This window comes from Pteronotus mesoamericanus, unplaced genomic scaffold, assembly GCF_021234165.1.
Source record: "Pteronotus mesoamericanus isolate MK-2021 breed Mesoamerican mustached bat unplaced genomic scaffold, CSHL_Meso_final contig_50, whole genome shotgun sequence".
In the NCBI taxonomy this organism is placed as follows: domain Eukaryota; kingdom Metazoa; phylum Chordata; class Mammalia; order Chiroptera; family Mormoopidae; genus Pteronotus; species Pteronotus mesoamericanus.
The window spans coordinates 31,774,309-32,040,744 of NW_026555186.1; the positions used below are offsets into that span (position 1 = coordinate 31,774,309).

Genomic DNA, 266,436 nt, shown 5'->3' on the forward strand with positions numbered 1-266,436 from the left:
GAGAATTGCATCCTAATGGGGGGATAGTAAAGGGACCTATATGGTAATAGTAAAGTTTCTATATTTTACTTCAAGGGATTAAAGATTGTAAATAGAATGCAAAAAGTTTGGTATGCAATAATCTCTAGAGCAGCCATTGGGAAAAAAGAAAACAACTATCTACAGCAATATATTTTTAAAAGACAATATGTAAATTAAAGTGGAATCCTAAAAAATATTCAAATAAGAAGGCCAGAGAGGAGAATAGTAAAAAACAGATGAGACAAATAGAAAATGATAAATGGGAGACCAGTAGACTGATAAGCAACAATACAAAAAATCAAATGATCTGATATGGCAATTAAAATACAAAGGTTAGATTTTTTTAAAAATGCTGTCTACAAGAAACCACCTGAAACATGATGGTATATGTAGGTTAAAAAATAAAAAGGAAAAATGGCATATCATGCAAACACAAAAATCCCAGGAGTTGGCTGTGTTAATATCTCATAAAGCAGACCAGTAAAAGGAAATTACCTTATGGTTTATTGTTACATTTCATAGACTGAGTAATAAGATTAACGTGCCATATGTCTAGGAACTAACAAAATTTAAGGACAAACTTTCTAGCAATTAGGACACTCCAAAAATGAAGTAAGCTGTATTAAGTTAACCATGCAGATTTTTGATGGCTCTGCTTATAATTTCAGAGCCAGACAAAATATAAAGTTCCCTCTTTTCACTAAAAAAAAAAATGCAGTCCTATTTCTAGGCACAGTGACTACTTATAAAGCTAGAGGTCACACAGCTGAAACAAGAACCCAAGTCTGACCAATGCTCTTCTCTCTACGCCCAGTGCTTGTATCTAGATGATGTCTAAGATTCTTTTTTTTTTTAAATTCTCATCTGAAGATATGTTTATTGATTTTAGAGACGGGATAGAGAGGGAGAGAGAAACACTGATGTGAGACAAAACATTAATCTGTTGCCTTCCATATGCATCCGGACCCAAGATCGAACCCAAAACCTTTTCTTTGTGTGCCGGACAACATTCCAAACAGCTGAGCCACTGGCCAGGGCAAGATTAATTTTTAATCCATGAATCTGTATTTTCATAATTCACTCAACACTAAGTAAACACAATGGAGTGGCAATAATACCTGACAGATTTGTTAAGTTAAAAAAGTTAAGCAGCTATAAAATATTTAAATTTTCAAATCTCTGGACTACATCAAACTCAAACCATCAACGGAACAAAAAGGCTATCAACCAAATGGGAGAAGATAAAGAGTCCAGCACAAATAATGTCCCTTTTTTATTACAAAATCATGAACATTCTGTAATATAACAAATCACACTCAAGCATACCATATGACATTTTAGGTGAAATGTTCAAATTAAAACTATAAATTATCACACCCATATTATTACCCAACCAATCACACTCAAGCAGGCATTGCTTCTGCTGGACCCTGTATTTGCAAACAATACCTCCAATAAAGTGCTAATAGCCAAAATATAAAAACTTACACAACTCAACAGCAGCAAAATAATCTGATTAAAAAAATGGGCAGAGGCTCTCAATAGACATTGGGGCCAGCAGAGGCCATTGTCCTTATGCTGAGCTCTCACTCCACAGAGCCAGTAGGCTGGTGCCATATCTGAGACTCCATTAACCTGGCTAACACTGTGTGACCCATCTTGGAGATCCCCAGAGGCTCCACCCTATCCAATTTGTAGGCCCACCCAAGCTGTTTTTCCTTAAGAATGGCTGGTCTTGGTTCCTAAATCCTATCAAACAAGCAAGAGCTAGCTTCAGTGAGCCTTAGCAGTAGCCATATTAGAATCACAGCTTGGCTTCATCTGGGAATCTCCACGCCCAGCACAAGTAGCAACCAGCTCAGATTGCTTTACAGCTCATGCAAGGTACCCTGGGCAAAACACAGGTAGGGGCTGACCTTGGCCTGCACGACCCAGGAAACCCCAGGGTCAACACACCCAATGGACAGCTACAGACCACATTAGAGCACCACCACCCTGCCCCAGAACAGCTGATCCTCCACGGAGAGTGGAGGTTGGTGGTCAGTGGTCACAGCCCATCCTTGCAGGTGACTGGCCTGGGTAAATCCTTCCCATTGACCTGCCAGCTAAAACCAAGGCTCAACTACAAGAGGAGGGTGTACTTAGCCCACACAAAGGGAGTACCTCGAGTACCCAGGTTGGGTGATAGGGGGCGCTGTGCCACTGGACCCTACAGGACACCTACTACATTAGGCCACACTACCAAGACATGGAGTCAAAGCAGCTCTACTTAGAAACAAACACAAGGAGGCTGACAAAATGAGGAGACAAAGAAACATGGCCCAAAGGAAAGAACAGATCAAAACTCCAGAAAAAGAGCTAAACGAAATGGAGATAAGCAATCTATTAGATGCAGAGTTCAAAACACTGTAAGTTGCTCAAGGAACTTAGTGAGGACCTCAGCAGCATAAAAAAGACCCAGTCAGAAACAAAGGATACATTAATTGAAATAAAGGACAGTTTACACAGAAACAACAGTAGAATTGATGAAGTCAAGGACCAAATTAGTGATTTGGAACATAAGAAAGTGAAAAATACCCATGCAGAGCAAGAAGAAAAAAAGAATTTAAAAAATGAGAGTAGAATAAACAGTCTCCGGGACAACTTCAAGAGGTCCAGCATTTGCATAATAGGGGTGCCAAAAGGAGAAGAGAAAGAGCAAAAAATTGGAATTCAATCTGAAAAAATAATGAAAGAAAAATTCCCAAGGTGCAGGAAATAGACATGCAAGTCCAGGAAGTGCAGAGTCCCAATTATGATGGATGCAAAGAGGCCCACTCCAAGACACATCATTATTAAAAGGCCAAAGGTTAAAGATAAAGAGAGACTCTTCAAAGCAAGAGAAAAGTTAGTTACCAGAAGGTTACCAGATGGGAGGGGAAATGGGGAGAATGGACAAATTGGTGAGGGGATTAAGAAGTACAAACAGGTAGTTACAGAATAGACATGGGGATGTAAAGTACAGTATAGGAAATGGAGTAGCCAAAGAACTTACATGCATGACCCATGGACATGAACAGTAGTGGGGGTACAGCCTGAGGGAGTAGGCGGTGCTGGGTGGAGGGAGGCAGGGAGGGATAAAAATCAAGACAACTGTTATAGCGTAATCTATAAGATATGATTGTTAAAAAAGTAATTTTTATTATTCAACAAAAACCCCACAAATATCCCAATGTAAAATGAGCAAATGATTTGAATAGACATGTCTCCAAGGAAAATATATGAATAGTTAATAAGCACTTGAAAATATGCTGAACATTGTTAGTCTAGGGAAATGCAAATCAAGAACACAATGAGATATTATTCTTATCAACTGGTATGGCTGTAATCAAAGAAAAAAACAACAGATAATAACAAGTGTTGATGATTTGGAGAAACTGGAATTCTCATACATTGCTGTAGGAGTGTAAAATGGTACAGGTGTTTTGCAAAATTATCTGGCAGTTCCTCAAAAAGTGAAACATAAAGCTACCATGTGAATCAGCATTTCCACTCTTATTTATATATACCCAAGAGAAATACATCCACAAACTTCACACTTCCACTCAAAACTTGTCCATGAATGTTCATAGCAGCATTATTCATTAGTAGCCAAAAAAGTGGAAACAACACAAATGTCCACCCACTGATGAATGGACAAATAAAATGTGTCATATGCAAACAATGGAATTTTCATTTGGCCATAAAAAAATAATAAAGTACTGATACACATTACAATATGGATGAACCTTAACAATATTAATCCAAGTGAAAGAAGTCAGTCATATTGTATTACTCCATTTATATGCAATGCCCAGAATAGTTTAATCTGCGGAGACAGAAAGTAGATTAAGCCTTGGCTGGTGTGGCTCAGTGGATTAAGCACCCGCCTGCAAACCAAAGGGTCACTGATTCGAATCCCAGGCAGGGTACAAGCCTGGGTTGTGGGCCAAGTCCCCAGTGGGGGGTGCACGAGAGGCAACCACTCATTGATATTTTTTTCTCTCTCTCCCTTTCCTCTAATAAAAATAAAAAAATAAAATAAAATCTTTTAAAAAAAAGAAAGATTAGTAGTAGTTGCATAGGGCTGGGGAGGAAATGTGGAGTGACTGCTTTGGGGTGATGAAAATGTTTTAAATTTGTGGTGCTTGCTGCATAAATCTGAATACACTACGAATACAATAAATTATACACTTTAAATGTGTAACATTTTAAATTATAAGAGAAATGCAATAAAAAAACAGATCAATTGTATAACTCAACTTTTATTTTTAAATGCGGCTGAAGTCGTTAAAATTTAGTGTTTTCTGAAACTTAAGAAGTCTTTTTGATTAAGCGAGGGAATATGCAGAGGACATGGAATCCTGATTGAAGAGAGATTTAAATAACTCAGGTCTAGAAAGTCTTCTATATTAAAAACTGAAGGGCTGGGTGAGAAAAGCTCCTTTGTGTGATGTATCGGGTGATGTAGCCATTCTAATTTTACAACTGACAGAGTAATCGTCTTAGTCACAGAACCAGAAAATGCCAGGGCTAATTCAGATAAATCTACTCTGCGGGGTGTTCCTCCTCCATCCCCAGAACGGTAGTAGAAAGTAAGGAATTAAGGAGGGCAAAGAAGGCAGTGGGTGTGAGAGTCTAGCTGCTGGAGTGTTTTCTGAGTGCACGCGGCTGTAAAGAGAGACGAAGGGGCCAGGAAACTTTCAAGTTATCGGTTCCGTTACTCGGGCAGAAACACTCATTTTTTATGAAGAAATGGTTCCATGTCCTTCTAGGGTGTTACGAAAACGAAAAAGAGAAACTATAACCAACTTTGGAAACTCGTACCCCACACCAGCCACTGCATTCAATCTTGCGTCTCATTCTCTGCCTTTGTCTTCCCTGACCGGGCCGGCGACAGTCACAGAATCCTGTTTTCCGACGACCTCTCAAAAGAACAATTCGCGGGACAGTCTGAAGCGACCCCGGCCGCGGAGCCTGCGCGCAGGCGAAGCTCGAGCCACAGCCTCTGAGCCTGCGCACCGCCCCCCGCCCCCACGCAGCTTCCGCCTCAGCGTCGCAAGCTTCCTCCCAGGTGGCCTCAGGCCTGTCCGCCGTGGTTTGTTGAGCTGGTTCTCCGCGCCACCCGTGACAGATTTTCCGCGATGCCAGCCGCTTAGCGCCTGCGCAGACTGCGGGCGTCCGTCAGCATGACAACGACCGCTGGGGGACCTGGTAAGCGACAGTCCCTGCTCCGCAGAATTGGCGCCACGACCTGCACTTTTCTCTGGCCTCGTGCAGGGGTGTTGGGGGCGCTTCGAGAGACTCCTCTGGCAGCACCCCTACCCTTTTTAGGTCCCCGCGATCCGCATTCTCAGCGAGCACTCACAGACCACTGACCTGAACCATGGTTCCCGCCGTGGGTATTAAAAGAAAAACGCGTTTGGGGCGACCAAGAATATTGTTCCTTTTTTAAAAAGAATTGCTTTTTAAAGACAAGTTTGCGGTTCATAGGAAAATTGAGCGGAAAGAACAGATTCTCCATATATCCCCTAACGGGATACACGTGTAGTCTCCCCGCTATCAACATTCCCCCGACTAGTAACAACTGTGAACCTGCATTGACACATCATAATCTCCGGAAGTCCAGAGTTGACCAGAGCTTACTCTCGGTGCTGTACATTCTGTGGGTTTAGAGAAATGTGTAATGACATGCATTCATCATTATGGTATCATACAAAATAGTTTCTCTGTACCCAAATGCTCTGTGCTCCACCTATTTATCCCTTACCCACCCCAATCCCTGACAACCACTGATCTTTTTGCTGTCTCCATAGTTTTGCCTTTTCCAGAATGTCATATAGTTGGAATCATATATTATGTCACCTTTTCATATTGGCTTCTTTCACTTGGTAATATGCATTTAGTTTCCTCTATGTCCTTTTTTGGCTTAATAGCTCATTTCATTTTAGCATCAAATAATATTTCATTGTTTGGATGTGCCACAGTTTATCTGTTCACACACTGAAGGACATCTTGGTTGCCTCCAAACTTTGTTAATTATGAAAAAAGCTGCTGTAAACATCCATGTGCAGGTTTTTGTGTGGACATGTTTTCAACCCGTTTGGGTAAGTAACAAGGAACGAACTGGATCATATGTTAATAGTATGTTCAGTTTTATAAGAAATGGCCAAACATCTTCCCAAGTGTCTCTGTGTCATTTTGCATACCCACCAACAATAAATGAGAGTTCCTGTTGCTTCACACCCTTGCTAGCATTTGCTGTTATCTGCGTTCTGGATTTTGGCCACTCCAATAGGTGTGTGGTTGTACTTTGTTGTTTTGTGTTTCTCTTATGACACATCATGTGGAACACCCTTTTATGCTTGCCATCTGTTTATTGTCTTTGGTGAATTGTTTGTTGAGGTCTTTGGCCCATTTTTTAAATTGGGTGTTTTCTTGTTGAGTTTTAAGGGTTCTTTGTGTAATTTGGATAATAGTCCTTTATCTGATGTGTCTTTTGCAAATAGTTTCTCCCAGTCTGTGGCTTGTCTTCTTATTCACTTGACATTGTCTTTCCCAGGGCAGAAGTTTTTCATTTTGATTAATTCCAGCTAGTCCATTATTTCGTGAATAGTGCCTTTAGTGTATGTCTAAAAAGTCATTGACACGCTCAAGGTCATCTATGTTTTCTCCTATATTATCTTCTAGGAGTGTTATAGTTTTACAATTCACATTTAGGTCTATGATCCATTTTGAGTTAATTTTTGTGAAAGGTGTAAGGTCTGTGTCTAGATTCATTTTTGTATGTGGATGTCCAGTCCAAAAATCATTTGTTGAAAAGACTTTCTTTGTTTCGTTGTGTTGCCTTTGTTCATTTGTCAAATATCAGTAGAGTCTATTTATGGAGGTCTATTTGGGAGCTCTCCATTCTGTTCCATTGATCTGTGTTCTTTCACTAATATCACACTGTCTTGATTACTGTAGTCTTATAGTAAGCCTTAATGTTGGGTAGTGTCATTACTTTATTCTCCTTCAATATTGTGTTGGCCTTTCTGGGCTTTTTGGCCTCCATATAAACTTTGGAATCAGTTTGTTAAGTATCCACAAAATAACTTGGTGGGATTTTTATTAGGATTGCTTGAATCCATAGATCAAGTTGGGAAGAACTGACATCTTGACAATATTGAGTCTCTCTATTCACGAACTTGGAACATCTCTCTATTTAGTTCTTTGATTTCGTTCATCGAGTTTTGCAGTTTTTCTCATATAGATTGTGTACATATTTTGTTAGATTTATACCTAAGTATTTCAGTCTTTTGGGTGCTAATATAAATGGTATTATGTTTCATTTCAAATTCTACTTGTTCATTGCTCATATACATTAACTTAAATATATTTGCTTATATATATTAACATTGTATCCTTCAACCTTTTCTCAGTTTAAATTTTTTCCTGACTGTAAACGTAATGCATGCTTATTATAGACCATATAAGAAAGAAATTCACATAATGACAATACTCAGAGGCACCAATAGTAAGTTAATAGTATACTTGTATTTTCTAACAATTCTGACTTTTAAGAAAATACAGTTAAGGTCATAGTATACCTGCCATCATATACTATGTAGCTCTTAAAAATTTTTTTCACTATTTAAAAAACATATAAACTAGTTTTTTAAAGCATTAGTTTTTAGTGGCTTAGGACAATACAGGTTTATTATAGTTCTGCAAGTCAGAAATCTGAAATCGGTCTCACTGAGCTACAATCAAAGCGTCAGCCATGGCTGCACTCCCTCTGGAGGGCCCTAGAGGAAAATCAGTGTTCTTGTCTTTACCTCACTCTGGGGATTGCTTCGGTTCTTGCTTCGTGATCTCTTCCTCCATTTTCAAAGCGTGCAGTGGCTGATTGAGTCTTTCTCATATTGCATCACTCTGACACTGACTTTCCTGACCCCCCTCTTGCACTTATGAGAGTCTTGTGGTTAAATTGAGCCCACGTGGATGATTTATACCACTATCTTCACCTCAAAGTCCGCTGACTAGCAAACTTAATTCCATCTGTAACCTGAATTCCTTCTTGCTATGTAATATACCATATTCAGTTTCCAGGGATTAGGACATAGATGTCTTTGGGGGGGGTCATTATTCTTCCTATTAAGAGAGAGATATATATGTGTGTGTGTGTATATATATATAGTCTCTACCTTGCTTTTTTTCACTTAATATATCTTGAGATTATGTCTGTACATGTAGATTCTTTTTAATGGCAGTATAATGTTCCATCACACAGATATAACAATTTATTTAGTGAATTTACTGTTGGTGGCTATTTAGGTTATTTTCACTCTTTTCCCATTACAGACAATGCTGCAATATATATTTTGTATCAAATATGTCATTTCCCACATATAAGCATGTTAGTTTATGGGATAAATTTATGAAAATTTATGAAAGTGAAATTTCTGGGCCAAAAGGTAGATGTATTTTTCTTTAGTAAGAATGTTTTTCTTTTTTTCTTCTTTTCGAGGTAATTTGCTACCTTACAATTCATTAATTCAGAGCATGTAATTTATTGGTTTTTATAGTGTATTTGGAGTTGTGTAATTCTCACCACAATCAATTTTTAAAACATTTTCATCACCACAAAAAGATGTAAAAATAGGGGAAGGGACATATGTGAACTTGCTGTATCTTTCACTCAGGGTTTTTTGGGGTTTTTTCTGTAGAGCTAAAACTGCTCACCCAAAAAGTCTTAATTTTAAAAATTGCAGGACAACAGTGTGGTGAGTGCAGGGGGTGGGATGGGAGAGATGCTCGGGCTAATTGATAATGGGAAAAAAAGGAAAAACACAAATAAAAATAAAAATTGTAACTAATTTTGCCTTTCTCTTGGCCCTATTTTCAGAGTTACAGCCTACTCAAATAGTACTAAATATCCTAGATCATAGATAATTGGGGTCTTCTTATATTCTACAGTTATATACAGCTGTGGCTAAGTATAAAGTGGCAGTTTCATCCATTAACAGGGCAAGGAGACCTTTTTACTTAAAATTTTTAAATTTCTGGAGTCATGGTATTTTATTATTAATATATAAGTTGCCCTTATACAAATTGTGACTGTAGTGTGTTTAGTTGAATGACGATGTGGACACATCTGTAGGCATCTTTAACTTATATTTAGCTTTTCTGGTAACATGCATGAGGACCTTTTTTGTGGATCTTCTGCTAGATTTCAAAAACTTCATTCTTAACATCTCTATTAGTCACATATTTTATCTTGAGATTATATTAAGATTTGATTATTTTTGCATTGTTAGGCATGTCTGTTATAATTAATGTGCTTTCTAAAAATGCATAACTTAAATATTTAAGAAATCATGGCCTTTTATTTTCATCTAAAAGTCTCAGACTCTATTACATATGCTAAAGAGGGCCAGGTGTGTTGAGTAGTAAGCTGCTTGTGGGGGTAGTGGATGCTACAGCTAATTCTCTCCTTTACTCTGTAGCCCAGCTACGAAGTAAACAGAGTGGTTGCTAAGTCCATGCATGTTAGTGTGAAGTTATATGCTGCTCCATTCTCTAATCAAATTTTACTTTTTCTCAATGACTTATCAGCAGTTTACAGTGGTCATTTTTAGTTTTTTAACTGTTATTAGGCAGAGTTAATAAACAAATAATTAACATAAGACAAATCTTATGCATAGGGAATTTGCAGCTACTTGGTAAGTGCTTAAATGTTTAAATAAATGAACAAGAAGTAGGGAGGTAAGAGTATAGATAACTGCTTTCATTGTTTCTTACCTCTTTCTCATTGTTATTGTAGGATACAGCATCATTTGGAGTAGATCTGAGTTCAAGTGTTTTAGTCTCAGTTAACTCATTTTAATGTTTAATTAAGAGAAAATCTGGTGTGTCAAAAAGTAGTTGATAGATATGGGAATTATGTATATTTGTACATGATAGATAAATCTGTGAATATTAACTCAAAAGTTTGTCACTCATATAAATGGTGCTGAGGCTCATAATCTGAAGGTAAATATGCTTAAATGTGTAATTTAAACTGATAAGAACAGATGCTACACTTGATCCTAGCCAAAAGGCTGAGAGCAATTAAATGCGTGACTTAAGATATAGAGTGGGTCTTCAGGTGGAAAAAACAATTAAATTGTACAAAATTTAGACGTTTTTAATATAGCTTTGGCTTTACATATATTTTACGTATTTATGGGGCCAGGTTTGGAGATAACACAATGTGAAAATTCTTGCTTTAAAGGATGTGTTTCTTACCATTTTTAAAAATCTGTTTCTTACAAGTTTTTTCGTGCTTTGGAGGTCCAGACTATCCTATATGTTTACTAATTATTACATCATATATAGCATGTTTCTATGTTTATATATGTGTTAACCTGCCACATCACAATACTTGTTCTTTTTAAAATCTCATGTTTTTCTCAGTTTAATTACTTTATTACTCTCTCTCAAGATGTGCTATGCCCTTTTTCATTAAATTTTTTTTACTCCATGTAAAACAAACTATTTTTTTCATGAAAATGCTGTTATTTTAGGATCTTGGAGTGAAAATATACTACAGTATTTTCTGAGAAATAACCAGATCACTACAGAAGATGGTGCCCAGATCACCTGGTATCATGCAGCTAACCACAAGGCACAAATGAATGAGGCACTGAAAAGTAAGTCAGTATGATTATTTATATTTACATTGGATAATAGATGAGTTCAACTCCTTTTTTTTTTTGATATCTGAGCATATTTGCAGGTACCAGAGACTTAGATGATCCAAGTGTAAACTATAGGCTGATAAAAATGTTTTTCCTTTAATCGTCACCTAAGGATATGTTTATTGATTTTATTATTTTTAGAGAGAGAGGAAGAGAGAGAGAGAAAAAAATCCATGTGAGAAACATAAATCGATTGCCTCCCTCATTCGCCCCCCTGGAATGGAACCCACCACCCAGGCACATGCCCTGACCAGGGATGGAACCTACAGCCTCTTGGTGTATGGGACAGTGCTCCAACCAACTGAGCCACCTGACCAGGGTGATAAGCTGGCATAAACATTTTTATAAAGGATCTCATTTTGTTTACAAAATGAACAAATTTCCATAATGAAAGACTCTTCTTATTTTCTAGAAGTGATTTGCCTTTTATGTGTCATATTTGAAACTGTCCTGTATTATTGCACTTGCTTATCTACTGTAGTGATTTGAGAAAAATTTTAAGACCAGGATCATGTGTCTTACATATTTTTGTCTTTCACAGTGTGCTAAGGAGAGGCTCAATAACTATTTGTTGAATGGATAGATGAAGCCATTGTATACTAATTTATAACTAATTGCCTTGGGCAGTATTTGTGCCTACGCTAGAAACCAAGACTTCTGGCTTGCTAATTCTATCTATAATCATATCTGTCAATATCTATTTCCATAATCGATAATCTACATCCATGTACATCTCTCTTCATTAGAGGGCTTTGCTGTGAAGTACCCGTGTTGGCTGCAGCAGCAGAGGAGAGTGAAAGTCTATCACTAGGGGCTTTAGAATAGCTTGAAGTGACCTCACCCAACAAGTAAAATTCTTTAGAGTCTCATGTTTTACTGTAAAATGCATGCATTTTTTGCATCTTAATCATGTATCTGGATAGTGTATCTGAATATACATTTCTTGTATTGTAAAGATACTGTTTTAAATTATTTTTCTTTGTTTCTCAAAGGGAGGAACTTTATCTTGTTTAATTTTGAATCCCAAACACCCCAAACAGTGCCTGGCACATAATGGCAGAGTGATTATTCATAAATGAATTTTAGCAAAATCAGTGCCTCAGGAAAAGATGCTTCAGTTGATTCATGGTTGACAGGAGCTGGCAGGAGTAGGGCATAGGGAGTGGATGCTAATCGGTACAGGGTTTCTTTTTGGGATGATGAAATTTTTCTGGAATTAGACGGTGGTGATGGTTGCAGAAGCTTCTGAATATTCTAAAAACCACTGGATGGTACTCTTTAAAAGGGTGATTTTTATAGTATGTGAGTTATATGTCAATTTAAAGAATGGAAAAAAAAACTATTATTTATGGACAATATGGTTGTTATATAGAATATTAAAAAGATTCTACAGAAAAGTTATTATAATTCATAGGTAAATTTAGAAATGTCATTACAAAGTCAAAATAGAAAATAAATTGTATTTCTATGTAGCAACAACTAAAAATTTGGGAAAACATCTTAAAAATTTATACTTCATAATAGGATATGTAGAAGTTTCACACCTAGAAATAATCTAGTTAAATATGAATACTTTCCTTTTAATTTTGTTTTAAAAATTACTAATGGTAAGTCACCTCCAATTGCTGGCAGTCTAGTGTTGATCTTGGAAGTTTTCATAGGTTACTTAGTCTTCAGATAATATCCCCTTTTCTTTCTGTTAGGCAACCAGAGCCCCAGGTTTTATACTTTGGGGAATCCATACAACCATATGGAAGCTGACTCCATTCCTAGGCCCCAGGTGGATCAGAATAAATTAATCAGCGCTTGGAGTTCCCTTGATGATTCATATTGTTTGGAACAGAAAGAGTTCGTCCACCCGGTGCCAGCAGAACCACTGAACACTGAGAATTGCAGTAGAGAAATGAGAGTTGTTTTATTGCTAGCATTCCTCAAGCTGAAGTGGAAAGCTGTTGCTCAAAAGCCCAAGTTTCCTGATGCCTTAAAACGGAGAGTTTGAGGAGTTAAGGGGAAGAGGTATGCAGAAGCTTTGGCAGGGCAGTTTGATTGGATAGTTTTGGAACTTGGGCATTTACGTACGGTAAGAGGCTTAGCATCAGATCTTCCTGGACAACAGACCCTTTGCTTTTTGAAAGGGTTCCAGTGTTCAAGTTCTGTTCATGTCCCAGTCCTTTGGTTCTGGGAGCACCTATGCAGTGCTGGCTCTAAAAAATAATTCAAGGATTGTAGTAATCATTGATCTGCTTTAAGGAAGTAGTACTTGTTTTAAGCTGGCCAGTGCGGTTTGTGTGCTGTTTCAGTGTTGTTCCCATGGTGGGCAAGTGATCTAACCTGGCTCAAAAGAAGATTTCTACCTTAAAACTGAAATATATGAACATCAAAGTATGTAGCCGCCATGGCATTGTTAGCCATCTTACATTACCATCATAATAGAAATCAGCCTGAAGACACACCAAGGATAGTAAAAAATTGAGACATAAAGACACTGATAACATCATCTAGCTGCTGATTACACTACACCTGGAGCCCACCCTACCTCTGGACTTCCAGGGACATGAGATAAGTTACTTTATTAGCTCCAGTCTGAACTTCTGTGAACTTGCCCCTGGAAACAACCAGTAGATATATGAGTCAGCCCTAATTTGGTAAATCATTTTCCTGCTTCCACTTTTGCTCTCGTTCAGTTCATTTTCCACCTAGCATCCCAAGTGGAGTTTTTAAACATAAATCAGGCCTTTTTTTTGTTTAAAACTCTAATGGTTTTCCATGAAAAATTCTTACTCTAACTGTGGAACGGGTCTTCACTTAGTTCTACCACTCTGGCTTCCAGGAGGACAGCTCTTCCCTGGAGTCTGCTTCACTGATTATTCTTCTCACAGAGACAAAGATAATTTTTGGTGTGTGGTTTTTGGCTGGATAGAGCTGATCTCTCGAAGGTGCTGCTGGGCAAAGGAGCATGCTCCCCTCTCCTCTTCCACCCAGACAATGGGAGGCAGCAGTCTGCCTGTTTGTATTCACTGGAACTTTGCTTCAAAGAAGCTCTTCTAAATTTTAAACTGGGAGGTGATGGTGGAAGTTAAGAGTTGGCAAGCTCATTTAGTTCTCAACTAAGCTGCATCTCCTGACCTAGCTTTATTGGTGATAAAGGTAATACTGTGAACCCCATCTGCCAACTTGGCTGTTTCGTTTCTCAGAATCCATGTGGAGAATGGGTTTCTATTTATTGGAGTCTTCAAACCACCACGATAACCTGTGAAGCCCTGCGTAAACCGGCCTATTTCTCCAGTGTCACAGGGTTCTTACATTCCAGGCTGCTGGTCGTGCAGCTCCTCCCACGGCTGAGCTCTTTTCCTCCTCAGGCTGTTGGTGTGTGCTTTCCGGGAATGCTCTTTCCTCACACTTTGCTCAGCTAACCTCTTACACATCCTTGTGTATCAGCTGAATTGCCACTTCCCCAGAGACGTCTCCTGACCCTAGGATCAAAATTCAGGGTAGCATCTTGTACTTCTCTTTCATATGTGGCCTTTTGTGGCTGCCTTATTTCACTTAACATGCTTTCAAGATTCATTTATATTGTAACATGTATCAGTACTTCATTCCTTTTTGTGGCTGAATAATATTTAATTGTATGTTACATCACGTCTTACTGACCCATTTAGAGGTTTTTTTTTTTTCCCCCATTTCTTGGCTAATATGAATAATGCTGCTATGAACAATTGTATACGAGTTTTATGTGGATACATGTTTTTACTTCCTTTGTTTATGTGCCTAGAAGTGGAATTGCTAGGTCACATGGTAAGACTATGTTTGTTTTTGAGAAAAAACAAACTTTTTTAAAGCAGTCGTACCTTTTCATATTCCCTCCAGCAGCATGAATGATGATTCTGATTTCTCCACTTCCTTGGCAACTTTTTATTGTCTATCTTTTCCATTATAGTCATCCTAGTGTGTATGAATTACTATCTGATTATTTATATTTGCATTTCCCTAAAGCCTAATGATGTTGACCACTTTTTCATGTGTTTATTGCAAAATAGCTCAGATTTGCAGCTGAGTAGTCTTTTCAGTTTGTTTCCTGCTTGTGGAAATTTGAGAGCACACAGAATACTTCTCATTTTGAACTACCTCTGTTTCTTTGGGTCCAAGTGGATACGGTTCCATGAAAAATGTATATCAAATTATAAACTGTTTCTCTAATCAAAAACCTTAACTCCAAATCTCTTGGAGGTAGACCTCTCTCTACTTTGGTCTGCCAGTTAGGGTGCTGTGGGACAATACCCTTCAGATTTTAGGATTTTTTTTGTCTAGCTGTATGAGTACATGAGGCACCATCTTTCTCTTAACAAATGTTCTTGTAGTTGCACCCTTGATTTGACCTGGACCCAGAGATAATAGTTTACAGGCAGCATCCCAGATTTGGCTTTTTCCTGAGGCTGCCTCCCAATTTGAGGATCTTTTGCCAGCCGAAGAGGCTAGATTTCCTTTTCTAACTCAGCACAAGTCCTGAATTGAAAATATTTCTATATGCTACTTAAAATCTGAGTGGTTAATTATTGAACTCACTCTCTTTCTGTTCTCTATCATAGGCAGCTAAAAGAAGCCAGTGGCACTTTCAACATTCTGCGGGGAAAACTCATTAGCCAAATCTGCAAATTTATTAGGTACCCTTTCTGTCTTTCACCAGTTGCGTAAGTGGCAATGTTGCCAAAAGTTTCATTACTATATAAAACAGGTTGTCTGTTCTCAAGCTTCCAATCAGAATTTCCTCATTGCTCTTCCAACTCCCTTCCCTTCTCAAATTCTAAGAGGTCCTGAAGCCAGTGTCAGGTTTCAGATTTTATGGCAACACTCCACTTCCAGATAACTTTTTTTTTTTTAACTATTGTTGTATAATAAACTAATCCCAAACTTACTGCGTTAAAATAACAGCGATTTATAATTTCTCATGACTTCTGGAGTCAGCTGATTGTTCTTCTGTTCTGTGTGGTGGAGGCTGGGGCCTCTCCGGTTGCTGTCCTCAGTGGTCTCGCCTGAACTTTTTTGCATGGCGGCTGGCTTACAAGAGGATGAAAGCAGGAGCTGCCAGTCATTTTAAGGGCTAGGCCTAGAACTGATGGTTTTTCTTCCCTTATTTTCTTTTGGGTTAAGCAAGTCACAAGGTCAGCGCACACTTAAGGGGAGGAGAAAGAAGAGAAGAGAGGTATATGTGTATAGGGGGAAGTGTTGCCAACCATCTTTGGAGTCATCTACCACCCCCTGCAAAACACATTCATGCTAAGTCTCTGGTGAAGCTTATTACCTTTTCCAGGGAAGTGTGCTTTGCTGATGTCAGAAACGTCCAAGCCTGTAGAGAGTTTTTGTGAGTTTCTTTGAACCAAACTGACAACAATTGCTGGGAAGCAAATCTCAACAGATTGAGAAACTGCTCCAGAGAATAGCAGTTTTACAGTTTATTTTATACATTAAAACCAAAGGAGATATAATGGTGGGGGGTTACATGAAATTCATTGATTAGGGAGGCAGAAGAAAGAGAAGAGGAGAAATCTCTGAGATTGGATAAAGAGTTAAACAGAGATACATATACTTTTTTTACATTTGTTGGTAGGGGATAGTTAATAATTAACAGTTATAGCACATAGAAATGGTATTTGAGGAACAAGATAACAATGAGGGGTTCTGTGGTCTCGTGCTCTGAGGGGTCCAGAAAAAGGGATGGGCTCTGACATTCTAGGGTGCGTTTTCTTAGATGCAAAACGATGTAGACAGGCTCAGTTAAGGTAAAGATTGACCTCTGTTAAGGAAGCTGAAGGCCTAGCATGTGATTGCTTGCAATGACTCACATTTATTAGGAATTTTTACGTTCAGACCATCCTATGTGGTTACCTTTGGTCTCTGAGTTTGGAATACCTGCCGCATGGGCCTCCCCTGACCTTGTCAGGTTTAGTATGTGGTCCCTTTTTTGTCCACAGCTTTTAAACAGTAGCTGAGCTTTAAGTCAAAGAAAGGAATCTGTAACATAAGCAATAAATATTTGTAGTTTCTAATTTGAGGAGTAAGAAGGTAAAAGTAATATTTTTATTCTCAGAGACTTAAACAAATAGTTATTAAGCTTTCTTTTGTATATTTGCTTTGCTGTATCCTGGGAGGAAATTAAATAGTATGACAACAGCTTAAACACTGTGTGGGAATGATATTTAACTCCTCCCCAACTGCCTGCTTATATGTAAAAGACAAGAGCAATGTGTAAAGACCTAGCACAGTACCTGGCACTTATTTAGTAAATGGCAGTTTTCTATTATTCTTTTATTTTACTCAAAAGGATACTGGACATGGCATCTTCTGGAGTCCCTATTTTGTTAGCATTAACCTAAGTTCTTTTATTGGGACAGGTTCTGCTCACATGATAGAGGCTGATGTCCTTCTTCCGAGTAATGGATCAGACCATGGCCAACCAATCATGGCCCATCCTCCTGAATCAAGCAGTGATAATACTCTACAGGAATGGCTGACTGAAGTTATGAAAAGCAATAAAGGCATCAAACTAGATTTCAAGAGGTATTTGTACAAATATGTTCAGTCTTCTGGTTGTTACAGAATAACTCTGTGTAGGGGGCAGAGAGGGAGAAAGTTAATATCCTGTTATATCTGTACCTGACTAACTAACTTTGTACTTTTAGCTACATTGAAACAGAGCCCTGGCCAGGTAGCTCAGTTGGTTAGGGCATTGTCTGGATATGCCAAGGTTGTGGGTTCAATATCTGGTCAGGGCATATGGAACAACCAATGAATGCATATGTAAGTGGAACAACAAATCGTTGTTTCTCTCTCTCTCAAATTAATACATTAAAAAACCACAACAAAACTATCACTAATGATAATTATTTATTTTAAATGTAATTTTAAGTGGGTTATTGCAATTTTAAGTATGATTTTTATTAAGTTATCCTCAATTTCTAAATGAAATTAATAGGAAAATAGGATGTGGTACTCAGAAGTTTGACATACAAATAACTTTTTAGGAAAAAGAACCTATTCTATAAAAACTAAGTTTGTATATTTTTCTAGGATTTAGAAAAGTACTAAGCAAAGAGAAATTTTAGATAGTATTGTGATCAAGACTTCCCTCTTCAAATGGTCAACATGGCAAACCTTTTAGCAGTTCTTTATGAGAAACTTAATACTTATACATGTAAGAAGTGAGAATGTTGGCCACTAGTATTTTTAATTAGAATTACATGGAATTTATAGTTTATTTGGGAGGGATGGGTCATTTTGCAATATTTACAATACTGATTCTTCCAGGATTTTCCTCCACATTTACTCTTTTAGAATTATTTTGTCAAGTTCTAGAAAACTAAGAACTATAACAACAAAAGTTTAATTTTCCTCAGTAAGGTTTTATGTTTTCCTTAATGCAAGTTTTGTTTTCCTTATTTAAGTTTCTGGTATAGGAAAGTATCATTACTTTTTGTATTTGTAGTATATATTAATGGTAATTAAAGTATTCACATATAAAACAGAATAAGTATTAAATTCTTGCTTCATCATGTTCTGCGTCATAGCTTCTTACTGTGCAGTGCTTTATAGTAGACACGTATGCTGGTGGAATTTCAATTTTGGGGAGAAGATGCTAGCTGACACTTGATATTGTCAAATGGAAAAACCAATGTTAAATTGCCCTATGTCAGCTTACTAAATTGAGAAAACCTAAAAAGTTCCCCCAACTTCTACAGACACCAGATTTCTGAAGAAATCAGAGTCCTTTCTGGAAGGGAGTTTCAGGGTTTCCCCCTGCTCCACCCAGGAAAAGCACAACCCCATAGGACTTGGAGACAGGCAGGCTTTGGAGCCACAGGTACAAGTCGCTTGCTACCAAAAATGGGAAAATTTGTAGGAAGTACAATGTCAGATTCTCAGAATTGTGGTTTTTAACATGGTTTTGATACCCTTCAAGGCAGAGAGCATTTGAGACAGAAATGACAGCGTTTAAATAGGAGTCTGCAAGATCCAGCATCAGAGTTTATTAATGCACTAAAATCTAGGGCATCCAATAAAAAGAAATGAAGTCTTACCATTTGTGACAGCATGGAGGGACCTAGAGGGTATTTTGCTAAATGACATAAGTCAGATAGACAAAGACAAATACCATATGATTTCACTTAATGTGGAATCTAAAGAACAACATAAATGAACAAGAAAACAGAAACAGACTCATAGATACAGAGAACAGACTGATGGTTGCCAGAGGAGAGAAGGGTTGGAGGACTGGATACAAAAGGTAAAGGGATGGAGAAGTACAGATTGGTAGTTACAAAATAGTCATGGAGATGTAAAGGGCAGCATAGGAAATATAGTCAATAATATTGTAACAACATGTATTGTGCCAGTTGGGTACTGGAAATATTGGGGGGAACACTTTGTAAAGTAAATGATTGTCTGACCACTATGCTGTACACCTGAAACTAATACCAACTGATATTGAATGTCAACTGTAATTGAAAAAATTTTAAAAATTAATATATATAAAATCTAGGGCCTCTATTCCAGGGTCAGAAGAAGGAGAAAAAAGAGCTTACCACATGGGAACAGAGTGAAAAGTTAGAGGCTGGTTCCTTCTGGTTTTATGGCACATACAGTATCCTTGCTCACTGATAAACAAGACCCAAGAAGTAATGGGATTATCAGTTTCTCTTCTTAAAGTAGAGTGCCCAAAAGCAGTGCAATGAAAAGCAGCAGAAGCATAGGCAGAAGGATTCTAGTTCCTTAGGAAAAAAGATAGAAATGTGAGAAGGGAGTGCTGAATGGTTTCCCTCTAACATCCATCTCCAAAATTCTTCATTCCCCATTGCAGTTTTCACCAAAAGCTAATTTTCCTAGAAATCAACATAGGCCTTAAATGGCCTATGTTCAGAGGTAGTTCAGAATAATAAATAGTGTAGTTTTCCAGTAAAGCTTGTATGTACATTTTTGAAAAGGAAAATTTATGTAGGCTGACTAAAATCTTATTGTTGCCCTGACCATTATGGCTCAGTTGGTTGGAGCCTCATCCTGTAACCCAAAGATTATGAGTTTGATTCTTATTCAGGACACATACCTAGGTTGAGGGTTCAATCCCCAGTCCGGCACACAGGATCCCAAATCTGGGAAGGAGGCAACCCACTGAAGTTTTTCTCTCTCCCTTACTCTCTCCTTCCCTTCCTATCTAAAGGCAATGACAAAATGTTCTTTGGCAAGGATAAAAAAAAATTAAACAAAAAACTAAACCTTATTGTTTCAAAGTCTCTAGTTGTCAGAATCGATGTTGGGAAATAAAGAGTGAAGCCGCCTTTTTACTTAGAAGTAACTAAAATACAGTTGCCTCTACTTTCCAGAAAATGTGTTTACAAAAAAGGGAAAAAATGAAGTTTATAAAAGCCTTAAGGAAATTTTATCATTTTATGCTTTGTAATCATTTTTAGGAATATGTTTATCCAGATTCACACAAGAATACACGATGGAGAAAAGGTTCTTTTCTCCAAGGTCATGAGCCATTGCTAGAAACATGCACTTTGAATATTTTCATAAATGCGAATTTGTAGGTTATGAGATTATCAGATTTTAAAATCTTATTTATATATTCTCTGATGAATGTATCTCTTTTTAAATTGTTTTTATATTGCATGATCCTAATATGCAATTTTGAAACCTCCATCTGTCCACAAGTGGCATTACTTGTACATTTATAAAACCTTTAAGGTATCTTCATGAATAATAAGTAAAAGTTAACATTTTGTCACATGGCAGATGTTAACTTTCCTCTATGGTACTTTGTGATCTTTGATTTTATTTAATTCAGGCATTATTATTAGGCATTATACTTAAAAAAAAAAACAACTCTGATGATATATTTATTTATTTTTAGAGATGGGAAGGGGGAAAGAGAGAGAAGGAAGGAAGGAAGGAAAACTGGTTGCTTCCGTATGTACCCTGATTGGAGATCGGACCCACAACCCTTTGGTGCATGAGATGATGTTCCAACCAACTGAGCCATTTGGCCAGGACTGTTGTATTATATTTTTATTATGAATTTGAGAACATTAGAACCACTAGTTTAAAAGAACTTCCTATTTACTCTTTATAAATTTCTCTCATTGACAACAAACTGTATTTTCAGTCTGGCAGCTGTAGAACCATCGATGATGCTTTTGGAAAATGTGAAGAGGCATCTGAAGCGTCCCGTGTGGATTAATGCTGATATTCTTCCCGGTCCAAATGGGAATAGCAAAGTAGTGGACGCAAAACCTTTTATAGACACTGTGACATCCTTCTTTCCAGATGTGACATTTTCCCTGGGTTGGACAACAGGATGGTATCCTGAGAAAGTCAATGAAGGTAATAATTACAAAATGCATTTCTTGTTGGTCAAATTAAAATATACTGCTAATATAAAAATAAATACCTTTAATACAAAATCAAAAACACATTCTACAAAATCTAAGAGTCTAATGGAGATAAAGGTCTGGCTCTCAAGATACGTGTATGATTCTTCTTTCTATTATTTCAGATAGACACTGCGTTCATTGGTGACATTCTATTGCCAAGCTTCCATGAGAAATATTTATTTGCAGGGTCTAGAAAAATGAAACCTGCCTCTTTGAATACTTTAAACAAATCCTGAGTTGGTGTCTTTGAACTTGTAAAACTTTGTATAGTCTTTTTTTTTTTTTCCTCTGACTGTGGAGCAAACTCCCTGTGTCAGATGAAAGGTAAAGAAATGGTAATAAGAGCTTCTCATGTGGTGTGAGGCTATAAGTAGTGGGGGTATGACTGAAGAGCACATGCTCCCTGCACAATGGAAGAGGTTCGGCTAAGGTGCTGGGACCTTGCTGCCTTCATGCTCTCTGGCCGGACAGGAGAGTGGGCGGCCATGAGTCTCTCTAGGCTCGATTCCTTCTTTTCTTCACCTACTCCTACAGATGGACCTGATATTTTCAGCTTCCCTTTCGTCCTTTCGTGGCTGAAATTTATCACTCTTATTCATCTTTCTATTTCTTCATATATTCCTAGATAGTAATTTCCAGGTAACAGCCAGTAAGCAATCCAGTGCTCTGGGACATCTGTCGATGTGGTAAAAATGATAACCTAAAAAGGTGTTTAGAACCTGTGAAGATGTCAGCCTTTATCCTGTGTTCAGGGTACTTTTTTTTTACTTACTTGCTATTATTGTTTTTAAATATAAAGTTTTTAAGTCTAACATGACATTATAATAACTGCTATCTAGTGAGTAGCAACATTTAGGTTATTACCAGCTGGACCAGCAATTGATATGATTGAGAGAAAAAAACAATGTTTTAACTTGACTCTAGTTTAATTTTTCTAATCATTTAAATTTTTATTAGTTTCATTTAAAAATATAACATTATAATTTAAAAAGTGTTTAAAGAAGGTAAACTAGAGAGTGTTTAGTAACTTCCTTGCTGATTCTGAACTCCTTTTATTCACTATTTAACTCAGGCTTTAACCTCAGGCTTGAACTGAGTTAAACCAGGTCTTTAAGTCATTTTGGAGTTGCATGTTTTGAGACTGGTTTTTTCCACTGGCCTCTTGCCGTTGCCATCATGTGTTTTATCCTCCCCTATTTCTTATGCCACAAATTTTAGAAAAAAGAGTTTATAAGTTTGTAGTAATATAAGTATATATCTTCTGTTAGCAATTTTTTCTAATTACAGTATATAATTTTTCAAATTTTAAAGGAAATCAGTCTTTTCCCTTCTTTCATGAGAAATTTAGCTGCTAAACTAATATATTCAGATAGGCTTTCTGTAAAATATTCTCTTACTGACCAATACTTTTTTGCAATCTGCTTTTGATAGAGTTTAGAGTTATTTTAAGATGTAATTTTTTTCTGCAGCTATTTATAAACAGTTAAATGTGTTTTCCATAATGTCCTAATAGGATTTAAAACACATATGTAAAAGTCAGTTTCACCACTATTTCTATTTCAGGTAAAATCTATTTGAAATCTGGACTATCCAAAAATTTAAAAATTAAGGTTAAACGTTACTCCAATAAATTCAATAAAAAAGTAATAAATAAATAAATAAATGTTTTAAAATTGGAGTTAATTATTACTTAAACAGCTAATGAACACATAGTAGGCATCTTTCTCTTGGAAAACAACACAAATGGAAAATCTTAGTTTATAGAGAATATTAATAATGAGGAAGTACCTCAGAGTCTTAGAATCTTTAAAGTAGCTACTGTATCAAAATTTGCTTTCTTTGCATTTGAGATATTAGTAAATTATTTTTTAATATTTAAATTTTTAATTAAATTTGCTGTAGATCACTTGTGGTATGGTTTTAGATTTAATTTTTATCTACATTTTCCACCCAAAATATTTTCCTTCATTAAGCTGTATTTTTATTCACTTTGAATTCAAATGGAAATTTGTATGAATTACCTATGAATTTACATACATAATTTAGTTTTTATTTAATTGACTTCAGTATTCCAATTAGAAAAGTTAAATTTCTTCCTTTTCATTTCAGGTTACAGTTGGACAATGGTGAAAGAGATGGAATGCATTTGTAATGAACTAAATCAGCCTGTGACATTTCCTGTCAGAGCAGCATTAGTCAGGCAGTCTTGTTCTCAGTTACTTTGGCTGTTAAAGAAATCAAACAGGTATGTATGTGTAAGTAACAGTACAGTGTATGTGAGTGTGTATGAGAGACAGAGACAGAGGATGAAAACTGGTTGTGTCAAGATAGTGTGTGTGTGAGAGAGGGAATGAACACTGATTCTGTAAGCACACAGACTCCCTCACTCAAGAAAGCTTCTTAGTGAACCTTAACATTGTCTATTTCTGTTTTCGCATATAGTAGGAGCCCAGTGAATGTCACTTTTTTATTGCTATGAAAAGACATTCACAAAAAGGTAAAAGTGGATAAAATAGTTTCCCTTTGAATTCTATTATAATATCAGAAGTCTATTCCATAAAAACTTTTGTCATTTTAATATGTAATAAAAATTAGTTGGACCATCTATTAAATACTAAAATATATTATAGAGGTGCAGATATAGAAACAGTTTTGATACTGTTTTTTTAATAGGTTAGTCAGTAGAACAGCAGGGAAAGTCCAGAAATAAACCCAAGTCTGTCATGAAACTTATTATTGAAAATAGTTGGCATTTGTGCAATAGTTAAGTCATTTGTGCAAAAGTTTAATAACTCACATTGATCAACAGGCCAACTATGTAGGAAAAACAAAGTCCCTTTCCTTAGTACTTCCTTCAAAATAATTTCCAGATGAATTAAAGATTTGAAAATCAAATATTAAATACATAAAAAAAACAAGAGATGATTTTTTTATATAGTTTTAGAATAGAGAAAACCTCTAATTTAGGGTTTATGGCATAGCTTTGATACATTTGAATACATAAAAATGGAAAGATTCTGGTAAAAACTATCCTCAATACATTTGTCAGATGTAAAGAATTTTAACAAATAATGAATTTTCAAGAATCATCCCATAAAAGACCCAGTATGTTAATTCACTATATTGTAAAGAGTAAGGGAAGCAGACACTCATGCATTAAAGAAGTACCCATGGTCCTGTGGATATTGAATTTTTACCAAACGTCTTTTCAGTTTTTATGATAATATCCATATTTTTCTCCCTATATCTATTAATGAAATGAATTATGTTAATCTTTTATAGTATTGAACCACCCTCATATTTCCAGAATAAACCCAGCATGATCACAAATTATCATTCCTTTATGGTGCTGCTGCATTTGTATTGCTAATGTTTTAGTTAGAATTTCTGCATTTGAAAATGAGATTGCCTTGCCCTGATCATGCGGCTCAGTGGGTTGGGCATCATCCAGCAAAGCAAAAGGTCCCAGTTCCATTAACAGTTAGGGCACATGCCTGTGTTGTGGGCCATCCCTGACTGGGGCACCTGGGAGAGGTGGCTGATTCATGTTTTGATGTTTCTCTGCCTCTCTTTTTCCCTACCTTCCTTTATCTCTAAGAAAAAATAAATAAAATATATTTTAAAAAAAGAAGGAAAAAGAAAATGAGACTTCCCTGGCGGGGGTAGCTCAGTTAGTTAGAGCTTTGTCCTGAATGCCAAGGTTGCAGGTTCAGTTCCTGGTCAGGGCACATGCAAGGGACAATCAATCAATACATAAATAAGTGGAACAACAGATCATTGTGGTTCTCTCTCTCTCTCTCTCTCTCTCTCTCTCTCTGCCTCCCTCCCACCCCCTCGAAATTCAATAAATAAAAAAAGAAAGAAAATGAGATTGCTCTGTAACTTTTTTCCTTCTCAATTTTAGGTAGCGACCTTTCATTCCTTTTACATGTTCTGAGATGTTAAAAATAACAGTGAAATGGCCTGTACTTGATTTGGTAAACTCAACTGTGAAGCCATCTAATCCTTGTGGTTTGAGGAAAGCTTAAGCCATAACTCTTTCCTGTTTTTTATATGGTAAATGGCCTACTTGGTTTTTCTATGTCTTTGGGCGTAAGTTTTGATATATTGTATTTTCCTATAAAATTGTTTGCTTCATCCAGCTTTTAAAATTTATTTACACATAGATGATTACAATAGTTTCTTATTCTTTTAGTTTCTTCTCTGTCTTTAAAATAATTTCCTATCTCGTTTACTTGAGTTTTTCTTCTTGTTTCTTGATTAAACTAGATAATGATTATCTTTCTTTTTTTAAAAGAAGTAGATGTTGGATTTATTTATTTTTCTGGTTTATGACTTACTAATTTATTCCTTTTACCTTTTAAAACTCTGTGTTATGTAGTTTTCTCTAATTTCTTGCGTTGAATACTTGTTTTCATTTACATATATATTAGTATATGTATTAATATAAGTATTTAAGACTATAATTTTTTCCTCTGATCACTGCTTCAGCTCTATTTCATTGTTTATTATGTATAGGTTATCATCACTGTTAATTTAAAATGTCCTGCAAGTGTGGCTTTTTTCCTTTATCTCAAAAGTTGTTTTAAGAGAAATTTTTTTAGGCATTTAGATGGTAGAATTATTTATTATTTTGGCTTTATTAATAGGTTTTTTAGGTTTATTTCAATCAGGTAATGTCTATGTTATTTCTTCTTTGTAAACTTTATTAAGGTTTTATTAATTGCTTAATACATGGATATTTGTATGAATTTAGGTATTTTATGAGGATATTGTATGGCTGTTACAAACAGAAACCTGAATTAACAATAACTTAAATAAGTCTTTTTCAGAGTGTCAGAGACCCAGAATCCTTATACCTTGGTGCTCCACTTTCTTTAGGACATTGACCTTATTTATAAGTGGTCAGATTGATTATTGCCATAGCTGAGGCTCAGAGGAAGGAGGGGAGAAAGAGAAGCTCGGGGCATGTCACTCTCCTACAAGGGCATAGCTTAGAAGATGCACACACTCGTTGGCTGTAACTTAGTCCTGTGCCTATACCTAGCTTCTGGTGAAGCTGGGAAATGTAGCCGTTATTCTATAAAACCTTGTTTCTAGTTAGTATTCAGGGGATTGTTATGCAAGAAAGAAAGGAGCAAACTACTAGTTTTGGTGACACATTAACTTTATTGGTTATGTTATATAAGTCTTTTATACCCTTTTGTTTGCTTTAAAAAATATTTTTCATTTACTTCTTTGAGCAAGTAATACATTCATGAGGTTCAAAAACCAAAGAATGGAGTTCTGCGGTGGAAAGCATCTCTTTAATTTTTCTGGGGTTTTGATGTTTAATTTTTCTGGAGTTCTTCCATTTATGCCATGTTTCCTTGTCTCATTTTGGCAGCCTCCCTGTGTTTGTTTCTATGTATTGGGCAGAGCTGCTATGATTCCCTGTCTTAGTAGCTTGGCCTAATGTAGTAGGTGTCCCGTAGGGTTCAGGGCACAACCTCCCCTATCACCCAAGCTGTGTTCTTGAGGTGCACCCTTTATGTGGGCTGAGTACCCCCTACTCTTGTAGTTGAACCTTGATTGTTGTTGGCAGGTCAATGGGAGGGATTTATCCAGACCAGTCAGCTGCAGGGACTGGCTGTGACCACTGACCGCCAACCTCTGCTCTCCGTGGAGGATCAGCTGTGCAGAGCCAGGATGGTGGTGTTCTGACATGGTCTGTAGCTGTCCATTGGGTGTGTTGGCCCTCGGGTTTCCCGGATGGTGCAGGCCAAGGTCAGCCTCCACCTGTGTTCTGCCTGGGGCCACCCTGAACAAGCTATAAAGCAATCTGAGATGACTGCTACTTGTGCTGGGCTTGGAGATTCCCAGGCTAAGCCAAGCTGTGAATCCAAGCTGGCTGCTGCTAGTGCTGGGTCTGGGGCCACTTAGCACAAGGTACAGGGGCTAGGGGCTTACCAAGGTTGGTTGTTGCTTGTTTGATAGGATTTAGGAGGTTGTAAAGTATGAGACAAGACCAGCCATTCATATGGAAAAGTCACACATAACAGTTTGGGTGGACGTGTAAGTTGGGTAGGACCCTCGGGTGGGGTCTCCAGGGAAGGGCAGTGTTATCCAGGTTGATGGAGACTCAGATATGCCACCTGCCTGCCAGCTCTGTGGCTCTGTAGGGGGAGGGCTCAGAAGAGGGTCAATGGCCTCTGCCTGCCTTTCTCTCTGGGAGAAAGTTGTCCCTCAGCTCTCACCTTGATACCAGACACTTCAGTCCCTCCCTGTGTGCGACTGGTGCCTTTCAAGCTGCTATGCCTATGCTGGAGCTCAGAGGTAGTGCGTTGGAGTAAGTCCATGTGTGAGTTCTTTAAGAGGAACTGCTTGGAAATCCAGAAGTTTGTTCTGCCAACTCAATCCCTGCTGTTTTTTGCAGCAAGAAGTTATGGGGACTTATCTGCCTGGTACTGTAACCCTGGGCTGGGGGGACTGGTGTGGGTCTGGGACTCTACTCCCAAGATATCCCTCCTGAATTTTTATTCTCCATATGTGGATATGGGCCAACCTCTTCCGTGTCTCCACCCCTCTTACCAGTCTGGATGGATGTGGTTTCTTTAATTCCATGGTTGTCAGACTTCCATTGAGCTTGATTTCTAAGTAATGCTTCTATATTTTTGTGTAATTTTGATGTGGTTGTGTGAGGAGATGAGTGATGTTTACCTGTACTGCCATCTTGACTGGAAGTCTCTCTGTAAACTTTCTCACCCCTCATCCACTCCAATGTTTCCAGTGCTTTCTAGCATCAAGACAATGAAATTTGTTTGACCTGTTTTATCTTCATGAAGAATTATAGCTTTATTATTAAAAGATCTCTTTATTAGTCTTGTTTAATGAATTTTTTAATCTAAGTTCACATTGTCTTTTTTTGTTTGTCTTGAAAACTTTGCCTTAGCCTTTCTTGAAAAATACATTTATAGTTTTATTTTTATTGACTTTTTAAAGGCTGTTTTATTGTCATTAAAAGAATAGTTTTAGACCTACAGAAAAGTTGCAGAAAACTACTACACGTCCTTTACCCAGATTCCTAAATTGTTAATATTTTCCTATATTTATCCATTCTCTCTTTCTTTCTTTCCCTTCCCCATTCCCTCTTTCTCTTTTATTCTATTTATATTTTTTTCTGGCATGATGCCCCATTATCTGTTGGTACTTCAGTGGGCACTGCCCTAAACAAAGACATTTCTTCTATGTTACTGCTGTGAAGCCTCCCAATCAGGAAATCAGCATCAAGGCAACACAGCCATGCACTCCACAACCAGCCATTCCAACAACGCTTAGTTCTTTGTAGTCCAGGAAACTCTCCAAGGAAATGTATTACACATTGTTGTCATGTCTCATCAGTCACCTTCAATCCGGAATAGTTCCTCAACTTTTCCCTCTCTCATATACTTGACAGTCGTAAAGACTACAGCCCTTTTATTATGAAAGATGTTCTCAATCTGGGTCAAGTTAATATTTTCTCATGACAACTCTCAGTTCTTGCATTCTTGGCAGTCTCATCATGTACTTTCCCTGTCCCAATTCTCAAATCAGCCACTTCTTCAAGGATGCTTGCTTGATTGTAGTGGCAGATGGTATTTAGAAAGCAAAATCTGGGAGTTTAGTAGTCATTACTACTAGGGTGTTATTGCTTCTAGGACCTCTCAATGGACAGCGCTAGGAAATGTATGTGTGTTTGTATACAGACAGACATGCACACACACCTACACACAAGCCTACATATATATCTGTAACCATTTCTATATCCGCCTGTGTGTATATGTTTTTAAACAACCTGTGAGTTCACACCAACAATTCCAATTTGAACCCAACACCTCAGGGTTCTTTCTGGCCTTCTCCCTTACCAGGTTCTTAAATTCCTTATCAGATGCTTAGATACCTGGCTCCCATTAATCTAACAGTTGTCTTCTTTTAAATTAAGACTTTAATTTATTTATTTATACACACGTATTTGGTCTTCTGTTATTTTTGAAAACTGGTATACTTGCTGTTTGTATAGCTTTAAAAAAAATTCACTGTAGTTATTTTCTTTCTGTATTTTTAATCCTGATAATTTGGCAAGTTAGTTTTTTCCTGAATTACTGCTTCTTTGTAAAATATGCTTAATCTACTTTGTTACAGATATGTGTTAATTTCTATGAGCAGTAATAAAATTAATGTATTTCTTAACTGCCTCTTGCCTAATTTTAGATGACTGTATTCTTTTTCTTAATGTCTAACTTTGTACTCCATACTTAACGACTGGCTGGCTGTTAAATTCTTGGCTCACAGTGCTTTTCCTTGAGGTGTTTGAAGGGATTGCTCCTCTGTTTCCCAAGGGAGCACTGATGTGGGCAAGTGGAAGCCAGCCTGATTATTTTTTTGCCCTTATGAGTGACTTGATTTTGTGGTGGGGAAGGATGGGGCACTGAATGTAGAAAGAGTTATTTATCTTTGAGGCTCAGTAATTTTACTAGACTCTGTCTTGATATGGACCATTCTATACCAGTTTTTTCAGGGATGTGGTATTCTTTTCAATATATAGATTCAAATGTTCTTTTCTGTAGTATTTCTGTGAATTATATTTTTATATACTTGTTCTATTGCATTTGTAACACTGTAATTTCTCTTTTAGGGACTCCAGTTACAAATATGTAGATCTCCTTTGTTTATCTTTGTTATCATTTTCTCTTTGGTCTCTCTTTTCTTTGAACTTATTTGCATTTTTATTTTACTTGATTTTATAATTTGCCTTCTCTGTCCCTTACAGTGTTTTCAACAATGTCTCTTCTCACTTGTATACCTTCAGATTTCACCTTACTTCTGTAATAGTATTATCTACTTTTTTCCTAAGATCGCCAATTAATGTTCCATCTTTTTTATTGAACTCTCCGATGAGTGATATCTGTGCTTTGTGTTCTTTCTTCAGAGGCAGTTGCACCATTTAAAACATTTTTGGTTGTGGTTTTCATCTGCTTTGTGGCATTCTTTTTGTTTGTTTGTTTTACATCTGTGTCAGCTATCTGATAATTGTTTAAAGATGAGGTTTCTATTATTCCATCTGCCATTTGTTTTTTTCTTATATTTTGTTGTACTCTCTTGTATGAAACTTCTACCCAATTTATTTTGACTACTCTGCTTTAAAGAAGGTGAGTTTTTCTTGGACCAGCAACTTATCTGAAGTTCATATTCTAGAGGAACCCGGACTATGGTTCTTTTGGCCCAGATAGTCTCACGTGTGCATCTGTTTAACTTCTCTCCAGTCAGTGCAGATAGGCAGTTGTGATATCTTCCAGTAAAATCTTTCATCTGTCTCTTAAATTTAAAATTTTGGGTTGCTGCAGGGAGCAGTCTTATTCCCTTTGGCTTTCTTGTGTAAACTCTTCCCTTGTCTCCACTGCTTCTTGGGGTCAAACGTAATTCAGGGAAGATCCCACTTGCCACTCTGCAAAGTCCTTAGGTAGAATATGCCCCTCACCTGTGTCTTTTGTAGGCTTCCTCTGTCATCTTATGCACGGGCAAACGCCACCTCCTCCTATACCCATCTGGCCTTAATCTATTGCTCCTGGAGATCTTTTCAACCTGTTTTGTAATTTTCAGTCTCAACTCTTTCTTAATTTCATTGAATATTGGGCTTCTATTTTAATTCTTTTGTTCTTTTTGCTGCTTGGGGATGATTCTTAGGCGAAAAAGGAAGCAGTGCTGACTTTAGGCTGCTGTGTCCAAATAGGATGTTCCCACCATTCCATTTCTTTCTCTATATTCTGTCTCAATTTTCTTATCTTCCATTTCTTAGGAATGGAATTTCTTAGGAATTTCAGGAGGGTAGCCAGTCACCCTCCTGAAATTTCTCATTTGAAGATCACCCTTTGTTCAAGTCCAATTTTTAACCTCGGCAACATTTAGTTAAGTACTGCCGGTCACCCCCTTCAGCGTGACACTCCCTTGTGCCTTTTCCCTCCATGGAATTGCACTAAGTGAGTTCTTTCATATCTGTGCCTAATTCTTCTTTGTTGTTGTTGATTGGTTTTCCTCTATCCTTAATTTTGGGTTTTCTTAACTCCCATCTCTTCCAGAGGGTTTTTTTTTTTCTTTTAATATGAAAGGTAAAACAACAAAGCTTTAATGGAATATATCACTAGAGAATATCTTCATAACATTGAGTATGGGAAAGAATTCTTAAACAAGATGCAAAATCACTAGCCATAAAGGATATGTTGAGTAATTTGAATACATTACAATTCAGAAATTCTTTCCAATAGAAGATACCCTGAAGGGCATGAACTGGTTAGGCACAGAATTAGGGGAGATTTTTGTAACTCTGAAGAGCTCTAATATAAAACTTATAAAGAACTATCATTCTATTATTTGTATATCACTACTTATTTATTTCTTCTGTTACTGAATGACATTTATATTGTTTCATAGTTTTCACTATTATGACGATTGCTGCTGAGAACACACACACACACACACACACACGCACATTATGGTGCACATGTGTCTGCATTTAGAAAGGTTCTATCAGGAGGGAATTCTAGGAACAGAATTTTTAAGTCATAGGGTATCCATATTTTCAACTTTAGTAGATAATGCTAAACTGTTTTCCAAAGAAAGTAAATAAACTGAAGCTACGTGTTTCAACCTGGCTAAGCTTCACAAATAATATTTAGCAAAAGAAGCAAGACCAAGAATAGTATTATATACCATATGATTCCACAGGCAAAAATTAAACTGTATTGTTTAGGGGTGGATATAGAGTTGGTAAATTAAAAAAAGCAAGGAAGTGCTAGCCAAGGCAGCGAGGACTCCAGGGGAGAGCAAGGTTGTGATTGGGCAATGACATTAAGGTGCCCCTCCACAATACCGGACATCAAACTCTACTACAAAGCCACCATACTCAAAACAATCTGGTACTGGCACAAGAACAGACCCATAGACCAGTGGAACAGAATAGAAAGCCCAGAAATAAGCCCTAGGTCTCTATGGACATCTAATATTCGACAAAGGGGGCAGAAGCATAAAATGGAGCAATAACAGCCTCTTCAACAAATGGTGTTGGGAGAGCTGGACGGCTACATGCAAAAAATTGAAATTGGATCATCAGCTGACACCATACACAAAAATAAACTCAAGATGGATAAAAGACTTAAATATAAGTCGCAACACCATAAAAGTCCTAGAGGAGAACATTGGCAGGAAACTTTCAGATATCCCACGCAGCAATTTTTTCACTGATATGTCTCCTAAAGCAAGGGACATAAAGGAAAGAATAAACAAGTGGGACCTCATCAAAATAAGAAGCTTCTGCATAGCAAAAGAAAACATCAGCAAAATGAAAAGGGAGCCAACCGTTTGGGAAAATATATTTGCTAATGATACATCAGATAGAGGTTTGATCTCCAAGATATACAAAGAACTCACTCGACTCCACCCCAAGAAGACAAACGATCCAATCAAAAAATGGGCAAAGGACCTGGGCAGATGCTTTTCCAAGGAGGAGATACAGAGGGCCCAGAGGCATTTGAAAGGATGCTCAGCATCACTAGCCATCAGAGAAATGCAGATCAAAACCACCATGAGGTACCACCTCACACTGGTCAGAATGGCCATCATAAACAGATCCACAAACAACAGGTGCTGGCGAGGCTGTGGAGAAAAGGGAACCCTAGTCCACTGTTGGTGGGAATGCAGACTGGTGCAGCCACTATGGAAAGCAGTGTGGAATTTCCTCAGAAAGCTGAAAATGGAACTGCCTTTCGACCCAGCAATTCCCCTGCTGGAATTATACCCTGAGAACACCAAAACGCCAATACAAAAGAACCTATGCACCCCAATGTTCATAGCAGCACAATTTACAATAGCCAAGTGTTGGAAGCAACCTAAATGCCCATCAGTAGATGACTGGATCAAAAAGTGATGGTACATATACACAATGGAATACTACGCAGCAGAAAGAAAAAAAGAAGTACTAAACTTTGCGACAGCATGGATGGAACTGAAGAGCATCATGCTAAGCGAAATAAGCCAGGGGGCGAAAGACAAATACCATATGATCTCACCTATAAGCGGAACCTAACCAACAATGCAAAGAAGCAAGGAAAATATGACCAGCAACACTGAAAGGAAAAAAAATCAACGGAGACAAGAGGGAAGGGGGGGGCAGGGAAAGGGAAGGGAAGGGGAAAGTCAAGGAACATATAGCAAGGACTCATGGACAAAACCAAAGGGGAAGAGCTGAGGGAGGGAAGGTGGGAGGGGGCAAGGGAAAGAGGTGGGGGGAAGGCAGAGACAAATGTATTTAAAAAGTAAATAAATTAATTTAAAAAATAAATAAATAAATAAATAAAAAGGTGCCCCTCCAGGTGCGGGTGATGTTCTAGCTCTTGGTTTGTTTTGGTTACACTGGAGTTCATTTTGTAATGATTTGTTAAAATGTACGTTTCTGTTTTATGCATTTTCTATATATCTTATTTCACAATACAAAGGGCTTTAAAAATAAAACCTGAGAATTGATTTGAAGGAATACAATTTAAGATACACTTAGGCAATTTTATTTTTCCTATTTCAGTCTAAATACAACAGAGGGGAGATTAAAAGACACAAAATAACTTGGAAAGCTCTTCTTTTAACCTCAGTTCATATCTGTGTCTCTGATAAGCTTTGTCACCATGGTGCTCAAATACAGTAGTAAGGATGCCATTTTAGCAAAAAATATAGGTTTTTAAAGTAATTCTCCTTTTTTCTTTTCTGTGTTCTCAGCTGTAGTTTAAGAATTCTTTTTGATTTGTCACAAAATACTGCTGTGGAAGAAAACCCAAAATACTTCCCTCGGTTACATTTCAGAATGCTGTCACCATTAAGGACTGGAATGTGTCAATATAACAAGAGTATATGTCTTGGTTAGACTATTTTTTATCATTACTAGAAAAAAAGCTTTGGAGATTTCCCCCTGGATTCTGACATGTTTATGGGGAAAATAAATATGAAACTACTTAACAGCTTTACATTTCTCTAGACTCTGGTGTAATAAGGGTAATGTAATAGTAATGTCACTGGAAGAAATTAAAACACAATTTAACACTAAAATTCTGAGCATATTCTTATATCCATAATAAATCTGCATATATATGTGTATATATATAATTATATCTATGTGTGTGTGTATATAAATTGTTTTTTAACTCCAGAAATGGACCTAAATTTACTCGATTTGACATTCTTAATGACATCTCTTGGCATTCTTGTATCTCATACAATCTCCTCCAGAAGGAATAATGGGGCCACTTATAAGTGAATACAAATATTGGGGACGTCAGTGACATTTGCGTGTCTTCACGGTTCCTTCCAGTTGTGCCTTTGACTCTGGTCAGGCTACTGAAGAAACCCAGGTTAGAGCTACAGTCTTTATGTAGACAACAGATTCCTTGATCAGCAGTACAGCCTCCTCAATTCTTTTGTCCAAAATTTGGCCCATTTTCAGTGCTATCAGTCTGGGTTTCTAAAGCCATTAAACATTCCTGTAATTCAGATACAGCAGCTAGCTAATTTAGCAATAGTTATGTTAATTTTTTTCTCTCTAGTCCCTTTAATGTTGATGAAGGAATGAAAGGAAAGTATAATTCCACCATTGCTAATTAATTTTTTTCATATGTGTGCATTTGGATTAGAGACAGATGAGAGTAATTTTAGGCTTATTGGAATTCCTCCTCACTGGTTTTTACCTTTTAACTATATAATTCTGTTGTTTTTTGTTTTTTTTTTTTTAATGCAGGTACAGCCTGACTATTTGGACTGGAAAAAATGATAACTATTCTGTTGAAGATTTACTTTGTATTAGAGAACATTTTGACAAAAACCAAGTTTTCTATGATATCTTGGAACCACAAAATCGTGAATTTAAACAAGCCATTGGAATCATTCTCTAAGAAGAAGATTCTTCTAAATTATTTCATGTTTTGGTTTCATAATCTTTCTCTGCTTTGGTCTGAATTAATTACCAATAAATTATGAGGACTGAATTATGCTTCAATTCATCAAATCAAAAAACATTGAGTACTCACTATATATTAGGTATATGTCCTTATATTATTGTATTTACCTAAAAGATTTGGAAAGAAAAGATTTTAGTGGACCTAGTCTAATAATAATTTAGGAAAATTATATTTTAAAACCTTTTATAAAAAATAATTTTGATATACTGTAGATAACTGAAAGAATCCATGTGTCATAATACAAGTATGAGTCCCATTTTGTTGGCATTTACATTCCAGAGATTCCACAAAACTGTGGCACACTCTTCCCATTTTCCTGGAGAACTGGTATTTCAGAGACTACGAAAGAGTAAGAAGCCTTCAAAAATGTTTTTAACTATCACAGGGCTGAACAGCTTTTTCATAACAAAATCAAGTCCACTTACTGAAAACAGCATAAATTAAATTATATGGATCTAGATTTCCATCATGTTGGGAGCATGCTGGCTGCTATGTATATCTTTGTTTTCTTTGTTTCCACCATTTTATCTTCTCTATAGTGAGCAAGATACTTTTGAAGAGCAGAATTTAACCCTGGTAATATATTATTTAATTTTCAAGATTCTCACCAGTACCCCTTAGTTCAGGCCCCTGTTTTGCTCCTAGAATTTGAAAAATTATTTCTGTATGATATCATCTTTCATGCTCAGAGATACCTTGAGTATTTCTGCTGAAGAAAAAAATTTAAAACACCTCTTTGTTTATGCCAAACCAAAAAACTCCAGAGGCTTCTTAAATTCAGCTGTATTGACTTCTACTCTTTCAAAACCCCTCCGAATGTACTCTCACTGTACAAGTGGACACAGTGCCCACCAGCCCAGTCCTTCACTTCAAAAATGCCTACATCAGTGGTCTCTAGATCTTACTTCATCAGTTTATTTTAACTATTTAATATTGCTCACTAATTATGTCATACATGTTGTCTCCTCAACTAGATTATAAAGTCCTTCATGGTAACGGAGCGCTCTTAACTGTCCTGTACAGTGCCTGGCATAGCCCTGAGGAATGTACTCAGAAAAACCTTGTTTCTTTGATTTATTGAAAAGTAATTTACCAATAATGTAATTTACCTTTTTGTTTATGGATCATTTTCTCCCAGAGAATAAAAGTAGTTTTATTTAGAGAAAAGAGCTTGGGTTTTGAATTCAGACAGACTTCCCTTACAGCCAGCCCCACCCCTGCCTCTGTCCCTTACAGATTTGGGGAAATATTTAACCTCTTTGAGTGTTGGTTTCCTCATCGATAAAATGCGGGGAGAAAAGAATGAGGATTCTCTTACAGGTTTTTATGAAATTTAAGGGAGATTTCTGTGATGGAGGCATCTAGATCAATGCTTATCACATAGCAAGGCTCATATCCATTGTAGGTAGACAACAGTAAGAGATATAACACAAAACATTGTAGATATATAAACACTTAAAACAACCATATTTCCACTTTAAATTTTAGCTCCAACTGAATGCAGTACTATTTGTCAAATAACACCTAAAACTTCACTTTCTGTCTTTGCTTGCCAAAAGCAAATGTTACAATTTCATAATTATAAAATTCAACAACTGCAACAGAGAATTGCTCTTAAAATTATAGTAAAAAATACTTAATTTATAAATTTTATTAAATGACCATGCTTTACTTTTATAAAGAGAGTTGAATTTATAAATGAACTGCATTTTGATGAAGATTGAAATAAAATTCTTTTGTCCAGATTATTTTTACTACTTGATTATCTTATCCTTGATAATAGTTTTAAAACATTAGTCCAAAGGTGAAACCCTTTTATATTAATAAATATATCAACTGACAGCCACTTAGATTAAGATTTAAGGGTATGTTTTATAATGTTCTCAGGAACAAAAATATGTAAAAGAATTAGAAAACATCAGTTGAGAAGTAAAATTTTAATGGCTATCCATATGGAAAAATATCCATACTTAACACCATACGAAGTAATTTGAGTAGCATCCTGGGCCTAAATGTAAAAACTAAAATTATAAAGCATTTAGATGGAAATAAGAGGGAATGTTTTCATTACTTTGGAGTAAGCAATGATTTTTTATAACACAAGAGTAACCGTAAAAAAATGATTAATGGGCTTTATCAAAATCTAAAATTGCTCATCAGAAGACATCATTAACATTCTGACAAAGGGCTCATTCTCCAAATTTGTGAAGAACTATAAATTGATTTTTAAAAATAAGCTGCAAAATATGTATGTCATACTATATATGTAAAATTTGATGTCTTTATGGGCATTTATATATAGGCGATATTTGGGAAGGAATTTACAGGCACAAAATAAGTCAAAGGTTAAGTACCACCCATTTTCCCCCTTCAGGTTATTGGGTCTAATGGATTCGTGTTGAGATCACATAACATTTGAGCGTTATTTCCCAAGCCTGGCAGAGCAGTCCTATTCCTCCTATAAGAGTCTTTGGTTTGAGATCCAATTGTTTAAAAAAAAAAATCAGCTTTTAAAAGTACAGTACTGTATGGTTCTGTAAGAGTGATGTAACTGCTAATTAGCCAGGCATATAGTCATTTATCCAGTGGGAAATTGTTAAAAGTTATTTAGAACAGTTTATTTGCTTGTTAGTTGGAGCTAGGGTCTTGGGGTTTTTTCCTTGTAATGAAAAAAAAAAGTGCCTAGTGACTATGTAGAAAAATAATTCTCTCTCACCTTGAAGTTTAAGATGTGAACCTAGCTTCTTGGAGCATATCCTGTGTTTACAATTGTACATTAATTCAATGCAAGGAAAATAGTTGAGAGTTAAGAACTTCTTTATCTAGAAAATGTAAGTATTGTGTAATGAGTAAGTGACAGGATAACCAAGAAGAGCTGATAACCAGGTCTTGGGAGAAGCTGGGCAGGACCCGGGAGCTCTTGGGACCTCAGCAGCAGGAGCTGGAGGTCTGTGCTCTGGTGTTCCACATGAACGTCACTCTTTCACTCTTTACTGTGATGCTTGTCTCTCTTCTTTGTATCCACCATCCTTTGGTCCAGAGACCATAATTTGTTCAGTCACTCATGTCTTTCTTGAGGGAGACACATGACATTAGGACTTAGTAAGAACTCTGTGGGGTACCATGGGCCTGGTACCTCCTTGACGTTTTTTGTGCTATAGCTGTGCCAATAATTCAGAAATAATTCCTTCTTCAAGGATCGTACAGCCTACTAGAGAAAGAGAGACCTGTAAATAGTATGTTGCATATTTGCTATTACTCCTATGATGGAACTATACACCAGGTTGTGGTGAGAAGACAGCGGTCTGTTCTAATTGATAGAAAATGCTTAAGCTGTGTCTTGAATATTCACCAGGTAGACTTAAGGAGGGAAGGGCCTTTCAGGCAGGGGCACAGGAGCAAAGGAACTCTAAATGGGGAAAAACTTGATCTGACATGTTCAAAAAAAAACTCTGGCCCTAGCCAGGTAGCTTGGTTGGAGCATTGTCCTGATAAGGCCAAGATTGTGGGTTCAATCCCTGGTCAGGACACATACAGGAATCAACCAATGAATGCATAAATAAGTGGAACAACAAATCAATGTTTTTCTCTACCCCTTTTCCTCTCTCTAAATAGATAAATCAACACTTTTAAAAATTTGTGGAAATGCTGCACTGAGGCAGGACATTTAGGCAGGGGCCAGATTCATTTTCCATGGAAGGGAGTATGCTCCTTTTCTCTTAGGCCATGGGATCATCACACCATTTTAAGGAGGGATGAATGAGCGAGGTGCTGAAAATGGCAAGAGAAGGCAACTTGGAATTATCAGGGTGCAAGGCGATGAAGCCCTGAGTTCAGGTGGTAACAAAAGGGGGTGTAAAGGCTCCAGAGATAGAGGAAAAGTTAAGAAGAAAGAACTTGTAAGTTTTTTAACAAGTCGAATAGAGAAGATAGGGGAGAGGGAAGAATCTAGCATATGTGTTTTTGGTTTGAGTAACAGAAGGTCAGGTAGTGCCACCAACCCAAACAGGATAGGACAAAAGCCAGGCGTAGCTATACTTCTCGGTGATTAGTTGGTATTGCTGATACCAACTTGGAAAGAAAAGTGAAAACCCCATCTGCCTGCCCCTGAACTCACTCACCTCCCATTCAAACTTTAGAAAGGATGTTCTTTTTAATTTAATTCTACCAGTTTCTTAAAGGACCCTCCCAAGTAATTGCTATTAACACTTTATATTTTTAAAAAATAATTTTACATAATTAAACGACCCTCACAATCCCACTATCAGAGTAAAAACAACCAGGGCTTGAAAGGGGCTCACCCCTTTCCTGTCTTCTAAGGAGATTATTTTGTTTCTATGCTTCTGCACACTTGAGGGACCAGTCTGGCTAAATCTGGTGCTGGGCTGTTCTGGGTTTGGTTGCTGCTGTATGTCTTCATTAAGACTGGTCATTGCCCCTTCTATATCCTTTCCTTTGGGTGAAAGAACGTAATGAGTTCAAAAAATTTAATTGAAACACTGGCTGTGAGAGTCTGTTGCTACTTTGTAAATTCAGAAACTAAACAAAAACCAAAACCAAACACCTCTGGACCTGCATACGTATCTGATTCCTGTTGCAAACATCTGTGACTTTCCATGGGGATGCCAGTGATATGTTCTCCACAATGGAGTGAAAAGACCCATGGGATGGCTTCACAGCTAGGCTCACCCAACCTCAGCCCCTAGGGTTCTTAGGGTTAACAAACGGCCACACACTCTTCCAAATATGGCCAATAAAGTTTTAATCCTATTAAATTTATTTTTTTCATGTTGGGATGAGAATAGCAACAAAAGTTATTCTTAGTTTTCTATTTACTCAAAGTAACATACATGGCACAATTTCTCTTGAGATTATGTTGAAATACTATTGGTATTTGAGATAAATAAAAGCCAGGGATAATCAAAATGAAATTTTAAATCTTTATTGGTACCATTGTATGAACATATTCTTCCAATCTGTATCCTGTAAAGCCAAGCACTCTTCTCAATACTAGCACTTGCAAAAAGGGTTTAATTACCTATAAACATCAGGTACAATTCTAAGTTCCGAATCAAAAATATTTCTAATATAATTAATATCATTGTTCTTCAAAACATTAAATGGAACACCTCCAGCTTTTTTTCAAGTAAAAGCCACAAGAAATTAAATAATTACTATCTACATTACAACTTGCTTATATCCAATTACTACGAAAAGCATCATCTCAATTGTTAAGATATCTGCTCACTGACAGATGGCAAAGAAGTAACGTATATGACATCAAATACACTCAAGGTTTTGTACAGTTTTATTCTTTGTTGTAAACTGTTAGATTGAAATATGGATTCTTTGCATAAATGCCATATTTTGAAATTGTATAGATAACAGTAATTCTACAATATTTTATAATAGTAGCATGGTATTTTTTTGTTAAAAATTATTCACAGGTCCTAAAATACTACATGATGGGAATGTCACACTAAGGAAATTATCCTTATATATCCTTGTTATAGAAATTTCTAATAATTATATATCAGAAATAAAAAGATAGTTTAATACTGACTGAATATTTAGTACATTTTGTAATTAAGTTTCTACTGGTTTTCTTAGTTTTAGCTAATGTAAGCTAATCTAATAATCAGTTTTTCTTTTCTAAAATGAAGCAGGCATTTAGTTTCTATTTGTGATAAATCTCAAACTTTTGGGATTTTTTTTTTTAAGAAAGACAAGAATAATTTGATATAAGTAAAGAAGAATGCTTTTTAACTTTAAAATATCTTTGTATTGGGAACCTATGGATAGTCTTCAAAAAGAATAATAGGAATTAAAGGATATGGAGAAAGTACTACATAACATTTTTGTTTAAATGTTTAAAAAAACAAAACAAAGCAAAAAAACAGTATACACTTGGCACAGATTATCACTAGCATGTAAAACTCTAATCTGCCATATAACACGAATTAAGCTGACAACAGGAATATTAGCCACTCCAGTCTACTATAATGGTTGACAATTAAATTTTAATTAGATTTTCATCTACCTGCAGTCAACATTTTTAAAGAATTAGTTCATTCTTTCTTTGTAGCTTAAGCTCATAGAACATCTTACAACTGTTACTGTGTTGTTTTTTTCAATGCTTTTGGCATGATGGAAAAATACAATCTTATTTACTGACTTGAGATGTTAAAAAAAATTGAAGAAAATGTTTCCTATTAAAATATTTGGCAAGTCTGAAAAAAATTTGGTTATCTCCAACACATGTAACCTTCCCTCTTTGTTGATTTTTGTTTAGATTAAAAACTTGGAGGTTTTGAGAAAAACAGCTTATATTTTTAGACCCTTATCAGAAACTATGTATTAGTTGTGTCCACAGTGCCCACTATGATACACAGTACATGTTGATCCCCCTAACCATTATTGGTTAGCCAATTACAAGATTTTAAAAAATGAACATTTGAGATTTCTTTTCTAGTTCTGTATTTCTTTGATACCGACAATTGAACAAAATGTGTTTCTAGCCATATCTTAAAAATTTACTAACTGCTTAATTTGTTCTGTTTGCAATGACTGTCTCCTTAACAACATTTTTTTACTTTTAGGGAAAATAGGAACTGTTGGCATAAGCACTTTTTGACCACAAGAAAGAAGGCTGGAAATCTTGTTACCACTGAGATCTGGGATGGGGGGGTGAGGGTTCACATTTAAGGGTGGCAGAAATCCCGGTCTGGTTTGGGTAGTATTGTGATCTACAGGGAAAGCTCCAGAACCGCGCCTTTCTAAAACTGCATGATTCCTCCTGCTCAGGGGACCTGGGGGGATATTCTCCAGCAATTCTTTGGACCCTGTCAACAGGGATGGAGATGGTGAGAGGATCTTTTTCTTTCCTGTAAGGGTTGCTTTGCCCTCTTCTAAATTTGTAGGGATTAGACCAGCTGAGAGCTGGGAATCAGAGCTGTAGTGATTTGCCCCTGAGTTTCTTTTCTGAACTATACTTTTCAAGGTGGAAGCAAATATTGTCTGGTTAGAGTCTGGGTCCTGGTCAACAGGGATTTCAACGCATTGCTGATTTCCTTCTGAAGAAAACGATTGATAATTTATTTCATCATATGGTGTCTTTCTTGAGCTGGACTGATCAAAGGCTCTTAGCAAATGTGCGGTGTCTTTTATGTCAATACTTTGGTGCCTAGTGATGAATCGCTTGGAAAGTGCCAGCCCATTGGTTTTGTAGGATAATTCTTCCTCTGGAGTAATATCCTGGAGCTCCTCTTGCAAAGAGGCCACTCTCTTCTGGTGCATTAATGAGGGCGTGCTTTTGATCCAGGGTGGACCCTGGGGTGGCTTGGGCCCATTAAGGGCCACAGCAGGCTTCCTGACAGGGGAGCCTGGGTCCCAGGTGTCCTCGCAGCTTCCTGAAGGGTCCAGATCTTTAAAGCCAAAAAGAGTCATTTCCGTTTCAGAAGAATGTGAAAATGGCAATGAGGCCGTTTTTAAGTCTATTTCTGAAGGAGTGGCACAGGTGGACGGAGAATGACACCCATCTATATCCGAAGGAGGCACATTTAAGTACTGTTGGGTAGTGTGCCTGCCAGAGGGCGATTTCGCTGTTGTTATGATAATGACCTCTTTTCCCTTGGCCTTGCAAGCACTAAGTAGAACTTTCAGCGTTTCTCTATCTTCTGAATTGAGAGCGTAGACGAGGGCCGAGTAGCTAGAATGGTCTTGCAAGCTGAGGTCAGCCCCACTCTGCAGGAGCAAGGAAACAACTTCAGGACCAGCTTTTTCTAAGCAAGCATGCATCAAAGCGGTTTTCCCAGATTTGTCCTGTATGTTGGGATCGGCATTGTTTTCTAACAGGTATTTAACCATTTTGGCTTTACTGACGCTCTGGGGGTCAACATGTTTGGTCTTACAAGCGATCATCAAGGGCGTTTCCCCACGGTCATTACTCTCATTGATGTAGGCGCCTCCTTCTAGCAAGAGTCTTGTGAGGCGAAGCCGGCTCTGATGGACTGCTTTGATCAGAGAATTTCCATCACTTGAAATTTCTACACCTTCATCCATCTTCAAAAGTCAGAAATCAATACCTGTTTATCAAAGAAAATGAAGACCAAAGGATTAACCAGAATCAATGTCCCCATTTATATTCATGCTGTTATTGACAGTTTCTGAAATATATGTAGAGAAAGAGGACATCCGTGAGACTGTTATTAATAAATAGAGGGCAAAACAGTGAATTGAAAAAGAAAAAATTCTAGACCAGTAACAAGCTGTAGGAAATTACAAACTTAAGATTCACTTTCAGAATCTTCACTGAATATTTATGCTATAACACCAACCTGGTACTTCCTAAAGGCTACATTAATTAAACCACTTTTAAAAACCCACTTATATTATAGGTGTGAAAAATATTTTTAAAATAATACTAAAATGCAAATTGATGCAAAAAGCCAAGATTCTGTGTCATTTCAATGGAATCAAAATATAGCATGGTTATGGTAGCTTAATGTCAAAACTTCTTAGTTTTAAATTACTACTTAAACATACTCTTTAGTTAAATAATGCAACTATTTCTAGATTTTCAATTTGAGGGGTATTTCAATGTTTCCTTTTTATAAATTAATTAATTTTATTGTTTATTCTATTACAGTTGTGCCAATTTCTTTCAATGTTTCTTTTAAAGGATGAAAAATTACTTGGACTACAAGATGTTGAAATAACTGACACAATGTCTGGAATTCACACTGAGACAGAAATGGCGAGTGTGTGATTAAGTATTTTTCTTGATTCCACTATTAAAATCTTACACTGACTACATTATGGGGTTAGCAACATACCTCTGAGTTAAATTTTGACAGCAGTACATTTGCTTTGAAAAGAGAGTTTTCTAGGCTGGAAGCATGAATGAAGACATGTAGATTTTAATAGACATTTTATTTTTTTATCAGGCAAACAAAAATATTTGTTTATCTAGATAATTCAGATTCAAACTCCTTTGACAGATAATTCCATTAGTTGATAAGAATTATACCTTTATCTAGAGCTGAGGAAATGTTTGTCTTTTAACAGTCCTTAGAATTGGGGAGAAAAATCAAATGGAGTTTATATACTTAAATCTATTTCACTTAATTAGGTAGTATTTAAAAATTGAGAAGTATTATTTATTCTACCAATTTCCTTTTGAAGTTAACAATATGGGACATTAATTTCCACTGGTTATGAGAACAGATAAGAAATATAAGGGCCTCTTAATAGACAGAAGAAGAGATGAAGAGAGCAGACGGAAAATGAAGACAAAGGAGAAAGACATGACACAGAAATTAGTTCACTTATTAAACAGCTATAAACTCCTAATATGCACTGGACACTGAGCTATAGAAGTACAAGCCCTAGCCCTGAGGAGCCTCCCCAGTTGTTTGGAAAAGCTATTGTTGTATAAGCAGTGGGTTATGTCATATGTTAAAGTTCTGAGAACACACAGGCTTTAATGGCTTGGAGACCCCAGGGGCTTCGTCGGGCCCGGTTATTTGAGATGGGTCTTGAGGACCGCGTAAAAGTTTGACAGATAGACAAAGGAGGGAAAGAGAAATAAAGAATACTCCTTGTTATAAAGAAAAAAAAAGACCTAGAGGCTTAAAATAGCAGTTATTTATCATAAATCAGGTTCTATTTACGCTCATATAATCAAACTTCAGGAAAATATTTTAACAGGTGGTTATAGTTAGGGTCAATATGGCAGAACACACATTATCTAAGTTTGCCCGTCCCTGAAACTCTCTAAAACTAAAGAATTTTTTTAAAAGACATAAACTCACAAAATAGCAGGAAATGGAGAGAAGACGAGATTTTGGAAGCCAGAGGCCGAGGGACCAGTGTTAAGTGACTCAGCCAATGTGAAAAAGCCGTCCTTCAAGTCAAGTAAAGCTGTGAACGAAGCCCATGTACACTGAAGAATCCTTGAAAGAGGTTGCGCAGGGAGCTCTAGAATTGGAGTTGGGGGTGGGGTGGGGGGTGGGGAGTACAGCTACAATAAGAAGGACTAGGTGAAAAGCTGTTGGAACAGCAGTGAGATCCCTAGCTCCTTGCTACTTCAAGAGTGATCCCATCTTGGACCAGGACCAGCATTACAGGAAGCTTGGTAGATGCTCAGCATCTCAGGCTCCACCCCACATTTAGACCTCAGGTGACTTTAGGCACATTCAAGTTTGAGAAGTACTGCCTAAGGCTGTTCCTCAGCTCCACGCCACTGGGAGATAAGGAGACTCTCCCTCTCACCGGTGGAGATATCTAGAGGTTTATTTTCACCAGAAATGAGGATACAGAGGCTTTGTGGACTGGGAGACACAGGTCATGTTTGAGGACAAGAAAACAGGGAAATAAGTCTGCTTTCTCACAACTGAATGAAGGGACTTCTACCCCTACGTGGCTCCAAGAAGGCTGGCAGCCATACACTTATTCTTCAGGCAAAAATTGCTATGCTCTTCTCTCAAGAATCTGACCTGCTGAAGAGAAGATGCCTGAAAGCACTGGCCATGGGGTTTCCCCAACATACCACCCAGATCATCCTACAGTGAAGGTTAAAGGTGATAAGTCTCACCAACGTGCTCCCGGCTTCTCACTGGCTTTTAGTACAAGCCTTTTAATCATGAGACAGTCAAAACAAAGACCACACCAAAAAACTTCTTACATTAAAATACAGAAACCAGAACAAAGAGAAAAAAAAAAAAGCAACCTGGAGGAAACAGATATTAGGACAATGAAAATTGCAAAAGCTCATTATCCTCAAAGGATAAGATGTTATAACCAAGAACTAAGAATACAATTCCATGAAAAAGGGGAAAAAAAGACTATTCAGAGACTATAAAAAGAACTCTTAAAAGGTAAACACATGAAACAAACTGCAAAACTAAATAGAAGGGTTGGACGATAACTAATAAAATCTCTAGTTAAGCAAAAGGAACAGAAGGGGAAAAAGATAAGAGAATTAGAGAACTAGACCAGGACACCCAACATCCAACTAACAGAAGTTCTAGCAAGAGGAAATTGTCGGGCTGAGAAGAGGCGAGCAGAAGAGGAAATGGTCAATGAGGTCAAGAAAATTTTCTAGACCTGAGGGACATAAGTTACCAAATTGAAAGGGCCCGATTAAGAATGCAGCACACCAAATGAAATCAGGCCCTGAACACGGCACATGGTTAGAAATTCCTAGAACACTGAAGACAGAAAAGATTCCATAACCTCGTGGGTGGGAGGTGGGGAGTGATGAAAGACAATGGAGAACTGTTTTTTAAAATATGAAGGAAAAATGATTCCCAGCTTAGAATTCTGTATCTAGCCAAACCATCAGTCAGGAATTAGAATCTACTAAGAGATGTAATCTATCTACCAAGATGAAATGGTAGAACAAGAGAGAAGAAACGAGATACCTGAGATTAGTAGAGAGGAGAGACACTGAAAACCCCCAGGGAAGGTGGTGAGAGGAGCGGTCAGGACAACGGGTGCACAGACATCACCTCGGAGATCACACTGCCATTTTACCATCTCGTTAACTGAGGACCAAATGCCCAGGTGAGCCTGCCCTCAGTTCTTTCATTTCCTTGCTTTGTCCCGACTGCATCTCTGCTCTCTCCTCGATGCCCTGCTTTCCGGAGCAGCCAAAGGAATTCACCTCAGCCCTGCTCAATGGTTCTGCTTTGATCTGCTCTGAGGCCTGGGGATAAGGCATGGTGAGCTTCAGAGGAGAAAGAATAAACGCCCATTCCCTTCAGGTATCCAGCACTGCGCCAGAGCCCAACCGGAAGCCATGCAAGGGCGAGGCTCATGCTTCCCAGGACTCCCTCTGACCTTGCCCAGATGGGCTGTTGTAAACGCTCAGGTAAGCTGGGTGAACTAAGATCCTTCGTTCCCTAGAGACGCTTCACCTTATCTTCTCTTGAGAGCTTTCATCATACACAGGGTGGAGCGGAAGCAGGTTTACAGCTGTTCATATGGAAAATAATACAATCAATAATAAATAATGATACTAGAACAAACTGTGTTTTGTGTACTCACAACTGTAAACTTACTTTTGCCCCACCTTGTATTAGCAATATTGACTTTCCTTTATTCTTCCAATTTTACTTGTTACTCAGTTTTCAAAAGTAAACAATTTATTTACTTAAGATTATCATACATAAATGGAAAACTAAAGAGAAGAAAAAGCAAAGGGAATGATTAACATGAAAATTAAGAGAAAGTTGTGTCTTGGGGGCAGGGGGTTGTAGAGAGAACAATACAATCTAGGAGGGAGACACTGGGGCTTTTACATTTCACATAATGTTCTGTTTCTCAGCTGGGTGGCATGGATATAGGTGTCCATTTTATTATAATTTTTTAAAACAGTACCTATTTCACATACTCATTTGTATGATACTGCTATCTATTGCAAAATGGAACATGAATATAGAGAAGAGCATAGTGTTTCTGTAGAATACGCTTCATAATTAAATTTTATAAAGGGTCGTATTAGGTCTTAAATTTTACAACTTAGTTCAATTTTTGTGGTTTTATCAATAGTATTTATGCCTAGGCTTTCAAGGAGCTTCAGCCACTAAGCTCCTGAAAAGCAGTATTCAAAAGAATATCGTTACTCATTTTCACGTTAGTGTCATTTCTGATGCTAGGTAAAGATACTCAATACACACATAGATAGGATGACAGTGAATGCTGTAGTTTTATGTTATATAAAAGCTCTTCCAGAGGCTGACATACCTGCAACTCAGTAACTTAGGAATTTTAGGGTTGGTTGGTGGATCCTAGCTCAGAAGGCTATTCTGAATGCAAAGCATCTGAAAAGAGCTCAGGTGAGCCAGTGACTGATTCAAAGGAAACCTTTTAGCACTTTTCATACACAAAGGTGTTTAGTAAAGGAACTGGGATTTAGAGAAATGAGCTGGAACATAGTATCAAATATAGAAATGACTTAATAACTGCAGTTCCGTAAGAGAACAGTATCAATAATATAAAAACACCTCTGACCAAAAGTAGCATTTTAGAAAGGTATTCAAATGAGAACAAGCTCTCAAATACCACATTTCAGTATTATCCTCTCATTTTGTTTTTAGTATTTGGGTCAATGTTGTTTAAAATTTTTTATTTTGGCCTATATCACATTCTAGCCTATAATCCTTTTCTCCTCCTTTCCTCCCTTCCTTCCTCCCTTCCAGTCTTACAAGAGCTCTGGCTGGCGTGGCTCAGTGGATTGAGCGCAGGCCTGCACACCAAAGGCTTGCAGGTCCAATTCCCAGGCAGGGCACATGCCTGGGTTGCGGGCCAGGTCCCCAGTATGGGGTGTGTGAGAGGCAACCACACACTGATGTTTCTCTCCCTCTCTTTCTCCTTTCCTTCTCCTCTCTAAAAATAAATAAATAAAAAAAATCTTTAAAAAAAGTCTTACAAAAGAAACTTTTGGAAAGAAACTTTCAAACCTTTTCACCTATCCTCACCTAACTCTAAACAGGACTACTTGGTTCTGGGAGATGAAGTGGGGTTGGCAAAGTGCTGCCTGCTGGGGGGCTTAAGGGCAGCAGCACTGCACCAGTCCTGTGGATGGTGGGGCATGCGGGGTGTGCTCTGCGGGCTCAGGGGCCTCAGGGAAGCTGAGCTGTGGCACCACCAGCTCCAGGCAACCAGTGAATCTCTCTGCCATGGGAATGTAGGCAGACCCCGTCCCACAAGAACTGGAGGACTGTCCAGCAAAAACAACTCCATGAGGCTTACTCTTTGTTCATTATAAAGCCCCACGCATTGCCTATTTTTAAACTGATTTTTTTTGTCTTTAACTTTTTAATTGAATTTATTGAGGTGGCATTGGTTAATAAAATTATGTAAGCGTCAAGTGTGCAATTCTACAATACATTATCTGTATGTTGTACTGTGTGTTCACCACCTCAAGTCAAAATTCATTCCATCCCCATTTACCTCCCCTTTTCCCTCCTCTACCTCCCTGCACCCACCCTTCCCTCTGGTAATAACACACTGTTGTCTGTGTGGCTTTGTTTGTTTGTTTTTGCTTAATCCTTTCATTGAAATTCTTTAAACATTAAATTTTTCAGAGAAAAAAGTTGGCAGATACTTTATTATCCACATTACAGAGCCTAAGAGGACTATTCCTAGCTATACACTACACATCAGACACTGCTACCACATTCAACTCTGGAACCCACATCTACTGAGATGTTAACTCCGGGTAGTTACACTGTTGGTCTCCTACTGTCTCACTCGCATTCAGTACCTTTTCGGAGTAATCCCCTTGTCTTATTTATATCCTCATCCTCTTTCACTCAGTTCTTTTGCCCCAGCCATTTGCATAGCAAAAATGCTGACAATGAAGTTTGACCTGTTTACTTTTCCTAGAGGTAAGTCCTACCAGTGATGAGACTGCTTCTCTCACCTACAATTATCTTAGTTCAGAAAAGACCTGGCCTCCTGTCTCCTCCTGTGCAACCCTCACAGAGCACCCAGTGCTGATACCATCTTCACATTCAGTCAGATCCTTTGTTATAACCTAGCTTATAAATGACCTCGAGTTACAACTTCCAACAGTTCAACTGGAGAAAGTTTAGGAGTCAGATGGATCCAGATTTTTACCCCGACTTCCCTACTTACTCGCTGAATGCCCTGATCAAGTACACCAAGACTCCTAAGAGTCTTGGATTCATCACCTGTGTAAGGACAATCATGTGACCTTCATCCCCTGGTGAGTGGTGATGCAATCAATGTCCACAAAAAGACTTTCTTCTGCCTTCTTACTCACTGCACTCTCCTTTTTAAAAATTTTATCTCAGAATTTAGCTTTCTTTTATTTTTATCATGTCCCTAATCCACAGCCTATTTAAATAACAGATAAAATACTTAAAATTTTTTTTATGATCTGCAAATGATGTTTTATAAATGTGAATGGTACCTACCAAGTGAAATATGGAACAAAAATATCCTGTAGGTACATTTTCCTTATAATTTCCAAGTACAATAATTTCAACATTATTATAAGATATCCATTATTAAACAGCTGGATAAATTGTTTTTTTATTTTAAAATTAGAATGTCTTTAACATCACTTGCAATTCATCATGACATATTTACTGTACTCATTTGGTTCCTTTCTCTACTCTCAAGACGCCACTAAAATTACAATTTAGTTATTTAAAAAATGAGAGAGACATATTCTGAAGAACAAAGAAAATTGGAGGAGAGATATCAGAAGAGCAATTCCAAAGCTTTGGAGACAGAGCGGCGATGGTAGCATGGTGAACTGCCTTTGCACAGCAGAGGCTGCAACGGAAATCACTGGGGAGATGAGCAGGGTGCCAGCTTACCCGTAGGGCCCATGAAGTTTAGAATGAAGAAGTCCCCAGGGACTCAGCAAGTGGCCGTGAGGTACAGCCCAGGAAAGGAGAGGATGGCTCAAAGTCTGTGGACAAAACAACTACACCCCCGGGTACTTTACCCCACACCAAGTGGCAGACTGCCACTCTTTTAAGCAAGAAAACAAAGATTTATTCTCTGAACAGATTGATCAGAAAGTCTCCAAACCTGTAGGCAGTATGCTGAGAACAGGGGGATAAAGTGAGAGTCTATAGGCTGAATGATGCCCCCCAATCCCTCCAGCTTTCTGCCCAGCTCCCGGGATTCTGGAAGCCAGGAAAGGAAGTAACAAGCACTGGATCTGAGAATTATGAGACCGATTAAAAATATCTGTAGATAAATGGAGAATTCAAACCATATCTATATTCGCCCCTCCAGACACCCACTCCAAATGGAAATAGAAAGTTACCTGAAAATATTACTCAAAATTTCATACTTTAGTTGTCTTTTCTCTCTCTTGATGTATTTTCTGTCAGCCAGCTGTCAGTTCCTACGAAGGAAATCAATGCTATTCAGAGTTACATAAATACCAATAATGCGTTGCACACATCTCTCCCATTTGGAGTCTAGTTTTTTTCATTTCTTGTCAAGACATTCCCTACAGAGTTTGTTCAGTTAATCACATTTCACTGATTATGAGTCTGTAAAAGCGTCTGGTGCGGATCCCATGCGTGGATGCGGCTGCCCTGTGAGCCCCGCTGGCACCGGAAGGCACGCTGCCCGCAGATGAGGCCCCAGTCTGTGCAGATGAGGAGGCTGCGGAAGGAAAGGTGAAAGAACTCTCCCAAAGTCCCTCCCTCCTCTTATTCGCCTGTTCCTCAGGCCTTATTTAGGAGCTTCTGTGTCTTTTATCTTCTGTCTCCGTGCTTCTTGGATGGCTAGCTTCCAGCAGAGTAGGGTTCCATTTTAAGTACCTGATTCACATTGTATCTAACTCTGCACGGCAAGAGTTGAAGTGCTTTAAAGCCATCTTCGAACTGGTGAGCTTGACCTTTCTATGGTGTTTTCTCCCCATGCCACCTTCAGTTTTCCTTTCATTTTAAGAGAAATGTTATTTTCCCTTGAGCCTCTTACTCTACCTCAAAAAAGGATCTCTGCTCCCTTTCAGAATGCCGGCTCTCTGGCCATGGCGGGGGCGGGGGGAGGGCATCAAAGGGGTGGAAATTAACGAATGGATTTTAAGCTCTAAAATCAGCCCCTCCTGCTCCTCCTAGTCCCTGCTTTTGTGCTGCCCACAAAAGGACAAAGTTTGCTCAGAGGAGACAGCAGGCTGTGTATCAAGAGATCTGGGCTTTGTCTTCTTCCCAAGGCACCAACTTTCAAAGCCATTTCTCGGAACTTCAGTTTCTTCATCCCTAACGCGGGGATAAAAATCTATTTAACAGTCGATGATTGTGAGGATTTAAAAATCCTAAAACACTTGACTCTTAAGAATTTAATAAATGTCAAATTCTAAACATGCATCACTCAGTGAGAATCCTCGGGGCTGCCGGAGCCTCAAAATGAGAGGCCAGGGTTCCTACACCAATGGGCTCTCCACCTTCTGTGGACATAAGCATCGCATGAAGAGTTTGTTACAGGCTCCACTTCTAGACATTCAATAGGAAGTGCTTCCTATGCACACCTGGAGGAAACCTGTGGCAAACTCTTCAATCCTCATTCAATACCCAGTTCCTATTTGCTATTCCCCCTGGCTCAGGGTTCCCCCAGGCTGTCTCTGTCACCATCTCCAGGTGGTGCCACGCTCCGCTCCCTTGCAGGAGGGTAGGGCACAGCTGGCTGCCACAGCCTCCAGAGGCGTAGAGGTAGCCCACAGGCCCAGATTAGAGTGCAGCCTTGAGTAAGATGGTCCAGGGACTGGAAGTGCGCTGCCTTACCCTTCCCAGACAGCGCTGCAAGGATCCAGAGTCCCAGGTGCCGAGGCCAGCTGCACTTGGAATGAGGCGAGTCTGCCTGCCACAGGCAAATTATGTCTCCTCCCCAGGCAGGGAAAGGGGCAGTGCCAGAACAAAAAAAAAAAAAAAAAAAAAAAAAAAATGCATCGGAGATTGTCCTGCCAGGAAAAGTGCTCTTCCCTGGCACCGGCTTGTAAGAAATATTTAGAAATTGCTCAAGGAAAGGAGTGAATGATGAGGTTTGCCATGTTTCCCACACATACCCGAAAAGGGCTTGTGTCTTCTGCTAGTTACTTCGCTATCCCTCAGGCCTCTGAGGCAGCTACAGCTCCACCTCTTTCACAGACCCCTCATCCCAGAACATACACATACACGCAACACTATACCTTCAACTCTCAGGGAACCAAGGGGACGGGATTTCCAAGCTGTTGAGGATTTTTGGCAGCTTCTCCACAGTCCCCGCCGGCTCCAGGAACCAAGCTCGTTTCCTCAGTTTTTTCCGAAGCGCGGAGGGAGCGAGCCAGAGGTGCTGTTGGAGAAGGGCAAAGGAAGGTGACTGGGGCGACAGCGCCGGGGCACCGATGGGGGCGGGGTGCGCGTTTCGTCGCCGCGTCTCTGAGCGAAGCAGGCAGGCTGAGGCGATCGCCATCCACGAAAAGGGGTCCAGCCCAGAGCCTCTGTGGTTTGGTACCCACGCCGCCCTCCCGGAGGACACAGCCCTCCCCCAGGAAATGGCACGCTCTAGGGGAGCAGCCTAGGGCGGGCGCACCTCTGGACCCCGGCTCTCTAATAAGGAGTTCCAGGGTTTGGGTGCCAAAGCTGTGCGCGCCCAAGAGGCGCCGAGTCCCACCTACCCGCCCCTGTGTGGCTCCCATTTGTCGAGTCAGAGGCTGCAAACGGCTCCGCAGCCCCCCAGCCGGCCCTCCGCGCTCATCCTGCATCTCCCACAGCCTGGCCGCCCAAGGCACCAGCGGAGACGCGCCCAAGTCCGACCCTCCGACCCACGCGCTCCTGCAGATGAGCGCGCTCCGCTCCGGCTGTGGCGCCGACCCGCGCCCGCAAGGCCCCTGCCCGCATCCTCCTAGACATCCCGCAGCCACGGGCGGCCTCATCCATTCCGCAGCGCGGCGAGGTGGAGAAGGAGGTGAAACTCGCATCTCGGCGGAGTCCAAGCTTGAGCCGCCGCAAAGCCCAGGATGGAGGGCTGAGTCTCTGGACAGGCCCCTGAAGCTCGGGGGTCCTGGTTTGGCGCCGAGTCTCACTCGCCGCTCGAGGCACTGCAGTGTCAAGGTGCACGGGTGGTGCAGGCTCCCAGGGCCTGAACGCACTGGGTGCGGTGCACAGAGGCCGCGGGGACCCCATGCTGCGCCCTCGTTGCCCTCTTCCCGGAGGCCAACACGGTAAACCAAAGTTTTCCCAAGTGCAGCCTTCAGAGATAGCGCCGTACACTGACCTGGGACGCCTGTCGAGACTGTGGCGGCTCCTTCCACCTCCGAGGCTCTGCTAGGACCCTCCGCGCCAGTGGCCCCAGGGCGCCGTCCGGGCTGGACTGTGGTCTTCGTCGGCTCTTCAGCAGCGCGAATCACAGATTCTGGTAGGTGCCACCCTGTCCCCGCCCCTGTTTGTCTGAGAGAGGCGGGCGGCAGGCTCGGAGCCGCGAAGCGTCGGAGCGGGGGCTGGAGGCGCGCACCTCGCCAGACACCCCGGCGGCGCGGCGCTTCCGCTGGGAGTGACGCGCGGGCTCGGGGCTACGCTGCAGGTGGGGGCCGTGGGGCCAAAACCGGTTTGGGCTGCTGGGGCCAAAGTCTGGCCTCCCAAGCTCCACCTTGGTCCGCAGAAGTACCCCTCTCCCCACACTAGCCGGTCCCTGCGCTTTGGCCCGTGGGACTTGGCCCAGAGCGGAGACTTCCCCACTGCAGGGAGATGGCCACCCCTGCATCCTGGCTCCTGATTCCCCGTGTTCTTATCTATGTCCCTCCTCCCTGTTCCTATCCACCGTGCTGATCCATCTGTCTGTCCCCACCGCTCCCTCTTCCCACGTCCTGCCCCTGTACTCCTTTAAGTAAAGCCAAAGCCTCACTTCAGGTTGGAGTGTTTGTCGGAGCAACCGTTCTTGTTTTTATGAGTTTATTATAACTTTATTAAAACATTAATATAACACTTTAACAAAATTTCACAAAGTACATTCGTGTTAAACTTGACCGAGGGACAAAAAAGAGAAGCAATCAAGTAGAAGCAACACTTCTAAAATTCCATTTATCAGGGATCGGCTGGTGGAGAAAAGACCATGGCCAATTTTTGTTGTTCAGAAAATGTCAGTAGTACCATGGCTGGTGTGGCTCCGTAGACTGAGTGCCGGCCTGTGAACCAAAGGGTTGTGGTTTGGGTTCCTAGTCAGGGCATAGGCCTGGGTTGCAAGCCAAGTCCCCAGTGCGGGGTGCGCAAGAGGCAACCATTCATTGATGTTTCTCTCCCTCTCTTTCTCCCTTATCCCTTTCTAAAATTAAGTAAATAAAATCTTAAAAAAGAAGAAAATGTGTCAGTCAAAACTAGTTTGTACTTTTGAGTCCTCAAAAGGGGAAAATGGGCTTATCTCTCTGTACAGTTCCTTTACTTAGGAAAATAACTCTCTGAAATGGGCCCTTCAGTGAGTATATGTAAAGCAAGTTCACAGGACATTTAACAGAGTTGGTCTCCAGGGCACTGGAATCCTGGATGTGTGCCCTGTGCCCACACACATTTATTAGGGAGATTGGAGGTTCCTGAGGAGGGACTGGGCAAATCTGCCTGAAGGTACAGGTCTCCTTTCCTCCATTAAAACAAACAGAAAAAAGTTTCTATTAATGTATAGTACATATTTAAAAATGCACATTTCACAAGGTCACTGATTTTGTGCAACTAAAACATCATTAAGATCAAGAGATAAAACATTACTGGCTTCCCAGAAGGCATCCTCGTATCCCTTATCTGGGGGGTAGGGGGCAGAGTAGTGGCTCTAACCAGCATAGATTACGTTTACTTGCAGTTGCACTTTATAGCAATTGGATCATACAGAATCACTCTGTTGCCTGGCTTTTCTAGATACGTTTAAGTGCTGCATACTGTCTGTGATCACAGTCAGTTCATTCTTTTTGCTGCATGTTATTCCACTGTGTGAATGTACCTCAATTTATTCATTTTATTACTGAAAGACATTTACTAATCCTTAGGTTTGGGGAATTACAAATAATGCTACTTAGAGACATTATAGTAGACCTCTTTGGTGAACATATATATACATTTCAGTTGGGTATATATACCTAGGAGTTGAATTGTGAGTCATGGAATAGGTATATGTTTAGCTGCTGTAGATATTGACAGTTTTTCAAAGTGGGTAATCTAATTGTCATTCCTATTTTATTAGTTTTCTATCGCGGATTGTAACAAATTACCACAAACTCAGTGGCTTAAAACAACATAAATTTACTCTCAGAGTCCTGAAATTCAGATGTCCAAATTGGGTTTTATGTGACTAAAATGCAGGTGTTGGCAAGGCTGTGTCTTCTGGAGTCTCTAGGGGCTAATCCATTTTCTTGCCTTTTCCACTTTCCAGAGGCTGCCTGCATTCTTTGGCGGATGGTCTTTTGTTCCATCTTCAAATCTCAATTTCTCTCTCAACTCTGCTTCTGTTGTCACATATCGTTCTCTCCCTCTAACCCTCCTGCATCATTCTTACAATAACCTTTGTGATTATATTGGGCCCACTCAGATAATCCAGAATAATCTCCCATTTCAAGATTCTTAGTTTAATCACATCTGCAAAGTTTCTTTTATCATGTAAGATAACATACTCATAGATACCATGTAAGATAACATACAGATAACATAGATTAGGTCATGAACCTCTTTGCGGGGCAGGGTGGGGGGGGTGCTTATTTAGCCTACTATACCTATCAACAGGCCATTGGAATATGTTGGATGGTTGGAGAGAGGCCAGACTGGAAAAAAAAAAAAAGGCAATGAAGCTCTGAGGCACAATCCTCCTAGAGGAGGGCGGCTGCTGACCTGGGTCCCGCGCTGGGGTTCTTAGGCAGGAGAGGGAGACTGGTGACTCTGTTAATCACCTCTGGCCACCATCCTGGCACTACGACATGTCTGGGGCCAAGGGCTTTCATATAGAGGACAAAGTAGGGAAGGGGGGCTGGGCAGCAGAGTTGAGTTGCGGGGGCTGCGGGGGCGGTGGCTCTCTGCTGCTGGTGTGTGGCCGCACCACAGCGCGCTCTCCTTCCTGCCTTGACTTTCCATGGCCGTGATCTTCTCATCAATACAGGAAAGTACTTGGTTTCAGCCCTTGAGATGCAAATATATTTTTCAGGGTTCTTTGCATTTAAGAAAAGATTCAAATACAGAGAATATCATCTTTTGGACGGAAGGTTCTCATTAGGACTGGAAAGCCTGTTGGAAAACATTAAACGCTAAGATGCCAGTCACATGGAGCAAAACAGAGGTGATTTACATCTTATTTTCATAGTTTTCTTCCGTCTGGTTCCTTTCCACTCATTTCTTCATGTCTCCTTCTTTCTCCGTGTTGTCCTAGTGAGGGGAAGCCCCCTGGCTGAGCCTGCCCCCAGCATTTTCTAAACTTTCACATCTTTGTGGGAGTGGGTTGCTATTTCCAAGCTGTCAGCAGTTTTCTGATTCATCTTTGGGAGAAACTTGATTTCTTGTTCCGGGGGAAAAAAAATACTGATGTGCTGGAAAGATTGGAAGTGAGGGCAAACACCTGCATCTAAGAGTGTTAAAGAGCCTTAAAATCCATGGATCTGCCCTGTCTTTCCCAAACCCTAGCTGTCCACAGGCAGGTACCCCACCCACACTGTGCCCTTCCTGATGGGAGGAAAGAAAAGTCCCCTTAAAAGAATAGCTTCAGAATAGCCTTTAAACATTATCAGATAACAATGGAATATGTTTTATGCCCAGCCCTTGGTTTAGGCCACAATCCTTAGGCTAAGCCCTCTCTTCCCTGAGGCAGGAGCTGGGCCTCTGTATCTGCTCTGTATTTGAGCAGGTGAATATTTTATGTGGCTCTTTGGGGTTGAAGACTGAGTCCTCCAGAGCCGAGAGGCCTGTTTTGTTAGTCCCTCCGCTCATGGGCTTCTGTTACATTATAAAAAGGTTGGGGAGTTCCAAAATTTAGAAAATGTCTATGATTCTTTTTTGGGGCCTTTTTTTTTTTTTTTTTTTTTGGTAAATGGCTTAGCAAATATAACTCCAGGGGCAGCAACGAAATGGGGTTACCCAGTTTCAGAAATGCTTCCTCAGAACCTAAGTGGGTAGATTCAAAATCTTCTTCTGGAATCCAGAAATTTAAAACCATGAGGACCTAGGTAGCTGTGCATTTTGACAAGAAAGGGTGACTTCACTGGGGGTAGAGTTGGCCTTGGGACCTGATGCAGAGAATGAATGTTACCCTCTGAGAAGAGGATTCAGGGCCTAATGGCAGTGAGGCCAGCAGGGGTGTCCCTATAAAGGACTTCGGGAAAGTCAGGGCCAGGATCTAAAATTTAAATATCAGTGAAGATAGCTTTGGGCCCAATTCAAGTGTATTAACTATATATATCTAGTGTATATATTTATTCCCATTTGGTTAATACACTATATATACACACACACACACAATATATGTTATATTATATATAGCATATTTTATATATAATACATATAAATATATAAAACACTAGATATAGATACATATATTTAGATAACTATATATAGATAAATATATATATCTATTGTATTTTGTATATATATAATACACATACACACACATATTTATTTATTTTTCCACACACCAAAAAGTCTAGTGCTGGTGCAGCTAGGTCCTTCTCTCTTCTTGTTCAACCGTCTTCAGTTTTCACTTCATGATCACAAAAGGTGTCAAAGGACACGAGATATATGCCATTTATATCCCCCGCCCTTTTTTTTCCAGTATAACAGTAGTCTTTCTTGGTGCCTAACCCACTGATTTCCACTTATATTCGCTGGCCTGAACTGGGTCACATGGCTACCTCTACCTGTAAGGGAAACAAGGATTTTTTTACTGAGTTCACTGAAATTAAAATATATTCAAAGTTCTGTTGGTAAAAAGGGTAGACGAGCATAGGTTTCTAGCTGCGACCCTAGGCAGTTACTTAATGTCTGTGTCCCAGTTTTCTCATCTGTAAACTGGGTACTGGACCACCACTGCCCACCTCAGAGGGTTATTACAAAGCTTAAATAGGCGAATTTTTATAAAGCACACAGAACACAGCACTATGAAAGTTGTTAAATACATTAATAAAGGGGAGAGTGGTCATGGGGTGGGCAGTAAGCAGGTCCTATCATTAAGCATGGCTCACCTGTGTAGTAATTCTCTTTTGCAGTAACATTCTGTTGAATATTATAACATGATATTAGCTGTACTCAGGGCATTAATGGAAGGGATGCTGCCCTCCCTTGGCAAGGACACTTGGCTGCAACCTGGAAAAGCATTGTAAGGTGACCAGTAGAGAATGAGCCAGGGGCTAAGCTCCTTCACGTGACGAGGCACAATCACAAGAGTGGTACCAGAGCTGTAGCTGGGATATAGCAACATTTCCCGGCTCCCCTTGCAGCTAATGTGGCTACATCACTAAGCTTTTTCCAATAGAGAGTGAGCAGAAGTGAGTGTGCATAAAGGGAAACCCCTGGCCTTTTTCCTTCGGCTCCTTCCCCATCCCATGGCAGGAATGAGAATGGCTGGAGCTCCTTTGTGAAGATGGCAGGGCTTCCAGGAAGCCTGGATCCCTGAATGACTGCATGGTACAGAGCCATCCCCTGACCTGGAACACTACCCTGGACTGTTATATGAGAAAGAAAGGCATTTCTACTGTGTTTGAGCCATTGCATTTTGGGACATATTTATTCCAGCCTTTTACCTCAACTAATGTAATTACTTTCATAATTTAAAATAGTATCTTTTAGCCCTGGCTGGTGTGGCTCAGTGGATTAAGTGCTGGCCTGTGAACCGAGGGGTCTCTGGTTCAATTCCCAGTCTAAGGTACATGCCTGGGTTGAGGGCCAAGTCCCCAGTGGGGGGCATGTGAGAGGCAGCCACACATTGATGTTTTTCTCCCTCTCTTTCTCCCTCTCTTCCTCTCTCTAAAACTAAATAAATGAAATCTTTAAAAAATGAAAAATAAAATAGTATCTTTTAAAAACACACTTGCTTTATGGTGTGCCTAAATTTCTGAAAGGATATTTTGGAAATTATAATAACATCTGTAGAGTAGTGGGAGGGAATTTTGCTTTGTTTTTACTCTATTTATAATGGTTGAAATTTTGAACTATATATGTAATACTTATTCAAAAATTTAAAGTAATTATCGCTTCTCGGCCTTTTTGCTGAGATCAAGTGTAGTATCAACAGTTTAAAATAATTAATTTTTAATTAGAAATGTTAATATTACACCATTGTAGTTTGTGGAAATTCATCACTGATTGCCACCCAACCTGCGCTTGAGTCGCTTATCCACTAACCCTATGGCCAGGGAAGAGAGAAAGGTGACGGGTGAAGCCGGCAGCAAAAGCAGCGGGTGAAATCCTGAAGGGGAGGCAGAGCGGCAGGGCTCTGCAGGACCCTCCGGCAGAGCCAGCTCCCTTGGGTGCCGGCAGTTGGACTCCTCATCTCCCGTCATGCTGTGTCAGCGCGAAGGAGGTGATCACTGCACAAGAGTAGTGTCACTTCCATTTCCTGAACATCCTATGTCTCAAGATGGTATCTTTTAATAGGACTTGTTCTGAATTTTTGGTTGGATGAACAATGTGACATTTTATAACTAATGGAAGGAGAATTTAGTTTCTGTCCTTGTATATTGAGTTCATTTTTCCTGCCTCCTATATTTGATGTTGGTATGAAAGGGGGATTTATTATTTTCTTAGTCACGGTTTCCAACAAGCTCCCATTTCAAAGCCAAAAGGAAAGGTGCAGTTTAATGCTGAGTAATTTTCTCCTCAAGGGCTTATTTAATATGGAGCAAGGGAGGGCATTGTAAGATTGATAGTTCAGAGTTTTCCCAGGATCTAATGGCTATTTGAAATTATCATTTTATTCTTGCTCTCTGTTTTCTCTTTCGTCCAGTGACACCTTTTATAAACTCCAGCCCCTGGGGAGGCACCAGCCCCCTTTGCTGGAGGGTGCTGATGGCATCTCCCACTCTAGGCTTCCTTGAACTCAATGAATTTTCCCCAGGAGAGTCTGTCAGGTGAAATATTTGGCAAATTAGTAAAACAAAAGGGATTCAAATAGCTTCAGAAACCGCTTTTTAATAGTTTGAAAGTTAGAACATTGAAGAACTGATGCATCGTTGGTGCCAGTTTCATCATCCCCCTTGGTTCTCGGTTGCTCGCCAGACTAAGCTTTATGCTGGCCCCTCACACAGTCTGATGCAGCGCCCCCAGCCTTACTGCCCAGGGTTCCCTGTGGGGTTCACCCAGGGCCCCAGCCGGACTGAGTGCTGCTGGTTCCTGGGTGCACATGGCCTTGACCCACCTCTCATGGACTTGTCACGAAGTACTTGCCCCCTCAACCAAAGGCCGCAACCACAGTTTGTGGATTCTCTGGGACACAACACTGCCAGCCTGATTTTTATTTTTAGGGAGGGTCCATGTCACATGGCCTCAGAGACAGAGAGCATGTCTTAACAACCTTTGCCTCTTGGAAGCTTCTGGCCCACTGCTGGGCACATAGTAGGTGCTTATGAATGTGCATTGCACTGACCATGTAAAGAGGTTGAAGAATCGAACCAAAGCTGGAGAGCCTTCTCTGTCAAAATCATCTCTCTGACAGGGGCTAGTAAATTACAGCCTAGTGGCCAAGCCCAGCTGCTGCTCGTTTTGGCAAGGACCCTTAGCTAAGAATTCTTTCACATTTTTAAATGATTGAAAACATAAGAAGAATAATATTTCATGACATATAAAAATGATACGAGATTCAAACTTCAGTGTTCAGAAAGTTTTATTGGCGCCTGGCCACACCCATTTATTTACATAGTGTGTGTCCATGCTGCGGCTTCCCCACCCCCACGGCAGAGCTGAATGGCCCCAACAGTGATCATATGGCCCCCGAAATCTAAAATTCTTACTGACACTTTGCAGAAAAAGTTTGCTGACCCATGCTCTATAAGCTAAGGTTTTTCAAATGGAAATACTGTTCTTGCTCTTCTTCAAATCTGCAATTGTGCTAAAGGGCAAAAATGGTCACTATTTCACTGATTTGTTTTTCACACTATTTACTATTTTGAAATTTCTTGAGCAACAGCCCTATATATGGTAAGCTAGAAGTATTCAATTCCTGCCATCCTCAAGAACATTTGACAAATGTACTTTAAGTATATAGCTACCTGTAATGGGCAGGTGGGGGGAGTTCTCTGGAGACTTGGTGATGAGCAACATCAACAGTCCCTGCCCTTGTGTTGTTAATTCTAATGTTTGGAAAAACTGAACAACATATGACACAAAGTATGATAATTGTTTTGACTGAGAAGTAAGAAGGTGCTCAGAGAGTAGAGACTACATTGGCTTATCTAGGTGCATCAGGGAAGGCTTCTCAGAGGAGGTAACATTTCTGGTGAGACCTAAAGGACAAGTAGGTATCTTATCAGTGAAGAGTAGGGGGACTTTCACATGAGAGAAACAAACTTCTATCTTTTTAAAGCCATTGCTATTTGAGGGTCCATGTAACATGCATGCAAACCTGTATCATAATAAATACATTCTTTGTACCAGAATAGCTGCTTCCTAAATCAATTTGCAAGACCTGCCTCTCCCATGAGCTGGAAGTCAGAGCCACTGGACAGACCAGTGTTGGAAGGAGCTTTGAACTCCTGGATAAAGGATTCTGGGTTGCAGGCTCCTTGACAAAATTCCCTTCTAGTACCTTGGCTTCTGAAGTGCTCCACCTAACAGCAGCAATCAGTGGGAACTGTCTTGCCACTTTTGTTTTCAAGGTGAAGAATTATTTCTGAGGCTTAGTGAGATTGTTCTGGAAAGAGGCTGAGAAAACTTAGCTTTGGTGTCTCTTCCGACATCTGTTGCCTAAATTCCATGTAACTCAGATAAAACCAGGACCATGCAACACCTTAGGGAAATTAACACTAGCTCTGTTTAGAACTTTATACCAGGACTAAATATCAGGCATTATTTTTACTTTAAAAATCAATGACAGCCTGTGGCAACTATGAAGATGTGTGTTTTTTTTACGGTGATTCATTCTTCTTTCCAAATACTCATTTCGTGCAGAGGAGCCATGTAAATATGAAAAGCCAGCCCAATAAATTAGTCAGTATACCGATGAATATGTTTTCATTAACTGGACCCACTACTGATTCCTGTGAACTATTGAAGAGATTAAGAAATGCTGGAATAATGGAGCAGATGTAAACCTCTCCATAACATGATTAACTTCTTACTCATGTTTCCAGGATGTATTACCTTTTTAATCTTAAGTGAAAAAACTATGTAGCTGTCATATTTGGTTGTGTAGCATTCAAACACCCTTTTTATTTTGGTGAATCCAAGATGAGTGGAGGTCAAAATCTGCCTTTCTCCTCTAGAAGCTGGAGAGGAGTAGACAAGTCCCCTCTGGAATTCCTTGGACCTGCCTGTGGACATTTGACCAAGTCTCAGCCAATCAGAGGCTCTTTGCAGAGAGTTTGGATCTTCAGGGAGTGACAACCAGGTCAGCGATCATTCAGAATGGCTGGCTGGCTGGAATTGAGCCTTGAGCAGGTGGTAACAAGTATCCAGGGCTGGTGATGCCGCAGCCAGCACCCTGACTGAACCTCAGGTGGGCTCTTGACTTTGCCATGCACCCCTGATTTCTTGCATCCAAGGCTCACTCTCCAGTTTTTCTGAAATTCTTTGAGACAGCTGGTATCCTTCCAATAAACTTTTTTTCCTGTAAAGTAGGTTTTATGATTTTCAAAAACACTGGCTGTTTCATAGTCTATGTGAGAGTAAGATACATGATATTATTCTGTACCTTGTTCAATTCTAGACAAGGAAGAATTAATTTAAAAACTGCAGTTACTTCAAGGGTCCCACTGACAAGAAAGCATGTACTCTACAAAGAATGTTGTGTTGTAACACATTTGTTCAGTGCACTTAATTGCTACTCACCCTTTCGATGGACAAAGGACGGGTCAGGGAAAGGCCGCGGTCTCCAGGAGCCTGGCAGAAAGGCAGTGGTGTTTTAGAATTTGGAGAGACCTTTAAAACCGTCTCATCCGGACCCCTCATTCTACAAATGAGAACATTTAATCTCAGGCTAGCTAAATGATTTACCCTAAATTGCATAGCCAGTTAGTGGAAGAGAAGGGATTGTACTCAGACACCACTCCTGGAGAATTGTGTTATTTGGCAGGTAAGACAGGTGGGGTGGGGAAAGGCGCGATGCAGACAGGTATCTAGTTTGCAGAACTGAGAGCAGAAAGTGTCTGTTTGGTTATGAGGCCCAGGCAGTCACACAGTCAGGTCATGAGGACAAAGAAGGTCTGAGTAGGTGCGGAGATGCCCCAGAAATGCAGGGTTGCCTAAGAATAGGATAGTCTTAGAGCCAAGGCCAGACCTGAATTCCTCCTCTTGTTCTCAGGCTCTGTGGACACGGAGCCTGAGCGTTTCGACACCTTAAAAAAAACAAAACCCTGTTGGTACTTGCCACCTTTTATAAAAGCTCTCATGAATTTTGGTTTAACTTCTGGAATATTGGTCCTCCCTTCCTTTGTTCTGGATATTGACATGCCTTAAAGAATCTAGTTTCAATTGGACTTCCTACCAGTCAGTGATGCTCTCTGGTCATTAGGTAGAATTATTCCTTCAGTTTGAGAGGTTTGCTTTATCCTTTGGGCAGATATTAGTTATATATCCACCCCCTGCCTCAAAGAGCTAATAAATTATTTGGAAGAATAGAATTTGACTCATTTAGGTTTGAAAATAGGTATTTAAAATAAAACTACTTTCTCAGACATCACCACTACGCAGCATGCTTTAATGTTAACGTTATCGACAGATGGGATGTGTCAAAAGCCTCAGGATAACTCATCTTTCTTGCTCTCTATTGCCATTTAGAGTTGCTTTTTTATCATTTGATTGATGCCCAACATAGATCTCCTTAGTATCTTTAAAGTTATGATGCTGGATGAGCAAAGGGTCTGCATCAAACAAACAAACAAACAAACAAACAAAAAACCCTCCAAAAACCTGTTTCAAACCAGGCTGGTGACTATGTAGGTATGGGGGATTATGTTCCAGCACAGAGAAGATTAGAAAATCCAAGCAAAGCTGAGACAAGCCTTAATGGGAGAAGTGCAGCATGTGTTACTCCAGGAAAAGGTACTCTTTAAATAAGAACAATGCTGAGGTGGTAACCCCTACGTAACAAATATGTAGAAGGAAGAAAACTAAGAAGTGGTCACCTGGTTAAGATACAATCTTGAAAATATATTTAAAAATATTTTTATTTATTGATTAGAGGGGAAAGAGGAAGGGGACAGAAGAAGAGAGGAAAGTAGAAATTGAAACATTGCTTTATTATTCCACTTATTCATGCATTCATTGGTTGTTTCTTGTATGTGCCCTGACCGGGGATTGAACCCATTGTCTTGGTGTATTGGATGACATTCTAACCAACTCAGCTAGCTGGCCAGGGCAAAAATATTTTTAACACTTGAAAATATTTGGTGTGATGTTTATCTCTGTGTGATGTTTATACAGCATAAATCTGCACAAAAGAGTGTTTTTACATAGTAATGTAATGAAAATAACTAATTATTATGTTCTATATTAAAGTAATATTTAGGTGATAACTAACCATTGTGTAATAGGATAATTTGATAGTTTATGGATTTAAGTTAAGGATCTTCTATTTCTTAAAGAATGAGGAGGTTAAGAACTAGAAAATTAAGAATTAATATCACTTTCAGTTTTGTTTCCAATTCAAAGGAAATCATTTTAAGCATGAAATGTTACGATGGATTCTGAGGCCTTCATACTAAATGTAATAAAATCCATATCTCTAAGTTCTGTCGAAAAAAACCCATGTGTCAAACAAACTTCTAAACAAAAACCACTATTTTTGGTTGTTGTTTAGAAGTCCTTTGTTGTGGCTGAATTTTAAGTGTTCCTTGATCGTAGTTAAGATTGATTATACTCTTGACTATGTAAAAGAGTTCACCCAGGGTATTACCAAAGCCAAATTCTGTGCAGTTTTCAAAATTTCATGCAAGGCAGCAACTGAAATGTAGTTGGAAAAGAACAGGGAGATGTTTTCAGTGTCCTAATAGATTCTGGTTCACCTTCCTGACCAGTGTTCAGTAGGGAGTTAATTGGAGTGGGTAGAGTCACTGTCGCCACTGGTCAAGTCAGTTCTTGGAGGTGTACTGGATACGTCCCTTCCTCTGATCCCTTGCTTGCTCATAGTGTTCTTCCCTGCCCCATCTTCTCCACTTCCTTTTCTAAATCTTGCACCTCCTTGGGAACCCAGCTCACTTCCTCCCTAGAGCTCTTCGCTGACCATCCCAACTACTATGGCATAACCCTGTTGTGAATTTCTATAAATTTATACATGGGAGCAATCATTTGGTCCTTGGTTTGTATGTAGACTTTAAAAAAAATATCCCCTTCCCTCCTAGCCAAATTCTAAGCTCTTTAAGGTCCAGGGTCATGTCTCTGATCTCTGAACTGCTAACAGTGCCATCTCAACACAGGCAGTGAACATTGGATGACTAATCACCTGTCCTACTCAGCATGATGGCTCACTTTACACTCTGCAGAGAGAAGAAACCAGCACGCAGAGAGTAAGGCCACCATCAAATTTCCAAGTCTAGACTCAGTCTGAGGCTCTTACTGGGATTTCTGAGATAACCCCGTAGCCTCATAATAAATACCCACTTAGCTTCAGCTAACATGAGAACACGTCTGTTACTTGGTACAAACACACGTGAGCCCGACAAAATGAAATGAGATCCTGGAATGTAGATGTTAAAGGAAACATGCAACTTCTCAGATAATCTTTGATGATATCAACTAATTGGAGCAAGAAGCGTCAGGGGCCACTAGAATGGATTAGGTGACTCCGAAAGCTTTTACTGGGAGCTTTATGAGTAGAGGGCTTGATTCTAGGTGTGTGAGCATAGTAGATACTTTTGATGCTCCGTGTCCCATCCCCTTGGACCACCTCTAATTTCAGCCAGGCCCCCAATATGTGAAAGACCTTAAGAATGTACTCTCTAAAGACTTTTTCTCCTTTCTTGCTTTAATTGCCTCTTTCTGCTTTCTAGGATCACATCCCAAATAAACGACCTGTTTCTGTAACAGTGGGGAGTTGTAACCCATCCCCACCATTCTTTTGACATTGTTTCTGTAAGTGCTGACTTTGACTAATATGTAGCTTGTAACACATCTTACAAATGATTACAGAATGTTTATAAAAGAATCCTAGAAACTAACTTCAGAAGATACAGACTCTGACCTTCAGTCATCCCAGCTCTAGGAGACTGGTAAAACCAGGATGATGTAAAATCAGGATGATAAAAACCAGGATGGCATACACCAGACCTTCACTTGACCAGTTTTGAAGTTCTTGTCAGAATGGACTGTGCTGGTTTTGCATGTAAAGAACTTTTTAACCCCCTCCACTTTATCTCTTCGTTCCGCTCTCCCTCCTTATAAAAACATCTGCCTGCACTGAGATGTGGAGATGGGCTTTGAGACATGAGTCCCCCGTCTTCAAGCATTACTGGCATCTGAATAAACCACTTTTCTTACCAGCACCTGCCTCATGAGTTCGGCCTTTGTGGTGGCGAGCAGCCAGACCTGCGTTTGGCTCCATTCCCAGACCTCGTCTAGGAACTTCAGCTAAGGCAGAGAGACATAGACGATATGGTATTTGCCCATAGATTTCTTACAAGCTTAGATAGAGTATTTGCACATGCATTCTTAGAACACAATAAAATGAAAATAAAAGGCAGATTTTAATTAAATGACACGAATACAATAGTATAGATTCTACTCCGTTATGGTTAATATAGATTTTATTAAATTTTTGTAGTTATTCTCCCAGTTCTGATAGTTCTAACTAGGAAGATATGGTTCTTCCACAATTATTTGTTTTTTTATATTTTATTAATTTCATGTCTCACTGAAACATCATTCTGTTTTCAGCAAAGTATGAAGTGGTGAGATTGGTACATTTTGTACCATATTCTTAGTGATCAGTAATTATATCCTGTCATTTAAATGATATTCTATTCAACTTTATAGAGCTTTAACATCTCTTAACTTTTTACTTCACTTACTACTAAATGAAACATTTAGGTCTTGACAAAATTATTTTGAAACATGTCATGAGAGTAGACAAAATGAATTAATCAGTTTGTACTTGTAGACAATATTTTAAAGGAAAAAGAAAAGGAACTTAATATTTTAATTGTAAACTAATATAACAATATTAAGAAAAATTATGAGTGAATATAAACACCATCCATAGAAACATTTTATCAAAATTTTTTATTTTAATTTTTATGGTTGGCCATATTATAGAAATATTTTTAAGCAATTGTAGCATTCATAACATTTTGTATTCAATATTTTATTGAGTGAATTTTGGAGAGTTTTAAGAAGTCATCTTGAGAAATTAGCTAGTCACGTGTAACATTCTGGTATTATAAGCAAGAGGCCTTCCCTACCCACTGGATGGAGTTCTAAAGGAAGGTTATTTTGAGAGGTTCCTTTTCTCCAGTCAACTACTTTGTTTTCTAACCTTGTTCAGATCAGGAAATCTTGGTTTGTGCCATATTTATGAAAGAGGTCATTATATTCTTTAAAATTTCAAGTTTTAAATGTTGTTATGATTTTTTTAAGCCTTTTAAAATATGTCTTATGAAAACAGGGCATTGTTTTGGTTTGCATTTCAGAGTCTTGGCAAGATCTTTCTTTAATACTACATTTTGATTTGTACTTTCTTCCAAGCCCTGTGACAGCGAGACTTCGTCCTCAGAGGCGATGATGGTGTGCCTCACTGTGGGTCTTTTACATTTATTTTTGCTGGGCTTTTAGTGGTGGAACCTTGTACTGTTCTTCAATTCTAGGAATTTTTCTTTCATTATTTCTTTGATAATTTATTTGTTTCTATTTTCTCTCTTCTGTTTTTCTGGGTCTTCTGTTTTTAGCATGTTAGTCCTCTTGGATTAATCATATATGTAATTTCTTTCCTATTTTAATCTCTGTGTCTTTTTGTTCTACTTTTGGTAATATTCTCTCAACTTTATCTTTCAACTTCATAAGTGATTTTTTTCACTACTAACGTCATATTTTAACAACTGAGATTTATGGACAAAAATATGAAAAGTAGATCATAGAGGCAGTTGTCGGCAGAATCCAGGCATGACAGTAGTATACAAGGTGGTTTAGCAAGCAGTCCATTGAATGGAGTGTGCTGCTAAGGACATTGAGCATAACCACTGTACACACTGATCATTGATTTATTTTTTAATATTTTTGGTGAGAACTAGTATCATATCTTTTAATTTCCAAGGACTATTTTTTGGTATCTAAACATTGTTTTTCTATAGCAATATTCTTTCATTACACAGATACATTATCTTCCTTAATCTCTCTAAGGTTAAGATCATTTTGAAATTTTCTTCTTTGCATTATCTCTGAGTTTATATTTTCACATCGTATTATCACAGTTTTATTTTTTATATTTTAAAAATATTTTATTTATTTACTTTTAGAGAGGGGAAGACAGGGAGAAAGAGAGGGAGAGAAACATCAGTGTGTGAGACATACATCAATCGGTTGCCTCCCACACGCCCCCAACTGGGGGCCTGGCTCGCAACCCAGGCATGTGCCCTGACTGGGAATCTAACCAGTGACCCTTCAGTTTGCAGGCCAGAGCTCAGTCCACTGAGCCACACCAGCCAGGGCACATCCTCACAGTTTTAAATCTAGTGGAAGAAGGTCTTAAAAAATGTAAACAGAAATTCCAGAGTTTAATCTCATTGGCTATGATTGGCTCAGCTCTGGTTATTTGCTTATTCTTGAACCAGTCTCGTGTAGGGAGACCACACTTTTCCACCTAGGAGTTGATCAATGTTCTTTCCCTAGAGCTAGAACTGAGATTGGGAGAAGAGTGGGAGAAGAGTGGGCCTTCAAAAAAACCACTAGGCTATACTAGGAAAATGGCAAAAGGATAATGGAGGCCAAAAAACAACACATACACTTAGTATTGCACCCGGGTAAGGGGTTTCCTCTGGAGCAGCCTAGCTTGGAGGTCAAAAAGCCAATGGCTGAATTCCTGCAGCAACCAGTTACTCGCAGTTTCAAGGCAACTCAGTCTATCTCCAGACACCACTACTTTTTAAGAAAGTCTTGTATTATGTTAAAATCTAGCATCTTTTAGCTGTTATCCATGACCCTAGCTCTGCCCTTGAGTGTACCCTTGAGGTACATGAAGGCAGCTGTCATGGTGTCAGATCTTTCTTTTCAATCTCAGTATCACCTGTTGCTCTAGCTATTTCTAATCTAAGAGAATTTTGAATCCTTCCTCTGTTTTTCTTTCTTGGTTTGTGCATTTTGGTATAGCACAACAGCCTGGATTATACCATTGTACCAAAGTACCATTGTTTAGTACTTTCAAGTTGATTCACTTTAATTTTGGAATATAGGAAAGAGTTCATTTATTCACTTACTATGTATCGAGTTTCTGCTACCGTAGTTCTTAACCTTTGTCACACATTAGAATCACAGGGGAGGCTTGTGATGCCCTGGCCAAAGCCCAGACTAAAACTGGACTTTCTGGGATGAGGGATGAGAACTCTGGCACCAGTACTTTTTTGAACTCCCCAGGTGATTTTAATGTGCAGCCAGAGTAGAGAATGACTGCTCTGCTATGTGACAGATCTCCTTAAGATATGACCTCATTGATTATAGATTTCCTCAAGGTATGTTTTTCAAAAAATATATTTGAGTTATGTCTCCCCCCTTTGCCTCTGGCTAACCTTGTTCACTTTGTGTGTGGGACAATTCATCAGGTCACAGCAAAGAAAGCAACCTGGAGCCAAACAGCTATTTAGCCATGTGTAAATATTGAGGTTTCTGATAAAAGCGGTTATATTAATTCTAGGTAAAACCTTCTTTTTATGTAACTTTTTTTTTTCCAGTTTGGCTGATTACTCCTGGAGGTCAGTTAAGTAAACTGACCCCCATGAGTTTATTTAACTGACCTGATGCAGAATCAAGAGCAGCATTATGTTCTTGTGGGAACTTAAGAAGAGCTTTTGAAATTATTTTCAACCGAAAGTGTAGTCTTATCTTTTATGACTATGAATTAAAGGCCATCTGTGAAGCTGCTGAGTTTTATAGAACAGTTTTCATTTACATTGACATTTATCTTATAACGTGGCAGTAGAAAAAATTCTGAAACATTTGCAGAACAAAGGTTAAGGCCAACTTTCTCTGTGTGATGTTTATACAGCATAAATCTGCACAAAAGAGGGATAGATTTCTTATTTATGTTTAACTACAGTGTCTATTGTGCACCATAAAATCTCATGTTAAGTAGCTTCACTGAGGAAAACAGAGAAGGGAGGGAGGTTGAGAATAAAGGAGAGGGACAGTTTAGTGACTCCTCGTAGCAGCCTCCTTTGAATTGTCTCCTGACACTTCCTGACTTCAGAACATTTTCCCCAATTTTTATTTTGAATATTTTCAAACATATAATAATGTTGAAAGAATATTACAGTAACATCTGTCTATCCTTTTGTATCCCAATGGCCTAAGAACCAAGAGAGCTGATGGTATAGTTTTTGTTCAAAGGCTGATAGGCTTAAGACCCAAGAAAAACTGATGTTTCAGTTAAAGTCTGAAGGCAGGGAAAACAGTTAATATCCCAGTTTGAAGGCAGTTAGGCAGGAAGAATTTTTTCCTTACTTTAGGAAAAGTCAGCCTTCTTCTTTAAAAAACAAACAAAAAAAAAAATCCAGACCTTCAACTGATTAGATGAGACCCGCCCACATTAGGGAGGACAATCTGCTTTATTCAGGTCTACCTATATAAATGTCAATCTCATCCCAAAACGCCCTTATTGAAACATCCAGAATAATGTTTGAGCAAATATCTGAGCACCTTGTGGCCCAGTTAAGCTGACAAGTAAAATTAAACACTATACCTTCTTTTAGTTTTCTATTGCTGCACAGAAATATTATCACAAACTTAGCATCTTAAAACAACACATATTTATTATCTCATAGTTTCTGTGAGTCAGAATCTGGAGCATGGCTTAGCTGGGTTCTGTTCTTAAAGTCCCACAAGGCCGCACAAGGTGTCAGCCAGCATGTGGTCTCCCCTGGGGCGTGGTCTGCTCTGACGTGCGACTGCGGGAGGCTCTGCTTCTAAGCTCGCTCAGGTTGTCGACAGAATTCAGTTCTTTCAGAGCCTCCGTTTTTTGCTGGCTGCCAGCTGGAAGTCATTCTCAGCTCCTGAAGGCCACCACAGTTCCTTGGCAGGTCCTTGCTTGCCTAACCCTCAATCCCTATGTTTTCTCTTAGTATTCTCTACAAATTATTTTGGGTTTATCAAAGGAAATGTGATGACTTTCCCTGGGTCCTTTTGTAGTAAAAAACTGGAAAATATGAGATATCTACTTTCATCTCCAAATATACCTAAGCTTGACAGATTCTATGAACATTATATTGTAAACATGTGCTGGCTTGCACTTTATATATCTCGGATCCCTCACCAGTTCCAGCTTGCCTTGCTGCCTGTTCTGGAGCCCACACTGTGCAAGTACATGCTCCCTCTTCTCAGAAAGACTTGCTCCAGTGTCTCCATATTCACAGGGATTTCTGCTCGTGCGTGAGCTCTCTCCTTTCCATATGTATGTGACTCCCTTCGCCTTCCTCCACCCAGTGGCTGAGTCGTGCTCCTGACGCCCTCCTTCCTGCTACCTCCTGTCCAGGGCCAGCGCCCCTCACCTCTGCTCTGGAGCCCATAGGGACATTCTCCACTTCCATCATCACTTTTGTCCTTGCTTCTGTTAATCTTCAGTCTCCGCTTCATTAACGTTTTTCCTTTCGGCTAACCTAGAGGTGCGTGTTTTCCCCATCTTAAATCCTCTCTAGAACAAATGTTTCCCACTGCAGTTTCTCGTATTCACACTTAGGGTAGATAAATGTATCAGCAGGAAGGGCGGTAGGAGCTCTGGGCCGGGCCAGAGCCTCACGGAGCATAAGACAGCACGTGACTGAGCCTTTCAGAGAACATCTCCTCCTAAGCCCCCCGCCCGCTCCCCACACACACCTACCTGAAACTACAGCTTGTCCTTATCCTGGGCCAGGTCAAATTCTTAATTAGGGCAAACACCACTAATCTTCGTCAGGGAATAATGGTTTGTTCTTTGTCTGTCCAGACAGAACATATTCCTAAGTGGCAGGATGGGAGTGATTGGCTAGTTTTAGGGATGGTGGGTTTTTCTCCAATGCCCACAAGTCTCCCTTCACTGGCCTCAACCCTGCAGACAGATGTCCATCCATGCTCCCCACTGTGGACCCTTTCACTGCCGCACTGCATCTTGTCTTGCCTCCACATCCAGACCTTCATCCCAGCCCCCTGTGTTTGGCAATAGGCCTGCGAACCCAGCTCTGAGCCATTCAACATCTTTGCATGTTCCCGAGGCACTTCCAACACCACCTGTCCATGTGAGAGTTAGTGCTTCCTTGTCTCCTTCCTTCCTGAACCCCCGCCCCAGGGTCCAGGGTCCCTCTCCTGCCTAATCACCCAGGCTAGAAACCTGGGAGTCATCTTCTCATTTTTTTTCTTCCCTACTTCCAAACAATCACCAACGTCCATGAATTCTACCTTCTAAAGCTCCCTGGAGATGCTCACCTCCTCTCCTGCCCATTGCTGCCATGTCGGTTCAGCTCCTCGTCATCTCTCCCTGGGACTTTACTGCCCCTCTGCCTCTGGTCTTGCCCATCTCCTGTCTAGCCTTTCTCTGTCTCCCAGGATGCTCGTTGTGAAAAATAAATATCAGATGGTCCATTCTCAGATCAGTTACAGAGACTAACCCTCCACTCTAAATTCTTTCACGACTCCTCCTGGAGCACGGGAAAACATTGAAAATGCTTAGTAGGGCATTTAAGGTTCTACGTGATAATTTGGTCTCTATTACTTTCGTTGCCTCATTTTTTCTTGTGCCATACTTCTTAAATTTTCTGTTCCAGCAATCGTAGAGTGTTTCTATACCTCAGAACTCCCCCTATCTACAACTTCTGTGCTTTGTATGTAATTTTCTTTGCTAGGAACACCTATAGCTCTTACTCTTCCTATGCCCCTCTTCTGCGTGAACACCTGACAAACTCCTCCCCATCCTTCAAATCGCAGCGGAGGTGTTGCCTCCTCTAGGAAGCCTTCTTTGACTCATGGAGCCAAGCTGAGGTTCCCTTTTCCATATCTCATAGTCTACCTGCTAACTTGTGCTTTTGCACCATCACTGTTTGCTTGCATGTTTGTTTCTAAAATAGACCATTAGCATCTAGAGATCAGAAACCATGTCTTGTTTATCTTTGGATCGCTAGTGCTGCTGTGACTTACAGTACATGCTCAAGAAACCCTTGAATAAAAGAATGAATGAAGGAGTTGGGGACGGTGTTTTCACAGCTGTGATCTTGTTTGATCCTGGACAGTCAACGTCTTAAGGAACGATATGCACCTGTTTTGTTCCCCCTGTATCCCGATGGCTGAGCACAGCGCCCAGAAAGCTCCCAATAGAGGTGCTTTGTGTAGAAGCCCAACAAATGATTTTTGAGTGCCTAAGTGATAACTGTGGTCTGGGGCAAGTGCCACTGTCATCGTACAATTGAGGAAGTGGGGTCTGGGAGAGATGAATAACCTGCCGAAGTGTTTTGGACAAGCCAAGCCTCAGAATTTCTGGTCTTCCGTGCTTCTTGGAGAGAAGGAAGTAGGCTGCTCAAGGCTTCCCTGGATCAGGGAGTTCTTTGGCTTTGTCCCACAAGCAGCCAACCCTTACTGGGCTATTATAAGGTCTGACTTTAAAAGATAAGCTGGGGCAATCAAATTATAGGTTGAGACTTTGAATTAAGAAACAGGAAAGAAGTTAGTAGTTGGGATCCCAAACAAGAGTCTTGGTGGGAGGTAGGCTGGAGTTACAAGAGGCGCAGGAAGTGAATCAGATACAGCAGGAAAGAAACCACAGCTGACAGTCAGCCGAGCCCCTGGTTCCCAATAGTGTCACATCCCCATTTCAATGTGTGTATATCTTTACAGGCAACACCCTGTCCCACCCCAATACTATGAGGTGATTCTAATGAGGGTTGGTTCCCTGCAACTCAGGTTTTTGAAGAACATTCTCAGAGGGACCCAGGATTGAAACCCACGGGGGCCTTCTCTCCCCATGAACAGTGCCCTTTCCACTATTTCAGGGCTAGGGACAGTATCTCTGTGCAGACTTTGGCAGAGGAGAATGTAAAAATGGTGCGTATTAAATATATTTTAATGACAATGAACAAGGTTGCGGTTGTGATGTAAGTGGGAGGAAACAGCCAGTGAGGCAAACCAAATCCCCTCTCAATTTAAGCTAGGCCAGTAGGAGGTTCCCAAGAAACAGAAAATAGGCCGAAAATAGGCCCTTAACGGAGAGCTTATTTGTACATGGCATCCGCCTTCTCTGCTTTCTTCTGACCCAAATCCTGAGGAGTTCCGGCTGCCCCCTCCCACCACCTCCACCTGCTGCCCCAGCTCGCCAGGTGGGCGAGGCTGGGAAGGGGATGCGAGCTGGTAACCTGGACACGTGGTCTTCTTGCCCTTCAACTCTCAAGGCTGCAGAGTGCAAAGAATGCCAGGCTCATGGTTGCTATCCACATGTGGCCTTTTGATTCACAAGGTAGTGAATATATTTCAGGTACAAATCGTTCTTTTTCACCAGCTCTTTCTGCCGGTCTCCAACAAGACAATTACACGGTTCCACTTAACAGTGACTCAAGGACGGATCTGAGGGCTGACTCGTGTTGAAGCCTGGCTGTTTTCCTGCCTTCGTCCCTGGCTTTAGAATTTGTGTTGAAAAGTTAAAATATGAAATGCTGAAGCTCCTCAGATCACACCCCACGCACCTGCCTGTGGGGGCAGCAGGCTCTCCGGTGTACCTGGCGGGGGCTCAGCGCTGGTTTTCAAGTGCTGAATGCGCAGGGACAATAGCTGCTCCGAGGGTTTTGCTCACCCCCTCACTTCTCTGAAAAGATGACTCTACTTGCCGATTACCTATCTAGGGGTCACCTTTTGAAACTGCTGGAAAGAGCTTATCTTATAATCAACATTTCCCAGGAATTGCTCAAGAGCCACAGGCTATGAAAAGAAATAGATTTTAACTGTTTCCATGAATGTTATTGTCAAAAGTTTTCAGAGCTGTGGGCCAGCCCTTTGAATATTTTCAGATTTGATTTTCGAAAGGAATTCTTATAGAAGCTGCCAATACCCGAAGGCACTGATGAAAAGCAAGAGTCCAGATGTCCTATCTGAACTGGATTTTCAGGGGTGTTGGGGAGACAATCTTAAAAGTTAGAGTTCACTTTTAATTTTCAATCTAAGCTTGAAAAATTACTGAACTATGGAGCAGACCACAACTAAGATCCAATCATAAATCAGAAACCTCCAGTATGGTCAACATTCTATTTTGACCAAACCACAAACTCTTTAAGGAAGAGCATCCTGATGAACCCACAAATGCGACATTAGTGCTTAAGAGAGTGTTATCTTCTTTTAAAAAAGCTTTCTGATGTGGAAAGGAAATAACTCCAAGGAGGCATCCGGCACAATCACATTTTTGACTACTTTGATTAGTTTTCTGTTAACTTGGCCAGGTTATAGTGCTTGGTGATTTAATCAAACATGAATCTAGGTGTTTTTATGAAGGTATTTTGTAGATATAGTTAACACCTATAATCAGTTGACTTTAAGTAAAAAAGATTATGCTCAACAAGCTGGGTGGGCGTGATCTAATCAGTTGTATGCCTTAAGAGCAAAAAGAAGTTTTTCAGAGAAGTTCTGTTTCAAGACTGCAAAATCAACTCCTGGATGAATTTCCAGCCTGCTGGTCTACCCTACAGATTTCAGACTTGCCATTCCTCATAATTGCATGAATCAATGCCTTAAAATAAATCTCTTAATATATCTACACAATAGGGTATATATGTATGTACATATGTAGGTATGTATCCTATTGATTCTGTTTCTCTGGAAAACGCTGACTGATATCATCACATTTATGTACCCGAGTAATAGTTAAAGTTCTTGAGATGGGAATTCAGACCCATTCATTCTGGATGAGCCTGCTTTCTGACCCTCCAGCTTGTACTAAGCGAATCAACAACTTTCTTAACTTCAACCCAAATGCCACCCAGGGCTGTAGGGGTGGGAAGTGGTAAACATGTGCGGTGTCAGGCTGCCTGGGGATGTTCTCAGGAGAACCCTTGGGGGTGAAAGAAGCCACCAGCAGGGAGCATTCACTGACTGAGGGTCCACAGGGTTCAGACCCACTTCCCACACACAACTCCAAACGAAGAGCTTCCAGGGGTAAGTTTTGAGTGCAGAACGTGGAGAAAAGTCTATGTACTAATGGCATATTGGCGAACGACAGGGTTCCCGGTCTAGATGGAAAAGCCAAACAAGAATATATCTCACAACAGAAAAACACTTTTTACCAAATATCTATGACATAGGCAATGAGAATGTAAGTAATATAAAACTAAAATTAATGTGTAACATTAAAAAAGGCTGTAAATGATCCAGTTATTTCCATGTGCAAAGAATGTTATTACTCGTTACCTTCTTTATAGAAGTGATCTAGTCTCTGCCCCTCAATGAGTCACTTTCTTAAAATAAGGAGTTCTTTTCTAAGAAGACCTGAATTCTGTTTATATTTCCTCTAACCATTAAAGAACAATTATCATCAATTCCTTTTAGTCTTCTGGCTTGAAACACCTCAACTTCCCTCACCAGAAGCATGATGCATTTCCAAACCATCCACCCAAATCTCAATCCCAGAACAAAGATTCAAAAAATTGAAAAATGGGGTTTTAGGGGCAGAGCCAAAGCCAAGTTATAAGCCTAGTATCTCGCTCTTTCCCTTGCTGGTTGTGGAAGAGCCTGGCTAGCTGTTCACGCCTGTTTCCTCTTCCTTCCAGCCCACAACTAGACTACATTTCCCAGCCTCCTGGCACTTGGGTATGGTTTACAACAAAATTTTGATGAGTGGAATGTAGGGAAGGTGGTGTATGCCACTTCCCAGCCTGTTCTCTCCCCACTCCACTCCCACATGTGATCCTCTGTGCCCTTTCCTGAATTTTGGCAACACCCTTGGAAATCCCTGGTTGAAGATGGGAGCCACGGGAGGGAAGGAGCCGGGCTTTCTGAATCGCCTCCCGGGGAGCTGCCTGCTGATCCAGGCCACTCGTGTTGGACTTCATTTGAGCAAGGAGTAAACATCCACTGTGTTATGTTGTTGAGATTGGGGTTTATCTGCTTAGGCAGTGAATCTTCAACCAACAGAGTGGGTGAATAGCCTTGCTTTTTGCTTTTTATGTACTGCAGGGAAAGCTCACATTAAATTTGTTTTAATCTATTGATTGGGAATGTAATTGATAGCAATGTGGTGAATGTAAAAAAATGCCAAGTCAAGCCTAAATGTGGATGCCACATAGAATGTATTATGATGAGATCGAATATATGATAAAAATTAAATATGACATTTGAGTTCTAGATTGCAGGATCTCTGCCTAACTCGTCCCTCCCCTAACACTGTGTTGGTGTCTTATGAGCTTTCATAGGTCACATGGTCTGAACATTTTTTATCAGCTGTAGAGAGAGGAGTCACTAGAAACCCAGGCAGAAAGTGGATAGAAGGTGCCTGGGGACCATGGGAAGTTAATCATTTTCTCTAGGTATTCTGCTTACCTAGGTTTTCACTTAGGGCACACGGCCAGCAGACACAGTGATTGAGAGATAACTTAGCATGGTTTCTACTCAGTGTTTGTAGAAAAAAACCAACTAAAGCACATTTCATTAAAGGAGTTGAGTATTGATTGTCTCCTACTTACATTTTTTTTTTTTTTTTGGCTGACACATTATTCGTAGATTGGTTTTTAAAACTTGAAGCTCAGTTTCCTAAAGAATGTTACAGGTTTTGAGATCCCGAAGATGATACATAAAATTCTGTTTAACTCATTTTGTTATCTCTCTGTCTTTTTTTTTTAATGTTGGGAAAGGCAGTTCCAACATTATGTCCCTTTCAATCCAAACAGCTATAAGGCACATATTTCAAACCCAGCTCAGGCACAAAGAATGGGCGTTGGACCTGGAACACGTCCTTATCAAGAGATAAAAAGAGTCCACGCAGCCAATGCTGGGCTTATTGTCATCTGTGGAAACACCTCTCCATTTCAGCCTCAACCCGTGCTTCTTTGATCTGCTCGAACATGTACATCAGTGACCTCAGGCATGCTCCAGCTTTCGGTATTTCAGACTCCACTGGAGAGGTTGGGGTCCTTCTACTGTGATACCAGAGAGGTATGTGTAGGGCTAATATGCAGGGGGCTGGAGACCCACTTGGAACTGATAGTGCTCTGTCTCCTCAGGGAAGTTTCTTCAGGGGTATGTGGGGTAGTGTTGTCCCATCCAGTGTGTGTGTTGTGTTTTCCCATGGCTTTCTGGTATCAAGATGCAGTGGGCAGGAGTGTTGGGATTTCCATTCTGGTGGTTCGCAACGTGATGATCTTTGCTCTCCTCCTTGTAGTTGGAGCCCTTTTCTCCCCAGGTTTTGGCAACTGGTGCATGTTCTCACTTGTCATCTATCGATCATCAAAATTTTTGAGATGCTACATGTCTTGAGAGGAGACAAAGGGGAATGAGATAGTTTCTGCCTTGAAACAGTTGGCAGTCCAGCCGTGTTGATGTAGCAAACATTGTCAGTGGTATTCTCACATCCATCCTTCTTTTTTCTTTGCCAAGAGGCCTCTGATTCTGTTGGGGTAGGAGGAATACATATGAGCCCCAGAGGATAAATCAAAATTAGTTAGTTATAAGCCAGTGAAGCTAAATTCTGTGCATTAATTTGAATTAGACTACGATGCTAGGAAGGTTTGGGACGTTTTGCTTTCCCGATGAAAGGGAAACTCGTGCCTGATATTGCTCCCTTTCTCTTCTTCCTGCTGTGAATAGGGACTTGACTGATGAAGCAGTAGTAGCTATCTTGCCACCTTGAGGGAAACCCTAGGGAATTAAGAGTCAGAAAAATCCCAATTTGCCACTGTCAGTTGGATTTTGTGGCACTTGCAGCTGAAAAAATTGCTAATGGTTAAAGGGGAGGAGATGAGAATGCTGTAAGGCAAACGGCACTTAGGGCTGTAACAGGGACAGGTGACGCTGGGTGATGCAGGGGAGGGTTCTTCATGAAGGATAGAACGTTTTGGATTTGGGCAGGTCTCTGAGGAGAGGTGTGGTTTAGACCAGATCATAGAGGGAGGGAGGAATTATAATCACAGAGAAGTGCTTATGAAGGGGCAGGTGTATCGCAAAGCTTGGGTCCACTGGGGGTTATGTGAGGAGCTGAGGGTGGCAGGGATACGTCATGTAGAGTGTAAATTGTAGATCATAACTCTGGAGAGGTTGCTCAATGCCCTTTGTAGAGGACCCTGCAGACCAAGGTGGAATTTGGCCTTAGCTGGATGAGAGCATTAAGGAGGTGAGAAAGTGACCTAATCGGGGGTGCAGTTCAGAAAGATTGTCTTGGTGGCCGTGTTTATGATAAGATTGTGGGGGCGGGAGATCAGAGATGGAAAAACCACCAATTTAGGTTACTCCAGTAGTCCCAGTGAGGAAAAAATAAAGTTCTGAAATAGATGTGCTTATGAAAAAAAAGAGAGCTAACTGAGACACCTTAAAGGGAGAGTGGGCACTTGGCACTTGATGGAGGTGGGGCCTGAGAACACCTACCCTTCCTGGAGTAGGCACCTGGAGATGAAGTTTCTTCAGGGTTTTTCCTTTCCTGGAACACACACACACACACACACACACACACACACACACACACACACACTCCGCCTCCCGCCTTCCTCTTGATCCTCACCTCTCTAGAGACTTCAAAACCAGGCTCAAATTTTATTTTTGAAAGATTTTATTTATTTATTTTTAGACAGAGGGGAAGGGAGGAAGAGAGGGAGAGAAACATCAATGTGTGGTTGCCTCTCATGCACATGTCCTGACTGGGAATCAAACCAGCAACACTTTGGTTCATAGGCTGGCGCTTAACCCACTGAGCTACACCAGCTAGGGCTCAAATTCCACTTTAAAAGAGTCCACATAGGAGAATGGATCACCTTTGTTATGGCCATACAACATACCAATCAGTCACGGAAAGGAATGAAGCAGTGATACACACAACATGGGTGAATCTCAAATAAATTATTCTGAGTAAAATATGCCAGACCAAAAGAGTGCATTCTGTGATTCCAGTCATATGAAGTTTAGGAACAGGCAAAAAAAAAAAAAAAAATCTATAATGAGGAAAAAATCAGAATAGTGGTGGCTTTTGGGGGTTGGGGATTGACTGGGAACCGGTATGAGTTTTCTCAAGTGACAGACAAAAGTTTGGGTCACAAAAGCATATGCTTTTGTCAAAACTCGTAGAATGCTACACTTCAGACCTGCATTTCATTATGTAAACTTTACCTAAAAAAGTAAACAAATACTGTACTATAGTTAATGATATGCAAGCAGAAGAACCTAGGGATGAAGCATACTGATATTTACCACTTGGAAATGCATCAAAATATGGTATCTTGCTGGCTGGCTAAATATGTGCTAAGTGATGGGTAAATGGGTGTTCAATGTATAATTCTTTTAACTTTTCTGTGAAATGGTTCAAAATAAAATGTTGGGGGTGGGGATCTGAGTTTAAGTTTGCTAATTCACCCGTTGATGAGGACTGCGGTGAAACACTAACCTGCAGGCAAACTGGCCTTTTGAGGCTGGCTATGACCAGGGGCTGAAAAAGGGGCGGTCGCATTCAGATGCCTGGTGGGTGCAGAAAGGCTTGTTTTCCTGAGTTCTGGTATTAAGTCTGCTGCCCCTGGCAGACTAACCCTTTATTTCTTCAGGGTTTGGCTTGCATGTGTCTCTATGACCCAGGGGTGATGAAGTAGAGATCACGTAAAATTTGTCTCCCAATAAATGTTTCATATTTACTTTATTGACTGCAAAATTGTTAGAAATACCGCACGTGATTTGTTCTTTTTTCTCCAAGAATAAAGAGGTTTGACAGAAATGAAATAGAATACAGAAACACTTTCTGGTCCACGTGTGGTCTCCTGGGAAACAAAAAGGGCAGGAGCAGATGATTAAAAATGGCTACTGGTGCAATTCACCTGTCACCAGAATAGCATGTCATGTTGGTTTTTAGGGCTTCTTTCCAGTTTGGCCAGAGGTTCCATCCCCTTCATGAGCAGTATCTTTTCACTGAGTCTCTAATTCTATTCTGGGTATTCATTTAATTATGTATTTCTTTTCTCCCAGATGGGAACATCCTTGATCACATGGTTCAGCCTTCCAGAGATCATTATTTTTCTGACCTCTTTCAGAGTTGGCCAGCCAATCTTTCCCTCATAAAGTCATGTTGCTTAATTAGGTCATTTGCTGTATAGTTTTTAGTTTAACTTAAAAAAAATCTTGTTATGGGACATTGTTATCAAGTTTGCTTACTATGTATCCCTTTGAGCTACTGATATTACCTTCATATGTATTTTATTACATATTCAATAAGTCTTACCTTCATATGTATTTTATTACATATTCAATAAGTCTTTAGTTCTTAAAAAATAGATCAGCAACATATAGATCTAATCTTTATATTTTCCTCCAATTTCATATATATTGACTTCTTACAATTTGCTTGTTTTTGTTTTGCTTCATTTAGATATACCCTAGAGCTAGAAAATAAAATTTGAGTTATTTTTCTTCCTTACCAGCACTCTCAGTGGTTTACAACCTTGAGCAGCTTCAGCATCATCGAGGGTGCTTGTTTAAATGCCTTAGCCAGGTACTGGGGATGGCATTTTGAGAAATGTGGCTCTTAGGACGTGGATGTTACATAATTACAACATAAAATGTGCTAGCCTGAATGTTTAGAATGCGCTTGTGTTTTGTTATTTACATTTTTGCCTCAAATTATCATCACCTTATTGTTTCATAACTCAATCTAGAAAAAGTAAGACTTTGACTCCATATTGAAAGATGAACCAACCAGGCACCATGAGAGGAAGGCCAATGATTTCCCAATAATTGGTCTTTGGAATTTTGTGTGACCCTTAGCGAATTTAATGTATTTCTTTCTACACTTTTAAGCTGACTGTGAAGATAAACTGCCATAGGAGTCTTTGAAATTTCATGTGAGATGTTCGAAGAATAACAGGAGGCCAGCACTTATGAAGTAGTACAACGTAATAAGAAATAATTGTATTTATTAAAGAAATACACAAAAATGGTTAAGTAAAACCAAGTGGTTTCAAAAGTCTAACTGAAACTGAAAAGTCCCCTGCTGTTGCTCCCTAACCTCAGCTGTCCTTGATTTGGCTGAGTATATATTTATCAGTTGGAAATAATTTTCTTAGAATTTAAGGCATGATCCTATTGTTTTGTTTTTCTTTTATTCCCTCTTTTTCTCTTTCCATCTGAGCATCTCAGATTTGGTGGGTCCAAAACCAAAATCAAACTCCATCAGAAAATTCCATTACCTCCAACTTCAAAATGTATCTTGAGTCAGTTTTTTCACTCTGCTCAACCCTGTGGTCCAAATTGCCATCATCCCTCAGCTGAACTTCTAATTGGTGTTTGGTCTGCTTCTGTATTTTTTTAAACTGTGAAATAGTTAACAAACCATCTATAGCTTTATACTTTTTATTATACAAAAATTATGAAGATCTTACACACAAAATCATAAACATGGCGAATGCTTTAGGTGTTTAGCATTCACTGGTCCTGTACATGCCAGGAGCTGCTAAATGCAAACACCCAGGGCCCTAACAGCTGAAGTATATTCAGCCCATACACAGGGTGGGGAACTGGTGACCCTGGGAATAGCCCCCCAACAACGATGAGTAGGGATAAATACTCCAGTTTGCTTCCCCTCCATTTCCCAGAAGATATATCAGCAGTACTGAGCTTTTTAACCAATGGGAACCTGCTCACTGATCTTGAATTAGCTTACCTTCCACTGATACTTTTATTTAAATTTTAGTCTTGGGATCTGCTTTTGGGGGAAACCCAATCTAAGCCAGTAATGTATGCATTCAACTGTCACAGGCCTTCCAGGTTGTTTTTAGTTTTTCAACTAAAATTAAGGCTGCAACATATTTCTATAATTCTCTTCATATATATGTAGAAGGTTTTCTCTTGGTATTTACCTGGTGGTGGAATTGCTGGGTCAAAGTGTTGTACATCTTCATCCTTAATAAATATTGTCAGCATTTTAAAAGGCTGAACGTCAAGTATTGGTGAGAATGCCACATCTGGTGCAGGTGGAATGGTACCTTACTAGGGTTTTAATTTGCATTTCCCCAGTTGCTAAAGGGAATGTATATCTGTGCGTGTATTTATGGCACTTGAGTTTCCTCTTCTCTAAATGGTTTGCTTCTTTATCTTACTAATATCTGAATTCTAAAAATTCTGGATACTAGTAGTTTTCTATTATGTTCTTTGCAGAGAGCTCCAGTGTTTTCTTGTGGTTTATAAATTTTACACAGTATTGATTTCTGTTCTGTGTGATCTGTTTTTTTCCTCTGTGAAAGATTTTTAGGAAATTCCTTTTTACTCCTAATGTTCTGTAGCCTACTCTTCCTGCTGAACATAAAGGGCTCAGCTTATTACCATAATTAATTTTTCATGACAATAAGCACATTATTTCAAAGAACCTAATCACAATAGACACACCTAATGCATAAAATAGCACATCCAGCTGTGATACTGTCAACAGTTCACTACATAATTTTTCCTACATTGAAAATTTTGGATACTATTCCAAATTCAAAAAAAAAAAAATGGTGCAATGAATACTCTTGGGTCTGCCTCTTTCTTCAGGATTAATTTCTGGAAGTGAAAGTTCTAGGTCCAAGCCCAGATTATTTTGAATTTTAACTGACTGATATTGCCTAAAAAGGCTGTACCAATTTACAAGGCAGAAAATGCTATTTCTTTGGATACCTAAAAATCCAAATATTTGCTAACATGTTGCGCAAAACATGTTTTAATACTCATTTTTTAATTATGTGAAGTTTATTTTCTAACTTAATAATTTTGGTTTCTAGCAATATCCATTCTCTTTGAATTTTTAATTTAGCCATATGCTTGTTATTAGAGTCTTTCTTTGTGTGAAGAGTAGCCTATTCTCGTTCTATCATTGTATCATCCCATGGAATCTCACTCAAGATCAGAAACAAAATTTTTAAAGGTCTTAGACACTTCTTTTAATCATCAAAAAGGTAGTCTTCTATGTGCCTCTTTATTATCCCTATGGAACTACTATAGTTCTCAGCCTAACTGATTCCCTGAGTGAACACAACTTTTTCAGAAGTGTGATATGCATAGAGTAATTCATAGTCCCTGTTTTGACCTAATTTTCTTTTACTTGAGTTCTGACTGTTCTGTTTATAATCCATTTCTGACATTTGGACAAATCTCCTATCTCTTTAGCTCTGGATTTCGAATCATGCACCAGCAGACTCTCCCACTGTGATGTCTTGGTGGTGTGTTACCCTAGGCAGGTGCAGGGGATCTAATCCTGGCCCTTGATGGACATGCAGACTGTTAGAGCAAGAAATGATTCACAAATAGTATCGGACACAGCACAGTTAAGATTAATACTAATTAATAAAAACACATTGCTTACAAATAATTACCCATAGATCTAGAATCAACAAAAGTCTCTTTTTCTAATGTTAAATGTGTGATTGTTTGCAGAGGATGGGGAATCAGAAAACACCTTCACATCAATCGTTCTTTTCATATACTTCAAATTTGTACTTTATGCCTCTCTCCTCCTGGACATCAGAAGGAACACCTGGGTATCTGTTAAAGAAATAGACATATAATTAAGTAATGTATCAATTAAAAAGATAACTTCTCTGACTCAGCCAAAAGGCATAAACCATTGTTAAGCTGAGTGATTATGCAAACATACTACATATATAAACAAAAGGCAAATTTCAAAGTGTATAGAAAGTTAAAAAACAAAAAGGGTAATTTCTCGTCCTTTCCTTCTGATTCCTAATTCTCCTCCCAAATACTAACTGCTGTAAGCAGTTTCTCTTTTATCTTTCCACTCCATCACTCAGTTAATATAATATTTCTTAAGAACATTTTGCAAGTCTTTGACTTGGTATAAGATTTTCTGTTTGAGGAAAAGAAAAACAAAATAAAACCACCAACAAAAAAAGCAAAACAAAACCCAGGTCTTTGACTGAAGGCTGTTCTGACCACTCCAGCTTCCAACCTAAAGCCTGATGCACTTCCTTAGTATTGTGTGGGCTGCATCTCACTGTGGTCCAGGAGGGGGCCAGGAGCTCCTGCTTTACTAAGACTCCTGTCTGAGTCTGGTTCTGTTGTGTGACACTTAGCTATCAATAAAAAGTCTTCATCCTTATAGAGAATATACTATTGTGAGCTCATTACATTAAGTGCTCTACAAACACTATCTATTAATATTACTAGTTTGTTTTGTTCCCCTATTTTCTAAACTCACTGTAGGCAGGGATAATACAGGAAAAAATTTAAATCTCTTGTGATAGCCAACACAATTCTGGTCTCAAACCAACACAATAAGAGATATCAAACTTTTGTTGACTAATTAAATTATGACAGCTGATAAAAACAATTACATACATGAAATAATAGCATAAGGAAAAGATTTTTTTCTTGAAAAATTTGTATTTCAGGGGAAGAAGCTATGTTTCTATTTACTAACCATTTTCTGAGCTGTTTGTTTTAGTAGCAGGCTAGGTTTTTCTTTTCTAAAGAAATGATTTTAGTAGGCCAATTTTTAACCATAATTTTAATATATTTGGAGTAAGTCACCAAAAGCATCACATAATTTTTATGTGTGTAAAATTTGCAAGACTAGCAGGATTGTCAGTTATTAAGATAACAGCAAAGTATCAGAGTTATTTCTAAAACCATAAAGAAGAACTTAAAAACAGCTGCTGGCTGGACATGATCACTAGTCATAGAATTAATGAGAATCTTCTCTGTAAACCCAAAATTTAATTCTTCTTAAGACTATTTTTACATTCTATAATATTCACATTTTCAGTCTGTTTTCATGAATATAACCAGCTTATAACTATAATTTCAAATTTTTCTGAAGAGCAAACTGCCTAAGAGGTACATTTGAACTCTGAGTTTAAGTCTAACAGGGTTTGAAGGAAAAACCTCCTTGTTATGAACCACCCAGATAGAGATTTCTCTCTATAATCTTCAAGCATTTCAAAAGAAACGTAAGATCTGAACTGACAAAGCATCATGAGAATAATAGAGGTGATTTGCTAGAAAGTCTAAGAAGTAGGTAAATACAGTTCTTGACACAGTTATCTATAAGAGACAAAGCACAACTAAAACAAAATGAAGACACCACAGAAACCATAGTCCGAGGAGGAGAGAGATGTACAAAGAAGTGGACAAATATGCCAGGGTCCTGCTGGACAGACAGGAAGTGATGAGAACAGAAGAGGAAACATCAGCCCATCTGAAACCTACTTGACGTTGTCACTGATAAGGGGCATCTGTCCCAGCTCTGGAGCCAACTACTGCCTCCAAGGCCTACCTCTGGTCTTTTTTCCTTTTATGGAATGGTCACATGGAAGGTGAGTTAACTAGAAAAAAGAAGCCTCTTTGGGAGTCATTAAGCAAAAAACTGCTGGCATAAAATATTGGGCTCTGCTTGTTGGGTTGGAGCATACTGTGAAACAGTCTGAGATATATAGAAAGATTTCTTCTGGCAAGATCAATGAGGGCAGAGCTCTGGAGGACAGGCTGGCTTGGTGCTGTCCAAAGAATAACTGCACAGACGATGGCCCACACTGGTGGGGGGGGTGGGAAGGGTGGGAGGCAGGCACAAAGTAAAACCATGTTACTTTGTTAAAATTAACTTCCCTTTTAGGTTTTCACTATTTGTAGCTTCATCTACACTCTAATTTTATTCACTTCATTCTTCACAAATGTCCTCTTTCATCTTGATTTCATTATGCTAGGGCTTTTAATTCCACGAAGTATGGTGTTAATAAAAGACGAGTGTTTGAACGGAGACCTATGAATCCACAAGAGGCCTACCGTTTGGGATAATGGGGGTATAAACTAGGTGGCTGCAATGGAGGAAAAAGAAGAACCATCAGAGTTCATTTCTGGACAACAGGGAACAAGTTTTAAGTTCCCAAATGTACAGATGTTTGCAGAGAAAACAGCTCAAGAATTGAGCAATGTTACAGACTTTCCGGAATAAAGCATATTGTCTTTGTCCTCAGAGAGTTCCTTCTTCTCTACTTCATGAGAGATGACCTACCCCCGATCTCTCCTTCGAGGATTCTCTCCACCCCATGTTAAAGAGGCTGTTACTATGTTGGTACAGGCTTGAAAGCAAGATGACCATCAAATTGTGCAATGGAAAAAAGGACTTTCATTTTTCTCCCATAGCTTCATCCAGGGGTATCCAACCTTTTGCTATCTCTGTGTTACACTGGAAGAAGAAATGTCTTGGGCCACACAATAAAATCCACAAACACTAATGAAAACTAGTGAGCAACAAAAAAAAAAAGGTTTTAAGTAAATTTATGATTTCGTGTTGGGCCACATTCATAGCCATTCTGGGCTTCATGCGGCCGGTGGGCTGGACACCCCTGGAAGGTCTATTATGGACGAATTTCTTTGGATTTGGCTTTGCACAGCAATTTCCTACCTGAATCTATACACCATTAATTTTTTCTAAGATATCTAAATAATTAATATCAATTTTTCACACATTCTTTGAAAAAAATAGAAGAGGAGACAGAACACTTCCCAACTCATTCTATGAGGCCAGTATTATCCTGAGACTGAAACCAGGTGGAGACATTACAAAAAAATGAAAACAACAACAAAAACTATAGCCCAATATCCTTTATGAACATAAATGCAAAAACCTTCAACAAAACATTAGCAAACTGAATCCAAGAACACATAAAAAAAGAACTATACATTACTTCCAAGTGGATTTATCCTAGAAATGTAAAATAATTTTAACACAAAACCAAGCAATGTAATAGTGTATTAAGTATTGTGTATTTTGTCTTATTAAAAACAAAAATCACATAATCAAGCCCTGGCTGGTGCGGCTCAGTGGATTGAGCACTGGCCTGCAAACTGAAGGGATGCTGGTTCGATTCCCAGTCCGGGGCACATGCCCAGGTTTCAGGCCAGGTCCCTGGCTGCGGGGGTGTGAGAAGAAACCAGTCGATGTATCTGTCACAAATCAATGTTACTCGCCCTCCCTTCTCATCTCTCTAAAAAATATAAATAAAATTTCAAAAACCACATAATCTCAATAGACTCAGAAAAAGCATTTGACAAAGTCCAATGCCTCTCCATGATAAAAAACACTTAATGAAGTATAAATAGAAGAGATCTTCAACGTGATGAAGGGCATGTATGAAAAACCCACAGCTAACACCATACTTAATAGTGAAAGACTGAATGTGTCCCCTCTAAGATCAAGAACAAGACAAGTATGTCTTGCCCTTGCCATTTCTGTTTGAAATTGTACTGGAGGTTCTAGTCAAGGTAATTTGGGAAGAAAAAGAAATGAAACACATCCAGATTGGAATGGAAGAAGTAAAACTATCTCTGTTTGCAAATGATATTAATATATCCTGTATACAGAAACTTAAAGAATCCAGTATCAGTTTGAACTAATGAGTTCAGCAAGGTTGCAGGATACAAGACTAACACAAAAACCATCTATTTCTATGAACGGTATGAAAATAAAATGTGCTGAAAGCTATAAAACATTGTTGAAAGAAATTAAAGAATACCTAAACAAGTAGAAAGACATATGTTCATGGTTTGGAAGACAAATATTGCTAAGATAACAATACTCTCCAAAGTGATCCACAGATACAATACAATCCCTATCAAAATCCTAGCTTGCTTTTTGTCAGAAATTGACAAGCTGGTCATAACATTCATATGGAAATGCAGGGACCCAGAATAGCCAAGACAATCTTGAAAAACAACAAAGTCGGAGGACTGGTTCTTTCTGATTTCGAAAGTTATTATGCAACGGCATTAATCAAGACAGTGTGGTACTGGCATAAGGACAAATGGAATTGATTAATGGAATAGAACTGAGAGTTTAGCTATGAACCCTCAGGTTCATGGTCCACTGATTTCTGTTAACGGTGTCAAAACAATTCAATGGGGGGAAAGAATTGCTTTTCAGCAAACAGTGCTAGGGCAACTGGATAGCCACTTAGAAAAGAATGAACTTGGACCCCCGTTCCTTACACCATACATAAATGAACTACAATGGACTATGCAAGGGTGTCCAACCTTTTGGCATTTCTGCGCCACACTGGAAGAAGAGGAGGTGTCTTAGGCCACACATTACATATACTGCAACACGTAACCACAAAAAACTCTCATAATGTTTTAAGCAAATGTACGATTTTGTGTTGGGCCACATTTGTAGCCATCCTGAGCTCTCAGGCGACCCTCACGCTGCAGGTTGGACACCCCAGGACTATACAGAGTTAAAACTATAAAATTTTTAAGTAGAAAACATAGGAGTAAATCTCTGTTAGCTCAGATTAGGCAATGGTTTCTTAGGTGTAACAACAAAAAGACAAGTGACCAAGGAAAAAATAGAAAAAATGGATGTCAAAATTAAAAACCTCTGTGCTATGAATGCTATCATTAAGAAAATGAAACGAAAAAAAACCCATACATTTAAAAAATTTTAAAAAGAAAGTAAATAGACAATTCAAATAAAGGGAGAAAATTTGTGAAGCAAGTACAGACATATACAGGGGTGGGCAAAAAAAGGCTTATAGTTGTTCATATGGAAAATAACACAATAATAAAGACTAATACAAGAATAAACGGTGTTCCACATACTTGCAACTGTAAACTTACTTTGGCCTACCCGTGTGTTACAACAGGGATGAATTTGAAAATGGTTCACCGAAGGAAAGAAGCCAATTCCATAGGCAGCTCTATAGAGACTGAAAACGGGTTAGTGGTTCCTAGGGCCAGGAGGGTGGATGAATGGAGAACGACAGCTCACGGGTACAGGTTTCTAACGGCGGTGATGGAAAGGCTCTACACTTAGATTGTGGTGGTAGTTGCATAATTCTGTGAACATACTAAAACCACTGAATTATATACTTTCACTGGGTGAATCTGTGATGTGTGAATCATTGCTCAGTAAAGATGTTACACTTTTCATGTCGAAGAGTCAGAGAGCCAGTTGTCAAGGATCCTAAAAGGTCGGAGCTTTGGAAGAGGTCTGATTGAGAAGAATAGGATTTGGAAGGGTATTTAATGTGAAGCAGATTCATACAGTAGTCTATTCTTTTGTTACTTAGCAAAGAGAAAGGTAAGAAATGAGGAACAGAGATCAGTATTCACATAATGTGACAATCTGCAACCTAAGCAGTATAAGAGAAAATATATATAGTGTGGCAAAGAAACACACATATATTTTTACAAAAGTATATATTAAATTAGTTAAGTGCGACTTTTCTAAGCAGTCACCTTTGGAAACTATGAGCAAAAGCCTGAACTTGAGCTGTTTAGAGCTAGGTAAGAGCCCAAGAAAGTGTGTCATATGTTTGTTTCATTTGATTCAAGACTACTACCTATTACTCTATAAACTATTATTCTAAAGCTCAGCCACACATTTATTCAGACGTGGCTCTGCTTTTAGGAGGTATTTACAAAAACACACTCAAAGAATAATGACTGAGTTCAACTGAGAATATTTGAAAGAATGTGTTAAAAACTAGTTCAAAGTGTCGATATAATTCATCTTAAAGCTGCAAAGTTTTTTAAATAAAGAATGCTGTGAGTTTTCAAAATCAGGCAGTTTCATGCTAAAATCACAACTACATAGTAAAGTGTGAACTCTTCCTTCCATCTCTGCGAATGCTGTCGGAGTCCTTTCATCCTTCCGCTGAACTACTGTAACTAACTGGTTTCCAGCCTCACTCCTGCCCTCTCAGGTCCATTCTCCATAAACAGCTAGAACAACATTACTGAATTTAGAACCCTCTACACCTGCACTTGGTCTGATCCCCGTGGGCCTTCCCCCTGCTCACAATGCCGTCAGTGGCTTTCAAGGATTGGGGAGCATGCTAAGCTTGTTCCTGCCACCGGGTCTCTGCACTGGCTATTTCTGGTTCCTGGAATGCTTTTCCCCGCTCCTTGCTTGGCTGGCTTCTTGTCATTTAGATCCTAGGGTAGACATCACTCCTCTGAAAGAACCTCTCAGACTATACAGTTATTTATCACATCATAGTATTTCAATTCTCTACACAGCAACCCTTCTGATGTCTATCTCTTACTTGCCACTCTACCTTTCTATGACAAAATGTTTCAGTAAACACTCTTTCCTCCAATGCCCAGGACAGTATTTGATACTAAACACAGACCTCACAGAATAAACTAAGGACTACTCTAGATTTCAGTAAAATCATTAAAACTTGAACACTCCCAAGTCTGTTAAAGCAGATTTCCAAAAATTTCTATAGTATTTGTCTATAAAATACATTACTACCCCAAATTCAATCTGTAGAGACATTCTCTTTCCTCTAATTTTTAAGCTGGAAATCCAAAAGTACTTCACACTACTTAGTAACATTTTACTTACTCTGGGAGGAGTTTATAGCTCTCCAAATCAATTTCTGGAAAAAATGTGTCACTTTCAAATTCCTTCATGATCCTGGTCACAAACAGTTTCAGATGGCCTGGCTTGGTCATGGCTTCCTTTGAAACAAAACAAAAGTCATCAATTTCCTTATGTATCTGTGTCAAAAGACATAGAAGCACAAGATTTTTGTTTGTTTTAATAATGTAGTCAAGTTTGTACTAGGTATTAATACATGCTATATAACCTGTTACCTCCAGAATGCTATTTAAATGTCCTGTTCATTACTTTGGAGCCCTTGCAAAGTATGCCTTCTTTATGTTGAGAATGGCACTAATCATTATCAATAATTATGAGAGTGAGTTAAACTATATTGTGGCCTGTAGTTAGCTTACATGAACTCTTTTTTCATTTAAGCATTCAGTTTTGTCTTTTTTCTTTGGTGGTTGCTTAGGAAATAAGAACCCTGAATTACCTAGTTACTGGCTATGGAAAATTTACATATGCATACATGGATAATAGTATAATTTCATGAGACCTTGACTAATGAAAATCCCAAGGGCATACTTAGTAATTTACACAAAATTTAATAATGCTTTCATTTCCCAGGAGATAGTTAGAATGCTTGTACGTAATTTATTCTGCCTCTTGTTGCTAATGATTGTATTTTGCTTCATATTGTTAATGACTTTTCTAATTACTGCCTATAATACTGTTGATACAAAGTCATGAGTCCTAAGTGCAGCTCCAAGAAAGCAATAACTCTTGATTGAAAAAGAAAAAATATATATACATACATATGTAAATATAATCTCAAGTGTTTGTTATCTTTAAATTTTCAAATAAGGGCATTAAAGAAATTTTACTTTTTATTTTCAATTCTACAGCTGATAGTATTACATCATTTATTCTCTTGCCTCAAACAAATATTCTACCAATTCTTGCTATACCAAAAAATAGGAAAATTGAATAGGACTAACCACAGCAGCATTTGAAAGTCTGTATCAAATCTAATGATGTAAAGGGTCAGATGGTACATATTTTAGGCTTTGTGGGCCATATGGTTTCTTTTACCTTTCAGGCAAAAGCAGCCAAAGACAATACTAAATGAACGGCTGCAGCTGTGTTCCAATGAAACTATATGTACAAAAACAGGCTAGTAGGCCCAGTTTGGCCCATGAGAAGAGCAGCCTAAATGTTCTACTAGCTCTTGCGATGTGAGGTAGGTAGATAGTGCAAAATTATAACCTGGAGATTCTACTTTCTTATTATTTACTGTGAATGTATCAAATTATATAAATAAACTTAAGCATTTATATTGTTTAAAAGGTTGTAGAAACAGAACCTAAGAAACACAGTTTTTTTGTAATCCCACCTAAGATCCTGGTATACTTCTTTTTCCCTCAAATGATTTCAGTGTATATATGTTACCATAAGCTCACAAAGGGTAGGGACTGATCTTTTCCCTCCCTATAAATGTTAATCTTTCATGAGTGTTTTAAAAGAGTAAGAAAATTCCTTTTATTATCCTCAAAATTTCTGAAAGCTGCAAGTCAAGAACAAGGAATATCTTCTCTTTTACCTACTGTTTTCCCTTATGATATAAAATAATATAATACCCTTCCCCTCCCCTCACATTAGATGAAAATTGTTGAGGCAATGTTTTCTGCTTTTAACGAACTTACACACATCTAGTCAGTGTACGTCAACTGAGAGCTCCATCAGTAAGAGGTGTATTCATCCTTGAAGAAAAGGGCATAACTCAGTGTATCAAGGCACATCCAGGGAAGAGAAAGTGGTACAGTCCAAGTACATTTCTCAGGGAAGGATTCAGAATGTTTTTAACATTGAAACATCAACTATCTTGTATTGGAAATAAACTGGTACTGGTGAAGACTTATATAGTTTTATTTATAGTAGTATCATTTTTGATAGCATCAAAAAAGTCTAACTTACTGTAGGTATAATGTGCTTCCTTTGCTCATTACTTAAAAAGTGCAGATGGCAGGGAAGCTGAAAGAAAGTAGAGAAGAACACTTCTTTGTACAATATTTACAGACAACTTTACTTACTTTATAAACAGAACTGCCTCCCACTATCCAAACCATGTCCACTTTATTTGTTAATTCTGGATCCTCAATCAGTTTTAAGGCATCATCCAGACTTCTGGCAAGAAAATGAGCTCCTTTTGGAGGTTCCCTGAGGTCAACCGAAAAAAAGACATATAATTTCTACAAAAGCCATTTGTACTAGTCAGGTAATTTGTATAGGATGTAATAATTATAAAGATAAAATCATCATAAATATGAACCCTTGAATACTTTCAACAAAAACCAGTAAACATCAGAATGGCCTATTACCAATAAATAATTTAACCCACATTTGTGTATATATGGTCCACAATGAATCATAAAACAAAGTACTTCTGATATCTTGAGATATCTGTTGTGGAAAAAAATTAGAACATAGTTATCACTGGAGGGATGGAATAAAGATTTGCTGGGAAGGGGCATAAGGTATCTTCCTAGGGCTTATGGTAATTTTTTTCTATGTTTGATACAGGGTTCTATAGGTCCATACGTTTGTTATAACTTAGCAAATGTACCCTTAAGACTTGTATATTTCATTGTATGTAATATTCATCTCAAAAGGAAAAACTGTAAAGAAATATTGAACTCTAGTTAAGGCTGTACATGCTGAAGTATTTAGGGGAAAACATACTAATGTCTGCAATTTACTTTGAAATGCATAAAAAGAACAAGAATAATTGAAGGATGATGAATGATAAAGCAGGCATAGTAAAATGTTAATGGTAGAATCTACATGGTGGCTATTCAAGTGTTTACTGTAAAGTTTTTTACATTTGAAAGTTTCATGATTAAATGTTGGAAAAAGTAATATGCTTGAGTGACTAGCTCGAGATGATATTCAAACTGTTAATAAGTCTTGAGTGGGTAAAGAAATTTCATGTTTCAAATAATACAGAAATGGGTGAAGTATTAAAAAATGAGCATGTTATTACTTTTGTAATTAAAAATCCAAAAATGAACTGGCAAACTAATTTCAGGGTGTACATTGAGTCGCTCTTTCTCTCCCAAGCTCTACGACTGTTTTTTTGGGTGGAGGGTTGCGATTCCCTTTATAAATGAGAGACATGCAGAATGAGGCTTTCATCCTTTCAGCTGCTTCCTCCCTCACCTCCTTGACACATATTGTACTTTGCTCTTTGTGATCTCTAAAGGAGTTAAGATTGCAAAAGAATATATTTGAGTAAAGGCTGGAAAACGACTTGGGGGCCAGGGTGAACTTAAAAGAGCGAAGGGCTCCTCTCAGGTGCCAGGGCAGCCGCAGTGAGGAGGTTGGACCACACTGTTCAGGGGGAGAATGGAATCCAGATGTGAAACTGATTTGGAATTGGGGGAGAAGATAGTCTAGTTAATAAACAATATCTAGAATAACTGAAACAGAATCAGGGTGGTTTTAGTAACTGAGGATGTTGAGATCAGGACTAATGACAGGAGATAGGGTAGAAAGGAAAATGGTTGACAGATTTACAAGATGGAATAAAAGGGTGTGGACTTCAAAGAAAGGGAGCAATCATTTTGTGAAGACTGGAACAATGGCTTGAAAATGGTTCAAGGGATTAAGGTAAAGACTACTACTTTGTTCTTTTGTAGTCAGTCTGGAAAAGAAAAACAGAACAGATTAAGGGATTTATTTAACATTTTAGTTATAACAAAGGCATGGAGGAAATGCTTCTGCCAACTGTTGCTATTTAGGAATTTAGAAATAAGTTTCAAGGGAAACACTGGACTCCCAGATGGAGAGAAAAGAAAAAGCAAAAAGTTGAGCTAATGTTTGAGTTCATTATTTCCTATAGAGCACAAATCTCAGAAACTAACACAGTCAAAAACAGAGCCAACACTTAATATTTGTCACTTATTTCATTGCTACATTTCCATCCTATAATTATTTCAAACCAATAGAGATTGGATTCCCTGCCAATGGAGAGTTGGTATGTGGTAGCATACAAATTTTGTGTCAAGAAGTGTGTGGACATACTTGATACCTTGTTTCAAACTTAGAGCCTTGAATGCCCTCAGAGCTAGGCATAAAAATTTATAGCAGAAGGCATTCCCATCATATCATACTTCCCTATCTTCCTTAAAAGCACTATTCAAGGGAGGCTGCTTGTTACCTGATGGATAGTCATATTATTAGAAAGAAAACATCTAACATTTATTGAAGTGCCTATCTGCTCTCTCAAGTAGTGGGATCAGGCAGTGCTTTACACGCACTACCATTTCATGTTACTAGCAGCCCTATGTGGGTACATGGGACGTAGGCACATTTTTACAGATGATATCGAGGCAGACAGGTTAGGTAACCAATGGTCACAAAGGTAGGACATGGTGATGCTTGGATCCTTCCCCTCTCTCTAAAAATAATAAAATCTTAAAAAAGATAAAAGCACTCTCTATACCAAAAAAGATGGCAAAGGCAGGCACAGAAATGTCTTAGCAGTGGCCATAAATTGAAAAAAACAAGCCATGGAGATGTGTGGAGGATGCTAAATGGGCAAAGAGATGGTGCATCACCTGGGTGGTGTGATGAGGGAGAATACTCCTTGGAGTATGGTCCCTTAGTGGAGTCTCGAAGGAGATTAAAACATGTGCAAAACACAGAAGTGACAGACTACCAGACATTATTGAGGCTTATACTAAAGTTACTAAACTTATTTAACACAAAAAAGCTCCAAGGAAGTTGAGGGTAGAAGAAAAACAATCTGTGGTAAGGTTTAAAAGGTTTAAAGGGTAAAGGGTGCCCTGGCTGGTGTCGTTCAGTGGTTTGGGCACCGGCCTGTACAATGAGAGGTCGCTGGTTAGATTCCTGGCCAGGGCACCTGCCTGGGTGGCAGGCCAGGTCCCTAGTTGGGGGTGTGGCCACCAATTGATTACACACGTTGATGTTTCTCTCCCTTTCTCTCTCCCTTCCCCCCTATAAAAGTAAATACATAAAACCTTAAAAAATAAAATAAAATAAAATAAAATAAAATAAAATAGTAAAGGGTAAGACAACAGAGTAAGGTCCTAAAGACAGAGAAAACTGAAATCTAGAATAAAGCAGTGGGAGTGGGGAGAGGACTGATTTTAACAGAAGGGGATTTTTTTTTTCTTCCTTGTCTGAAGATTGAGGGAAAGAACAAAGTGATATGTTAAGGTGAAAATGATGGTATCATGAAACAGTTCACTGTGCTCTCATTAATATTAATATTTTCTATAGGCTATAAAGTAAGGTAATTTTGCTGAATTAGCAATGGTTGGGGGAGTAGGACCCAACAATCTGTAGGGTGCCTTCTGTGTGCCAGAAATTTATAATGTAAAATGTCAGTCAGTCCTCAAAATTGCCCTAAGACAGTCATTACTAATCCCATTTAGCAGATAAAGACAGTGAGGTTTGGCAAGGCTTGAAGTTAATAAAGCCTAAAACCACAAAGTTAATAGATGCCAGGGCAGAAGCCAGAGGTTAAATCTTTGCTATGCCATACGTGTGAGTGGGGGGAAGGGTACCACAGCTTTAAGAGGAGAAAGTTTTAATCACTGTGGAGAATATGATAGTGAGACCACAGAAAAGTGTTACCTAACAGGAAATGTTAGATAATTTTTGGGCTAAAGACAATTTATAACTTGTTTCATGGAGACAATTTTGGATTTCCTAGAGGTGCTGTCAAAGCATTGCAGTAAAGTTTCTAATTTTTGGTTCCAAGGATCTTAAAAAATGCTCTATTGAAAGAGATATCACATGCTATACAATTTACCCTTGTAAAGTGTACAGTTCAGGTAACTTTTTAGTATGTTCATAGAGTCGTGCAACCATCACCACTGTCTATTTTCAGAACATTTTCATCACCCTGAAAAGAAATCCTGTACCTATTATCAGTTGGTTATTCCCTATTTCCACCCCGCCTCCCCGTCTCTGTGGATTTGCCTATTCAGAAATTTCATAGAAATGGAATCGCGTGGTCTGTTGTGTCTGGCTTTTTTCAATTAGCATACTGTTTTCAAGGTTCATCTGTGTTGTAGCAGATTCTCCTTTTTAGTGATGAATAATAAATATTCCATTGTATGGACATAGCACATTTTGTTTATCGTTCATCAGCTGATGAGCATTTGGGATATTTCCAATTTTTGGATGTTAGTTATGATGCTGCTATGAATATCTGTGTACAAGTTTTTGTGTGATTATATCAATATGTTTTCATTTCTCTACCAAGGAGAATTGCTGGGACATATAACTCTGTTTAACCTTCTGAGAAAGTGCCAATCTGTTTTCCAAATGTGGCTGAACAGCATTTCTTTTAAAGCCACAACTTGACAGTGTAGAAAGCCATGGAAAAGCTTTTCCCCCGCTAGAACTTATTAAGGAAGTAGTTACCCAAAATAACTAGTATGGGGCAGGAAATTTTGGGATTATCTTGAGAATTCAATTTCTTCTCATGCTCGGGTGAGGGTAGTGGTGAGAGGCTCTCTCTCAAAACTTCTGGGAGCAATAGCATTTACACGTGGGAATCTCTCTTCTTATTCGGGACCCAGCAATGTCTGGGACATAGCACGTGCTCAGGGCAAGTGTGGAGATGACTGGCAATTGACCCCCAAAGCAGAAGGAAGGATAAAAAATAAACTCTAAATTTTTTCCCTGATATCCCCATATCCTTGCCATCCTTGATAATAAAGACTTTAAATTCTCTCTCTGCCAAATAAATAAAAAGCGAAATATACCAACAAATGTTATATATAAATATGCAAGGTCTGTCCAGAAAAAGTCTAGACACTGTTAATATGAGAACGGTTTGCACGACATCGATGTAACCTGGCAGCCAAGGAGAGTGGACTGGAATGTACATGCATGAACAATAACAACTTCACTGTACTAGTCAGTGGGGGTGATAGACGCCCTTGAGTGAGCATGTGTACTCTGGCCGTTGCATTCACAGTGACTGAGTAGAGCAACAAATCTGCAGCAAATTTTGCATTAAGCTTGAGCATTCCTCTATGAAAACTATTCAGATGATTCAGAAGGCTGCAGCTATGGGCAACTGGCAATTGGCAGCTTCATCACAACATAAATGCGCCTGCTCATTTATCATGTCTCATGCAGTTTTCTGGCAAAACATCAAATCACCCAGGTGACTCAGCCCCCCTACAACACAGATTTGGCACCCTGAGACTTCTGGTTTTTCCAAAAACTAAAATCACCTCTGAAAGGGAAGATATTTCAGACCATCAATGAGATTCAGGAAAACACGATGGGGCAGCTGATGGTGATTGGGAGAAATGCCTGAGGTCTCAAGGTGCCTATTTTGAAGGGGACAGAAACGTCATTGTCCTATGTACAATGTTTCCTGTATCTTCTTCAATAAATGTCTCTATTTTTCATATTACATGGCTGGATACCTTCTGGACAGACCTCGTATAATAAACAACCAAACTCAGTTACACATACCACAGAGGGGTCATAAAGAAGAAATTAGACTCATCATTTGCAGAGATTTGCTGGCTCAACTGAACATCTCGCCCACTGAGATTTCTTTATGTTTGTTTCAGCTTAAGCTAGCCATAAATAAACTTGAGTAGTATTCAAGAATATGTTATTAAAGAATCTCTGAAAATGGCAATACAGTGTGTTATTTGGATCCTACCAAGTAAAAAGATAATCAGAATATCCTAGCAACCAGGAGAAAGAGAAGAGTATAAAGACAGGCAGATGGCAAGATGCATACCAACATATTCCTCATCACCCAAAGACAATCACAGTGCAAGTATTCTGGTACATTTTCATTGAGTTTTTACCTATGCCATTCTAGGAGGGATCTGGGAGAAAAATCTGCATAAGTCTGAACCCCCTTAGCCTGTAACTGTGCAATGTTTTCTCCTTCCTATGGTGTGATGGTCTTTGATGTGTTCACTTGGCTAGGCTATAGCTGTCAGTTACTCAGACACTATAAAGTTGCTATTTGGATAACGTTAATCTAGATAAGCCTAGGTCAATCCATTGAAAGGCCTTGAAAACATATCTGAGGCTTCCCTGAAGAAATTTCACCTGCAGACATCAGCTTCAGCCTTTGGAGAGTTCCAGCCTTCCCTTCTGGGTGGCTTGCCATTCAAATTTTGGACTTTCCTAGCCAGCCCCCACAACTGTGTAATCCAATTCCTTGTGAGATATTTTTTATGATTACATTCTTTGTATTGAATATATTAGTAGTTTAATAAACAATGATTACCATGCCAATCCCAAACTTTTCCTTAAATTCTAATCCAGGCCAACCACCCCTGAAACAAGACATATGAGGCTCAGAAAATTATTTTAGTGGATTAGGATCCATGTAAACAACAAAAATTATAGAAATCAGGATATACTGCATGTTGTAAATGACATGGAAGCTATGGTGAAGTTAAAAGCACTGGAGTTGACTTCATGGGTAGTTTTAATGCTATTGACTCTCCCCACCCCCCAACCTTTCCACGTTTCGGTTATTTCCAGGTACCAGGAACTGAATATGTCAGCTTGGAGGACAGAAAAATTCTCAGCAGAGGCCCCTGGACATACTCCCTTCTTCTAGGATCTCTAGGAACTATTTCAATATGCTGAAATTTTTTATCTACAGACACAACGTAAAGAATGAAAGTACAAAATACTATATAGGTATTTTGGTAAACTAGGAATAATATGACACAAGATCATGACAAATGTTTTTGCCCATCTTAAAATTTATATCTAATTGCATTTAGGGCTGGGTCTAGAGGTAGCAACTTAATTTTGGCAAGTCCCCAAACGTATGTATTTTGATTTTCTTTGAAACAGAAAAGTTATTAATTTACATTATACAACTGATATTTGACCGTACTGAGAATTAAATAATGGTTCAAGGAAACCTGCAATTCTGTTACCATAGTGAGATTTAAGGTGATGAAATCAGTCCCTTAAGTAGCAGAATAAGTTGTTATGTGGCATAAATAAGTGCTTATTCATTTTCTGCAATCACCTACATGATATTAAGCAGCTTCATCAAAAGCCATATTCATAGTATTTTATTTTGACATCTGTTGACCTCTAACATAAGAAATGGGACATAATTTTTTGGGGTGAGGGGGTAAATTTGTTTTATAATACTTACTTGAGTTCTCTACTGAGAACTAAATTAATCCTGTCCTTTAAAGGTCGATTCTTCTCAGGAATGGAGAACCAGGTCTTCTTACCCATAATCACCAAATTCTGTTTACCTATAAAATCACACAGAAAGAATAGGTATATTTTAGAAATATGAATTTTCATATATTTGTATGTATGCATACATGTAATTGTTATATTGACATCTAGTGGATCTGCTTTAAAAAAATTAAAAATTTTAACAGCTTTACCAAAATTTAGTCTTTACCACCCATTATCTAAATATAATAATTATTCTTCCTTTTGGCTTTATCCAACTTATATGCAATACAGTTTCAATCAGTTGTTGTCTCGTATACTAGTGAAAAGCAAAGGCTCTGAGTCAAAGTGTTCAAATGGAATGTATTCTGTTATCTACAGAGCAAGTCATGGTAATCTTCTGTGCCTTATCCATATTTATAAAATGGAGGTAACATACAGGGTGGGGCAGAAGTAGGTTTACAGTTGGTCATATGGGAAATAATACAATAATTAATAGATAACAATACAAGAATAAACTGTGTTCTGGGTACTCACAACTGTAAACCTACCTTTGCGCCACGCTGTAGTTTCTATTTCTAGTATTGTGGAGACTAAAGACTTAGAGCAATGTCTGAGATCTAAAAAGTACTGTGGAACTGTTTGACGTAACAGTACTCATATTTGTATACTTTGTAGATTTACATTAACAGTCACACCTGCTTAATATCCCACTCAATTTGTTTAAAGTACTTCCAATTTGTGCCTCTTTCCTTAAAAACTTTATACACATAGCGTCCATTTTTGGTTTAATTATTTAGAAGAAGAAGAGCTTATGAGTCAGATACCTGGATCAAAGGAACTTACGCACTTCTGATTCTTGGTATGTTGTGGCAGATGACTACCAAAAGGAGTGCATTTATCTGTTTTCTTTTTACAGATTTTATTTAATTCTAAGTAATGAAAAGCAAAGGCCTGCAACCATGACTGCTCTACCCAGCAAGGTACTCAATTAAAATGGAAGGTGAAATAAGGAGTTTTCCAGACAAAATGAGGCTAAAATAATACACCTTCACCAAACCAGCATTGCCAGATATGCTAAAGGGACTGCTTTAAGAAGATGAAGAAAAAGAGTCTATGAATTCCCAGTTCTTTTCACCGCCACCAATACTTGATATCACCAATATTTTTAATATTTATTAATCTGATTGTGACAATGATGTGTTATTTTGTTACTTTATTTGTTGAAACTAAACCTGTTTTTGTATATTTCTTGCCTATTTCTAAAGAGCTTTAAATGACCTTTTGATATTCTTTATCCATTTTTTGATTAAATGTTTGTGGAATTTTTTCCTAAAAAACCCCTAAAAACCTACTAACCCTTTTTTAGATGTGTTGCAAATACTTTCTTATTCTATTACTTGTCCTTTAACTTTTTTATATGTATTTTACTATATAGTTTAAAATGTTTAATATAGTCATATTGTCAATATTTTACTTTATAGCTTCTGGGTTTGAATATTTGACTTCAGGGTAAGAAAAATACTATTTTGTATTTTCTCCTAAAGTTCCTTAGATTTTACTTATTGATGTTTAACTCACCTGAATATTGTTTGTATAATGTGTGAAATATGGCTCTGTATTTGTTTTATTTCAAGTAATAGTCCATGCACCTTATTTGTTGAATAAGCCTTATTTTCTCCATTGATTTGAAACATCAATTTAATCATAAATTACATTGTTAGATATATACATTTGTTTCTAGAATGCTCATTTTATTTCATTGATCTACTTGATTATTTCTGTGCTGGTGTCATGTTGTTTTAAATGCTGAGACTTTATAATAGATTTAAATTTTTTAATATTTTATAATGGATTTTGACATTTAAAAAAATAAATAAAATCAATCTGTATTAAAAAAGAAAAAGAAAAAAGAAGGAACTCCTACCTTTTGCGACAACATGGATGGAACTGGGAAATATTATGCTAAGTGAAAGCCAGTTGATGAAAGACAAATACCACCTGATCTCACCTATAAGTGGACTCTATTCAACAAAATAAACTAACGAACAAAATAAACCACAGGCATGGAAACATGGAGCAGGCTGAAAGTGACCAGAGGAGATGGGGAAGGAGGACAATGGTGGAAAGAAGGAGAAGGGACTAAACAAAGAACATGTATGAATGACCCATGGACATGCACAACAGAGTGGGAATTGACTGTGGGAGAGGGAGGTGGAGGAGGGCAAAGGGGTAAAAATTGAGACAACTGTAATAGAATAAACATGACTTAAAAATAAAAAAAATAAACAAAAAAGGATTTTATTTATTTATTTGTGGGCAGAGGGGAAGGGAGAAAGGGAGAGAAACATCAATGTGTGGGTGCCTCTCGCATGGCCGCTACTGGGGACCTGGCCTGCAACCCAGGCATGTGCTCTGACTGGGAATCAAACCTGAGACCCTTTGATTCCCAGGCTGGCTCTCAATCCCCTGAGCCACACCAGCCAGGGCCATTTATCTTTTTTCTTAATGAATCATTATTAGCTTGATTTTTTAAAAACAAAAACACTAATATTTACAAGCTACAAGTACAAAGACTAGGCATTTTTCCATACTTTGTTTCCTATTACCAGACTACTTAAGATTCCAGAGGGTGGTTCACATCAATTCTTTAGCTTCAAGCTCTTGCCATCTTGTCTTTATCAGTGACCTAAGTGCCAACTTCCTATCTGTTTTGTTAAAGTTATGCTGCACTTGCTCCTTTCTGATTATTTCCCTGTTTACTCTGCTGTTACGCCTCCTATGACCAAATATACATCTTAGGTTTTAAATGGGTATCCTCCAACCCCATATTCTTGGTTATCCTCTTCTCGCTCCAGTGTCTCAATTCACCTAGTACTGTATTTCTGAATATCCTACAAGCACCTCAAAAGCATTATAATTGCACACAATTCTCCATATCACCCAGACCCTTAAGCTGAAAATATGAGAGTTCATCCTTGATGCCTTGCTAGCATTACCTTTACGTTCTTGATTTCCAAATCGAGTATCATGAAACCGTTCTTCGGACTTTTATCCTCTCCACTGCCTTCGTTTAGGTTTCATCATCTCTCCTGGCTGCTATTCCAAAGGCCTCCTCTAGTGTCCAGTGCCAACCTCTACCCAGCTGCCAACTCTGCACAATACCTCAATTGTACGCGCGCCCACAGAAAATTTAAAAGAACTTATAAAAAAGTTTAATAAATAGTGGGAACTTCATACAGATAAGTGGTAAGACAAAAGGTTCCAGTTTAATGGAAAACTAAGTAAAATTTGCACTGGTAAGCTTACTTAAGCAAGATCCTTCGAAAACTTGTCACTTAAAAATCCCTCATTACCTTCTGCTGAAGTGTCCGTGGTCATTCTTTGGAAATACTTGAATTCATTCCTGCAAGTTAGAGAAACACACTGTTACTCAGAACGTTTTCCCGTGGGCTCCAGCTCTAACGTGCCCGACAAACGGTGCGCGGGACTTTGCTCGGAGGCAGGGCGCCGCGGGGGAAAATGCCTCGCTCGGCAGCAGGAACGGGACTGTAATCAATAATTTGGCCTCCCGGCTCCAGACGCGGAATAGAAGACCAGGCACAGCTCCTGGCAGGTTAGGTCGCAGGTCCAACCCCATTCTTCCGAGGCCAGTCGGCCCAGGGCCGCCAGGTCTGGCTACCTCGCTCAAGGTCACATTGCACCAGCCTCTGTCCCCTCACACCAACCCGTCCTTGGCCCGGCCTGCACCTGAGCGGGGGCCAAGGTAAGTCTCCATTCTTCCCAATGCCCATGTTCTGGGACACAGCGACGATGCAGTTTAGAGGACGAACCATGACAGCGGCACTAAAGCACTCCAAGCTTGCTGGCCACAACTGAATTCCCTCCAAAGTTTGGCGCGAAATTGTAGCCACCCCGCCCCCCTCGGTCCCATTTGTGCACGAGAGACCCCGCCCCCGCCCCGCCCCCCCGCCCCGGCGCACGGCAAATTCGCTACGTGCTCGCCCCCGAAGACACCCAGGAACTGGGGCCCGGGGCTCGCGCTACCGCTAGGCCCTGCCCCCGGGCTGTCACTCTCTGCTCAACGATGTCGCGCCGAAGGCCAGCCTCTGGTGGTGCGGCTGCCGCTGGCCGGTCCCTCCCAGGGCAAGCGGTTTTGAGCAGATTCTTCCATTCTACGGGAAGCCTGAAATCTACCTCCTCCCCCACGGGTGCAGCGGAGGACGCTGAACCCGACTCTGACTCCGCAGCGCCTCCAGCGTCCAGTTTCCAGCCTCAGTTACCGCCACACTTGGTGGGTTTGGTTTAGCACGGGGCGGGGTCAACGAGGAGAGGGGGCTGGGCAAGACGGGCGGGATCGTGCTTGTGGGTGGAGCGGGCGGAGGCTGGGCCCTTGCGAGAGAATTAGGGAGGTGATAGCCAGAAGAGAAAGGGGCGGGGTTCGGGCCTGTGGAGGTGCGGATAGTTAAGCCATCCTTCATCCTAAGTGTCATTCAAAAATTGTAGTTTCCCCATGGGTTAATAGACTTGAGGCCGAGAATCACAGAATCTTAGTGGCAGACCAGAGACGGAAACTCAGGGCTCCTCACTCCCATTCTGGTGAGGAGAGAGACGTGTGGGCAGAGGATACATCTTTTACCCTCTATCCTCCCTCTTTTCTTTTTTTTTTTTAACCTGGATTGAAGGTTGAAAAGCAGCTTTATTTATCTTATTTATATGGGTTTTGATAGGTGCCACTCTTCAACTAAGTAAAATAAATAGTTGTGGTTTTGTTGTGTTGTTTTTCTACCAGGGACACTGCCACAGGGGTGAGCCCTCATTCAGGGTCCCGGTACAGTGTTTCTCAAGCTGAGGATCAGGATTTCAGATTGGCTTTCGGCCACCCTCTAAGTTTTAATGAGGGTGACAGCTTGGCTACTTCAAAATCTTGTTCCCTTAATTTATATTTCCCCCCCATAGAGTGATTGGTTCTCTCCTGTTTTTGTTTTTTGACGATAGTCTACATTTTTATGAATTCACCAAGATTTTATTTTATACCCATCATTTAGAGGGTGTTTGGTGAAGGACATAAATTTTTGACAGGCTGCCTACGAACAAATATTCTTAATCTTGTGGCATCTTCAGTGGTGAACATAAGTCATAAATTACGATTAACATTTCAAAAATTATACGGCGTTTTCATTGCCTATCTGATTTCACCTCTAAATAAATACTTTTCTCTTGAAGGTATTTTATTAACATGTGTAAGTAGAGTAATTCAAGTTATATAATTTGAGATAAATGAAGGCTGACTGAGTACAGAAAGGTGGCAATTTAGTTCTAATTAATTCTAGCCGGGCTTGAGAGGCTGACACTCATGACCTGTCAGTCTCTACCTTGTTTTTGACGATGGTAAAAACGTTCACCCATAGGTCTTTTCAGAGCTCAGAGAAAGTGATTCTAGGAAGGAGGATGGCAAGGACCTTGCTGTCATTCAGGAATAAGGCTCAAATTATTTCACATTCATCATGTTTAGCGATTAGAGATAACACATCATTTTCTAACTTTCCTGTATAGGTTGCAGAAATTGACAGAAGTAAAAAGAGACCACTAGAGAATGATGGGCCTGTTAAAAAAAAAGCAAAGAAAGCCAAAGAAAAGGAAGGACAAAGTGATTCAGGAATGTCTGGGAACCCTGGTGAGTTCTGTGGTAATGATTTTTCAGTCTTACTGCCATGACTCTGATATTCTTGCATTATCCAGAGGGCAGAGGAGGCTGTTGTCAGAGTTGTGCCTTTTTTCTTTTTGTGGGGAAAGGTCTCCGTTGTGCTGAGAGGGGCCCCTCCCTGAGTGGTGGTGGTATGTAGGAGGTTGGGGGGGCGGCGATAAGAGCTGGAGTTACGCAGTTTGGCTGTAGTTCCCTCGAGCTGATTTATGTCCTGATTATAAACGTGAAACATGTTTGCTGTTAAAAAAAGCAATGCAGAAGTGTAAAAGGTAGGCAGTGGAAGGCCCCATGACCCCTCCCTTTCAGTGAGACGTACTGCTAATTTTGGGTTTTTAGGTTTCTTTATTTACACATATACATATGTACACACATAGAACCACAAAGTAATAATATTTATAACTTGTTTTATACCATATGTGCTAATTTGCAACTATCTTTTTTCCATTTGGCAGAACGTTTTGAACTATTTTCAATGTCAAGACATACAGATCTCCCCTGCCCTTTTTTAGCATGAAGTTGCTTTTTCTGTGTGCAAAGAGGTTTTGGATAAAACCACCATTTCTTAGGTCCTACATCTCTATAGGTGGTGTTGGATATATAGATGGGTGAGCAGATTTTCTCTGGCTTTTGGCCTCAGACAATTTGTGATAAGAGAAGATGGAAAATGCTTCTTTCTTCCTTATCCCCACACCTGAACCGACATAAGCCTTTCCGAACTGACGACAGCCCAGAAATGAAGCTTTGTGGAGGAATCTTCCTTGGCAGTGGTGGGCGTAGGGCAGTAGGGTGGGGAAGGATGATAAGGAGGAAGGCATGGAAGTGAGCCATCAAGGGGTCTCATGACACACACACATACACTCTGTCTGTCTGTCTGTCTGTCTGTCTCTCTCTCTCTCTCTCTGTCCCTAGGTCTACAATACTCCAGATCCAGCCAAGTGAACTCTGAAGCTTGGGGAAATTAGGCCATAAACATGGACATTTTTGATATATGAACTTGACAGTTTACTTTAAAAAAAATAATGGGGAGAAAAGGGGAGCAACCACCAGCCAGAAGAATTGCTGGCCACTTCATCTCAAGTTTTTTGTTCTTGTTTTTCTCAATCGCAGTTGACAGTATTATTTTATATTAGTTTCATGTGCACAGTATAGTGGTTAGACAACTGTATAATGTATGAAGCGATCCCCCGATAAGTCTAGTGCCCACCCGGCAGCATACCTAATTATTAGAATATTCTTTACATTCTCTGTGCTGTACTTTACATCCCCATCACCTCAAGTTTTTATAACATGTCAGTTTTAGATTCTCTTTCTTTTGCAAGACTTGCACCCCACCCCTATCCTGGGAAGTTGTTTTGTGTTCCTAGGAAGGAAGCCTTTGTGTAATATACAAACTTGTAAGAGTGATTCAAGTATATATTTTGAAAGGAAAAGAGCAATAGTAATAGGATGAATATATATAATTGAAGAGACTCAAATAGACATTTTTCTAGCTATGTGATTAATAGGAAATAAGATAAAGTGTACTTCTAAAAAGAGGTTTAAATAGAAATATGAAAAGTTTTAAACTTTTAGCAATGAACAACACACAACTCTTGCGCTCAGTGTTTTTGCTTTAAAAGGGAAGGTAAGAGATAGACGATAAGTGCAATCCCAGTTTCCTTATATGTAGTAGTAGCTACCTATATATATTGCTCTAAAGGGTAAAATACTGTTTTCTGGCATATAGCAGCTACCAGTAAATGATTGTTTCCCTTTTTTTATGGATTGATTGCATATGAGTAACTGGTAATTGGCAGGCTGTGGTAAGTGCTGTAGAGCAGCGGTCCCCAACCGGTTTGGCACCAGGGACTGGTTTTGTGGAAGACAGTTTTTCCTTGGACTGGGGTAGCGGTGGAGGGGAGAAGTGGGTATGGTTTCATAATGATTCAAGCTCATTCCATTCAAGCTCACCTCCGGCTGTGCAGCCTGGTTCCTAACAGGGCTGGACTGGTACCTGTCCACAGCCTGGAAGTTGGGGACCCTTGCTGTAGATAGATATGATCTTGCCACAGAAACACAGAGAAAGAAATGATTCGTAATTAAGCCAAGGAATTAGGAGAGCATTTCATGGGAAAGGTAAATTTGAGATGATTCTTGAGGTAACTCTTGATGAATGAGTGCAATTTTGACATGTGGAAATTGTGGGCAAGGCCATACTGGGGGAAAGTATAGCATGAGCTAAGCTGTGGAGGCTGGAAAGCAGGTGTGTCTGCAACAGCGGTCTGGTTTCCGTGGTGCAGTCCTGGTGTCAGCATCTTTAGGTCTTCCTCATTGAGCTGGTCAGGTCTCCCAGGCCAGAGTCTCTCCAGCTGTTGCCTTAGCGGATGGCTTTGTTCTGAAAGAGGTTCTCAGAGGAAGCTGCGTCTCTCAGCATACAGTGAGACTGCATCTCCATTGACATTCTTTTGGTTTAGGCACAGTACTGCATCTCAACTGTGCCTGTTTTTGCCTTTTCCAGAGAAATCTCCAATCCTCTGCTGATGGGAGAAAGGACAGCTGCCTTTGGACTTAGAGTAGAATAGGGGATCTAGGGATCAAATTACTTTGAACCAATCCTCTTTATTTTAGAACCTCCCTTTATTTCATTATCAGAGCTACTGGTGCCCTAATTCCTGAGCCTTTTAAGCATTTTGTGTTGTAAATACAGGATTGGTTCTTGGTTTCCTTCACTACTGATTTAGGATTTAGCTTTGAGGTGTGCTGAATTGGTTGTTGCTTATTCATTTCTCCTAGGTTCAGATATTTCATTTGCAATTCTCATTTCCTTTTCTTTATGGACTTATAGCCGTTTTTTTTTTTTTTTTTTTTTTTTTTTAAAGCTTAACCATGTTTCTAATGGAATTTTAGGAGTAAGTGAAATTAGAAATTAGATATATGGTTCAAGTATGCCATCTTTACCTTGAACCTACATTTCTTTATTTTTTTATATTATAGCTAGAGGCATTACTTTAGTACAAAACTCCCTCTTTAAAAACCTTATGCTGGTTGTGAATTGACATAATGAGACAAAACACTATTGTTTTATTTTCTTCTGATTTGCTAACTAAGGGCCAAGGAAATGTCTGAGGACCAGGACTGTTTTAAAGTCTCTGGAAAAACTGAAAGAATTCTGCTGCGATTCAGCCCTTCCTCAAAGTAGAGTCCAGAGAGATCCCCTTCAGGAGAGATTTGCAGTTCTGCCAAAATGTACTGATTTTGACGATATCAGTCTTCTGCGTGCAAAGAATGCAATTTCTTCCGAAGATTCCAAATCTCAAACTAGTCAAAAGGTATGTAACAGTTATATAGATGAATACTCAACTACCAATAATAGTAGGTTCTGAAGTGCCATTAGGGTCTGTGGGTCCATGTCATTTTTATTTTTATTTTATTGGCATTTCTGATTCATAGAAAATTAGAAGTAACCAGTTAAAGGCACACCTAGAAGTAGTATATGGATGTTATTACAAGTGATAGCTGAATATTTGATGGCATGGAAGGACACAGACAAATGGCAAAAAGCTACCGAATAAGCTTAAATGTCCAGTGGCCTGGGACCATTAGTGTGGGTTCACCAACCCTGTATGTCTTGATAGATCCTGAAGTTTCCATTTTATTAATCTGATCACCCTGAGTTGTCAACACAGTTAAATTGAATACAGAATGCTGTCTCTGGGAATATGAAGAATATTTTTCCCCAAGTGGTAAAAAAAAATGTTGCTTAATACCCAAGTATTCAGACTGAACTCGCATATATGCATAAAACTTTTTCCTGGGTGCCTACTCTCATTCCATACACGAATAAGTAAGGACTTTATTTTTCCTGTAGGAAGTATATTTTTTTAAGTATTAAATTTTTCAATATGTGGTATTCCTGGAGTTTACATAAAAGTCATGGAAATGAGGAAGAAAATCCCCATCAGTGTTAAAAGCAAATAGTTCATCCACTGTGATGCGTTGACCCACTTTTCTCTCGCCACGCCCCTCCGTACCTAACTGTTGTGTTATTGCGGATCTTCAGAAGTTCTCTGGGTGACATTTTCAGATGAGCTGCGTCTATACCTGAAGTCCCAGTCAGGCTGAATTTTTAACATTTAGCAAATGTAAAGTACATGTCTTCTGGGTTTTCTCTTGGACTGGAGTTTCCCTCTCTGGACCATATAGAACATTTTTCTTGCTCTCTTTTCTTCTCCTGTTGGTCCCTAGTTTTTTAGGTTATATTTTTAGTTCCAGGGGTAGCTGGTAAATTTTTTCGCATGTTGGCAGTGACACAGTGACAATTAACTAGAAGTTGAATTTATCCTACACATTTGTCTCATTTTATCTTTTGTATAGATAAGTTTTGTAAGGAAGAAATTTGCTCTAAGCTGTGAATTGGAATTAGTTATGGTTTTCATACAGGGAAATAAGAATAGCAGGAATACTAATTTTGAAAATGTAACCTCGTGGTTTATGCTTTCCAAAAGTTATTTATTTTATTTTTATTTCATGAAGTATACTAATAAGTAAATCAACTGTAAGTCATTAAATTATACATGGACCTCTTTTTTATTAAAAATGTGGAGAAGCATTAAAATCTCTAAATTACTGTCACCTCAATAAATTTAATAAAAAAAAATCTGAAAATTACAACACTACTTTTCCAAAAGTTTTAATTGTGGTGTTTTTCGTGGAGTATTTATGGAATACTGTATTTTGCTGTGTATAATGCCCACTCTTTTGCCCAAATTTTTGAGGGGAAAATAAACATGCATTATACATGGGTAGTACTAATTCCATATCGATATGTATTTTTAATTCTTTTATTTATGTTTCCGTGTTAAAAGTGTAACTCTAGAAAGCAATAATGATATCCATATGTTCAAAAATAAATGCTAAAATTCCTTTATAATGCAAAAAACAAATACCTATAAATAAATAGAAAATTGAATTAAAAAATTAAAACGAAAGATTTTTTTTTTCCTGCAAGTTTGGGTAAAAAATGTTGGTGTGCATTATACACTGGAGTGCATTACACATGGCAAAATGTGGTATACTATATATTTTTTTAAGATTTTAATTATTTATTTTTAGAGAGAGGGGAAGGAAGGGACAAGGAGAGGGAGAGAAACATCAATATGTGGTTGCCTTTTGCACACCCCTAACCAGGGACCCAGCCCACAACCCAGGCATGCTGCCCGACTGGGAATTGAATCAGCGACCCTTTGGTTTGCAGGCTGGCACTCCATCCACTGAGCCGCACCAGCCAGGGTGGTATACTGTCTTTTAAAATGTGCTTGGATATGTAAAACATTGCAACTTTAGCTGTGTTCATGCTTGTTGAAAGTGATTCTGCCTTACAGCTAGAGAGAGACAGATCCTTGCCTGCTGACTGTGCTTTACACACCTGAAATGAATAATGAAAAGAAAAATGTTCGTTACAATAGGCTTAATGAAATTAAATATAAAAAGTATGTAAAACATTAAAATGTTTAGACTTTTAAAATTTGCTTTAATAATTATACAGTAGTTTAATTTGGCTCATTTTTTTTGGTCTTTCATTTTGGAAAAGTTTTGAACCTATAAAAAATTTGCCTTGTGCTCCTCAGATTTACCAGTTGTTAGCTTTGTTTCAAATTTGCATTCTCTCTTTCTTTCTGGGAACTAATGTTATGGTTAGTACTTTTTAAACTATAAAAATCCCTTGGTTATCAGGACAAGACACTTTCTGATCTCAGTCAGTTTGGATCATCACATGGGAGTTATGAAAACTTACAGAAAATTTCTGATTCTAAACCATCTAACAAAAGGACCAAAAGCATCTACACACCGTTGGAATTACAGTACATAGAATTGAAGCAGCAGCAGAAAGATGCAATTTTGTGTGTGGAATGTGGATATAAGTATAGATTCTTTGGGGAAGATGCAGAGGTAAGTTGTTGATTCAAACCTGTTTCCATGTTTTTCTTGTCCAGCCTTAAATATTTTCCAGTATTTTTGTTTCATTTTCTGACCGCTTGAAGAAGTGAATATAATCAATTACCCTTTAAAAATGCTGTCATTTAAAGTAAAAACTAAAAATAAAACACAAATTTGGTGAGTGCTAGACTTGCTGGGAAGGAAGTGAGGGGTTTTTATTGAATTTTGGTGCTCATTCTCCATGGTGTTGGCTCAGTACCTTTTATCCATCAAAAGTTGATTGGAGGAATCAATGAGTGTACCATAATCACGTATTTATATTTCCTAATGAAGACTCAAGCAAGAAAGAGTTTTTGAGATGTAAGTTCCTCAGCTTACCCTTAATTTATGAGTTTTCACAGCCAGTAAGTAACATTGTTAAGTCTCAGTGGAAGAGCCCATTAATTCTGCCAGCCACCAAAAGATGATGGAAGTCATACAGGTCTCTGTATATTAGTCGTCTAGTTATCTTAGTCTAAGTTAGGTTTGCATTTAATTTTGGGTATTTGATGTAGGCCTAAGTTAAGAAGGTTAGAAGTGAATTTGCGCATGTAAGGGCAAGCTTAGGGAAATGTCTTGTTGGAGTCCTGGGTAATTTTGATGATTCCATAGTTTTAGGCCTGGCTGGCTTGTCCACTCTCAGAGAATGACAGGGTGGCACTTCTGCCTTCTGGATGGGAAGTGAAGACTTGACCAACTTCTTTTCTTCCAGTTTTCTAGTCCTGTTGTGGCAGGAAAGTTCAGCTGGCATTATGCCATGTTCTGTGTTATGAAGTTAAACTTTGAAACAGAGTCAGCATGTTTTCTGCAGACAGGAACAAATACATAGTTGGTGTCCTATAAGTGAAGGGGTGAAAGGAAATGCTGTTCTCTCCCCTTCTTTCTAGATCAAGTGGTAGATTTAGCCTTGACCACAGTGAAGGCTGATGTTTTCCTGCCCTACCCTGCAGTGATGAACTAATACAGTTCAAAAATGGATGGGGTAGGGGCATGAGAATGTTGGAATGGGAGTTCCGTGGCCCTGGTGGGCAGTCTCTGGGCCATGGTGCTGTCTCGAAGAGCAGGGAGTCAGATGGTAGTGCTTGCTTCTGCACTTCTATCACTCGTGCATTGTTAATTAGCTAACCAGACCAGTGGGTACTCTTCTCACTTCCTTAAAGATCCCCTCTGTCCAAGTAGTTTATAATTTATGTATCCATACCCTTAGTATCGCCTAATTTTTAATTATTTGCATGTGCTATGGTATTAAATTCTTACTTCATTACAGTTTTTTATTCTAATTCCATTACAGGGAAAGCACTTTAATGTTTTGGTGGAGCTAAGGACATAGAAGAAGACCTGTCATGTCTTTCTGAGTCATTTGTAGATACAGATGTTGACCCTGAGGTTAGGCCATGGGAACTGCCAAAAATACTAATTCCATGTGTTTCTACACATGAAATGACTTTAAAACTTTTTATTGATATACCACACAGATCGAGAAGGGCACAAATCCTGCAAGTATATCTTGATGGGATCTTCTTGAAATAGTAATTTATTGACACTCTGTTTTTCAATTTTTTAGATTGCAGCCCGGGAGCTCAATATTTATTGCCATTTAGATCACAACTTTATGACAGCGAGCATACCTACTCACAGACTGTTTGTTCACGTACGCCGCCTTGTGGCCAAGGGATATAAGGTCAGCTTTGGCTTCAACTTGTGGGAATAGGGGATCGATTCTCTTCCGTAGTGAAAACATGTTTTGTAAGGTGGTAGGTTCTTATTGATTATGGAATTTGGCATTTTGGGAAATGAAAGTATGTCATAATTATTAGCATTATATCTTCATGAGTTTTAACATAATAGATATTTAGGGTAATTTTTTAAAAACTGTGGTGTTTCAGAATTGACCTTTTAAAGTCTCCAAACATGTTTTTAAAATAGTTTTCATCACATTTGATATTTAGTATTTCTTATTTTTGTTGAAGGTGGGAGTTGTGAAGCAAACTGAAACAGCAGCACTAAAGGCCATCGGGGACAACAAAAGTTCACTCTTTTCCCGGAAATTGACTGCTCTTTATACAAAATCTACACTTATTGGCGAAGATATCCTTTTTGAATAGGAGATTTTCTCTTAAATTTCAGAAATCTTTGTTTTAGGTAGCATTTTTTTAAAAAACTGTTCTTTGGGTGTCTTTTTGATGAGACAGGGCTGTATGGTTACTTTGAGCTTTGATTAGAGTGCTGCTGAAGAGCTGTGGGTTGGAAATGGCAGGAGACAAGCATTGTTTTTTTTTTTTTCCCAAATGCCATGGTGAAAGGAGAGCATACTCTGAGAGCAAGAAGAAGGACAGTCTGATAAAAGATAACGGCAGATTAGCAACTGATTTTGAAATTGCGTCTTTCCTAGACCTGTGTGGGCAGTGGTTTGGGGCTTAGGCCTATAAGCTCCTCCAGATCTTCCTGAGACAAGACCTAAAAAATAAGTTACTAATTTCAAAATGAGAGAAGAAAACTACAAAGTCAACACACAATTAACTGCATATAAAATATAGGCCACCTTCATTAATTGTTAGCTTTATAAAAACGGTATTATTTTTTGAAAATAGATTATAGGTGAAGCTTTCTCACTTTGTAAGATTCCTTAGTGTGCACAATGATCACCCCCAAATTTATGGTCATTCATAAATTCAATGAGTTACTTGAAGCACAATGATTTTAATAGCAAAGTCATAAAATTCTTTTAATTTTTAAAAACCAAATAGGTATAAAATGATATGAGGATGTATTTTAAAATCTATGCTGTGGGGTGGGGTCAGGTCTCTCAGAATAAAAGAATTTGAAGAAGGGGGGTTGGGATGAACGATGGTGAAGGGATTAACCAAAGAACATTTCTGCACAGCCTGTGGAGATGGGCTTGGGGTGGGGAGAGGGCAGGGTGGGGTGGAGGTAGGGAAAGGGAGGAAAAGCGGGAACAACTGTTAACAGCATAGACAATAAAAATAAAACTTTAAAAAAGGGATAAAAGAATATGGGGATAAGGTCTTAAATGATACTGTGTGAAAGTAATATTTCTGTTATAGTTGTTACAAAGCTGCCTCTTTAGAGACCTGCTTAGCTTCTATACAAATTAGGAAGACTGTTTTGTTTTATTAATATCATGAGTAGGGAATGGCTATCACTCAAAATGGACCCTAAACCACTATCAGCTCTATGTTATTCTAAGCTGATCAGTCTGTAAGACTGGTAATTTTATTGTATCTTTTTCCTGAATTTGAGCCTCTTAAACGAAGCCTGCTCCTAAAACAGTACCCCTTTCTGCTTCTCTTTTGCGACTCCTATAGCTCTTATCACTGATTCCCAGATTGGATGTTCCCAAACTGATCTCATAAAATCAGTATTAATCCCTGAGAATTTAACTAATGGACTCAATACACAGGTACACACACTCATATGAGTGTGTATTTCTGTTTTCTTTTTTGCTTCTGTCTTTAAAAAATTCTCTTGCTATTTCTGAGAGTTATTAGGGACTTTAAAGGAGGAAAGTAATTTATATAGATGTATTCATGCTTTGACTTACGGAATTCAACATTAGGGGATTGTTAAGGACTCAAGTCTAAAGAAGAGGGTTAACATTTGGGCTTCCACAGGTCTGAGGGACTCTCCTAGGCCCTTTGGAAATGAGAAGATAATAGTCGTCTGTCCTCATGACCCATATGTCTTAAAGAACAGAAGGCCTATAGCTGTGACCCGAGTAAATCAGCAAAATGAACGTGGTGTAGAAGATTTTTTTGTTTGTTTATTTTTTAATTTTATGTTTTCCATCACCATTTATCCCCCTATTCCCTTAAGATTTTTGCAGAGCAAAAATGCCTGGAATAATGAACTATTAATTTAAAGGCAAAAACAGTTAACATTAATGTAGCATATATTTTTCTTTAATAATTATTACATGTGAATCCTTTAGCCCAGCTGGATGATGCTATAAATGTTGATGAGACAATGACTGACTCTTCTACCAGCTATCTTCTGTGCATCTGTGAAAATAAGGAACATGCTAAGGACAAAAAAAAGGGGAATGTTTCCATTGGAATTGTGGTAAGTACTTTGTAGGTGAGGAACAAATAATAGATGTTCATGATATGTTGAAATGAGCAAGCATGTATGGTTTACAATGAGGATACCTGATGAAGTGTGCCCTCAAATAATTGTACTTAAAAAAAAGTTTTCCTCATAATTTTGTATGTTAAATCACAGTTACAGTTTTCTCCTGGCTACTTGGTGCTCTATGCCATGAGAGATCTAGATAGTTTCCGATCGTGTGCTCTAGGAGTTTAGGGTTGAAGACAGACACAGGGGTAGGCATGAATGTGAACAGTATACAGAGAGCAGAATAAAACACTAAACCAACACATGCATGGATAGCAAAGGGTTTTACAGATTTCCTCTAGAGGTTTGAAATTAAACACAAATGATTATGGGATTGCTATGTATAGATTTGGAGGAAAGGATAGAAGGAAGGGGAAATGATAGTTGGCCAACATAAAACTTCATATTTAATTAGTAGTATGAATATTTATAGTGAGTCTTACAGATAAATGTAATTTGTGAAACATGGTTTTACTTATCTTCAGGCAATTTGTGAGTAAATTTGCCTGTTTACAGACCTATGTGGACTTTGCTCAAAGTCATAGGCTTTTCAGAGCCCTTCAGAACTGTTAGATTCCCTTGTTCTGTTGAAGGTTAAGCAAAAGTAGAACTCCTTGCCTAAGTAATAACTAATTTTCTTTGTTTTTTCTTTGATATTAGCTGCAATATCAACAAAAATTCTTACAACCCAAATGTCTCCAAAGGACCTTTTAATACCTTTATTCTGGCTGCATAACTCTGCTAACTTGATGTTTGCTTAACCAATAAGCTTTTCGCTAGGAGTTAGCATTACTGTTTGGTGGATAAAAGTCTAGGTGACTTTTTTGAGAAGCACTTTTTAATAACCATGGGCAGTTGGATTTATTTACGAATAGTAATTTGCTTTTAGGAATTAGCATAGGTAATGTGCTATTTTATATTTACCTGAAACTAAAGAACAGAGTTGATAGTATATAACTTAGTGCTTTTCGAAATACCCTCTTGTCTACTGCCAAAGCTAACTGTTGGGTATGAACTGGGATGTGAGAGAATGAGAAATGGTAATTTGCATCTCAGGTGCTTCCTTGGGACCCGTTCTTGATCTCAACAAGCCCATTTGGGTTGAAGATACCCAGAGCCCTGGGCCCAGGCTGCACCTGTCTTCTGAGCTGCAGGCTCCTGCATCCGACTCTTTATCGGACAAGGCACTCAGAATTTGCCCCGACTTCTCAAACTCAGCGTGGCTGCTGTGGAACTCTGCTTCCTTTGCTCTCAGGACTCTTTTTGCTAGATATCTCCTCATTGTAATGAGTGTCACACGTTCCCCAGTCACTACCTAAGGATTATCTTTGGGTTACTGACAGTCCGAAATCAAAGGCTTGACTGTTGCAGTACCGCCGAGATTGGGCCCTGTGCCTTCAGTCTGGGCAGTGTGGTTTTACGCAGACTGACTTTGGGTTTCTCAGGGTCACATGTCACACAGAGTAACAGACGTTGCAGGTGTTACAATAGGAACCATTTCTCTGATTTAAAAAAAAATAAAGGTGTGTTTGGCTGATAAATTTGTTACTTGAACTTCTATAAATGGCTTTTGTAAATCTTTGGTTGGTAGATTGGCAGATAGACTTGCACATGTATACTAATGTACTTTAGTCCAGCTACCTGGGCACTGGAGGAAGGCCTTTGGGCTAAAATTAAGGAGGTTGCTCCAACCGAGAATGAAGAATTTGTAAAAATTATAAAATATTCAAGAGGAAAAAAATGCATAAAGCAGAATGAGTAATTACAGTGTAATGCGAGATGAGCACTCAGGTCAGGGAGCACCACCCCGCCCACAGAAGGGCCCTCGCCCCGGGGGAGGCTGTAATCCAGGTCCGTGACAGTAATTTCCTTGCATTTTGTTTCAGTTTTACCACCTTAAAGTATAAACAAATGTGAACATGTTATATATATTTTGGGGCTATCTTCCTGCTTTTGTTTATAAAGTACTAGTGGTATATGAGATTTATTTACATGTTTTACTGTAGTAGTTCTTCCATTGTCAATTGCTGTGTTGTATTTCATTGTATGTACTGCAGTTTATTCATCATTGTTGATGTACATGTGGGATCTTTTCAGTTTTGGTTGTACAAAGAGCACTGGTATAAACCCTTTCTGTACATGTGTCTACATTTCTCAAGAGTACACACCCAGGGGAGGAATTACTGAGTTACAGAGTATGGATATTTTCAACTTTCCGAGAAACACCAGGTTGTATCTGTTGGCTTTCCATCAGGCACATATGAGTGTAGGGACTGGTTACTTATTTCTTAAGTACCTGGAGTGGATGAGAGTGTGGCCTGTGGAGTCAGACTGTATGAATTTTGGCTCTGCCACTTTATCACCCTGTGACCTTGGGTAAATTGCTTAAGAGTTTTTTTTCACCTCTTTTACACCACGACCTTTTCCAGTCTATTTTCGCTATTATTGGTTTGGAGTGAGAGAGGGTGGCTTTTAGTTATCATGGTTATTCCCTAGATAGACAATCTACTTGGGGTTCACTCAGAGTTGGTTGTATTTGGTTTTTTGCAGAAGTTGTATTTTTTAAAAAAGATTTTATTTATTTATTTTTAGAGAGAGGGGAAGGGAGGGAGAAAGAGGGAGAGAAACCATTGATGTGCAAAAGAAACATCGATTGGTTGCCTCTTGTATGCCCCCAGTTGGGGACCTGGCCCACAACCCAGGCATATGCCCTGATTGGGAATTGAACTGGTAACCTTTTGGTTTGCAGGATAATGTTCAACCCGCTGAGCCACACCAGCCAGGGCCAAATGTTCTTACTTTTTATTTATTTAATTTAATTTAATTTATATATAAATAATTTATATATTTTTATTTATTTATTTTTATATAATTGAATAGTAATTTACTACTACACTTTTGGCCAGGTACTAGGAACATATCACTTAATTACTTACAGTGATGACAACTGCTGTTTGTCCAGTGCTTTACAGTTTACGAAGTGTTTATGTTTTCTGATTGGGACCTTTCAATAACCTAATGAGGGAAGTAGGCTGGCTTAGTCCCACTCAGAGAGGAGGAAACTGAGGGTTTGGTGACTTGTCACAGTGACCCCGTCTGGTGTGTTAGATCGAGGAGGACTTGGACTCAGGGTATTGCTCTAAAATCCTGTCTAGCATAGTTTGGGTATTGGTGAATCTGACTTCTCATTAAGAGTCTTGGAAAGCAGACAATTTCAAACTCTTTAGAAATGGAGTACATACTACTAAGTGTGTCATCTTTGGTATTTCCATGCTTATTTATGCTGTGTCTTAGTGATAATTGGGAAAATGTGTTCTCTGTGACATTACATGTTATTGTTTTCAGGGAGTGCAGCCTGCCACAGGTGAGGTCGTGTTTGAAAGTTTCCAGGACTCTGCTTCCCGTTCGGAGCTAGAAACTCGGATACTGTGCCTGCAGCCGGTGGAGCTGCTGCTTCCTTCACGCTTGTCAGAGCAAACGGAGGCGCTCATCCACCAAGTCACAGCTGTCAGGTATGCTGGCACGTCACTGGAGGATAATGCAGGTTCTGAAACTTAGATTTAAAATTGTTAAAAAATTTTTACTTAAGAAAAGTATTTCAACAGCAGTAGTAGAAATTTCAAAAAAAGAAAAACAATTACCTGTAATATCAGTAGGACTTCAGAAGATGATTTTGTTAAAGGGGTTTAATGATATTATTTGGTCATTAATCTTCAGTTTCTGGAGATGATTTAGAGTTCATTTCTTGGAAAGTTTGTGTAAGTTTGAAAATACATTATTATCTGGGCCATAAGTTTCAATTTGTGGCTCTGTCTGTGAGTTTTACTTATTAGAGCTAAGGTCACACCTCTTATTTCTAAGGCAGTGTGGTAGGCACTGTGGCATGCGGAGGAAGAAGATACGGCTGTGGCCTATGCTGGGCAGAGTTTATAACCCCAAGGGAGAGACAGATGTGTACATACCTAACTAGATTCGCAAAGCATGGCGTGTTAAGTGACACATGTGGAGGGACCTAACTGGAGAGAGTCTGTACTGCCACTTGGAGGAGTGTGGTGGGCGAGGGGGCTGGACAGGGCTGGGCGCCCGCGAAGAGGACTTCATGTACTGAGGAATTTGGACCTTAGACAGTGCAGGAGAGCCTGTGAAGATTCTCAGTTAGTCGGCTGACAAATCAATGAGAAAATCAGACGAATTGATTTCCATATGTTTCTTTGTTCTTAGAGTTAAGAATGTGCCTTTTTCATTTGACTGGAATGTCTTTCAAAGATGCTTTTATAATATATTTTTCTGATTATAACACTAATCCGTGTTTATTTAGGAAAAGTTGGGAGTTACAAGAAAAAGATCAATAAGTCAAATACTGTAGCCCACAGATAATTACTGTTAAACATTTTAGTCTATTATTTCCATGTAGGTATATCACCTTTTTTTGTTTATGAACTTGGACTTCTGTTTTAAATCAGTTTTATATCCTGTTATTTTTTTCTTAAAAATTCCCATATATTTTTTACTTTATTATGAAAAATTTCAGTCATGTACAAAATTATACACAACAGTGTGGTGAACCCCCGAGAGTCAGTCTGTCATCTAGCAGCTTTAACATTTCTCAACTCAGCCAGTCCCACTTCATCGTACCCCTACTGCTGCCTTCCTTGGATTATTTATTTGAAACAAATCCTAGAGAACATCGTTTTATCTGCCAGTATTTCAGTGAATACTCATGAAAAACAACTCGGAGATTAGGGGCACTGATACCCCAACCCCTGTTGCGCAGTCAAAAAAGTCTGTGTATTACTTTTGACTCCCCCCAAACTTAGCAAGTTGGTTAAGTTTTTGTATCTGCAAGGCGTTGGTTCCACGACCCCACACAGTTACCCAAAACTTGTGCTCAAGTTGCTTATGTAAAATGGTACAGAATAATGCATACAGTTGGCCCTCCTCCGCCTTAGATTTCAGCCTTAGATTGCAAATACTGTTTTTGATTCTCAGTTGATTGAACCTGTGAATATGAAGCCTACAGATATGGAGGCCGACTGCATTTATTGAAAAACATTCTACATATAAGGGGACCTGTGCAGTTCAAACCCGAGTTGTTCAAGGGTCAAGTGTAATTGAGACTAAAGTTGATCAATTGAATCAACACTTTCATCTCTGATTTCTACTTATTTTTATAAAACAATAAAGGCAAAATTTAATAAAATGTCAAAACGTTCCACAAAGATGTTGCCAAAACTGAATTATTTTGCCAGCAGATAGCATTACCTGGTGATATTCCTAAATGTTTATTCATTAGATGAGATTTAAGAGCCATTTGGTCTCCCAAAGATGTCTTGGGTACCATATTGTAGCTTTTCCCAATTCCATTGCTACCTTTGCCTTTGTCTTGTTTTAATTTGTGTTTCTCTGATTATCATTGAGAGCATGTGATTTTTCCTGTGTTTAGTGATCACATGTAATTTTAATTTTGTTTGCTTATCAGACTAAGCAAAGTCAAAAGTTAACCCACGTTTCTGTGGAGTGTCTAAAACTAATCTCTATTTATGGACATAATGGAGTAGTGGAGATTCAGAAGTCAGGTGGTCAAATGGGTGGCTCTTGTTACACAGGCATTGGGTTGGAGAATTGGCTCTTCCCCTTAGTGATTTTGGCTAAATTAGTCAACTGTGTTGTCCTTTGATTTCCTTTTCTTTAAAATAGGGGTAAAAAGAGTGCTTTATAGGATTGTGTGGAGATTAAATTAATATAGTGTAGAAAGCTCTCTATAGTGGACACTATTCTTCTCCTCCCCCTCCTCTTGCTCCTCCTCCTCCACCACCATTATTTCTTTTAATATTCCCCCTCCCCTATTCTCTTCTGGAATTCTTATCAGAAGTAGTAAAGTATGTCGGACTCTCTATTGTTCTGTGTATAGCCCATATTATGGTGTGTTCTCCCATCTACAGCTGGTTCTCATATTGTTTTGACCCTTGGAGATTTCCTCTTCTTTTCTTTCTTTAAGAAACATTTTTGATTATATTTTTAACTCACCATTTCTTTGTGTTTTTAGTACACTGGACCAATTAAGTCCTCCATGTTTTATCATAACATTCCATTATTTTTACACTTAGATCTCTTGGTACCCTGAAAATACTTTAATAATCATCTATATTTTACTTTAGTCAATTTATTTTTCTTTTAAAATATAATTTAATTTAGCATTCAGCTTTTAATTCATGTTTTCTTTATTTTGCTTTACTGTGTGAGATGTGGTCCTACCTTAATTTCTCCCTGAATGCTAGTGAGCCCACTTTGGCAGCCATAAAATTTAGCCTTTATCAACCTGAGATACAAGTTGCAGCCATATTAAAAAAAAAAAAAAAGAAAACATCAGCAACTGGGATAGGAATGCTTTTAGTTAGTAGGTATGAACAACATACCTTGCTAGAGTTCTGTTCCATGTTTACTATTGGTAAACAATATAGCATTGAGTTTTTGAGGAGAAAATTTGTTTTGCTTTTGTTGGTATTTTCTTGTCAGTTTTAAATAGTGATAGGTAGATTCCTGTGTCTCTTACTTAAAATCCCCTTTTTCTTCTTCTGTAAACTTGAATGTGAAAATAGCACTTTTTGTCAGCTATGAGTTGATATCCTTAATATTGAAGAAATAATAAAGCTATGTGGAAAAGGCAGAAGAGTGGCTTGGCATTATAGAATATACATTTTAAAGTACTTTATTTGATTTTTTTTGTATTCTTAACTTGACCACAAGAGGTCTCCAAAGGATTTTGTATATTCTGTGGATCTCAGTTAAAAGGCTATTGAAATCTCGCACCTATTTTTATTTCTCAAAGCATAGGCTTAATTTACTTTGTGTCATATTTAGAATAACTTACTTATTAGTCAGAGATTGTGCTAAGGTAATTTTTTTGTTTCTAAATAATGATAAACTATCAATTTTCCTTAGGTTAATTATCTTTATTTACTCAAGTGTGTTTATAAGATTTCAGCTTAAATCTTAGGAAATCAATGTTATTATCCTGATTATTACCCTTTCTGTTTGTCTTGAGAATACGCATAGAGAAACGTTACAGAAAAAAAGTGTCCAAACCCCTACCCATGCCACCAAAGGCCCCTTCACAAAGACCACAAAGGTGCTATTATGGGTAATTCTGCTTTTTATTTTTTTGAAATTTCCACTACTACTGTTGAAATATTTTTTGTAAGTAAAAACTTTTTTACTGCTTTAATAAGTAGTTTTGGAATTAAGTCTACGTCTCAGAATGCTTTCATGTTGATTAAGTCATACTGCCTTCTTATGAGGTTTCTCCTTCCTTGCTTATTACAAAAAAATTAAGTATTAAAGTTAAAAATCAAAATCACTTGAAGAAAGCTCAACACCAAATGAATTCAGAGAGCCCACAGAGGGGCGTACAGCCCGCGCAGAGTCCTGGTGTGAGGGAGGAACGGCCCTGGCGCAGGGGGGTCATACAGGTGGAGCCGACTTACACCTGTTTACTTACCTCATAGAGTTCTAAGGGGTTCACAAATAAACATTTTTTACTTTCGTAGTTAAATATTTACTTAAGGTGTACTAAAAATGTGTAATTAGTGAATCAGATCTGTGATTTCATAAATTTGTATGGTGTAGAAAGAATCAAGTAGATAAAATGTGGGTTAATTTAACAGAAACTAACAGGTGGTAGTCATAATGTGCCTGAGGATGTGGCAGCATTTTTAAGGTGAAGGGGCAATGACTTAAGTTGGGGAAATGTGTTGGAGCACATTGTAGGAGCAACATATGTCACATTTATCTTCTTGTCATTTCGATTCTGTGTGCGTGTTTGAGATACATTCAACCTAAATGGTACCATTGCTGTAATGGAAAAAAAAAAAAATCTAAAGCAGAGTTTTAGAGAAATACAAATGATGAATTTGAGGCCTAGAAATGGCATGAAGATGGGTCACTTTCCATTTTATAGTAGTTCGCCTTTCTAATTAAGGTATCTTATTCTTCAAGTTTATTTTATTAATTTAGTTAGCTAGCAATAAATTTTAATTGATTATCCTTTTCTTATGCCTAAAAAATAACTGTGTTGATAGATATTTCCAGTAGATTCTTAATTTACTGGTATATTCCTCTGAGTTCCACATCATGGTGAAGATATAAAAATGAGTAAGATTCCTTCCAGATTCTCACAAACTGGTGGTAGTCATGGCAATAAATAATTACAATGAAAGCGTGAATTGTTAAAGTCTTAGGGCGTAAGTGATGGCATTAGAATGTCAACCTTTGCCTGGAGGGGTTAGACCAGGCTTCTTAGAAGAGTAAATCAGAACTGAGGCTTGAAGAATAGCAGCAAGGCAGATGGAGGTGCCAGAGAGTGTGGTTTTCTTAGGAAGCAGACTAGTTTGGTTGGCTGCTCTGCCGGAGTGAGCGTGGTAGCCCGAGGCAGGACAGCTGTGGGGTTTGGAGGCAGAGGAAATGTAACGTGAAGGTGAAGGAGAATCAAAGGTGAAACAGTGGAGAGAAAGCAATATTAATGAAAGGCTGCATAAAAAGTTTCCTGTGAAAAAGACTGAGAAGGGGTGGCTGGTGGTAGAAGCTATATTATAATGATCTTTTGTGTGCCCAGCACCTACCATAGAGGCTTATATATAGGAGGTACTTAATAAATGCTTGATAAATGAATGATTAAACAAGAGACTTTTGGAGTAAGGAGCATAATGGTTACTTCCTATTTTTTTTCTTAGGAAAAGTGATTTGGGTTTTATAAACAGAGATTGTTTTAGTAGCTGGAAATTCATACATATAACATATATGATGATGAATATATATTTAAATGGTTTGGACATAGTTAACTCATTTACTTTTTTTGGGAAGGCCCTATTAATTGCCTATTATTTTTCCTTATTGTTTTTATTCTTCAAAAATTAAAAAAAAAGTGCTGCTTTAAATTGCCTTGTTTAAATATCCTAACATGTATATGAAAATTCAGATTTTAAAACATGATAAACTAATAGCTGATAGTTACTCCCCAAAAGTGTTTGCTACAGGGCTTATCTAAATAGGGAACCTCCTTATGCATTTCATTGAGTACAACTCTGTGGTGATCTCTCTCCTTGAAAAGCATGAGTGGTTTACTGATAGTAGTGGAATAGGAAGAAACAGCATTTGCAGAGCCTGGAGGACTGATCTTACTGGTTAGCACAGAGCACCCTCAAGGCAGGGCCAGCTTGAACAGAAAGTTGGGAAGCAATTGTATAAGTTGTGTAGAATTGTTTTACTACTTCTACTTTTGTAAATGCATCTGTTCATTTGGCATTGAAAATTTAATAACATGAAATGTCCTGATTAAAAAGCATTTTATTCCAAAGTTACAAGATCACTGAGGTAGTAAGTGCCAAAGCCCACTAGATTCCCAGTCCTATCTGATGCTGTAAGTCTGCCTTCTATCATTAAGATATAAACTAATAACAAAATAAAATACAAAAATTTCCTCATTTGAAATCTTAATATAGGTAGCCTATGTCCTTAGGATCTCTTCAATTATTTTTTTCCCTTTTTCTCTTTATGGTTCAAAGACAGATTCCTTTCACTTTTCTTCCTTTCTAGTGAAGTGTCTTTCACTATCTTCCTTATATCAGAAACGTGAGGCTAGTTTGGTTCAGAACCCCTTTGGACTTATCTCTGAGCCTTGATGGGCTTAGACTTATCCAGTAGTATTTCCTTTTTCTAATACATTTTTTATTTTTCAATTGCAGTTATATTAGTTTCAGCTGTGCAACATAGTGATTAGACATTTATATAACTCACAAAATGGTCACCACAATGAGAGTAGTGCCTATCTGACACCATACTCAGTTATTACAGTACTATTGCATGAGCTGTTTCCAATGACTCCTTCTTGTCAAACCTCCTGCTGAAGGGAGATTTCTCACTAATTTCCATGATTTTTCTTGATGACTCTGATATTATTCTCTTATTTCTTGTTTTCTGGCCAAGAATTTCTCTTCCCTCCCATACTTTTTTGTGGGTTCTTTGTAGCCCTCGCCCTACTCTGGATCTGTAGAGCAGTGAGTCTATGAAGTCCTGGTATGTTTTTTCCCCCCTCTACCATTTTTTCCCTGTACCTTCTTATACTCTCTCCTTCCCTTATTCCTTCTCCCCTCAGCTTCTTTAAGAAAAATGTGTGTCTAGTATTTGATTTAATATACATAGTAGTAACGACATTTCCCACATCCAAGCATTTCACAAACTTGGGCCAGTTCCTAGTACTACTTCCCTCACTGTCATCATGGACTCTTTCTTGTGCTTTGTACCTTCAGCCCTGACCAACTCTTCTTGGCCAGGGTGAGCTGGGATATGTGTCTCAGGGGAGTGGACCCCGGACACCATTCTGTTGCCCCCAGTCCTAATAGGAAGTCTGGTAGAAGAATGCATGGTAAGTGGAGCTGCATGCCTTCCCTGCTGGCCGTGTGGGAACATGGTCACAGCACAGGGTTAATTCCTTACCTGGGGGAGCCTTTGCGGTCAGGGGGGTGCTATCGCATGACATCTTTAAGATGCTTTGTGTTTATCCAGGAAGGACTGCACCTGACTCATCAAGGCAGTGCTTTCTGAAATGTGGTCACCAATCATCAGTGGATTATGAAAGTTTTATGGGTTGCAGTGACCACTTTTAAAAAAATGGATAGAATAGTATAGAGTTGAAGATAGATGAGTGCATTGTATGTAATATGCTCAGTATTGTTTTATGGAACTTTTTCCATTTGCTATACATCGTATTCCTATCTTTAACCCAAGAAAAAGTTGCTTTGAAGAGTGACAAATTGACTTCTGGGCATTTCTGTTAACAATAAATCAAACAGTGTATACAAATAACATGTTAGTTGAATAATGTTTTCTTTTCCATTCAGCTGCACAAGGACTTACTATGCAATTACCATAGATTTTGTTGAGGTGAAAAGATCCATGAGCTTTACCCATTAAGGGCTACCAACCTATTGGAGAGCCAGCATATACACAAATCACTCCAATACAAAGCAGATCGATACAATGTGTGTTAGGAAAGTAAACTAACTACTAAGAGTACAAGAGAGAGAGATTAATTCTGTCTAGAGCAGCACTACTCAGTAGAACGGTAATGTGACCCACAATTGCGAGTCATTTATATAATTTAAAATTTTCCTGGTAGCCACATTAAAAAGGTAAAAAGAGCCCTTTCCAGGTGGCTCATTTTGGAACATTGCCTCTTACACCAAAAGGTTGCAGGTTCCATTCCTGGTCAGGGCACATACCTAGGCTATGGGTTTGATCCCTAGTCAGGCGCATACTGGAGGCAATTGATTGGTGTTTCTCTCTCATATTGACATTTTTCTCTTTCTCCCTTCCTCTTTCTCTCCCCCTCCCTTTCTCTCTATCTAAAATCAATAAACATATCCTTGGGTGAGGATTAAAAAAAGGTAAATAGAGACAAGAAATTAATTTTAATAATGCATTTTATTTAATTCAACATGTCAAAAATGTTTCAACATGTAATTTTACATTCTTTTTTATGTTCAAATTCTTTATATTCTTTTTTTACATACTGAGTCATGAGAAATGGACTCAATTTTCCCACTGTACATGGAACTTCTAAGGCAACCTCTCAAATAACATAAAATATGATTCCTGTTATTTGAAAAACTTGATTTTATTTTAGCCAATAGTTTCACACTGGATCATTTCTCCTCACTCACCTTTACTCTTGTCACTTGTTCTTCAACCATGTGTAATTCATGATCCAATAAGAAAATTATAATGAACCTAGAAACTAACCATCTTGCATATAGTAAAAGGTGAGGACATACTCTGACTGCTCAATAATTAAGGGCTGTTTCCATGGTTACCAGGGAACCACGGCCACCCCAGAAAAGGTCAGAAAGGTGGGAAATATGGAAAACCAAAGTTACGAGCAGAATTGTGTTTGTACAGCCCTGAAAAACTCTTAAGCATTTTCTGAGAACATGGTGCAAGGTTTCAGGTTCACAAAGTAAAAAACAAGGTCTTCCAGATGGTAGATTTAAAAGTTTGGGAAGAACTTTTAGCTGACTAAAAAGGACACCCATACGGAATAAGATCGTTTTGAGTCAGATGAGATCCCTCGAGTTTTCCAGCATCCAGTCTGTGGATAAATTCCCCTGAGTTCAGTAACCTCCGCCCCTGTTAGGAGACGTCCTGAAGGTCCCCGGCCCCGGTGCGGCTCACAGGCGGCCACGGCCACAAGGCTGACGCCAGTTGCTGGGCCGAAAAGATAACTAATCCTTCAAGGTCTGCAAGGTCAAAATGGGTTATAAGGACATAAATATGAAACTGCCAGTTGATAAACAAGGTACCTGAGGCCTATGAAAACTTATCTCCTGAATATTCCTTTTTCTCTGGAGTCTGTTTAAGGGGCCTTTTTTTTTTTTTAATTTTATCTGCTTCTATGGAGTTGACATCCCTTGGCTCGCCTTCTTGCTCCAATAGCTTCAAAGTCTCCATTTTCTTTTGAATTTTTAAAATTAAAATTTAAATAAATAATATGTTTTCTCTGTCAGATATCCAGATACTCCCCCCTCACCCCCAGTCACACACAGGTGGAAATATAACTGGCCACTGAGGGACTCAGTCTGTCTGACAACATCTTGTGTTCAACGTCTCTTAATTCTAACTAGCTTTAATTTCAAATGCTCAGCAGCCACGTAGGATTCGTAGCCACTCTATCAGACAATGCAGTTTGATACCACGAAGGGACGCTTCATGCAAGGGAGGGCCTAGAGGGATAGGCCTCCAGTAACACGTAACTGGAGAGGCTATGGAAAATACATTCCATAATGAGAAAAAAGTTTAAACAAAGATGGAATGAGAATTTGTAAGAAGTAGTTAATGAGGCTCTTACTATGTACCAGGCATAGTCTATGACCATTACTCATATTAGCTCATGTAATCTTCATATCAACTCTTTGAAGTAGTTACTATTATTATATAGGAACTACTATATAATTTATACATTACAAATATTTATAAGTGAGGAAACAGGCACAGATGGTCAAGTAGCATGTATTTGTGTGTGTCTCTCTATCAATTTATCATTTGTCTGTCTATTTCTCTATATCTGTGGTAGGCAGAATGGTGGCCTTCCAAAGATATCCATGTCCCAGTCCCTGGAACCTGTAAATATGTTAGGTTAAATGGCAAAGGAACTAAGGTTGCTACTCAGATGACTTTAAGATGGGGAGAGTACCCTGGTTAATCCAGGTGTGTCTAATTAACTGTAAGAGCCTTTTAGATGTGTAAGATGAGAGGAGGAAGAGGAGGTCAGAATGATGCATGACGCAGTGTTTGACCCACCAACGCTGGCTCTGAAGATGGCGGAGGAGGCCACGAGCCACGGAGCGCAGACTGCCTCTGGACACGGGCAGGGTAGGGAACCGGATTCTCCCCTAGAGCCTCTGGAAAGGAGCGCAGCCTGGCTGACACCCCGAGTTTAGCTTGGTGAGACCAGTGTTGGAATTCTGACCTACAGGACTGTAAGCTAATAAATGTGTGTTTTAAGCCACTGAGCTTGTACTGATTTGTAACAGCAATAAACAGTAATACACTATCAATATGTGTGGGTATGGGTAATGATGTAAAATCTGTTTCTTGAGGTGGATTGTGGCTTTAAAGAACTTTGTGTTAATCAGTGACTATTGACTGGAATTAGGTCAGACCACTCACTGCCTCTCTTCTGTTCCAGTTCCTTTTGCCTCATTTTTCACCCTAGCTGAAAATTGACAGGTGTTTGATACTATTTCAGTAGACATTATTTTCTTTGCAAATGGGAATATAAATACCAGTTGTGGTTTTGACCGAAATGCTGGGGATTTGGAAGTAGTTGATAAAGTGATTATTGCCCCTTTTAAGTCTGAGCAATTTCTAGTTGCTAAGCCAGGGTATCATTTATGTATGAATTACCATATAGGTAAGTGTACTTTACAGTTTTTTATGTAACTCTTAACTATCAGCCCCCACATATCACAAAGTTTACTTGTGGGTGATTAAATTAAGATAAGAGATTGCCCACCCACACAGAATAAGATCTATTTCTTCTACTTGCCAGAGAACAGTGGGAACAGCCTGGCCTGCAGGTTGATTGTCATATTCTGCCTCCTTCCCACCTACTTATTGCTACAAAGAGACACAGAGCTTAGCCTCATCATACTCTGTCGCTTTCGTGGTTCTGCAGAGAAGAGGGCTTCCTTAGATTATTTCTAAGGTGCTGTGCTTCTAGGAGAGACACTTCCATCTTGCTTTCTGGTTGCATATTTACTTCCACTTTATCTTTTCTTCTATACTAACAATATACAGATTTTACTTCAGGGACTTTGTGTGTTTTATTCACTCCTGCCATTATCTTATCTACTAAAATAAGCCTTTGTCAAAGTGCTGATGTAGTATAATGCCTTGCAAACACACAGATATGAAGAATGATTTTTTAAAAAAACTACGATTCCAAGTTAAATGTTGGCTCTGTGTAGAGAACAGTGCTGAAATTCAATAGTTCCTTGGGGCTGTGGTGATGTGAGGTGTTTATTGGGTATCTTTCTTTTAACCTCAAAAGTGGAGAACTTATATGTGGTGGTGCCTGTTCTCCAGGTGCTTAGTGAGTGCATCTTCATCTTCCAGAATTCTCTTTATGGTTTAGGGAAGCTGTATGATTTTGCTGCTTTTGTTCTTAGAGGTTCATAGTAGTGCTATTTCCAATAGCCAACTGCTGGAAACAGCCCAAGGGCCCATCAGTAAATGAGTGGAACAAAAAACTGTGGTACATTTACACTATGGTGTACTATGCAGCAGAAAGAAAGAAGGAACTTCCACCTTTGGCGACAGCATGGGTAGAACTGGAGAATATTATGCTAAGTGAAGTAAGTCAGTTGGTGAAAGACAAATATCCATGTGATCTCACTTATAGAGGAATCTAATGTACAAAATAAACTAATGAGCAAAATAGAGCCAGAGGCATGGAAACATGGAACAGACTGACAGTGGCCAGGGCAGGGAGGATAATGGTGAAAAAAAGGGGTAGGGATTAGTCATAGAACATGTATGAATGGCCCATGGACATGGACAATGGTGTGGGATTGACTATGGGAGGTGAAGTGGGCTGGGCAGAGAGCAAAGGCAAAAAAATTGGGACAGCTGTAACAGAATAACAATTTAAAAAAGACAAAAAATAAAATCACCCATGATCAGAATGTTTACACTCTTGAAGTTGGCAGATATTATACCACTTCAGCATTTTTCCCAATCCTCCTGGTATTCCAATAATTAGCCGTTGAGCCTTTTAGTATACTGTGCATTAGTTTGCCAGGACTGCTGTAACAAAGTTCCGTAGATAGGGTGGCTTAAAAACGGATACTTACTGTTTCACAGTCCCGACACCAGAAGTGCAAAGTTAAAGTGGCAGCAGAGTTGGGTCCTTCTATGGGCTGTGTGGGAATCTATTCCAGACCTTTCTCTTTGACTCATAGATAACCATCATCTTCCTCCTATGTGTGTCTCTGTGTCCAAATTTCACCTTTTTATAAAGGACACAGTCATCTTGGACTAGGGCTCACTCTAATCATCCCACTTTAATTTGATTACTTCTGTAAAGACCTTATCTCCAAATATGGTCACATTCTAATATAGTGGAGGTTAGGACTGGCACGTATGAATTTTTGAAGGACGTAATTCAATGCATTTCAACACAATTCAGTTTCTTTTTTTTTCATTCATTCCTGTGCTACTTAAACAGTGAAGGTTTATTTACTTGAATTGAGAAGGAAACACCAGTTAGCTGGCCTATTATTTTACATTTATTGTACTGTGAATTCCAGCTAGTCAATTTGTAAATTTTTTTTGAAGCAGCTCTTTCTTGGGATAATATTAGATTTAGTATTGAGAGAAAAACATTAGGAAGAGTACTTTTTTTAAGGTTATCTGACACAGGCTTGAGCTTGTTAATGAACACAAAGGCATGTGATCTGAGTGAAATGGTCTTGATTTTGTGGCTATTGCCAAGAAACTGCATTTAATCATGCATGAGAAAAATGTCTGAGATGCATTTCCACTGATCAGGGAATATTTTAATGCTGATCGGCTTCTTCAGGATTACATAAGTTTTTGGCATTCTCAGAAAAGTGGACTTTCTTTGTTTTTTACTTAAAGGCAAATGCAATGATAGGTAACAATTTTGTGGTTGTGCAATTGAAACAAATTTTTATCTTCAGGAAGCATAAATTATTTTTTAAAATTTACCTTTTGTTAGGATGATTGTATAAATTATATGGCAAATATCCAAAGCTTCATTTTTTATTAACTTTAATCAAGAATGATTTACATACAATAAAATTTATGCAGTATCTGTGGATGAGTTAATTAATTTTGACAAATATATACATCAATAAAATCCCTCCCACCCCCCAATTGAGAAGAACATTTTCGTCTTCTGAGAAAGTTGCCTGTGCCTCTTTGCAAATACTGGTCTGATTTTTCCCTAGGGGATATTTTAGACTATTTTAGAATTTTGCATACATGGAATCGTTATAGTATGTACTCTTTGGTGTCCAGCTCTTTCCAGCATAGTGCCTGTGAAGTTCACCCATGTTGTTGAGCATATCAGTAGTTCATCCCTTTTTATTGTTTGGTAGTATTGCATTATATGAGTATGCCAAAATTTGTTCATTCGCTTGCTGAACATTTGGGTTTTTTGGCTGTTTTCAGTAAAGTTGCTAAGAATATTTGTTTACTAGTCTTTTTATGGACATATGTTTTTATTTTGGGTAAATAGGAGTTGATTTCTGGGCCGTATGGGTAAGTATATATTTAACTGTGTAAGAATGGGCCAAACTGAATGTGTTAAAAGCAGTGCCTCAGTTACACGCTCCCACCAGCAGGGGAGGGGAGTTGTAGTTGTAGTTGCTCACATCTTTGCTAACTCTTTTGCCTGTTACATTTTAGCCATTATAGTGAGTGTGAAGTGGTGTCCTGTTTTGGTTTTAACTTGCTTTGCCTGGTAACCAGTGATGTTTTCATGTGCTTATTGGTTATTCCTACATCTTTTTTTTTTCCCATTAAAAATAAATTGGGCTGGTTATGTGATTATTGAGCTGTAAGAAGCCTTTCTAGATTCTGAATAAAAATCCACTATCAGATATATGTATTGTGAATATTTTCCTCCACTCTGTGGCTTGACTTTTAATACTCTTGATGACCTTGGAAGGACAAAAGGTTTTAATTTTGATGGAAGTCAAATTTATCAATTTCTTCTTTTACGGTTAGTGCTTTTTGTGTGCTAAGAAATACTGCCTACTTCAAGGTCATGAAGAGTTTCTTTTATGTTTTCTTTTAGAAGCTTTATAGTTTTAGCTTTTACATTTAACTCTGTTAAATATTTTCATTTAATTTTGGGGCAAAGTATGAGAGTAGGGGTTGAGGTTCATCTTTCTCCTTCATACATGGTATTAGCCTTTCTATATCTTTTGTTTTCTCATCTTTGAAGACTACTGTTGAAGTGACCATTGAGTAACCCTTTTTGTTTCTGCTTATGAAATGAAAATGCTTTGTGTCAATTTGAAGTCATTTCAAGCATCAGACATAGATGAGGAGGTATTCTGGGGAGGGACTGTGGGTTTGGAATCACTCATTATATTTTCCCTGCCTTCATCCTGTTACCCTGGAGTAAAAAAGGTGCTGTTAGAGATGTTCCTTTGCAGCTACTGAGAATATTCATTATTGCTGACAGGTTTATTTGTACTTGTCACACCAAGTTACTTTTATTCTAAAGCTCCCTCCCCCTTTTCTCTTTTCCTTGGGGCACATGGTTACTCTTATCTCTCATTCTACAGTAGCAGTAATAATAATAAAAATAACAGCAGCATTAGTTAACACTATATATTAGGTACTGTTCTAAGGTCTTTGTATTTATTGACTGATTTAATCTTCACAAACATCCTGTGAGGGATCTACTCTTCTTTTGATACAGATTGTAGAGATGAGGAAACTGAGGCAGAGAGAAGCTAACTCTAGGGCCATACAGCTGGTGAGTGGCAGAACTGGGATTTGACTCAAACTTCCTCTCCCTGAAGCATATGCTCTTAATGACTACGTCATACGGCCTCTCAGGAAAAACACAAGAGGAAGCAACCACTCCCTCCCCTTCCCTTCCCTCCCCTTCTCTCCCCTCTGTTTCTGGATTTCAAAAGGAGTAATGTTTTATAGCATAGTTGACATTTGGTTAATATTTCATGAAATTTTCATTCGTTTATAATGCATATTACAGTTTGTGTTTCTGTCTCTGGCAGTGAAGTTTCTGACAAAAAAAAAAATGTGTGCTTAAAACAAAGTAGCTTTATTTTTAAAGGTATTACTTTACAAACCACAGTGCCATGTGTCTAGCAGAAAGCACAGGCCCTCCTAGCATGTGGTCCTTCTTCTGGGAAAGCATCTTAGAGGAGGTGAGCCTTGGCCCACTTGTTAATTAAGAATGTGCACACAGGGCTAGGGGTATGGTATGTGCAGGTGGGTGGTAGTTAGACCCAGGACTGTGATGGGCTGAGACATTAAGAAAGGATGGAAGTTTTAAATATTGTTTAAACAATATTGTTAAATATTGTTAAAACAAGGGAATTCTCCCTTAGAGAAGGTTTCCGGGATCAAGGAAGAAGAGCTGGCAGGCCATGGCTGCAGACAGACATGAATGTCCCATTTAGGTACGAGGGCTTTGTGCTCACTTTCCCCTTTATGTTTTCTCTTTGGTATCCCAAGTTTGAGCGCTTTTAGTGTTCCCAACCTCCTTGCAGATGGAAGTATTTTTCTGTCAGATCTGTAAGACTGATCAGAACTTTTTTCATTTACTTTAAAAGGGTAACAACCATTGGAGGAAAAAAAAGTAAAACTAAAGTTTAGAAAAAACTGGAGAAAGGCTTAGAAAGACATGGATTTGCTTAGTACAGACTGTTTTTTTTTTCTTTTTAAGAGAGAGAGGAAAAGAGAAAGAGAAAAAGAGAGATTTCTTGTTCCACTCATTGATGCTTTCATTGGTTGATTCTTGTATGTGCCCTGGCCTGGGATCAAACCCGCAACCTTGGCATATTGGGATGACACTCTAACCAACTGCGCTACCTGTCCAGGACCAGACTTTTTGTATTATGATAGTACCTCCCATCTCTCTTGTCTTTTGAACAACACAACCATCATGCATGCTTGTTTACTTCCTGGGCCATAGTGCTCTGCCTGGGGCCCCATGGAGTTCACAGCGTGATGAAGGAATGCTGTCTTCCCTCTTGCTCCCCCACAGGCCTGTCCTCCAGGGTAGGTCCTGTGTGTTTCTTTACCTCAGCTCTTTTTAATTCTGCAGGGGCCTGGCCCTAAATTTGCTTTTAGTCTCTCGTCCCCAGTGGTAACTTGGCTAAGGTCCCCTTCAGCCCTGCTTGGTGGAGAGGCTTGGGAAGGGGTTCCCCTGGTCTCCAGGACCTCTGACTTGTATTTTTATTGCCTATCGGTTTGGTTTGAAGCAGATTCACTCCCTGAAATCAGACTTTGGGTTTTCCTCACCTTAGTTCACTGTTGGCCACGTGGACCTCAGTAGGTTTCCTTGTTTCTAAGTTTCTAAAGTCAGCATAGATCATAAAAAAGAGATTTCTTTTTCTTAGAAACAAGGTAACCTCTACTGTATGATTAGGTCCATTTCTTTCTTTGGATATCGAAAGCTCCCTTTTCTTTTAAAAAACCCCATACTTCCTAGTTGACTATTTTAAAGGTGAAAGTGAACATGCTGGCTCAGGTAAGCCAGAAGCTTGGAGGTAGGCTAGTACGAGGCACGGCGAGGTTTCGGGGCTCTTCTTTGCCTCTCCCCCTTGGGCCTGTCTTCCTCTCTTGTTCCACACGGTGGCAGGATGGCTCCAGTCATTTGTTCCCCAGACTCCTAACCTCCCAGGTTCAAGTGCAAGAAAGTGGATCAATGTCTCCTGGGAACTCCTGCACAAGTCCTGTAATCCATTCTTTCCTTTTCCTTCTCTTGTCTTTTTTAATGAGAAATTTTAATTTTTGAATAAGTAGTACATTCCAGTCGTTTGAAAATATAGAAGTATTTTAAAAGGACATGAGGTGAAAGTGTTTCATCCAGTGTGCCCTGTTTATCATAAGGTGCCTCTCTTCGTCTTGTTTGAGACTTTTTGTCCTGAATTCTATCTTGCCTGATAATGAAATCTTATCCCGTGCATTCTTTTTATATATTTGCATTTGCCTACTGTATCTACCTGGGCAAAATATTGCAGCCATCCTTTTAATATATTTTTAACCTTTTGGAATTTAAGTTGTGCTCCTATTTGTAGCATGGAGAGTTTTTTCCCCCTTTATAATCCAGTCTGAGATTAATTTTGTTTTAACAGGCAAGTTTAGCAAATTTACACTTTTCAGTATGGCAGATATGTTTGATATTAGCTTACCCCATATCATTTTATTTTATTTTCTATTTTTATATCTTTTAAAGAATCTTTCACTATGTGGTCTATATTCCTTGCTACTTTTATGGGATGAGTCTGATATTTTTTGTGCTATTGGTTGTCTTTTATAATTATAATTTCACAGAAAGCCCTTAGTCTTCTGAGAAAGTAGTGGTAGTTCCCTAATATAAGCAGCGATAAAATTAATTTCATACTAATTCTAAAATAGAGACATTGTAACTATGTTACATAGTCTCTTTTATTCAGTCTAGACCTCTATTGCATTCTGTCCTCAAAGGAGAGAATTGGTCATTCAGCCAGACAGCTTGGCACTCGGTCAGTATTATTATTATCATCAGTAAATGCACTGTCAGAAGAGGCCTTGTGAGTTTTCCCAGAGTAGTTTGTCAGCCTTTAACAAGTCTCTTTTTGTGTATAAAAATTATAGTTTCTAAAGTTGGCATAGATCATAAAATTGGTAAGTTACCACTTGTTTGGTCGCAATTGAATGTTAGTTCACAGTCTTTGTAGGTGGTCTGTCATTCAATGCCAGAGAGTCATCAAGTTGACATCAGAAGACATTATCAGATCTGAAGTCCCTCCCCCCCCCGACCTTATTTTTTTAGTGGGGGCTGCACACTTTTGAGAGTTTTATCACCATTTAATTTTTCAAAAACAATGTATTTGGCAATAGAGAGGCATGTCACATATAAAAAGATTTTTTTTAAATTAGAAATATTATTTTAAAACAGTTGAGCTTGGCATATTACACGTAATGACTGAGATCCACATCCTGATGTTAGTTAGCCCCTGATCCAGCACAGAACGGGGGTCGCCACCATGGCCCAGGGGGAGTAGGCAGTCTCTGTAGAAGGTGGGAGATGGAGGTGTTTCCATAATATTTTGTTGTTTCTATAATATTTTAGACCCAGGTTTAGTATATGACCGTATTTGACTTTAAAATTTTTTTTCTTTTTGGTGAAAAGATATTTCCTGCCCTTCTCTAATAGAGGAGCTGAAACATGGACGGCCATTGGAGAATACTTACGTTTCTACTTAGTGTTCTCTCCTAGGGTGGCTGCCAGCATTGGTCTTGAAGGCTAGTGTTTTCAGCCTGCAGTTGGCCTGTGAATCACCCCTGCAAAGCCCTAGCTTCCTGCTGAGTTCAGAATGAACATATCGGAAGTGTGGGATCTGTGCTCTTACTGTGTGTTGCATGTGATTCTGATGTAGGAATCCTATAGATTACAGTTTGAGGAAATCAGGATGGATGGTTCTGTGTTTAATGTAGAAATTTACTAAAATCTAGTTTGACAAAATTCTGGTTGGATAGGACTCATTATGTATACAAGTGTTTCAACCTTCCTCAATTTAAGAAATCCAGGAAAACACAGATAATGAGATTTTAACTACAACTGGTTTGTAAAAAAAAATTTCACAAGGATGTTTAATGTACAGATTGCAGAATGATAAATTTAACACTGTTGAAATACTAAAATGAAAGCCTCAAGGATAACAGACAAATCCATTTTTATTATATTTAATGGGTTTCTAAATCCTTATCTGCTTATCAAACAAAATGTTAATTAGAACAGTAATTGAGCTACCAGCTGCCTCTTGTGTTCACTCTAGAACTTGTACAAAAACACTGTAGAGCTCATGTAAGGTCATTCATTGCTTTCTGAGTTGCTAAATAATAACTTTGCAGTAGGCTTCATAAAATCCAGGTATTAAGGGAGTCTACAGGGAGATAAAAATTGATAAGAGATTTGCAATAGTTGGTCTGATGCTCTCTCCCCACTGGATTAAAGTGGAAAAATCCTTCTTCAGCACCACAGATGGGAGCAAGTCCTCCCTCTTAGGTTTCTTCCTGAATCTGCTTATGTCTGCCTAGTCCCGCGGTAGAAGAGAAAAAGCCTTCAGAGCAAGGTGTGCTGGCACAGATTTCCTGGAAAAAAATTAAAACACTAAGAAATCAATTTATAACTTTATTTGAGCGACATGGAACATCATGACAAGGATATTATATCCCAGGAAAGCAAGAATTATTCAGCATCAGAAACTATGAAGAATATATTAAGAAATTAAGTGAGAGGAACCACATCATCATTTTAGCACATATAGACATAACATTAGGTAATAGTCAATAATCCTTTATGCTAAAATTGTATTTTTTGCCCAAACTGGGAAGCTTCCCAAACCTTAGACTAATAAGTCATTCCAAAACCTGCAGCAAACGTTATATTTAGGAGTTGAAGCTTTAGAGGCATTCCTGTTAGTGTCAGTAAGAAGACAAAGCGTGCCTGTTAGCATTACCTTTGTTCAACACAGCCCTGGGCGTCTTAGCCAGCAGCGTAATGAGGTAGGAAAAAGAAATGAAGAATAGAAATTGTAAAGGAGAGACAAAAACAATTCTTTTAACAGATGATACGAAAAAAAATCAGTGTTCAGCACATTTAAAAATTGATAGGCCATGCGTGCCAATGATAACACTTTAGTAAATATAATATAAACAAAGGTTTCCTTTACAGTAGTATTAATCTGTAATATAGGAATGGGCAGAAGTAGGTTTATAGCTGTGAGTACATGAAACAGAGTTTATTCTTGTATTATTACTTATTTATTAGTTAAGATGTTATTTATTATCATTAACCTACTTTTGCCCACACCTGTATATTTAAGAGTGAGTACAACCAGTTATTTAAAACATGAAGAAAATGATAGAACATTATTGCTAGATATAAAAGACATGAATAAATAAATTCTGCTTTCTTTAATAATGGGATGTTATACATCTGTAACGTTTTCTTATTTATTAGGTAAAAATGTTTTAAAGCAACATGTGACAAAATGTTAACACCAAGTGAATATCTGACAATAAAGAAATGGTTGAAATAGCATGTAAAGGTTAGTGCTTTTACATACAGTGAAATATTTTTCAGCTATTAAAAAAATTAGTTGTTGCTAGGTTACTTTATATGGAGGGATTTCCAAAAGTTAATGCTTAGTGAGGAAAACAAGATACAGAAAAGTTTGTACAACATGACCTTATTTTTATAAGACAATGACATATGAGTATGTATGTATATCATGTACTTGCATATGAATGTGAAAAAAAAATTCATTCACAAGAAAAAAAAGTTCATGCACAAGAAAAAACACATGCATTCTATATATACTTTAACAAGATTTTAAAAAGAGTATAGAACCACTTTAAATAAAGAGTGAAAGTTGACCTAAGGGGAATTTACTCTAATTAATTGGAGGCTGTGGTATAAGCGGAGTTAACAAAATGCCCACCAGACGTAGACTTCAGCGTTACCTCAGAGAAAGAATTACTGATGGTGTGTCCTGTTGCTAGAGTATTTAAACAAATGATGCAATTAAAATGATGCTTTCCCATTTTCCTCCCTTTTGTACTTATTAAAGTAATTGACCTTAATTTCAGTGAGTTCTTAGTAAAAAAATATATAAAGTACTCACAATGTGCTAGGTGGTATAAAATACCAGTTGTAAAAGTAATAATTATATTTTGTGAAATGGAACTTTTCAACAGGGAAACTTTAGGTCTTTTTTTTTCCCCCAACTTGGGAGAGAATAAGGAATAACTATTTTTTTCGGTCAGGCTGAGGCCTAAGTACAGACAGTTGAAGATTATGGAGAATTATCTTTGAAACTTTCTTTTTTTTCCCTTTCAGGGTGCGGGATGACAGAATCCGAGTAGAAAGGATGGATAACACATACTTTGAATACAGCCATGCTTTCCAGGTGGTCACAGAGTTTTACGCACAGGATGTAGTTGACATCAAAGGTAAATGTTACATACATGTTAGCATATGTCCTCCAATTTAACTGAGTTAAGGTTTGGATAAAGGTGCAAGCTTAACTTTCATTTTAATGAAAACTTAAGTAGTTACCCATATATAACTGGAAGAAGTAGAGGGAAGAGTTTATTGTTCCTGTACTCATCAAAAACACCACTGTGGTTCTTCCTTTGTAGTTATGATCGCCTAGTAATTTGGTGTTTTTGACATATTCTTTGGAGTGTAAGGAGATACTTATTGCTGCACTTTCCTTCTTGTTTCTCCTAAAAGATGACCCTTTGTTTTCCTTGCAATTTTATGGGATCTTTGGATACATGTTCACAAAGGGTGGCATTTCCAAAGGTTGATTACCAGAATTTAAATACCAGAACATTTATGACAGAACATTTATGAATATGTTAGGTAACCGTTATTTGTCTGATTCACATTTCTTCAGCCAGGTATCAGTGCTTGCTTTGGTCTGTACCCCTCATTCCTGCCAGTCCTGCTAATAATGTTCAGGTCCATTGTTGTCCCTTAGCACGTGCTACGGAGCTTTCACTGTTAGACCACAGATAGAGCAGCTCCCTCCTGGGCATCAATGTCTTGTTAGCATTTCTCTTCCCATCCCTTTTAATCTCATGGTGACTTGGCCAAATTGAATCAAGGTCTGAGTGTGTAACCCACTTATGACGCCAGTCTGCGGTATCACTGAGGGGTCATTGTCTTGTGCTCAATGAAAGATAGGACTAAGTCACAAGACCACCATAAGCCACTCTTGGCATCAGATCACTTAGGATATCGACAGACAACCTGGCTTGGTGGCAGGGCACGTGCCCCCTCCTTAGTGGGAGTAGTCCTTAGCAGTCTTTGTAGCAGTTTACAGAGCCATTGGTGCTCAAGTTTCCCCTCCCTGCCAGTGACAGCTCAGCTGCAAAGAAAGAAGACTCAGGAGGCGGGTGCAGGGTCTCCCTGGCTCAGAAGCCCCATGTCCTACAGGAACCCAGTTCCCTTGCTGGAATTTCTGCAAAAGACTTGACAGTTTCAGAGTCTGTGTACTCTCAGGGAAGGCCAAATTCCTGGAATCAGGTATTTGTAATTTCTCCTAGTTCAGGTGCAGTTTACTGATTTCAGGTCGTTTTTACCATATGCAGTGCTACTTCATAACACACTGACATTTCATCTTTATCATGTTTCCTGGGAAACAGAGCTACAAAGTTAAAAGAAGATGAAATTCTCAGAAGAGGAGAAAGGGTTTTAACTCTTTATTTACACCTTATTTTTACACAAGGCTAGAGTTGAAATTGATGTTATTTTGTATTACTGATTTGTAGAGGATATTTTATAATTTTTTCATTTCTAAAAGTAATAAATGCCTATTACAAAAGTCAAGACATAGTTGTATACAAAGAAAAAATTAAAAGTCCCCCTTTCAAATCCTTCTGAATCTTTTTATGTGCAAGTTCACATAATGTTTATCTACACATAAATGTGTGTGCTTATATATATAAACATACATTATTGTGTATATTTCTTTAATATAACTTGAATTTATTGTTTCAACTAATTTTTGTTGAATGCCAATTATGTGAGGCACTGTGCATGCAATAAGGAATAAAATAGACAAAAATTCCTGCCCTTTTGGAGTTTACATTCTAATGGGGAGAGAGGTATTGTACAATAAAATAAGTGTGTTTGAAGCTGATAATGTGCTATGAAGAAAGTGAGGCAAGGAAGAGGATAAACCTCTATTTTTTTAATTTTTAAATTAAGTTGACATTCAATATTATATTAGTGTTGGGTGTGTTGCATGGTGGTTAGACATTTATATAACGTACTAAGTCATACCTCCAATAGGTCTTGTATCTACCTGACACCATATATAGTTATTACAATTTTATTGACTATATTCTTTTTTTAAAAAATATTTTATTTATTTATTTTTGGGGAAAGGAAGGAGAAAGAGGGAGAGAAACATCAATGTGTGGTTGCCTCTCACCTGCCCCCTACTGGGACCTAGCCTACAATCCAGGCATGTGCCCTGACTGGGAATTGATCTATGACCCTTTGTTTCGCAGAACGGTGCTCAATCCACTGAGCCTCACCAGCCAGGTTGACTATATTCTTTAAGCCTTGCTTTACGTCCCCAGGACTATTTTAACTGCCAATTTGTACTTCTTAGTCCTTGAGGGTGAACTTTTAAACAGGGTGGTGGAGGAAGGCTTCACTGAGAAAATGGCCCCAGAACAAAGATGCAAACAAAGATCTCAGAAATTAAGCGGGGAGGCCATAGGGACATGTGAAGGAATAGGGTTGCAGGCAGAGACAGCAGCAAGTACTACATACCTTAAGTGCTTAGTATGTCTAAGGAATAGCAAGGAGCCTGGATGCTGAAACAGAGTAACTGAGGGGGAGAATGTTAAGACGGGAGTCAGGGTTAAAGAGGAGATGGAAGGCAAGTCTGGTACGACCTCATAGACTTAAGGACTTGTGCTTTTTCTCTCAGTGAGTTGGAAAATGTTGGAGCACTTTTAAGCAGGGTTGTCAAATTGTGTGATGTACATTTTACAAAGGATTCCTTTGGCTCTTCTGTTAAGGACACCCTATAGCGCACAGGGATGAAGCTGAGGGACCTGATGGAAAGCTGTTGCAATATCCCTGCAGAGACATAAGAATGATGTTATCTTTCTTTTCCCTCACTCAGCAATATATTATGGATAGTTTCCATATCAGTACAGATAGCGAAAAGTCATTAGTAGGTGAACAATCATCTGGACCTAACATGATTTCTTTAACTGTTATTCTGTTGACATTCAGTTAGGTTGTCTCTGGTTTCTTAGTATTACAAAGGATTTTTCAACTCACTTCCTTGTTTATACATCTTTGACATGCATTTTGGAGTATTAGTAGGTCAAAGGAGATGAGCCTTTTACATTTGGAAGAAGTTGCTCTATTGCTTTACAAAAAGGCTTATCACCATCAGACAATGTCCTTTGCCCCATCCCCAGGGTATTCATAATGATCTACATTTTTCCAGGGGGCAGTTTTAGGAGATATTGTCCAAACTGTTATTTTAATAGCCATCAACTATATTTTATTTAACTTAACATTTGTTTTTAAAATGGTAAATAATAATTTAATGAAGATATGTATACTGTTTTTTAGGTTCTCAAAGTTTTTCTGGCATCATTAACTTGGCAAAGCCTGTGATTTGCTCTTTGGCTGCCATAATAAAATACCTCAAAGAATTTAACTTGGAAAAGGTGCTTTCCAAACCCAAGTAAGTGATTCCTCAAAGATAAAAAATGGGGTGGGCTTATTTATATTAACATCTCTTGGATTTGGTAAGTACTATACTCAGAGACGTTTACTTGCTATTGATAGAATACTCCTTTTGAGGGTAAGTATTGTATGAACTATGTGGTATTGTTGCTGAAGAATATTAAAAATATTAATTGATATAAAAATGATAGAATCCTTAAGAATTCCATCACTTTGTATTTATGAGAGCTATTTAGTGTTGTATAGTTTTGACTACAAAATGGAGCTCTTTATTCTAAAGCACAGTTAATTGGCAAGTGGTAATAAGAAGTAGAATTAAGAAGTGCTATTAAAACGCATTCATAAAATTTCACTGCCTTTCTTATTCTTGGTTTCAGTTCTTATTTGATAGGCCATAAAGTTGGAGGCAAAATGGACAGCTTCTAACATAGACAGCTTTTTAAAAGAGTGATTAACCTTGTAGAGTTCAGAGAATTAAAAGCTGGCAAGTGACATTCTAGGAAAATAACTAGTTTAAAAACCAGTGGAATAATAGGGAGATAATTTTCTTGCCTTGCTTTATTCCACCTTCACCAGCCCCTTGTCTTCCACTCTGTAAAGAATTAGCCTCCATCCTACTGATCCTGGATAAGTAAACTACTTCCTGCTCTGCAGAGGTGGGCGGATGGATGGGAGTTCTGAGTAAAATGGCTGAACATGAACAGAGGGACAAAGAGGTGGTTTGAGGCTATTAGAAAGAGTGGAAGAAAGGCAGGTCCTTTGGAAATCTTTTTATAAAATGTCTTTTTTTAAATGTATGTTCTAGTATGTGGATATTTAGGATAGAACATAATATCATTTCTCTGAAAGTAGTTTTGTCCTGTTTAAAAGCAGCCTAAATGCCCAGCAACAAGAGAGTGGGTTCATTGTATTATATTCATGTTGTATAGCAATGAAAATGAATGAACTAGAGTTACACGTATCAGTATTTTAAAAAATTTCATTAGCATTATATTGATCCAAAAATCAAATTGCTGAGGGACACACAACACAGATCACTACATGAATTTAGGAGCATGTGAAACAGCCGTGTATATTACTTAAGAATGCACACATGTATTGAGAAGGTATAAAGACACACATGGGAATGAGCAACAACAGATTCAGAAGGTGGGGATGGAGGAGAAACCAGAAAGGGGGGTGGGGCAGATGACACAGAGGAAGTTCTGCCTGATGTTTGTTTTTTAACCTGGATACTATATTAATCTATATAAGTTTTAGTATGGCTGAAATGTTTCATTAAAAAAGGAAGCAGCCTGGCATTATATCTCACGGATTCTACTTTGAGATCCAATAATAGAAATAATTGTAGAGATTCCTCTGTATGGTTGATTGTGTTGGATCCCCATAAAGAAAGGATGGCAAGCTATCTACCATTTAACCTGTTCATGTGAGGGAGCCTCTAACTAAGTGAGGTCCAACTAGTGCCTAATAGCTTGCCATTACCAGATGGGTACAGAAAATATCAGGGGGGACACTTTGTAAACTATATGATTATCTAAGCACTATGCTGTACACCAGAAACTAATACAAAATAATATTGAATGTGAATTGTAATTTAAAAAATTTAAAAAACTAAATAAAAGCAAAAAAGATTTGATTTTGAAAAAAAGAAAAAGTTGTTTCTCTCCGTACATCACCCAGGAATGAAATACTAATATTGAAATAGGAAAACGAACTTTTTCTAAAATCAGGCTCTCATGTGTTTTGAACTAAATGAATTTGGATCTGAGAGCATTATTGTGTCCTCGTATGTGATTCAAAGTAAAAATAATACTAAACACTAAAACATAAAATGTTTATTTGTACTGAAATTAAAATAGCTAGTTTTAAAATTGCCTGATGTGATGAATTGAGTGCAGCTGAACTTATATTTGGTGGAATTGTTGGGGAATGATCAGGGAACTGGATGTGCAGGTGACTTAGTATGTGTCTAATCTGCCAGTTGGGTAACCTCTACCTCTCATTTCCACAGAGCCAGACAAAAAAGATATAAAGAGGTCAAAATTTTAGGCCCTCACATTGTGTATCACCCAGAGTATGCCCAGCACCTAGTAGGCAATCAGTAAATACAGGATTAATGGGGGAAAAAAAAGGAATTCATCCTGTGAGCATGGATTTGATTAGAAATTGCAAAAATGTCCGTGGGAGCCAAGATTAATGAATAAAGATTGTGATCAGACTGGTACTATTTACTTATTTATTCATTTATTTATTTTTGCTTAAAATAAATAAATGGCTGAAATGTGAGGGATGATGTTTTATGGGAGGCACGTGATGTGACTCTGAATTCCCAAAGTGCGATCCCCCAGTTCTCACATCTTGGAAAAAGAATGTAGCCTCTCAAAGTGATTACTTTGGAAACCATGGATGTTCTCTACTTTTGTATTGAAATTTCGGTTGTATTGCTTTAAAAGTTCAGCAACGTAAAGTATGATTATATTTACTTCAGGAGCTTCGTGATAGGGGGAAAAATTAGCTGTGGTGTTTTGCAAGTGATTTCACAAAAGTTGCTGCACATTTCATTAAAATCTTGATATACATTTATTTAAAGGTCTTTGTGCTTTTTTCCTCTTACAAAAGTTTCTGGAGGAAAATATATCATTTCAGGAATTGTTTTTAAGGATGGATTAACTGAGGTTTTATTAGATAGGGCAAATTTTGCTTTGAATCCTTTCACTTAATAAATCAGAGCTGAGTGAATGTGTGCCAAGTCCCATGTATCCTCCTAGTGAATCGCTGAACCTGGCAGTTTTTGGGGACCCAGTAAACATCTTTCTTTTTATTTTTCTCTGTAATATGCTTATTGGAAACATTTAGGAATGCAAAGATATTCATCAAATTTAATTATAACTCAAGTAAAACAATTACAATAAAACTGGAATTTTATATTATAATACAATTTATAATAATTAAAATTTACAATACTTTTATAAAATTAAATTGATGATAATTAAATTAACCATCAAAAGATGAGGCAAATGGTAAATGTATAACCTCTGAAAACTGTGCATTGAGAACTATTTTCCACTATTGATTTCATATGTAACATGATAGATTTATTTTGTCTTTGTTTTCATTTTTAAATAGAGTCTTTGAAATGGGTTGATCTTTCAGAAGCAGTCTGTAGCTTTACTGTCTTTGTCTAATTCAGAAATATGGTTTTTCCTTTTTTTTTAAAAGTAGTTTAGGAATGATATAGTGTCTTAAATTTCTCTGGCAAGTTAGTAGCAAGTTTATTTCCTCCCATTTTAAAACTTGAATAAACAAAAACGTCTTTTGTACTTTCGTTGTCTTAAATACTAATGAAATATTTTCCCATGTCACAATATTTCTATCCAGGTTCACACGGCATGAATTCCAGCCGGGCAGTGTTTATGAGGTTCATTTCAAAGCACATGAATTTGGCTTCTTCCAAAAGGATAAATAATTCAGAATTGTTTGAGTATTTCAGATCAGTGATCATATACCATTGAATACCTAAAGATGCTGGCAGATTCAACTCTTAGTTCAAAATGTATACAATTTCGAATGGACATAGGACTGACAGAAGGAAATCTTTTTTTGTATTTGGATGGAAGAGTCCCAACTCCAGAACATATTATCAACCAAACATTTGGGAAACCCAACAACAAAGTTGGTTCTTAAAATTGCTTGGTAATTATTGTTCCATAGGGATCAGTCTAATTTAATATTGTCCAATGGTTGATCTTTTATTAAAATCAATTCAGATGTCAGTTTAAAGAAACTCTTTGCTTCTCCCAGCGTCTACTTCGAGGTTTAGATGATTTATTCATTAATGACAAAAACCAAATATAAAACAAACAAAAAAATTATATGCACATCTCATTAACATCACTAAGTGGGAAAAGAACCTCTACAGGCAGACCTCAGAGATATTGCGGGCTCAGTTCCAGAACACTGCGACAGAGAGAGTATCGTCATAAAGAGAGCTGTAATCATTTTGCTAATACAGGGGTCTTGTTATCACTTTATAATACTGTATATGAAGATCTGTGAAGCTCAGTCAAAGGAGCTAATTTAAGCCAATTTGGTTGTTCACATTTACTGGCTTCTTTTTGATATTGTAAGTATTGGAAACCCCAGTAATTACCTGTAGGTGAGGACTTAAGTCTCCTTCCTAACCCTCTCTCTACCAGGTTGTATGTTAGTCCAAACAAAATTCTGCAACACATACTCCTTTTAGCAAGCAGGCACAAAAGCAGTCATTCAAACTCTTCCATAAGCATCTTGGAATTCTAATTCCGGGTTTTCTTGGTCTTCTGACAGTGCCTTGCTTCAGGGATTTACTCGAGGCGTAGGAGGAGCCGGATTCCACTTTTAGTGGGTGTTAGGTGACGAAACCCTCAGATAACTGGTAGAATGGGATACTTTCGAATCCTATCCTTAAGACACCACTCTTCAGGGTGTGGACTGTTGGGTTTACAAGTTCTTTGAGGGTGAAGGCACCTGAGCAGTATTTCTGGACAGGCCACACATCTTAGATGATACATTTTATTTTACACCTCTGATGTTTAGGGGAGATAAAGGCAGTTTGCCAAGATGTTCTTAGGAAAGGCTGCTGGATTATGGGTTCTTGATTAGTCTTTCTCTCATGCCAGCTAAGCATCCCTCTAGTGTCTCTGTCTCATTAAGGTACTCAACTGTTAATTATGTAGGTTGAACCCAACTTTCATAAACGTGGGAGTAAATGACTTATATCTGAACACATGGGCACTGGTTAGATACCTACTCTGAGCCTAGACTATTGGTTCTTCCAGCTTGGATTTTTGACCATGGGGCTCGTGAACACCTGTCAACTTCATAACCAATCATTGCCTAATTGTTTCTTCCTGAAAATAATGTTTTACATTTTAGTACTGACCTTGGGTATTCACAGACATTTCCAAACAAAGGAAAATAAGCCCATGCTGGGTTCCCTATAGAAAGAGGACAGACATTTGTTGAGCATGTACTTTCTGTTAGGCTCCGCAGATGCAGCAAAATATATGACATTAGTCACCCTTACCTCCATGGAGCTAAGGTCTATTAATGAGAGCAGCCAGAGAACATAAATTGCTGTAATGCAAGGCAAATTAAGTTAATTGCTGTAAGAAGGAAAGAAAGGGCTGCATACACTTGGTATCCTCAGTGTTGGAGTCTCTTCCCTCTGAAAATCATTAACAAGTTATCATCCTTTGGAAGCTAGGTCAGATCTGTCGCAGGTAAATTACACTGCCGGAGGGCAGCATTCAGTTACTAGGCAACACTGCTAATGTGTAGTAAGTTATTTCTTTTTCAGGGCTCTGGAGCTTCAGTCGGAGAGTCACCTAGAAGTGGATGCATCTTGCAATGACCGCTGACTTTGATTTTAGGCTCTAGATTCCTGAATGAGGGCTTGTTTCCACAACTGACTTGGGAAACTGGGTTTTACTTAAATCTTATTAGAGCCATGCTAAGTACAGTTAGGTTCATAATGGAAACACTCATGCTTTCCCTCCAAAGAGTTTGGTGACCTTGCTGTTATGTGTTATTTCTTGCCTTTAAGCCATCAAGTTTGTAAGTGCTATTGATAGAAAAGTCAAAGGACTGACTGACTTATAAAGGAAATTGAATTCCTATATCAGTAATGCATTGATTAATAATACTTTTAACATGACAGACTAATAAAGACAAACATGGCATTGTGCATACATTTATTAATCATATTGCAACTCAGTGTCCAGTCTATTTGAAATTTATTGAACTTTCAGTCTACTTTGAGATAGTTATGGGGACTTAAGGAGGGTGTGAATTCTTTGAGCCTAAGGAAATAATTTCTGCTTTTTCAGTTTTATATTCTACTAAAACATTAGCCTCATTAATATGCATTGTTAATTATAGAGTAAATAATATTTGTTGCACATACCAGAATGTTGATTAAAATCTATTAAAAAGTATATCAAGATGATCTCATGGTAAAAACTAAGAAGGGCATTTTTAAGTATCTTGACATATTTTTTTCTAACCAATTGCATAGTTGTTTCCTGAAGATACCACACCACTACATGCTCTGCCAATGATAAAGGACTGTATTTGGTGCTATTTCTGGAAATATATATAGAAAAATTGTTGGTAACACTTTCCTTCCTTCCTTGTTCTTGTGTTTGGTTTGAGAGCAACTGTCCTTATTTTGCCATCAATCTGTTTAACGATACCATCATCATTGAAAGACAATATCCCAATGAATATTTTTTTTTGCTCCTTCTGGTTTGATTCTCCATCAAAGAGCTAACTTTTGTCACAATGTTACTGGAATATTTCTAATGCCTAAGTTAGTTTTTAAAAGTTCTTTATGCTCCTACATCATGACTCATATTTTATTCTTTTACAGGAATTTTAAACAGTTGTCAGGTGAAATGGAATTTATGACAATCAATGGAACAACGTTAAGGAATCTTGAAATCCTACAGAATCAGGTGAGGTAAACATAAGGGCTAGTTGATTCAAAATGGTTTTGAAAACAAACTTTGAAATAAGGTAGCAGTTTCTTCTTAGGAGTGCAGGTGAAAACATCAATATTATCTTCAACTGACTGCTTTGCCTGTTATCTGTTTATTAGTTGATAATTGTAGCACCGGCTTTTTGGAGATTCACAGTATAAGAAGTGCTTCTTTGGGGTTCCTTTGGGAGCTATAGAGCTCTCCTTTTTAATGATTGAAGTAATGTGCTCCTCCAGATAATTTCTGTGTCAAAAATTTCTTTGGAAGAGTATCATCTTTGAAAATTAATATGAAGTGGATTTTTTTGTCTGCTTGATTATATTTTTCTACATTTTTCTTAAAATGTTTGCAGTTTTATTTCATTATGCAGCATATAAAACAAGTTACTGTGATATTCAATTAAACTGTAAGATGCATATTATTTCCCTTTACAAAGTTCCATCATTGTTTATTTGCCCTTTATTGATGAATTAGGAAGATAATGGAGTCATTGAAATTATTGCTTTCATTTATTAAATTGTCACTTGGTAATGTGGGATATTATATTATAAAATTAATGTTATCATAACAAAGTCATAGAAATAAAAAGCAATTTCAAGTCCTTTGAGTAAGTAGTGGAGAAAATGAACCATCTGAGTCAAATGGTTTAAAGCTCTTCAGAAATATTTATTACTGTTGTGAATTATATTAAACACTGAAATTATTCCCTGACTCCTGGATCTGTGTATTACTTATTAGTTTCTTCTCCTCTTCCAAATTATCCTGGTACACTAGAGTCCACCATACTTGTATTCAATAACATTTTTACCTTATTCTATTATCCAGAAGTGAGAATCTTTCCCACAAGCCTTTCTCATCAACTCCAGATACATCTCCACGATAGGAAACAGTAGTAGGAATAAAAGGACATTTCTTGAATGAAGAAGCGCTCACAGCCAGAGCCTGCAGACCCAGCCCTGGCATTCCAAGCTTTCCTTATTCTGCCGCATCCTCCCTGTTCAAATCCTGCTACTGTGTGCAGTCAGTTCTGAAATCACATTCCTAAGGCAAAAATCATCTGTAATCAAAATGGCCTTTAAAAATCCTTTCTTTATCAAGACTTGGACCCTTGTAGAAATAGAAGCTGAGAATGAACATCCGAGTGTCTTCACACTTCAGCTTTGGCCTCCCTTACAGATAAGCAGTGAAAAGGGTAATTAGGTGTCAAGAAGGGCAGAGGTATAGCAGGACTTGTGTCTCCCTCATTTCTCTTTATCCCTATCTCTCTATCTCATCTCTCCTTCCCTAACCCTCTCTCCCCCTCTCTCTCTCCCTCCCTTCCTCCCTCCCTCCTTTCTCTTCCTTCTCTCTCCCCCCTCCACCCCTCCCCTGAGCCTGCTTCTCCAGTGATGACAGATAATTGGAACATGATTCCCCTCCACTGTCCTCTTCCTGGGAAACTTCACTGCAGGCAGGCCCGTGGGCCCTTGTCTCAGAAAGGGCAGGGCTGTTGCTGACCTGGACCCTTGTCGATCTGATCAGCTCTGCCTGTCCAGCTCCGTCCTTGGAGCCTCTCTGACTGTAGCTGCTGTGTGTGCTCCGCTTTAAACTCCTAAGGCCCGGGGAGCTTATGTCATACCTTATGTAGTTTATTTCTGCCAAGTGGCATTGTGTCCTAATTATGCGTCTTTTCTCCCGAACTCGGATATAAGTGCCCTCAGGGAGGGAACATGTCTTAATATACCTTTGCCAATCATACAGCTGAATATATGAGGACGTATTCTGTATCTGCTTGATGATTTGAAGGAAAAGGAAAAAGTTTTTAAAAAACCACTCAGGTGAAAACTGCAATTTTATGTTCCAAACAAGATTTAATCTATTCTTAGACTTTTTGTAATACAATGAAATCTTGGTTAAAATAAACCATTATCTCTAGTTAGTTGTAATTTTTTTTATGACAACTTTCAAATAGCAAAGTATAGATAGATAAACTTTTACTAAGGATTTAATAAACTTTTACTAAGAATTTAATAAAATAGACTAAAATAAAACCCTTCCAGGGTAAATTCCCCAAGGGCAATGCAAGTTTCCGTCTGTCTCCGATACCTTCTACTTGTTCAGTGTTGTCATGAGAACTTCATTCTTTACAACAGTGATTCTGAGGCAGTGGGAGATACTGAATTGCCAAAGGAAATTAAATTATCTTCACTATATTTCCCAATGCAGAAAAACATATATTTTTAAGATGCTAAGGACAAATATATATAGTTCAAAAGAGATTTCTGAATAATTTATACTTAGTTAACCAAAAATGACACAGAGTAGTTCTTTTCTGTGCAAAATATCAATACTTTCTATATATTTTGTGTACGTGTAGATAGGCGAGGTCTGTCCAGAAAGTATCCAGCCACATACTATAAAAAACAGACATTTACTGAAGAATATGCAGGATATAAGAAACATTGTACATAGGACAGTGACGCCTCTGTCCCCTTCAAAGTACGCACCTTGGGGCCTCACACAGTTCTAATTGCCATCAGCTGCCCCATCATATTTTCCTGAACCTCATTGATGTTCTGAAATCTCTTCCATTTCAAAGGTGATTTTAGTTTTGGGAAACGACAGAAGTTTAAGGGTACCAGATCTGGGCTGTAGGGGGGCTGAATCACCTGGGCAATTTGATGTTTCATCAAAAAAATCTGCATTAAACGTGATGCACAAGCAGGTGCATTTTGGTGATGAAGCTGCCAGTCACCAGTTGCCCATAGCTGCAGCCTTCTGAATCTTCTGAATAGTTTCTGTGGAAGAATGTTCAAGTAAAATTTGGGCAGATTCATTGCTCTAGTCACTCAGTTAGTTTGAATGCCACAGCCATATAGTACCTATGCTCACTCAATGGTGTCCACCGCCCCCACTGACTAGTACAGTGAAGATGTCATTTTTCATGCATGCGCATTCCAATCCACTCTCCTTGGCTGCCAGGTTACATTGATGTAGAGCAAACTGTTCTCATTCTGTTAACGATGGTTAGATTTTTTTCTAGATAGATTTCGTGTGTGTGTGTGTGTGTGTGTATTATCTTATATATTACACACATACTCCTTTATCAGACATTACATGAACACCATGAGCCGTACTTTATGCTAGGTGTATATAAATAATATTGAAAATTATGATACATGGAATAATTAGGGCACATGATCAACTAGCAATTTTGGTACAAATACAATTGTCTAGTTAATAAAACTTGTTTTCTGGTCTTTCTTAGACTGATATGAAAACCAAAGGAAGTTTATTTTGGGTTTTAGACCATACTAAAACTGCATTTGGGAGACGGAAGTTAAAGAAGTGGGTGACTCAGCCACTCCTTAAATTAAGGTAAAGGGAATTGTGTGTGTGTGTGTGTGTGTGTGTGTGTGTGTGTGTGTTTCATATGAAATTATATGAAGTTGTGAAATTAAAGGCATATTGGCCTCCTTGAAACCAAGGTTTTTATGACTTAAAAGAACATAATTTTAAGTTGGGGAACATTTTATTTTGTATGTAGTAGTAGGTTGTCTGATACTGTAAGGATTTTCCCTTTATCCTCAGAATGGGCCAACTTGCAGATTGGAAGACTTGGGGTATGTTGGGGAAAGTGAGTTATGCAGCTAGTTTGGGTCATCGGTAGTATACAGTGGTAGGGGACTGGAGAGATGGGGTACCGCCTTTTGTAGAGGGCTTTGAAGGCGAGGCTGAGGAGTTGGTAGCAGAGGAAGTTAATTCAGTGATTCTGAGCACAGGAGTGACAGGATCAGAGCTGGGCTTGTGCTTAGGTGGGGACAGTGATGGTGGTAGAGGCAAGTTACCACGTTTATGGAGAGGTTCTGAGGACCTGAGTGAAATCAGTATCAGTAGGAATCTGAAAGAGAGATCAGGTGTAAGACCTTTAGGACAGTAGAATGAGTAAACTAGGAGCACCTTTATTACATACCAAGCACTATGCTAGGGGTTTTCGTGCATTTCTCTTTCAAACTGCACAATAGCCTGACTGTTTGCCACATTTTATGTTGTACTTAGTAAATAGCCATCTTCAAAAAAGGATAGCAGGTATTGTTATTAATATTAGTAATAAGCTTTAAGAAACTGTTTTGATGATGATGATTACCAGATCACATCAGCTTTCAGTGGGCCATTTCGATTTTTCTTCTTGACCATAAAGACCTTCAAACAGAGAAAGCTGACTAAGTAAAGAGGAAATTCTGAAAATGGAAATACCTACTTCGGTTCAGTATTCAAATGAAATAAGGATACCTCATGGAGCAAGAGCAGACGAGATGCCTTTCTGCAGACAGTCTGTGGACAGCAGCCTGTGAGTGTTGTATTCTGGAGGATGGAAGGACATTCACCTAAGCACCCACAGCAATTCCTAGTATTTTATTTACTTGGTTAAAATATTCATCAGAAACAGATGCAGAAGCAGACGTTTTCATGTAAATAAAATTTTTTGTTTCTATTGTTAAATTTGTTTTCTATAACCAAGATTAATTTGAGATAAATTCAGTAGGCCATGTTGTAAGCTCTTGAGAGACTAAATCATGCCGGGGTGTCCAACCTGCGGCCCGCAGGCCGCATGTGGCCCATGATGCTGTGAATGCAGCCCAACACAAAATTGTAGCTTTATTTAAAACATGAGATTTTTTTGTGATTGAGTGTCACAGTGTATTTAATGTGTGGCCCAAGACAACTCCTCTTCTTTTGGCTGAGACTCCAAAAGGTTGGACAGCCCTGGTAGCCCTTGGGATCCTACCTTCCCAGAAAGGCCGAGAGAATATATGCCATGCACTGAACACCGATGCCTTCAAGTGTGAACTTTAAACTGGCCTTATGTAGCTGAAAACAAACACAAAACTCTTTCCTTTGCCCTTTTTATTTTAGGTCATAGGTTTATAACTTTCATCTTCTTAATCCTTTAAAATCCATTTCAAAAGAATACCAGTTAAATCTTAACAACACTTGCAACTTATTCCAAACAAATACGTTGAGAAAATCTTCAGCTGATTAGTCAGGGTGTCAGTTTTGTATCTAATGTCTTTTTATTCCCCTAAACTAACATAGGTGCCAGGCAGATCACATCAATGGGTTGGTTCGTCCAGGCGAATGTTCTGTCTCTGACATCTGCAGCCAAATGTTTGTTTAGGGCCAGGTTTCCTCCTATACTGAGATCATAGAACAAATAGTTGGTGACAAGGGAATGTAGCAATATAAAGTGGATCTTCCACAGCTCTCCCGGAGCCCATTATTTGTCAGTCATCCATGAATTCTCTTAAATCCCTTAAGATCTCCTTTATATTTTTAGCCTATTTTAGCTCCCAGGCAGTCCTGTAGTTTGTAAATCCAGGACCAAATGTTTCAGGTTTCAGAGGATTTTTTCACTTCCCACCTTTTATTCTGTATAATGACTTCCTTCATGCAGAATTTACTAGTGACTTTTAGAAAGTATAAATGGCTTTTGCCCTTCACTTACTGAGTCGAAGAATTCGGTTAGATTACTGAGACTGGATTTTACTTTACTGCAGCCACACAAGTTTTTATAAATAGGTTGTGCTTTCTTATGTGTTTGATACTTTTGGTCAGTTCTGTTAATTTTAGGCAGGAAGATAAGATTCTCCAGTGTAGTTCTCTAGCTGTTGCTACTGCTTCTTCTTTTTTTTAAAAGGACCCGAGAATATGTTGATTGATTTTAGAGAGAAAGGAAGGGAAAGAGAAAAAGAGAGAGAGAAAGATTGATGTGAGAGAGAAACATCAATCGGTTGCCTCCTGTATGCACCTTGACTGGGGATAAAACTTGCACCTTTTGGTGCAGAGACGATGCTCCAGCCAACTGAGCCACCTGGCCAGGGCATCTCTGGCTTCTTATAAATGACTGTCACATTTGCAAACCATTAGTCCTAAGAACTTTTAAAATTAAGTTATATTATATTCATTTGTTTTGAGGTTCTATCTTTGAATTTTTCCTGCTTCTTTGAGTTGATATGGTCTTGTCAATCCTTTATATACACGCAATATGTATTTTATTAGTTTGGTAAAAGCCTGAAAATGCAAATTCTGCTTGTAAATCTTGATTGAAGGGGGGAAGTCTTTACAATGATGCTTTAGGGAAAATATTAATTTTCAAGGCAGATTTGGTCATCTTAGAAATATTCAAGATTCAGTAACTTACTCTATACAGGGTCCAGCAGAAGTAATACCTGCTTGAGTGTGGTTGTGGTTGATAGGGTCTACATGTGAGTGTCTCGCATGAGATGGATAGCAACTTGAACATTTCACCTAAAATATCATATGGTGTGCTTGAGTGTGATATTGTTACAGAATTACATGTCTATGATTTTGTAATAAAAAAGGGACATTCTTTGTGCCAGACCCTGTATTTTAAGATATCTAACAAAAGTAGTTGTACATTTCTTTTCACGGGTACCTCCTCTTCTACCGCACCTTAAATGTTGATGTTCCCCTGGATTCTCTTCTGGGGCCATGTCTTTCTTGCAGCACTACTTAGAATCTAGCCCGTGGCCACAGCCTCTCCTATACCTCACATGCTGCTGATGACTTGGTCACCATTATTTTCAGAAGCTCCAGACCCACCCACATTTGCGAGGGCATCTCTGCCTCGGGAAATGTTCAGTTTGAGTGGGCAAAGCAGATGGGAGAGGCACCTTTCCTTCTGTGAGAGAGAGGTTCCTCGGAAACGCAGCTGCCCGCCGTGTGTGTGCACAGGCACGTGCAGAGCAGCAGAGCATTAACCATGAAGCAGACTCTGAGAAATGTTTCTCTGCTTCTAATGGATGAATTAATTTGATTAACAATGAAAATGTTGAGTCTTTCCAAGATACAGTAGTGTATCATTTTGCCTTTTTGTAAAATCACTTTTTATGAAAGACCGTTGGATCAAAGTCTTTTCATGAAAGGATTTTTGTCTATGGAGGAAGCCAAGCACCTTCATGCCTCTGGTCTTGCCCTTCTCTATTTCTCCTCTGCACTGCCCATAGATTATTTTACAAATGTGTATTTGATTATGTTGCTCCTTACTGTTTACAGCTTTTACAACACACAGAAGTGTACTTATTTCTGGGCTTTTGTACAATCTTTTTTTTTTTCCCCCGGAAGTGGAACCTTCATTTTTGTTTCCTTCCTGGTTTGCTGGCTGCTGCTTGTAAGTTTCCTTTGCTAGCTTTTCATTCTCTGTGTACCCTTTCAGTGTTGGCGGTCCTGAGACCTTGTCCTTAGGAGCTCAGCTTTCTTCCTTACCTTATCCTCCTCTCTCTTCTCACTGTCTCCTGTCCTGCCCATGTACACTTACCTGTTCCCATGACTATAAATATCAAAATGTCAGTGATTCCCAAATTTGTATCTCTGGTCCTTACTCTCTTCTCTCTAGGCCTATATATTCAGATTAGATTCAGAAGCACATAGGTGTGTCACAGACATCTCAGCCGTATTGTATTCAACCCTGTGCTTCCTCCTGGTTTCCCCATTCCAGGAACCAGCTTCTAACAATTTGCATAGGCCAGAAACCTTGCCTTTATTCTGGATATTCCCTTTCTGACAACCACATCTAATTTAATACTAGGTCCTACTGCTTTTACCTCTAAAATATATCCAGAGTTTGTGTATATCTTACCATCTCTATTGTACTTTTTTTTTTTAGCATTATACAATTAATATATTGAAATTTCTGGACAGGCAGTACATTCACATAGGTCCAGGGTTTAGAAATCTGAAAAGATATATAATGAAATGTTTGCTTCTTTATCCCTCCCCTACATCTGCCTAGTTCCTACAGGATAATCATGGTTATTATTTTCTTGCGTAGCCTTCCAGAGATTTTTTGTTTTAAAGAGCAAATAAGCAAATATCAATATGTGTCCCTCCTCTTTTTACATAGATGGAGCATAATATATGTAGTATTCTATATTTTGTTTCTTTCCCTTAATAGTATAAGATAGTTATTTTAAATTGTGCATCATTCAGTCTCATTGACAAGACATGTTCCTTTTCTTAAGGAATTTCTAATCTAATTCTGTCAAGGCATGGGCTCCTCATAAAGTGAAGGAGACGCAGACAGGGGAAGCTTTGGTATCTACGATAAAATACTGTTACTGTGTAGCTCAAGACCAAAATTAGAGCAAACAAAGGATATTTTATAATTCAAATAAGATTTTTAGAGAACAGCTTAAGAGAATTAAGGATGCTTAGTTTATTCTTGTCATTTAAATCACATAATTAAAATTAAGAAAACTGAAAGTCGTTGGTATTAGGATATAGGTCCTTGACAATTGTCTGTACTTTCGTGTAATTTTTTAAAGCACTAAGTACATTTTCATGATGGTTAATTGTCTTGAATAATTAAATAACTTTTATTTTGGTAAGCCTCTATGTTTGGAGTATTATTCATGGTTGTATTCCTGAATCATAGCCCTGGCCAAGATACAAAGAATGTCATGTATTTCCTCCACTTAACATTTAATGTATAACCAGAAAACTAAATGACATTTTTAACTTTCTGGAACTTCTTGAAATTAACTAAGAGGCCCTAATTATTCTTCGTGGTTCCCCATGAGCCTGTCAACACAATGTTCACCTGTGGCAGCTCTGATTTTACGTCGCCCATTGACACACAGCACTGCTCATAAGTGGGAAGGAAGAGTGGAAGGTGGTTTGTAACGGAGGGCTGTGATTGGTTGGTGTTGACCCTGTGCCTTTGCTGTGTGAATGTGAGTGAAAACAGAACGGGGACTGCTGCTGCCAAGAGAAAGGTGACCCTAAACGCTTCTTACCTGGATGTCTTCTCTGTTACTGTATGTGGATGAACTGGCATCTCATGGGTTGCAACTGTCCAGGGACCTGTAGCTGGTCTTTGCTTTGTTCTACAGTATCAAGGCCTGTAGTGTGATCTAGGCTGGCTCGAATGACCAGCAGCAAGTGGCAACTTTCATTCATGCGGAGAAGGAGAAATACAGGAGAAGATAAGGAGGGAGAGGTATATATATCTTTTCCTAATTGGCTCTTCCAGCTTTATTGTCCTCTCATTATGCCCTTATGGATAGGAATTTTCATAATGTATCCACTCAAAAGGCTGTGGGACGACTTCATTTTCTGTGGCTTTAATGTCTTAAAAATGTTTCCCTATATGCAAAAAGTAGGTATATTCCATAAAGTATAACAGGCATCCTTTTAGGATATAGCTGAGCTTGATAAAAAAATAAATAAATAAGGAGAGATTCAGGAACAGATTGAAAACAGAGCTGTGAATGGAAGTGAGTTGACTGGTGTTGCAGCTAGCTGCCCTGGAGGCTTTTGAAGATGTTGGTACTCAAAAGGACTGGGTTATAAAAAGCCTTGTGGGAAACAGGAGTCAAAGCCTTGCATCTGTTTAAGTTAGGGAGCCTATAGTAATGTGAGACACTCAAAGGATCATACTCTCAGGAAAGAGGGGAACAAAAAGATAGGTCTGTCTTGGTCTCTTTTCATAGGGAAAAAGTTTCCAAAAATTCTTCATCTCAGGACCACCCTCACTCTAGTTTGCTATTCCAATATGTATTATCTGTGTGGTCTAGCAATGTCCAAGTTGTGAAATTTATTTGAATTGGTCCCATTGTACCTAAGGGTTAGCAGCAGATTGGAGGCAAATGCAGATCCTCCCTTTGCCAGTCTAGGCCTCTGAGGAATCCCAAAGAGGAAGAAGCTCTTTGGTAAGCTCACGAACCAGAACCAAAGCTGCAAATGAGGAGGGGATACAGCAGCCAGCAGTGTGAGTCAGCAGAAATTGTGACCAGTAGAACTATTAGAATCCCTTCAGATAATGGAATTCGGAAGATAAATAGCAAACTGCCAAGTTAAAAGAAATACAAAAGAAGAGAAAAAAACATGAGCTCAGAACAAAACTAACATCCAAAGAGATCAGCTCGATTTTCAAAAAGAACCACATTCAGCTTTTAGGAACAATGGGTTAAACAGGAATAAAACAATAACTGAAATGTCAGATGATATTTGAAGAAGTTACCTAGAGTGTAGCTCAGAGAGACAATGTGCTAAAAGATGAGATTGGAAGACAAGTCGAGAATTACATGGTCTAATGTAATCCTCATCAGCTTTGCAGTAGAAGAAAATTAATAGGGAGGAAGACAATATTCAAAGACATAGTAAAGGATGAGGATTTCTGATATTTCATGAGAGCTGTCAATCTTTAGGTTTAGAAACACAGTGAACCCAAAATGCAATTGAAAACAAATCCACATTTTGGGAAATCACATGACATCAGAGATAAAAAATCTTAACAAAGAACCAGAGCTCAAAGAAAGATCACCTGTAAAGCAATGAATATTACATAACTAATTTGATTTCTAATTTCCCCACCTGTTTTGTGCTTTATTTTCTTTCTTTTGGTGATTTCTTTCTGATTTTTTTGAGTAATTTTAATCATTCAGTACCCCTTCCCCCCCTTATGACAGCTTGGTAGTTTGTATGTCTGTTTTTATTATCTGTTTTTTCTATCAACTCTTACTCATTTGGTTTCTTTATATGCTTAGTTTTTTGTGTACTGGTTATATTATTTGGGAATATATATTTGTAAAGATTTTATTTATTTTTTTTAGAGGTAGGAAGGAAGGGAGAAAGAGGGAGAGAAACATCAATGTGTGAGAGAAACATTGATTGGCTGCCTCTCACACAGCCCCAACTGGGGACCTGGCCTGCGACCCAGGCAGGTGCCCTGACCAGGAATCGAACTGGTGACCTTTCGGTTCGCTGGCTGGTGCTCAATCCACTGAGCCACACCAGCCAGGGCTGGGTGCCACGACTTGTGTGGAGTAGTGGTCCCTGAATGGGGGCGACAGGAGATTGAGAAAGACACAACACAGTTTAGAGAAAAGAGGGGGCCAGGTGGGGCATTGTCCTCTGATGGAGAGACAGTGACCTTGAACACAGTCTTAGCATTTATTTTATAGGAGTTGGTTAGATAAAGCTCAAGGGAGTTTTGCAGACTTCAGGGAATGCTGTGGGCATGGATTGTTTCATTCCCAGCTATCTACATGCTAAAGCTTTCTCCTGCAGAGCTTGCAGTCGTCTTCAGCTGAAGCTTGCGGTTATTTACTCCCTTCTCAACACCCATGGGCTCTGACTGCCATCAGCTGCTGGCCTGCTCTGCTTTGCAGATGCAAGCTGGTCAAGTGTGTCTTTGCCAAGCACTCAGCCTGCTTTTGACGTCAGCTTTCACAGTTTTCCATGGCTGGGAATATATTTTTAAGCATAATATGAAGGCTAGAATGAAGGTGCTTTCTCCTGGACAGGATGATTATTTGCTTCTGCCAGATTCTTGGTGACACTACCCATCCTAATTCAGGTTCAGTGTTTGACATGTTTTAGTGCATTCAAATGATGCCAATTCAGATTGCAAGTTCATCCTTATTTGAGGCCAGCTCATTTTTACAACAGATTCTTCTGGAACCTCTTTGGTACAAAAATGGTTTTAACTATTAGATTATTTCTCTGGGCTCTTGCTTTCTTTTAGATTTTAGTATAGTCATTCCTGACCATTTTGTTAGCTTTCTTTTTTTTCCTTTTTGATGCTTTTATGAACGTTTTTATGCTTAATTTAGCTTTTGAAATTGTCCTCAGTGGGGATGGTCTGAAAGTACCATTCCTACTGCTACCAAGAGCAGAAGTCATGCTCTTTTCAAAAAATCGACTGTGGCCTAAACTGATAATGGAGAGTAGCTGTCAAAAAATTGTTCTATCCAATATTCTGAAAAGGGTGGATTGTTTTCTATTGGTGAAGATGATGACTCATTAGAACATGAGTAATGAAAGTCATTAAAAGCTTGGTGGGTGGGTGGTTTACAATTTGGAATAAGGTAAATATTCATAATACCTCTTTAGAATATAATTTCATACATGAAATAAAACTTTTCTTTCATGATCTGTAAGGTTTTGAGCATAATATTTATGAATAGTGTCACAGTGCATCTCATTACGCAAGTCACTCCTTTTCCCCTCTCCTTCCCTTATCATACACAATTCCTATTAATTCTGTGTTCTCAATACCTCTTGACACTATGAGCTATTTTCATTCCTATATTCTCTACCCAAGTCCGATTATTAACATCGTTCTCCTGGATTACTGCAACAGCCTTCTGACCAGTCTCCCTGCTACTGCTGTTTTGTCCTTTCAAACGTTGCCAGTTGGCTCCCATGGCTCCCAGGATAAAGCCAGAGCTCCTATGTGGTCTGCATTATTCACATGACCAGGGCCCTGCTTACCTTTCTAGCTCCTACTATCACATTTTTACTCTTCGTCTTCGTCTGCTTCTACAATTGGTACTTTGGAAGCACTCAGTAATTGTTCGCTGAATTAATGGTGTATGTGAAGGATGAAGCTAGGTAGATCCAAGTAATAATGCTTAGGCCCTAGGAGAGGGCTCATGATTCATATTTCTACTAGAAATGTGGTTAGGTTGTTGGTTTAGCCATATTGCATGACCAGTGTGTTAATATCTGAGTTTAATTCATTTTATATAAATTGTCTTACAAGAAAACCTTTCAAAAGAAATGAGAACAACAAGAAGAAACCTCTCCTCAGCAATTTGTATTTTAACTTTTTTTCCCTAAATAACCTTAGATGAGAATTATAAAGGCATCTTTATGAATAGCAACCAGCAGGTACAGACTCCATCACATGTCTTTACATTGGCAATAGCTGTAGGCCATGTACTGAGTTGCTGAGTGACAGCCATACACAACAAACTCTAATGTCATCACCCAGTTCATCTTCAAATGTGAAGGACTCCAGGGACGCCCACATTAGTCCTTGAGGTTTTGGTTGTAAAAAACAACCCTAGTCATCCGTCATCCCCAGAACCTTAAGTTCATTGTTTTTTGTCATACAGAATGAAATGACTCAGGTTTCTTCTTTTCATTCGTTTACAACGTATGGTATTCTCAAGATCCATCCATGTTGTCGCAAATGGCAATATTTAATCTTTCCTTATTGCTTGAGTAGTAGTCCACTGTAGATATGTACCACATCTCCTTTATCCAGTCATCCATTGGAGGACACTTAGGTTGTTTCCATGTCTCAGCCATCGTGAGTAATACTTCAGTGAACATAAGGATGTATATATCTTTACAAATACGTGTTTTCAAACGTTTCTGGTAGATACCCAGAAGAGGGATTGCTGGGTCATATGGCAACTCTATTCTTGATTTTTTGAGGGACCTTCCTATTGTTTTCCATACTGGCTGTCCCAGATTACATTCCCACCAGCAGTGTATGAGTGCTCTTTTTTCTTTACATTGTCTCCAATACTTGTTATTTCCTGTCTTGTTATAATAGCCATTCTAACAGGTGTGAGGTGTATCTCATTGAGGTTTTTATTTGCATTTCCTTTATAGCTAGTGCATTTGAGCATCTTTTTAAATATCTATTGGCTATTTGTACGTCTTTTTGGGAAAAGTGTCCTCTGCCCATTTTAAAATTGTATTGTTTAGTTTTTTGTTGTTAAATTGTATGAATTCTTTATATTTTGGATATTAGCCCCTTATTGCAGTGTCATTTACAGGTGTCTTTACCAATTGGTTGATGGCCTTACTGTTTTGTTGATGGTTACTTTTGCTGTGCAGAAGCTTTTTGGTATGATGTAGTCCTATTCACTTATTTTTCTTTTACTTCCCCTGCCTTTGGGGTCAAATTAATAAAAACCTCTTGGAGACCAAGGTCTGTAAATTTAGCACCTGTGTTTTATTCTGTGTGTTTTATTGTTTTAGGTCTTATATTTAAGTGTTTAATCCATTTTGAGTTACTTTTTGCGTATGGTGTCCAGTAGCAGTCTAGTTTCATTCTTTTACATGTGGCTAGCCAGTTTTTCTAACACCATTTATTGAGGAAGCTTTAGAAGGTAACATGCTTTAAGATCAACTGTAGAATACTCTAGGGCATCTTGGAATAATATCTTTATTCTCTCCTAATTGACAGTGCTACTTCCTGTTTTATTGACTGTCACTAAACCTCTTTCTTTGCTCGAACCAGAGTAGTTATTCTCTGTTCTAGTGGGCTGACATACTGTTTTCCAGTTATTTGGAAAGTCTTCTCACTCCTACTAATGCAAACTGTTTTATTAAAAATTTGATTAGAAATCGTTTTTATTTCTTTGTATTCTGATCTGCTTATAGGAGATAAAGTACAATTATAGCTGCCTCAGTGACAGGAGGTCTGTCGTAAACAGTGCTGCACACCCTCTCACCTTCTCCCCGTCTGGGGTAGACATTGGTAATGATTACAGCGTTCTTTCTCAATGCAGCCTGCTAACCAGATGCAACGATAGTACTTCAAGGCACTGCTACCAGTCAGATTTAGCACTTGAGATCCCAGATCTAGCTTTCCCTGTGTAATCCTTCCTTGTTCACTCACACAGAATAACTTTGTGTATCAGTGTCTTAAGTTTTATCTACATATAGGTATTTCCAGGCTTATATTGTGTGTGCTATTTATTTCTCCCCTCTCCTATGCTGTTTGTTGAGGAACCTACCAAACAAATTTTGTAACAAGTCAGTAAAGATCACCATAAAGATGATGATGGTAATGGCTAACATGTTTTGAGTAGTTACTGTGTACTAGGCACTGTACTAAGTGGTTAACATGTATTACTTCACTAAATTCTTGTAACAGTTCTATGAGGGGACATTGTTAGTCTCATATATAGATGGAGAAACTAGAGCAAGGCTAAATAACTGGTAAGTGTAGAGCTGGGATTTGAACCGATGTCATCTGCTTTCTCAGCCCTAATTATTAACCTCTGAGCTGTTACCTTCCTGTAACAAATGAAGGCTGGGTTAAGTCCAAAATAATTCAGAGTGAACATGCTTTTGCCTGTGGTGTCACTAGGCTAAAATAAAAGCCACTACCTTTGGATTTTTCCAGATTGCAAACCAATTTAGCACAATGCAACCTTTTCAGTCTCTTTCTAGAAATTTATAGTTTTGTGTCTATTTAAAAAAATGTGCTGGTGGACTTCATAAATATAATTTAGGTTTGTATTAACCTCTTTTGCTTTTATCTTTTCATATCTCAGACAACCTTTATAATTTTTGAGAGAGTAGCTATCTTTGTAGGCTGTCTTATACGTTCACAGATGGCATTATTTTATCTGTCCTTATACCATCTGTAGCATCATCTTAGTCTCTTCCATTTGGTGTCATCTTTCATTTATTCATGAGTGAGTTATTAAAATAAAACTTTATATTTGTATAGCATTTTGCTTAAAAGTTAGGGTAAAACATTGATTTATTTTATCACAACAATCCTATGAAAGAAAATTTAATTTTTTATTTTTTTTACTTCATCTTGCTTTACTTTATATATAGTCTTTAGAATTGAATTGAATTAAATTTGACAACTTTTTATTGGGCACATATTGTGATTCCAGAACTGTGGGGGTGAAAATATGATCCCTGATCACTGAGCTTCCAGTCTAGTATAAAAGAGAGTGAGGAAATAAATACAATTATGATTTTCACTGCAGAAAGAAAATAGAGGGTGGTATGGAAAAGGATGGCAAAGGGTTAAATTTGGCCTAATACCTTTCAGAGAAAGGGCGATTAGCTGAACAAAGTGGAGCTTGTAGTTGTAGGAAAGAGGAAAAGAATCTTCAAGGTTAAGTGAGTAGTAAACTTGAACGCTATGATGTTAGAGAATTTGGATTGACTGAAATAGTGGAAGAAGTTCAGTCTGTTTTGGAGTGAAGCTTGGAGTGAGAGGAAGAGAGTGGTGGGTGCTCTGAAGTGAGACGTGCGAGGTAAGCAGGCATCGGTTGTCTTGTAGGTCAGTGAAGGATTCTCGATTTGAACTTCAGATTAATGGCAAGTCATTGATGAGCTTCAAGCAGAGATATGACATGAACAGGTTTGGGTTCTAGGAAGGCCTCTCAGGATACAGTGTGGAGAAGGGATTGGAAAAAGGGACAGAAGTGGATGTGGGGAGGGAGGTTAGGAGGCTGCTTTAGTCTTCCTGAGAAGTAATCTTTTACTTAGACTAGTGTGATGGCAGTAGAGATGGAGAGAAATGGATGGCTTTAAGTGATCACCCCAGTGAGAATGGAAGAGCCAGTATGTGTGTCCACCAAGCTCTGGCTTGTTCTGCTGAGTCATGCTCACCGAATGCCTGTTTTCCAGCCAGAGAAAGGTGGAACATAAATGAGACCTGAAATTAGATTCTGTATCATGAACAGGCATGGCCTCACAGGATAGTAATAAAGATAATAAAGATAAAAGCACTCAATTATTGCAAAGTACTCAATTTCACAGTTATCCAGGTATGATTCTGATGTAAGTTTTGCACTTTCACATGAATGTGTGTGATACCAATAGAACTTTGAAAAACAAATGTGTTTTTAGGAGTGGATGTCTCCTTTTCCCCCCTAAATGTCAGTTTGTTCTTTTATTTGCTTGCTTGTTCCTTCCTTCACTCATTCAAAACATTTACTGAGGGCCTGCTCTCCACTGGTTTACTCGTCCTAGTCTTTAAGACCACATGTGGCCACCATACCTAGAGTAGGCCTTTGGTGTTTATAGGAACTAGATGGGCCATATTGCATACAGAACACATTTAATCAATCAGGTTTCCATTTTAAGTTGACAGAGCCTCACCATTTCTGCCCAGGTGACTCAACACTTTGGGTGTAGGCATTGGTAAAATTCTGCATCCCTGGTCTCCTGTGTCTCCTGATGTCCTGTCCTCTGCACTTGCTGGTTTTGCTCCCTTCTTTGCTCAGGATCTGCATTTCATTTCACTCAAATAGTTGATCATTTCAACTACCACCACCAAGTCTTCTATCGAAGCAATCGGTTAACTGAACAAATTGTTTTTTTACTGAGATTGTTCAGTCATTTCAGTCAGAGAAGAAAATCTAGTTGCCATCGTAGACCTATTATAGTAGCTAAGGTGATGCAAGCAGTTTTAGTACATAAATCCTCAATCTGGTTGAAATACAGTAAACATTTATTTGTTTCTAATATAGTCCAGTGGGTAGTAGATATGGGATTGCAGGGGTTTTTGTCCCATTCATGGGCCCAGGCTGATGGAGTCAACAAGACTGCCCTGGGCTCAACCTCCAGCCGGCACAGGGAGAGAGCACGAACACACAGGAGGTTATCATGGGCCAGGACTAGGAGTGGCTTAATCATTCCTACCCACATTTCATTGGCTAGATCTTGGATATGTGGCCATACCTATCTTCAGGGGAGACTGAGAAATATAGTCTCTGTGTCTGCCTGGGAGAAGAGGAAACCCCGATGAGCCAGTCTCTGCTCTCCCCAGTGACTCTCCTTGTGTGGTATCTGCTTTTTGATTCAAAGGATAAGGGTCAAGAAAGGACCAGAGATGTGGAGAAGTTTTCTTTGTGCTTTTCTAAGTGGTTCGTCACAATGCTGAGCTTTAGAGTGGGAGATGTCTACATTCTGAATTGCTAACATATGTCGTAATTGCTGTTAATCTGTTCTCATAGGGAAATAAATGCTCGGTTGGATGCGGTATCTGAAGTTCTCCATTCAGAATCCAGTGTGTTTGGTCAGATAGAAAATCATCTGCGTAAATTGCCTGATATAGAGAGAGGACTCTGTAGCATTTATCACAAAAAGGTAAGTGTGATAAAAATCAAATTTATTAAAACTGATAATGTCCCTCAGCATGAAGGCATCACATATTAAAGGAAAACATCTCAGAGCTTTATTGTTATTGTATTTTATAAAATGTTGCAGATAGCATGAGATAATCCTCAAAAATTTTAATTGCACAAATTAAGGTTACTACAATTTTTGCATTGTAAAAAGTAAAGTTTGCCCACTTCTGTTAACTGCAGCAACACATACAGGCCCTTCTGTTATAGTACAGAATATTCTCATATTTCAGCCTTAAAGTGTGGACCATCAACCAAAGAGGGAGTTTACTTTTAAAAAGAGATGACTGATTATTTTAACCTCAGAATGGCCTCTTATTTGACTTAGAAGTAAAATATGCTTGTATAATATTTCTGGTGGTTTTAAAATGCCAACAAGTGAAGGCATATTTAGATAGTGAAGGTAAGTTAAAAGAGTCATTTTGATTTTCATCATTTAAGCTTAACCGTTTTAAGTCATAAAAATGGCAGGGCAGGTTTTTCACACTTAGGAAGGTAATTTACTTTATTTCCAAATATGCCCAAGTTTAAAAGAATTATTAATTAGTTATATTTACATCATATTTGTTGATAAACTTTTGTTATACCTATCATTCACCTACATTAGACCCCCTGTTCCTTATAAAAACTTGAAGAGATTGAGAAGATACCGTGTTTATCACCTTCTTACTGATGGGAAACTATGTATATTGCTGTCTGTATATAATGCTGTAATGGCTTGCATTCCTTTGGTTAAAATGACGCTGCTGAAAGAGGGTTAATAACTTGCTAGTAAATAAGAGAATTAGTGTTTAACCCAGGGTCTTTGGGTTTTTGGTGGCTGCACTTGTGGACACTATCATTTTTGATGTACTAGTTTGATTGCCTTTGCATTTTTTTCCTGGTTGTCCCTACATCAGCAAATTATATTTTTTGCCCCAATGTAAATCCTTGCCAATTTAATAGTGCCATTGTAGAACAGTTTTTACATGTCCAAATTTTAATTGCGACCAATTTCTCATTCGTCTTTACTCTTCAAAGGCCTTTTTCTCTGCAAAGTTTTACTGGAACCATAAGTAATGCTTCTGAGGATACTTGAATGCCCAAGAGGTCTTATGTAACTGTTTCATATGTTCCAGCTAAATTTGAAAACAAAGAACAAGACAGAATTGGGAATACTAATCTCTAGGGGAAAAAAATGCCTGAGTTGGTTGTGTAATCAGTCGAGTCTCTTGTACCATTACTTGGAGGACTACGTTGTTGTTCTGCTGATAGTTAAAAGTTTTGTGATTGACTTTTTGGGGGTTATAGAGACGATGTCAAACCATTTGTTATTTGTACCTTCTGTCCAGTGCCTGACAGTCAGTGCATATTATATTACCCTTCATCAAGCCACAGATCTCCAAACACCTTGTCTTTACTGCTTGATGTCAGAGATGTTTGTTTTTCTCATGGGAAAATAGGAGCAAAGTTGGAAAAATGATCAGTGGTGAATCAAAAGAGCTAGTCATAGTATCCATGGCCTCAAGATAATAGCATCATTCCATGCTACTATGATTTTTATTATGCTTTGTTGACTCTCTTTTTAAAAAAAATATATTTTATTGTTTATACTATTACACTTGCCCAGATTTTTCCTCCTTTGTCCCCTGCCAGCCTCTGCCCCACTCCTTTAGGACATCGTTGTCCATGCCCATGGGTCATGCGTATGTGTTCTTTGGCTATTCCATTTCCTATACTGTAGTTTCCATCCCCATGACTATTTTGTAACTATCAAATTATACTTCTTAATCCTTATTCCCCATTCCCCTAACACCCCTCCCATCTGACAACCATCAAAATATTTTCTGTATCTATGACTCTGTTTCTGTTCTTTTTTACTTATTTTGTTTTTTAGATTCCATTGTTGATAGATACGTATTTATTGCCATTTCATTGTTCATATTTTTAATCTTCTTCTTAAAGATGACCCTTTAACATTTCATATAATACTGGTCTCAGTATTGAAGAGCTCCTTTAGCTTTTTCTGGTCTGGGAAGCTCTTAATCTGTCCTTCAATTCTAAATAATAGCTTTGCTGGGTAAAGTTGCCTTAGTTGTAGGTCCTCTTCATCACTTTGAATATTTCTTGCCAATCCCTTCTAGCCTGCAAAGTTTTTTTTGAGAAACCAGCTGACAGTCTTATGGGAGCTCCCTTAGAGGGAGTCTAAAAGTCACTAAATACTTTTAAGATTTCCTCTTTTCCTTTAACCTCTGACATTTTAATTATGATATGTTTTGATGTGGGCCTCTTTGGGTCCATGTTGTTTGGGACTCTCTGCCCTTCCTGGACTTGTATGTCCATTTCCTTCACCAAGTTAGGGATGTTTTCTGTCAATATTTTTTCAAATAGGTGTTTAATTTCCTGCTCTCTCTTCTCCTTCCAGCATCCCCATTATGTAAATGTTGGCCCTCTTGAACTTGTTCAACTTCTCACGCCATCCTCACTTTCTTGGATTTTTTTTTTTCTTCTTGATGTTCTGATTGGCTGTTTTTTGCTTCCTTATATTCCAAATTGCTGATTTGATTCTTGGCTTCATCCACTCTACTATTGACTCCCTGTAAATTGTTCTTTATTTCAATCAGTGTATCTGTCATTTGTGACTGGATCTTTTTTATGTTGTTGAGGTCCTTACTAAGTTCCTTGAGCATCCTTATAACCAGTGTTTTGAACTCTGCATCTGATAGATTGCTTATCTCCATTTTTTTTAGTTCTTTTTCTGAAGTTTTGTCCTGTTCTTTCATTTGGATTATGTTTCTTTGTCTCGTCATTTTGGCAGCCTCCCTCTGTTTATTTCTGTGTATTCGGTAGAGTGGCTATGTGCCCCAGGCTTGATAGAGTGGCCAAATGTAGTAGGTATCCTGTAGGGTCCAGTGGCACAGCTTCCTCTTATCACTCAAGCTGGTTATTCAAGGTGCACCCACCTTATGGGCCATATACACCTTCCTGTTGTAGTTGAGCCTTGATTGCTGTTGGCATGTCCAAGGTTAGGTACCCCCTGTGTTTGGTCCAGAGTCATACAGCATAAGCTACAGAGCGATCTGCAGATAACTGCTACTTGTTCTGTGCTTAGAGGTGTCCAGGTGAGGCCAAACTGCTGCTAGTGCCAGGCCTGGGACAACTTAAAGATGCTGCTTGTTTGAGAAAATTTAGGAAAATTTGAAGCATGGGCCAAGACAAGCCATTGATATGGAAAAGCCACTGGAAAGAGCTTGGGTGGGCCTGAACATTGGAAGGGGCTAGGCCTTGGGGAATCACCAAGGTGAGGCAAACAGGGGGCTCAGAAAAGGAAAATGGCCTCTTCAGCACTTCTCTCTGGGAGAAAACTAGCCCCCAGCTCTCGCCCTGATGCTAAACAATTCAGTTTTTCCCTGCATGTCTCTGATGCCTTTCCATCTGCTGCCCCTGCACTAGAGCTCAGAGGGAGTGAATCCTAGTAAGTCTGTGTGTGGGCTTTTTAAGAGGAACTGCCTGGGACTCCAGAAATTTCTGTCTTCCACAAACTCAATCCCCATTGATTTTTACCGCAGAAGTTTTGGAGATTTATCTTCCTGGCATTTTAAACCTGGGCTGGGGGACCTGGTGTGGGGCTGGGACCCTTTCCTTGCTCCTGAGATATCCCTACTGATTTTTTCTGCCATGGGTATGAAACCAGTCTGTCCTGTATCTCCACCCCTCATACCAGTCTCTATGTGGTTTCTTCTTTAATTCCATAGTTGCAGAACTTCCATTCTGCTTGATTTCTGACAGTTCTGAATGATGGTTGTTCTGTAGTTTAGTTGTAATTTTGATGTGATTGTGCGAGGAGATGAGCCATGTTTACCTATGGCGCCATCTTGATCAGAAGTGTTGCCTCTCTTCAAACTTGACATTGGTGTTTGTATTTCATAAGGTTTGTGTATTTATAAAGTTTAAAAACTCTGGTTAAAGATCATAATGTAATTTTTATTGACATATAATTTACATATAACATTTTATTATTAATAGTTTCAGGTATACAACATAATAATTTGATAAGTATATATTGTAAAATGATTACCATGTATGTCTAGTTAACATCCATCACCACACAGTTACTAAGTTACTTCCCTTATGTGAGAACTTTTCATTGTTTGGTTGGCATGCAATAGTATATTAGTGTCAGGTGTGCAACAGGATGATTGGATATTTATATACCTACAATGTGATCAGCACACTAAGTCTAGTAGTCATCTGTCACCATGTATAGTTACTGGAGTGTTACTGACTGTATTCCGTCTGCTGTACATCTCCATGGCTTATTTATTTAAAACTGGAAGTTTGTACCTTTTATTCCCCTTCACCTTTTTTACCATTTTCCTACATCCCTCTCCTCTAGCAGCTATTATTTTGCTCTGTTTTTCTGAGTCTGTTTTTATTTTGTTTTGTTTACTTGTTTTTTTTGGTTCCACATATAAGTGAAATCATATAGTATTTGTTTTTCTCTGACTTATTTCATTTAGCCTAACACCCTGTAGATTTATCCATATTGTTGTAAATGGCAAGATTTCATTTTTTTATTGTTGAATAATATTCTATTGTGTATCTATAGATATCTATTTTATCACATCTATTTTATTCATTCATGTATCAAATGGACACCTAGGTTGCTTCTATATCTTGGCTATTATAAATAATTTTGCAATGAACATAAGGATGCGTGTATCTTTTTGAATTAGTATTTTCATTTTCTAAAGATAAAGACCCAGAAGTAGAATTGCAGGGTCATATGATAGCTGTATTTAATTTTTTGAGGAGTCTTTGTACTCTTTTCCATAGTGCCTTACCAATTTACAGTCCTGCAACAGTACATGAAGGTTCCCTTTTATGATGGTAGCTTTTAAGATCTACTCTCAGCAACTTTTGAATATACAGTACAGTGTTATTAACTATTGTTACCATGCTGTGCATCACATCCCCATGACTTATTTATTTTATAAATGGAAGTTTACCTTGGAACACCTTCGCCCATTTCACCCACTCCCGCCACTGACAACCACCGGACTGTTCTCTGTATCTGAGTTTAGTTTTGTTGTTGTTGTTTTCAGATTTCAAATATAAGTGAGCTCATATGGTATTGAATCTAATTCATTTTAAAAGTATCCAATATATTGAGAAAGAATGACGCTTAGAGTTTCAAAGTACACTTTACTAAAGGAACTTAAGACTCATTCAGAAGCTGTTCCTTGTTGCCGTTTTAATGTTTACAGTTTTAATGTTTAATGTGCCTAAAGATTGGTTTGAAAGATGAAGATTAGAAATGGTATGGCAACAGACCAAATCATTGGGAAGTCTGAAAGCTTTCAGCCAAATTTTTTAGATAGTTAACTGGTTCTTGGAACTCAACATCAGACACATGTCTGTTCTTTATCATTAGATTACTCTAAATAATCTTCTGCTGTATGCACCACATGGTGAGTGGTATCCTGGGTACAGACTGTGCCAATTATGTGAAATTCATAAAGTGGTAAAGAACATGGCTTGGATGTTGTGGAAGTGGTAAGCATGGGCCATCTGGTTGTGTGGAAAGTGCCTTGGAATAGGCACAAACAGGTATTTTTATGATGTTAATAATAGAGGATCCCAAGTAGGCTAACCCTGAAATAAAATAAACATTTATTTTACTAGAACTTAAGATTCAAATCTTAGAAAATAGCATTAGTTGCAAGAGCCAATTAACTTTACTCAAAAACTTTTTTGTAAGAAAGTGACACACAACTGCTCCGGTTGGCAAATACACTGAAAGGATCATAGCACTTAGTAAATGTTGAAAGGACAGTGATTCCAGATTTTTTTGTAGGGGAGAATAGTTTCTTAGTGAGACTGGTGTAGGCCTGAAGTGAGATCTTCAGTGTGGAGCTTGGGCTCTGCAGTGCTCTGCTTGTGCATTTGCGGGTCTCCTCTAAGGCTCTTCCACGGGGAGGTTGGCTGCCTGAAATGGGGCTGAACAGGAGACTCCAGGAGCTGCTGCTTTACCCTCATGCTCACCCTTCTTGCAGGTCCATTGAAAGAAATTTGAACACAACCTTCTGTGGGCACTTAGGACTTGATGGGAAAGCACTTCTTGCTTTTGGTCTGCTTCTGTTGCTCACTTAAACTTTACATCATACCTGAGCATGAAAAATCACCCCTTTCTTGCTTCTCAAATTGCAATCATCTCATGTAGATTATTATTCAAAAATAATTATTTTTAGTTCTTTTATTTTGTTAGAATGTATCATTAAGTGACTCTTGACCAGAAAGCTTCTAGGTTCCACAGTAATGAAAACAGTCCAGCTTTGTATATGGATCTTCCCCAGCATACGGTGGCCTTCCTGGTGAAGAGGTGCTTTATGATACACTTTTAACTAAACTTTTGTTCAGTTGGTCCTTACTTTATTTTTCTGCATAATTTACTTCATTCCCTGTAGTTAATAATTGTCTTTTTAAATATGTTCTTAGCATTAGTGCATTATATATGTACTATTTATGTATACTTACCATTAACTCAACCCTAAATCTTTTTTACCTCAAGATATTTATTGTCATGAAATATTTTATTCATTTTACTTTCTCGAGCCTTTTAACCTGATCCAGCCTGGACCAATGGCCCTTTATATCTGTTTTACAACTACCTTCTTAGATTCCCTTTACTTCCCTTGAATTGACTCTTCTGTTTTGTGTATTTCATGTCTTCTTGGTTTCTTCCTTCTTTTTGGTGGGATAAATTCTCTGGTAGCATTTTGAGAAAGGGTATTGAAAGTAAATATTTTGAAACATTGATGTCTGGAAATGTCTTTTATTTTCTACTTTCACATTTTTTGGTAGTTTGATTGGGTATAGTATTCTAAGCTACAATTTATTTTCCTTAGGAAAAAGCATGCAGTGGGGTAAAGCCAGTCTATTCAATAAGTGGTGTTGAGTAAATTGGACAGATATGTGCAAAAAAATGAAACTAGACTATCTTCTTACACCATACACAAGAATAAACTCAAAATGGATTAAAGACTTAAATGTTAGACTCAAAAACCATGAAAATCCTAGAAGAAAACATAGGCAGTGAAATCTCAGACACTTCTTGTAGGAGTATTTTTTCTGATATATCTCCTCTGGCAAGGGAAACAACAACAAAATAAATGGGACTACATCAAAATAAAAAGGTTTTGCACAGCAAAGGAAACCATCAACAAAATGAACAGACAATCCACTGAATGGGAGAACAGCTAATGAGACATCTGATAAAAGGTTGATATCCAAAATTTATAAAGAACTTGTAAAACTCAACACCCACCAAAAAAAAACAATCCAAATAAAAAACAGGCAAAGGATCTGAATAGACACCACCCCAAGGAGGACTTACAGATGGTCAATAGAAATACGAAAAGATGCCCAATGTCATTAATCATCAGAGAATGCAAATTAAAACCACAATGAGATATCACCTCATATCTATCAGAATGGCTATCATCAGTAAATCAACAAACAAGTGTTGGAGAGGATGTGGAGGAAGGGAAGCCTTGTGCCCTGTTGGTGGGAATGCAGACTGGTGCAGCCACTGTGGAAAGTGATATGGAGTTAACTGAAAAAATTAAAAATGGAACTGCCTTATGACCCAGTGATTCTACTTCTGGGAATATATCTGAAGAAATCCTAAACACTATTGAAAGAATATATGCACCCCTATGTTTATTGCAGTGTTATTTACAGTAGCCAAGACTTGGAAGCAGCACAAATACCTGCCCATCAGTGGATAAATGGATAAAAAATTTGTACTATGCCCTGGCTGGGTGCCTCATTTGGTCAGAGCATCGTCCCAATACACCAAGGTTGTGGGTTTGATTCCCTGGTCAGGGCACACACAAGAATCATTCAATGAATGCACAAATAAAGTGGAACAACAAATTATTTTTTTTTGAAGCTGTGGTATATTTATACAATGAAATACTACTTGGGTGTAAAAAAGAAGAAAATGTTATTCTTTGTGACAGCATGATGGACCTGGAGAACATTATGCTAAGTGAAATAAGCCAGTCACAGAAAGACAAATATCATATGTTTTCACTCATATGTGGAATCTATAAACAAAATAAACTAACACACAAAATAGAAACAGACTCATAGAGAAGAGACTGACAGCTAGTTTTCAGAGGGGAGAGGGGTTGTGGGGCTTGGTGAAAAAGACGAAGGGATTAAGCAAAAAAAAACAACCCACAAAAAGCCCTCATAGACACAGCCAACAGTATGCTGATTACCTGAGGGAAAGGGGGGTGAGGGAGCTAGAAGAGGGCACAGTGGGAATAAAGGCTGATGGAAGGAGACTTGACTTGGGGCGTGAACACACAATACAATATACAGATGATGTATTACAGAATTGTATACCTGAACCTATATAATTGTATTAACCAATGTCACCTGAATAAATTCAATAAAAATTAAATAAATAAATATTTTCTTTAGAATTTTCTTATTCCATTGTCTTCTAGTTTCTACTATTGTTGCATAGTATAAAGTCATTCTGATTCTTGATTCTTTGTGTGATTCTTTCTCTTCTTACTTTTTTCCACCCCTCTGGAAAGTAGACGATTTTCCCATTGTTCCCAGTGTTCTAAAAGTTCATGATGATTTGTCTTGATGCACTATTTTCATTCATTGCATTGGGCCATTTCAATATGCCAACTTAAATCCTGATGTTCAGGGAAATTTTCCTGAATTGTTTTAATGATTATTTCTTTCTTTCTGGGTTCTATTATTTGAAATAATTAAACTTCCTGAACTGAATATCTAACTTTCTTCTGTATTTTCCATCTCTTTATACTTTTGCTTAACCTTCTTGGGGATTTTGTCACCTTTATCTTCTATCTCTTCCATTGAATTTTTCATTTCTACTATCGTAGTTTAGTTTATAAGAACCTTTGCTTATTGTTCTGTTAATGTTTTTATTTCCCACAGTATCCCATTTTTGTTTCGTGCTGGAAATACTGTTTAACTGGGAATATTATTATTTTTATTATTACTACTTAGAATCTTTCTTTTATCTGCATAGGCTCTATTCCCATCAGGTTTTATTGATTGATTGTTTTGGTCTTTGCATTTCATATTAGGATTTTTTATCTGATATCTGATCATTTTTTAAGAGTTGAAGGGGAAAACGCCTCTAGGAAGGCCTTTGTAGTTTAATGTTACTTGCAAAATATTAGGTGAACTATGGAGTGAACTAGCTGGCTCATTTATTTGGAGAACTGCTATGGTATCTGTAGAATTTTCGTCTTGGGCTTGTGACATTCCCCAAAGACTCTTCCAGCCTCCTGACTAGCTAACAATATTCTGGGAGCTGGATGGGGACAAGCAGGAATCTCGGTGTTCCAGTCGGAACTGTTCTTTTCATCCCCTGCTATTGGTTGTACCCTCATCCTTCATGATGCCTGGAGCTGATTCAGGGAGCCTAAAACTAGTCTTCTGTAGGATGGGAGAGTTGTGCTTGCTCAGTGGCATGGCGGGAAATAGGAGACGGAGGGATTTAATTGCTTTTTAAATCATTTTTAACCAATTCTTTTCCACCTGCCTCCCCCCAGGTTTCACTTCCAAAGGTAATTTGTGCCACCAGTTACCGAATGTTTTAGGATTCTTGGTGTAACTGAAGTTGGGTCCTAGTTTTCCTTAGGGCCAGTTTATGATTAAAATATTTTGAGTCTTCTGAGTCAATTACCACTTATCTCTTTACTTTAGAACTTCTCAGATGATGCTGCTATTGTCTTTTCTCCTAGTTATTCTTGTGTTGTTATGCCTTTTTAAATAGTCTTTGACTGTAGTTTCAAAATAGAGTGAAATTAGATGCACATGTGTAGCCTGTTCTCTTTTTCAGAAGCTCCAGTGTAAAAAGTATTCATGCTCATGTGAAAGATTGCAACAATGTACATGGGTATCAACAGAGCAAAGTCTTGCTGTACCATCCCCATGTACCCACAACCCAGAATAAATTAAATGTATGCTTTTCCAGAGAGTTTTTATTGATATTTTTATTTCTATAGAATAATGCATATAATGTAAAGAATCACAAATGAAATTTTACTGTGTAAGTATACATAGTATATATATACTATGTATATTTAATATATGTTGCAATTATGAAATTTCATATCAATTTGTACATTAGTATGTACACATGCCTGAATTTTTAGAACTGTTTTATACACTGTATTTTTTTCTAAAATCTCATATACTGGATATTGGCTTCTTAGTCATCTTTTTAATATTATTATATTACTATAAAGTTACTATATTACAATTTACTATAAATATTCAGATACACATATTTTCATTACTTATGATAGTATATGTTTAGTTAAATTCTTAAAAGTATAATTGCTTAGTCAAAGGATATTTATACTTTTTTATTATGATGATATGCCAAACTGTCTTTCAAAAAGGTTATCTCTCTATGAATAGTATATAAAAGTGTCTTTTTTAAAATACTCTGTGTGACATGGTTATTATCAAGCTTTAAAATTTTTGGCATTTTGATACATGAAAAATGCTATCCTGTATTTTTAATTTGCTTGTCCTAATTATATGTGAGGTTAATCATGTGCTTATTGGACATTCTTTTTTTATGAGCTGCACATTCAGTTCAGTTAGCTGTTATTTTTTGGATTATTCATCTCCCTGTAAGATTTGTAAGAGCTCATTATATTTGGGGGAATTGTGTCCTTTATCTCTCATATGTTGTACAGCCATTTCCCCGGAATTATCCTTTATATTTTTGATGTTTTACTCTAGTTTTGCTATGTGGTCAATGTATTTGAAAATGAAAATATATTGAGCAAGTATTGGCCTTGCTATCCCTATCTCAAATTATTTTCTTTATAGCTTTAGAATATTATTTTATAAAGTGTTTAAACTATCGATTTAACATTTAGAAGGCATAAACAGTACTTATTTTAATTAACTAGTTAATAGAATAAATTAAAACTTTTATTCTGATTCTAACTTTAAATAGATCACTAATTAAATTTTATTTTCATGTATTATACGCTATTTAGGTAAAATTTATTTCTACTTTCAGTGTTCCACCAAAGAATTCTTCTTGATTGTCAAAACCCTGTGTCACCTGAAGTCAGAATTTCAAGCATTAATACCCGCTGTTAATTCCCATGTACAGTCAGACTTGCTCCAGACATTTCTTTTAGAAATTCCCGAATTCCTCAGTCCAGTGGAGCATTACTTAAAGATACTTAATGAACAAGCTGCCAAGTAAGTAGCAGGCTCTTAGTTCGTTCTTTCCAGCAGTGGAAGTTTTAATTTGCTCATCCTAATGCATTTGCCATTTGATGTGTGGATTCTTAAGCTTCACTGAAAGTCATGGAAGAAGTAGCATGTGAAATTAGAATTGTGATTGGATACTAAAGGTATCCAATATATATATTTGTATTTTTTTACTTTTTAGAATTGGGGATAAAACTGAATTATTCAAAGACCTTTCTGACTTCCCTTTAATAAAAAAGAGGAAGGATGAAATTCAAGGAGTTACTGACAAGATCCAAATGTATTATAACTAGAAGTAACACTTTGCTGTCTAAAATTTAGGCAGTTCATCACCTAGGACAGATGTAGTACTTACTCAGGTATCAAATGATGAAAATACAAAGTTTGGAAAGAGCAAGCACATCCAGGGAGGGTTTGCCTTATATTTAGAAAGTGCAAAAACAAAGTTATCCCTTAATAAATAGTCATTTTACAACTCATCCCCCAGAGAACTCTATATAAAAGACAGGATTTGACAGTGTTTATGTTTGAGTTTATTTTCTGAATAGGCAGACAACGAATATTTAAATCCTTTAGTTTTACCATTGGAATCATGAACTTACAAAACAAAAATGATGTTAGGGTAACTTTATCTGTCTTCAAAGAAATTAAGAAACTTACCCATAAATATTTAGTGGCAGTTTTCCATTTTGCATTTTAATCATGCTGTGAAAAATAACTGGTACAAGTCATATGCTTCAATATATATATTTGTATTTTTTTACTTTTTAGAATTGGGGATAAAACTGAATTATTCAAAGACCTGTCTGACTTCCCTTTAATAAAAAAGAGGAAGGATGAAATTCAAGGAGTTACTGACAAGATCCAAATGCATCTGCAAGAAATACGAAAAATACTGAAAAATCCTTCTGCACAATATGTGACAGTATCAGGACAGGAGGTAATGTTAAAATTTTTATTTGCATTAGATTTCCTCAGTAAAAAAGCTGTTTTAAACTGTAAATAAAAATAGGATAGGGTGAAAACATTTTTTTCAGATTTTCAGTTTTATTCCTTAGAAATATGTTGTAATACCTTGTTTGGATAAGAATTATTTTAATAAATATTTTGTTTGTTATCTACTATAGTAATAAACTTGGTAAAATCATGCACCTTAATGTTACATGTACTTTAATATTATCTGTTGAAATTACACTATAGACCCCTGGCGAGATAGCTGAGTTGGTTGGAGCATCATCCAAATGCACCAAGGTTGTGGGTTCAGTTGCGGTCAGGGCCGATACAAGAACCAGCCAATGAATGCATGAATAAGTGGAACAAGAAATCAATGTCTGTCTCTCTTTCTTCTTTCCTATCTCTCTCTATCAAAACAATTTAAAAAAAATTATAGAAAACCTTGATTATTCTAAATAGTATCTTATAGAATTAACTTACCCTAAATCGAGGAGAAAGAAGTTAGTCTTTGGTTCCTTGCTTGCAGATGATGAAGTGATACAAAGTGAACCACCTGCATTGATTGCATCACACAGTGGTTAAATGGCAGGGCATCCTCCGAAGTGAGGAGTAGAGGTGCTAAAGGACAGAAAGCAAAAAACAAAAACCAAAACTATGGTGAATACCTACATTAGTGAACCTTCCATAGGATTATGGTGCTGTTTAGAATGTTGTTGTTATGTGTACCTCTGTTTAAAGTTTGATATTAATTCTGAATGAGAACCACTAAAAACTATGCTTTCTAAGTGTGGTTGTTTCTTTTGGTCCTGTTCTGAGGCTTGAGGCATGCATGCCTCTTCTAGATCTTTGTTTAATAAAAGATAAAGATTCTAATGGAGGAATTTGAGAAATTCTACTCTGTTAAAATAGCAAATTAAGATATTTGTGAATAACTTCTATAAAGTGAACATTTTATTTGGGATTTTAAAAGTAGATTTTTTTTTTTTCCTAAGGGAGAACAGCTTTCAAATCAAATATTAGATATTTACATCGCTTTGTATATTTAGCCAAAAGGCTGTTGAGTTATATGATTATTTGAAATAAGAACCTCTGTAGTAAATTATAATGTTTGTTAATCCAATGCCATTTAATAGGCTTATGATTAAGCCAGCTTGCCTTCTGGACTAAAATTAGTAAGATGTTATACTGAGGCAGACATTTTACGGTACATTCCACGTACCTCTATATAACAGAAAAATTATTTGACAGTATTTATATTTCATTTTCTTCCCTGAACAGGCAAATGCCAAATATTTAATTGTATGTCTTGGTTGCAACATAGAATCACGACCTTACAAAGTGACAAGTGATCTTAATGCCACTGTTTATTGAAATGAGATGATCAAAACTGCTTAGTAACATTAATAAAAGATATGTAGTAGAATAGTGGTCACCTGCTATTGCAGGGGGGAAAGCTGAGGTTAAGCACCAATTCTGGCGCTCGCACGCTGTGGGACCATGGAAGGGCACCTGTGTCGTGAGACAGACGTGAAGACCAATTGTGTTAAAAATACAGGGATGTGCTTTCTAATTGTAAAGCACTACACAATGTTACTCATATAATAATAATAATAGTCATATAGTTACCATTTATCAACCGCTTATTAAAGTCTAGAACTGTTTCTAAGTGCTTTGCATATATTGTATAATTTAATTGTTGTAACAATGCAAGAAGGGGCTACTCCAGTTTTGCTGGGAAGAAAACTGGAGTAGGTAGGTAAATTACCCTCGTCAAGCCCAGTTCCATCCCAGCTCTGCCTGACTCTGGTGTTGCTACCATGTCATTATCTGTCTCCACTCACAGATACTAACTCAAGGGATTATCAATGTCATGGATTTTATTTGGTAAAATCCAGACATTCTAGAGCTCATACTATTCAAACTAAAATAAAGCTTAAATCTTGAGAAGACAGTCCTGGATTCAGTAGGCAGTTTTTAAGTAAAAATGATCAGGAATTCATAAAGGATACTGTATTAGTTGTTCTTTATCAGTGTAGCATTGAAGCTTAAGAAAAAGCATGGAGATGAAGTGATTGGGTTACAAATGATTAGGGAGCAAGGTAGATTATACTTTACTTAACCTTTACTAGGTTAAAGTGATGAATTTGAATCAAGAAATTTCTTAGTTATTAACAGTAGGATGGAGTTGCATTGATTTTTTAAAACCTTTAGAATTTTAATAGTACAAATTAAAGTAGAATCACATTTTCAACATTTTTGAGAATTAATGATTCTGTTCATTAAATGAGCACCAAATGAATTCTAAAAATTCAGCATTGTTATAATCAAATACTGTTAAAAAATTATACTAAAGGTATTAGCAGATTATTTTGAAATACTTAAAGAACTAAGAACAAACTTCATCAAATATACTTACCTCTGAGAAGTGAAGGAGGAAGGGAGGAAAGCACTTATTTTATATACATGTGTTTCTATTTTATACTTTTTTTCTGTCTAAAGTTTTACTTCTATACAATAACTTTTGTAATAATTTTTATAATCCTATTTATAGCAGTCCCACATGGTACATGGATCTTATTATCACTTAAAATAGACATGTAGACAGACTGTCAAGCCAGGATTACTTTTGAGAACATTCATTTTTTTCACTGCTGTTTGAGGTTTTTATACACTCATTAGAATACAAAGCCTTATTGACTGACTCTGAAAGTATTTGTTTATAAGGAAACAGCGAAAGCAGAAACTTACATAGCTTTACATAGTTCACTGCTTCTGTGATAGTCTCATATTTTATGTATATAGAGAATTCTCTCAACTTCGAATTAAATATGGAATGGTATTGGGGTGATATTTAGATTTGAGGCAGTATTGATAAGTACTATTCTTCAGGAAAAGGAAAGAAATTTGGGAGAAAATCTTTAGAAAAATTGTGTTAATGCAAAGCATGCAGCATATCCAAATATTTGCTTAGTGTGTTTAAGATGTGGAAAGCATTCTCTGTTAAATCTTCTACATTAAAAACAAACAACCAACCAGTTGAAAATACTTGAGAGAGTGAGGAAAAAAGGGGAGAGGATTGGAGTAAGTGTGGTGTTGGGGAAGACAGAAAGCAGTTTCTGAGTTAAGAATTTCAGCCAACTTAGCAACGATGCCAGCCCAGTGATACCACAGGCCATAGTTGGAGTAACAGTACCTGACATTTAACCAAGGCGGAACTGGGTCAGGAGAAACATGTGAAAGATCATTAGAACAAACCAAGGCAGACTTCTCACACCAACACCTAAGAAGCAAAGTCAGGACCTGCAAAGCAGGGAGGGTTGCTGTGAGAACTCTCAGATTTCTGAAATATATATTAATTTCCCACTTTAGTTGGTTTTCTTTTCTTTAGTAATAAAACCTTTAAATAAAAGGCCTCTATGCTCATTCTTAGAATGTCTGTAAAAGGCAATAGAGAATTTCCTCTTCCATAAGCAGTGTAGGAGGGGAAAAAAAAACTCCTAGTTGATGACAGTTCTGAGGAGAAACACAGGCTGAGAACCTCTGATGACTGCAAGAAAAAAAGGGGGAACACAGGGCCAGCACCTACCTGAGGAAGTGACGCAGGAGTTTAACAAGCAGGAGGGCCTGTGGGCTTTCCTGACTCTCACTCTGTCTTCCATCTGTGTTGGTTCTGCATGTGGCTTTCTTGAGGGGCTCTGGTCCTTAGGGTAAATAAACCCTTGATACTTACAGACTGAAGAGTTTTACTCCAAACTATTTATAAGCTGCTCCAAAGGGCTGTGATAATAACCACAGTCTTGACATAAAAAGCCAGTTTGTAATGCACATAAGACACAGATTTGGCAAATTACTTCAAATTACTTGAGCAAACCAATCTAGCTGGCTGCCCAGTGACCTCACTGAGGCAGTTCGGGCTTCTTTTCAAAATGTCCACCATCCCTTAGTCACTCTGATAGTGCTCTGTGTTAGTAATTTTGATCTAATGTGTCTTTCCCAAATGTCAGTGATCCAGTCTGTTCCCAATTTTTCAGTTTGGCTTTGGTGTAGATAGCTCTTCCCAGAATTATTTTATCAAAAGACCAATATGTATACTCACAGAACATTTAAAAATAATATTTGAGCAGAGTTTTTTTTTTAAATATTTTATTTATTTATTTTTAGAGAAGGGGAAAGGAAGGAGAAAGAGGGAGAGAAACATCGATGTGTGGTTGCCTCTCATGCACTCACTACGGGGGGACCTGGCCCGCAACCAAGGCATATGCCTTGACTGAGAATCGAACTGGTGACCCTCTCGTTCATAGGTCTGCACTCAGTCCACTGAGCCACACCAGCCAGGGCTAAGCAGAATTTTTTTTAAGCATAAAGTGCTTTTATCTTTCCCATCCATGATGTTTATTTTGTGTTTTTTACCCTTACTTTTTGTAGCCAAAGTGGACTTTTTTTTGGACTCTTGACTCTTAACTAACTGGATGTGGCAAATTTGAAATTGTTAATTCCTTTCTATACAAGAGGACACCATTACTTAACAAAATTTTTACTAAGAATGTAAATTCTTAAAATGAACTATTCATTCTTATTATAATTACTGTAAAAGCTACAGTGTTTCTGGTGAAAGAAAAGTAAACTCAAGAGCCTGGCCAATACTACTAATAATGGGCATACTGTAAATACTTGAAACGTTACACAACTGATTGGTGTGAAAAAGTTCCTACGGCCATCTCAAAATCAGTGGTGCCCACAGAGCTTCTGAGTTCCATCCTGTACAAAATAAGTTTATTTATTTGAATAAAACATTGAATTTCATTGCAATAATATCGGAGTATGATCAGGAAGACAAGATGATATATAACGAATGCTAAAAATGAGAGGTGTGAAAGAGCTTGATTTTATTGGCTTCCTGGCTGATTTCAGAAAAGCTGTCTTGTAGAGAGCACAGTTAGATCTATGAAGATATGGTTCATGTAAGTGAAAACTTAACGTGCTCATGGGAAGAAATGTACTCCTCAGTAGTTGGGGTGGTCAGTGCTTTTTTCATGAAGATACTTTTAGAGGACTTAGGTTCCTTAGATAAAATCTGATAATAAATCTTCTTCTGTTCAGAATAGGGGAGGGGCCGTATTGCAAACTTGTATACCATCTAATAATTGAACACCTAAAAATTTTATGTGCTTAGAAATTCATTCTTATTACTGAGTAATAGAATTCTTAAGATAAGTGGGTACTAATAAATGATATAGGTCATTAATGAAAAAAAATCACCATTCATAGTATGCACAAAACAGTGTTATAAAGTGCCAAATTATCTCCTTTGTTACAAACTTACTGCTCATTACAAATTGTACTTTATCTCAAGTATTGGAACCCTAATTAATAATATTTGATTCTATGGATATATATAAACTCTCCCAAGAACAATACTGGATTTATTTTGATTGTTGAGAATAGTATTTACTATTTATAATTAATATTTAGCATAATTTTGAGGAAGTTTAAAATATGCTTAATCATTTAAATATCTAATTTTTATTTATGTTTGTTTTAGTTTATGATTGAAATAAAGAACTCTGCTGTATCTTGTATACCAACTGATTGGATTAAAGTTGGAAGGTAGGTTTAAAAATATATATTTTTAAATTAACATGAATTATAATAACATTTGTATATCTGACTGATAATAAGCACATTCTTGACATAAGAAGCCATTTGTACCCTTCAGGGTTTTTTTAAATGGAAATTTAGCCAAAGAAAAAATTATTTTTCGTTCTTTTTATCATTAATTTAAAATGTTTTCCCAAGGGGTATTTTATTAATAAACATTTGTTTCCGTGTTTTGTAAATTACTGGGTTTTTTTGTTTTTTTTTTTTTACCTCAGAGTACACTTTAAATACATGAAAGAAAAAAGTTGAGGAATCTTCAGTTCTAAGATTAATTTGGTTGCTTGCATTTCTTGATGAATGCTGTACTTGACATTTCTTTTATGAAGCTGAAATTTCATTTTCTAGTTCACTGAGCTATGCATTTCTTTATTTCTCAATGCTTTCCATGGCACATAGTTAAAATAGTTCATTACATCATTTTTTTGAGTTATATCATGAATTAATGAAAATAAATTAATCAGAAACCAAATTAGAGAACTGCAGTGAGACTATGCCTTTTTCCTTGGTTAGGCATTAATCCCCCGGGGGGAGGGGGGTTCATTTAGAGAAGTGGTATTAGAGAAGTGTTCCCTCCTGTGAGTAGTGTCCTTTGTGGGATATTTATTGCTACTGTTATTAATTTGTTTGCATGAATTTGAAATGAAAGTGTTACATTTGCCTTAGATAGTAGAAGAGTGACTACAGCTGGTGATGGTATGAAAGAACTCTGTTTAGAATGGAAGAAAAATCTTGACATGATGTGTGAATTAATTTATTATTTTAATTAAGAAGTTATTATCCATTGCCACTGTCAAAGGATGCTGAGGACACAGTTGTGTGTTTCTTTGGCTGTAAATACCATCCTTTTTTTTTTTTTTTTCCCCTGTTACCAGAAGCTGTAATTGGCATTGGAGTATTGTTGATTTTAGGAGACACTGTTTTCTTTTTGCAGGCATTTTTTCCTCTATTTACTTTTGTCCTATACTACAGCTAATGAGTGGAAATATGCTTTATGAAGAGAAATTACTAGAAATCATATTAGCCTATGCAGAACAATAACTGAAATGTCTCATTAAATGGGTTTTGTTAGAAGAGAAAACTGTGATAAATATGTTTGCATAGAAAGCTAGATGACATAAGTTAAAAGCAACAGGCAAGGCATAAATCAATGCCAGCATCTTTTGAACATTCAGTGATGTAAATTGAAAGAATAAATAAGATGGTTTGGGGGAGGTTCATTATAATTTTTAATCTGTTGTTTGGCCATCGGAGTCCTGGCAGGGGTAGGTTAGAACACCATTGGTTGGATTTTGAATGTGAAAAGGTTACCCCTAGTCCAGTAATTTGCCAAATTAAAGATAACTGTGACAATGTATTACAGGAGTGGGCAGCAGAGTACACTCTGTCATCACCTGCTTATCACTCAACCCTGACATGTTGAAGGTTCCATCATAGTAACAACATCAACATCAGTAACAACCACCATGACCACCACAGAACAAGTCCTAATATTGAGTACTAATGATGATGTACTGTTACTACTATCTGTTTGATTCTCTCAGCAGTACCTAGGAGTATATGCTATTATTATGCCCATTTTACAGTTGAGGAAAGTGATGTGTGGAGGTCAGTAATATTTACCTACACTCATACAGCTAGCAAGTAAGTGGCAGAGTTGGGGCCTTGGCCCAGGTTCTGTGACTGGGGGCCCATGGCATCCTCCGTTGTGCTCTACAGCTTCTCGATGGAGCAGAGATTATATGCAAGCTCAGAGAAGGAGCACATGGTATTTCTTTCTATCCAGGGTGACTGTGAATCTATACAGTTAGATCATGAGACCTCTTTGCCTCCTGAATTAATGCATTGCTGTTCTTTATAATGCTTTATATATTTTTTTCCACTGAAATGCTTTAATGATACAGAAAAGTATAAAATATAAAGAATTATATGGCCTTCACTAATGTATCCACCTCTGAGCTTTGTCAGGACTTTTTTTTGCCATATTTGCTTCTGACTTTTTTTAAGCATTCATTTTCATTTAGTATAATTTAAAGAAAAAAGCTTTCTGCTTAGGAAATAAAAATTCTAAACTTTGACTTTGCCATATGCATATAACTTGAAATGCATTTTAAAAGCTTCCCAAACAAAGTCCTATGAACTCCAAATACTTTATTTTCAACAAAGATCTTTGGAATCAATAGAGGTCATGGCCATAGTTAAAGAATGTTCTCTATTTACAGCTATTTACTTTCAAGGCTCATCAGAGAATAATAAATAACTACTTAAATTTTTATGAAGAGATGGCATTTCTTAGTAATCTTGATTTCCTATTTTTGTTTTCTCCCTCTTCTAGCACAAAAGCTGTGAGCCGCTTTCACTCTCCCTTTATTGTAGAAAATTACAGACGCTTGAATCAGCTCCGGGAGCAACTAGTCCTTGACTGCAATGCTGAATGGCTTGATTTTCTAGAGTGAGTTTATAATGAAAAATATAATATGACTTTTTGCTATGAGAAATAGACTGGAAAGCCTTTCCGTCCAAAGAAAAGTAGAGATTACTGCTTGTGACCTGCCATAAAATAGTTGAGTACATGTGCTCTCTGATTTTATTTTTAATCCGTTAAATGTAAGCTCATCTTAGTCTTTGGTGAGAGACCAAATACAATGTATTGTTACTAGTCTAACATTTTGTTGCTGAGGATGTTTAATGGAGTCATTTTTATGAAATTCACCTTGAATTTTGTTTACTTTTCTTATATAAAGACTTAACATTTTCAGAGTTGGATAAATATGCGTTAGTTGTTTTGTTTTCTCTCTAAATTTTTATTTTGAAAAAATTTAAATTCATGGGAAAGTTGAAATGAGTACCTATGTACCCCTCACCTAGATTATCAAGTGCTAACATTTTGCTGTATTTGTTTTATATCTCATACACCTTTTTTTCCCTGAAATATTTGAAAGTTTTAGATATTGTTAACACTTCACCCCTAAATACATAAGTATACATTTTCTGAAAATAAAGACATTCTGCTATAAATCTTAGTACCATTATCACATCTAAGACAAAATTAGTATTAATTTAAAAATATATTGAATTACTTCTCTCATTTTTAAATGAAAGATCCAATCAACTTTAATACACTGCGTTTGGTTATTCTGTCTCTTTAGTCTGTTTGAATCTAGAATATTTCCCCGCCTTTATAATGTGAGATTATTTTGGAGAGTCCTTGCCATTGTCTTAAAGGGGACATTGCCAATGTCCCCTGTTCTGGATTTATTAATAGTTGTGTTTATATTGACCAGTTGAAGTCAGCAGTGTGCTGGTAAATGGTTAACAGCTAGCTCCCTGGAAGAGTAGTAGTGTTTGTGGTATTTGCTGATTTCTGTACTGTAAATTCTTTCACCATGACTGATTTTAAGCTACTGTTGAACAGGAGCTGGGAAGAGATGTGCACAATTGACTTTTATGTGTCTGTAGGCACCGGCTCTAAACCACTGTTCAGCTAAGCACTCTAAAGCATACTACCTCATTACTCTTCATAAGAGCAATTAAGTGTTATTATCACCCCCAATTTATAACTGAATAAAATAATATGCAGAAATAAGAAGTTGCTCATCGGCTGAGGATTGGAGCCCAGATTCAAGCCAGCGTTTGTGGCAGTAGGGTCTGCACCCTTTACCCTCAGGCTGTCAGGCCTGCCCATGATGAATTCATAGTCATCTCTCTAAACAGAAGTCTGTCTGTCTTTCTCTTTAAAAACTTGAGCAGTAAATATTCAGTGAGTTTCTTCAGGGAGTTTTATAAGTATAAAGTAACCAGTCTGACAAATGAAAAAAAAAAAAGAACAAAAAAGATACTATGTGACAGTTCTAAAATGTTGGTGTCATCTCTTTTTGTCCAGAAGAGTGTTGAATTATAGGACCAGAAAGAGATTTTAATTTACTTATCCTGAGTCTCTTGAGGTTATCTTGACTAAGAGTCTTGAATCTGGGGATGGAAATTTTGGTTTATTCAGTTCCTTTCTCAATTTACTTTCAATTTCCCATTTTAAGGGTTTTCAGGGCCCTTGAATCTCTTAGTTGCTTTTGCTTTTCCCTTAGTAGGATCACTGAGAACATAAGAATTGGGCTGAACTGACTTCTTTCAGGCTTCAAGGGCCACGGTCTAGGGTTCTGGGATTTGGTGAGGTAATTCATATTTATTCTATTCATAATGTACATGATTTTATAAATCTGGATTATGTTCTCCCTTGCCATTATGCTAGACTAAAGAAAGTCCAGGTTTCCCAGGCTGAAAACTTGGGCATTCTCCTTGATTCTTTGTTCCTTGCTGTTCCTTTATCTGCTATCAAATTTCTGTTTGTTTTTTTCCCTTTGAAATATCTCTTTGATTTGCCACTTCTTCCACTCCTTTTTTCTATTACCCACCATTACCTCATACCTTTCTTACTGTATCAGCCCTCTGCCTGGACCCTTATGCCAAAATAACCCAGGAGAATTCTTCTTTCATCATAGCACCCATCTGATTTAGTTCAGAGCTGCCAAGAGTGAGCCCACATTAAATATGACATATAGGAGATTATGATACTCATATATTGTGAAGTGAAGGATGCAAAACTGTATTAAAGTATGATAAAATTATGTATGTGTAAATTTACATACATGTACAGCATGCAAATCTTTATATTTTTAAAAAGAAAATATATATGCTTATGTCCATTGGTTTATATTTTGGAGAAATGTCTATTCATATATTTATATGTGTTATGTATATAGAGTCTCAGATATTAATTGATTATTTCTGAATGGAAAGATTTCTGGAGATTTTAATTTACTTTGCAAATACATGACTTCAGAAGTTTTTATAATATACATATATTATTTTCAGAATAAGAAAAATATATTAAAGTTTTTATCTTAAAAAGAATACTGACTGAAATTTAGTTAGAGCATTTGCAGTTAGAGCTCCCACTTGAGAACAGCATTGATTGTTATGTAAGCTAATAATTGAGGTGCCAGATGGTATGAATATGATGTCATTTAAAAATTATGAACCTCAATGAACCTGACATCAGAGGATTGAATACCAGCCATACAAGTGTATTTGCCTCTTACTGAGATACTAATTGTTGTGCATTAGTCATATTATTTTTGATCAAAATACTGCAAGAAATCTAGACTGGAAGAAATTTATGACCAGAGCACTCTCTCAAAAAAGTCTCTTCTTTTGTGTTCTGGAAGATGAGCTGTGGATATTGAATAGTCTTCTCAATTTTAAATTCTTTAAAGATTGAATTATAATGTCATATAGTAGCTCAAATAAAAAATATTTTCCAATTTTAAACCTCAGATATCATTGAGTAACATCTGTCATAACAGCTTTAGAACCAAGTGTCTTAGTCTGCTTCCCATGGGTCCAGCAATATATTTTGACCAGAGATTAAATTATATGGTGCTTTGGCTTCGTTCTTAAGTTGGCTGGTGGCTTAGCGGTGGAATTACATGTTGACATAAACCCAGTCTATCAGATTGTTACCTGAATTTGCCCAGTTTTCAGCTGGTAATTTTTCTAAGTATGAATACTGTCTTTGAAATTTGGCAAAGTATAGAAAATAGATAAATACCAAGAAGTCGAACGAGGCTTCATAAGGGTTATGATGATGATGTTTAAGATTGATCATCATTTGTTAGTTTATCGTGACAATATAATTGATGTGAGAAAGAACATTGTTGTCCATATCAAAATAATTACCTTATCCCTCCCTGCTTTTTCTTTTCTTTTTTTTTTTAAATTGGAATTGTCCCTACTGAGAACTATGTCACTCTTTTAAATTCTGGAAATTTAGAATATCATCAGATACAGTTACCCTCAGCCTGGGTAGGAGCAAATGAGGGTTGTGGTGACAATACCTGAGAAAGATGGAGTGAGTGGAAGAAAACTATGGACTCTTTTTAAGTGCCAAAGGCCCTTTGACACTTATAGCCAGAGAGACAAGGGCAGAAACATCACGTGTGGCTGCCCCCTGGCAACAGAGAGAGTGCCAGGATAGGGAGACCAGATGGGTCACTAATTAGAGCAGGGACAGAGTAGGCGCAGTCCAAGGGGTCAATAGGTGGTCAGATTGAAAACTGATGCCAGACCAGGAAGGACAAGGCATAATCACTGGGCAGCCACTTCAGGAGTATTAGGTCCATGCAGCACGTGGCATCTTCAAAACTGAGAGGCATTTTTAAGGTGGCAACTGAGCGCCCCCGTCTGATGCCTGGGGCCAGTCTCCTTTGTGTTGGGAATTTTGCACACTCTTAACACTGTTAGTGGGATTCATGCTATTTGTGTGGACGAACTTTCATTCAGTGAGAAATAGGTAAATGACATTCATTATATTCTCTGTACTCAAAGAAGTATAAAATATACTGTAAATATTTTTTATTTATTTTTAGACAGTAGGGAAGGGAGGGAGAAAGAGAGGGAGAGAAACATCCATGTGCACGAGAAACATCAATTGGTTGCCTCTCGCAAACACCCAGCTGGGAACCTGGCCTGCAACCCAGGCATGTGCAACCTAGACTGGGAATCAAACTGGCGACCCTTTGGTTAGCAGGCTGGTACTCAATCTACTGAGCCACACCAACCAGGGCACAATGACCATTACTTTATAAAAACCAATCTGAAAAATAAATTTCTGTATGCACTATTAATAAGATAACTGCAGATCACTGAGAAAAGTACTTTTCTTCTTACTTGCCTTCAAGGTTATGGGCTAGGTGTTAGGGCTATAATGACAGGTAAATCAGAGGGATGTGGGATCCACCATGGAGAAGCTTCCACTTCGGTGTGAGAGAAAGATCTTGAAACTTACTCCTCGTTTGGATGATGCTATGAAGGAGAGGCACAAAGGGAAGTTCATGGTGTTAGTGAAGCTAAATGAAAATGATCGCTACATTTGTGTTAATTATATCTAAATTGTAATGTCACGGTGAGATGAAATGTGAAGCATGTTATTAAACAGTAGACATTTTTGTATAAAAGTTGTTTTAAATATATATAGTTCTATCCAAATGAAACAGAAAGAAGCCTCAGTAATCAAATTATTATATTAAACAGGAAAGTAGTTCGATGTAATTTCCATCTCTCTTAACTGCTAGTTGTGACTGGTTATTTTGTTTTAGCTTATCTTAGTTAATAAAGTGCTTATTATATGGCTTCTGTAAGTCTGAGAAATCATTTTTGCTCCTTTTTGTGGTTGCTTCTCTAGGAGCTTCAGTGAACATTATCACTCCTTGTGTAGAGCAGTGCATCACCTAGCAACTGTGGACTGCATTTTCTCTCTGGCCAAGGTCGCTACGCAAGGAGATTACTGCAGGTAATATATGTTTTATTTTCCCCCTGTCTCAGTGCTTTAGATCAGATGACATTATCCAATCAGTTTTAGTGTTTTTAATATAAATACTGAAATTACTCAAATATACTGGGCTCTTGGTAAAGGTGAATGTCATATACATAGCTTGATTTAAGATTAAATTCATTTCTTGCTCACTCTATCAGTAAACACAATGAAAGCAAATGTTCACTATAACTCTAAAGGTGAATACAACATATTTCAATTTTTAAGTTTATGTGGTGTCAGTTTTATAAAGGTGCAATCCTTTCATTTGTTACCTTTCACTTAAACACTTTATAATATATTTAACTTTATAAAAGTCTCATTTAAATACCTAAATCAGATGTGTGTGACACTCAAGCTATCAGTCATTCTGAGGCCAGTTGCTCCCTATTGCTGTCAAATTACTCTTCCTTAAGTCTAAAACCGTAAGTCTTGAGCCGCTCTTTTTGCTCAGTTCTTTGTCCTTCAGGCCCACTGGGATTGGGGCTGAGGGGTTGGTAGGAGGTGGGTCCCGCCTTCCAGATCCCCTGGGATGGCTGTCCTGTTCACATAGCTTTTCTGGGCAATGATCTAGGCTCCCAGGGGTCTAGGTTGCCCTACTCCCATGGTGGCACAGTGCCTGGGCCTGCCCCTGGGGGAGGGGCCTCTACTTCCAGGGACGCTCTGTGCTTGGGCTGGCTCCCATGGGCCCCAGGCTGGAATTTCATGCCGGTGGCTCTCTGGGGCTCTCATGGGCGTTGCCCTATATGGGCTCTCTGGGTCTCTTTTATAAGAACTAGCCCATTCATGAGGATTCTGCCCTTATGACATAATCAGCTTCTAATATCATCACATTAGGCATTAGGTTTCAACATATGAATTTGGGAGGGGGCACAGATACTCAGTTTGTGGCTCCAAGCCCCTGTTTTTTGATATATCTAAGAAATATTACAAAGTATTTAACTTGATGGCTTATTGTGAGAACTAAACAGAAAGTACAGAAGAGATATTGTCTATCAGTATCCATGGCACACAGATTTATTAGTAGAAATGTTTTGCTGTTCCTGCTTCCTTCATATCTTGGTTTCCTCTCCAGTTTGTATCAAATATCTTTTTTAACATTTAAATGTCCTCTACACCTAGCATAGTACCCATAGTGGATGTCAAAAATTGTTTGTTTAATGCAAAGCATTTATTTATTTGTGGGAGGAGAGTTGAAGGAATTGACTATCCCATTTATAGACTGAGAATGTACTCAGCTTGCTGTTTTGTTTCATGTTGTTTTGTTGTCCACTTATGTGTGGAGGGTACCTACAGTGTCAGGCGCAATAGTTTTGTTTAAAATAGGATCTTTGCATTTTCATTTTTGCCTAGTTTCTTGTCATTTCAGAAGAGTCAAACAAACAGATTTGCCTAATCAGTCAACTATAGGCATTTTAGAGCTGAAACTTTACATTGCAGTTAATGGGGGAAATTCTATTAATCATCTATAAAATGAGATACATGAATTTACTGTAGTTGAATCTAGTTCTGGAAAAATAAGAGTCTACCTTCAGTTGACTTGATTTCTTCCTTATGTATTGCAATCTTAGTAGGAGTTCTTGTCGCACACGGTTTGTGAAACAAACTCCCTAATGGATTCTGTTTTGAAGTTAAGCAGAGGATTGGCTATGGCCTGCATACTTAGTGTGTTCAGAGAAAGCTTTTTCCATTGAAGAATACTTATGTCTGCCTTATGCCTTCTTATAGTTCTTCAGGTGGTCTTTTGCCATTTGCTGCTGCTCATGCTGTGGGTAGTGGAAAAAGAAGAACATGTATGTGGTTTGCCACAGTACACCAAATTGAAAATTTCATATCTGTGTTTGTATGTATATTTATATGTATATGCAAACATACCTATTACACATAATATATCATTTGCAGTGTGACATGATAATCAGAATCTAGATTTGTTGTCAAAAGGCTTGGCTCTAGCCCACCCTCTGTTACCAACTAGTCATGTACTCCTACTTAAGTCATAAATATCCATATATAAAGTCATAGTAAAGTTATGAATTAATAGGATAAGTCTTAAAGTTGTAGAAATTTTTTATTGAGATACAGTTTTAGCAAAAACTCTGAGAAGTAAAACTATATTTCTTATTATATCACTGTAAAACTATATGATTCATTCCTAGACTCATCAGAAAATTAACAAACATTTTTAGAGTACCTGCTATAAAAAAGTTTGGTCCCAAATTTTTCAATTTGATGTTTCCCCTGTTTTTGTTTTGTTTTGGCATCTTCCATTATATAGGCAATGTATCAAGAGACCCCTTGGTTTACGTAAGGAGAATTTAAATTTCTATTTTAGGCATGTCTTTCAGAGAGTTGACTTTGGATCAGACAGCCATTGGGTTTTGAATACCAGCTTGGTTATTTATCAGCTGACTTTAAGCAAGTTACTTAACCTCCCTGATCCTCAGTTTGTGCATTGACAAAATAATACCTCTCTCTCAGGGATGTTGGACAGGCTAAATGAGATGAAGATATATGAAACTTCTAAGCAGTACCAGAAAAAAAATAAGCACTTACTAAATAGTAACTATTATTATTAAAAGATGTTTAAATATTCAAAAATCAGAAAGAATGATCTGAACTTAAGGGTTATTAGTATCATTCATACCCATAATTAATTATTTTTAAAAAATCATTTTTAGTTCTCTGTTAATTCACAGTCTTCTTTGTCTCTTAGAATACAATAAGCATAGTTATAAAATCTGTGTTGATAATTCAGATATCTGGAATCCATGTGAGTCTGTTTCTGTTGTCTTTTGTTTCTGCTCATTTTCATTCGTGTATCTCCTTGAATGTCTGGTTGTTTTGATTATTTGTGGGCATTTGTATTTGCCAAATCATTTGTAGAAATAATTTGATGAAGTATTTCGTCTGAAAGAAGGCACCTCAAGACACTTATAACAACTGGCATCAATTAACCCCTATCTTGGTTTGAAATGATTCAAAGATTAAAAAGGCTGCACTTCTTACTTCAGATGTGCTCTTATGCCTGGTGTGTAAGCCTCTAGGTGTCTCAGCCCAGAGCAAAGATGTCCATAGTGCTCATCCTCAGCTTTGCTCTCAGAAATCAACAGATACCCTCCCTGGGACCCTGTTTTAGCCCAGATGTGGGTCTGGTAATTCCTTGCTCTTTTGTTAGTTACCAGGTGCCTTCAAGTAGCTCTTTTCTATACTTTACCCACCTTTGTATTTGTCATCAATGTAATTGTTCCAAATCTTCTATCAATAGATCAATTTCTGGAACTATTGCACATGTTAAAGTACTTTCCAAATTGGATATCATATATTTAGAAAAATCCACCTGAAAAAGCTTAAATGAAAAATCATACCATAGCCTTTAAGTAATGTGATCAGTTTTTTCTTTTTGCAACCATAAAATTGAGTGTAAATAGCCATGGAATAGGAAACTTTTGTCTAAAGTGAATTTTAAACCAGTATTTAAGTATCTGAGGTTTATAATTTTTTTCATAGATTTCCAGCTTGTTTAAAGATTTTAGTGCATTTGAGCTATTGGAGTGAGTTCAAATTGATTATTTGACTTCATCAATTGCAATCTTTTCTTTCTAGTAAGATATTTTATTCACTTTGGGCAAAAGTTCTTATTCTAGGTCTTCCTATTGAATCTGTATTCTGGATATTATACTATTTTACTAACATGGATTATGTTCTGTTTCTCGAGGCAGTTAAAAAGAAAGATGCAATTTTAAAAATATAAAGTAAAATAAATAAATTCATTCAAGTTTAATGTTTCAGTCTTTTGAGGCAGCATCCAGGTTTCCTTAGGTCTTCTTCAATGCCATAGATTTCACCAGCATGATTTTCCTATCTTTTTGCTATAACTGTGCTATCATCTCAGCTCTGTGAATTATCATTTGCTTCTTACTCCATCAGGAAGTGTTTTGTCATTATACAATTTTGATAGCAACAGAGTAAGTCAGTGTAGATTTTAGAGCAGAGCAAATCACTCAAAATTTTATTCTAAAGCGAAAACCTTCCTGGGAAATCACATCAATGTCATGAATATGATATATTGATTTTACTTGGCAGAGCACCTCAGATTTTATTTTAAAACTGATATTGTTTACATATAGTTTAATTTTTTTCTTTTACAGTACATTCATAACCCATCTAGATAAAAATGCTGTTCTTGGAATTATACTCTAAAATTCAAAAACTGTCCATTTCTTGTAATTATAAATGTCTCTTTCCAAAGTTATTTACTCACAAGATAGTTTAGTCACTTTCTTTGGGAAATGTGAGTGTATATTATTAGGGTTTTGTTAGCCAGATATATTGAAGAAGAATTTAAGTAGGAAAGTAGTATTTCTTGGTGGTATAAGCTTGGAAATGTACTTTTATGTGAAAATTCAGTGTCATAGAACTTGAGGAGGTCATCGATAGGGTATTAGGATGAAAATAACCAACAAATAGCCAAGAAATAAATGAAAGATGTTCAACCTTAGTAGTCAGTGAGGTCAAATGAAAACAATGAGATAAACAATTCACTACCACATTATTAAAAATTAGAAATTGACAATACCCAGTTACGTGAAGATAAGAAAACCCAAGTCAACTTTCATATCCTGCTGGTGGGAAAGTAAATTGATACAACTACTCTTATCTATTAAAATTTTAAAAAATGCATGTACTATGACTTAGAAATTCTACTTCAGGAATTTCCTTTAGCTTAGAGAAACACTTGGACATAGGCACATGAACACATGTATAGGGTTGTTCATTGCAGCATTGCTTCCGACAGAGAAAAATCTGAACAGTCTAAATATTCAACAAAAGAGAACAGCTAACTCACTTATGTTAGATCTTCCAAAGGATGCTGAGGATCTAATAGATAGATAAAGCTGTAGGTAAAAACAAATAATAAAGCTTATGAAACAAGACTAGCAAAGCAAAAAACAGTGTTTGTATCAAAAAAAACAAAAGACACCAAAAACTATAGAAAGATGTTTTAATTAGTTGCAATATGAAAATTTTAAGGCTTTCTATCAAGTCCAACACATAATTTATATTAATATAATAATTAAATCTAGAAATGATTTTACATGATTTTCTTTATTATGCTTATTGCTGAAAACGATTTAAATAATAATGATTTGAACTGTAATATTTATTAATGAAAATATGTTAGAGAATAATAGAAATATAAAAAAAATAAAGGGATCTTGTAAAGGTAGATCTCATTAGTAGAGCCATCACAAGATTCTGCTAAAGTTTCTGCTTCAGAGGCCTATTATTATACTTTCCTACCCAATTTTTATTTTATAGTGCAAATTTAATTTTTATACTCAAAGATTTAATCTGGATGTAGGTTCCTAAAGCCCATGTTTAAGGTTTTGTTGTCTGACAGACTGACCGCAGAAATTTTCCATGATATCCTAGAGATTTTTTTAAAGGCTATTTTTCATGCCCATTAAATTATACCATGCTTCTTTTTACAGACCAACTCTACAGGAAGAAAGGAAAATCATAATAAAAAATGGCCGACACCCTGTAATTGATGTGTTATTGGGAGAACAGGATCAGTATGTTCCCAATAGTACAAATTTATCAGTAAGTACTGTATTATGCCCAAAACACATAAAAGGTGATGACATTGATCACAAACTTTTGTATACCAAATGTTTTTTTCAAATTTACCCAGGTTTAACATTGGCTTTAAATAGTTTATTTTTAATTATATTTTATTGATTATGCTATTACAGTTGTCCCAGTTTTCCCACTTTTTCCCTCCTCCACCCATTACCCCCTATTCTCTCAGGCAAGCCCCCCACCACTGTTCATATCCATGGGTCATGTGTGTAAATTCTGTGGCTACTCCTCTCCTATATTGTACTTTACATTCTCATGGCTGTTCTGTAACTACTTGTTTGTACTTCTTAATCCCCTCACGTCTTCACTCATTCCCCAACATTGCTTCCCATCTGGCAACCGTCAAAACTCTCTCCGTATCCATGAATCTGTCTCTGTTCTTGTTTGCTTAGTTTGCTTTTTAGTTTCAGTTGTTGACAGGAGTATATTTATTGACATTTTATTGTTCATTGTTTTGATCTTCTTTTCTTAAATAAGTCCCTTTAATATTTCATATAGTAATGGTTTGGTGATGATGAACTCCTGTAGTCTTTTCTTATCTGGGAAGCTCTTTATCTGCCCTCCAATTCTAAATGATTGCTTTGCTGTGTAGAGCAATCTTGGCTGTAGGTCCCTGCTTTTCATGACTTTGAATATTTCTTCCCAGTCCATTCCAACCTTCAAAGTTTCTTTTGAGAAATCAGCTGACAGTCTTATGGGAATGCCCCTGTAGGTAACTGACTGCTTTTCTCTTGCCACATTTAGGATTTGCTATCTTTTAACCTCTGGTGCTTTAATAATGATGTGTGTTGGAGTGGGTCTCTTTGCAGAGACACTCTGTGCTTCCAGGACTTGTATGTCTATTTCCTTAACCAAATTAGGGAAGCTTTCTTTCATTAGTTTTTCAAATAGATTTCCAATTTCTTTCTCTTTTTCTTCTCTTTTTGGTACTCCTGTGATGTGAATGTTGGAGTGCTTGAAGTTGTCTTAGAGACTGCTTACACTGTCCTTGTGTTTTTTTATTCTTTTTTCTCTTTGCTGTTCTTGTTGGTTGTTTTTTTGTTTCCTTATATTCCAAATCACTGATTTGATTCCCTGCTTCATCCACTCTATTGTTGTTTCCCAGGAAATTTTTCTTTATTTCAATTAATGAATCCTTTGTATCTGACTGGATCTTTTTTATGCTGTTGAGGTCCTCACTAAGTTCATTGAGCATCCTTATAACCAGTGTTTTGAACTCTGCATCTGATAGATTGCTTATCTCCCTTTTATTTAGTTCTTTTTCTGGAAATGTGATCTGTTCTTTAATTTGGGCCATGTTTCTTTTATCTCCTCATTTTGGCAGCCTCCCTATGTTTGTTTTTATGTATTAGGTAGAGCTGCTATGACTCCCTGTCTTAGTAGCATGGCCTAATGAAGTAGGTGTCCTGAAAGGTCCAGTGGCACAGGCTCCCCTATCATCCAAGCCTGGTGCCTGAGGTATACCCTTTGTCTGGGCTGAATACATCCACCTCTTCTAGTTGAGCCTTGATTACTGTTGGCAGGTCAATGGGAGGGACTTACCCAGACCAGTTGGTTGCAAGGACTGGCTGTAACCACTGACCACCGACCTCCACCCTCTGTGGAGGATCAGCTGTGTAGGAGGAGAGTGGTGGTGCCCTTACATGGTCTGTAGCTGTCCAGAGGGTGCACAGGCTCTGGGGTTTCCCAGGTGGTGCAGGCCAATGTCAGCCCTGACCTGTGTTTTGCCTGTGGCCACCCTGCCTGAGCTATAAAGCAATCTGAGATGGCTGCTACTTGTGCTGGGCTTGGAGATTCCCAGGTGAAGCCAAGTTGTGAATTGAGGCTGGCTGCTGCTAGTGCTGGGTTTGGGGCCACTTAACAAAAGGTATGGGGCCGGTGGCTCACTGAGTCTGGCTGTTGCTTGTTTGAGAGGATTTAGGAAGCTGTGAAGCAAGAGCCAAGACCAGCCATTCATATGGAAAAGTTGCTGTTAACAGCTTGGGTGGGCCTCTAAGTTGGGTAGAACAAACGACGTTAGCCAGGTTGATGGAGCCTTAGATATGGCACCTGCCTGCTAGCTCTGTGACTCTGAGGGGAGGCGGTCAGAAAAGGGAAGTGGCCTCTGCCCACCTTTCTGTCTGGGATAAAGCTGTTCCCCACCTCTCACCTTGATGTCAGACACTTCAGTGTCTCCCTGTATACTACTGGTCCCTTTCAAGCTGCTACCCCAATCCTAAAGCTCAGAGGGAGTGAGTCTGAGTAAGTCTGTCTATGGGTTAAGATGAGCTGCCTGGGACTCCATTCTTCCACCAACTCAGTCTCCACTGGTTTTTGCAGTCAGACATTATGGGGACTTATCTTCCTGGCACTGGAACCCTGGGCTGGGGGGCCTGGTGTGGGGATGGGACTCCTCATTCTCAGGATATCCCTCCTGAATTTTTATCCACCACACATGGATGTGGGACTAGCCCATTCTGCATCTCCTCCCCTCCTACCAATCTGGATGGATGTGGTTTCTTAAATTCTGTAGTTGTTGGACTTCCATTCAACTTGATTTCTGACAGTTCTGAGTGATGGTAATTCTATAATTTAGTTGTAATGTTGATGTGGTTGTGCGAGGAGGCAGCCTCAGCTGCCATCTTGACCAGAAGTCCCCTGTAGTTTTATATTTACTGCTAAATATGGAATTGGTGCTATTTCCAGTGAAAGATGTTCTTAGAGGGACAGATTTAGCAACTAATGGATTAGTCTTAATTAATTATCCTACATAACCCAGTAAAAATAATTTTACATTTATAAATGCCCACATTTACATTTATAAATGTCCTTATGCTAATGGAATGGAATCATACCATGGTTTTGCAAATTCCTATTCACGTATTGTGTTCTATGCTTTGGTGTTTCACTGTAGTCAACGGTTCTGTGAAAGAATCAGAGATGCTCAGCTGATTTCAGTAAGGAGAATTTTTGTCATTTGTGTTAGACTTCTCTTACTGAGCATTAATGATCCTAAATATTCATTTAACACATACTTTTACTGAGTGTCTGTTTAGCTCCAGGTAGTGAAGCAGGTGTTAGGACAGAGAGTTGTAAGCAAGTCAGAGATACTCCTTGCCCTCAGAGAGCTTGTGGTGTAGCAGAGAAAATGAGCTATTACAAAGTAATTCTGGAATGAGTCATGTCCATGGCTGGATGGAGTGGGACGGCAAGAGACTCACCATACTCAGAATGGTGTGCAATTTAAAACTTACAAATTGTTTATTCCTGGAATTTTCTGTAATATTTTTGGACCTTGGTTGGTCTCGGGGAATTGAAACCATGGAAAGTGAAACCATGGATAAGGGGAACTACTGTACTAACAAGAGAGTGATTGAAGCTGGGGGAAAAAGTGAACTTTTGGGAGGGGGTGTACATAGAGTTACATTCTCAAAGATAAATATAGCCGTATGCTAATTAAAGTGGTAAGGGTAATTTTGTTCTGTAATATTGCAATAGGGTAAAGAGTCCAGCATGAACTGCACTCATCTTCAATTTGTGTAGAGTGACTGGGCATTTTAAAGGTAGAATGAGAGAACAAGGATGGGGATTCGGGGGATGTGGGGTGTGAGGAGCAGATTTAAGAAAGTGGAAACATAAGAAGCAGGAAAGGGGTTTGGTTAATAGGAAACCTGTCTGGTTTTACTAACTGACAACTGGTGTTTGTACCTTCCCACAGGGACTGGGAAAGAACTGTTTGTATTTCAAAGAGATGGTTCTCCTGTCCTTGAGAACTCAGTTTTAGGTGGCAGAAGACTTACGTCTCAAAGGGGCAGAGAAAGATTTATAATTGCAAGCTTTCTGAAGTAACTGGTCCAAGGGAAGGTTCAGGGGCCCCTCTGCCTAATCACTGGGTTTTGGCTGGGACAGTCAGTAAATTCTCCTGGCAGTGGTGTATTTTCTCAGGCAGGCACTTGAAGGGCAGCTGGCGACACCCTACGGATGTGGTCTTGGGTTGTTTGTTTGGTCTTTCAGTGTGGAGGGTAAATGAAATGCTTTGTTCTGAGAAGGTGCAGCTTTTACAGGTCAAATTTGAGGCTTGACTAAAGTTTGGTCAAAGAGAGAGGCTTTTCCAACATAGAATAAGTTAATCTGGTGATGAGATCAAAGAATTAATATGTAGGGCATAGTTAAGTGAGAGAGGCCTTATCAAAGAATGAGATGTGTTGGTTTAAGATTTCAGAGGTTATGTTCTTCTGGACGATGGCGGGATCCTGGGCAGGGCCACAGAGAGTAGGAGATCAAGGAAGAAGTTTGGGAAAGGTCCATGTAAATATTGAAATCATCTAAGATACCTGTAAGATTTGTAGTGGAAGATGAAGGTTGTCCAGACATCAGGTTTCAAGGGATGGAGACCGGTGACCTGGAGGTCTGTAGATGTCTGCACTGAGACAAGTAGGAATGGGAAAGCCCTAAAGGAACAGACGCGGGAGGATCTCTGAACCCTGAGATGCTGATGGTAGGATGTGGTACAAGTCTCAGCCTCCAAATGAGAGCGGGTAACAGCCAGGTTTCAGTTTAAGCCAGTGTATGAAGGAAATGTTAAATATGGAGGTTAGCAACATAGAAGTATTTGGGAATTTTTCAGAGGATAGTGGAAAAATTAAAATGTAAGGGAACGGTTGGAAATTAGATCAAAGAAAAGAAGCCAAGAACATCAGGAGGGTTGAGAATTTAACAGTCATCTTGGGCTGTGACCAAGGATGACCAAGATGTGCACTTGGTGACTTTGGCAAGCCACAAGGGTCCTAAGTGGCGGGCAATGCTTTGAATTACATCTAGTTTAATGTTACATTTTGATACTGTACAGAGACTTTTGGTGGTATATAACCCAATCCCCAATGTCTATAAACTTTTTCATTCTCATTAGGGATTTTGTAAATTACTTAATTTATCAAAAGAAGTTAATAAGTACTAATGCTTTTATTGTCTTTTAAAAGAAGATTATGTGAACATAAGAATTTTTAGTTCCCATAATACCAGTAGGTAGAGCTTTTCTTGAGAAAGTAATATGGTTGCAACATTTAGTACCTTGGTTTATATTTTACTTATAAATCACTTAAACATCATTTCTGGTTACTGTTCCTATCCCCCATCACATCAACCAGCTTGACTCCAGTATTACTCTTGACATTGATTTTTTTTTTCTTTCATTTATCCTTTTTCGTTTTTCCTCTTTTCTTCTTTTTAAAAAACAATCTATTATACTACTTAATAAAGCCAGATTCAAGAGATCAAAGTAGCTTTTGCCTAGTTACAGGAATGTTTTAAAGAAACATTAACCTCTTCTATTAAAATTTTTACAAAATAAATGCAGTGATATATTTCAGCAAGCACCTCAGAATGTTCCAGAATATTCAATTCTTTTACATATGCTTTTTCTAACTTGAGTAGGAGTTGATATAGAACTGTTGCTATGGTGAAGTGCATTCTATTTTGCAGGGTAAAAAGGGATAGTGTTAAAAAGAACTTACTATGTAAAACTCAATTTAAAATATTTTTTAAGTGTTAATTATAAAATATACCCTGAAATAATTTTCTGAAAGTCAAATGACATTGTTGCTTTTGATAATCATGTAATTTTAAGCAATGGTCTTTCTTACATGTAATTAGAAGTATACTTTTCTGGATTTTGTATTACATGAACTTATTATAGTGCTTCTGAACAAGCCAACTTTCTGCCCACTTTCCCTCTCTTGGTTTTAAGAACACTTTTTTTTTCCTCATTACACAATCTTGTATTTATTTATGAGTTTTTGTCAGCATTATTTTATGAACATTTTGTTCTTATGGATTTTGACACTTACTTTGTCAGTATTGTGCTTGATGTCAGGCTTACAAAGAAGAAAGGGATAAGCAGGCTTTAGCTGTGGGGGAGGCGGGGAAGTCCTAGCTTGGGGGGTGCGTAGAGGGGTCGAGAAAAAAGGAAAAGAAAAAGAAAAAAACTGATAGTCACATACAGCAGTGTGGTGATTGCTGGGGGTGTGGGTTGGAGAGATGGGGGAGGGGATAGGGGAGATAAATGACAGATGTTGGCTTGACTCGGGGTGGTGCGCACACAACACTGTGGAGATGATGTGCTGTGGAACTGTGCACCTGACACCTGTATACTTTTGTTAACTAGTGTCATCCCAATAGATGCAATAGAGTTAAAAATAAGAAGTATAACATACCTCCTTAATCTGGCGAGAGATGTACACAATTACCATAACACCAATAGAATACTTTAAAAGACTATGAGGGAACTGAAAAATTGACAACAGCCTTCACAGAAATTTCAAAAGAGAGGATATTTAAATGGTCAATAAACAGACTAACATTATTCTGGTCCTTCTATAGGAGGTTTCCTGGCAGGAATATAGCAAAGAACCAAATAGAAAGGAACCGTGACTTTGAGGCGCTTGTGGGACATTAAGTGGAAATTTAATGTAAGGGTGGGTAGAATGACCGGGGACGGGGGTGGGGGGGCGCGCAGGCCAGAGTTACGGGGTTTCCAGTGCTCACAGTGTACGTACGGGGAATTTAAGTTCTGGACCAGTCACTAAACAGACTGTACAAAAAGGTAAGCACAGCTGTGGAAAAGCCCTCTCAGGCACTAACACTGGAGGAATAGTTTCACCGAAAGTAGGAGTAAATGCAGAGACCTTTTCAAGAATCTCTTAAACATTTTCCCTATCTTATTTTTAGAATTTAGAGTTGCAGTTTAATCTGAACATGAAAAAAATAAAAATAAAAATACAGTGGTAACAAGGTGCTATTGTGTATTCCTTCCTATCCTTTAAGACGTAACCCTGCCTCATCTTCTAGGAAACCTTGTTTGATTTCTCCAAAAGGACTTGAAAGGAATGCCCTTTTAAACCCTGTTTTTATTCCTTTCCCTTATTCTCCCTGTGCAATCCGGGTATTTGTAGACTTAGCAACCGCTGGCTCTTCCCACCTCCCCCTTGCCCACCCCCAGGCCCTCCTGTGCTCTGCATCGCAGGGCTTTCCCTGACATGCCCCATCGTCCTCCCGCTTGAATGAATGCTTCAATCCCAGCCACAGAGGCCCAGGCTACTGTACCTCCGGGCCTCGGCAGATGGTATTCCCTCACACACACCCACACTCCACCTCACTCTCCTGCTTATTCTGTAAGTCTTGTTTTGGATGTCGCCCCTTGCACTAAGCCTTCTCTAACCTGCGCTGGGAGGGGTACCCCTATCGCGTACCTAAGCAATCTGTGTTCTTCCTCATTTGAGTACTTATCCCACTAAATTAGAATGCCTTTTTTTTTTTTCCTTTGGCTTGTGGTTCCCAGGGAACTGTGGGCTTGAAGAGAACAGGGAATATGTCTCCCCAAGTTCAGTGATAATCCCACCATCAGTCACACGGTTCTCTAGCAGGTTCTCTGGCACGTAGCAGGGACCCAGTCAGATTTGTTAAGTAAACAAGGATTAGCTGGAAGCCTCGAGCCATCTCCAAGTCTCACTTTAAACTTCTTGTCTTGTTTTCCTTTACAAAATACTATTTTTCAGGATGTTATGTAGGCATTTTACAGTTTACAGAATCATTATACTGTACAGCTAGAGGGGAAATCAGAGGTCATTAGTGTAACCACCTCTTCATACTGGCGAGTTAAACTAAGACCCAGAGGGCGAGCTGACCTGCCAGAGGCCACTCTCGTTGGGTACTCTTGAACCGTTTTGCAGCACAGAAAGTATTCTGTGGTGAGCCAGTGCTGGCCAGCCTTTCACGCTGCAGCACACGTGGGAAGTGATAATATTTTGATGGCACACTAGAATAAAAGGAGAAGAAGAAGGTTGCTCAGGACAAAAGGAGGTTGCCCCACCTGCCACCTGGAGGGTTAGGAGGTCAGCATCGTGGCACACCTGTAGCCTGTGATGCTACTTGGGAGATGCCACTGTAGCCCACTGCAGTCTCAGGATTGTTTGTTTATTCAACTAAATGATTTTCTAATGGGTAGATTTGGTTTTTATAGCAATTAAAGTTGGGATTTTTAGTTTGTGTTTTTTAAATATAAAAAATACAAAATTTACCTTATTGGGAGAGGAAAAGGGAAAAGTGTGGTTAACAGTTTCTCAATTTGTGGAAGGGAAGAAAATCAGTCAAATGTGCAAAGCAGCAAGATTCCCAGGAAGCACTGGAATGCTGTGGGTCTCTATGGCCGCAGGTAAATCCAGAGCCTGGATGCTTGAGAGTAGGACTGGGTGGACGCTGGGTAGACCTTAGGTGCCTCAGTCCCTAGCACTGTGTGTGGCACATCATAGGTAAAGACGAGGGAGCATGGGAGGGGGCAAAGGATCACAACCTTCTCATTTGCTCCCTTTTCCCTCAGTAAATACTTCTAGCCTCCTCAGACATGCTTGCTTTGGCTATGTAAAAGTTAAGACTCATTACAATAATATTCATAAGCTGTTGACCCTTTGCATCTGTACTACCAAGCAGAACAACAATACTGCTATGCCATAAAATATATCTGAGTTTTAAACTTAATTTAATTCCGTGGCTGGGTTATTCTCATAGATTTTGTTATAAATGTGTTTTTCACATAGCATCATATTTCGATCATTGCATCATATTGTTAAAAATTGGAGGAAATATTAATGGCATTTGAACATTGTATTCTGTCACTTCTGAGGTGCCCTTTCTTCCTGCTTCTGAAACAGTGAGGGAGAAAAAGGGCATTTTGTGTGACACTTTTTAAAGTGTTCTGACCTGGCTGCGGTCTCTGCCCAGAATGGTCCCCTTCTCTCTTCCGGTCGCTTACCCATCTCTGTTGACTGAACTCTTTCTTACTCATCCTTCAAGATCCCAAATATACCTCTGCCCCTTTCGAGTCTTCAGCATCACTCTGGTCAGATATGATCTCTTTCTATTCTAGCATTTTCTTGTTCTGTTTTTTAAGTTTTTGTCACATACCACTTTCTGGTACACAGGTGTAGTAGCGGGACAGTGCCTGACGGTGACAGGTGATGTAAATTCAAATCCCGGTCTGCCATTACTTTACTGTCATCTTGGGTGGGCCACCGTACTTGAGGTTTCTCACATATAGTTTTTTCATCTATAAAATGAGGGGGTTGGGCTGAGTGACAAGTGGTGCTTAGTGGAATGTAAATTGGGCAGCATCCAGGCAGGGGAGGACTTGGACCCTTACCTTAGCACTTCAGCCTGTACTCTCCAGCCTCACTCTCCCCCACAGTGTTTGTAGTTCACCTTAGGTTAAAAGTGTAAGGATTTGGCTCAGAGTTTGGCGGAGGCTTTCACTAGAGTGTCTCTTACAATAACCCGCCATTGATTGACATTTCAGGGAATAAAACACTTTGAAACTGCCAAACTTTTTCAGTAGTCTGTAGCTACTATAAAAATAGTTCTACCATGATTCCTTTTTAAAGATAGATGTTAATATCTGTACCTGTCAAGGGAGAAAGCTTTTTTTTTTTGCAGAAAATTAGCTGATGCCCAAGTCTTGCTATTAATATATGACTTTTTTTTTTAAATCTCTGCTGTGCACCTCCTGATTTAGGGATCTTCTGACTGACTGTCATTCTGATATACTCAGTGGTAGACCCAGGGGGGGACCCTGAGCTAGGGCAGCTCTTCTCTTATTTACCACTGACTATATTTTCATGTCACTGAGAAAACCTCCCCTACCCGCCCCCCGCCCCCCGAACTGTTGCTTTGAAACATCCGTTAGAGGATAATCTTCACTTAACACCCCAGTTCTGCTAATGGAGTAGCTCTGCATTACTGGGCAAGGTCCTTAACTTCTCTAAGCTCTGCTTCTCACTTGTGATAGAGGAATACAGTAATATTAGTAATAGAGTAGTGCTGAACTTTTATACTAAAAGATCTTGCTAAATTCATTTATTGATTCTAGTAGATTTCTTTAGATCTGGGAACACAATCATGGCATATAGGAATAATGACAGTTACATGATTTTCTTTCCAATTCTTATACCTTCTATTTTCTTTTCCTGCATTTTTTTAATGAATGGAAATGAAATTTTATCAAATACTTTTTCTGTTATCATTGGAGGCCATATTATTTATCTTCTTTATTCTATTAATGTGGTGAGTTATTGATTGGCTATTGAAGTTTTACATATATATGTATGGATAAAATTTACCTGCAATTTTTCTGTCTTGTAGTATACTTGTCACTTTTTGGTATCAAGATTATGTTGGCCTTCTGAAATGATTTGGGAAGAGTTCCCCCTTGTTCTCTTCTCTAGAAGAGTATCGGTGCTATGTCTTTCTTACATGTTTACAAAAATTCAGTGGAGAAGTCATCTGGGTATGGAGTTTTTCTTGGGGAAGTGCTTTTAATTACAGATTTAATTTCTTTAATAGATATAGAAGTATTCATAGTTTTATTTCTTGTGTCATTTTTTTGCCAGTTAAAAAAATTATTTTATTTAAAATTTAAAAATCTTTTGTTATGCCCATCCAAATTTGGGTGTTGGCAGTTAGACATATAATACCTGTCAGTTTAAGATAGACAAGTAGAACTTCATAGATTTTAAATGTAAGCAGTACAAAAAGCACACATGCAGGCAGATGAATGACTATTTAGTGAGAAAGCCATAGCAGTTATCCAGTTTAGGTTGCTTCTTGTTATTTCTTTTCTTCTTCTTATGCCTAGAAACAACTGTGTGTGCTGCTAAGAATTCACTTCTCTGCAGTACACAGACTGGGTTGAAGACAGAGGGGTCCTCTTCCCCCCTGTGATATGTACTCAGTGAATATTAATTACCACAGAACAATCTTTGGCCTAATACATTCCCATTTATGGAATCAGTTGTAAATATTACATAAGGGCGCCTCTGATACAATAGTGAAATTGCTTTTTAACTTTCCAGGGGGACTCAGAGAGAGTAATGATAATTACTGGACCAAACATGGGTGGAAAGAGCTCCTACATAAAACAAGTTGCACTGATTACTATCATGGCTCAGATTGGCTCCTATGTTCCTGCAGAGGAAGCGACCATTGGAATTGTGGATGGCATTTTCACGAGGTAAAAGTGTTACTTCTATTTGAATGTATTTCTGAATTATATCAAGCCCACGTTGTCACATGAATTTTCTTTTTATGTACATACTTAAATGAACAGATATGCACTTAAAATATTTAGAACTTGGGAGCTTAAAGAAATCATTTCATCATATATATTAATACTAGGATAGGTGTAGGAGATCATTTTGTCCAGTAGTTTTCAAGTTATTTTTAAGTTACACAATTCTTACTTTCAAGAAAATCTTATGTAGCAGGTTAGTATTTAAACAGATAAAAGCAGGGGTGGAAGGCTTGGGGAGTTGGCTGCTGGGCTGTGTAGAGCACAGTCTGAAGTCTACTGCGTTCTCCCTGTGTTGTAGGTGGGAACTGAGAACAGACTGGAAAAGGCACTGGCCCAAGATAATTTCTCATATTCTTTTTACTGTAAGGTCATTGCATGCAACTGACTAGGGCTTAACTCTCAATATATAAGCCTAAATTTCATACCATATTACAAATATGGGTGAAATATCCTGGTCTCACTAACTAGAATTCATAGTTTAATCTATTTATACAGATTTATCAATTTAGATTTATCAGTTTAAAAAATTTTTAAAACATAGTTATAGTTGGTATACAATATTATATTAGTTGTACTAGCTTCAGGTGTACAAAATAGTGGTTTGACATTTTTATCCTTTACAATGTAAGCATTGCACAAGTTCTAGTAATCTGTTACTTCAAACTTCTCTCCACCTTTTTTTCAAAAAATTTTCTTTAATTACAGTTGAGATTTAATACTATGTTACTTTCAGTTGTATAGCATAGTGGTTAGACATTATATTTGTTAGTTCTTAAACTATTATTTGTACTTCTTACATTACAGTTTTAGAAATAAGTGAATATAGCTCATATTGTATAGTCAAGCTAGGTGTATAGAGTGTTCAATTTTCTGTCCGGCTTCATATTTATTTAATATTTGACTTGGAATCACATCAGAACATATCACATGCTAATGTTGATGTACTTGAATACTTGAAAGCTTGGTTTTTAATCTGAAAGTGAAAAAAATGAAGCAACCTAAATTCTGTTTGATGCCATATCACCAAAGAGATGTTATTTCAATCTTCATACATTTGTAAATTAACTCTACATGAGAAATTTAAAGACTCTTTTTTCAGTTTTTAAAGTTGTAATTAATCTTCTGTTTTGTAAGAAAAGTGCACTAGGTATTTTATTTTGGTTATATTACTAGGGAGGATGAACAATTTAATAAAGATAAAAAGAGAAAAATAGAAAAACAAGGAAAAAACTTCATGAGTAATGTAAGGTGTCTGAAAGAGAATCTTCTTAGTGAGGGGAATACCAGTTAGGAAGGTTTTTAGATACCAGTAATAGAAAACAAAATGAAGGCTAACTTTTCTTATAAAACAAGAAGGCTTGAGGTCGGCAGCTGCTTCTGCTCTTTCAGCGACTCTGCCACACCCTTGGCCTTTCTCTCACTGAAAGGACCCTCCTGCTGGGTTTTTTTTCCCTGTTCAAATGTCCCAAAGATGTTTTGTTCAAGATCTCACTCAGATGCCTCCTCCTTCATGAAGTCTTCCTTGAGTCCCATAGCTAGAATTAATTTCTCATCATTTCTGTACGTCCACCTTACATGTGTTTTTCCTCTTTTAAAGCTCTTACCATCTTTAGTTTTATAGTCATTTGGGTACATGTTACCCCTGCTATTGAGTTGTCTTTTCCCAGAAGATGAGCTTCCGGTTTTGTGCATTTCTCTTCCCCCTCTTAAGCTAGAACTTTGCTTTGTTCATGCATAACAACACTCTAGGACAGGGCTATTGAATGAATTGACCCTTCATTCAAGATCAGGCAAGAAGATATTAATCTCATAGACAGTGGAGATGTGTGGGTAGGAGCATGGTATGGCCAGAGGTACAGTTTAGGTCTTGGGAAGATAAAAATCTGGCAACACTATGAAAGACAGACTCTAAGATGGGACAATGTAATGTAGCCGCCCTTGGGGAGATCCTGAGCGTCTTCATTAGATGGATGGAAATAGAAGTGGATGGAGGACAGAGGAGAGACATTGTAGGGTGAGAATTGACAGGACTTGGCAACTACAATGGATGAGGAAAAACAGATGAAGAATTAGAGATGAAGATTAAGGCACAAGCTGAGGTGACCAAGAGATGAGAATGGTGGTGCTTCTGGTAACACTGGGAAATTTGGGAGGAGGATCTGATTTCAGAAGTAATCTTAACTTGTAACACGTGGCACAGAAATGAGGCTGTTCCGTGATGAGATGACCGTTACATTTCCATGTCAGAGTAGAAACCACAGCGGTATTAGGAGACTGCAGCAGTGGCAGTGCCATTCCTCTTGTTACTCAGGAAGTGGCCAGGAGGGAATGTGCTGGCAGAGAACACGGGCCTGTCCTCCATGCCGAGGGAGTGGTGACATGCCTTTATCTCACGTACCAGGAGCAGCTGCAAGGAGCTAGAGCAATTGCTAGTCACTGTGGAAAAGAAGAACTAAGCTTATTTAAACCCTGCCAGTGCCAAATTCATTGTTTCAGGATAGTAGTATTCATTCTGAATTAACTCCTTCAAACACATCTGTTTATCCAGCTCCTTGGGGATACACTTCACTTGATCTTAGCCAAAAGGCCGAGAAGCGATCTTGGGGATACATTTCAGTTAGCCAGTCCTGGTGGGCCCATGAGGAGGTAGTGAAAGGATATTCTTGTTACAATGCATGAAAAAGAGCTGGTTACAAAGCTTGGCATCCTGTATAAGCCCACTTTTGTTTGAGAAATTATATATGTAAATATATGCAGAGAAAACCATCTAGATAGAAAGCTATATTCCAGAGTATCATGAGGAATAGGAGATTATGGTGACTTTCCTTTTGTTCCTAAATATTTTTAAAATTTGAAATAAACATGTAACAAAAATACAATCTCCCCCTCCACTCCACCCCCGGGTTAATTAACTAAGAGCAGTATCAGTCAAAATGAGTTTTATAGGAGTCCAGTGAAATGCTTATATGGTCACTGTCTGTGAGCACTTGTTGTCCAGGGCACATTTCTTTTTCCTATAGTGGCATAGAATCTGGCGTTCTAAGATTTAAACCTTCTTAGATACTTCACCATATCAGACTTTTCCAAAAAGTTTTTAAATTCAGCCTCTAATCTAATTCTCTCTTCTTCAGGAATCGATGGTTTTTTTTCTGGACCATTATACAAGATTGTTGTCTTTACTTTTCATAACAGAAACACTACCATTTGCACATCTAAGACAATGACTTTTAACCTTTGAATTTTTAATGGTGTTTTAAAAAAAATTACTGACACATGAATTCTACCCTCAGTTGGCCTGGGGCGGGGTCAGGAAGTTGAACTTTACAAGTTTCCATATGGTTTTGAAGTGTAGCCAAGGTTGAGAAGCATTTCCCTGACCCCTTGCTGGAGAGCTCCGTTGTTTAATTACAAAAGTAATAGATGCTTATTATGGAAGTGATTTAACAGTACAGTAGAGTATAAGGTGAAACATTCACCTTCTCCTCAGGTCAACAGCTTTTAATGATGCTTTGTATAACTGTTTACAAATTTACAGGTATACATAAATCCTCTCTTTTTAAAATGGTATTATACTAAGCATTACTACTATGTATCTTGATTTTATTTCCTAATATGTCTAGGATTACTTCCTAGTAATCCTTTTGGCTAAGATCAAGTGTAGCGCCTAACACGGGGGGCAGCGGGGGGACATCCCTCTGTTCATACAGATCAGTCTTGCACCTTTCAGTGGCTGCAGTGCGTCTGCTGTGGAGAGATCCCTGGTCTCTCTCACCTCCGAGAGCTGCCCCAGGACGCACTGCTGTGGCACAGGGCCCTGTTCCCTGTCCCTCCCCTCCTCGTCGCCCTCTCTTCCTGGTCGGAAAGGAGTCCGTGTGGCCCACATGCAGTCCTAGCTCTAGGATCTTTACTAGGATGTGGTTTAATAGTATGCCCTCCTATTTTTCATTTTTTATTATGAAATATTTCACACATAACAGTCTCCATGTAGTTTCCACCCTACTAAAGAAATAGAGAATTGCCAGTCCAACCCAACCCTCCGGCCTCCCTGACTCTCCTCTCCACCCCACCCTGAGTAGCTGCCCTTCTTGACTCTGGTTTTCAGCCCATGAATTTCTCTGTATTTTCACTGTGTAGGTATCGATTTTGAAACAATACATAGAATTATTGGTATGCTTTTAAACTTTATATGTACCATATTGCACTATGTATTCTTCTGCAAGTGACTTTTTCCCCCTAAGTATTATATTTATGAAATTTATCTGTATGGATACGTGCAATTCTAGTCCACTCATTTTTTTCTCTAATGATAATATTCCATTGTATGTATATATTATAGTTTATTTATGTTCCTTGATTGATATTTAACATGATTCAAATTTGTTGCAAGTAGCGTCTTAATACTCGCCTTACACACACCTAGTGCGCATAAATGAGTTTTCTGAATCTAGGCGTTAGCTAGGCACAGGACTATGAAGTGTAAGGAATGTGTACCTTTCTTCTTCAAAAAGGCTGGACCAGTTTAGAATCCTGCCAGCCATGTATAAAGGTTTGTCTTTGTGCTTTAGAATTGGAGTAGGAAATACCCACTTGATGACATTTCTATATTTTCTCCAAAATTTCTCATAAGGATATTTTTATTTCTGTTGCTTAATGTGTTTTGAAGTGCCATCTGATAAGTGACTTTTTGTTAATGCGAAGGAGCTTCCTTCTCCGCCTGTGCATGCTGTGCCTGTTTACAGAGATTTCAAATGGCTTATTGGCCTTCCCTGCCAAACCACCGGGCCTCTTGTTATCACCAAGGGCTGCTTCCTTTTTAATTCCTTTTGGTCTTGGCTGCCAAGAAGGCAAGAGCTAAATTCAAGGCTCAGGTGTGGAAGCAAATCTGTGTTGGTTTTTCTCTCTCTTATTGCATGGGAATATGTCTGTAGCGTGTCTTAGAACAGCTGCATCAGAATCAGAGATGCTTGTTAAGAAGGCTGCTTTCTAAGGCCTATCACAGATCCATTAAATTGGCATCTTCAAGGTGAGACCAAAAAATTAGCATTTTAAAAGCTCATGCTAAATTTGCTGTCTTACATTTGAGAATCTTCTGTATGGCTTATAATCCTAGTTTCATAGTCATTATACTTCTTCCATTATAAATATATTGTTATTCCAAATCACTCCAAATCCTTTTTGGGCACCATGAAAAAAAACATTAAAAAATATTTTATATGCATAAAATTTGGCTCCAGACTGAATCTTTAAATTGGTTATTTTTGTATTATTGATTGGACATTTACAACAGTAGGTTTAAATTCATGCATTCATTAATAATCACTGAGTGCCTACTATGTGCTGTGCATTGTCCTATAAGAAGTATAAATAAATGCATGAAAAGCTGTGAACAGAAAACTTTAGGAATCTTTTTTTTCTAAATGTTTTAACCTCATATGATACTTTTCCTGAATAAGAAGCACTTCTTTTTAAAGGTAGAATTCTGGCAGACATGCACATTTGCCTCTAATTAGTATATTTATATCAGTATATTGTGATATATATACTCCTCAGTGAACTGTTTCTAGACACATATTTCTAAGAATCATTACCATCTTTGAATACATCACTGAAAAAAGATCTGTTGTTTATTATCCTGATAAATGCAAACTTAAACCTCATTCCACTTTTTAGACATAGTAATTAAGTGTTAGAAAAGCAATGAATTATTAAGTTCTGGTTTTTAAAAAACAAAACAATTGGCTTCTCTAAGCATAATTTATTTCTATTTATGTCAATTAAATGTTGGTAGAAAGGGGTTTTTACATTAAGTGGTCCCTGGTTAATAATTTTCATGCCACGCCACCCGTGTACACTCTCTCTTACTGCACCCAGCTTCAGGAGTGCTGTATAATCAGAATGGCACCAGTGTGCTTATTTTGAGAGAAAATTGGAAGGCAATAGGCATTCAAATGCTTAAATTATGTTAAATGTTTGCCTTTGTGTGGCTAACTGATTTTTTTTGACTATTTTAGTTTACTTCACCAAATATTGATTGAACATCTACAGTGGGGTATTTGTACTCCATTAAAAAACACATAGCTTCCTGGGCAGAAAGAAAACATACTGAATCAGTGCATATTTTTTACTTGGTAGTCAATACCATCACTAAGATCCATATTATAAGTGATATTTTGCCACATGAGTAGGCTGTTACGAATTTTATTGACATCAGAAATGTTACCTTATGAATGTTTCTGTGGTTTATTTAGCTCTTGTAGCCGTATCATAGCCAACAAGAGATATCTTACTTCATCTTTTTGATAGGAGATGGTTGTATGAATTTAATGCCTCATAGTTGGAGTTTATGAATGTAATGCCTCATGGTTGGATTTTAAGTGTAGACACCAGGCAGGTCCCCTCAATAAAGATCCCCTGGAGATACTGTTATAATTGGTATGATGAAGGAAACCTTTGGACTCGGTATTCAAAACCTAAATCTGAAATATATCCAGATTTAGGAGCCATTGTTCAATTTCAATTCTTGACATTTTATAGAAGGAAAAACAGAGAGACTGTGATTTGCTTCAGCTCATAGTGTGAATTCAATTATAAAGTTGCATCCTCAGGTTGTGTTGTGTTCCCCTCTGTTGATCTTATTAATTACTCTGATTAATCTTATCCTTCCTTTGATAGCCTTAATTATTTGTGATTTTCACAGATACAGTTAAGACTGGTAAAGAGCATTTGCTCTGCTAATTCTTTTCTTTTGAAATTCTTGGGGCTTTCCTATAGGGCGGACTGGTAGATGTGTTAGAGAATGATTTGCCCCCTCAGTACATTGTGGGTTTCCTTTGGTGGGAAAACACCTGTCTGTGTCCTTCATGAATGGTCTGCATGTGCTTCATAGATGATTCCAGTAAACACTGTTTCTTGTGAGCCAATACAAGTAAGGCATTTTCCTGGATTGCTCTCTTGATTTCCAGTAATGTTTCAATTAAAATGGAAAGACTTCTACAGTGGTTTTGCTTGGTTATATTTGCAGTTCAGTGTTACAGCTTTGACAAGTTGACTTTATATTCTGTAGGGTGATTTGATTGCAACTATTCCTAGAAACAGTGGTATTAGAGGAGCAAAAACTATTTTTTTGGTCTATTATAACAATTTAATTGCTGCTAATAAAGTATTTTTGATATTGCTGAAAGAAAGCTAGTTACTTAACCTGGTAATTACCTTGTCTTAATGTAAGGATATGGTAGACTACAAAGTGTTCTTAAATGTATCATTTGTGATTTTTTTTAAAAAAGATTTTTTTCTAAATACACGGTAGTGCATATTCATTGTGCAAAATTTAAAACCACTGAAAAGCTCAAAAAGGAGAAAAATTAAGTCACCTGTAATTTTACCACCTGCAAATCATTTTTATTTAGATACATGGCCTTCCAGGCTTTTAAAAATGTACCCATATAGTGATAAATCATATGTTATTTCATTCCATTTCTGGTTATTAATGGTTATGTTTCATTAAATGATGTTCAGATCAACTACTTCACATTTTTATACCTTTTAAATACCATGCGCTATCTTCACATCTTTTAAAAATGGTATCCTTTTGCAGCTTTTTCTCTTCTTAGACTTTACATTTTGTTGCTTTTCTTCCATACTTACACCATCCTTCTCAAAAGTTAGAGTACTTTGTTAATCAGGAGATTATTTTTCTTTTGTAAAATTTATTTAATATACCAAAAAAAAAAAATACCAAAACACAAAACCCCAAGAAATGTAGAAACCCCTCCTGGACAGAATTCTGCAAAATTTTTTTAGCAAAGTGGAGTGACTAGGAGATCTTTAATTTCAAAAATAATACAAAATAAGCTAACTTAGAAACCCTTCTATACAAAGCACTTAGAAGACAAACAGGGTATGATTCCACTTATATGAGGAACCTAGAATATACAAATTCATAGAGACAGAAAGTAGAATCGTGGTTACCAGGGGCGGGGGCAGGGGAGAGGAGACTGGGGAGTTGTTTTTTTAATGGGCACAGAGTCTCTGCCTGGGATGATGAAGTTCTGCTAACGGATAGTGGTGATGGCAGTACAACCTTGTGAAGGTGCTTAATACCACAGAGTTATACACTTAAACATGGTAAATTTTATTTATATCAAAAACCAACAGTTATTTTAAAAGCAATTAAAGTATGTCAGAACTGATGCAATACAGATAATCGTTGCCTCTATTTAACAGTTTGGATATTTCATCTCCAATTACTTACATTATTTAGTGTGAACCCCGCACCCCCGTTAATTGCAGTATTTCTCCCTCCTCTTAGTTTTTTTCTTGCATAAGTCCCGGAGGTTGTGCTTTGAAGGGCCGGAGGCCCACTTCATTTGCTCTAGGTTAGCAATATCCAGAATGTCATCTCAAAATATCAAGGTCTCATAAAAACAAACTCTTGTTCAATATTCATGAAAATAATCTTGAATTTAGAAAATGATTTCAAAAAATTATTTTATTTCCTCCATTAATGCTTTATTAAGCTTTATTGACCTATATAAAGTTATAGGCAAGGAGGGAATGGGGGATTAGAAAGATTAGTCAGCTGCCACTCCTAAAAATATCACTGATTTTTTTTTTCTTAATCACATAACCTTAACCTGTCTACCTAGAGCAAACTAATTCTATGATGAAACCTAAAGAATGAATTTTTCATTATATTTGAATATAAATAAAAGACAGAATGCTAATAATGATGTTATGTTCTGGAATTCTTTAAATCTCTAACCTATTTTGACATTTGAAAAATTTCAGACTCATTGTTCAGTAATATGTCTCATAGTGCTTGTTCAGTTAATAAAAAATTACAAACTTTAACTAATTAATGTTAATTAATTCATATCCTACCTTGCTCCAAAAACTTATTTCAGGCAGTTTGCTGGGTTATATACTATAGAGCAAAATACTGTAAGAGTAATATGGTATCCAGAGACATTGGATCAAGGAGAAATAAGGATAGAAATGTAAGATAAAGTCAAGGTTGCTGTTTGGTATTATAAAATGTTATACAGCTGTGTCCTGGTAACAAAAATGAAAAGGATTCTTTTTTCTTTTTGTTATTGGTTGTTTTTTGCTTCCTTATGTTCCAAATCACTGATTTGATTCTCGGATTTATCCACTCTACTGTTGTTAACCTGTAAGTTCTTTATTTCAATTACTGTATCCTTCATTTCTGACTGGATCTTTTTTATGCTGTTGAGGTCCTCACTAAGTTCCTTGAGCATCCTTATAACCAGTGTTTTAAACTCTGCATCTGATAGATTGTTTATCTCCATTTGGTTTAGTTCTTTTTCTGGAGTTTTGATCTGTCCTTTCATTTGAGCCATGCTTCTTTGTCTCCTCATTTTGGCAGCCTCCCTGTGTTTGTTTCTATGTAGAGCTGCTTTGACGCCATGTCTTGGTAGTGTGGCCCAATGAAGGTGTCCTGCAGGGTCCAGTTGCACAGCCTCCCTTATCAGCCAAAACGAGGTTATTATACGCAGCCTCTGGGACAACTTCAAGCATTCCACCATTCACATTGTACGGGTGCCAGCAGGAGAAGAGAAAGAGCAAGAAATTGGAAATCTATTTGAAAAATTAATGAAAGAAAACTTCCCTAATTTCGTGAAGGAAATAGACATGCAAGTCCAGGAAACATAGAGAGTCCCATACAAGATGGATGCAGAGGCCCAGTCCAACAATCATAATTAAAATGCCAAAGGTTAAAGATAAAGAGAAAATCTTAAAAGCAGCAAGGGAAAAGCAGACAGTTACCTACAAAGGAGTTCCCATGAGACTGTGAGCTGATTTCTCAAAAGAAACTTTGCAGGCAAGAAGGGACTGGCAAGAAATCAAAGTCATGAAAAGCAGGGACCTACAGCCAAGATTGCTGTACCCAGCAAAGCTATCATTTAGAATTGAAAGGCAGATAAAGAGCTTCCCAGACAAGAAAGAAACTAAAGGAGTTCCTCATCACCAAACCATAATTATATGAAATGTTTAAAGGGACTTATTTAAGAAAAGAAGATAAAAACTATGAACAATAAAATAGCAATAAATACACTTCTGTCGAACCTAAAAAGCAAACTAAGCAAACAAGAAAAACAGAAACCATGGATGGAGAGGATTTTGATGGTTGCCAGATGGGAGGGCGCCTGAGGGGAACGGGTGAAGAGGTGAGAGGATTAAGAAGTAGAAATAGGTAGTTACAGAATAGCCATAGGGGTGTAGAGTGCAGTATAGGAAATGGAGTAGCCAAAGTCCTTACACACATGACCCAATGGATGTGAACAATGGTGGGGAGATTGCCTGAGGGAGTAGGTGGTGCTGAGTGGAGGGAGGCAAAAGGAGAAAAATTGGGACAATTGTAATAGCATAGTCAATAAAGTATAATTAAAAAAAGATGAAAAGGAAAATGTGTTAAGTGATAAAATTCTGTGTCCATCAAGAGTCATATTAAGGCATTATATTGTTGAAATTTATTGGAAAAATAAACATGCTATATATTTCTTAAGAGAAGTTAACAGAAAATATTTTTTACCAATAAACAGCTTCCCCAGTTATGAACACACACTTCCCCAGTGGCCCCAGCGACTGGTTCATGAGCCAGTATTGCCTCAGCATCTCCTGGGCTGCATTTCTCCTTTATCATCAGGTGCTATGGAAAATAGAATTGTAATAGAAAACGTGTTGGCTCTGAATACAAATGGTCCTGCAGGGTTTTAAGAGTCTCGAAGAGCCCCCTTGGGATGGGGAAAAGGGCCTAATAATGCTGGGTTTTCAACCAAATCAGCTTTTCTTTTATCTCATCTGCAGAGTGAATTTCTTTGCAAAATTTCATTCGAACCAAGAATTTAGTAGCTAAAAACACAGTTGAAAACCACTGGCCTGACTGTAGAGCTGGGAGCATTGCCTCATAAGATCCTCTGAAATCTGGCCTGGCCTCCTAAAGGACAGAAACCCTGAAATACCACAAGGCACAGCAGTATCATGAACTGTTGCTATGCACATGTGTCAGCACCATGTACATAAAGTCCCCCCCTGCCTGTCTAGAGATTAAATTTCATCTGTACTGCTTCGTCTCTTTATGGTTTCTATTTTTACATTAAACTTTTAAATCCATATAAATTTATTTTGGAATATTGTTTAGTAGAGACACACTTTTTTTTTTCTGAAATAACCAATTAGCTAGCATCTTTTTTATTGATTCATCATTCATCCTTTCTTTCTGATTTGAAATCTCACCTTTGAATATTTCTCCCAAAGAGCATTCTCCAATTCCTGACATTGCCAGTGAGACCACTCTGTTACTGTTGGGTTTCTAGGAAGCACTTAACGACAATACTCAAAACTATTGCATTGAAATCTCATCCAGTGCTTGCTTGTTATTCTAATTCTTAAGAATCATGACCCCGCCCCCCCCGAATATTTGCCTTACCAGAGCTATTTTATTATCAGCCTAAGATTTGTTCTTTTTGCCAGCTCACAACCTGTCAAGAATAAACCCAGTCAGTGTTAAATGGCAGTCAAACACGATTCTGAACAATTCAGAGTGGCTGCAGAGATGGGAAACTGTATGGCTCTTGCTTTGCGGCAGGGGACATATTAGTAAACATTGAAAATGAAGGCGTAAATAACAGTGTTTGAACTTTGAAACAGTAGCCTGACTGCTTCTAAGCTCGCAGCATTTCATAAATTATGCCATGTAGCCATTGATTTTAAAATGGATAAAAGTGACAGCAGTGTTGCTGAAGCCATACCAGCCCCGTCACAGATGCCAAGTGCCACCGGTCACTAGAGTGGCCCTCCTCAGGCTCCGCCGTCTTGGGGTCCCTTGCAGGTCCTACCCCCCCGCCCCCCCGCCCCCCGCCCCGCCAGACAGGGCTCCAGCCACAGGAGGTGTGAGCCGCTTTTCCTCCTGAAATCAAAGGTACATCATGCTTCTGTAGGTCACTTGTGAACTGTTGCAACAAAACTGCATTGATAAAGGTACTTTGCTGAGAAAATAGTTACTGGAATTCAAAAAGGTGGGTCCAGTGTTGAAAATCTGAATTCTAGGTTTTACTATTACCTGCATAACATTGAGTGAGTGTTACCTAAATATTCTTTTATTTTTTCAGGTTCTTTTTGTACTAAATGGATGTTTTTCCAGATGTGTTCGACAGATCAAATGTGTTCTATCGTCACAAGGTGCTCCGTAGGAAGTTGTAGGGGTTCATGGTTAAATGTTAGAGAAAGGCAGTATTAAAGGCTCTAAGAAGTCTTATAGGAAAGAAACCCTTACATCTTTTGGACCTGTTTGTTGACCTCTCCGAGAACTATGTACCACGAAGTCAAATTTAGGAACCTGTATCAGGTGTCTGAAGTTACAAAACATTTATAATTCTAGTTTTTAGTAGAAAGGTTTTCTCGTATGTCAACATGGCACTTTAGTTCATAATATCAGTGAAGGAAACACTGGAAAAAGCCTTTAATTCTTAATATTCTTCTACTTGTGGACTTTAAACACAATGACATAGAGAAACACTGTTTTCCCCTGAAAGTACCAAAACTTTGGTTTGAGATGTCAGAAAAAAGGCAGAGTGAGAAATGTCTCTTCTTTTCAGGAGCTCTGTCGAAGTACTCAGATTCTTCTATTCAGAATGTTTCTAAAAGGTGCAATTTGATGTTTAGGCACTCTTTATATCCAATATATGTTTTCTTTAGTTTTACGTAATTTCAGCTCTTCCTGGCTCAAGACGCATAGAACCCTCAGCATCTTTATATTTATTGTTCAGAAAATAATGCCTGGTTTCCTAATAGTCAAATTCAGAGGAAAATTGTCCTTCATCTTATTTGTAGGATGGGTGCTGCCGATAACATATATAAAGGACAGAGTACATTCATGGAGGAACTGACTGACACGGCAGAAATAATAAGAAAAGCAACACCGCAGTCCCTGGTTATCATGGATGAGTTGGGAAGAGGGACGAGCACCCACGACGGAATTGCCATTGCTTATGCTACGCTTGAGCATTTTATTAGAGATGTAAGTATCTTGCATATATTTTGTACATGAATGGTACATACTATACAAATTGTTTTCCTGACTTCAGTTCCTACGTACTCAAAAGTGTCTTTAATTGTTACAATTGACCCTACTACTGCAATCGATTATTTGGATGGTATACATTGTGCTCAGATAGATTGACCCTAAATAATGTTTGTAATTCTGTTATGTTCCTCCCTGGCAATATTTTCATCAACAACTGTATCTCGTTATTTGTGAGAAGCTGAGTATCAAGAGCAGGGACCATCCATCTGCAAACCAATCCTTGAGGAAAGAACAATAAGAAGATAGTGCCATTTTTTACCCTGTGACATATTTTTTGTAACAATATCCTAAAGTATCTTGATATGAGATCTTTGATCTTACCTCTATGTCTTCCTATGTTTCAGTAACAGCCTTCCTACACTGCGTGTCTGTTTTCAAAGTGTTTTTCTAAGCATCTCAGTGTGAAATTTTGAGTGTCAAACTCTCAGTCCCTGTTATCTTTTCAACCTCTCACCTTTTATTGAACCCCTCTGTCTTTGTTCATTTTGGTCTCTCCGTTTCTCTCCCTCTCTTTCTATCACCTGCCCCTGAGCCTTATCTCCTCTTCGGTTTTTCTTTTTCTCTCTTGTTCTCCACTTTCTTATCCTTTTGTCTCTATGTGTTTCCCTCATTTTATTTTTAATTATGTTTTATTGATTATGCTATTACAGTTGTCCCAGTTTTTGCCCTTTTGACCCCCTCCACCCATTACCCCCTACTCTGTCAGGCGGTCCCCACGCCATTGTTCATGTCCATGGGTCATGTGTATTCTTTGGCTATTGCATTTCCTACACTGCACTCTGCATCCCCATGGCTACTCCGTATCTGCCTATTGGTGCTTCTTAATCCCCTCGCTCCTTCACCCATCCCCCCAGTCCTCTTCCCCTCTGGCAACCATCAAAACACTCTCCGCATCCATGATTCTGTCTCTGTTCTTGTTTGTTTAGTTTGTTTTTTAGACTCATTTGTTCACAGGAGTGTATTTATTGTCATTTTATTATTCATAGTTTTGACTATCTTCTTTTTCTTAAATAAGTCTCTTTAGCATGGTCCCCAAAATCTTCATCTCCCCAGTTTGGTAATATTTCAGAGATTCATTTAAGTACCTTCAGGAACAAATTATGACAGAACTGAATTTGTCATTGCTTCTTTAACAGTTTTTGGATATTTTAAATGTTAATAGAGAAAGTGCTATTTTGCGATAAAATTTATCTTAGAGGGAAGTCATTGAAGAACATTCTTCTGGAACAAGAGTCTCTAACCGTTTTACGGAGGAACATCCGTATTTTCATGGTGTGTTTTGATTGCTAAGAAGGGGGAAAGAGATCAGAGAGGCATAGTGGGGAGGCCAGGCATTGCTGCTGCAGGTTAGCGTGGCGTCGAGGGGGCGGCGCTGTAGTGCAGACCCTAGGTCTCCTGGCGAGAAATGCCTGTCCGCTCAGGGCAGGCCCTCGAGACCCTTCAGGGAAGACTGGAAGAGCAGCTTGTCACAGAAACCTTGCCTCAATAGCACTGTTTGTAATTGTTGTGAGAGAGAAGGCCCTTGTTCTGACTTTTCATAAGATGAATGGCAGATGAATCAAAACTGGAGTCCTTCAATTTAATGACCCTCTTCTACTAATTTTTAGACCATGATTTGGTGTTAACTTCCCTCAAGATAGGGATTTCTATAATACGTAATAATGTGTACTTTGGAATGATGCTTATTAAAGGGCATCCATTGAATCCATACTAATACCAACAAAGTAAAAATAAATTTTAAAGTGGTGGAGGTAGGGTCGGGAGAAGGCAAAACACTATTTATAGAATGTCAACTAATAATTTAGTAACCACCGTAATAATAGCCGATTCAGGCACTCATAATCATTAGGTGGTAAAACCTTTGGATGAAAGAATGTTGGAGACTCAAAGTACAGTATCCCCCCAAGATATTTATTAATTTCAAAGGAGAAAGGTATCAGGACAATGAGGGGATCTTCTGGGCACCTGCTTAAACCAGATTCACATTTAGGACCCCCACCCAGTAAGGGGTCAAATTGATTCGTGCTACCTGCGATGCACTGAAAAGGGTGTGTCACCTGTGTAGATATGTGATATTCGTGGCAATAAGCTGTAATTTGAATCTAGTCAGGAAGAAACAATCAGTCAAATCTAAATTGACGGATGTTAGTTGAAACAGCTCTCAGATACTTAAAACTGTTAGTGTCATAAAAGACAAAAAAAGCTGGGGAACTCTACTAGGCTAAAGGAAATTAAAGAGACATGACTAAGTGCACTGAATGATCCTCAATTAAAAAAAAGAACATTTATGAAGAACATTAATGGAACAGTTTAGGGAAATTTATAGGCTATATGTTGAATATAATAGCAATATATTGATGTTAAATTTCTTGAGTGTAATAATTTTATTCTGATTATATAGGAGAATATTTTTGTTCTTAGAAGGCAGGGATGAAGTGTCATGATATTCAAATGATTCAGAAATGAGAGAACGAGCATGTGTAGAGTGGGGAGGGAGGAAGGAAAGGGAAATGTGGCAAAATATTAATGGTTGTCGGATAAAGAGTATGTGGGTATTCATTTTACTTTACTTGCAACTTTAATGAAGACTTAAAATTCTTCAAAACAGAAAATTGGGAAAACTTCCATTTAAATAAAAATTTAAAATAACATTTATTATATGTCTTATCACTTTAGGTTAAATCTTTAACCCTGTTTGTGACCCATTATCCTCCAGTTTGTGAATTAGAGAAAAATTACTCACAGCAGGTGGGGAATTATCACATGGGATTCTTGGTCAGTGAGGATGAACGCAAACAAGATCCAGGTATGGAACATTCCTGTTATAGGTACAATAGAATGTTGTTAGTTTTCATGTTTGATAACTTTAAGCTTATAGGAACATGAACTTACTGCTTGCTAAAAGTAAAAGCTGTGAATATTGATTGTAAATATTATTTGTCCAAATTAATGTTCCCTAAGCTTTGGATCAAATAGAGTTCACATTTCTCCTTGCCATCTTTGAGTCTTTCCCTAGTGTTCCTAATCTAATTTTTTACAAGAGGGTGAGGTTGGGGGAGACATTTAGGTTTTCCTCTTAGATTGATCTCAGGAAAGATGCCCTAACAGTCAAGTGCAGGGTATAATTAGTCATCTTTTAAAGTGTCTAATATTTCCCCCAAAACATTACTTAATGTTAATTACTTACTAAGCACCATGTTCTCCACTGGACATATTTTATTGTAATTTGACAAGGAAACTGAACGTCAGACAGATGAAGCATATAGCTTGCCCATATCAGCCCCCAGTATGGAGGCTGAACTGAGCCTCGAACCCATGTCCACCGCTGGCAGGCTCTTGCTTACTCTGCTAGAACTCTCTGCGGGGTCTGCAGCATTTCCCCTAGCCTTTGCTCTTACTTACATTAGAAACGAGACATTTCATGAAAGAGAACACCATTAGCCAACAGAAACAAATCAAGTGCTATGTGTAATATAGTAGATTTTAGCATAGCGTTTTTCCTGTGGTGGTAATTTTTTAAGGCCACCAACCTATCGGCCAGTGATGGTTTACACAGTTGATGAGCTATTATGGAAAATCCATTATCCAAGACACTCCAGAGTCCAAATTTTATTTTGGAAGAACCATAAGGATGGACCTGAAAAAGAAATCAGGCAACTAACCCAAATAAAACAAAGCACTGGACCTAAGATAAAGTAATGTTAAGCAATTCTTGCCTTTCACCAGTATGCAGTCTTGAAAAACACATCATAAATTATCTCATGGAAGCAGTTTCATATCGATTAATCTGCATCCAAAGTGACAGGAGGAGCTTATAAGCTAAAACTCAGTGGGATAAACAAAATGGAGTCTGCCAATGGGGAAGGGTCAGGGATAAGCATTTGATACAAACTGACTACTAACCCAGAGCCTAACACCTTGTGTTTTACCCTTTTTTTTGTTCTTTTTTAGTGATTTGAAATTTTATTCATGAACATAATTTTAAAAATTAAATGATGCTTAAAGGTCCAAGCTGCCAGTCAGCAGTCCCCTGCTTCTGCCTCCTCGCTCCTTGCCCACCCCCCATCCCAGTCTGAAAGCAACTGCTTTCAACTCTTCTCTCCATTTCTTCTCGTTTCTTCTCTCTTGGTTCATCAGCTTGACTTAATACTGATTGACTTCTCGTTGTGTTAGGTGGAGGACTTCAGCTTTCCCTTCCTCTCTCATCTCAGTATAGTCATTTCGCTTTTTTTAAAATTCATATTCATTGTTTTCACTATTATTGACAGTAAATATGGCTTGCTCATGAACCAGGTATGAAGATAAGTACATTTTCTTCCGTGTACGACTTTTTCTGCTTCCTCGAAGGTAGTAATTGCCTTGTTTTTATTTTTCATTTCATTGTGTTATTTGCACTTGTGGTTGACTCTCCCTGTACCCTCCGATAGTTTTGTAAAACACCTCTGAACACTTTTGCACGGGATGGAATCTACCGACCCCACTCTTCCCCACTGGGACCGTCCCTCCTGGAGCCCTTTGTTCTCCCGCTGGCCTGACCTGATTACTCTGCAGGTCGCCCAGCTGTTGTCCTGAGACCTGCTGTGACCACTCTCTCAGGGGTTCTCTTACCCTCTCCACTGTGCCTTTGACGGCAAGTAACAGAGCACCTGAACTCACACTGCCTCAAACACTGAGGATGTATATAATCTCCCGTGACAGCTCCTGTCCTCACTTCTCCAGGCTCCCACTCCCGGCCCTGCTGCTTCCTCGTCACGCTAGTGGCAAGAAGGCTGCAGCCCTTTCCGGCATTACATCCAGACTTGACAATGTCCAAAGGAAGAGAAGGGGTCAGCATTTCCTGTGGCTTTGTCTTGGGAGCAAGGGGACTTTTCTCAGAGGCTCACTAGCATCTCATCATTGTCCCGTCTCCCTTTCAGAATTGAATCATGTGCTTATTCTCAAACCAGTTCTTGGAAGTGAGTTGGCAGGGCTCACTTTGACCTGCCTAGATTGTAATCACGATCAACTTTTGGAGCTGGATATGAGAACACTGTTCCCTGAGTTAAATGGTCAGGGAGTTAACTCTTTTATACATCAGGATTTTCTTTATGGGTGGAATAGATACTAATAATATCAACTAAAGGAGATAAAATATTTGAGATTTTGCCTGGATGGCATGTCTCCATTATGCCTTCATACTTGATTTATAATTTAGCAAGGGCTAGAACTTCAGGTTGAAAATCATTGTCACTCAAATAATTTGAAGCATTGCTCCATTGTCTGCTCACTTCCTATGTTATTCCTGGCTATTGCTATGCTTCATCTAATATTTCTAACCTAACTCCTCTTCTGTCTAAATTAGAGGCCATTACATGGCTCACCAGTAAAATACTCCCAATGTCCCTTTGGGTGGCTTCCAAGATACCGTGTTTATCTATTTCCCATGATATGGTAGATAAAGCAGTGGGCCTGAAAGAAACCTGTGTTTCTGGTTATTCCAGACTATAAAATCTTGGACAAGTCACCTAACCTCAAAATTTAATGAATTGGCCCTTAAAAGTGATTTCAGAGTCTATTTGATCAGGACACATCTCTTTAATAATTGCCTGTAGAAATTTGGCTTTAAAGCAGATTTTTGCTATTTCCCTCTAAAAAGCAGAAACATGAATTTCTGCTTTTGCTTACTCTCAGCAGTGTCAGATAAGCTTTTCAATAATATCCATTTAAGAAATGGTCATAGCTTATAAGGAAAGTTCTTACCAAGAATTTTTATTGTGGGGCTGTAAAGAAATGACTTGTTTTTACCACCTGTTCCACTTTGTTCTCTCTGCCTTCACTTTCCACTGCACATATTCTCTAGCCCTTCCCCCCGCCCCTCCCCCCCCCCTTCAAAGAGGAGCTTAAGGACAAGGGCGGGAGACAGTCAAGGTAGAACATCATTATAAAAAGAGTTCCCCCAGCTTATTATGGAAGAGTGGTCACTTTATTTACTTTGATGGTATGAAAACTACCATAATTAATACTGAGGGATATTAAGAAATTATTTAGAACAATATACTATTTTATATAATTTAACTCTATTTGATAGCTATATCAAATGTAAAAAGCATTTTATAGCTGTATATATTATGTATCTATATGAGGGGAAAAAATAAAAATGCTTAAGTAAAGAGTTTGTAGCATTTAGTAGGCTTTCAGAAAAGGATGAAGGGATGGATGAATTGTACATGGACAGACAGATGAATGAATCTTTTTCTTAGGAAGGCCAGCATGAGGGAGATCAGTTTGGACTAACCCTGTTGAAGTGATAAAGGAAATATTTGTCTTGCCCTTGCTGTTGTGGCTCAGTGGACTGAGTGCCGGCCTGTGAACCAAAGGGTTCCTGGTTCGATTCCCAGTCAGGGCACATGCCTGGGTTGCAGGCCACGTCCCTGGTTGGAGGTGCATGAGAGGCAACCACACATTGATGTTTTCTCTCCCTCTCTTTCTCTGAAAATAAATAAATACAATTTTTTCTTTTAAGAAAAGGAAATATTTGTCTTAAAGATGAGAAGAGTTTGCTTTTTTGATTGCCTGCTGCTGTTCACTTTACTTTTTGTTTTGTGAGCATTGCCGGTAGCAAAACATTATCCGGGTTAGCAGGCACTGGTTTCTCCATTCTTTTCCTCGTCTGTTCCCACCTCCTTCTTCACCTGTTCTTTGTGTTCCTTAAGTTCTATTTGGAGGCGAAAGGTATTCTTAGCGCTTTGTAATGCAAGTTGGAGTCTGTGCATTCCCCAGAGTGTCAGCATTCTTTTCACCTCCCACCTCCAGTACCCACCCTTCAAAAGGTGTTATTTGCCTGTTGCCAGATTCTTAGAGGATGTTAAGGAAAATTCCATTCTTCTGTTTTTCTGTTGTGTTCACTCCTGATGTTTTAGTTTTCAGCTGATAAAAGAACAATGCATACACATTTATCAAATGAAAAAATGTATGAGAAAAGTCTCTTGATAAACTTACAGTAAGTATATTAGGGTATCAGAAATCATTGTAAATCTTGTTCATCTTGGACATTTTTGCAACACAGTGCCATTAAATTGAATTTTATAATAAAAGCTGCATAATCCCCAGGTGCTTTAGATTGATCAAAGATTAAACGGTATGCAGCATTGTGTTTGTATTATTGCATTTCATTATATCCCAGTTCCTTGAAAGTTTTTCATTCATATGTATGCACATGTGAGGTAGGCTGGGTTCCCCAGGAAGCTGAACCTCAGATTTGCATGCCAGAGGGGTGCCGAGGGGTGCAGCGAGATCAACACTGAGGGCAGGGCTGGGCAGGGCTGGGCTGTGATGCAGCCGCGAGGCTCCAGCCAGCCCCGCCGGAAGCTCTGAGGCTGGGCTGGTCCTTCAGAGGTACCTCAGCTTGGGGTGAGGGGGTCAGGCCTTATACCCTTTATTCATTACCTATTGTAGCATAACAAATTACCCCAAAACAGAGCATCTTAAAATAGCAAACACTACTATCTCCTAATTTCTGTGGGTCAGGCATCCACGGACAGCTGAGCGGACACTTCTACCTCCCACCTTCTCTCCCAACGCTACAAGCAAGGTGTGGACGGGGGCAGAAGCCGCATCAAGGCTTGACTAGTGAAATCCATTTCCCAGCCCACTCAGGGGCTGTTGGCAGGCTCCAGGCCCTCACCGACTGTTGCCCGGAGACACCCGTTTCTTTCCATATGGGCCTCTCCTTAGAGCAGCCCACGTGTCAACTGGCTTCCCTCCGAGCAAGCAGCATGTGAGAGTGCCCAAGACAGAGGCCACTGTCTTGTAATCTAATCTCAGAAGTGACATCCCATCATTTTTGCCACATTCTGTTCATGGGAAGCAAGTCATTGGGTCCAGTGTGCGCTCACGGAGAGGAACTGACAGGGCATGAACACAGGAGGCAGGGATCTTCGGCGGCCATCTCTGAGGCTGCCTACCCACCTGCACAGCAGCCGGTCACTGGGTGCAGGCTGCTCTAGACGATCGATCTGACCTTGGGTGAGGCAGCTCTGTTCAGCTAAGGCAGTTCCTAAAGAGGGCAGCAGCTCAGGGTCGCCGGCTAACAACCTTTTGACAGGTGGGGTACAGAGCCGTCAGTCCTAAGTGGGATCTCAGTGGTGCTGAACAGTATCCACTTCTATATATACATTACTCTTGGTTGCTAGGATATTTAATAAACCAGAATTTCTCCATCTTAATCACACTGTGCAACATGTAATATTTCCTTATCTGTTTTTGTTGTTTTGTTTTTCGCACTTTTAGAAACAGCTTTTATGTATGTTGCTTTACAGAGCGCATTCATACAAGACTGTTTGAACACATTCTCAGTGGAGTAACACATTTTTAAAACTGTTTTTAAAGGAGAAATTATAGTGTAGCATGTATCAATCAGATCACTCTCTTTTTGATATAGATCAAATTTCAAATTTTCACTTCAAATTTTTCAGTAAGCAGCATAAAACTGTTTCTTAGCCTGTAATGAATCACTTTTAAAAACTATTCTAAGTAAGCTAAAAGGTCCTAAATGCAAAAGCATTTTCAAACAGTATTTATCCTTTTTCTGGATATGTAAAATTGATCAAAGGAGCTAACAGGTGATAAGGAACAATCATTTTCTTTTTCAGATTGTAAATTTTATTAAAGTTATAAAAACCTATATGTCTTATTTAATCCTCTAATAGTTTTCAACTTTTAGGCATGGTTTTCTTAATCTCCTTTTTTGTTTTTACTTTGTTTTCTTATAGGCGAAGAAGCCCCTGATTTTGTCACTTTTCTTTATCAAATAACCAGAGGAATTGCAGCAAGGAGTTACGGACTAAATGTGGCTAAACTAGCAGATGTTCCTGGAGAGATTTTAAAGAAAGCAGCCAGCAAGTCAAAAGAGCTGGAAGGATTAGTAAATATGAAAAGGTCGGAATGATTGTGTTGCATTTTTTTATTTATAATGAAACCTTCCAAGTTGTCCAAGGAAGAAAATTGTCCTTTAAGCACCTCTTCAAATACTCTGAAGCATTTAATTACAGTAAATGAAAACTTTCCCAAAGCTTATGTGAATTCAGTCTGCTTCTCTAGTCAGATCTCTATCTATTAAGTTGATAAATTGGTTTTTCTGTCATTTTTTCTGAATGAAGAATTAAGTTAACTCCTTAATGTGTGCCAACACATTAGTTGCTTAAAACATTCATTTGTTCAAACAATTACTAAAAGAAACCTTAATATATAAGATCTTTGGGGTACCTCTTTTTTCATATATTGCATTCAGATAGATATGTAATGTTTGCCTTCAGAAATTAAGGATTCTGTCAGGACATGAATAAAAATAATAGTATTATGCAACAAGGTAATTGTCATGAGTATCTACATGTAACTTTGTGGATTTTTTAAAAGTATGTTTTATTGATTATGCTATTACAGTTGTCCTAATTTCCCCCTCTCTGCCCCCTCCACCTAGCACCCCCATTCCCTCCAGCAGTCCCCACCCCTTAGTTCATGTCCATGGGTCGGATTGTGCATGTAAGTTCTTTGGCTGCTCCATTTCTGTTCTTAACATGCCCCTGTCTATTTTATACCCACCAATTTGTGCTTCTTTCCCCCCATCCTCTCCATTCCCCCTCCCAATGATCTCCGTGTCTATGACTCTGTTTCTGTTCTGCTTGTTTGCGTAGCTTGTTTTTTTAGATTCAGTTGTTGATAGTTGTGAATTTATTGCCATTTTAATGTTCATAGTTTTATCATCTTTTTCTTATAAAATTCCCTCTAACATTTCATATAATAAGGGCTTAGTGAGGATGAGCTCCTTTAACTTCATCTTGTCTGGGAAGGACTTTATCTGCCCTTCCATTCTAAATGATGGCTTTGCTGGAGAGAGTAATCCAGGTTGTAGGTCCTTGCCTTTCATCACTTTCAGTACTTCTTGCCAGTCCCTTCTAGCCTGCAAAGTTTCTTTTTGAAAAATCAGCTGAAAGTTTTATGTAGTTAACTGTTTTTCTCTTTCTGCTTTTAAGATTCTCTCCTAATCTTTAACCTTTGGCATTTTAATTATGATGTGTCTTGCTGTGGTCCTCTTTGGGTCCACCTTGTTTGGGACTGTGTGCTTCCTGAACTTGTATGTCTATTTTCTTCACGAAATTAGGAAAGCTTTCTTTCATTATTGTTTTCCAATAAGTTGTCAATTTCTTGCCCTTCCTTTTCTCCTTCTGGCATCCCTATGATTTGGATGTTGATATGTTTGGAGATGTCCCAGAGAGTCCTTATACCAGATTTTTTTAAATTCTTTTTTTCTTCTTGCTGTTCTAATTGAATGTTGTTTTCTTCCTTTTATTCCAAATTGTTGATTTGATTCTCGGCTTCATCCCCTCCACTGTTGGCTCCCCACAGATTTTTCTTTATTTCACTTAATGTAACCTTCATTTCTTTTTTTATGCTGTTGGAGTACCCAGTGAGTTCCTTGAGCATCCTGATAACCAGTGTTTTCAACTCTGTATTTCCATTTTTTTTTAGTTCTTTTTCTGGAGTTTTCTTCTGTTCTTTCATTTGGGCCATATTTCTTTGTCTCCTCATTTTAGCAGCCTCCCTGTGTTTGTTTCTGTGTATTAGGTAGAGTTGCTTTGACTCCCTGTCTTAGTAGTGTGGCCTTTTGTAGAAAAGTGCACCTATAAGTTAAATGGGATGGAGCCCTAGGTAATTGCCAGGGTAGGGCAACCCATGTCACTATTCTGTGGCTCTGTGTTGGGAAGGCTCGGAGAGGAGACAGCGCTGCTGCTTGGCCTCTGGAGTTTTGCCCAGGAGGAAACTGTCCCCTGGCACTTGCCCTGTTGCTTCAGTTTCTCCCCATATGCCACTGGTGCCCTTCCAGCTATTGCCCTGGTGCTGTATCTCGGAGTGAGTCTGTGTAAGTTCCAAGTCAGTTCCAGGCCCTTTAAGAGGAGACTCCTGAGAATCTGGCAGTTTCTTCCACTGCCTGAACTCCCACTAGTTTTTATAGCCAGAAATTATCTTATTAATAAGTCTGGGAACTTATCTTTCTGGCCCTGGAACCCTGGGCTGGGTGGTCTGGTCTGGGCCTGGGATCCCCTGCTCCCAAGGGATCCCTCCCAATTTTATTTCACCACATGTGGATGTGGGACCGCGCACCTTGTGTCTTTGTGTCTCTCCACGCCTCTCTACCTCTCCGCGTGTCTCTGCATCTTCACCCCTCCTACCTGTCTGGATGAACGTGGCTTAATTCCTTGGTTGTCAGACTTCCACACGGGTTGATTTTCTGATGATTCTGGGTGTTACTTGTTTTGTAGTCTAGTTGTAATTATTGCTGTAGTTGTGCGAGGAGGCAAGGCACATTTATGTACGTCTCCATCTTGACCAGAAGTCCAGTCCCAGTGGATTTGTTTCTGACAAATATTTCCTTATAAACTTGCCCTCTCTCTCTCCCCTAGAATAATTATGTGAATGCATTCCACCCTTTACCCTGATATCCAGCCTGTATGTAGTCAGTATGTAGTTTAGTAGTCAACTAAACCCGAGATGTATTTTGGAAGGAAGATATTCCTAGGAAAATATCACATTAATATATAATAAATTTAGCCTTTTGTTGCCTAAATATAAGATTCTATTACCACACAACCTAATATATTATTTCTTCATCTTTCTCATGCTTGACTCCTGACCTACCTGGAGGGAGAGTGTGATTTTCCGGGAGGGAGCGTAGGACATTACTGCTTTGGTTAATAACAATGACCATGAGTGGACAGGTCGGGGGGTCACATAGAAAATCTTGCCTGTCCACCATATTATAATAATAATTTTCTATTCTGGAAATCATGATCAAATTTAAATATTGATACCTAGTATTAGTTAAAGAAACAATTGCCAACTTCTATACTAAAGTAGAGTGTGCAACCAACTTCTCTTTCTCTTCTTCCTTCTTCTTGTGGTCCAGCCTTGCGCTCACACCTTGCCATAGTAAGTGGTGGTTGTCCAGGTCCAAAGTGCTGGCGTACAAATGACCTGTAGCTTTCTTTGTTGACAGTCTCTTCTGGGTCATTTCTGCAGTGTCAAATTAAAGCAAATGATGTAATCAGCAACAACCCATTTCTAATCATTTGTTACCAAATAGATTAATATAAAATTCATCCAGAGAGAAAAGTAATCATCTATGAGAGTTTAAAAATAAACTTAGCCCTAGTTTTTTGCCAAAGACAATTTTAACTCCTCTTTTGTTGTCTTGCTATGATTTTTCTGTTTCCCTAAAGAAACTAGAATAAAATTTCACTACAAAAGATACATTGCAATGTGTTGTTACTATATAGCCTAAAAATCAAAGGCAATGAAATTCATAGATAATTTATAAATATTTTAACCCTTCCAACTAATAGGTGACATTCTGAAATCTAGAAAGTTATCTTCACAAGAAAGAGAATTGTAATAAGGGGTTGCATTGGTATGGAATCGGACAATTTATCAGGACACTATAATCTTTGTTTTACCTTTTCACTAAAAGTCCTTATTTCATCAGTTCTTGACCAGATCAAAGAATTCAAACCAAATCTTGGGCATTGGTGTGGGTTTGTTATAATAGCTAATATTTATCAAATGATAAATATTACTGTGCACAGAAACAAGCCTGGGCAGTATTTACTAACCCAGTTATTGTTCCTATTGCTTTATGTACATTAACTCATTTGATCTGTATAAAAACCTTGCGTGATAATCCCCATGGTACTGTTGTAATCCCCATGTTAGAGTTGGGGAAAATGAGGCCAAGCCTGGGTAGGAAACTGACCAAGAAACCAGGGCCACACAGGTCGGTGGTGGTGGAGCAGTACTGGAAACTCAGATGCGCCGGCTCCAGCCCCTGAGCACGTAAATGGGTTGCATTCTGCAGGAAAAAGCAGGTCTGTGTTATGTTGGCATTTTACCCTTTCATTAGCTAGCTTTATTTTCTTAAATCAATTTTACTTTTTATCCTGTGAGCATACACAGCCTCTGGCTGAGTCAGAAAAGGGAGGAAGCTGGGCTCTCCCCTCCTGCAGGCAATAGTGCTGGTCGATAACCTCGGTCCCTTGATGGTAGCAGCGGCCCTGAAACCTCCTCTCACCAGCTGCTGACAGAGCTTCCCAACCACAGGGCCCAGCCATGGGTTCTGATGTCATAGCCTCTTCATAGCTTTCAGTGAGATGTATTGTTCCCCAACCATTTCATATATAAAATAAATAGTATTTTATTTTCTCTCCAGGAAAAGGCTGAAATGTTTTACAAAATTATGGACGATAAATGATACAAAAGACCTGCAAAAGTGGGCAGACGAGTTTGAAATGGAAGAAATTACAGACTCCTCTTCCTGATTGAAATGAAGACTATGTTTTTAACAAGAACTAAAGAATGAAAAACACCAACCATACAAAACAGCTCTCCAGTCACAGCCCATCTTTGTGTGAGCAGAAAACATGGCCATGGGATATTCCTATTAGAAACAGAGCTTTTGTGTAGAAAGTCTGTTTCATCCTGACTTAAAATATAAACACTTTTGAATATGAAAACCTGTGCTATATAATTAGAAAATTTCAGGGATGGTAAGTTTCACATAAAATAAAAATCTAAGGAAAGCCTAAAGTGGTAGAATATTTATGATTTTCTAGAGAGTTATATAAAATTTTAATTTCTATTTGCATTTGTTTAGATAATTTGTAACTGGGTGAAATATCTGGTAAGAATTTCCCTTTTCTTTTGCACTAAAATGATTTTATAATGCCACCGGTTTATTCACTCTGAGCATAAGAATTTTTGACAAGACCTAGACTTAACAAGCTTTTAGAAACTGGAGAACAGAAGGGAAAAGATCATATGAAATTTGAGAAGTTGAATGTTGTCAGTTTTAAGCAATTTAAAGATTGTTGGATGAAATTATTTGTCACTCATTCAAGTAATAAACACTTAATAAATACTTGTTAGAAATTAAAAAATTTTTTTTTTGTTTAATTTTGGGGTTTTCAACCTTCTGGCAGTTGTTACTTTTACAGTTCAGTTTTGGAACCAAGATTGCTGCTCCTACAAAATACACAGACCTGAGCTTATTCATTTTGGACCTTTGTACTAACCAATATACAAATGTATGATCTCTGGTACTGAACTTATAGCTTTGTGGCTTGATAACAGTGCTCCCGCCCTGCATAGTTAGCGTGACACATGCTCAACTGTGTCCCTGAGATTTTTACAGCACTTAACAATCTGGCTTCTCATCTCCATGTACTTTTTGTTTGTAAATGTATGATCTTGCACAAAGGTTCTCCACCCTATTTCCCACACATTTTTTATTGCTGCTCAGTTAAATGTCTTCCGCACATTTAATGGGCATGTTTCTCATTTCTTCTTTAGATTATTTTCTGCAGTGGCCCTAACGGCGACCTCTCAACATGGGAGTCAGTATAGGCTCCCCAAGTGGATGGAGAGTAGTGGGTTGTTACCCGTTTGAGGCACTCACACCTGAGCCCTTTGATTCCCCGCCTTTTTGGAGTTTGAGTGTTGATGTACTTTGATTCTACCATCCCCCCAGAAATATGAACTTACACTGAAATTCTCAAAACTGTTTCAAAATAGAATTAGCTGGAATTTACTTTTTAAATTTTAAAAAAGGACAGTACTTGATAAACAATGTTTCTGTACACTCTATGCGACTGTAAATGTTTGCTATTCTTTCTAACAAGACTTCAAAGGTAACCTTACTAGCAGGCCAGCAAGAAAAGGAGGTGAATCTAGGAGTGTCATGCCCATGCCTGAGGGGGCTGCAGGGACCAGCGGTCCCTGCTAATGTCCAGGTGGACATTTTGGGACACGTCTGGCTTGCCCAGGCCAATGTCAACGTTCACGCAGGTGAGGGGTCTAGGAGCATGGTCTCCAGGCAGTGGCAGTACCTGGTGTCTGGCAAGTGACAATGTAGAACCTTACAGGTTAGATTCTCCACCGTGAAGCAGGGAATTAGCCAGCCAGCCAGTTTTCAGGAGGTCAGACGCGCTCCAAGATCAGAAGACCAGCTCGGGTGCCTGCGTTTCTAAGCGAGGCTCATCTCCAGCCGCCTCCTGAATTGGGAAAGGGAAGGTTGCGGCAGCGTCCCAGCCATGGAGACGGCACCGCTGCCGTGGAGACTGCAGGACAGACACCAGATTAGGGCTTCAGTTCTAAAGTTAAATACAGCATCTTCAAGATACTCATCTTGTCTCCTTTGCAAATAAACCCAGAGTGGAATTTCTGGATTGTATGGTAGTTCTGTTTTTAATTTTTTTGTTTTTCATAGAGGACGTACCGATTTACATTCCCACCAACGCTTTTCTCCACACCTTTGCCGATGGTGTTAATCACTTGTGTTTTCGATAATACTTATCCTAACAGGTGTGAGGTGATATCTCACTGCAGTTTTGATTGGCGTTCTTGGATGCTTATAGTCAATTTTAGAACATTTTCATCACCCAGAAAAGACATCTGTACTCATTAACTCTCACTCCCCATTCCTCCCCAGTCCCCAGTTTTAGACAGCCACTAATCTGCTTTCTGTCTCTCTAGGTTTGTCTATATTGGACATTGCCTATGAGTGGAAACACACAATACGTGGTCTTTGTATCTGGCTTCTTTCATTTAGCCTACACTTTCCAAGGTTTGTCATGTTGTAGCATGTAACAGCACTTCATCTTTTTTTATTACTGAAAATGATTCCATTTTACGTATATGCCATATTTTTTTTTTATCCATTCATCAGTCTATACACATGTGGTTGTTTCTGTTTTTTGGCTCTTACGACTAATTCTGCCGTGAACATTTATGTGTACAGGTTTCTATGTGACAAGGCACAGAGTTCCTTTTTTAAAGCTTCCCCAAGTAATTGTAATGCGCAGCCAGGTTTGTGAACCACTAGTCTCTGTGATTACAAATGACGACATTTGTCATTGGATTGACAACTGGTTGGTCTGTTCTCTGCTTTATCTGTTATTTACACCAAAGCATGGCATACCATAGACCCCAATAAATATTTGTTGAAAGAAAAAAGGAAAACCAAACCCTTGAAGATTAGAAATCCAATGAAAAGAGTCATCTTTTCATCATCATGACGCCATTTCACTAAGGATTAAAAATCCATACAGAAGTGTATTATATCTTAAAACAATAAAAAAATAAAAGTTTCTTTTGATAGTTTGTCTAAGTTTGGGTCTGTCATCATGGCTGTTAGTGGTGATGGAGCTGGTGAAACAATGCCCACTGCATAAACTCCGGAGTGAGGGCTAGATTGAATCAATGTGGTCTACAAATTAATGTTGACCTTTACTAGGTTCCAAGATCAATATCAGCTACTGCTGTGCTATGTAATTATAAAGTGCCATTTAATGTTCCACATCAAGGATATAGGTGGAGAGAGAAATGAACTTGATTAAATACCATCAGTGGTTTCTAACTTTATAATTATGGTCAATCCCTCTTTGGAACACTATAGTTAGTATATATAGTGTGTATATCCACAGTTTCTCTTTCTATGGCTTCAGTTACCTGCAGTTAACTGTGTCTAAAAGTATTAAATGGAATATTCCAGAAATAAATTTATAAGTTTTAAGTTCTGCGCCTTTCTGAGCACCATGATGAAATCTCTTGCTTTCCTGTTCCATCCTGCCTGGGATGTGTATCATGGCTTCGTCCAGGGTATTTACACCGTATATGCCACTGGGCCATTAGTCACTTGGTTGCTGTCTGGGTAGACTGGAGGTTTTGCTGTGCTTGTGCGCAAGTAACCCTTATTTTGCTTAACAATGGCCCCAAAACACAAGAGTAGTGATGCTGGCAATTTGATATATCCAAAAAAAAAAAAAAAAAAAAGCTGTAAAGTGCTTCCTTTTAGTAAAGAGGTATGTATAGGAAAAACATGTATAGGATTCGAAACTATTTGCAGTTTCAGGCATCCACTGGGGGCCTTGGAACATATCCCCTAGAATAAAGGGGACTATTGTCTGGGATTATTGTTAGGTTATTAATATCCAGAAAAGTATGCCATCAGGGGATATCCATTCTGGTTTGCCTGGGACAGTCCTGGTCTATACCTATTTTCCTGGCATATTTATTAAAAGCCTCTTTTAATCGAGAGTATTGTGTTCTGAATAATAAATGACATGATTACCCCAGCTGAGGTGCTTAATTCATGGGCACACTCACTGACTTGATAGAATTTGAATGTCATCTTAGAAAATCTATTTTTTTTCTTAACCTACTGTGTGAACTGATTTTTATCCCGAAACCTGCCAATTGTTTCTGCCGGTTCATAATAAAGGCTTTATATTGTGGCATTTAAAAACTACAATTCTCTGCTAATTGGCATGGTAGCGCTCTCCTACCTAATCTACTTTTACAACTTAATTCCTAAAGATACCTTGTCCCCTGCCCTGTTTCCGTGGGATCATGGTGAAGGATGCACACCTACCTGACCTCATGAGACACGCTGCACAGCTGCCTTCCTGCAGAAGTAGTTACCACACTTCGGAGGAAGAATCCGTGCCTCACATCCTCCCTTCATGGTCTCTGACTATAACCTTTTTTTTTTTTTTTTTTTTGGACATTCCACAGCGTCACTTCTACATCAGAAATATTGTGTGCCATTTTAACCTGCTGTTCATCTCCACGCTCCTATTTCAAAAACCTCACTTCCATGAGGTCCCCTCAGGGGCTGTAGGGTTGCCCCTCCCTCCCTCAGAATCGCCTGAAGAGTTTTAAACACATTTCTGGGCCCCACTCTAGCTCCACTGTGTCCTACTCTGAGATTGGTGCCCAGTAGGAAGATCGGCCAATGTTCATTTCTGTCTTCATTACTACTTTCTCATTTTCTCTCCCCTTTCCCTTATCTTTCCTTACATTGTTAGTAACCCTGTCTCCAAGCAAATTTCCTAAAAGTCATATTCCTTGGATTATAACCCCTCTCCAAGATTCTGTCTGATTCAGTAGGTCTGGTATGGGGCCCAGGAAACTTCATCATTTTTTTTAAGTAGAACTTTTTTTTTTAAAGAGCAGTTTAGGTTCACAGCAAAATTGAGCAGAAAGTAAAGAGAATTCCCATACACAAGTACGACCTCCCCCATTATTAGCATCCCCTATCAGAGAAGTACATGTGTTACAATTGATAACCTATATTGCCACATCATTATCACTCAAAGCCCACAGTATATATATGAGGCTTTATTCTTGGTTTTGCACGTACTATGGGTTTAGACAAATATATAATGGCATGTATCCGTAGTATCATGCAGATACTATGGGCATGATACTGCCCTAAAAATCCTCTATGTTCTGCCAGTTCAGCTCTTCCTCTTCTCTAACCCCTGACAAGTCATCTTTTTACTGTCTTCACAGTTTTGCTTTTCCCAGAATGTCATATAGTTGGGATCATACAATGTATATTTTTTCAGATTGGCTTCTTTTACTTAGCAATATGCATTTCAGTTTCCTCCATGTCTTTTCATTTAAATAAATAGCTCATTTATTTTTAGCACTGAATAATATTCCATTCTCCAAATGAATAAAGCTATTATAAATAAAAGCTACAATAAATGTGTGGGGTTTTGTGTGGACATAGTTTTCAATTCATTTGGGTAGATACCAAGGATTGTGATTGCTGACTTATATGGTAAGAGTAAGTTCAGTTTTTAAGAAATCTGCCAAGCTGTCCTCCAAAGTGGCTGTGTCATTTTTCATTTATAATAGCAATGAATGAGTGTGTCTGTTGCTCCACAGCCTCATCAGCATCTGATATGTTCAATATTTTGGATTTTGGCCATTCTAATAGGTGTGTAGTAATATTGTTTTAACTTGCAATTCGCCAGTGGTCTGATATGGAGCATCTCTCGTATGCTCTTTTGGCTATGTGTATGTCTTCTTTGGGAAGATGTTTATTTAGGCCTTCTGTCCTTTTTTTTTCTTAATTTCATTTTCTTATTGTTGAATTTCAAGAGTTCTGTGCATATACTGGATAACAGATATTTATCAGATGTGTCCTTTGCAAACATTTTCTCCCAGTCCATGGCTTGTCTTCTCATCCTCTTGACAGTGTCTTTTGCAGAAAAGTTTTTAACTTTAACAAAGGCCAGCTTACCAATTATTTCTTTCATGGATTTTGCCTTTGCTATTGTATCTGAGAAGGCATTATCTTACCCAAGGTCATCTAGATTTTCTCCTTTGTTAGTGTTTAGAAGATTTATAGTTTTGCATTTTACATTTAGGTCAATGAGCCATTCTCAGTTAATGTTTATGAAGGGTATAAGGTCTATATCGCGATTCATTTTTTAATATAGTTTAGAGAATTTTCTGGTTCACAGCAAAATTGAGCAGAAAATACAGAAAGGAAATTTTCTTCTTAAAAATAGTGTCATAAGTGATCTTGATACAGATAAAGAATTGAGTTTTGAGAAGCATGATGATAATGCCTTATTCTTCATCAGGAGAAGCAGTTCTGTAAAATAACAGTGGACCTTTAATTTCTCCAAACTCTTTGGATTTCTTTTTAACAGAAAGACAGGTTACAAGCATTTAAAGTGGCATTTTTTGTGTTATGAGAATTAAAGGAGTGTCTATAAAGAACATGCACAATGCTTCAAACTGTTCATAGGTCTCTCCTATCATGAGAAGAAGAAAAAAAATCCATGAAGATATATAAAAAAAAACCAGTAAGATTCCATAAGACCAAATATATCAGTTAATGTATAGGGTAAACTCACCTGCTACTCCTGCCCCCCCCCAAAAAAGGACTATAAACAACTATATGTTGATTTCAAGGGACATACCTAAATCACTAGGACTCACTAAATAAAAAGAATGGCACAGATATACCAGCAAATGCAAACTAAATTGATATGTATGAATTGAAAACTGCAATAGTTGCAATAAAAAATTCACTAGATGGGCACAGTTACAGAGTGGACATGACAGAGAAAAGGGTCAGTGAACTTTAAGATCAATATATATTATATAATTGTATAACAGAGAAAATGACTGGAAAAAATTATCAGAGGTATAACATACATGTCTTTGTAACCCCAGAAAAAGAAGAGATATTGGTGCAGCTAATTATTGAAAGGAATAAAGGATGAGTTGGCAAAAGACATGACTAGAAGGATTCAAGAAGCTCAGCAGGTCCCAAATAAGATAAACTAAAATGAGCAAACAAAAAACTGTCCGATACATCATAACCAAACTGCTGAAAATAACAATTTTTGAAAAGTCAGAGAAACATGCTGTATTATATAGAGAGGCAGCATGATTCAAATAATTATGGATTTCTTATCAGAAATCATAGAAGCCAGAAAGCAATGGAACAAAATTTTTTAACGCTGAAAGAAAAGGAACATTAACCCAGAATTCTATATCCTGTTAAAATATCCTTCAGGAATGGAGACAAAATAAAGAGATTCTCAAATGAAGGGAAAATAAGAAAATTTGTTGCCAATAATCCTGCACTAAAAAACATGCTAAAACAACTTTTAGATAAAAGGGAAATTATACCAGAGGGAAACTTGAAACTTCGTGAATGAAGAAAGAGCAACTGAAATAACAAATAATGGGTAAATATACTACTTGTTACTCCCATTGAGGTCTTTAAAATATGTATAATGGTTGCAAGTAAACAACATGGCAACATGAATGGCAGGATTTTTAGTGTATATAGATATGATACATATGATACCTACAACATAAAGGGTGAAAAGTAAAGGGACCTACTTATATGGTTGAAAGCTTCCTGAATTTTATTTGGGGCAATAAAATATTAATAAGTAGACTATAAAAATTAAGTGTGTAGCCCTGGCTGATGAGGCTCAATGGATTGAGTGCTGGCTTGAGAACCAAAGGATCGCAGTTCGATTCCTGGTAAGGGCACACGCCTGCATTGCAGGCCAGGTCCCCAGTTGAAGGCATGTAGGAAGTGGCCAATCGGTGTTTCTCTCTCTTTCTCCCTCCCTTTCTCCTCTCTCTAAAGGTAAACAAAATTTTTTTTTTAAATTGAGGTTAAGTGTGTATATTTTAATCCTTAGAACCATCATAAAAATATTATACAAAGTGTGTAGTTTTGAAAGCCAAGAGATAGAATAGAAAACTAGGAGATATTTAAATAATTGAAAAGAAGCTAGAAAAGAAGAAACTGAGTAATGAAGAAAAGGAGGGGACAGACTGAAAACAAATAATAAAATGATGAATCTGACCATATGACATCTGTCCAGAAAGTATCCTGCCACGTAATATGAAAAATGGAGACATTTATTCAAGATAAAAGATAAAAGAAACATTGTATGTAGGACAATGATGCCTCAGTCTCCTTCAAAATAAGCCCTTGGGACCTCACACAGTTCTCCCAATCACCATCAGCTGCCCTGTCGTATTTTCCTGAATCTCATTAAAGGTCTGAAATATCTTCCCTTTCAAAGGTGATTTTAGTTTTGGGAAAAGCCAGAAGTTGTAGGGCGCCAAATCTGGGCTTCAGGGGAGCTGAGTCACCTGGGTGATTTCATGTTTCACTGAAAAACTCTGCACAAGGTGTAATATGTGAGCGGGTTTGTTGTCTTGATGAAGCTTCCAATCACCAGTTGCCTATAGCTGCAGTCTTCTGGATCATCCAAATAGTTTCTGCAGAGGAATGTTCAAGCTTAACACAAAATTTGATGCAGATTCGTTACTTGACTTGCTCAGTCATTTTGAATGTGACAGCCACACAGTATATACGCTCACTCAACAGCTTCAAGTGCTCCCACTGATTAGTACAGCGAAGTTGTCATTGTTCATGCATGCACATTCCAGTCCACTCTCCTTGGCTGCCAGGTTACATTGATGTCACACAAACTGTTCTCGTTTTATAAACAATGGTTGGAATTTTTTGGGCAGACCTTATATACATTAAAGGTAAACGTTCTAGAAACACCAATTAAAAGAGTTTGTCACTTTGGTTAAAGACACAAGACCCAATTATTTGCTGTGTATAAGAAGTCCACTTTAAACTATGAATAAGTAAAAGAAAGAAAAAGATATTTTGTGCAAATACTATATTAATCAGATAAAGTAGAACAGAACAAGGAAAACTAACAAGTATGAGGAAGTAAATTACATATAGTAATATGGTCAATTCACAAAAGACTTAACAATCCTGGATATGTATGCAGCTAACAATGAAACTTTACAATACATAAGGCAGTAACTGATAGAACTGAAAGGAATAAAATAGATAAATTCACAATTATAGATGGAAACTTAAACACTCCTCTGAGTAATCAATTGAACAAGTAGACTGAAAACCAACAAGAATATAGAAGTCTTGAATGATACTGTCAACTAACCTGATCTAATTTTATAGAACATTTTACTCCAAAATAACAGGATACACATTCTGTTTAAGAGCATATGTAATATTCACCATGATAGACCATATCCTTGGTCATAAATCAAACCTTAACAAATTTAAGATAATTGGAATAATACAAAATACATTCTCTAAAATGGGTTTGAGCTAAAAAAAATCAGTAGCAAATATATCTGGAAATCCCCACAAATATAAAAGTTAATAGACTTAAATGAAGGAAATTCTGAGATATGCTACAACGTTGGTAATTCTTGAAGACATTTTGCTAATTGAAATAAGCCACTTACAAGAAGATAAATACTGTATGATTCCACTGATAAGAAGTACCTAGAGTAGTCAAATTCATAGAATGGTGGTTTGGGGACTGAAGTAATGTAGAGTTATTCTTTAATAGGTACAAAGCTTCTGCTTGGGATAATGAAAAAGTTCCAGAGATGAGTAGTGGTGATGGTTGTATAACAATATGAAGGTACCAATACTACCAAACTATATATTTATAGATGTTAAAATGGTACATTTTATGTATATTTCACACAATAAAAAATTAATAGATCGCATAATGTTGTTTTAATAGGTCTTAATTTAGAAATACTGGGGAAAATGTCTTATATATGCCCCATTTAAGTTTCCCTTGAGTGCCTTAAAGAACAGAGAAAATCTATTACTCTTCCAAAAAGCCATTTATGATTTCTGTATAATATGTTGCCATAGAACTTAATCAGAAAATAAGATAAAATAAGCTCTAAGTGCAAAAAGCTTGATTTAAATGCTTCTGCCAAGTCCTAGGCAACAAGAAAAGCAATGTTTCCTCTCATAATTAATTACAGAAGAATCACAGTTGCCTAATTATTACGATTCTCCTGAAGATGCAGGTAGTAAAGGAAAGAATGCTCTGAGGGAGTTGCTTTGCAAGGGCTCTATTGGGTTGTGTCCTGGGGTGGGGGGGGGGGGACTAGAATAGAGCTTTAGAAGGTGTGAAACTTGTTCTCAGCATAAAAAAGCTTCTCCATAATAAAATATGATGCTTTTTTCCAAGTAGGCCATATCTGAACTGTGAAACATTAGGCCATTGTGATTGTATAGAATTATCCCTTGAGCCACCCTAATTCTAGTTAAAAAAGAGACCCTGAGGTGTAAGGAGGACAGTTTAAAATCCCTTCTGCACTCAGAAGGGCTTAAAGTTGAGGAGGGAAAAGGGGACACTGAGCTCAGGAAATGGAATTTTTTATGGTGGTTTTATGTAGCTTTTAATATGGTTGCATTGTTTGTTCTATTGTAAAAAAACTTAATATAAAAAGAGAACAAATGTTATTATATGCTTACTTGGTTCTTTGGGTGGCTTATCATTACCAGATAAATGGTAAAGTCTGGCTGCTATGCTTTTAATGGCAGTAGAAAAACTCAAGCAGGGCTGTAGTTCTACAAAAGTTTAATGCTGAGCCACAACTGTATGTGACCACATGGAAGTGAATAATGTCTAAATGACATAGTCTATCTTTTTGGTAGATTGTGTTATAATTAAAAGTATTTTTTGCCTCTCCTGGAGCTCACCTTCCTGCAGGAGGATGTATTTCCCTGGCTGTTGAACTCAGGCTCAGCCAAATGATTTGCTTTGGGCAATAAATTGTGAGCAGAAGTGACATGTGTCACTTTGGAACAGAGAGATGAAAAACAAGCATTTGTTTTGCAACATCTTTTATTCCTCTGCTATAAGACCAGCAACATCCTATAGCTTCTCTCTGAGCCTGGGTCTATGAGTAGAGCAGAGTTGCAATGGACCCAAGATAAACATGTAGCATGAGCAGGGTATAAACTGTTTACTTGGGGCTCTTGGTTCTTGCAGCATTACTCAGCTTATCCTTACTGTTGCATGTTTCCATTCACATAAGAAAAACATCATAAACATTTACGTAGTCTGTATAACATTTGCTTAGACTTCTTTTTCACCTGTTTAACACTTTCCCAAAGGCCATATTTACACAATTTCCTTTGACTTCTTCATAACAGAATCCCAGCTTCATTCTAGTTGCCATGTGCTCAGTTCTAACAAGTGTCCAACTAATAGTTTGGTTAGTCTAAGGCAGTGATTTTCAACTTGTGTGTGCAGCACACTGGTGTGCCCCACGGATTTTTAAAATATGCAATACCTGACTTTAGTCAGGGGCACTGACCTCTTTTCCTTGATTGTCAAATTAAAAAAAAAAAATGGCAACAGCCAATATAGCAATAGCTGTCCAGTGTGAATGAATCAAAATTATACCTCTTTTTTTTTGTCAGATTGGCAAAATATGTTTTGGTGTAGTGCAAAATTTTAGTAAGTAGTTTATGTGTGCCATGAGATGAAAACGGTTGAAAGTCGCTGGTCTAAACCAATCACAGCAACTCCGTTCCTCCTTGAGAGGAATTGGTCTAAGGATGAAGGTGTGACTCAGTTTGGGACCATGAGATTTAAGGGGAACCTTCTGGAGAATTCAGGGGAATTTTCCTTTCTGACAAGAGCAGCATGCAAAGAGAAAGTTGTTTTTGTCCACTGTCTTCCACTTTTAACTTTGAAAGCTTTAAAATAAAAATACAGTGCTTGAAACTGTCACCATGAGGATTGACACTAACGTGCTACGAGCAGTGAAGTTGAGAGCTGGGGTTCTTGATGACATTATTGAACCACCAAATAAACGTTAGGACTTCCTACCTGGACTTACAAGTCTGATTTTGTCCATTGCTTGCTGCCCAAAGCATCCTAGCTGATATAACCTGTGTGAACAGAGCATTGTTCACTTGGCCTGTTTCAGAAGACGTTCGTCTTTATTGACTGCCCTAGGTAAGTCTTGTTTTGTTTTGTTTTTTTCAGACACTACAATGGAAGTCAAAAGAATTTGGGAGTTTTCCTGAATTCGGCTTCCCTAGTACAGCTCCAACCTTCATAAAGTCCTCTTTGGTGTATGCACCAAGAGCAGCTCTCCCTCCCTGTGGCATTTGGAATAGGGTCCTGTATCTCTAAGTAGTCCTAGAAGCTACTTGGGCCCAGTGTTTTTCCCCAGTGGGGAAGTAGTGTTTTTGACTACCAAACCCCAAGGTGAGATTTTTCCAAGAAAAGGTAGTCAAGCCAGAGAAGCTACCAACACCACCATCTTGAATGCCCTCTTCCATCCTAACGCTGCCTGAAATTTTGCTGGAGGCAAAAATGACAACACCGAAGCCATCCTACTTCAGGCACATCATGAGAAGGCAGAGATCTTTGGAAAACACACTAATGTGGAGGAAATAGAAGGCAGCAGGAAAAGAGGAGGACCATATATGACATAGATTGATTCCATGTAAGATGCCACAGGCAGGAGTCTACAGGAGCTGACCAGGGCTGTTGAGGGCAGGACATGGTGGACATCACTCCTTCATAGGGTCGCCAGGAGTCGGAGCCGACTCGGCAGCAGGCAACACACACAGCTGCGACTTAATGAGCGCACGGGGCCTCATGGCTTAAGCCTCAAGGAGAATTGTGGGTGTCACTCCTCTGAAGCAAGGATATTCCTCTCCTCCCAGCCACTGTCATGAGCAGCAGCAACCACCACAGGGTCAATGGTGGATTTAGGAAAGAAGGCATCTGAATGCTCAATGTAACTTTGCTTTTCATAGTTTCTTTGAACAGCCTTCATTTTGGCATTCTATTATCATCCATTATTTCCAGATGTTCCTTGTTTTTATTCCAGTTTTCTATTTCACAAACTTTGTTTTGCTATTTTTAACCTTTTTCTTATGCCCGTGTTTGTAGATCCTAGAAAAGGTCTTGGAAATGTGATCATTCTTTAATTTTTCTAAGTATATTTTTTCATTTTTTTATTGTTCTTCAATTACAGTTGTCCCCATTTCCCCCCGTTACTCTCCTCTGCCCTGCCCACACCTCACTTCCCACATCTAAGCTTCTTTTTTGTTGTTGTCATAGTGGATTGTGGCTTCTAGATATGTAGGAATGTTACTTTAATCTCAGGCTTCTGGAAACATAACAAATATCTCAACTGTTTTAACACTGGTTTCCTTTGTTTCCATTTTACATATATTTCACTTTTGCTAAAAAATGCTGTTTTGATACTTGGTCTCCCTTTTTTATTGTCTGTGCTACAATGTATTTATTTTCACCTTCTGAATAAGAGAGAAATCTACCAAATTTGTACATTTATTAAATCGTTTCTGGTAGCAGTTTTGAAAAATTCCACTAAGAATAGACAGTTAAGTTGCTGTTAAGATAATGCAGTTTTTTCCTGATGGTCCAAATTTATATTCATCAAAATAATTTTCTATTTTTAATGTGTAGTGTCCAATTTTAAGTTGCTTAGTATAAATTGGGTAGTAATTGACTATATTTATAGTTTTCTCTGCTTTTTATATCCTTTTTTATGGTTAGACTGCCTGTAGGTCAAGTTTTGTTGCTACTCAGGACCTATGAGTTCTTAGCATTCTTTCTTAGATTTATGCCTTGAATTAGAAAAGTTTAAAAAAAAATGCTTTTGCACATTGTCCCATAAAATTTTCTTTGGATGTGTTAACACACTGAGCTCTTAAGGATTTTAATGGCCATTTTACCTTGTTGATTTATTGTGAATTTTTGTTTTGTTATTGGAGCATTTCCATTCTTCCATCAGCTCACAGAAACCTTGAAACATCCGTGCTTGGGAGAATGGTGATCACATGGGAATGAAAAGCACATTTAACTGCTTTGTTTCTGTACATTGTGTGACAGGAACCATACGCCCTTGATGTTTCAGACAACCAATGGTGTACATTCGACTTGGTTTCTAACAGTCTGTATATCAGCTGATTGTTTGGATGCACTTCCCCATGGAAACAAGGTTAAGAGGGGCACTTTGGTTTCTAGGTTAGTGCATAAAAGCCTATTTCACCCAGGATATAACTAAAATTCTGTACACTGCAATGAATAAGAACAGACTATCACTATTCTTAAGTAGCTAGAAAAACAATGCAATTGAATAAGAAAGAAGCTTTAGAAAAACATGTTGAATGCTGATTGTCAAGGAAAAACAAATTTAACTAGATGGAGATGTAGAGAAATATTCATGATAATTCCCACAGGGACAATGGAAGGACAACTGGCACTAGTTTTCTTTATTATATGTTTCCCTTTATAATAAAGAGCTTGACATAGTTTCAAAATATTCTTCAGTAACCATTGTTTTTAATGATTAGGTCAAAGATGCTGTTGATTTAATAGGAAAGTTTTAAGAAGTGAAAAACACGATGGCTTTCTTCTTGCTTGAGATGGTTGTATCATAGCCACTTCTGATTGCATTGAGCAGTCGTGCCGTGAGTCTCCCTCGGTCCTTCATCAGTTAAACAGATGAGGATTGATGGCCCACTAGGTGACAGGTGCTGCTCTAGGCTTGGAGGGTACAGCAGCTAACGGGTGACAGTGGTCATTTGGTTGGCTCACAGAGACAATGAAGAACCTCTGCGGGAAGGATTTTCCTGTGGAAATGGGGCAGGGAAGGAAAAGGTGGAGGAGGCAGGGAATGACTGAAGACGTGGATGGGAGACCGAGACATCCTGGGAAGGAATGTATCCCCTGGGAATACATGAGGACAAGAGGGAAAAGGTGACCCCAGAATGTTGGGCTCACTGGAGAGAAGAAGAGAAATAGGGCGGAGAGAACTTGGCTCAAACCATGATCAGCCCACCCCAAAGCACCTCGTGTGACCTAAGGGCAGAAGGGTGAGGAGGAGCAGGGAGCCAGTTTCAGCACGAGGAGAGGGGAGGGGCCCTTTTGCAAGATGGGTGTTATGCACTACAAGGAGCGAAGCTCAGGGGAGGAAAGGATAGGTTGGTTTGGCAGAGATTTTGCTCATAAATTCCATGGTTTCAAAGAGAGAGTCATAAGGGATAATTTGAGAAATGTCCAGAAGTTTCAACTCAGATCTATTTTTTCCCCCAGTAAAATGCTATTTTAAATTTGTGGTAATGTGATAAAGTGTGATTACAAATTGTCAAATACATTCGGAGGGACAGAGTTGGAGAGAGCTAGCTAAGTAACTGGGACCCCAGGAACGGTAAATAAAAAAAAGAAGTGGCTCCCTAAAAATGCAGAGTGGATTGGAACCAGCTTGCAAACTGATAACTTGCTCACCCCATTTGCAGCTGCCAATAACTGTATTTATTTTTATTGATACATACTCATTTTCACTTTAGGGAGTTTCTGACATTTTATTAATAAAATGTATTAAGGTAATGCAGAGTCAACCAGTTCCTTCACCCACAGAAAGATGGCCCCACCACACAGAGTTCCCTCGAAGGGTCAGAGGAGCCCAGCAGTTGAGAGCATAGACTTTGGAGTCAGAACATCTGGATTGAGTCCTGACTCAGAGGACACAGTCATGACCTCGCTGTGTTGTCTGACTTTGGGCAAGTTACTTTACTTCTCTGGGCCCCAATTCTTCATATGTAAAATGGCTTAATAATAGCATTTAGATAGTTGAGTTACTTTGGAAATTGAATGAGTTAATACATGTGAAGCTCTTAGAAAAATACCCGGCTTCAAGCAGTGTTAATTTTTAAAAGCAAAGTAAAACTTGAAAAAAATTCCCATACCAATTACTTATATTAATGGAAACAATAGTGGATATTAATCTGCCTTCAGAAACATTCTAGTAAATGCTTGCAATCATGTAAATGATGAGAAGCTGGCTCAGCTCCTGGGGCTCAAGCCCACCCCAGCACCAACAGCCAGAGGAACTCTCAGTCCGTCACATCTGAACCTGATTCTCTTCAGGTCCTTGACTAGAACGTGCTGTTGATTGCACTTTGCTCTAGCAGCATTAGGAACTGCATACATAAGTGTTCTTTGTCTTCCTACTCAAAGACGGTGAAGATTTTTGTCTGTGTGTGGATATAGCCAAATTTCTTTTAAGTAGATCCATGGAGGAAAAAACACACTCAGAACTTTCCCTTTCTTTGGATGCTTTCCTTCTAGCAGAGTTTTTCTGGAATAGAAAACTGTCTCTCTAGCCAGATATGGCCCCACCCAAGCCAGTGATGTAACCGAGTTCGCCCTTGGGCATTTCCCTTCCCCTCCCCCCCAGGCTTCAACCCACCCCCACCAATCGGAGCCTGGTTGCCACACAAGCTCTATAACCACCTTCATCCTCATCTTTGTCTTAGGCAACTCTATATTGGAACTTATTTTAAACAGGTAAATGTTAAAAGCAAAACATACAGCCCCTTCCCTCTGAAGAGTATGGATGTCTCCTGCTCTTCTCTCATGGAAGGCCTCCCCTACTTTCTCTCTCTCCATTTAGATAAAATATGCCACCAATTCCAAAGGGATTTGGTGAGGAGAGGGGAGGAGAGGTCACCAATAATGAAGTGGACACCAAATAAAATGTTTTCATCGTAGCTGGGGAAGGAGGAGAAGGTAGAAAAAGACAAGAGCAAAAAAGTAGTGGAGGAACCAAAGCAGAAAAGGAGTTAGAGAAAGAAAGGGAGTGATTGGGAATAGAGAAGGAAGTTAGTGACCTTTGTGGTTGGTGTCATGAGGTGCAAGCTGAACATGATAGGGTTCAGTAAAGAAGGTTGCACAGGCCGATTTAGGAAGTCAGCATGGAAGGTTACTAAAAAGCCTAGTCATCAGCACACTGAGGCGACAGCATGTTCAATCAGACTGGGGGTGCTGTAGTCAATAGAGGCTGTGGCCCAATTGTTGGGGCAGACAACTTGCCACTTAAGCCAACTTGGCAAAGGTCAGCACCATGGATAGTCCCCCATGGAAGACTGGACTCCAGAGAAATACAAAATGAACCCTGGGTATTGGGAGATAGACTGAAGTTTGTTTTGGCTTTGCTTCTGAAATAAAGCCTTCTTATTCTATCTATATTCAAAAAAACCCAACAAGACATTTGTTAAGCACCTACTGTGCCAGGCACACTTACTAGGGCTGGAGGGTGACGAAGGAATAAGATAAAGTCTCTGCCCTCAAGATGCTTATCACCCCAGGATAAATGAGAAATTAAAAAAAACAACAATAATGATAGCTAATTTTTTGGATCAACTACTATGCTAAACACATAATACTAATTGCTATAGATAAATTGTCTTATTTAATTCTTTCAACAACCTTATGCAAAAGGTGCTATCATTATATTATGGATGAGGAAGCTGATGCACACAGAATTTAGACACTTTAAGTCACGTCACAGAGCTTATAAGGAATCAAGGTGGAACTTAAACCCTAACATTGTGGCCAGTGCCCATACTGTCAGTTACCGCACCCTGTTGTCTGTATGTCATAATGACACCCTGACATAAATGCCAACTATGGCAGAGATCTACAGAAAGTACAGGAGGAACATGTAGGAGATACACTTGAATCAAAAGTGGGTTGGGAAATGGGGAGGAATTCAGGAAAGTCATCCAGCAGAGGTGCCATCCGGCTTGGTTTCGAAGGACAAGGGGCAGTCAGTTCTGGAGCGTGGACAGCAGAAGCCACAGCGTGCCTGATCTCACAGCCAGGCCTGGTGGGGGACAGCCCGCCAGCCGTCCCCTCAAGGAACTAGGTGAGGACCACAGTGTGAGGTTTACCTAATTCCTCCCAAAGCACAGGACTGCCAGCTGGAGGTTTGGAAAATACAGTTAGAAAGGAGAGCATGGAAGATAGGCCATGTAGCCTTTGCATTCCTGTACCTCAGTCAAGTATTGAGATTTCAGTATAGTTTCTGAATATAAGGTAAATATTCCTTAACAAATACCTTTTATTCTAAAAAGTCACTCAACAAACTATTAACAAAATAAATCTAATAATATATAAGAAGGAAAATACATCATGACCAAGAAAGGTAATGAAGTAATGATGCGGAGGTCATCTTCATATATTTATTGCTCATTTGTGTAACTTCTTGGGGAAAATGTACATTCAGATCCTTTCCCTGCTTTTTAATTGGGTTGTCCTTTTATTGTACAGTTGTAAATGTTTTTTATATATTCTGAACACTAGACCCTTATCAGGTATATAGTTTTGTAGAACAAATAATTGGGCTGGCCTTTGTCTCTAGTTCCTGGGATGTATAACCTCTAACCCCTTGGAATTTCCCAATGATAGCAGTATCTTTGTTATTCCCTGTGGGCCCCTCAGACCACACCTGATAGTCCGTGCTGATGAGGTGACTCACAGTGGGCTTCTTAAACTAAAATAAGCAGAAGCACTTTAATAAGAACCATTGGATTAGATGTATCTACTATTAGCTTAGTGGACTGTATTCCTTTTCCAGTTACACACTCACATTTAGAGATATTATAAATTAGATTTAATAGTGCTTTGCAATTGATAGATACAGTAGGTTCACCACAGTTCTTCATAGTAATGTTAATTAAACAAAGAGGCTACTAGACTGAGGTGGTTTTAATATATTAGCTGCCTATGTAAACAAACCAAACCTAAACCTGTAAGTGCTTCAAGATTAAGAAATTGAAACCTGAGGACAACCAATCACAGGCAGCTGAGCAGGCTTTCCCACGTAACAGGAATGCGTAAGCTATAGCCAATCAAATGGTTTCCTTGTGTTGTTTCCATCACTTCTCTGTGAACATCTCCCCGCAGCTTCTGCTGGTGGAACACTCCTAACTGCTTCCAGTTGGCACTGCTGATTAAAGTAGGATTTTTGCTCAAAATCTGTAATGCCTCAGCTTATCTTTGAGCTGTTCCCTTTTATATCTCAAAGGCAGTCTTTGTCACCCCTTAGCCTTCTCAATCCAGGCAAAATAATGCAAGCTCTAAAGACTCTTTCAATTTCCTTAATAATTCTGGGGTATATATTTTTTTTAGTGCAATGATATCCTGTTCAATTATAAAGATGGGCTCTAAATTTGTGTTATATAGCAGTTCTTTAGTACATTATGTTAGGAGAGGTAAAATATGCCTTTTTTATATAAGTAATACATATGTTGGTTGGATTATAGGTGCAGTTAGCCAGCAGTATTAGTAGGATGCATGTATATTTGACCTTTGGGGTTTTTTTTCCTGTTGTTCTTAGACTTAACATTCAACAGCAATCAGTTGTCTATAAAAAAATAAAAACCTCTGTTTACATGGAGAACGGGACTTCACTGAGTTTAAGAGGACCACACTTTCCATCTTGTGCTGACATTGAGAGGCACCCTTCTTGCCCTGAAGTGTCCTGCTTCTTTTGGCTACCCAATCAACACATTGACATCATTTTGAACAGCAAGTCTTGTGGGTGTTGAGGAGGAAATTCTGTAGGTACACATAGCGGATTAGACTGAAAATTACAATAGAATTGTGTGAATGTGCTAATACTTTGACTTTAATCCTTTCCTGTCAAAGATTAATGAAACTATAATAAAAAATACAGCCACAAAGTGGCCAAAAGATAGGTTTGACATTCACAGACAACATTTCTGAGAGATTACTGTAGGTCTGTAATAATGCAGAAGAATTGAATTTGTTAAAGAACCTTCATTAATAGAACCAGACGCTGCTGTGGTTCTCCTGTTTTCAAAGGGCTGGGAAGATCAGCGACATTCAGACTGCATGCCTCTGGGAGCAACCGGCCGTCTTTCTAAGTAAGAAGGCCCTGCTGGGAGGAACTGGAAAGGAGAAGGTGAGAAGACCACTAACCTTCTTGGAAAGAGGTGATAGGAGTACAAGTGAGAGGAAGATGAATAACAGAGTAATGGGTTAACCCACACACATTACTTGTGTAAGGTAAGAGTGCTAGCTGCTTTGGGACCTACAAAAGAAAAATAAAGAGACAGTTCCACCCTTCAAGAAACTTAGCCAAGATGGGCATCAAGGATCAAGTGCATGAGATAAAGAGAGATCAGAGTTAAATCCAACACTAAGGATCCCAGTAGACAGCCTATGGAGGCAGTTGGCGGAGACACTGCTGGGGTGACGCAGAGGGGAGAGAGGGCTGTGGGCTGGGGGACTCTGCAGAAGCTTCCCAGAGGGAAGACCCGGAGAGACGGTAGGATTCAGACAGACAGGACAGTGGCGGCTTGAGAGCAGGAGGGTCAGGGCATGTTTCGGTAAAGATGTTGGATCTTTGTGAGAGGAAGCAGTGGGCTATGAGGCTGTAGAGGTGTTAGGAGCCTGGGGCTTGCTGTGCAAGTCACAGGTCCTCAGTGTCCCCATTTCCTGGGGACGGCAGAGCATACGTTCCTCATGCTCCTTGCAGTTCTGATCTTCTGTGATCCTGAGCACCGACCAGAGGACAACCACTCGCTTGACAAAAAGGGGGCCTGTTGGTGACAGAGAAGGATGAGAGGGCATCTAAGGAGGCTCTGCGAGGGCTTCTTTCCTCCTGTCCCTTCACCTTGCAAGGCAGGTATGATGCAGTGACTAACTGTGAGCTCCTCCCAGACAACCAGGGTCCACTGTTAGCTCTTACTCTTACTATCTGTGCCTCAGTTTTATCCGCTGACAAATGAGGCTGACAACAACAGCACCTGTCTCCCAGGGTTCTTGTGTGGAAGTGCTTAGAACCGTGCCTCGTGCCTAGAGAGGACTTGATAAATGTTAGCATGTTGTCTTTTCCCTGCTTGGTTGACTCCTTCAGGCTCTAGCTGCATAGCAGCTTCTGCTTTGCGGAGGAGAAAGTAGCTCCTGGCCCCTCACCTCGGTTCTGTGACTCAGCCTTACAGTTAGGAGGTGGGGACACTGTGATCAACTGCCCCTGAATCATGAGGAGAGGCAGAGAGGAGTCTGGGGTGGATCAAAATAGAGTGGTTGGCAGACGAAGAGTGGTCCACTAAAAAAAGCACTTCTGATCTCACAGCCAAGTCCGTGGAGAAGCAAAGCACATGTTATAGTTAACATTTTGGGGTGAGGATACCCACAGCCAGAAACTGAAGAGGTTCATGGGAAAGTGACAGCAGCAGGAATTCATTCACGTCTGTCGCTCCGTATCCCTTTCCACTCTATTTTGCTATTATAACCAAATCTCAAAGGCTGCCTTCTGTTTCCCCTGGAGATGTCTTCAGTATGAATGGAGGTTGCTTCATCGTTAGCACAGCAAACATTTATTGAGCACCTACTGCATGCAAAGTACCAAAGGAAATCAAAGTACAGTCAAAGACAAGTGAAGCATTGCTCCTGTACATGTAAGGTTCTTAAATACAGTGGAAGAGATAGCATATCCAAATTTACTTTGATATGGTGTGGTTTGTGAAAAGAAAAGATCAGTGGATCCAAAGTCGTGGTTTTTGTTGTTGTTGTTGTTGTTGTTGTTGTTGTTTTTGTTGGCAGTGACAGACTAGAAGAAAATTTGGGTTGTCAATTATTTTGCTAAGGACATTTTCTGAAAAAAACTGCTATATATAATCACTGTCGTTTGATATAAAAAAGACTATTTTAATTCCTCAAATAGGAAGAGAAAAATTTTTAGAATGAAGGTCAGTCCTTTACATTTTAACAAAAACAGGGTATTACAAACTTATTACATTTTCCTCATTTTTCTCATTTCACTTTTTATAAACAACTGTTTTGAGAACCATGGTCTAAATGACTCCCTAAGTGTCCCCTGCAAGATGACATATAGGCACATTTTGTTATTTTTAATGAAAGTCTGCTAAAAATACACGGAAGAGCTATTGCATTATTCCACCACCCAAGCCGAGCCCCAGCAGTTGCTCTAATGGGAATATTCCAGTGGTCCAGGCCTCTGTAGGCGAGGCTTTTGCGGATGAGCTTAGAATGGTGCCTCGGGAGGAGCTGGGTGTGGCCAAGAAGGGGGGGATGTCTAGCCCTTTCCTGCAGGGACAGGCCAAATTTGAGCAGAGAAGCGTCTGTGATAAAGGACTTCAAAAAACATTTTTTTCTTTTATTTTTCTTGTCCATTGCAACAATTTAGGATGGAAAATGCTCAGGGGATAATGTTACCATGTCATACGGTAAAATTAGTAGTCAAATTCCAAAGGAGTCTGTGACTGGAAATTCAAAATTCCTCTACTTCTAATCATCTGTTGAACTGTGCTAATTCTAATAAGCAAAACTCATTTTCCAAACACACTGACTTCCACCCCATGCGACCCTGATAAGTAGTTTCTTCCACATCTTGATTTCACAGCAATTTTAACATTAATTTTTAGTTTTGGAAACATATTTCTGCCTTGGCAGGAGAGCTCAGTTAGTTAGAGCACCATCCCGATACACCAAGATTGCAGGTTCGATCCCTGGAAATGGCACATACAAGAAACAACCAATGAATGCATGCATCAATAAGTGGAATAACAAAATCACTGTTTCTCTCGCTCCCTTTCTCTCTCTCTGTCTAAAATCAATAAATTAAGCCCTGGCCGCTGTGGCTCAGTGGATTGAGCCCTGGCCTACAAACCAAAGGGTCGCTGGATGTATTCCGGGTCTTGGGCACATGCGTGGGTTGCAAGCCAGGTCCCCAGTAGGGGGTGCGTGAGAGGCAACCACACATTGATGTTTCCCTCTCTTTCCCCCTACCTATGTCTCTCTAAAAATAAGTAAATAAAATATTTAAAAATAAAATAAATTAAACAATTCCTCACCGTTAAGACAACTGAATATATTTTAAAAGTTCAAGGTTATTCCCACAGTATTCTGACAAACTACTACAACAACACAGGAAAAAACACCAAGAGATCTTGAGCTGAAATTTAGCTCTTTACCTCTAAAAACAGCATTATCAAATTCGAGGGTGGGGATTATCATCAGAGTTGGGACAATTTCTCAGTTTTCCTTAGATGCTATTTAAAAATAAGGTTTAAAGTAAAGTATCCCCAGGATATTTTATTTTCCACAAAAGCAATCTATAATCCAGCTTCCTTGTTTTCTTTGTCAATTACAGTGCTTGCCAATTGGTATTTGAGATTAAAATAGCACAAACATGGATATACTCTCTGAGTAAAAACTTGCTACACTTATCAACAGGAACTAATTTGTCATAAATAGTGATCACAGCAGTAGAAATCAGCAAGTACAACACCAAAGAGTCATACAAACTCATTGACAGTTAACTTCACACAACTCATGCAAACAAAAGCAAATGAAAATGCACATGCAACACAGTGTAATAATTCTCAGACTTGAGTCTCCTGAACTTATTCCTTTCACTGGCAGGGGCCTATGGATTTCTGAGGTTTCTTTTTTTAATCTCTGGTTCATATTGCCTTGTTAATAGAAACATCATGGAATTAATGGACTGAGTCAAGCCCTAGAGATTGCTGCTATATAGAGACCACAATTTTACAAAATGAATGTGCATTCCAGTCCTAATTTTCACATTTGATTCCAGCACTAAAGGAAAGCAGAAGTATAATTTGAATGAAATATGACGTATGAATTCTCCAAGAGAAAATGAAACCTGCTCCTGTGCCAACTGCCAGGCAATATTCCTGGCTCCAAAGTACAGCTCGGGGCAATGCCGGATGGTTCTCCCAGGGAATGAAGCTGTCCCTGGTGTAGGCCATCTCAAGACTCTATCAAACAGGAAATGCTTTATTGTCCATTATCTTAAACTTTGTGAAAAATATAAGAATGAGGGTGGCAATGGCAAAAGCTTGATCAAAGGAAGGAGGCTGTTAAGTAATTGAGGCTGCTGCTTTCTTGGCATATTGGCTAAGACCAGGGATTGTGATCTTAGAATAATAGGGTAGAGTTATTATGTGGGTAGAATAATAAGAGCTAACTAATAAATGCATACTATCTCCCCAGCACTGTGCTACAAATGTAAATACATTAATCCTTGCAACAAACCTATGTTAGTGTCGTTACTGTTGTTATCATCACCATGCCTACGTACAGATGAGGAAATCCATGAACACATTTCCAGTGGATTCTGAGGTACCAGCTTACAGAGTTGCCCAAAGTCTTACTTTGATAAGTGGCAGAGCCAGGATTTGAATCTTGATGTGTTTGACTTTTAGAGTGAGAGATTGATATTATGCCTAACAGTATCATTCTACCCCCTGCATTTGTATGAAACGATGCTGCGTCAGGTGTGCTATTTCTGGAGCATTAGGAGGCTCCATTGCACTTCGCTCTCCTTGCTCAGGTGAGCTCCTCAGTCTTGCATTTTGCCCCCCAGATCCTCACTGAGGAGGATGGCCCAGGCTCGTCCTTTTCAGGGCTAAGTACATGTACTCTGGCCTTTGCTGACAACAGGACTATGGCCATCGATCTCTTAAAAAATGGCTTCAGTGGTGACATTTCTCCCCTGCAGAAAGAGCCCTTCAATTTTCATGCTGCCATGGGTGGACCACAGCTAAGCTTGGTAAAAATAAAAACTTGAATTTATCCAAACCGTACAAATTCTAATATTATTAGGTCAATTGAATTCCTACATAAATTCTGAAAGGTGAAAGGCGGGGTCAGGTTTACCCTGTTGCTCAGTGTAGGGCCCGGAGCCCGCAGGGGAGGTGTGAACAGGCCACCTTTCCCCTCCCTTCACCCTTTCCTCAGCAAAGCTCCTTCTCTCGGGTCCATAGTTAGGCTCCTCATCGTATGTTCAGAGACCTGTGGTTCCTAGCCAACTTTCAAAAGTGCTCTAGAATTAAGAACAAAAAGATATTATTAATTATATCTAACATGCGTGGTGCACTCAATCTTCTGGACTAAGCATAAGTTATCATTAACTATCCCTTCAAGGAAGTTCTCTAATCCTGAGCAGTTGCCTGTCTCCCTTGAGTCATGGCCAGCAAGCGGCAGAGCTGGGATTTGAACTTTGAACTGTGAGCCTTGAACGTGAACATTCTGTCAGAATCCATGTTTCTGAAAGTTACCAAACACCACCTGCCCGGGCCAGGCCCTGTGCAACAAACACCTTGTGGGAAAAATAGATCAATCATTTATGATCTCTCTTTAAAAAGTCCACAATCCAATTTGTAAGATAATATAGAAATACACAAACGTTATCCATAAAAAAATTGTCATATTTTAAGAGAGAGAGCTTGGAATATAAAATTGGTTGTCAGGTAGATTTTACTCATTCTGATTGTAACTGAAGTTCAGAGGAGGCAGAGGGGAGTCTCAAGTTCAGGCTGGGAGGCCTCCGAGTCGAGGTGCGGTCTAGTGGGCCCTGCAGAAAGACTGGCTTTCCCATAGTTCCCAGGGGGGGCCCTCTGGGTGGAAGCAGGGCCAATGCCAGCATTAGGGCAGGCAAGTTCAGACCAGGACTCCGGCTGAGAAAGGCTCTGGAGGGACAGATTAAGAGGGGTTATATTATGCCTAATAGTACACACCAGCCCCGACATTTATATAAAACAGTACCTCCCTGGCTGGGTGGTCAATTGTTTGGCATGTCATCCTGTGCACCATAGGGTTGTGGGTTTGATTCTTGGTCTGGGCACATACCTAGGTTGTAGGTTCGATCCCTGGTTGGGAGGCAACCAACCAATGTTTCTCACATCAACATTTCTCTCTCTCTCTCTCTCTCAAATCAATAAACATATCCTAGGTGAGGATTTAAAAATAAATCAGTGCTGCCTTGGGTGTGCCATCTTTGGAGTGTTAGGAGGCTCTAAAGTTTTGAGCATGAGAAGGATGCAAGCAAAATAATTTACTTGCTCAATCACTTAAGTTGGCAATAGGACAATTGGTGATATTCATCCTTTATGTAGCTGCCCAGCATATATTTATAAGTAAATTTTTAAATTGAAATATAACACACATAGAGGAATGTGTACACATCATAAGCAGATAACTCTTTTAATTTTTATAAGGTGAGGACAACTATTGCCACCACCTTGGAAGGCTCTCTCATACACCCTCCCAGTTACTAATCTTCAAAGGTGACCACTATCTGATTTCTATCACCATACATAAGTTTTGCCTGCACTTTAATTTTATATAAATGGAACCCTGTATCACCTACTCTTTAGTGTTGGGCTATTTTTCTCAACATAATGTTTGTGAGATTTATCCAGACTATTTCCTGTAGTGTATCTCACTCATTTCATTGCCATGTATTATTCCATTGTATGAATACACCTCAACTGATAACAGCTGTTCTGACATTGGCGGGCGTTTGGGTGATCATGTGCAGCGCTGGTACGGGGCGATCCTGAGTAGTGCTGGTATGAATGTTCTGTGTGCAGCATGTGAGTATTTTGCAGGCCCTTCCAACTGGAACAAAGTCCCAGGTTATGAGTTCTGCCTTCTCAGAGCGGCCATTAGAACTCAGTCGACTGCTTCCCTAGCAGCACTGGCATGTGACCTAGACTCCACCAATTAAACGGACCAACCCATGACTTCAATTTAGGGGGAAGGTCACAAGGGAGCAGCTGGTAGGAGCGGTGAGGAGCGGCCTCGTAGATGGCGCCTGTGATGCCGGCACCCGCTGTGGCATCACCCCTGCAGACAGTCCTGGGAGGCCCCTGGCTGTTGTTCCCATGCCCCAAACTTCAAAGCCCGATTCTTTCCCCAGAATCCTTTAAGCCCCATTATTAAATTATTGTTCTGTCTAAAGAACCATATTATAACAAGGCCAGATAGGCTTCTTTTGACCAGTATGGGAACAGGAGATATAATATCTCTTGTAGAAATGTGGACAAGTCCCATATAATGCTTAAAAGCATGGAATCTAGAGACAGTCTTCCTGGGTTCAAATTCTTTCTCTATGACTTATGAGCTGTGTGACCTTGGGCAAGTTACTCACCCTCTCTGTGCTTTGGTCACTATTGTAAGATAGTGATACTAAAGCATATGTTGTTGTAAGGGTTAAACGGGTTAATTTATGAAATGGCATGGTCTAACACCTGGCACATAGTTAGTGCTATGTGTGTTTGCTGTTGTCACTATTATTACCTATGACAGGCCCCTGGGCTCTTTCAGATAAAAACTTAATCAGCAAGAAAAGGCCAGCAGGAGTAAGTGACTCACTTGAGCGGTGTTATTTACACAGTGGGAGTCTCCAGTGTGTTCAGTTCAAAAGAATGGAGGAAAGGAACCGCAGCGGTCAAAGTGTCTGGGCAGAGATGGCCCTGGCCCAGGCTGGCGAGCTCCAGGTGCAGGGTGCCGCAGGCTCCCCCTGCCCCTCGCCACTCCCTTCTCTTTGTTTCTGCTCTCCTCGAACACTGGTATCTGCTTTTTCTATAAGAAATCAAGTGTGTGTGTCTTACATTACAAACTGGGGTCTCAACTTGTCCATTGAAACCTGGTCCTTTTTTGGTAATTTCTAAATACACGGAGAGGAGACTTCTTTGTGGGGTGCAGAGGTTTGCACAGTGGATTTCACCTCTGAGCAGGATGCCTCTCATTTTGTAGGACAGGTGGAGCTTGCAGTAGGAAAAGCCCGAGAAAAATGCGGGAGACCCCTCCCTGAGAGCCAGGGCGCTGCATTGCAGGGATTGGGACCTTCAGGGCAAGTCCTGCCACGCGGCAAATCTGAGCAAGGGTCCAGGCCTGGGGTTTGAGGGAGGAGTGTGTGCTCCCTACTCTGAGTTCCTCCTTTGGATGTGGTCCAACTGCTCTTAGATTCGGAGTAGCGACTGAGCTATGGGTATAACCCTCTGTGGGCACAACTGTGCCTACTTCAAAATTTCTACCGTGTTTTCCCTACTAGTAAACTCCAAGTTCTTAGCCCAAGTGCCCTGATTGCTGTAAATATGGTCAGCACAGGTGTGAGTTATCAGGCTGAGACAGCAGACAAGAGGAAAGGTGGTCCTTCCCTGCACCTGGTCTGGGGTGTGACCTTCACCAAATCCCGTGGAATAGAAGGGGCAGGGGGAAGCCCAGGGGTGGCCCGCACTGCCACCCACACCAGCAGGTCTTAGCTCTATAAGCCCAGATCCTTCAACTCGTCTGAGCCACACATCCCTGAGACCCTGAGAACAGCTGTGTTGGATCAGGGAAGTCAATGGTGAGTGCAGCTGAGGCCTTGCGCTGGGGGCATTTACACTTTGAGGAAAGGATTGGACAAGCACCCAAAGAACTGCGATAGGAAGCAGAAAACAGAGAAGTGCCCATAAAGGCCTGGGCTACTGCTGGGCGCATCTCTTCTTTATGCTTAAGAGTCATGCAGTTTTCTCTGAGGCTGCCCTTCCCTGTTACCTGACTTTGTGCCTAACTCTGGTGATACTAATTTTTTCCTCGTGTATCACTCCAGCCACATGACAGAAAACCCAACTGAGAAGGAAGGCTTCGGTGCTGATTTCACCCAGAGGTGCAGCATGTTATCACCCCCCCTTCCACTCCCCCTCCCTTTTTGAAACATGTCTTTCCATTCTGTTTTCTGCGGCATCGACGTCACCCTACGGCTGGTTCTCCTCATGGTTTTAGGGTGACTGCTGATTGTCCGGAGGCCACTTGGTTCTCATCCACAGCCAAGTAAAGAGAAAGCCTTAATCTTTGCCCTAGAATTTTAAGCAAGAGTCCTGAGGTTCTTTCTGAGGGAAGGGGATTAGATCCCATGCCCACGCCTGAACCGTCACACTAAGTGGGAGAGACGGAATGTGCTGGTGGGCTTGAGCAGATTAGAGCCCACTCCTGAAGATATTCCTTTGTTTAGGGTATTCTGAGGAAAGGGAAGTGGAGAGGGGTTTGGGGTAGCAGTCACTAATGTTGGTGATAGCTAGGTTCAGTTCTGGGAGGCCCTTATAATGCCCAGGCCTTGGTCCTAGACTGAAGCTCCGAAAAGAATAAGACAGGGTCTCCTAAATCTAGCTAGAAGCTCAGTGAAGCCTCCACAGAGGAATGATAACCTGGCTGGGTCTTGCAGGATAAAAATACACTTGCCAAGTGAAGA

General features: G+C 38.5%; 4 protein-coding genes and 2 pseudogenes across 6 annotated transcripts; 3 read left to right on the forward strand and 3 right to left on the reverse strand.

Annotated features, from left to right (window-relative positions):
* Positions 1 to 5,117: 5,117 nt before the first annotated feature.
* On the forward strand, positions 5,118 to 35,232 carry FAM151B (family with sequence similarity 151 member B). 2 transcript variants are annotated; one of them, XM_054578268.1, is made up of 6 exons: positions 5,118 to 5,253; positions 10,587 to 10,712; positions 17,150 to 17,315; positions 20,914 to 21,131; positions 23,291 to 23,426; positions 34,974 to 35,232. In XM_054578268.1, the coding sequence occupies exons 1-6, from the start codon at positions 5,229 to 5,231 to the stop codon at positions 35,125 to 35,127; spliced, it is 825 nt and encodes a 274-aa protein (XP_054434243.1). In that variant the 5' UTR covers positions 5,118 to 5,228; the 3' UTR covers positions 35,128 to 35,232. The 2 variants fall into 2 exon arrangements, with proteins under 2 accessions (XP_054434243.1, XP_054434244.1); XM_054578269.1 differs by lacking the exon at positions 34,974 to 35,232 and adding an exon at positions 25,086 to 25,133.
* On the reverse strand, positions 10,026 to 10,132 carry LOC129074753 (uncharacterized; annotated as a pseudogene).
* A 6,486-nt stretch (positions 35,233 to 41,718) lies between the features above and the next one.
* On the reverse strand, positions 41,719 to 43,254 carry ANKRD34B (ankyrin repeat domain 34B). The gene has a single exon (XM_054578270.1). It carries the CDS (start codon positions 43,252 to 43,254, stop codon positions 41,719 to 41,721), a length of 1,536 nt encoding a protein of 511 aa, XP_054434245.1.
* Positions 43,255 to 59,871: 16,617 nt separating this feature from the next.
* On the forward strand, positions 59,872 to 60,008 carry LOC129074754 (uncharacterized; annotated as a pseudogene).
* Positions 60,009 to 83,100: 23,092 nt separating this feature from the next.
* Positions 83,101 to 105,824, reverse strand: DHFR (dihydrofolate reductase). Of its 2 annotated transcripts, none has more exons than XM_054578544.1 (6): positions 105,748 to 105,824; positions 105,057 to 105,106; positions 101,669 to 101,774; positions 94,566 to 94,692; positions 92,497 to 92,612; positions 83,101 to 85,673 (listed from the first exon to the last, which is right to left on the reverse strand). In XM_054578544.1, exons 2-6 carry the CDS (start codon positions 105,079 to 105,081, stop codon positions 85,595 to 85,597), a joined length of 453 nt encoding a protein of 150 aa, XP_054434519.1. In that variant the 5' UTR covers positions 105,082 to 105,106; positions 105,748 to 105,824; the 3' UTR covers positions 83,101 to 85,594. The 2 variants fall into 2 exon arrangements, with proteins under 2 accessions (XP_054434519.1, XP_054434518.1); XM_054578543.1 differs by lacking the exon at positions 105,748 to 105,824 and adding an exon at positions 105,451 to 105,631.
* MSH3 (mutS homolog 3) lies at positions 105,706 to 238,239 on the forward strand. The gene is made up of 24 exons (XM_054578546.1): positions 105,706 to 105,994; positions 107,257 to 107,377; positions 110,495 to 110,715; positions 113,120 to 113,335; positions 114,927 to 115,043; positions 115,333 to 115,450; positions 117,297 to 117,442; positions 120,839 to 121,005; positions 141,660 to 141,772; positions 144,930 to 145,044; positions 151,459 to 151,543; positions 154,815 to 154,924; positions 169,081 to 169,213; positions 180,329 to 180,516; positions 181,300 to 181,468; positions 187,025 to 187,089; positions 189,473 to 189,589; positions 194,375 to 194,482; positions 199,996 to 200,107; positions 211,024 to 211,181; positions 224,094 to 224,280; positions 227,023 to 227,152; positions 233,097 to 233,262; positions 237,584 to 238,239. The coding sequence occupies exons 1-24, from the start codon at positions 105,788 to 105,790 to the stop codon at positions 237,690 to 237,692; spliced, it is 3,378 nt and encodes a 1,125-aa protein (XP_054434521.1). The 5' UTR covers positions 105,706 to 105,787; the 3' UTR covers positions 237,693 to 238,239.
* Positions 238,240 to 266,436: the final 28,197 nt, after the last annotated feature.

Excerpts from the sequence above, each read along its gene's own strand:
- FAM151B (XM_054578268.1), top strand. The coding sequence starts at position 5,229 with ATGACAACGACCGCTGGGGGACCTG. Across the intron at positions 10,713-17,149 it reads AATGAATGAGGCACTGAAAA|GTTCTGCTCACATGATAGAG; the intron begins GTAAGTCAGTAT and ends TTATTGGGACAG. Across the intron at positions 21,132-23,290 it reads TCCTGAGAAAGTCAATGAAG|GTTACAGTTGGACAATGGTG; the intron begins GTAATAATTACA and ends TTTTCATTTCAG.
- ANKRD34B (XM_054578270.1), bottom strand. The coding sequence starts at position 43,254 with ATGGATGAAGGTGTAGAAATTTCAAGTGATGGAAATTCTCTGATCAAA.
- DHFR (XM_054578543.1), bottom strand. The coding sequence starts at position 105,536 with ATGGTTCGTCCTCTAAACTGCATCGTCGCTGTGTCCCAGAACATGGGC. Across the intron at positions 101,775-105,056 it reads CACGGACACTTCAGCAGAAG|GTAAACAGAATTTGGTGATT; the intron begins GTAATGAGGGAT and ends GTGATTTTATAG. Across the intron at positions 92,613-94,565 it reads GAGGCAGTTCTGTTTATAAA|GAAGCCATGACCAAGCCAGG; the intron begins GTAAGTAAAGTT and ends TTTGTTTCAAAG.
- MSH3 (XM_054578546.1), top strand. The coding sequence starts at position 105,788 with ATGTCGCGCCGAAGGCCAGCCTCTGGTGGTGCGGCTGCCGCTGGCCGG. Across the intron at positions 189,590-194,374 it reads GAATGGCTTGATTTTCTAGA|GAGCTTCAGTGAACATTATC; the intron begins GTGAGTTTATAA and ends TTGCTTCTCTAG. Across the intron at positions 200,108-211,023 it reads CCAATAGTACAAATTTATCA|GGGGACTCAGAGAGAGTAAT; the intron begins GTAAGTACTGTA and ends TTAACTTTCCAG.